We start from the raw sequence: 259,785 nt of genomic DNA on the forward strand, positions 1-259,785 counted from the left end.
CCTTATATACAGCCTAGCATCGCATCACATTGGAGTTTTTTGAGGATGTAACCAGGAAGTCAGACAAGGGAGATCCAGTGGATGTAGTGTACCTCAATTTTCAGAAGGCATTTGATAAGGTCCCACATAGGAGATTGGTGGGTAAAATCAGAGCTCATGGCATTGGGGGGAAGATATTGACATGGATAGAAAACTGGTTGGCAGATAGAAAGCAAAGGGTAGCGGTGAATGGGTGTTTCTCGGAATGGCGGGTGGTGACTAGTGGGGTGCCACAGGGCTCAGTATTGGGACCACAGCTGTTTACGATTTACATAAACGATTTAGATGAAGGCATTGAGAATAACATCAGCGAGTTTGCTGATGATACTAAGCTGGGTGGCAGTGTGATATGTGATGAGGATGTTAGGAGAATTCAGGGTGACTTGGATAGGCTGAGTGAGTGGGCAGATACTTGGCAGATTATGTTTAATCTGAATAAGTGTGAGGTTGTCCACTTTGGGAATAAGAACAGGAAGGCAGATTATTATCTGAATGGTGTAGAGTTGGGTAAGGGAGAAATACAAAGAGATCTAGGAGTACTTGTTCATCAGTCACTGAAGGTGAATGAGCAAGTGCAGCAGGCAGTGAAGAAGTCTAATGGAATGTTGGCCTTTATTACAAAGGGAATTGAGTACAAGAGCAAGGAAATTCTTTTGCATTTGTACAGGGCCCTGGTGAGACCACACCTGGAGTATTGTGTACAGTTTTGGTCTCCAGGGTTAAGGAAGGACATCCTGGCTATAGAGGAAGTGCAGCGTAGATTCACAAAGTTAATTCCTGGGATGTCCGGACTGTCTTACGCAGAGAGGTTAGAGAGACTGGGCTTGTACATGTTGGAATTAAGGAGATTGAGAGGGGATCTGATTGCAACATATGATTATTAAGGGATTGGACAAGATAAAGGCCGGAAATATGTTCCAGATGCTGGGAGAGTCCAGTACCAGAGGGCATGGTTTGAGAATAAGGGGTAGGTCATTTAGGACAGAGTTAAGGAAAAACTTCTTCTCCCAGAGAGTTGTGGAGGTCTGGAATGCACTGCCTCGGAAGGTAGTGGAGGCCAATTCTCTGGATGCTTTCAAGAAGGAGCTAGATAGGTATCTTATGGATAGGAGAATCAAGGGATATGGGGACAAGGCAGGAACCGGGTATTGATAGTAGATGATCAGCCATGATCTCAGAATGGCGGTGCAAGCTCGAAGGGCCAAATGGTCTACTTCTGCACCTATTGCCTATTGTCTATTATGGACATGCAATTAACCTATGTACCGAAGCTACATTATGTAGTTATATTTATTGTCTTTTTTATTGTTATTGTGTACTTTAACTTCTGTCATTTTTTGAGCTACATTGGATCTGGGGTAACAATTATTTCTCCTTTACACTTGTATACAGGAAATGACATTAAACAATCTGGAATTCTGAATTTATCTTAGTGCAAAAAGTGTAAAGGGTAAGGCAAGAGTTCAGAGTCTGAATGAATACATGGAACTGCAATGGTGTGGATTTGGCTGAGCGAAGAGCAGGACTGGCCCATGTTTCAGTCATGGTAGTGGTGGGGAAGTTGATTAGGGAGAATGTCACATCTTCACCAGTGAGGATATCTTGGAGGGCTCATCCAGAAATAAGAAAGGTGCAACCACTATAATGGGATTATGCTAAAGGCCTCCTAATATCCAGGGGGATATGGAGAAACACATACGCAGGCAGATCATGCAAAGACATAAAGAGAACAGTGTTATTTTAGAGGGTGTTATTAACTGCTCTACTATTGACTGACACTTCCTTAGTGTCAGGATTTTAGACTGGGCAGAATTTGTGAAGAGCATTCAGGAGTGATCTTGTACTGTGACAGGGCTAGTCAGCATGCGGGAGAGGTCCTGGTTCATTAATTAGACAGCTTTTGAAAGAAGTGCCTAAAAAGTTTTGAGGATAAAGCAATAAATGTTGTCTACATGGACTTTAATTAAACATTTGACAAGGTCTTTCATGCTAGACTGGTCCAGAAGTTTAAATGACATAAAATTCACCATGAAATAGTGAATGCTATATAGTGAAAGTTTAAGTCACATGGAATCATGGGATATAAAATGGTTTTGGCCATAGAAGTTTGAAGGTTGTGGTGGAAAGTGCTATTCTGAATGTAGTTCAATAACCCACGGTGTTTCACAAGGACTGACGCTGGGACCTCTGTTATCTCTGATATATACGCACACATGATAAGAATTAGAATTACTATCAATTACATAGATAATGAGAAAAGTGTTGTTTTTCAGCGACCAAACAGTACAGGCATGAAATTACCAAAATTACAAAAGCAAATAGTGCAAAAAAAAGGATTAATGAGAAAATGTAGATGAAAATGTAGATGGCCTGATTTTGAAGTTTTTCAGGTGACATAATAGTGAGGAAGATAGTCAAAGGATACAACAAGTTACAGATCAATTGGAAAATTGGATGGAAAAAGGCAGATAGAGTTTAAACCAGACGAGTTGAGACTTTTCATTTTGGGAAGTGAAGTGCAAGGAGAAATTATATGGTAAATGGCAGGACCCTTACAAGCATTAATATAAAGTGGGATATTGGGATGCAAGTTCATAGCTCTCTGAAAGATGCATCACAAAGTATGCATTAAGTTTAAAAGTTTGGAAGTTTCTTCCAGATTTTCATTTCCATTTCCTCCTTCCCAATAAAACATCCACTCCTTTCCTGCATCCTCTGCTTCTCCTCAATCCCATATCACAGCGAGATTTAGCGGCATTTAAATCTGTGCCAAGGGACTAATTACCTACCAAGTGTTCTGGGAACCAGAATGGCAGTTAAACTCAATGCAAGAAGCCACAAGCAGTAAAGCCTTTCACAACAGCAAGAGTGTATCCGAGGCTCTCAGTGTAAGAAACTACACGTGGATGCCAAGGATTGCCGTTTTTGTAAAGATTAGCTTTATTTGTCACGTATATATTAAAACATCAAATCATACAGTGAAATACACCATTTTGTATCGACCACCAACACAGTCTGAGGATTGTGCTGAAAGCAGCCCACAAATATCACCATGCTTCCAGCACCAACGTAGCATGCTCACAACTCACTAACACGTATGTCTTTGGAACCAGTGAGGAAATCACCGGAAAAACGCACAAGGAGAGCACACAAACTCCTTACAGAGGTTGGCAGGAATTGAAAGCTGGTCAGTGATCACTGATGCTGTGAAGCAATTGTGCTAACTGCCATTCTACCAGGCGCAACGGAACAAGCTTAAGTTGACACCACCCCATCTGTTAGACAATTGCTTTAACGCTATGTCCCAACCAAAAGTAGAAGCTCAACTTTTCACATTTTAATGAAATATTTTCTTTATTAACGAAAAAATTTGATCATTGGCAAACTCCAGCACTGCACAGACAATGTACTCCCTCTTACAATGTGGTCTAGATTAAATCCTGTTGGCTTTTTGCTAAGGAAAAGGGTGTGGCTGTGGGAGTGGGTTTGTACCCACTCCAAAGACAAGAAGGAAAAGAGACATCGTTGAAGGTTAACAAGACACGACAATCAGACAGAAATCTCACCGATTAAGCACATTGCCATTAAGTCCCTGGTTGCCCTGAGAATGTGCAAATGGGAAGGTTGGGGAGAGAGGGCAGATCCCTCTCCTGGAACAAATACAGTCTCTGCAGTGAAACTGCTCCCAGCATACAAGGGGTGATTGATAAGTTCGTGACCTAGGGTAACAGGAGTCATGACCTAGCACATTTATTTTTCAACATAGTCCTCTCCTACATTTACACACTCAGTCCAACGGTCATGGAGCATACAGATCCATTCTTCGTAGAAGTTGGCATCTTGGACCCCCAGAAGTGGTTGACAGCAGGGGTGATTGATAAGTTCATGGCCTAAGGTAGAAAGAGATTAGTTATACAGCTCTCGTTACAATCACGTGCAGTTCAACTCAATGATTTTGCAGAAAGTTTGAAGTTAATAACATCTCCTTCTACCTTAGGCCATGAAATTATGAATCACCCCTCGTATAGTTTTGCCAAGAATTGGGGCGGCACAGTAGCATCGTGCTTAGCACAACACTATACAGTTCCAGCATCATGGGTTCAATTCCCGCCATTGTCTGTAAGAAGTTCGTATGTTCTCCCTGTGACCTTGTGGGTTTCCTCCGGGTGCTCCGGTTTCCTCCCACAGTCCAAAGATGTATCAGTTGGTAGGTTAATTGGTCATTGTAAATTGCTCGGATTAAATTGGGACTGCTGGGTGTCGTGGCTTGAAGGGCTGGAAGGACAGGGTCTATCCTGCACTGTATCTCAGTAAATAAATAATGACAATTCCAGTGGTGGGTAAGGAACAATGGTGATTGCTACAGTGGATTGCTACATGACAGTAATACTCTTGTTGCTAAAACAGACTATTTCAATGTTGCTCACACCAACCAGACCCTCGTACTTACCACATAGATCCCTGGTCTGACAAGATTTCAGTTTGAAAGTAAATGAGAATGCTCAAATTCCTCTATGGCCACAATCATGCCTATTAGGGTAGTTGTAGTGATATCTCTTCTCTTGTGCAACATTCATTTCCTTTGCCTCACAATTAATAACTTTGTCAGGACTCTCTCTGGAATTTTGTCCGCAGACCTGTCAGAGTCTCCACATCTTATTTCTCCACTCACTCATACCGTGAAACCTACCTTTTTGACTGAGCTACCTGCATAAAAGGCTGGAGGAACTCAGCAAGACAGGCAGCATTTACGGAAGGGAATAAACTGTCAACCTTTCAGGCTGAGAATCTTTATTAAGACTAGAAAGGAAGGGGATAGAAGTCAGAATAAGAAGATGGGGGGAAGGAAAGGAGTACAAACCGGCAGGTGATAGTTGAGAACAGGTGAGGAGAAAGCTGTGTTTGGGGCTGGGGGGGGGGGTGGAATGATATTAGAAGCTGCGAGGTGGTAAGTGGAAGAGGTAATGGGCTGAAGTAAAAGGAATTTATTAGGAGAGGACAGTAGACCCTAGAAGAAAGGTCCCTTTGACCAAGCTGTTGGCTACCTATACCTAATTTCCTTTATTTTACCAATATAAATTTTTCCCCTCAGGAATTGCTACCACAGTTAAGATGTTGTTACGTTAACTTTGTTAAATATTAATGAAGCATACCATAAAAATTCTTGTTCATCAAAGAATTGTCTCAGAAAGAGTATCTGTTTCTGAGTAAGTGCCAATTTCTTGGATTAGAAATTGATATTTACCGAAACTGAATTACTTCAACTGGTCTGAATTACATGAACATTACATTTCTGATTCCTTTTTTTTGATATTGTACATACAAGTTCTTCAGTGAATGAATAAAAACCTTACCAAAGTTACAAAACAATAATCAGAGCATAAAATCATGAGGTAGCATCACTCCAATAAGAAATTGAACAGTATCAGCTGGGTAATAATCAGCAAGAGGTGATGTTGTATTATCTTCAGAGCCGACTTAATAAATAATAAATTGTTCAGCCTAATTAGACAATCTGTTCTGAATATTTTGGAGGTATAGTTAATTTTGTTCACAATTTTAACAAAGGTTTCCAATTCTAATAAAACTCTCCTGAGATAAAAATAGGAAGTAGTGGATATAATTAGCAGGTCAGGCAGCTTCTGTAGATAGACTGAGTTAATAAGAAAAGGTAAAGGAAGGAGAAAACATGCAACAAGATCTATGATAGGAGGAAGGGCTGGAGAGGTGACAGTAGGATTTGCTGAAAACATAAGGAGATACCAGAGACTGCAGATACAGTAATGTGGAGCAATTAACGATGCAGGGTCTCAAAGAGAAAGTCTGACAATTCCGTCCCACCTCCCCACCCCCACCCCACCTATAGATGCTACTAGTTCCCTCAGCAGATTGTTTGTAACTAAAAGCATAGACTGGTATTCAGGAGATGTCTAAGGGAGAACCACAATATTCATTCAAAATTATCATAAGATAAAATCTGCATTCCTAGAAATGTTTCATTGCTTGAAAATATTGCACTCACTCTTCAGTCTGGAAGGATGTGACATGCCCAGTCAGAAGGTAAGGTGTTGTTCAAGGTTTATTACAACAGTATGGGAGCCCAATGTCAGAGTGGAAGTATAATGGAGAATTAGAGAAAATAGGAATCTGAGTTATTCTTTGGAAAACGGTTGTCCAGTTTGCATTTAATTTCCCAGGTATAGCAAAGGCCATATTGTGGGCACTAATTTGGAAGAAATAAAAGTGAATCATGGCTTGCATTACATGGGAGGTTGGGGAGGTGAGTTAAAATGGTATGAATAACAGCTCTTTTGTTGCACATTAAGATGCCATGGGAAGCAGAATGAATGTTGGCAAGTTTTTGGAAGGGTATCCAGATTATACTGGGAGAACAAATGGTTAATTAAAGTGGAGTGAGAAGTTGTATGTGTCTGATAGTGGCATACCGTTACTGGAACCTGTTGCATTTAGAGAGTGGCAAAGTGGAAGCTGAGGACAGGAGTTACCTGATCCTGTTTCTGAATCAATGAGAATAGCAGGTTTTGGAACGGACGTGGTTGAAGGCTCTGTCAAGAACTGTAAAGGGGCAGGGAAGACACATTCAAAGCATAGAATAAACATTGTAATACGCTATAAGGTTTCACTGCTAATGTAATGGACTCTCTGTAGCAGCAATGTTTGGGTTATGACTGGAGATAACAGGGCTTGGAATGTGGAGGGGCCTATCCAAAGAGAGACACATTGTTGTTTCTTATGAGTCTGGAAGAGAGGTTTTCATGGGACTTTTGGTTGGCGAGGGAAGAAGGAAGACACGTGTGGAGAGAGCTGGTAGACCACTGGACAAGTGGACTGGGAGCGAGGGTCCAAAGGTCAATGACACTCAGGGGAGGTCGATTGTTGAAGAATGGCTGTATTTGTGACCTCCAATGTGTACTTTTGACTTTTCTCTTAAAATGGGCCCTTTATCTTTTTTATTGTCTTTACTAATCCTATATTCAGATTAAGATTTATAGAGTTCAATCAATTAATTGCATATGGTGTACTGTCTGATATTTTGCAGTGCGGATTCATAACCGGGCAACACATCACACAGCATCCTTACAAACGAGATTTCTCAGTTTGGCAAGGCCAGAAGTTGTCTTCCCCTCGATGAACACATGCTGGCCGAGCCTGAGGGTCACAACATGTATGAAAGATATTGAGAAAATAGGGGGATGGAACAGGAAGCAAAGTGAAAAAAATGTAGATGTTAGTGTTGGGAGTCGGTGGGCCTGTATAGAGTTCTAAATACTAGCCTCTCACCAAAAAAGAAATAGAGAAAGTGAGAATGAGAAAAATTGAAGATCTACTCTGTGAAGTTGAGAGCAGGTAGATATTGGCAGGAATGTTGCTGAGACATCCAGTTCAGGAAGAACAACAGGTGGGACCTAAACATCCTCCAACATCCCAAAAATGTGAACCGGATATGGCGGGGGAGGGAAGTGGGGAGGTCCCTATGGGACTGAACTAAGTATGTTCTATGTCTCTCACAGAGTGACAGGTACAGTTTAAATACATACAGGTTCTACTGCAATTCCTTCTAGTTCAATGGAGAGTGGCTAATGGAGAAGTTGTTGAAGGTGAGAGCACTTAGCTGTTAGAAGGATAGGACAGTGTTGGTGGAAGGAGACTAATTGCACCCTTAACCCAAGAAGAGATGAAGGATGCTCAGGCCACCCACATGTGGCCACAAGATACAGAGACATTGGATACCTGCCATGAAAATCATCCAGTGGAGACAAGAAACTGGAAACTCATAGGTGATCAGAAGATTTGTGGGTATAGTTAGGAAGGTACAGGGCAAGGAGAGGAAGAATGAAGTCAAGAAGGAATTGATTCTGCAGGGAAACAACAGGCTAAGACAATGTAAATAGCAGGATAGTACTCTATTGCAACCTTGAGTCAGTGAAGCAGACTTCATTGTGTCTTGTTGCTCTTAGATGTATCAGTCTGCTTCTGAGATGACAACGATAATTATTTTCCTTCATTCTCTTTGTTTTTGTCTGTTCACACCAGGGCTCAATTCTGTTCTTGGGAACACAGCACAATGACAGTGCAACATTCCAAGGCACATCACAGCAGTGCAGTCCAACACAATTTAACCTGCAACTAATATTTGCTCCAAAAGCCGAAAAATGCTGGAAATTCTTGGCATATTTGATAACATCAATGGTAATCACTTCCAGAAGTAGAATTCATTGCAAATGATTGAATGTTTGGTTAAAAAGTTTGTAGGTTTTAAGAACTGTCTTTAAAAGAAGAGGAAACCAGAAAGGTGCAAAGAATTGGAGAGAAACTCACAGAATTTAGGAATAGCACAGATGAAGACATAAACAAGAGACTGCAGACACTGGAATCTGGAGCAAAAGGAAAACTACTGGTGGAACTGAACAGGGCAGGCAACATATGTGGAGGGAAATGGGCAGTTATCATTTCAGGCCAAGATGCTTCATCTGCAGATGAAGGCACTGTTGACAATGATAGAACAATTACAATTAGGAATAGGGTAACAGCCTGAATCAGAGACTATCTCACATGCAAATAGAGAATAATCACAAGAGGAAATAGACAGGAAGAAATCATGAATGAGGTGGATTCCCTGTAAACTCTTTCGAATTTCTTGTTTGTCCAGATGGACCTAGTGCCACTGGAATACGATGCACACAGATCTCCTGTTTTCCTCCTGATGCCAGAGGAATTGTTACTTTCAGCAGATTCAAGCGGTTTCAGCAATTCTCTACATGCTCAGCAACCTCTCCACAATCCAGATAATCTTGAGACTGCTCAGTCATTTTATGACTGTAACCTTAATTCCACATTCTCAGCTAAGTCCAGCAATCTTTCACCTCCTTGCTTATCAAGAACATGTACGTCTCTGCCTTGAAGTTATTATGCTTCCATTTTCCTTTGGGAAAGAGATTTCCAAAGACTTGTGACTTTGTGAAAAAGCACATGTTTATTGTATACATTCAGGAGATGTGGACTTCACAGGCAGAGCCAGCATTTAGTTGCCCATCCTTGAGAAGGTGGTGATGAGTTGTTTTCTTCAACTACTGAGGTGCAGATATACCCATAATTGTGTTCAGAAGAGAGTTTCAAGATTCCAAGTCTGGTTCATTGGTTCATTAGTGAGACCGATGATGGGGGAATAGCTTAGCCTTAGTTGTTGTATGGACCGGGCCCTCATGCAATAGCATTGCCTGTTACAGCCACCTGGAAAAGGAGGTGTTGAAGGTGGTGTGGAAAAGAACAAAGAAGCAGAGGGTGCACTGGAACCTGTGCTGGGTTGGAGGCTGATCCCTGCTGGGCAACTGTCCCAACAGTGCTGCATCTCCCTATCTCTCTGGAAGATAAGTTGGATTGCTGTTGTCTGCAGCTGACCCAGTGTGGGAGGAGGAACTGCTGTGTATTTGTTCTAGCAGAAACGTTGCCCCAGGACAACATCCCATCATGCACCATCAATGTTCAGGCTATGGCACTTAGGGACTTGTGCTAATTGTGACTGTATGTGTTATTGTAACTGTATGTGCTGGCCAAGTGGTTAAGGCGTCAGTCTAGTGATCTGAAGGTCACTAGTTCGAGCCTTAGCTGAGGCAGTGTGTTGTGTCCTTGAGCAAGGCACTTAACCACACATTGCTCTGCGACACCACCAGTGCCAAGCCGTATGGGTCCTAATGCCCTTCCCTTGGACAACATCATGATTTGCAGCTTGGGCAACTGCAGGTCTTCCATGAAAAAAACCTTGCCCAGGCCTCAGTCATCATCGAAAATCGATGGACAGCTGAGGAGGAGGAAAGAGAAGAAGGATGTCCTGGGTACTCTGTGTGACCGTATGTACTATGTTTTGTACCTTAGCCCCAAAGGAACGCTGTTTCATTCAGCAGAATACATGTGTATGATTGAATGACAATTAAACTTGAACTTGACAGTGAAGGCATGGTGACATATTATTTCCAAGTGAGGGTGGTGTGTTGCTTGGAAGGCAGCTTTGAAGTGATGTTTTTGCTATTTTTGTCCTTCTAGCTGGTAGAGGTGTGAATTTGGACGATGTTGTCTCTGTTGCCAAATCTCAGTCTTAAATAGACAGATCCTTCAAGGATCACTGACTGAAGCAATGGTTACTATCTTATCTGTAAAGATATATAATGCCCTGCTTAAGAACATGTTTACTGTATTCCTACTGCTAAGCTGTTAGGTATTTTGTTTCTGCAGCTTTTATGCAAAACAGTGTATTCTGTTAATTAAGCCTCATGGTCTAGTATTTTGGCTTCAGCTGAGGTAAAGATCCGTTTGCTCAGCTTGTGTCAGCCAATCGGGTTTGTCTTGATGACATTTTGTCCAATGGGATGCCATGGGACATTCGTGAGAGCTGGATGACATCGGATTTCTAAGGGACAATGGGATGGTTTTGGGCTTGTTGTTGCCGGGGGTTTGGAAGAAAAAGGAGCTGTGGAAAAGAGCACAAGGGGAGATGTTGGCAGAACACTGCCTGAAGGAGAGACCCTGTTGTAAGAAGTGCTTTGTGCAGACGAATGGTTCCAAGCAGGAAGTGCCAGTACAATAATGATTGTCGAGGGAAGTTCGAACTGTTGGCTGGTGTCTTTCACCCAAAACGTGGGTTCAGCACGTGAGTAATTAAAGCGAAGCACCAACTATCCAGAAGTGAGCTCCAACGGTTATGTGCACATTTAGACTCATTTAACTTTAATGGGCCCTTTTATTTTTTTATTATTAACTATTTCTTAAAGTTGAAATATCTCTAAATATACTTCCACTTTAATGTTATCCATGCAAGGTCCATTATTTCCTGGCCAACATTAACCTTCTATAGTCAGTATTTATACAGCCTTCACCATAACTTCCGTTCCCTCATTGGAACATTCCACCTTTCCTGTTTGGTTGAACCTGAATCACAACGACACGAGATGTGTGTTGCTTGTTGAAAGTGGCCTTCTCACTGTTACCCGTGCAATGCTGAGTCATGTGGCTGTTAGCCAGAGTTAGCTAATGAGGCTGGTTTATTATGAGCCACAATGAGAGGGTTCCACATATAATCCACATATACCCTCAATACCAGACAAAAAGTCTTCAACATCAATGCATTTACAATTCACCAGGGAGCAGGGCTCTTTCAGTGATGGAGACTCCTAATGAAATGGTAAACAGAGATCTCACCTGTCCTTTGGGATGGTTGCAAAATATCCTTTGACACCATTGGAGAAGCTGTGGAGGGATGTTCTTCCTCAGTAGTTTTGTTGGCATTTTGCCCCCATTAGACATTGCAAATCAGATAACTAATAATGCTGGAAATGTGAAATGAAAACAGAAAATGCAGAAATCCTCAGCGGGTCAGGCAATATCTGTTGAGATTATTGAATTACCCAGCAGACCAAGGCAGCGTCTATGGGGAGAAGGTAATTCAGTTAATGCTAAAGGTGGATGACCTTTCATTAGCTGAGGCCAAATCTGAAAAAAAGCAGGGAACGATCTATGGAACAGTGGAAGACAGAAAGAACAGAGTGGGAGTGGAATGGACAATTAAAGAGACAGGTGACTGAAGTTCAGTCTGAACATATGCCTTCTGAAATCATCACACATTACACTCAGTGGCCACTTTATTAGATACATCTGTAGACTTGCTCCTTAATAGAAATATCATCCAATCATGTGGCTGCAATTAAATGCATCAAAGCATGCAGCACGGTCAAAAGGTTCAGCTGTTGTTCAGACCAACCATCAGAATGGGGGAGAAATGTGTTCTAAGTAAATTTGACCAAGAAATGGTGCCAAATGGGATAGTTTGAGTATCTCAGAAACTACTGATCTCCTGGGATTTTCACATACAACAATCTCTAGAGTTTACAGAGATAGGTGCAAAAACCACAACAGAAAAAAAAATCAGCAGTTGTGTGGGTGAAATGCCTTGTTATTGAGCGATGTCAGAGGAGAATGGCCAGACTGGTTCAAGTTGACAGGAAGCAAAGAGTAACTCAAATAATCACATGTTACAGCAGTGGTGTGTAGAAGAGCATCTCTGAATACATAATGTATCAAACCTTGAAGTGGATGGGCTACAACAGCATAAGACAACACCAGTTTCCACTCCTGTACCTAATAAAGTGGCCACTGAGGGAATATTTGTCTTCTTCAATGCTTGAAGACCATATTGCCAGCGCTGTGTGCAGTGCCATTGATTGAGAAAAATGGCAATTGAAGTGCTGCTTTCCTGGGAGGACTTTTTGGGTCGCAGGCAGGGAAAAGACGAGTGGATAGATCTTGAATTCTAAGGAAGGAAAAGTGCCTCGGATAGAGCAGTGGTTGGTGAAGGTGGAAGAACAACCTATTAACTCACAGTCCCTTCTGAATGCTAAAAGAGGAAGGAAAAGATAAAGCTGATGGAGAAATCTTACTAAAAATGGTGGAATTTGGAGGCAGAGGATGATCGTTGAATGCTGAAGCTGGTGGGGTGTGAGGTGAGGCTAATTGGTGCCTCAGCTGTGCTCTGGCTGGGGGAAGAGGCAAGAGCAGAAGTGTTGGAAATAGAGATGGGGTTCAGACCCCAGCAGTGTTAATGGGAGAAGAAATTAAGGCAGAAGGAAAACATCTCAGAGCCACTGGTGTAGTAAATCTCATGATCAGAACAGATGCAATGGTACATCAGAGTTTCTGATCCCAGAAACTGTGAAAATGGAATCCTTCCTGCAGGTGCTGCAAAGGATGAGATGTAATGGAGATAGTTGTAGAACTCGGTGAGTTGGTAAGGTACATTAATCCTAACCTATACCCTGACTAAGGGAGGTGTAGAAAACACAACAGAGCATTTGTGGGCAGTTCTTTGTGGTGGGTGGAAGAACCAACAATTAAACTATCTGTCAATTGTTGAACCTTGTGGGGTAATTACATACTTTGGTCAGGTGGTATTGTTGCTCTAGAATTAGCATCAAAAAGGTTTGATTGGTTATATGTACTGTTTGACTTGCTTTTGTAATATGCTGTAAGGTTTCACTGCTGATGTAATGGCTTGTCTATAGCAGCAATGTTTGGGTTATGACTGGAGATAACAGGGGATATTAGCCAATGAGCAGGATGTTGTTCTTTCTTGTGTGTCTCGGAGCCAGGAATTCACAGGCTTTTGTCAGGGAGAGATGAGCAGAGAAGATGCGAATGGAGAGTGTTGGTAGACCTCCAGATGGAGTGGACTTGGAGTGAGGGTCCGAAAGGCAGTGACGATTGGAGGAGGACAATGGTGGACAAACAGCTTATCAGTGAGCTCCAGTGTTTGCCCATTAGACTGTTTCATGAGAATGGGCCCTTGTTTTTTTTGTTATTTTACTAACCATATAGTCAAATTAATAATTATAAAGCTCAATCGTTTAATCACATATTGTGTACTGTTTGTTATTTCATGGTACTGATTTGTAACAGTGTCACATCATGCAGCATCCACCCAAATGAGGTTTCTTAAGTTTGGCTGGGCTAGAGGCTCTCATTCCATATAATAAGCCGTTAGCCAAACCAAGAGTTATAATAGTGGGGGCTCATCAGGGATATTTTAACATGACAGCTCTCACAACATCAATAGCCCACCCATTCAAACTTTCAACCAATTTCTGTCGCTTTACATCATCAGAACACTGCCACTCATCTCACAACTGAAAGGTTCCCCCAGTTCCTGTGGGTTGGAAGAGGAGGTTGGTAGAGAAGATGTTGAAGCTGGAAGGTGTCTTTTCCACTGACGAGTTTGATGTGGATTGTTCCAAGAGCACGTGTCACACCATCTGGGTGATGGAGGATACCCTGTGTAGAGAGAGCCCATGGAGACTGGCCCCTGCAGAAGTGAAGGACATTTGGCAGCGTCTGTGTAAGTTGAAGGATGCTGGGGTCATCACTGAGTCCCAAAGCACCTATGCGTCCCCAATAGTAGTGGTCCAAAAGAAGAATGGGAAGGTACAGATGTGTGTGGACTACAGGACTCTGAACAGGCACTGATTGTATACTGTCCCAATGATTGAAGATGCACTGGCCTGCCTGAGTGGAGCTGGACTTGAGGAGTGGATATTACCAGATCCCCATGAGTGAGGCTGACAAAGAGAAAACAGCATTCATATGCCCCCTGGGATTTTTCCAGTTTGAAAGGATGCCCCAGGGCATCTCCGGAGCTCATGCAACCTTCCAGCAGGTCATGGAGAAGATGTTGAAGGATATGAACTTGATTGAGGGAGTGGTGTATCTGGAAGACCTCATATTATTTGGATCCACCTTGGAAAAACATGAAGCAAGGCTGCTGAAGGTGCTGGGCTGCCTGAAAGCTGAAGGGTTAAAACTTTCCCTGGACAAGTGGCAGTTCTGCCAAATGTGTTAGCTATGATGGGCACATAGTCTCATGGGATGGGGTAGCTACAGATCCGGCTAAGATCAAGGTGGTTACCACCTGGCCAAGACCCCAGACTGTGAGCACCCTGCGCTCATTCCTCAGATTCTGTGGTTACTATCAGAGGTTCGTGAAGGGCTACACGAAAGTGAGTCACCCATCGATTCAGCTTCTGTATGGTTACCCTCCCTTGCAGAAGAAAGGGAGGGTTGAGAGTATCTTAGCCTGTCAGAGCCCTTCGGACAGAGGTGGGATACAAAATGTGAGGAGGCCTTTCAGTCGCTGAAGGAGCTGCTAACCCTGGTGCTGGTGTTTGCCTTTGCAGACCCCCAATTACCGTATGTACTGCACACGGATACCAGCCAAGAGGGCTTAGAGGGCGTCCTGTATCCGGATCAGGGCTCCGGGTTGAGGCCCGTTGTGTTTGTCAGCCGGAGTCTGTCGCCCCCTGAGAAAAACTATCCCACACACAAGTTGGAGTTTCTGGCATTGAGATGGGCAGTGGTGGATAAGCTAAGTGACTGCCTGTACAAGGCCAAGTTTGAGGTGAGGACAGACAGCAATGCCTTAACTTATATCCTGACTTTGGCAAAACTGGATGCCACAGGCCATCGGTGGTTGGCAATGTTGTCTGCCTATGAGTTCAGCCTGAAGTACTGGCCAGGAATCAGGAACATTGATGCCGATGCTTTGTCCCGATGGGCACATGAGGGACTGGATAGGGATGAGGAGTGAGAGAGTGTTCCTGCCCTGGGGTAAAGGTCATATGTCAGTTTGCCATCACCGTGAAGGCAGAAAGGAGGGTCACGATCGAGCAGTGGATCAATTGGGAGCTTCTGATGACGCCATTCCCCAAGTTTACTGTAACCCGACTGTTCTGAAGACAAACAGCTGCCAGAATTGAGTTCTGGGGAAGTGGCAGCTGCTCAATGAGACGATCTGGGCATTGGTACCATTTGGGCGGCAATTGAAAAGGGAGACATGGCTCAGACAGAGAAGACCAAACATGCTTCAGTGCCTCCATTACTACGAGAATGGCCTCGGAGTTGAAGAAACAAATCTTATACTGGGTCACGTCACCCCAAGACCAACCTCAGCATTGCCAGCTGGTTCTGCCTGAGAAGTATCGGAGGATTGCGTTGAAGTCACTTCATGATGATTCTGGACACTTGGGGGTTGAAGACCTATGAGTTTCTCAGAGACCAGTTTTACTGGCCCCAGATGAAATCAGAGGTCGAAGAATACTGCAAGTCGTGCATTCAATGCATACGGCGGAAGACACTACCTACGTGGGCAGCTCCTTTGTCCCACTTGCAGAGTGTGGTGCCTCTGGACCTGGTGTGTATGGATTTCCTGTCCAGCAACACGGTGAATGTCTTAGCCATCACGGACCACTACACCAGATATCCTCAGACTTTTCCTACCAAGGACCAGAGGGTGCCTATGGTGGCAACAGTGTTATGGGAAAAGTATTTAATATATTATGGCCTTCCCAGGTGAAATACATAGTAATCAGTGACGGGTTTCCGAGAACAGGTTCATCTATGAGTTACTGGGCATGCTTAGAGTCGAGAAGTCGAGGACCACATCTCATCATCTGCAGGGTGATCCCCAGCCAGTGAGGTTTAATTGGAACTTGCTAGACATGCACAGCACCCTGGAGATCAGCAAGAAGAGCAAATGGAGTCAACATATTGGGCGTCCAGTTCACAGTTACAACTGTACCCAAAATGAAGCTACTGGGTACTCGCCATACTATCTGGTGATTGAGCGTGAGGCAAGGTTGCCCACTGACCTTTGTTTTGGGACTGACGAGGGTGACTTACCCCCAAAGACTTATCTGAGGTACATGCCTGATATGAGAAGAGAGCTGAAAAGAGCTTATGAATTAGCTGGGGTCACGGCTGACAAGCAGAATCAAGGAAATAAGAGGAGGTACGATCAAAAGGTGAGGTTCTCGCAACTCCTGCTGGGAGACCGAGACCTCATAAGGAATTTGGGGCGACCTGGAAAGTATAAGTTGGCTAACTGCTGGGCAGTTAAGCACTATGTGGTGGAGAGTCAAATGCCAAACCGACCAGTTTTCCCAGTGAAACCAGAAGATGGGAATGGGCCTGTTAAGATTCTCCATCGGAACCATCTACTGCCCCTGGGATAAGAGGTGCAGGTAGACCCAGAGCCCGACTTTGAGCCTACACCTAGTAAGACGACTCAGCAGAAATGCGGGGTGACTGCAGGGCCCTCAGCAGGCAAGATTCGGCTGGCCTGCACCCCTGAGAGGGATACTGATTGGAGGATGAGGATCTGGATGTGTGGTATATCCTACCTTTCGCTAACTCCCCATTGATTGAGGAAGAGACTCCCAGCCTTTCTCCCATTGAGTCAGGTGAAGTGGGGGTGGGTGGGCTATTTGTGGGAAGCCTGGGTTGCAGCAGGATTCTGCAGGGGAGAAATTGGGGTTTGGCCACGGGACAGAGGGCTCCGAGTTGCAGGTGGGCCTGAATGATAGGCCGGGGGAGGCCTCGCCAGGAAGACCGGGAGTATCCCCAGTAGTGTCTGAACCTGAAGAGTTAGATGAAGGGGTGTGGAGGTCTCAAGAGAATTCGGAGACCATCGGATAGGCTGACCTACATAGCACCAGGGGAACAGAGTGTGACCCCTACTGTTTTGGGGAGTGTCATTGCCTTTTACACCTGGATTGGTCTTTGTGCTTTGCAGGAAGGGTTAGTGAATTATCTCAACCTCATGAGGACATGACTAAATTTGGTGGGGGAAGAGTGTAACGCATGTAAGGTTTCTCTGCTAATGTCATGGCTTCTCTGTAATGTTCCACTGCTAAGGTAATGGCTTCTCTGTAGCAGCAATGTTTGGGTTATGACTGGAGATAACGGGGGATATTAGCCAATGAGCAGGATGTTGTTCTTTCTTGTGTGTCTGGGAGCCAGGAATTCATGGATCTTTTGCCGGGGTGAGCTGAGGAAAGAAAATGCAAATGGAGAGAGTTGGTCCAGCGAACCTGGACTTAGAGTGAGGGTCCGAAGGTCAGCGACAATCAGAGGAGGTCGATGGTGGACGAATGGCTTATCAGTGAGTTCCAACGTTTGCACATTAGACTGTTTCATGAGAATGGGCCCTTTCTCTTTTTTTTTTGTTTTCTTGACTAACCATATAGTCAAATTAAGAATTATAAAGCTCAGTCACATAATGTGTACTGTTTGTTATTTCGCGGTTCTGATTTGTAACAGGGACACATCGTGCAGCATCCACCCAAATGAGATTTCTTAAGTTTGGCTGGGCTGAAGGCTCTCATCCCCTATATTAAGCTGCTAGCCAAACTGTGAGTTACACTCCACTGATTGTTCACTGTAAAAACCTTTGGAAAGAAATGCTTTACAATTGCTTTTTTCACCAGCAACACATGACAGCTTGAACTTTGTGCTTAAATCTAAGGCTGTTGTTTGACACATCTACCTGAGTTAGAGTCATGAATGCAATTGAAATGCTGAAATTTTACACTAATTTTTTTTTAGAAGCCTTAATGTCACAAAAATTAAGTGCATAAAGGCCTAGTTATCCATTCATTCCATACTCACAAGTTCACGGTCAGGAACGTTGGGAGTCAAGACCACAGGAGGTTTGTGGCCAGAGCCAAGTTCTGGAGGATGAAGCAGGCAGGTAGCTGGAGCCAGAGGTAGGATTAGAGTGAGGTAATACACAGGGTAGAAAGGAAGGTAGGTTTATGAACACCTTGAAATAAACAAGCAAACAAATTTAAACTAAAACCCCATAGAAGTTATACCCATGATGAGTTTGGCTACTGTATGTCTTTGCACCCTTAGTGTCTGTACCATGGGCTTGATGGAATCTGCTCTTTTGTTGTCCACAAAGTTGGTGCTCCTAACACTTGCATAAAACAGGGTCTTAGTGTAAATGTATTTAAGTTTTCTTGGAAGGAATTTAACTACTATTGAAGATAATGGGAGTCTGAGGAGCCTTGAAACAAAGACAACCACAATACATATCTAGTTGGTCAAATAAAGCTATAATTTTATTTATGTACACACAGAAATAGACAGCAATACTCCACACTGATGCTGTATCCAAAATAAAGCAATACATACGATAAAATGAGGCCGAACTTGTAGTAGGCCATTTCCTAACAGCAAAACATTTGGTTGGCTTAAGCAGAATTAACCCACTTGACAATCATCATTACAGGATCTACTGACAATGTTTCAGATCAGACTAATATCTGAATTGAGAACATATGTTTCTAATAATATTGCTAAAATTTGTTCAACTGTCTCTACTTAGCAATTAAAATTAAGTTTTAAAATCTAAGAAGACAAAAGAAAGCTTCTGATTTATGTAATCTGAGAATAAATTTGAAATCCATGCTTCGGACAGGATTTTATTCCTCATTAGCAATTTTAATCAGGTGCTTCTTTTGAATTTCAAACAGACTCCATCCCTCCTTTTTGGACAGATCTGCGGCACCATGCTTCTTGTAGAAGTCTATTGATTTCTGATTCCAATCCGCTACAACGAAGTGCATACTGCTACAGTGGTCCTGAACAGCAGTCTGAAATCAAAGTACTATAATTGTTAGCTTTCTTACTGAAGCAGAATCATGTAACCAGTTAATCAAGGGCTTCACTGAAATCAGTTTAGAAGCATTTCATAGAATCAGAGCACAAAATCATTCTGCTTGTCGATCCTTTGTCAACTCATGGAAGGAGCTGTTCAATTTGATTGCAACCCCTACCACCTCCTCATCTCCTTCCCATTATCTTATCATTTCATTTGAAAGTAATGAACATCTCCCCCCCCCCCACCCTGCCACACTTTCAGGAACTGTATTCCAAATCACAGTGATTTTCAATCAAGAAGTGTGCGCTTCACAACCTGAGCAAACGATTTACAGTGCCTTGTAAGAGTATTCAGTCCCCAACCCTTTGTTCACATAAGTGAGTATCACAACTTGGGATTTTGATCAATTTAACTGGGAATTTTTATTTGTGAATCACATGCTCCATTTTTCGCAGTAGAGCCCACAAACAGAGAAAATTGTAAAACATGATAAAAGTAAAACCTCAAAAACAGAAATGTCAGCAGTTCAAAAGTATTTATTCCCCTTTGCTCAATACTTAGTTGAACCACCTCTTCAAGCTATTACAGTCAGTAACCTTTTTGGATAGGTCTCTAATAGCTTTGCACAACATGATGGAGAAAAATTTACTCATTCCTCTGTACAAAATTGCTCAAACTGTTGCAGGTAGCAATCTTGAGGTCTTGCCAGAGATGGTCAATCAAGTTAAGGTCAGGACTCTGACTGGGCTGCTCAAGGACGTCAGTTTTCTTCATTTGAAGCTACTCCACAGTTGCTCTGGTAGTGTGCTTTGGATTGTTGTCCTGCCAAAAGAACTTCCTTCCCAGTTTAAACTTTCCGGCAGAGACTAGCAAGCTTTTAATCCAGGAACTCTGTGTATTTAGCACCATTCATCTTCCCATCAATCATGACCAGATTTCCAGTCCTTGCTGCTGAAAAGCGTCCCCAGAGCACATGTTACCTCCAGCACACAGTACAGATGGTGTTACTGGCTGATGTAGTATTAGATTTATGCCACACATACTGCTTAGTGTTGAGGCTAAAAAGTTCCACTTAAGCCTCATCCAACCACTAGACCTTCTTTGACATCCTTACAGTATCTTCAAAGTGATACTTTGCAAAAGTCTTTACAGGCAAGGATTTATTTTTAAGCTAGGGCTTCTTTCTTGCCACTCTTCCATAAAGACCTCTTTTTGTGCAAGGCCTTAAAGATTGTGGAACCATGAACATCACTTTCAGCCACTGATTTTAGCAGCTCACTCAGAGTGACTGTTGGCATGACAATAGTCACTTACAAGAGCCATTCCTCTCCAGCAACTAAGTTAAGAAGGGCTAGAAGGGCAGCCTGACCTTGGCAGTGTGGCTGTAATTTAACATTTTTTCCAGTCTTTCACGATGGACTGCACTGAGTTCCAAGGTAAGTTCAGAGCCTTTAAGATAGCCTTGTACCCATCCCCAACTTGTCTTGAATGCTCTTCTGCCTTCAGTTTGGTTTGGACTGTTGAAAATCTATCACACTGTTGGATCTTACAGAGAGAGGGGTATTTATTCTTATGAATTCTTTGAAAAAAGGTGATCCTCCAATTTACTACATCAACAAATTTGGTTAGTTAGTAAGGTAATACACACTATTGCACCTGAGGAAAGTTAGTGTAGTAATTACAAAAGGTGGTGAATACTTTTTTAGCCACCTGATTTTGGTTTTTAATTTTTCATCAATTGTTGAAAGGTTTTTGAATTTTTATTTTGATTTGACATGATGCTCAATGTTTTGTGGATTAGCTCAAAAATCCATGTTTTAAATTTCGAAAATGAGATAGCAAAATGCGAAAATAGTTGGAGAGGCTGAATACCTTTCCAAGGCCATGTAAATGCCCATTCCAAGTGACCCACAAGAAGATTGTGTTGAGCTGTCTCAAACTGCTGCAGTCCTAGAGATGGGGATATACCTACAATGCTGTTATGGGTGGGACTCCAGGATTTTGACCCAACAATGGTGAAGGAACAGTGATATATTTCAAAATCAGGATGGTGTGTGACTCGGGAGGGAAACTAACAGTTGGTGGTGTTCTTATACTTTTGCTGCCCTTCTGCTTCCATCTGTAGGTTTGGAAGGTCTAAGTAGTCTTGGCAAATTACTGCAGTATATTCTGTGGATGGTACAAACTGGTGTTATTGTGCATTGGTGAGAGAGTGAGTGAACGATTTTGGATGGGATACCCTGTATAATGTTGAACTTAATGTGTATCGTTGAAGATAAAGGAAGTGAAGAATATTCAATCACACTCCTGACCTGAGCCTCATAGATGGTAGACAGTGTTTAACGTATTGGGAGGTGAGTCTTCAGGATTCCAAGCCTCTGACCTGCTCATGCAGCCACATTGTGTGTACCACTCCAGTTCATATAACTATATAACAATTACAGCACAGAAACAGGCCATCTTGACCCTTCTAGTCCGTGCCGAAGCTTACACTCACCTAGTTCCACTGGCCCACACTCGGCCCATAACCTTCCATTCCTTTCCTGTCCAATTTTACTTTAAATGACAATACTGAACCTGCCTCTACCACTTCTACTGGAAGCTCATTCCACACAGCTACCCTCTCTGAGTAAAGAAATTCCCCCTTGTGTTACCTTTAACCTTTTAAATCATGCCCTCTTGTTTGAATCTCCTCTACTCTCAATGGAAAAAGCCTATCCACATCAACTCTATCTATCCCTCTCATAATTTTAAATACCTCTATCAAGTCCCCCCTCAACCTTCTATGCTCCAAAGAATAAAGACCTAACGTTCAACCTTTCCGAGTAACTTAGGTGCTGAAACCCAGGTAACATTCCAGTTCAGATTCTGGTCAATGGTAATCCCCCAGGATATTGAAACTGGGGCCTTCAATGATGATAACATCATAACTGGGTTTTCTCTTATTGGTTATTGTCATTGCCTGGCACTCATGTGACACAAAGAAGTATCAGATAAGTATCAGCGTGCACTCACAGAAGTTAGGAGGGTAAAACAAGGATAGGGAAAGGACCTGGCAGGCAAGTTGAAGCAAAAATCACAGAAGATTCTATGGGTATATTGAGAGTAAAATGGACAGAATAGGTCCCCTTTAGAGATCAACATGACTGTCTCTAAGTAGAACCAAAGGAAAAGGATAACATTTTTAATGAATGTTTCTCTTTAAATTTTTTATGAAGTAAATAATGGAAGCTAAGGAAAATGAAAACAATTGAGTGATGTTGACTTGGACCACATAAAATTAGCAGGGAGGAATTATTGGAGGTCTTAACGTGCATTAAGGTGGATAAATCCCAAGGGTCTGACCTTGTGCAGTCTCAGGCTTTGTGGGAGGGTAGAGAAGAAATTGCAGAGATTTTTCTTTTATACTGGCCCTAGGTCAGGCTCCAGAGGACTGGGGAGTGAATAATGCGGTACCACTGTTTAAAAACAAGCCAGGGCACCACAGACTGTGGGCAAATCGCTAGAGGGAATTCTGAGGGACAGGTTCTACCAATATTTAGGGAAACAGGGTCTGAATTGGGGCAATCGATGCTTTGTGTGTCACTAGTCATGCCTGCCAAATCTCTTGGAGTTCTTCAAGGAGGCAATCAAGAAGGTAGTGTTGGGTCAGGCAGTGAATGTTGTCTACATGGATTTCAGCAAGGCCTTTGACAAGGTTGCTCAGAGCAGGCTATTCAGGAAGGTTCAGAATATCTTTGACAATATGTCACACATGAGGCTGCTAAGGAAGATACGAGTCTGTGAGTTCTACAAGAAATAAACTAGCATAGATAGAAGATAAGCTATCTGGCAGGCAGGAGGCAAAATAAAGGTTGTTTGGCTGCTGGTGTCTAGTGGTGTTTCCATAGGAGTCTGTGTGAGGTCCACTCCTTTTCATATTATATGTTAATGATCCAGTTGATGGAATTAATGGTTTTGTGGCCAAATTTGTGGGTAATACATAGATGGGTGGAAGGGCAGGTAGTGTTGAGAAAGCAGGGAGTCTGAAGAAGGACTTGGACAGATAAGGAGAATGAGCAAAGTGGCAGATGGAATATAGTGCAGAGAACTGCATGTTATTAGAGGAATAAAGGTGCAGACTATTTTTTAAACAGAGCAAATTCAGAAATCTGAGGTGCAAAGGGACTTCAAAGTCCTAATGCAGGATTAACTTGCAGATTGAGTCAGTATTAAGGAAGTCAAATATAATGTTAGCATTTGTTTTAAGAGAACTAGGACATAAAAGCTAAGATGTTTTGCTGCAGTTTAGTCAGACCACATTTGCAGTATTATGAGTGGTTTTGGACACCATATCTAAGAAAGGATGCAATGGTACTGGAGAGGATCCAGAGGAGGTTTTCTAGAATGATGCTGGGAATGAAAGGGTTAAGATTATGAGTGTTTGATGGTTCTAAGTCTGGAGTTTAGAAGAATGAAGGTGGGATCGTTTTGAAACCTATCCAATATTAAAAAGTTAGATAGAATGGATGTGGAGTCCATGTTTCCAATAGTGGGAGAGTACAAACTCAGAATAGGACACCCATTTAGAGAAATAAGGAGGAATTTCTTCGGCTAGAGAGTAGCTAAACTGTGGAATTCACTTCCACATTCAGCTGTGGAAGCTAAGTCATTGGGTATATTTAAATGGTGGCTGATAGTTTCTTTATTAGTAAGTGCATCAAGGGACAGGGAAGGGAAATGGGCTTGAAAGGGAAAATAAATCAGCCATGATGGAATAGTGAAGCAAATCTGATGGGCTCAATGGCCTGACTCTGCTCCTACAGTATGTCTTATGGTTTTAAGTTTAGATTGCACAGGACTCATGAGGGAGGTAGTGGATTGGATCCATAATTGACTCAGGAGGTAGGAAGCAGAGGGTCATGGTCAAGGTCCATTTCTCAGACTGGAGACCTGTGTCCAGTGTCCACAGGGGTCTGTGCTGGGAACTTTGTTGTATGTAATTTATATAAACAATCTGGAAAGTAAATGTGCAAGGCATGTTTAGTAAGCCTGTAGATTATATTACAATAGGTGGTGTTTGCCTACGTATGATATGTGGCTGAGAGAAATGGCAAACACTTTACATTTGGAAAGCCTGAGACTATGTAATGAGGACAGAGGGGACATCTTTGAAAGGATATGGGGCCCTGTATTGGACTATCTTACAGGGTGAGGACTGAAGTTTTTTGGTGCAGTGCACCTCTGTTGTGTATGTTTACTTTTTGCCTTTTTTTTCCTCTTTTGCTGCTCAATATATTTAGTTATTAAATAAATATTATATATTTAATAGATTTTACAATGGTTGTGGTTTTTGTGGATGTGCTGTTTTTTTTCATTAGTTTGTTTTTGTTAGTTTATTCCAAGTCTGTTCACATAAAACAATAAAATATATTTTTTTAAAAAGGTGGTGTTATGGTGTTGCAGCAATTGTAGGTTCTAAAAAATTAGATTAATTTTTATCACCCATTATGTGAATGGATGTGTGGCAAATAGCTTTCAATCCCGATAAATGTGAGGTATTGCATTCTAGGAGATCGAACCAGGGCAGGACTTCCACAACACACATCTAGGCAGGGCCCTGGAGAGTGTTGTGGAACAGAGTGCAAGTGCAGTTTACTGAAAACAGCATGACAGGTTGATAGTATGATGAAAGCAATGTCAGGAACACTGGCCCTCATTCAGGACTCATCACTTAACCTTCCTATCATAAATCACATGGTTTGGGGTTTCCAGCGACGTCATCGTCGAAAATGGCAGCTTAAGTCACTAGCTCCTCCAGAAAAACACGTTTTAAGCCCCATTAACCCATCAAATATAATATTTTTCGAAAAATATTTGAACTGAAAAGAGGGGCAAGACTGGGGAAAAGGAATGGAAATTAAAAAAGCGACACTGCGGAGCCTGCATCCCAGAGGAGTGCAGCAAGCGGCTCTCCTACCCGACCGCATGCTAGCAAGGCGGATGCTGGGCCTCGTTCAGACGAAGCGGCGAATATCTTTGAAATCCTGAAAGAAATAATGGAGGTCCAGAAAGATATCAAGCAGCAGCTTCGTGATATTAAGTCAGAGCTCGCCAGCATCAATCAAAAAATAGCGGTGGCAGAGACTCGAATTGAGAAGGTGGAAGATCGCATTCAAAATGTGGAACGGATACTGAGCAAGACAATAAAAATAATACATCACCAAGAAGGTAAACTGCTTGACCTGGAGGGAAGATCACGGCAGAAAAATATCAGAATTTACAACGTTCCCGAAGGAGCAGAGGGCTCGTCTATGATGGAGTTTGTCAGAAAGTTACTGCAGGATGCGCTGGATCTTCCCCATGAAGCTGGAAATCGAAAGAGCCCACTGCGTGTTAGTCCCGAAACCTACCCAGGATAGAAAGCCACGCTCAATAATAATTAAATTCCTTCGGTACAGCACCAAGGCAGAGATTCTATGAAGGGCCTGGGGTAAGAAGAGAGTGTTTTTAGAGGATAAATTAATATATTTTGACCAAGATTACCCCCCCCCCCCGCGGTCCTCCAGAAATGCAAAGAATACTCTGAAGTGAAGCGAGTACTAAAGCAAAATAAGATTAGATTTCAAACTCCGTACCCTGCTAAACTTCGAGTGTTTTATGATAACGGGACGCATTTGTACCAGACAGTGGAAGAGGCGACTACAGACATGAAGGCCAGAGGGTTGCCCATCAGCATGACCAAAACGAGGCAAAGCCTGGCTGAGCCTGCTCCGCTTGAGAAATAGTGCAAGAATCGAGAAAGCAGGAGATGGGAGGAGGCTGAGAGAAATATGTCAGGAAGAGACTGGGAGTTTCCCAAAGATAGTCCTCACCCCCTTCAGAAGAGCCATAAGGTTTGGCTAACTTTAAAAATGTTGAGAAGCTAGACAGAAGCAAAAGTACACGGTGATATACCTATCTCGAGAAATACTTACTATAATGTGGATTTTATATTACTTAGTTGTAATTCTTTATTCGCTCACTTACTCCTTTTTCCCCACCAAAATGAGAATATATGTGTGCATATATGTGTATGTATGTAATATATGTATGTATGTATGTGTGTATATAAAAATAAAATATTTGTGTGTGTATGTGTAAATATATATATAGGAGTACACAGAGAAATCTTTTCTGTGTAATGGATTTGTTCACTGACTTTTAAGAATACTGCAATGGGGGCCCTCAACTCACAAGTAGGAGGGGTTATCCCCCACAGCTAGACATTTCCTCTAGCTCAACGCAGAGTCATCTACCAGAGATCTCAGCCTTGGAATCACACGTTCATTGCCATTTTTGTTATTATTTGCATTCCTTGGTTCTTATTTGTTCAGGGAGTAGATAGATTAAGTTTTGTTCTAATTTCAATGATACATTGACAGATAAATACAGATGGCTAAGGACAAGGTAAGATTAATTTCTTTTAATGTCAATGGGCTATTAAATCCAATCAAACATAAGAGAATTTTATCCAAAATGAAAAAAAAACAAGCACATGTAGTATATTTACAGGAAACTCATTTAAGTGATAATGAGCGTAAAAAACTAAAGAGAATGGGCTTCACTAATCTGTTTTTCTCCTCATATAAATCAGGACATAGGAGAGGAATTGCTATTCTTATCTCAAGTAAGCTAAATTTTGAAGAAGTATTCGAAATGGGAGATAAAGAGGGCAGATATATTCTGGTATGGGGGAATATAGATGGCAATTCAGTTACTCTATTGAATCTATACGCACCCCTGGGAAGTGATATTGGTTTCTTTCAGAAAATCACTGATATTATGGTAACGGGAACAGAAGGTCTCCTGATATGTGGGGGAGACTTAAATTTACAATTACAACCAAACTTAGACTCTTCCAATAGAAAAACCTATGAAACAAAATCTTTACATAAGAAAGTTAATACACTTTTTGAGGATGTTGGTTTAATTGATATATGGAGGGACCTTTTCCCTGACAGAAGGGATAACATTTCATAACATTTGGAAAAGACAAAGACAAAATAAACACCTGTGGAATTGGGACAATAGATGTAAGTGACCATGCACCTATATATTTATCTGTTGATTTTGACCTACAACCAAAGAATACTACTTGGAAACTAAATTCAAGTCTACTCAATGATCCGTACTCTAAGGAACAAATTAAAAAAGAAATTGGTCTCCACTTAGAATTTAATGATAATGGAGAGGTTTCACCTCCCATTTTATGGGATACTCTGAAGGCAGTCTTAAAAGGGAAAATTACAGCGATATCTTCATATAAGAAAAAAATAAGAAATAAAACATTGGAGGAATTACAAAATAGGCTGAAGGGACTAGAGAAAAAACACAAACTGAACTTGGCACAGGATACACTGGGGAAATTAAAAGAATTAGGAATGAAATAAATAAATTGGCTAGGCAAGAAATCAGGAAAAACAATGTTTCTGAAACAGAGACATTATGAAAGTGGATCGAAATCTATGAAAATACTGGCGTGGAAACTGAAGAAAAAAGATACCAGAAAATATGATTCATAGAATTAGGGACCCAAGATCGAAAATGATAAAAAATAAGCTAAGTGAAATTCAAGAAGCTTTTGAAGTGTTTTACAAAACTCTATATTCCAAAGTTCCAGGGGGAAGCATAACCCAAATTGACACCTTCTTGAGTTCTCCAGAGTTACCCACATTAAGTGAAGAACAAAATAGAACGATGACTGCTGACATAACTGAAGTTGAATTAAAAGCTGCAATTAGTAGGCTTAACTTAAGCAAGTCACCAGGATCAGATGGGTGTATGGCAGAGTGGTACAAAGAATTTAAAAATGAGTTTTACTCATTTTTACTCCCCACACTGAACTGGGCTCTAAAAAAGGCACAAATGCCACCCAGTTGTAAGGAAGCAATAATCTCAGCTATACTGAAAGAAGGCAAGGATGAAATGGAATGTGGGTCATTTAGACCAATATCCATTCTTAATGTAGATTATAGGTTATTTACCTCCATCATGGCCAAACGATTAGAGGAGTTTCTACCCATATTGATACATAATGATCAGACAGGTTTTATACGATAATGCCAGACACAAGACAATATATGAAGGACACTACACATTATGGATCACATACAAAAAAATAAAATCGAAGCAATAGTGATAAGCGTGGACGCTGAAAAAGCATTTGATTTCGTTAATTGGAATTTTCTTTACAGAGTTTTACATAGATTTGGTTTCCAAGACACAATTATTAAAACTATACTGACACTGTTTGACAATCCTACTGCTAGGATTAAAAATCAATGGATATTTATCAAATAGTCTTACCCTAGAAAGGGGCACGAGACAGGGTTGTGAATGGTCACCACTACTCTTCCTGTTATATCTGGAACTATTAGCTCAATACATCAGACAAAATGATATCAGGGGAATTACTATTAAAGGGACAGAGCATAAATTGGCTTGTTATGCGGATGATATTTTGATCTAACTAGGGCAACCAACATACTCTTTGCATAAATTGATGCAATCCTTTGAACAATATGGTCAATTATCAGGATACAAGATCAACATAGATAAAACCCGATTACTTTCATATTACTATAGCCCACCAAAAGAAATTGAAAGTCGATACTCCTGGGCATGGCACACAGAGTCTTTCAAATATTTGGGCATCATTATGCCAAAAGATTTGGCAAAATTATCAGAATGTAACTATCAGCCTTTATATAAAAAAAATTGAGGAAGATGTGGCAAGATGGAACCTGAATCCCTTTTTCGGTCTCAGTTCAAGGATTGAGTCTATTAAAATGAATATACTGCCCAGACTGTTATATCTTTTTCAGACCCTACCAATAGAGATTAATCAAAATCAATTCAATGAATGGAACAAGATGCTATCAAGGTATATTTGGCAAGGTAAAAGGCCTAAAGTTCGCCTCAAAACTTTGCAATTAGCGAAGGAAAAGAGGGGATGGGGCCTTCCTTCTCTTAGAGATTATTATTTTGCAGCATAGTTGAGAGCTGTGATATGTTGGTGCAACCCATCATATGACGCTCAATGGAAAAACATTGAGGAGCAGTTACTTCCCATCCCCATACAAGCAGAAATGGAGGGAGTTTGGATGGAAAAACTTGATAAGATATTTTATTACACCCTCTCAGAAATCCCATTATGATAGTAACCTCCCTGTTTGCTGGAGAAATTGTGGAAATCAAAATGCAAATCATTATCATATTTTTTGGGACTGCCCTGTTATCAAAAACTATTGGAGGGGGATACACAATGCCCTACAAGACATCTTTAAATGTGAAATACCCTTAGAGAGTAAGACCATATATTTTGGATATATACCTCAAGAATGGTTGAAAAGAGATAAATATTTAATGAATATAGAGGTTGGTGGCTGGTAAAAAGATTCTTACTAGGAAATGGTTATCACAGGAGAGCCCAACTTTAAATACATGGATGAAAATTACAATGGACATTTACAAAATGGAGAAGATAACAGCATTTGTTAATCATAACTACATAATGCCTCATAGGCCTGATTTTATTCTCACAAATCAATGAATCTGTTGTAAAAAAAAATCACTCCCTACTTGTTCATAGTTCTTTCCTTTTGCTTGTTTTTTCTTTCCACTCTTTTCTATAAGTGTATACCTCAGATCAAGTCAAGTCAAGTCAAGTCAACTTTTATTGTCATTTCGACCATAACTACTGGTACAGGTCATAATAAAAATGAAACAACGTTTTTCAGGACCATGGTTTACATGACACAGTACAAAAAACTAGACTGAACTACGTAACAAAACACAGAGAAAGCTATACTAGACTACAGACCTACACTGGACTGCATAAAGTGCACAAAACCAGTGCCAGCATTACAATAAATAATAAACAGGACAATTGGGCAAGGTGTCAGTCCAGGCTTTGGGTATTGAGGAGTCTGATAGTTTGGGGGAAGAAACTGTTATATAGTCTGGTCATGAGAGCCCGAATGCTTCGGAGCCTTTTCCCAGACGGCAGGATAAATACTTTTTGGAGATTTGTGATATGTATGATTATATGATATATATGTACAATGTCTGAAATACATCTTACAGAAATGTTTGTTTGATGATGAACTTCAATAAAAAAATAAATTACAAAAAAAAGGAATCCGTGGTTTAGGGGAGGGGATGGTGAGCAAGATAATAACAACTGTGAGGAGAATGAAGAGAGGCAAAATATACAAAAATAATTCAAAACAAAGTGGAAGAAGTTCTGAGTCTCAATGTGCAGAGAGTTTTAAAGATGCCTTGAATATAGAAGTTATGTGATATTGGTTGTGAAGTTGAGAAGATATTGGTGAGGCCACACTTGGGAGTATTGTGTACAGCTTTGGTTGCACAGCTATAGGAATTATTAAATAGAAAGAGTGTAGAAAAGATTTACCAGAATGTTGCCTAGAATTTTCGGTCTGAGCTTTACAAGGAGAGGTCAAGTAGACTAGGACCTTATTGGCTGGAATGTAGGAGATTAAAGGGTGACCCAATGGAGGTATACAAGATCAAGAGGGACATAGACAGGGTGAAAGAACATTCTTTCTCCAAGGAAGAAGGAACTGAAAACAAGAGACCACAGGTCAAATATCATTGGTGAACGATTTAAACGGGCAACAAGGGTAACTTCTTCAAAGAATGTTGTATATTTGGACTGAGTTGCAGAAACAGTGTTTGAGGCAAGCACATGGATAACATTTACAGGGAGTGCTCCCCAAGAAAGCAGCATCCATAAAGGATCCTCACTACCCAGGTCATGCTCTCTTCCTGTTACTGCCATCGTGCAGGAGGTACAGAAATTTTAGGTCCCACTCTAGCAGATTCAGGAACAGTTAATAATTACCCTACAACCATCAGGCTCCTCAACCAGCATGGATAACTTCACTCATCACAACCCTGATTCTACAGCCATATATACACATACACCCTGTGGCCACCTCATTAGGTAAATTTATACACCTTTTTGTTAATGTAAATATCTAATCAGCCTATCATGTGGCAGCAAATTTATGCACAAAAGCATGCAGAGATGACCAAGAGGATCAGTTATTGTTCAGACCCAACACTAGAATGGAGAAGAAATGTGATTACGGTGACTTTGACCGTGGAATGATTGTTGGTGCTAGATAGTCGTCTGGGTGTCTCAGAAACTAACCACCTGGGATTTTCAAGCAGATCAGTCTCTAGAGTTTACAGGGAATGGTGCGAAAAGCAGTTCTGTGACGAAAACTTATTAATAAGAAAGCTTTAGAGAAGAATGGCCAGATTGGTTTAAGGTGACAGTAACTCAAATAACCACGAGTTACAACCATGGCGTACGGAAGGCCATTATCTGAATGCACAACATGCCAAACTTTGAACTGGATGGATCACAGCCACAGAAGGCCACACCAGGTTCCACTCCTGTACTTATTAAGTAACCATTAGCTGTATATTATATATTATGCATAATGTGTCTTCTTTTGGACATTAGACTTTTCTGGTCAAGACGGCACCTGTGTACAATGTTCCCTTGGTTGACATCTTCTGGATAGACTATGAGACTGTTTATTTCACTTCTTTTATGTATGTTTTTCAACTTAAATGTATTCCTGGAACTGTTAGAGCCCATGATTTAGTTTGGAGATTGAGTGAGTGATCCATCACTTCACTGTCTCCAAGAAGATTCCAGGGGGCAAGCGCAAGCCTTGAGGCAAAGAAACTACAAGACAGGGCATGAACCATCGATTTACTCCATTTTGCTAATCAAAGCTTCCCTTATTCACCGATTAAAGCAACAGGGAAGATTGAAACATTGAGGAAATGCAGAAAGCAGATGAGGGTTCAGAACTGACTACGGGCTGATGGGATGCCAGAGAAGGAGCCTGTGTAGTCCGTCGCTGCATAGGCCTCTGCGTTTGAGTGGTACCTTTCGCTTTCAATGATGTTGGAGGATGTTACTAAGGTTCTACATTTATGGATTTGGACTACGGACTGTGGACCTTTCCAGTCCTATGGTTTTTATATTCTGCATTGTCGCCTTTTCTTTCTCATTGTGTTTTGGTGCGGGGGGAGGTTTGGTGGTCAATGCTCATGTTACATTTGTTAGTGTTTTGTGCAGGGAGGGGGATTTGGGGATCAATATTCTTGTTACAGTTTGAGGGGTTGATGAGCATCTTGCCATTTTCTTTTGTGTAGGGGGAGGGTTTGCTGTTTCTCTTTGAACTGGCTTTCATGAGTCTCTTTGTAGCTATCTGGAGAAGAAGATTCTCAGAGTTGCATACTGCATACATACGTACTTTGATAATAAATGAACCTTTGGACCTTTGAACCTTTTTTTGGTTGTTTGTCAGTCACTATTTATGTATAGTTTTTCACAACTTATATTGTATTTCTTTAGTTTCCTGCAAATGCCTGCAAGAAAATGAATCTCAAAGTTGTATATGATGTCATATAGATATTTGGACAATAAGTTTAACAGACTTTGACTTTGATTTAAAAGCCATCTAGATAAGTATGTGAAGGAGATATTTTGAGGGCTGTGGGATGGGTTAGTTGGGCTGAACAGTTTGTTTCTATGCAGTATGACTGAATGTTACTTTCCACTCTTTAGCCAGGCCTGGATATTGTCCTGGTCCTGCTGCTTTGGCTGTGGACTACCTCATTATCTGAGAAGTCACGAATAGAGTTGAACATTGTGCAATCAGAGAATGATAATAAAAAAGACCATCTTCCAGTTTCCAACCTTTACCCTCCTGGCAACAGTTTCTCCCAAACCCCTGATCATTTTGAGAGCTTATTTAAATATCTTCTTCGCTATTCTTCTGTTCAGAAGGTACACCATCTCAACTGCACGTCTGCTCATGCATCCAATGTCCTTCTTTCTCAGCAAAACTCACAATCCTAAAACACACCAATCCAGTTCATGCAAAAACTTCTAATGGTATTCCCTTGTCTAATCTTTATGCCTCAATTCAGAACCCTTGCCTCCTCTTTCTGATAAAGGGTCTTGGCCTGATATGTTGACAGTTTATTCATTTCCATCGAAGCTGCCTGACCTGCTGAGTTCCTCCAGCGTTTGTGTGTGTTGCTCTGGATTTCCAGCATCAGCCAAATCTCTTCTGCTCAGGTCTTTTCCCGCTCTGTTTTGCATTATTTCTGAATATTTTGCCTCTCTTAATTCTCCTATTCTTGCTAATACAGTTGGCCCTCCTTATCTGTGGGGGATTGGTTCTGGGACCCTCCACGGATACCAAAAAATGCGGATGCTCAAGCCCCTTATTTAACCTGCCTCAATGCGGTGGACTTTAAGACCCAGCGGAACACTGGACCTTATTTAACATGCATCAGTGTGGTGAACTTTAAGACCTGACGCAGCTCTGAATCCGCTGGGTTTCTGTTCACGAAAATAATCACAATCATGATTGAAAATAAAGTGGAAGTAATAAAACAATCGGAAAGAGGTGAAACGCCATCGGTCATTGAAAAAGCGTTAGACTACAGTCGGTCAACAATCCGAACAATTTTAATGGATTATTTGAAAGGCCCTGCCCCGATGAAAGCTATAATTATTACTAAACAATGCAGTGGTTTAGTTATTGAAATACATATGTTTCTTGAGTGGTTTATATGCATAGAACGGTAAATATATACTATATACTAAGACAAACGTTTTACTAACTGAAGCTACATAATACCGGATGTACCTGTTCCGACTTCAAATCCAACTTAAAGACGGATTCAGGAACGGAACTCATTCACAACCTGGGAACTGCCTGTACTTTTAAATCATCTCTAGATTACCTATAATACCTAATACAATGTAAATGCTATGTAAATAGTTGTTATACTGTATTGTTTAGGGAAAAATGACAAGAGAAAAAATAGTCCGTACATGCTCAAACAACGAGTGCTGGAGAGAGAACTTCTGGGTTTTCCTGATCCGCGGATGGTTGAATCCACGCATGCAGAACCCGCGGATAAGGAGGGCCGACTGTATCTTCCTCACCCATGCCCTCCCCTAAACCAAGTGATCCATAATTTGAAGATTAAATGATTAGTTCTGAAAATCTGAGACAGATGCACCTCTGCCAAAGGAGCTTTAAACTCACTTACACCCAATGAGCCTCTGATTCCACACATCATTCTCCACAGTTTCCACCATCTTCAACAGGATTGTATCACCAAACATACCTTTACTTCCCCCCATGCTTCACTCTCCATAGGGATCACTCCCTGTGATTCCCTTGTCCACTCCTCCCACCCACCCCCCCCCCCCCCACCAGGCACATGCACCTGCAAAAGACTGAAATCCATCACCTCCATTCAAGCCCCAAACAGTCCTTCTAGGTGAGACCACCTGTGAATCTGTTGGGATCATTTACTATATCCTCCTCTGCACTGGTGAAATCCATGTAAATTGAGAGACCACTTTGTCAAGCACCTCCGCTCCATCCATCAAGAGCGGAGTTTCCCAGTGCGCAACCATTTTAATTCCTATCCTCATTCCCTTTCCGACATGTCAGTCCATAGGCTCTGCTTTCGCCACGATGAGGCCACTTTAATGGTGGAGGAACAGCACCTCATATTCCATCTGGGTACCCGCTAACCTGATGGCATGAATATTGATTTCTCCTTCTGGTAAACGTTCCCCTTCCATCTTCTTCTATTCCCCACTCTAGCCTCTCATCTCTTCTCCTCACCTGTCTATCAGCTCTCCCAGTGTCCTTCCTTCCTCCCTTTCTGTCACAGTCCACTCTCCTCTCCTATTAGATGCCTTCCTCTTCCATCCCTTTACCTTCCTCAGCCACCTGTCTTCATCTATCATCTTCTAGTTAGTCCTCCTTCCCCTACCACCGTCTATTAATTCGAGCATCTTCCTCCTTCCTTTCCAGTCCTGAAGAAGTGTTTCAGCCCAAAGCGTCAACTGTTTATTAATTTTTATAGATGCTGCCTGAACAGCTAAATTCCTACTGCATTCTGTGTGTGTTGCCTTGGATTTCCAGTATCTGCTGAATCACTTGTATCTAAGTTAAATGTGTCTAGTTGGTCCACATTAAGTCTTCAAATCTAACTGGTTATCTTAGCTAATGATAAGGATTATTGCTTAGAGAGTATTACATGTTTTGAAAAAGAAGCTGAAAGGAGAGAAAGAAATTGTAAGATAATAGATTGTGATGAAGCATAATGAGAGGAGGTTTGTATTATATGTGGACCAACCAGGTCAAGTGTCCTATGAACATCCCTGACCTGAAACTTTTAACGCTGTTTCTCTTCCCACAGATGCAGCCTCACCTGCTGAGTATTTACAACTTGTTTTTTTTTTAATTTAGGCTTCTAGCATCTGCAGTTTATCTTTTCATTTTGACATATTTCTGTGCTGTAAATGATATGAAATACAAGCTGTGAGTAAGAGTAAGTGCCTATGTAAGAGTAAGTTTCTTCACTCTTACATTGAAGAAAGAGTGCACATTATCCTAGTATTTTTCCCAATTAATTTTTTTTACCTGACTGATCTTCTTCATTATTTCCGAGCCAATTCCAATCCCTGCAAGAGAATCCTCAATATTAGAAGCTGTTCAGTATCCAAACAACATTCACCAAGCATAATAAGGTCTTGTGTAAACCTTACTTTTTGAATTTAAAGTCAACTTTCAGATGCCAAAGTTTAACAGAAAGGCACTCTTTCAAACTTCCAAATTCCAAGATTCAGAAATCTCAATATTAAAAAGAAAAACTGAAGTTGTTCTTTTCAATTGAACATACACAGGTTGATCCTCAAAGGATTAATGTATTAATAGAGCCAGCATTACTTAGGACAAGCTGCAACCACCACATGTACTGTCAATACAAACAGGACAACCGTAGTGAGCAGTTAATCTGGACTGCTAGTACAGTCCAGATCTTCCAGCTCCTTGGACTGAGCAGCCAGCAGTACCACTATCTGGCATCATATCTGAAAGAGAAGACATCTATAAGTGTCACAGTTCTTCAGATTACATGCTGGTGTTCTAAAGCAGCACCTAATCCCAGCATTGTGTCTCAAGTAAGAGTAGCCAAACAGGCCACCCTGAACTAGAACTAGAGAAAAGACAAGAACTTTCACTTTATTTTAAAATAAAATACTACTCATATTAATGGATGATTTAGTTGCAAACAATGTAAATGATAAGTACTGATGAAATATTTCAGCTGCAATCATGTGTTACCCCAGGAAATCTTTCAATAAAGTGATATAAATTCAATTACCTCTGAACTTTTCCATGACATAGAAATCTTCCAGATATAGTATTTTTCCAATCCAAGCATCATATGTGTAGTAGTACATAACATACCCTACTATACTGTGTCCTAAAAGGGGACACAAGATTCACAAGTTTCAGGCTTTGAATAATCCATTCCCAAAGCACAGACAATGCATCACACAGTGTTTGCAAACAAGTTAGTCAAGTGAGCACAGAACTTCAGAAATATAAAAGTTCATAGTCTCACCACTTCTTAAGTTTAGAAACATAGTCACTGATGTAGACAAAATATAAACATACAATTCTCATAAGCAGCAAATAATAAACATCAGTTTATTTTACCAGTATTGATCAAGTACTGAAAGTCAACTAAGACACCAGAAATACTGCAGATTGCCCATTCAACAGAGTTTCAGTGCAGCAATCCACTGAAATGCCATTCCATGAGGCGCCGAAATGCCAAATAGACCGGCAGCTTGGGGAAAAAGATTCTTCCACAGAGTCGGGGGTTTAATCTGTTTGTTTATTCCAATGAAGCTGTATTCTTGCTAATGACACTGTACACTGATTTAGTAAACTTTACCACTGCAAGACTTAGCATTGTTTACAAGTCCTCTTCAATATTTCACATGTACACAAATGCCAACTTTCATCACTTTAGTAAAACTTTAGCAACTAAACAAAGCAAAGCACAATCTGAAACAGTAACCATGGTTAATTGTCAATGATAACTTCATTTACATAGCACTTTAAGCACATTTTTAAAAACCCCAAGCAGCTTCACAGACATGCAGTATAAAAAGCAAAGAGTCATTGCCTAAAATGTTGAGGAAAGGCATGGATAGAGTTGAAATATGAAGGCATTTAGAATCTCTTGAGCACTTTCACAAGCTCATTCAACCAATCATCTTTTTGTTCCAACATTATAGGCTAGTGATAGGAATTTTTTCCATTATATATTGGGCGGACAGAGCTCACTTTCTTCAATGGCCTTTACAAATTTTGTGCTCTCACCATTAACTCCACCGAAACTGAACCAAAACATTTACTGTTTTGACATCATATATAATGCTGGAATGAACTTTGGACCAAAAATCCCTGTGTCATTAACCTCTTCCTCGGTATTAACTTGGCACACCCCCTGACACGTTCATCACCACTTTCCCTAACTTGCCTATAGCGAATCATTTTGAAATGCCTTACTCACTCTAACATCTATAGACTTACTTTCTATGCCTTATTTCATGCAAGGTCTGGGCTTTCAGTCAATTATAACCACCCAGCTCTGTACCCTTCCCCAGTCCTACCATCTTCCAGCATGTCTGTTCTTCTCTACTTCAGGATGCATAATCATTGCTCAGTTTATCCCCACCCAACCCTACATCTAGAGCCTATGCCTTCATCTTCTAATACCTCAAAATCTAAAACTTCCTCACAAATCTCTATGTCTTGTGTTCCCCATGTTTTTATCATTCCTTATGCCAAGGAGGCTATTCAGCCATCGAATCTATGCCTGTGGCAGCTCTCAGAGAGTTCCAGTTAATACAACTACCCCACTTTAATTTTCTCTCCCCATATGCTCATCAACTCCATACCCCTTCTGTGATTTGCTCTCCTCCCCCCACCCATCTTCAAAAGGGATTTCTAGCAGTCAAAGAACCTACCAACCAACACTCGGGAAAAACCAAAACCGTCACAAACAGAGCATGCAAACTCCACACCGAGAGCAGCAGACGTCAGGATTGAAACCGAGCCTCTGGATGCACCCATTTCCTTAAATTCCTGCACCCTTTGGTCAACTCCTTTGATTATTTTATTGTCATATATTGTTTGGTATTGTCTTTGAAGCATCTTGAGTGTTTTATTATATTAAAATAGTGGTATAAGAATTGCTGATGTTGAGCCACAGATTAAATTAGTCCAGTATTCAACTGCACTTGAACCAGTGTTTACTGTTTTGGTTTTAACATAGCAGATCAGAAGGATGACCTCAAGTCAAACCCCAATCAGTTCCAAATTTTCAGAGCCTGTCACGCTTTGGCTTAAATTTCCAAAAAGCCAGCACAATGGTAATTATTACTAACTTTTTAAAAACTGGAGTCCGAGACGGTCAATCATCCAGTACTTCTGATCTACAATGCTGTCACTGCCTTTCTTCTTCTCTCTTTCAATAAATATTTCAAGTAGCACATCCCTTTAGGCCTTACCTCTTATCAAGATCATCTAATGTTAATGGATCTTTCAGTTACCAGCCCGCCCACCCATGTACACGTCTAGGACCATGTACATGGCGAAGCTACAGACTGTAACCTGAAGATTGGGGATAAATTGAGAGAATACATTCAACATTATTGAAAACACGTACCAGATATTCAAAAAAGGTAAAAATGTCACATTCAAGTAATTTCATTTCAAACATATAGTCATACAGGACAGAAATAGGCCTTTTGGCCCACTGAGTCTGTGTTGACCATGAAGAAATCATCTACATTAATCCCACTGTACCCATCCACATCTCCCTCCCCTTCCTCCCTCCCCCCAGCAAATTTTGCCACTCACTGGTACAACAGTTAAAATAAGTTAAAATCAGCAATTAACTTACCAACCTACATGTTTTGGGGATGAGGAGGAAATCCAAGTATCAGGGGGAAACCCATGCAGTCATAGGGAGAACATGCAAACTCCACACAGAGAGCACCAGAATTAGAATTGCAACTGGGTCGCTGGATCAGTGAAACAATGGTTCTACCAGTTGTGCCTCCATAACACTTTCAATTACTTACATGGCAAGCTCTCAGACCTCGAAATGGATCTTCTGCTGCTACCACAATCTAGAGTTGGAAGCCAGCGCTCTGGATATATAGTATTAAATCTGAGTCCCTTCATACAATAAGAGACTAGCAGATCCAGCTCATACTAGATCTTCAAGGCTGCTTTGGAACCAGGATCCAAAAGTGAAAGAAGACAAATATCAGAAGCCCCAACATGTTCACAATGTAACATTAACACTGGTTACTATAACAAGCAGTATACAGTATACCATTCATCTTGTCTGGTTAACTAATGCTACAAAATATCAGCAGCCGCTCTACTAGCAAATCTATCCATTTATCTAGTCCATTCTGGCCTTTCGAGCACACCACCAGCAACTCACCAATTTAGCCCTAGCCTAATGATGGGAAACTTTATAATGACCAATTAACCTACTAACCAGTACATCTTTGGACTGTGGGAGGAAACCAATGACCCTGGAGAAAACGCACGCACTCCATGGGGAGGATGTACAAATTCCTTACAGATGACATCAGAACTAAACACCGAACTCCATTGAAATGGTACCCATTTCAATTCAGATGAAAAGTTTTTCTCTCCACAGGCACTGTCTGAGCTCTGAATATCTCCAGCATTTGCTAATTTTATTTCAGATTTCTATCACTGGCATTTGTTTGGTACTTTGTAAACAATTTCCATTATAATGCTGAATGTTTTTTTAACAAAGGAAGCCTACATAAATTCCTAAGCAAATCACTTGAACACCTTTGTTATAATAAAAACTTTTGAAGGGTGTTTTACTGTGTTCAGGAAAAACAAACTTAACAAAATGAATCTCTATATACAGTTTTATTAAAGTGTATTTAAACATCACAATGCGTTGACTCAGAGAGATTAACAAATATATAGCATGTCAAAATCAGAAAACTGCAAAATACTTGCAGCTGAAAAGTAAATTTTACCTTCACAAGTTGCATATTCTGCTGGCACTTCTGCAACAAGGCAGTGATAATATGGATGTTCCCCAAAGCCATCGTCAAGTAGGTCTGCAGCATGAATTGTTGGCAATATTTACTAAGATACAATGATTTCATGGAGGAAAAATGACAAAATAGTTTATGCAAGGTTACAGACAGTACCTTTTTCAGTTAATTTCACACGATGTTCCATCTCTTCATATCTTGCAAGTTCCTGGATAGCAACCACAAAAGAAACATTGAACATTTAACTCCAAATATTACAGTTATTCTAAACATTGAAATTATATTCAGTATATCAATTTTAGGGAATAACCTGCAAGCGATTGAGAAAAAAAAGCACAGCAAATTTCCCTCTCTGTCCTCTGTTTAAAGCAGTTTCAATTCCTTTCAGGATTGCCTGTTGGTTTTGCAGATGGGTTTCATATGCCAGATGGTTTTGCACAGTTCCTCCAGGAGTTTGTTTTTTTGCCAGTATGAACGAGCCATTCCCCCTCCACTTCCAACAACGCACTTTCCATGAAATGTGTCATGTTTTTGGCTTTGATTTTTAAACACCTTTTCCAGTGTTTTTTGGAGTTATTTTTCCAACATTAATGGCAAATTGAAAAGCAGGATGTTGTTTCCAAGACGGTTGAATGAATATTATGCCAACATCTTCTGGCAGCTTTTCTATGCAAACTTTTTTTCTTTGCAAGCAGAAACAATTGGATAGCAGTGAGCCAAAGTGCACAATTGACACTATGTGATGTCTTGCCCATGCGTTTGTACTGATAGCGAAAACATTTCAGAAATGTAACATGATACAAGTTACTGCTTCATGATTGATAATTGATAAACAGATAAAAGTGAACACTATTAATAGGGGGTGGGGTGGAGATACATCTCTTCCAAAGGAGGTGTAAGGTGCTTCTCCCCTTCACAAATCACCCTTGGGCAAAGTGGAGCACTTGTATAGCCCCCCGACCAGGGTCACCTGAAGCCATGGGAGCAGGTGGTGGATGGTCATATGAGCAGCTGGTGCAGATCACAAATCCTGGTTATGCAACCACTGACCCCAGGCAGACAACTTCTGAAGAGTACTGATAATGGCTGGAGTCGCCATCTTGTAAAGACACTGCCCAGAAGAAGGCAATAGCAAGTCACTTCAGTAGAGAAATTTGCCAAGAATAATCATGGACATGGTTAAGATCATGATTGTCCACGTTATATGACAAGGCACATGATGATTAATAATTGCTGAACAGTGATATTCAATAAAACGCCCAAAATAAATACCACTAAGATTCATTTCTCATTTTCAGACTCCCACTTTTCAGTTATGTTTTGAATTTCTTCTGTCACGATGTTGCTCTTTTAGCATGGAGAGCCCCAGATTTTGTAATCGGTGGCCTATGTAGCAGTTTATGGTAAATCACGTTCCTGCTAGCAACAGGATGTTTTCACAGTCTGAAAATAGTGCACTGGAGCAGAGGGTTTCAGCTAGCAAAAGCACATTAATTCAGTGCAAAAGCAAGAGCGGAAAAAGATGCATGGGTGGATGGAAGTATCTCATGAAATGTACAATATAAAATTTCTTTGGGCTAAGAAAGTTGTTTGGTAATAATTATGCCTAAAAGTGACAATATTTGATATCTTTGGATGAGACGTTACCTCAAAGCCCATCAGGAAACATCCTAATGTGTTTAACTCTACTTAAAGCTGAAGTCCAATCTATTCCATAAAAAGAAAACATATTCTAATCATCACAGTTATTCCTTCTGCAATATCCAGGCTGTCATCTAGCCCAAGCACCAGGACTAAAGGATACAGGCAGAATTCTGAGCTCAGTATTTCTGTGCTAGTTCTTCCAAGAGCTGTCTGATTCACAGCCCTTGATGTGACTTTTTAAAGGTTATATCAAATCCACCCCCACCCTCAACAACAAGTGCATTATTGTTGTATTGTGGTTTCCTCATCTTGCACAAACTACATTTACCAAAGAGCACATCTCACTGCCAGAGATGCCCGGGGGTACACTGAAATGAGCACCAAAACCCCAAAACAACATTCAAAGTGGAGTAAAGGCAGGCATTCAGTCATTAATGGCACTGCTCAAACTGCCCACTGCACTTGCCTATGAAACAGGCTACAACTGACTTAGCAGCACTTTTAACAGGTGCCAGGAGAGTTAAAGCAGATGATAGATGCAAGTTCAATGAAAAGTCTCGCCCCGAAAAGTCAACTGTTTACTCTTCTCCATAGATGCTGCCTGGCCTGCTGAGTTCCCCTAGCATTTTGTGTGTGTTGCTTTGGATTTCGTGTTTGTGATAGGGCTGCATTGAAGTGCTTCACTGGTTTGTGTCTCCAAAGAGACGTACAGCACAGAAACAGGCTCTTTAAACTGTAGAGTCCTCACGGTCTACTAGCCACCCACTTTTATTAATCCCACTATGCTCATCAACTCTACTCAGATTCTATATTCTAGGCCTGCACACTAGGGGCAATTAAGAGCAAACAATTAACCCACCAACCTGCAGGCCTTTGACATGTGGGAGAATACCAGGAAACAAAGGGGAAAATATGTAAATTCCACACTCACAGCAAACTCCACAACCAATCTCTAGGTGAGGTTAAGAGTTCGGCACGGACTAGGAGGGCCGAGATGGCCTGTTTCTGTGCTGTGATTGTTATATGGTTATATGGTTATAACAGCACCAGAGATCAGGGCTGAACCTTGGTCACTGAAGCCGTGGCAGCAACTCAGCCAGCATCTTCACTGTGACTCCAAGAAAACATCATGGAGGAAATATTTTTCTCAGGACCCTTATCTTCACGATGCACCTCTTCTAGAGAAGAATAATTTAATCTATATAGTTTTTAGTTAATGACAAAATAAAATGATGCTGAGAAGTTCAAGCAGCAGCATAGACTAGTTCAGGTGTGGTGGCAGCCGTACAAGGGGAATGGAATTAGCAAGGTTCAAGTAACCATACCCAAGATTAAATTTACATCATCCATATCCTTCTCAAAAGCTAGTTCAAAAATTAAGTCTTGCGAAAAATAGCATGGATAGAGTTAGGACACTGCTGAAGTAAAGGGCAAGTGGAGATACTGTAACTTACTATGATTTCAGAGGCCTCCATTTGGCCCATCAGTCCATGCCTACCTACTCTGAGCAGAGCAATCCCATAGCACAACTTCTTTCTCCGTTCCAAAACCTTTTCTCTCACCAAGGCCATGAACTCCACTTTGATTCTTTTGCTAGAGTGCAGTAATACAGTGGATTCCAGTTAATTGGGGCAGCCGCTTATGTAGAACAATAACAAAAACTAATTGAGAAAATAGCCAGGATTCCATTTGCTTATTTGAGACACTGTGCCACTTAACTGAGGCTGGAGATGGTCAGTCACGTGCATTTGTGAGGTCATTAGACACGATGCTGTGCTTGTAGCGAACAGTTGCATGTGCTTCTGCTATGTTATCCATTTCAGCTGACTGGTCTGATTTTTAATGTATTTTTTTTAAATTTTGATGCACCATCAATAACTCTCGGAGACAGGAAGTGAATGATAGGCTTTTATTAGCAGCAAAAAGGGAGCCCGACATCTCGGAGACTGAGGGAGGAGCAGTGCCCCAATCGCCTTTATACAGGGGTCTGTGGGAGGAGCCACAGGAGCAGTCAGCAGAGGGGCGTGTCCAGACAGGTATATATAGTTTACCACAAATTTTGACTTATAAAAAAGTTTTTGAGACCATTGCTATGAAAAGATTTGACATTAGCCAACAAAATTTTCTTACTGTACCAAGTTAAAAGCCATCTGCCTAACACCACTCATTGTCAGCTGGGAGTGCCAAAATCTACAATTGTATGCCCAGGTACACTTACAAGATAAACTGGGAGAAGATAAAAGCATGAAGGTAAGAACGCAGATGTTGAAGAGGCCCTCAATCAAATGGTTTAACCATTGTGACTGGCTGAAGTGTGGAGCAATGTTGAAAAACAAGTCAGAAGAGATGCCTAGCTGAGTCATGAAGCTTTTAAAGCAACGGGTGGTTATCTTGGTTGGAAATGTAGGCAGATTAAATTCAAGAAAATACATGGCAAGAAAGATAGTGCTGATGCTGTAAGTGCAGAAACGTGGAATTCTACAAAACTCCCCGATGTGCTTCAAAAATCTTGTGCAGATGATAACTACAATGCTGACGAAATAGGCCTTTTTTAAAAAAAAATTGTGCCACTCTGGACTGTTCCCTTTGCTACAAACACACACTATCAGGTTCAAAAAAAAAGCAATGGATCGTTTTAACTGTTGTGTTGTTCAAATACATCAGGAACTGATTTAAAAAAGAAATTGTTGGTTATTGGGAAAAGCATTAAACCTCAATGCTTTCAAGGATTAGGAATGGATAGTTTACCAATTGAATACTATGCTAATAAAAATGTGCAGATGACTTAGGGTTAGTATATGGAGCTACAGCAAAAATCAAACAAAATTCTTCTGCTTGTTGACAATTGTGCAGCACACCCTGAGACATCCAATGTTTGAGACATCCAGCTGGAACTTCTTCCTGCCAATATCCTTGTTGAAGCCAAAGGATAAGGGAATCATAAAAAGTTTAAAGACATTGTATTGCAGAAAGTTGGTGAACCACGTTCTTGAAACAATTAAAGAAAAGTCAGCTGACATAATTTTCAACAGCCAAGGAAGTGAGTGCAAGGGTTAATCTTTTGCAGTTTGTCAGTGATAGATAATTCGGAACTGCTTTACTCACTGTGGTTTCAAGTATTCAGGCTTGGAGGTGCCAGAAACAGGAAGGGAGTAAAATTTAAACAATTTCACTAATTCAGTAAGTACTACACAAAATGTGAAGTATTGACAATAACTTTGAATGTTACAATGAACATGATGATTTGGAGGTTGCAACTGTAGAAAGCAAGGCAGGGAACATGAAGACAAGAAAACTGATAAAAATGACACAACTACACTTGAGCTCGTGACTACACAGGGAATTTATTGTTGGATTATGAAACTAATTCATGCAGAAAAGCAATGAAGTCAGTCTATTACCTGCACTGATTTTATTAATTTACACAAACAAAACAAAATACCAGCCAGTGTATACAAACTAATACACGGTTTTGCAGTAATATTGATAGTTTTCTAATTCATTCTGTATTTCAGTTAAATGTACAACGTGTTACTCAGTTAAACAGTAGTTTGCCTTTTTTTAAAAAAATCCCTTTTTAACTATTTCCATGGAACTTTGGATAATTGGGGCAGATGCTTAATTGGTCTTGATGTGTCCCAATAAGCCAGAATCCACTGTATTTGAAATGCGGGAGGAAAATGGAACATCGGTTGTGGGGAAAATGTTCAGACAAACAAGTCCTGACCGGAAGCCAGGATCAAGAATTATTGGAGCCTTGAGACAACACGTAACTTCTCGGCCATCGGTTAAACTGGCCCCAATCTAGACACGACCCTACGCCTCTGAAATGGCAACATCAAACCACAGAGGGGAGTTACCAAAACAACTTCACAAGTTTCGCAGCAACATGACGAATTAAGCCAGTGCCTGTCAGATGCCGAAAGGTGACAGGCCAACGACTTTTCAAAACAAACACAACACGCATCGCTCTGAACCAACTGACCCCATTCCCCGCGGCGCTGCTCGACTGGGTTAGAGAGAGGAAACCGAAATGGGGGTCCGGGGGGGAAAGCCGAGGGTGGCAAGATCGGGGGAGGAGGGGGAGCCGAGGGTGGCGATTTCGGGGTGGTGGGGCAGCAGACGGTGACAAAATGGGGGGGGGGGTGTGAAGCCGAAAGTGGCAAAATCGGGGAGTTGAAGCCGAGAGGGCTAGATCGGGGCGGTGGGGGGGGGGCGGGTGAAGCTGAGGGTGGCAGGATCGGGAGACGGGGGGGGGTGAAGCCGAGGGTGGCAGGATCGGGAGACGGGGGGGGTGAAGCCGAGGGTGGCAGGATCGGGAGACGGGGGGGGGTGAAGCCGAGGGTGGCAGGATCGGGAGACGGGGGGGGGGGGTGAAGCCGAGGGTGGCAGGATCGGGAGACGGGGGGGGTGAAGCCGAGGGTGGCAGGATCGGGAGACGGGGGGGGGGGTGAAGCCGAGGGTGGCAGGATCGGGAGACGGGGGGTGAAGCCGAGGGTGGCAGGATCGGGAGACGGGGGGTGAAGCCGAGGGTGGCAGGATCGGGAGACGGGGGGGGGGGGTGAAGCCGAGGGTGGCAGGATCGGGAGACGGGGGGGGGGTGAAGCCGAGGGTGGCAGGATCGGGAGACGGGGGGTGAAGCCGAGGGTGGCAGGATCGGGAGACGGGGGGGGGGTGAAGCCGAGGGTGGCAGGATCGGGAGACGGGGGGGGTGAAGCCGAGGGTGGCAGGATCGGGAGACGGGGGGGGGGTGAAGCCGAGGGTGGCAGGATCGGGAGACGGGGGGTGAAGCCGAGGGTGGCAGGATCGGGAGACGGGGGGGGGGGTGAAGCCGAGGGTGGCAGGATCGGGAGACGGGGGGTGAAGCCGAGGGTGGCAGGATCGGGGCAGTGGGGGTGAAGCCGAGGGTGGCAGGATCGGGGCAGTGGGGGTGAAGCCGAGGGTGGCAGGATCGGGAGACGGGGGGTGAAGCCGAGGGTGGCAGGATCGGGGCAGTGGGGGTGAAGCCGAGGGTGGGGGGAATCGGGGAGAGGATGCCAAGAGGACGAGCGGGGAACGGAAGAACGCAAGGAGGATCGGGGGAGAGGCCGAGGGGTCCGAGTCGCACCTTGATCAGGCGGAGGATGTCGGTGCAGTCGCGGGCAGTCGCCGTCCGCACGATGAAGCTCGCCATTTCCGCCGTTTGCTCTTCGACCGCCTCCTGAGTCCTTGGTACCGCAGGAGCAGGAGGAAGCTTTTCTTCATCCGAACCACCGCCTCTAAACAGCCAGCTTCGGCCGACAGCCGCAATCTCTCGTCTGCTGCGAACCAAGCCCAGAACGACACTCCTACCTCTTCCTCTGACTCGCCCCGCCTCCGCCACGCCGCTGCCTGTCACCCCAACCTAACCCATCCGTGACCCTCTCCTCCTCCTCCATCACCAAAATCCAATGTTAATCCTAAATCATTCTCCCCACGTTCTCGTTAATCAGAATGATTAACCAGGGTGAGATTTATACAGTGCATGGTAGGGCGCTAACCTGCACAGTAGAACAAAGGGACGTGGGTATAATTCCTTGAAAGTGGCATCATGGGTGGATAGGGTTGTAAAGAGACCTTTTGGCACATTGGTCTTCATAAATCAGGGTACAGAGTATTGGAGTTGGGATGCCATGAATAAGTTGCAAAAGATGTTATTGAAGCTGAATGTTGATTATTGTGTACAGTTCTGGTCACCAACCTACAAGAAAGCTTGAAAGAGTGGGGAGAAAATGTACAAGGATGTTGCAGGGCCTTGAGGACCTGAGTTACAGGGCAAGGTTGAATAAGTTAGTGTTAAAGTAGAATCTGAATAACCCTCCGGAGACCAGCTTACATCAGTTTATTGCACATCCTCCTGCAGGAGTTGTCAGAAGTACTGCCACCACCAGTGGGCCCACTCTCTCTGATTACAACCATATATTTACTTTTGCAAGATGTCATTTGAAATGGTACACCCATCAAGTCTGTTGGTGAGAACCTTAGTTACAGAAAAGAGAGTCTGCAAGATTAAGGCTTAATTACAGATGGATGTGCTGTCCATGTCATGGTCTGGTCCGTGAAGTCCGCGTTCCAGCTTACGGTCCGGTCTGTGGACTCCAGACTCCATGTCTTCCGGCATTCCCTTGTCTCATTTGGGCTTAATCGTAGGCACCTGATTCTCGTCTTTGGGCCTGGGTTCGAGGCTGGTTGCTGGTTCGTCTTGTCAGTATCCTGTCCTTGTCTCTGTGGGATTCGTCTTGTCAGTGTCCTGTCCTAGCCTCTGTGTGGGTTTGTCCTGTCGGTATCCTGTCCTTGCCTCTGGGGTAAGTCAGGCTGTCCTTGCCATTACCCTATAGTGGAATCTATCCCTCCCGGTCTTTGCCTAAATTGGGTAAATCAGGCTGTCATTGCTGTTACCCTGAGGCTGAACTGTTCCCTTCCTTCCCTCTGAAGCCCTGCCTGCAACCTGTACCTGGAGCCTTGTCTTGCCTCACCCTGCCTCTGCCTGGAGCCTTGCCCTGTTTGGAACTGTCTGTCCGTGTCTAAGCCTTCGCTAGGTAGGTCCGGCCGCTTTGCCACTTCTTAGCATTGGGAACTGTCTCATCGTGTTCAGCGTTCTGTGTTATGAGTCTCAGCCCTATGTTCTGTATCCAAGGAGGGGTCCCGCTTCTGTGTTTTGTCTAATGAGTCCTGGCCCTACATCCTGTACCCAGGAGGGGTCCATGTTCCTGCCTCTACCTTGACTCTGTGTTCTGCGTTCCTGTTCTCCCTCGTCCAGGGCTCTGTGTTCTCATCTTGTCGTTGTGCCTCACCCAGCCCAGGAGTACCTTGCCCAGCCCAGTGCTGGGATTCCCTTGTCCTGTCCAGGAGTCTCACGTCCAGTCCTGTGCCTCTCCTCATCCTGTAGCCATGTCTTGTTCGAGCCTATTTCTAGAGTCCGAGCCCAAGTCAAGACCCAGGTTCTGGGTCCTTGTCCCGTCTCTGGCTCGGAGTCCAAGCCCAGGCTCCTAGTTCCCAGTTCCATGTCCTGGTTCCGCTGTCCTTGTCAAGTCCTAGGCCAGGCCCAGAGTCCTTGTCTCGTCCGGGGCCTTTGTCATGTCCAGTGTCCTTTCTTCCTCGCATCCCTTGCTTCCTTCTCATGCCTAGTCCTGTTCCTGGTAGTTCAGTGTCTGTGTCTTGCTTTTGGGTCCACTCCCAACACCCGCATTATGACAGTCCAGTCCTTATCAGTTATTCCCTTTGCTATGCTCTGACTTAATTACAGATGGATGTTCATTCCTGTCCTCATTGGTGAGTCCCCCTTCACCTACTCAAACGAGGGTACAATATACAATGTTATCAAACTCTCAATGTCTCTCTGCAAACCAACTAGGATAAGCCAGTTTTAGCTAACTGCTGAAGACAGAGTTTACCGTAGTTCAAAAATTCCTATTCAGTCCCAATTATTCTTTTAGCCAGAGGTTACATAGGTTCAAAATGCTTTTTTTTAATATCCTCAGTTCCTCATTAGGACTTAATTCACTGAAGTGCAAAATATGGAGCTTTGCAAAATTATGGGGAATGTAGATAGGGTGAATGCTTGTGGGATTTTTCCCCTCAGGTTGGGTGAGACTAGAACTATAAATTACAGGTTAAGGATGAAATATGAAATATTTAAGGGGAATCTGAAGGAACATCTTCACTCAGAGGGTGGTGAGAATGTGGAACAAGCTGCCAGCGGAAGTGGTAGAAGCAAGTTCAATTGTAACATTTACGAGAAGTTTGGATAGGTACCTGGATGTGAGAGGTGTGGAGGTAAACAGGACTAAGCAGAAGACCAGGCTGGTTTGGATAGGTACCTGGATGTGAGAGGTGTGGAGGTAAACAGGACTAGGCAGAAGACCAGGCTGGTTTGGATAGGTACCTGGATGTGAGAGGTGTGGAGGTAAACAGGACTAAGCAGAAGACCAGGCTGGTTTGGATAGGTACCTGGATGTGAGAGGTGTGGAGGTAAACAGGACTAAGCAGAAGACCAGGCTGGTTTGGATAGGTACCTGGATGTGAGAGGTGTGGAGGTAAACAGGACTAAGCAGAAGACCAGGCTGGTTTGGATAGGTACCTGGATGTGAGAGGTGTGGAGGTAAACAGGACTAGGCAGAAGACCAGGCTGGTTTGGATAGGTACCTGGATGTGAGAGGTGTGGAGGTGTATGGCCCAGGTGCAGGTAAACGGGACGAGGCAGAAGACCAGGCTGGTTTGGATAGGTACCTGGATGTGAGAGGTGTGGAGGTGTATGGCCCAGGTGCAGGTAAACAGGACGAGGCAGAAGACCAGGCTGGTTTGGACCAGTTTCTGAGCTGTAATGCTCTGTGACTCTGCTTCACCATCTGCTTCCTTTTCACTTTTAGACTCCCTTTCTTCATCTTTCAGCTCTTCTCCATTTTACCCCTTCCTTCATTCTCCTTATCTAGTGTTTTCCCTTCTCTTTTCTGTTTTCCTTTCCTCTATTCCATCCTTTCTTGGTATGAGATATTTCTGGGAATACTTCAAGCAGCAGCTTCAGAATAATTGTGTTTAACAATGATTGTAGACATTTGGAGAACAATTAGCAATTAGTGCTTATCCTGTTGCTTTTATTAAAATGTGGCAACACTGGGGCTATCTTCACTTTCTCCTTTTCATCCATACTGGATGCATTTGTGTCCCCACATGAAACTGGATAAGTCACTATGATTGCAAGGAATAACTGGAGTCCTATCCATCTAATTCCAATGGTATAATCTCACCTGGTGTTGGAACACATACAAAATGCTGGAGGAACTCAACAGGTCAGGGAGCACTGATGAAAATGAATAAACAGTCGATGTTTCAGGCCTTCTTCAGAACCTAGTGGAGGGAGGGGACATCCATCAATTGACATTCAAAGTATGCAAAGATGACATGTGATTCAAAGTGCCCAAGGCAATCTGAAGAGCATGGCTAACGGGGTTTGGTGGTCAAAGTAGATCAAACAAGCAAATGATAAAATTTAAATAATACGAATAGTACAAAATGGAGAATAAACATTGAACACATCCTGAATAACAAATAACATTGCAAGCTCTCTGGAAAAGATGTCCTGGCGATGTTATGATAGAGCCTTTCAAACCAAGTGACAAAGTAGACAACAACAAGCAGGCAGAACTAGCATACGGAGCCTACCACCAAAGCAAATCAGCAGAAACTCATGTCATTGAGCAATACTCTAAGCAACATGCTTCCTTTGAAGCAGAGTTCTGTTCTTAATGGAGGGAACTGTTATCAGAATGTCACATCTAGCTACCAGGTGACTTAGTTTGCTAAATTTTACACTTGTGTCTTCCTTACCTCATTTGTAGATGGAGTAATTGCCATATTTAGTCAAAAATGCCATTACTGTTGCTTATGCAACCAGCAGGGTGGTACAAGGAGAACTAGATGGACCTTGGTCTTTCCTCATCTAGTAATTCCTATGCACCATCCTCATGGGCATAGTCTTCATCAAAAAGTGTGGATAATGTATGGCAGACTTTAATCAAACCAGTCCTGTCATCTACCATGGAGTTACCGATGTTTTCCCAAACTGCATCTCTCCACAATACGGGTTCTCATTAATCCTTCGGTTAATGGTAGGGATCCACGGCAGGAAATGTTTGGTAACCCCTGCTCTGTAGCCTTCATTGTACACTTGCATGACCTGCAGAACTGTTAGAAACATAGAAAACCTACAGCACAATACAGGCCCTTAGGCTCACAAAGCTGTGCCAAACATGTCCTTAACTTAGAAATTACCTAGGGTTACCCATAGGTCTCTATTTTTCTGAGCATGTACCTGTCGAGTCTCTTAAAAGCCCCTATTGTATCTGCCTCCACCACCGTCACTGGCAGCCCATTCCACACATTCTGCATAAAAAAACTTACCCCTGATATCTCCTCTCTACCTACTTCCAAGTACCTTAAAACTGTGCCCTCTTGTGCTAGCCATTTCAGCCCTGGGAAAAAGCCTCTGACAATCCACAATCAATGCCTCTCATTAACCTGTAGGCTGACTAGGGGGATCACTTCTCATCCTCCGTCACTCCAAGGAGAAAAGGCCAAGTTCACTCAACCTATTCTCATAAGACATTCTCCCCAATCCAGGCAACATCCTTGTAAATCTCCTCTGGACCCTTTCTATGGTTTCCACGTCCTTCCTGTAGTGAGGTGACCAGCACAGTACTCCAAGTGGGGTCTGACCAGGGTCCTACATAACTGCAACATTGCCTCTCAGCTCTTAAAGTCAATCCCTCAGTTGATGAAGGCCAATACACCGTATGCCTTCTTAACCACAAAGTCAACCTATGCAGCAGCTTTGAGTGTCCTATGGATTCAAACCCCAAGATCCCTCTGATCTTCCACACTGCCAAGAGTCTTACCATTAGTACCATATTCTGCCATCATATTTGACCTACCAAAAGGAACCAACTCAAACTTATCTGGGTTGAACTCCATCTGACACTTCTCAGCCCAGTTTTGCATCCTATCATTGTCTTGCTGTAAACTCTGACAGCCCTCCACACTATCCACAACACCCCTAACCTTTGTGTCATCAGCAAATTTACTAACCCGTCTCTCCACTTCCTCATCCAGGTCACGTAAAAATCGTGAAGAGTAGGGGTACCAGAAAAATCACTGAGGCACACCACTGGTCACCGACCTCCATGCAGAATATGACCCATCTACAACCACTCTTTGCCTTCTGTGGGCAAGCCAGTTCAGGATCCACAAAGCAATGTCCCCTTGGATCCCATGCCTCCTTACTTTCTCAATAAGCCTTGCATGGGGTACCTTATCAAATGATGTGCTGCGATCCATATACACTACATTTATCAATGTGTTTAGTCACAACCTCTAAAAATTCAGTCAGGCTCAGAAGGCATGACCTGCCTTTGACAAAGCCATGCTGACTTTTCCTAATCATATTATGCCTCTCCAACTGTTCATAAATCCTGCTTCTCAGTATCTTCTCCATCAATTTACCAACCACTGAGGTAAGACTCACTGGTCTATAATTTCCTTGGCTATCTCTACTCCCTTTCTTGAATAAGGGAACAACATCCGCAGCCCTCCAATCCTCCGGAACCTCTCCCTTTCTCATTGATGATGCAAAGATAATTGCCAGAGGCTCAGCAATCTCCACCCCCACCCCTCCCACCCCCCCCCCCCCACAGTAGCCTGGGGTACATCTCATCTAGACCCAGTGACTTATCCAACTTGATGCTTTCCAAAAGCTCCAGCACATTCTCTTTCTTAATATCTATATGCTCAAGCTTTTCAATCCACTGTAAGTCATCCCTACAATTGCCAAGATCTTTTTCTGTAGTGAATACTGAAGCAAAGTATTCATTAAGTACCTGTGCTATCTCCGCCGATTCCATACACACTTTTCCACTGACACACTTGATTGGCCCTATTCTCTCACGTCTTATCATCTTGCTCTTAATGTACTTGGAAAATGCCTTGGGGTTTTTCTTAATCCTGCTTGCCAAGGCCTTCTCATGGCCCCTTCTGGCTCTCCTAATTTCATTCTTAAACTCCTTCCTGCTAGACTTGTAACCTTCTAGATCTCTATCATTACCTAGTTTTTTGAACTTTTTGTAAGCTCTTCTTTTCTTCTTGACTAGATTTACAACAGCCTTTGTACACCACGGTTCCTGTACCCTACCATCCTTTCTCTGTCTCATTGGAATGTATCTAAACAGAACTCCACACAAATATCCCCTGAACATTTGCCACATTTCTTCTGTATATTTCCCTGAGAACATTTGTTCTCAGTTTATGCTTCCAAGTTCCTGCCTGAAGCCTTACATTTCCCCTTTCTCCAATTAAACACTTTCTTTTCCCTCTCTAATGCCATGGTAAAGGAGATAGAATTGTGTTCACTATCTCCAAAATGCTCTCCCACTGAGAGACCTGACACCTGACCAGGTTCATTTTCCAATATCAGATCAAGTACAGCCTCTCCTCTTGTAGGCTTATCTACAAAGTTTGTCAAGAAACCTTCCTGAACACACCTAACAAACTCCACCGCATCTAAACTCCTTGCTCCAGGGACGATGCCAATCAATATTTGGGAAATTAAAATCTCTCACCACAGCAACCCTGTTATTATTACACTTTTGCAGAATCTGTCTCCTTGATGTCCCTGTTACTATTGGGTGGTCTATAAAAAACACCCAGTAAAGTTATTGACCCTTTCCTGTTCCTTACCTCCACCCACAGAGACTCCGTAGACAATCCCTCCATGGTGTCCACCTTTTCTGAAGCTGTGACACTATCTCTGATCAACAGTGCCATGCCCCCACCTCTTTTGCTTCCCTCCCTGTCCTTTCTGAAACATCTAAAGCCTGGCACTTGAAGTAACCATTCTTGCCCCTGAGCCATCCAAGTCTCTGTAATGGCCACAACATCATAGCTCCATAACATCCACACTCTAAGCTCATCTGCTTTGTTCATAATACTCCTTGCATTAAACTAGACACATCTCAAACCATTGGTCTGAGGGCATCCCTTCTCTATCATCTTCCTATCCTCCCTCTCCCTATAAGCTTTCTCTATTTGTGAGCCAACCGCCTCTTCCTCCGTTGCTTCAGTTTGGTTCCCACCCCACCAGCAATTCAAGTTTAAATTCTCCCCAAAAGCCTTTGCAAACCTCTCTGTCAGGGTGTTGGTCCCCAGGGATTCAAGTGCAACCCATCCTTTTTGTACAGGTCACGCCTGCCCCAAAAGAGGTCCCAAAGATCCAGAAATCTGAATCCCTGCCCTCGCTCTGATCCCTCAGCCACACATTTATCCTCCACCTCATTCTATTCCTATACTCACTGTAACCTGGCACAGGAAGTAATCCCGAGATTACTACCTTTGAGGTGCTGCTTCTCAACTTCCTTCCTAACTCCCTGTAGTCTGTTTTCAAGACCTCCTCCCTTTTCCTAACTATGTCGTTGGTACCAATATGTACCACGACCTCTGGTTGTTCTCCTCCCCTCTTCAGGATATCGTGAACACGATGTGAAACAACCCGGACCCTGACACCTGGGAGGCAAACGACCATCTGAGTTTCTTTTCTGCGTCCACAGAATTGCCTGTCTGACCCCCTGACTATAGAGTCCCCTATCACTGCTGCCATCCTCTTCCTTATAACTGTTTTTATCAGGATCAAAATAAGAAGTTATTTTACCTTAAATTGAGATGGTGTGTATCAAAGTCAATGTTTTGAACAAAGTCATTAATAATTCTTTTTTATTTATTCATTTACGGGATGTGGGCATCACCAGCTAAGCCAGCATTTATTGCCCATCTCTAGTTGCACTTGAGGGGGTGGTGTCTTCTTGAACCACTGCAGTCCCTGAAGTGCTGTTAGGGAGGGACTTCCATGATTTTGACCCAGCGACCAATGAGGAATGGCGCTATGTTTCTGAGACAGGATAGTGAGTGACTTGGAGGGGAATTTCCAAGTGATGGTGTTCCCAGGTATCTGCTGTTCTTGTCCTTCTAAATGGTAGTGGTCACGGGTCTGGAAGGTGCTGCTTCAGGAACTTTGGTGTGTTGTTGCAGTGCATCGTGTAGGTAGATGCAACTGCTGATCGGTGGTGGGAGACTGGATGTTTGTAGAAGGGGTACCAATCAAGTTGGCTATCTTGCACTGGATAATGTCAAGCTTCTTGAGTGTTGATAGAGCTGCACTCATCCAGGCAAGTGGTGAGTCTTCCATTTCACTCCTGACCTGAAGCTTGTAGATGGTGGATAGGCTTTGGGGAGTCAGGAGGTGAGCTACACGCCACAAGATTCCTAGCCTTTGACCTGCTCTGGTAGCCATGGTGTTTATATGGCTAGAGCAGTTCAGTTTCCTGTCAATGGTAACCCCCCAGGATGTTAGTAGTAGGGGATTCAGTGATGGTGATGCCACTGAACTACAAGGCAAAGTCATGCTTTAGTTTTGTCTCTTTCTGTAGAAAACACAATGTACGTCATATGAGCACTGGTGTTTGTAATGGTTGATCCCACATTGTAGTTTTTCCTTTCGAGCCTTATCTCAAAGGTGAAAGAATGGCTTTATTAGAACATAGAAAAGAGTACTGCACTGTGTCAGTCCTTTGGCCCGTGACGTTGTGCCAGACTTTTTAACTTACTCCAAGATAATCTAATGCTTCCCCCCTGCACCGCCTTCCAGTTTTCTTTCATCCATGTTCCTATCTAAGAGTCTCTTTAATGTCTCTAATATATTTCACTATTTTCACTTTCACACCACAAGTCTGTGTGCTTGGCTCCCTGCTCTACTCGCTTTACACTTCTGACTGTGTGACTCAGCACAGCTCCAATGCCATACTCATTGGCTGAATCAAAGGTGGTGAGGAATCAGCAGATAGGACGGAAATTGAAAATCTATTTGACCTCATTATTGATTTCAGGAGGAGGAAAACAAAGGTCCATGAGCCAGTCCTTATCAGAGGATCAGAGGTGGAGAGGGTCAGCACATTTAAATTCCTTGGTGTTGTTATTTTGGAAGACCTGTCCTGGGCCCAGCGCGTAAGTGCAATTATGAGGAAAGCATTGCAGCGTCTCTACTTAGAAATTTGCAAAGATTCGGCGTCACATCTAAAACTTTGAGAAACTTTTATAGGCATTGATCATGGGGGATAATCAAAGGCTTTTTCCCAGAGCTGAAATGGCTAACACAAGAGGGCACAGTTTTAAGGTGCTTGGAAGTAGGTACAGAGGAGATGTCAGGGGTATGTTCAGGGAGTGATGAGTGCATGGAATGGGCTGCTGATGACAGTGGTGGAGGCACGATAGGGTTTTTTAAGAGACTCCTGGACAGGTACACGGAGCTTAGAAAAATAGAGAACAATGGGTAACCCTAGGTAACTTCTAAGGTAAGGACATGTTTGGCACAGCATTGTGGGCCAAAGGGCCTGTATTGTGCTGTGGGTTTTCTATGTTTCTATATGGGGTGGAGAGTATATTGACTGGCTGCATCACAACCTGGTATGGAAACACCAATGCCTTGAACAGAAAATCCTTCAAAAAGTAATGGATATGGGTAAAGCTCTTCCAGTCATTGAGCACATCTACGTGAAACGTTGTCATGGAAAAGCAGCATCCATCATCATGGACCCTCTTTTCTTGTCTCTGCCATCAGGAAGAAAGTACAGGAACCTCAGGACTCACACCACCAGGTTCTTGAACCAAAGGGATAACCTCACTCAACTTCACTTGCCCCATCATTGAAGTGTTCCTATAACAGATGGAACAGTCACTTTCAAGGGCTCCTCATCTCATGTTCTCAATATTTATTGTTTATTTATTAATTTTTGTATTTGCAGTTTATTGTCTTTTGCACACTGGTTGAATGCCCACATTGGTGTGGCCTTTCATTGATTCTATTATGTGGTTATTCTATCATGGATTTATTAAGTATGCCCATATGAATCTTCAGATTGTATATGGTGACATATATATACTTTATTAATAAATTTACTCTGAACTTTGAATATTGGATCTGCCTTTACCACCATCCTTAGCAACACATTCCACACACTCACCACTGATGTTTCACTGTGTAAAACATCGACCTTCGACATCCCACCAATACTTTCTTCCAATCACCTTAATTATTTCCTCTGGTATTAGCCATGAAAGAAAAGGTCCAGCTTGATTGAAACCTTCAAATTCTTGCCAGTTTATCCTTGCAAGTTCTTGCTCTTATCAAATGCCATTTTAATTAGGTAATTGCGTGATCAAAAAGAATTTGGAGAATAGACTTTTTTGTTGTTCGTATCTTCTTTTCAGACAATTACTCTCCTCATATTTCGCAACTTAAGGATTAGTTCATACACTAGTTTGAGTTTGGATAAGGACTCTGTGTTCAATGTAATTTAGAGATGTCAACTCTTCATAATGGACAGCAAATTGCACAGAATGCTCACTTTACCTAGTGCCAGTTGCATTTTAAAAATCAGTTCAAAAATAAATGTGGCATACAGTAGGTTTAAGGTGAGTGGAGAAAGATAGAAAAAGACCAGAGGAGCAACATTTTCACACAGAGGGTGGTGAGTATACGGAATGAGCTGCCAGGAGATGTGGTTGAGGTAGATAAAATAATATCACATAGGTACCTGCACAGGCACATAGGTTGAATGCAAGAAATTAGGGCTAGCTGGGTGGACAACATGGTTGGCATGAACTGGCTAGACATATATCCATGCTGGATTGTTCTGGGTCTCTGTGTGCTCTTTATTAAGAAAATGGATATTGGGCAACATTTCCCATGCAAATTAGAGATGTTAAAGACTTATAAAACAGTTCACTTGGTCAAACTTATATACAGTGTCTCTTACACGTTCACAACACTGTGCACCAGTGCTAATGTAATTCTGAAGGTGAAGCAGAATCAGGTTCATTATCACTGACGTTTTCATGCAGTGTGTGTTCTGTGAAAGCAATACAGTGCAATTCTCAAAGTTACAAAATAAATAAACGGTTCTGAAGAGTAATAATGTGCAATGACTTCATTGACCATTCAGAAATCTGTTAGTGGAAGGGAAGAAGCTATTCTAAAACTTTCAGTGTGGGTCCTGTACTTCCTCCTCAAATGTGGAAGCATGAGAAGGGTATGACCTGTATAGTCAGGGTCTTTATTGATTGACATCACCTCATTGAGGCACGGCTTGATGGGGAGGAGGGTTCTGTCCCTGATGGAGCAGCCTGAGTCTACAACCCTCTACAGTCTCTTGCGACAGCCTCCTGTACATTGGAGGCTCCGTACCGGGTGGTGATGCAACCAGTCAGATTGCTCTCCACTGTACACTTACAGAAGGTTACAGGAGTCTTTTTACCAAATCTCCTTGTGCTCCTAATGGAGTAGAATAAAGGACAGGTGGGGACTACACGGTTCTGGAATATTAAGTGTTTAGCAGAGAAAGGTGAGGCGGAACAAGTGATAAGGAGGACGCATGTACAGAGGGATGGTCTGACAGAACATGGAGTTAAATGTGCAGAAAGAATAAGTAAATTTAGGAAGGACAACAAAATTCTAGGGGCGTATAGCCCAATGGGAGTTCGGGGAGCTGGGTTAAGCACAATAGGCAAACAGAGAGAGGAGAAATGGGCTACAAATTCTATATCTGAATGCACGAAGTGTCAGAAATAAGGTAGATGAGCTTGAAGCTCAGGTACGAATGGGTAACTATGATGTTGTTGGGATAACAGAGACATGGCTGCAGGGAGATCAGACCTGGGAAATGAATGTACAAGGGTATACGTGCTATCGCAGGGACAGAAATGTGGGCAGAGGGGGTGGGGTGGCCCTGTTGGTGAGGAATGAGATTCAGTCCTTTGCAAGGGGGGACATAGGATCAGGAGAAGTGGAGTCTGTGTGGATAGAATTGAGGAACAGTAAGGGCAAAAGGACCCTAATGGGTGTTGTCTATAGGCCACCAAACAGTATCATGGATATTGGGTTCAAGTTGAATAGGGAGTTATCATTGGCATGTGGCAAAGGTAATGTCGCAGTAGTTATGGGGGATTTCAACATGCAGGTGAACTGGGAGAATCAGGTTGGTGCTGGGCCCCAGGATAGGGAGTTTGTAGAGTGCCTAAGGGATGCATTCTTGGAACAGCTTGTACGAGAGCCGACCAGGGACAAGGCTATTCTGGATTTAGTGTTATGTAATGAACAGGATTTGATAAGCGACCTTGAAGTAAAGGAGCCATTAGGAGGTAGTGATCAAAATATGATAAGTTTTTATCTGCAATTTGAGAAGGATAAGGGCAGCTCGGAGGTGTCAGTGTTGCAGTTGAACAGGGGAAACTATGGAGCCATGAGGGAGGAGCTGGCCAAAGTTAACTGGATGGATATCCTAGCAGAAAAGACAGTGGAACAGCAATGGCAGGTGTTCTTGGGAATAATGCACAAGGTGCAAAATCAGTTCGTCCCCCGGAGAAGGAAGGATTCAAAGGGGGGAAAGGGACCACAGTGGTTGACAAAGGAAGTCAGAGATTGCATAGCATTAAAAAAAAGTAAGTATGACAGAGCTGAGGTGAGTGGGAGGACAGATGATTGGGAAATTTTTAAGGAACAACAGAACTTAACTAAAAAGGCAATACGGGGAGAAAAAATGAGGTACGAATGCAAGCTGGCCAGGAATATAAAGGAGGATAGCAAAAGCTTTTTTAGGTATGTGAAGAGAAAGAAGATAGTTAAGAACAATGTTGGGCCCTTGAAGAATGAATTGGGTGAAATTGTTATGGGAAACAGAGAAATGGCAGATGAATTAAATAAGTACTTTAGATCTGTCTTCACTAAGGAAGACACAAGCAATCTCCCATATGTATGGATGGGCCAAGGACATAGGGTAACAGAGGAAATGAAACAGATTGACATTAGGAAGGAAACAGTGATGAGTAGACTGATGGGACTGAAGGCTAACAAATCCCCAGGTCCAGATGGTCTGCATCCTAGGGTACTAAAGGAGGTGGCCCTGAAAATTGCGAATGCATTGGTAATCATTTTCCAATGTTCCTTAGATTCAGGATCAGTTCCTGAGGATTGGAGAATGGCTAATGTTATCCCAATTTTTAAGAAAGGAGGGAGGGAGAAAACAGAGAACTATCGACCTGTCAGTCTGACATCAGTAGTAGGGAAGATGCTAGAGTCCATTATTAAAGATGAAGTAGTAGCATATCTAGATACCAGTGATAGGATTGGGCTGAGCCAGCATGGATTTACCAAGGGTAAATCACGCTTGACTAATCTATTGGAGTTTTTCGAGGATGTAACCAAGAAGTTAGACAAGGGAGATCCATTGGATGTAGTGTACCTCGATTTTCAGAAGGCATTTGATAAGGTCCTACATAGGAGATTGGTGGGTAAAATCAAAGCTCATGGCATTGGGGGGAAGACATTGACATGGATAGAAAACTGGTTGGCAGATAGAAAGCAAAGGGTAGCGGTGAATGGGTGTTTCTCGGAATGGCGGGTGGTGACTAGTGGGGTGCCACAGGGCTCAGTATTGGGACCACAGCTGTTTACGATTTACATAAACGATTTAGATGAAGGCATTGAGAATAACATCAGCAAGTTTGCTGATGATACTAAGCTGGGTGGCAGTGTGATATGTGATGAGGATGTTAGGAGAATTCAGGGTGACTTGGATAGGCTGGGTGAGAGGGCAGATACTTGGCAGACGACGTTTAATGTGAATAAGTGTGAGGTTATCCACTTTGGGAGTAAGAACAGGAAGGCAGATTATTATCTGAACAGTGTAGAGTTAGGTAAGGGAGAAATACAAAGAGATCTAGGAGTACTTGTTCATCAGTCACTGAAGGTGAAGGAGCAAGTGCAGCAGGCAGTGAAGAAGGCTAATGGAATGTTGGCCTTTATTACAAAGGGAATTGAGTACAAGAGCAAGGAAATTCTTTTGCATTTGTACAGGGCCCTGGTGAGACAACACCTGGAGTATTGTGTACAGTTTTGGTCTCCAGGGTTAAGGAAGGACATCCTGGCTATAGAGGAAGTGCAGCGTAGATTCACAAGGTTAATTCCTGGGATGTCAGAACTGTCTTACGCAGTGAGGTTAGAGAGACTGGGCTTGTACACGCTGGAATTAAGGAGATTGAGAGGGGATCTGATTGCAACATATAAGATTATTAAGGGATTGGACAAGATAGAGGCAGGAAATATGTTCCAGATGCTGGGAGAGTCCAGTACCAGAGGGCATGGTTTGAGAATAAGGGGTAAGTCGTTTAGGACAGAGTTAAGGAAAAACTTCTTCTCCCAGAGAGTTGTGGGGGTCTGGAATGCACTGCCTCAGAAGGCAGTGGAGGCCAATTCTCTGGATTCTTTCAAGAAGGAGCTAGATAGGTATCTTATGGATAGGGGAATCAAGGGATATGGGGACAAGGCAGGAACTGGGTATTGATAGTAGATGATCAGCCATGATCTCAGAATGGCGGTGCAAGCTCGAAGGGCCGAATGGTCCACTTCTGCACCTATTGTCTATTGTCTATAGTAGAGTTGTTGATGTGCCTCCTTTGTGCTGGGCCCAGGATAGATCTTCTGGGATGTTGATGACTCTTTATTTCCATGTATTGGCATGTTGGAACTGCAGAAGGTAAGCTGGTTCTAACCAGTACACTTGGCAGTTCTTCTCATTTTAATGGAGACAATATGTACTTGAACATTCATCTTGTGAAAGAAAAAAAGCTGAGTATTAAGCAAATAGCAACTTCCCCAAACAATTTAGCAAGCACTGATTTTATTTTATACTGTAAAACAATTAGGGAAAATTGAATGGAATATTAAGCACTTTTAAAACTCAGGAAACATTTAAAAATAAGCTGTTGCTAAACTTGAACAGTAATCAAAGGGGCTGAAAGTCTGTTGTTGCTGGACATCTGAAACAACAAAAGAAAATGCTGGGAATACTCAAATCAAGTAGCAACTGTGAAGGTCAAATGACCTGTTTCTTTCGTAATACCGCATCACCATCCTGAAATGTTGACTTTGTTCTTTTTTTGTGCACTGACACTGTGTATCCTGATAAGAATTAGCAGCACTTTTTATTTTTATGTCAATAACTTTAATAGTCCATTTCTCTTCCTCGTAATGCCTGTTCCACTGTTTTATTGGTTTATTATTGTAATATGCATCGAGACACAGTGAAAAGCTTGTCTTGCACACTGTTCATGCAGATCAATTCACTGCACGGTGCATTGAGGGAGAACAAGGTGAAACAATAACAGAGTGCAAAATGAGGTTAGCAGCTACAGAGAAAATGAAGTGCAGGTAAATAATAAGATACAAGATCCAAACAACACACACAAAATGCTGGTGGAACACAGCAGGCCAGGCAGCATCTATAGGGAGAAGCGCTGTCGATGTTTTGGACTGAGACCCTTCGTCAGGACTAACCGAAAGGAAAGATACTAAGAGATTTGAAAATAGTGGGGGGAGGGGGAAATGCGAAATGATAGGAGAAGACCGAAGTGGGTGGGGTGAAGCTGAGAGCCAGACAGGTGACTGGCGAAAGTGATACAGTGCTGGAGAAGGGAAAGGATCATGGGATGGGAGGCCTAGGGAGAAAGAAAGGGGGAGGGGAGCACCAGAGGATGATGGAGAACAGGCAGAGAGAGAAAGAAAAAAAAGGGGGGGGAAACCTAAATATATCAGGGATGGGGTAAGAAGGGGAGGAGGGGCATTATCGGAAGTTAGAGAAGTCAATGTTCATGCCTTCAGGTTGGAGGCTACCCAGCCAATATATAAGGTGTTGTTCCTCCAACCTGAGTGTGGCTTCATCTTGACAGTAGAGGAGGCCATGGATAGACATATCAGAATGGGAATGGGACGTGGAATTAAAATGCGTAGCCACTGGGAGATCCCGCTTTCTCTGGAGGACCGAGCGTAGGTGTTCAGCGAAACGGTCTCCCAGTCTGCGTCAGGTCTCACTAATACATAAAAGGCCACACCAGGAGCACCAGACGCAGTATACCACACCAGCCGACTCACAGGTGAAGTGTCGCCTCACCTGGAAGGACTGTCTGGGACCCTGAATGGTGGTGAGGGAGGAAGTGTAAGGGCAGGTGTAGCACTGTTCTGCTTGCAAGGATAAATGCCAGGAGGGAGATCAGTGGCAAGGGATGGGGGGGGGGGGGGGGAATGAATGGACAAGGGAGTCACGTAGGGAGCGATCCCTGGGGAAAGCAGAAAGGGGGGGAGGGAAAGATGTGCTTCGTAGTGGGATCCCTTTGGAGGTGGTGGAAGTTACAGAGAATAATATGTTGGATCTGGAGGCTGGTGGGGTGGTAAGTGAGGACAAGGGGGACCTTATCCCGAGTAGGGTGGTGGGCAGATGGGGTGAGGGCAGATGTGCAGGAAATGGGAGAGATGCATTTGAGAGCAGAGTTGATGGTGAAAGAAGGGAATCACCTTTGTTTAAAAAAGGAAGACATCTCCTTTGTCCTGGAATGAAAAGCCTCATCCTGAGAGCAGATGCGGCGGAGACAGAGGAATTGTGAGAAGGGGATAGCATTTTTGCAAGAGACAGGGTGGGAAGAGGAATAGTCCAGGTAGCTGTGAGAGTCTGTAGGCTTATAGTAGATATCAGTAGATAAGCCATCTCCAGAGATGGAGACAGAAAGATCAAGAAAGGGGAGGGAGGTGTCGGAAATGGACCAGGTAAATTTGAGGGCAGGATGAAAGTTGGAGGCAAAGTTAATGAAGTTAACGAGCTGAGCATGCGTGCAGGAGGCAGCGCAAATGCAGTCGTCGATGTAGCGAAGGAAAAGAAGGGGACAGATACCCATATAGACTTGGAACATGGATTGTTCCACAAAGCCAACAAAAAGGCAGGCTTAACTGGGACCCATGCGAGTGCCCATGGCTACACCTTTGGTTTGGAGGAAGTGGGAGGAGCCAAAGTAAAAATTATTGAGAGTAAGAACTAATTCCGCTAGATGGAGGAGAGTGGTAGTAGAGGGGAATTGGTTAGGTCTGGAATCCAAAAAGAAGCAGAGAGCTTTGAGACCTTCCTGGTGGGGAATGGAGATATATAGGTCCATGGTGAAAATAAGGCGGTGGGGGCCAGGGAACTTAAAATCATTGAAAAAATTCAAAGCGTGAGAAGTGTCACGAATATAGGTGGGAAGGGATTGAACAAGTGGGGAATAAAACAGTGTCAAGGTATGCAGAAATGAGTTCAGTGGGGCAGGAGCAAGCTGAGACAACGGGTCTACCTGGACAGACAGGTTTGTGGATCTTGGATAGGAGGCAAAAACGGGAAGTGCGGGGTGTGGGAACTATGAGGTTGGTGGCAGTGGATGGGAGATCCCCAGAGCTGATAAGGTTGGTGATGGTATAGGAGACAATGGCCAGGTGCTCCTTAGTGGGGACATGATCAAGGGATAAATAAGAGGAGGTATCAGAGATAAAAAACACAAAATGCTGGCAGAACTCAGCAGGCCAGACAGCAACGACGGGAGGAGGTAGTGACGATGTTTCGGGCCGAAACCCTTCATCAGGAAGTATCAGAGAGTTGTCGCTGTGCCTCGGCCAGGTAGAGGTCAGTATGCCAGACAACAACAGCTCCCCCCTTATCAGCGGGATTCAAGGTCTTAGTGAGGTAGATTGTGAGGTCAAGAGTCCATCGCATCACACTTGGGAACATTCAATGAGGCAGAAGCTATGCTTCTTGTGCTACTTTCGGGCTTTTCTATCTTCTGCCTAACGGGAGAGGGGAGAAGAGAAAATGTCTGAGGTGGGTGGGGCTTTGATTACGCTGACTGCTTTACTGACGCAATGGGAGGTGTAGACGGAGTCCATGGTGGGGGGGGGGAGGTTGGTTCCTGTGATGAGTGGGGCCATGGTCTGTTGTTGCAAGAAGCATAGCAACACTTGTGGGTTGCACCCAGCATGTCCCTGGAATGTGCTGGTTATTGATGTAAATCGACATCTCTCACTGTATGTTCCAATGTTTCGATGTCCATTTGACAAATAAGGGTCATCTTTATTTTTATCTTCAGAAAAGAGATAGGATAGTTTCTCCGTTGCATTAATAATTGGTAAGAAATAGTGGGGATGTGTGAAATTTCTTTAGCCTCCTGAGGAAGTAGCGGCATTGGTGAGATTTCTTGGCCATGGCGTCTAAAATGTGACACCTGTGGTTTGTTTTCCAAGCTAAATATAACACATAAAGATTTACCTCAAGAATTAATCATTGTGCTTGCTCCTGATTAACAGTTATATTTCAGCATTCTACCCACTGGCCCATCACTATTGTGTAGACCAATAATGCAAATTTTAAAAATATGCCATAATTCCATGAACTCGTGGGTTAGCTTGACTTAAAATCATTACAAATTGCTCTCCTTGTAGCCTCCTCTAAACCTCATTACTTTTAAATTTTAACTGAATTCTTACCCCTATTTCCATAGTCAAATATGTTGGATCTGATTACTTCAGGATTGGAGCCTTCTGAACAATATGATTGAGGTACTTACCAATTATTGAAACAAATAAAATGGTAGTTCAAGTTCTCCTCCTCTTTGGAAAAAATGATGCCAATGTCGAGAAACATTATTATATATCATTATAACTTCATTTTACTAAATTTGTTAGATTTTGAATTTTACTTAAAAATACAAGACTGAAATAATTATTTCAGATAAAACTTTCCAAATCCATTCGTTTGAAATGTAGTTAAAATATTTCCAATCTTTTGCTTGAGACTATCTATGATGTAACTTCTGATGTTTTTGACCTACAATTGATTACACCATCCTCCTTGATAATTTTCCTGTCCAATTTCATCATCTTTGTTTGGTTTGACACTAACATGCACCTGATACAGTTAAAAAATATCCCACATAGACTTGCCTTGTCACCATTCTGCTACCTGTGTTCCAACAGCTTAGTAAATACTATTCACCCAAAACACACCCCCTGACTGACACCAATTCACAGTTTATCAACACTAGAATATTAAAACAATCATAATGTTTTTAAAAAACCCTTTCCTGATCTCTGTAATATTTTCCAGTCTTTTTTCTTGGATGCCCTTCTCCAATTTGGGTCTTTTGAGAACCTGAATTTAGTCTTTCTGCCTTGGCCCTTCTCAGGGGTTCATTTCCCCAAGCTTGTTCCAAGATTTATCATTTACAAATCCATCTGGCATCTGACCTGGCTTAATTTCACTTTGTTTTGTAATGCTCTTGCAACAAAATCCATATATTGCTTAAGCACACTTAGTTGCCTCACTCTCAGAAATACAACTCACTTTTTAAGATAAGATTTTAAAGAGAAAATTTTAAAAGAGAAGTGAGAAAATGAAAAGTCCAAATATAGATATGAAATTCAGCCAATAAACCTCTAATGCAACTAGCACTATTAAGTCTATACAGAAGGCGACATATACGGTCCAAACGGGCTGGCGATCTCCCTTTGCCTGTCTGTCAGCTCACTGGAGTGATTGACAGCTGTGTACGTCTTGCTACGCGATGACGTCGTCCGGAAATCGTCATCGCCCGGCTCGGGGACGTACGCGAGGAGGGAGCGTTGCTATTGTGGAAAGCTGGAGGACTGATACGAGGAGGATCATGTATCTGAGGGCGAGGTGGGTGGAGGTTCCATGGGCTGCAGACTGAGCTGTTCTCCGCTGTGGGATTCTGAGCCTGGGTGTGTCTATGTTCGAGCTGGTCGTTTCCAGATAATGGGGAGTGTGTGAAATGGGGCCTTGAGGTGAGATGAGTTGATGGATGGTCAACTCTCAGCTCGCCAAGCGGCTGTTGTTCGATCATTAACCGGCCAGATAGCCCCGTCATGGTGTGGTGGCATCTCCTCCATCTATGTATGTTTGACCTACAAAAGTCTGTAAGCCTAGAAATTGAATATTGAAAACCTGCAATTATTGGAACATTCTGGGGAAACTCAGCAGGTTGGGCACATTTGTGGGTGTGGAATAATCCTTCATTAGGACTAGAAAGGAAGGGGGCAGAAGTACATGCTGATGTGGGGAAGGTGGGTGAGGGAAGCTGATCGGGATAAGTGGAAAAGATAAAGGGCCAAAGAAGGAATCAGGTAGGAAAGAGCAATGCTCCATAGGGGACAGGGAAGGATGAGGGAAGTGATGGGCAAATGAATACAGAAGGGGTGAGTGGGTGACCAGATTGAAAAACGCGGGGGAGGGGTGGGGAATCTGGAAGCTGGAGGAACAGAGGTTTACGCCATCAGGTGGGAAGTAATCCAGACGAATATAAGGTGTTGCTTCTCCAGCCTGAGTTTTGCATCTTCATGACAGTAGAGGAGGCCATGGATAGTTTGCACCGCTCGTTTCTACCTCCTATCCAAACCCTGTACTGCTTGTTTCTACCTGTTACTAAAGATCCACAAACCTCTCTGTCCCTACAGGTTTCTCCCTGCTCCTATCCCACTGAATTTGTGTATGTACACCTCGACTCCATTTTGTTCCCTTAGTTCAATCATTTCCTACCTACATCTGTGGCACTTAGCATCAATAACTGGTCTGGATCAACTTACTTTCATTATGGGAGTACAATCACTTCCATATCCCATCAGGAAACCATAAAACTGTGCTTCTTTCTTGGTAACAGAGCTAACCAGTCCCGTTTAACACTGCACTCGACCGTCTGGCTGAACTGGTCCTTGCCCTCAACAATTTCTCTTTGGTTTCTCCACGGTAAGGGTGTAACCACGTGAGCCCTAACTATGCCTGCCTTTTTGTCGGCCATGTGACTACTTTGGTGCTCTTTCCTACACCCAATGCTGAACTAGTCCTTTTTATCAACTTCACCTTCAACTTCTAATCTTCCCTCAGAGTCACTTGGTCCATCTCCTGACATCTCTCTCCCCTTTCTTGATTTCTGTGTCTCCATCTCTGGAATCAGAGATGGTATCTTTTATCAGATATATACTGGTGTCTTTCACAATTATCTTGACTATAGCTCTTCCCACTCTGACATGCTATTCTTTTCTCTCAGTTCCTCTATCTCTGCTGCATCTGTTCTCAAGATATGGCTTTTCATTCCAGAACATCTGAGACACCAACTCTAATGTTCTCATCCGTGTCTCCATTTCATGCACATCAGCCTCACCCCATCCTCCTGCCATTATAACAGGCTTAGGGAACAGTCCTTCCTGGTATGGTGACACTTCACCCGTGAGCCTGTCGTGGTCATCTGTTTCCAGTGCCCCCTCCTCTACATTGACGAGACCCTATTCAGATTAGGACACTGGTTTGTTGAGCACCTTCGCTCTGTCCACTGCAAAAGGCAGGATCTTCCTGTGGCTACTCATTTCAATTCAACTTCCCACTCCCTCGCTGACGTTTTTGTCGATGATGCCTCTACTGCCACGATGAGGCAGGTTGGAGGAGCAAAGCGTCATATTCCATCTGGATAGCCTCCTACCTCATGACATAAATATCGATTTTTCTAACTTCTCTCCCTCTTTCTCTATTTTTCCACTCCTCATTCTAGTTACCCTTTCACCCATTCTGTTCTCACCTGCCCTTCACCCTCTCTCTGGTCCCCCCCTTTCTTTCTTCCATAGTGCACCATCCTCTCCTATCAGATTCCTTCTTCAGTCCTTTATCACTTCCACATATCCCTTTCCAGCTTCTTGCTTCATCCCACTTCTCCACCCTATCTACCTTCCCCCTCACTTATCACCTGCCAGTTTGTACTCCTTTCCCTCCCTCGATTCTTATTATGACCTTTGCCTCCTTCCTTTCCAGACCTGATGAAATGCCTCCACTTGAAAAGTCAACTGCTTGTTCCCCTCTAGGGTAAAGATGAGAAAGGGGAGCCTATAGAGGATGAGAGTTATAAAATCAATGTGATGCTTAACTTACTCTACTTCTGCAAATAGACAGCATAGGTGAATGATACTTATTGGGAGGAGCAGAGCTTTGGGTAACCTCACGAATAGAATAAGAGTGAGGGAGGAGGTAAAAATAGGCCATCTTTTAGAAGATCCAGCTAGGTGTCATACTTGGTACGAAGACGCAGAAACTTTGGTTCATTTTCATTCAAGTTCTGAGCTTCTGTTGAAATTGAAGAGTGGATTTAATTTTCTCAGGCTAGCTCAAACCATTCATCACATCTTGAACAAGACCAGTGATGCTGGGAAAACTCAGCAGTTTGGGCAGCATCTATAGATGGAAATGGATACTGGATGTTTCAGGTCAGGACCCTTCATCGAGAGTGGAATTTGCTGCACTTCTCCCTCTGACCATTTGGGCTTCCAGCAAAAAAAATTTGTTAGTTTAATAATGCGGATGTAGAAGAATCAATGGGGTGTTGTTGGACATGAGAAAGCAACTCAGTTGTGGTGCTACAAAGAAGTAAGGAGATGTGATGGGTCTGAAAGGATTGCTTTGCTGGACTCAACAGTATAAATGGCTCTCCTCTGTGATGTAAAGATGGCAGGGCAGAGTTCTTATGATCAATAGAACCCTTGGTATATGTCCTTCCAACCAAGCTATTTTTATATGTTTTGGGCAAAAAAAACCAGATTGAATTAAGGATACTAGTGGTTAAATAGTGGCTTGTGTGCTTAGACCAGCTGCAGCCAGAAACAATTAGAACTACGATGTAGTAGCAGCCAGTTTGCAAACTGCAGGCTCACACAGATGGCAATGTGATTGGTTTTCCTAGCAAAGTCGACTAATTTAAAAAGAAACGAGTTGTGAGGGATAATTCTCTATTCTAAGAAACTTCAAGGGATCTTTCTAGTCTATGTGAGAAGCCGGCAGACAGACTCTTAATGCTTCAGGTAGCATACAGCAGTGCAGCACCCTTTCCCTTTGATGCCGGGGCCCAGATTTTTGTGCTCAAATCTTGAGAGTGCACACCATTGAGAGAGGAACAATATCGGCAGGCGGAGCTACTCTGTTCCAGGTATGAGATTTACACCTGACCCTCGGGTGCTGTCTGTGTGGAGTCTGCACATTTTCCCTATGGCCATGTGGGTTTCCTCTGTGGGCTCTGATTTACTCTCAAGTCCCAGAGATGTGAGGTTTGTTAGTTTAATTGGCCACTGTAAGTTGCCCTGAGTGGTAAAATTTGGTGGGCAGGTTAATGAGAGTGTAGGAAGAATAGTGTTATTGTACCAGCATAGACTTGATATGCCAAAATGGCCTTCAATGTTAAATTGAAGTATGAAGATCATGAACTGAATAATCTTAATGTCAAATTGAGTATAGGAAGTTAAGCAGAAAGAAAGTTTGAATTTGGTGGAGTGGTGGGGCGTAGAAAAATAAAAGGGAAATTAAAATTAAAGCATTAAAATAAAATTCAGTTGTTTCTTCTTACCGTGGGAATGAGGGGTAGGCCAAGACTCATGCAGTAAACATTTGGATTTCTCTACCCAGAGGTGTTTTCAATTGCTCTGGCAGCTCGATTCAATTATTCACCACCACCTTGTGGAAAAAACATATCCCTCAGATATCCTTTAAATTTCTCCCTTCTCACCTTGGACTTTACTATTAAAAGGACTGACTATCTATGCCCCTCATAGTTTTGTAAATCTGTCACCCCTGAGATTCCTACATTTCTGTAAGTATTAGTATAACCCAGGGGTCAGCAACCTTTACCACTGAAAGAGCCACTTGGACCCGTTTCCCACAGAAAAGAAAACACTGGGAGCCGCAAAACCCGTTTGACATTTAAAATGAAATAACACTGCATACAACGTTTTGTTTTGCCTTTATGCTATGTATAAACAAACTATAATGTGTTGCATTTATGAAATTGATGAACTCCTGCAGAGAAAACGAAATTACATTTCTGCATGCAACAAAAACATTTTGAACTCCGAAAAAAAGACGTTGGGTTGAAGGTTACTTTTAAGTAAAATACTCAACGTCTATTTGAGTCCTTCTTGTATTTATGAAAAATGCCAAACTTAAATTTGCCGCCAGCAGCAAACCAAAAATAACGTCAGCCAGCTGTCAACCTGAAAAATAAAAGGACTATTTCACTGAACAATGAAAACATATGAATATACGTAAAATAATAGGCAATTAAAATATTTATCATACTTGTTCAGGTTGACTCACACCTGACAATGCAGTCGTATTCAGTAGAGATGAATCGATGCTTAGGGGAGTGACCGGGAAGGATAATGTGTTTTTTTCCTCTCTGAACTCACAAAAGCGTTTCCCAAACGATGTTTGCATTGCGATGATTGCAGAATGTAAATACTCCGAATTTATCATGTCGTGACCTTGTTTGAACTCTCTCAAATTGGGGAAGTGAGACAATGTGCCTTTCTGTAAATCTCTGGCAAGCACTGTCAACTTGCGCTCGGATGCCAAAACATCCTCCAACATGTGCAGGGCTGTACGTCCTTACCCCTGAAGAGCTGTGTTCAGCGTGTTCAGGTGCGCTGTCATGTCTACCATGAAGTGTAGCTTTTCCAGCCACTCTGGCTGTTCCAGCTCAGGAAAGTTGAGCCCTTTGCTGCCCAGGAAAGTTTTCACTTCTTCCAGACACGCGACAAAGCGTTTCAGCACCTTCCCTCTGGACAGCCAGCGATAAAAACACGTTGTAGCGGTGTGCTACACGCAGTCAGTAAACTGCAGTCAAAGATAGCTTTATTCGAACTAAACAGCCTTGCTTTTAAGCCTCCCTCAACCCACCCCCCATGGGCGCGGATGCTGCAAAAGACACGTACTCACAAACCCCCGTAGGCTATCTCCCTTAGCCTGAACGCTGGCTAATTGTGAGCCGGTTCGGATGTGTCAGGAAATGGGTCGCCACAACGTCTTATTTAGATTGTACAAGATCACCATAATCTTCAAATTTAGATTTACATTTCAAAAACTAACAAACTAACATAAAATACATTTTAATTAAATACTGACCATGTAGCGGTGTGCTACATGCAGCGTTAAAATTACGACACGGAGTCGGTAACTGCAGTCAAAGGAAAAAACTTTATTCGAAAACTTCAGCCTCACTTTTAAGCCTCCCTCAACCTGCCCCCCATGGCGCAGAGGCTCCAAAGCTCTGTGCTCGCAAACTCGCAAACAGATGTGCCAGGAAAAGGGTCGCCACAACCAATTATTTCCCAAAGCAACAGGGAGCCGCAGCACAGACTTAAAAGAGCCACATGTGGCTCCGGAGCCGCGGGTTGCCGACCCCCGGTATAACCTATCCAATGTCTCCTAGCACTGCAGTCTTCAATTCTCTGTAAGTTCAAACTTTAATAAAGTTTGAAGTAATTTTATTATCAAAGTACGTATACAAAGTACAGGGTATACAATCCTGAAATTCGTTTTCTTGTGGGCATTTACAATAAATACAGGAAATACAATAGAATTAATGAAAGACAACCCTCAATAGGCTGGACAAACAATGTAAACTGCATATACAAAAAGAGGGAAATAATAATAAATTTTGAGAATATGAGATAAAATCTTTGCAGTGAGTCCATAGGTTGTGGGAACAGTTCAGTGATGGGGCAAGTGAAGTTATCCCCTCTGGTTCTGGAAGAACTCAGCAGGTCAGGTAGCATCAATGAAAAAGAATAACTCAACATTTCAGGCCTAGACTCTTCATCAGGACTGGGAAGAAAGAGGGAAATGCCAGAATACAAAGGTGAGGGGGGAGGAGAAGGAGGACAAGTTAGAGGTGATAGGTGGGTGGAAAAAGGTAAAGACCTGGAGAAGGAGGGATACTGGTGGAGGTGAGGAGAAGAGTTAAGAGGCCAGAGTGGGGAAAAGAAAATAGAGAAAAAAAATTACCACAAGAAGAAATTGATGTTCATGCCATCCGGTTGAGGCTATCCAGACTGAATGTCAGGTGTTGCTCCCTACCCTGAGAGTGGGCTTACTGTGCAGAAGAGAAGGACCGACATGTCGGAAAGGAAAGGAATTAAAATGGTTGGCCATGGGAAATAATGCTTTTTGCTGATAGTGTGGAAGTGCTTGATGAAGCAGTCCCCCAATTTATGTTGGATCTCACCATTGTAGAGGAGGGAGCACCAGATGCAGTAGACGACCCCAGCAGGTTTGCAGGTGAAGTGTTTCCTTGCCTTATGGGACTGTTTGAAGCCCTGAATGGAGCTGAAGGTGGGGGAGAATGGGCAGGTATAGCATTTCTGCTTCCAGGGACATGTGCCAGGAGGGAGATTAGTGGGGATGGTCAAATGGATAAGGGAATCATGGAGAGAGCGATCCCTGTGGAAAATGGAAGTAAAGATGTGTTTGATAGTAGGATCCTGTTGAAGATAGTGGATGTTAAGGAGGCTGATGTGTTGGATATGGAAACTCATGGGGTAGTAGGTGAGGACAAGAGGAATTCTATTAAAGCTCCAACCTCCAGGAAATGGAGGAGATGTGACTGAGGGCAGCATCAGTGGTGGAAAACTGGAAACCCCATTCTTTGAAGGAGGAGGACACCTCTTATGTCCTGGAAGGGAAAGCCTCATCCTTAGAACAGATGCAGCGGCGACAAAGTTTCTGAGAAAAGGTGAAGGCATATTTACAGGAGACAAGGTAGGAAGAGGTATAGTCAAGATAGCTGTAGGAATTGGTAGGTTTATAAAAGATGTCAGTAGTCAGTTTGTCTCCAGACTGAGATTAGAAAGGGGAGAAAGGTGTCCAAGTGAATTTAAGGGCGGGGTGGAAGTTGGAGGCAAAGTTGATGATATTGACGAGCTCAGCAAGGGTGCATGAAGCAGCACCAATGCAGCACAGAGTGAGTTGGGGAGCATTACCAGAGAAGGCATGGAACATGCACTGTTTCACCTAGCTGATGAAAAGGGAAGTACAGCTGGGGCCCATACAGATGCCCACGGCCACATCTTGAGTTTGGAGAAAATGTGAGGTGCCAAAGGAGACATTGTTGAGGGTGAGGACCAGTTCTGAGTGTGGTGGTGGAGGGAAACTGGTTGGGTCTTTTATTGAGAAAGCAGAGATCTTTAAGGCCTTCTTGATGGGGGAATAGAAGTGTATAGGAAGTCAACATCCATGCTGAGATCCCCCAGCATTTTGTGTGTGTTGCTTTGGATTTCCAGCATCTGCAGAATTTCTTGTGTTTATAGCTTCCTGAATCTGGTAGTGTGGGTGTTAGTGAAACTCTTCTTCACTTTTTCTATTGTTTCAGTATGGCAACCAGAACAATACACAATTTTCTAGGTGTTGTCTAACCAACATTTTGTATAGCTGCAATATGATGTCCCATCTCTTATTGCTGTAATCTATGAAGTTAAGCAATGCAAATGCTTGCAAATGCAAAAGACTGCAGATGCTGGAATATAAAACAGCAAACTGCTGGAGGAACTGTTGGAGTTCTTCCACAGATAGTGCTCCATCTGCTAAGTTCTTCCAGCAGATTGCTTCTAATACCAGACATCTTTTTCAGTACCCGAGCCAGAAACTAGACATGTTTGGTGTAAATGCTCTCTAACGTATAGGTAGGTGGTGGAATCTGGGGGAGTTGGTGAGAAAGTAAACAAATAAAATGAGGTTTGTATAAATGGGTGGTCAACACGGATTCTGGGCTGAAAAGCAAGGATGCATAGCCATTTTCTTTGTGTAACACAATGCACAACTATTTTTGTAATGCCTTTACTCTGTTGTAGCAGTAGATGCGAGATTATATTAAGATAAATATGAAAATAGTAACCAAACCCATCTTGTGGAAAAGAAAACACTCACATTTATTTATCCATCTCTCTGTCTACTTACCCATCTATTTATCGATTTGTTTATTTAGAGATACAGCGTGGAACAGGCTCAGTGAGTTCACTGCCCAGCTACCCACATATTCAACCCTAGCCTAATCACAGGACAAGTTACAATGACCAGTTGACCTCCTGACTGGTATGCCTTTGGACTGTGAGAGGAAACCTCACAGGGAGGACGGCGCTGGAGTTGAACTCTGAACTCCAACTGTAATAGTGTCACACTAACCACTTTGCTACTGTGGCACCCTGATAGTTGTCAGAACAAAGATCAGAGTTAGTGTTCAGAGATTTTGACTTTCTTCCAAACTCCTCAAAGCCTGCGGTGACCTACAAGGCACAAGCCAGAGTGTAATGGAGTAATCTTGTCTGGATGGGTTATTATCTCATAGCCCCCCCAAGAAGTCGTCTTGTTGATCTAGTCAATAATTAGTCAATGTTTTCAGTATTATTTACTTACTCATTATTTTATTTTCTTTTTGTATTTGCACAGTTTATGTTCTTTTGCACATTGGTTGTCCATCTTTTGTAGTTTTTATTGATTCTATTGTATTTCTTTGGTCTACAGTGAACGCCTGCAGGAAAATGAACCTCAGGGTTGTATATGGTGACATTTATGTATTTTGATAATAAATTTACTTTCAACTTTGAACTTTATTTCTTCGCTAATGACATTCTTAATAAAGTGACTGCTCTGGTGGTTTATCTCATTGCAGTGCAAGGATACTTGATGTAATTAATTCCCTATGATATTTCTTGTATTCCAATTAAAGTGACTTCTTCAGAAGGACTTGATTGGGGTTTTTTCAGGATTGTGAAAGTTGCAACAGAAGTAAGGGCATTTTAATAATATTGATTTTTGAAGACAAGGAGGGGAATTGCACATATAATTTTGGATTGTTCAGTCCACTGTAAGGAGCCTCAAAGAAATAGAAGAAGACTGAAGGAGGGAGCAATGAGTAACTACAAATAGTGCATTTAAGAAGCACATTGAGAAGGGAGATTTTGAAACCTAAGTAAAATACCTCTTTTTTTTAAAGGGTTTGGCTGCTTCGAAATATTTCTTCTGTTCTCAACAAGCCACATAATCCTTTATATGCACGTTTACATACGGAGGGATGTTGTCCAGAGCTGAATGAAGGTATTGAAATAGTTGATTTGTGCCTACCGTAAATATAGTCTTGTGATGACAAAATGGAAGAAGTCTATATTGCTGGTTACTGCCAAAGAACTGATCAACCTGATCTTATTTGGATTGTTCTGGATCTATAGACAATCCTGGTAATGAAAGACTGAAAGGTAAAATTGAAAGTAGGGTTGGCATATTTTGAAATTCTGAATGCAGAAACATTATTTTAAAATAATCCATCCTGAGCCATTAGAGCTTTATCTTGCATCATGAGTGATCACGCAAGATTTAGTTATAGCTATATAGCATCGTTATTTAGAACCTCCTTTATGTCCTTGCCTCTGTAGGCTATTATAGAAAGTGTTCCATTTAGTTACGTAGCTTTTCCCTTTTCCCATTGACCTCATTGCTTTAAGAAATTGTACAATTTTGCATTGAAAGTATTGAAACAATTTCTGAAACTCTTGCAGGTCTTGACTTTGTCACTTTCTGCCCTTAAGGTGTTGAGAAAAACTGCTATTGGTGACTCCTTGCACATAAGAATATTTTTCCACAAATGACTTCATTCAAGATCCATTTGAGTTACGAGAACATCTGAGTTGTATTTATCTCCATATGAAATTGCTGCCCAATAGAATATAAAATTATGAAGGCCATCGTGCCTGTTCAAGCATTCAGTAAAATCAGCATTGCCATGAATGTATTCTTTGACTAATATCTGTGGCCCTCTGGGAAAGAAAATTCCAACTACTTACTACCCTCTGAGTGGAGAAGTTTCTCCATGACTCAGTCTTAATATGACCATTCTTTTTATTGAAATTAAACTCTCAATCTGAGAAAAAAAACATTAGCTCACCACCCAGCCTTTCAGGCCTGCATGCGGTCTTAAACAGATGGATGTTTATTCTCTTAAATCCCAGGGAACTTGGACACATTCTTGATTTTTCATTTGTATTACAGAAGCACCTTGGAATCCTTTCAGGCAATACATGTTTGCTCCTTTTTAGAGAGTTATAAACTTGGTAAGGAGACCAAAACTGTACTTAGCACTGTAGGTGTAGTCTCAGAAAAGTATTTTGTGTTTGTAGTACTTCCTTAGTTTTCTGCCAAATTTTCTTGCAAAGAAGACTAATATTTCTACAGCCCGCTTGCTTTTTGTGGTTAATTTGGATGTTCCCAAATCTCTCTGAATACCAACATCTAATATCATCCATTAACATATTTTTAATAAAAAATATGAATACCACATCAATTGTGTTGCTGCCTTCACAGATCTGGGATGATGAAAATCTTGCTCTGTGACTAAATTCTTGCTTGTATTTTATCTCCATAGGAGAAACCAAACTGTTAATGAATGATGGTGAGTATTATAGCTTACGGATAAATAAAATATATTGTTTTAAATTACCAATGGCATTAGTTTAGTATAAGGCTGGTTCTGAACACTATAACTAAATCCATTTGATCTATGAGCTGTTTAGAAGTAAGAAACAGAAAAATACTCTTCGGACTTTGAGAGAGAAACTGTAAATGTTTTGGATTGATTACATATGATAACTCACTGTCCATTAATAAGAATACTCTGTTCTTAAAAATTCCGGAGCTCCCCAAAGGCTGTTATGTATTGCAGCAGGATGCCAAAGAATAATTCTGTCAGGGTCATTATTACAAACCTCAGCTGCATTGGAGGAATGTTCATGGGATTGAAAATATACTACCTGTGTATCAGGCCAGTTTCCAAAGTCAAGGTAGAACTTATTATTGTAGGAACAGGTGCAGCAGCATTACATGCACACACAGCATCATAAAAACTTCCACAGAAAGCGTAAAGATAATACACAATTTTACAAGAAAAAATACAATTAGATTAAAAACAGCCCACTGTGATGCAAAGTGATCATAGTGTTACTACTACTGAGGTAGTGATTAGGGTTGTGCAGTTTGGTTCAAGAACTGAATGGTTGAAGGGAATTAGCTCATCTTGAACCTGGTGATGTGGGACTTTGGGTTTCTGTACCTCTTGCCCAGTGACAGCTGGGAGAAGATGGCAGAGCCCAGATGGTGGGGATCTTTGGAGGATGTTAAATTGTAAACTGAAGGCAACTGTTCATATTTTGAGGAAATTGTGGCTGAAAACCTGGAGAGTCCCAGCATTATGGCTGGGTTGGGAAGAAAGAGGTGGAGAACTGCATCTTTTGAATGAGATAGAAACATAGAAAATAGGTGCAGGCTCGAAGGGCCGAATGGCCTACTCTCGACTGTTGGCTGATCATCCAACTCAAAACCCTGTAACTGCTTTCTCTCCATACCCCCTGATCCCTTCAGCCACAAGGGCCATATCTAACCTCCTCTTAAATATAGCCAATGAACCGGCCTCGCCTCAACTGTTTCCTGTGGCAGAGAATTCCACAGATTCACCACTCTCTGTGTGAAGAAGTTTTTCCTCATCTCGGTCCTAAAAGGCTTCCCCTTTATCCTTAAACTGTGACCCCTCGTTCTGGACTTCCCCAACATCGGAAACAATCTTCCTGCATCTAGCCTATCCAATCCCTTTAGAATTTTATACGATTCAATAAGATCCCCCCTCAATCTTCTAAATTCCAGTGAGTATAAGCCTAGTTGATACAGTCTTTCTTCATATGAAAGTCCTGCCATCCCAGGAATCAGTCTGGTGAACTTTCTTTGTACTTCCTCTATGGCAAGAATGTCTTTCCTCAGATTAGGGGTCCAAAACTGCGCACAATACTCTAGGTGCGGTCTCACCAAGGCCTTATACAACTGCAGTAGAACCTCCCTGCTCCTGTACTCAAATCCTTTTGCTATGAATGCCAACATACCATTTGCCTTTTTCACCGCCTACTGTACCTGCATGACTGGTGTACAATGACACCCAGGTCTCGTTGCACCTCCCCTTTTCCTAATCAGCAACAGTTCAGATAATAATCTGTTTTCCTGTTCTTGCAACCAAAGTGAATAACCTCACATTTATCCACGTTAAATTGCATCTGCCGTGAATTTGCCCACTCACCTAACCTATCCAAGTCACTCTGCATCCTCTTAGCATCCTCCTCACAGCTAACACCGCCACCCAGCTTCGTGTCATCCGCAAACTTGGAGATGCTGCATTTAATTCTCTCGTCTAAATCATTAATATATATTGTAAACAACTGGGGTCCCAGCACTGAGCCTTGCGGTACCCCACTAGTCACTGCCTGCCATTCTGAAAAGGTCCCGTTTACTCCCACTCATTGCTTCCTGTCTGCCAACCAATTCTCTATCCACATCAATACCACACCCCCAATACCGTGTGCTTTAAGTTTGCACACTAATCTGTGTGGGACCTTGTCAAAAGCCTTTTGAAAATCTAAATATACCACACTCATTGGCTCTCCCCTAACCACTTTACTAGTTACATCTTCAAAAAATTCTATAAGATTCATCAGACATGATTTTCCTTTCACAAATCCATGCTGACTTTGTCTGATGATTTCACCTCTTTCCAAATGTGCTGTTATCACATCTTTGATAACCGACTCTAGCATTTTCCCCACCGCCAATGTCAGATTAACCGGTCTATAATTCCCTGGTTTCTCTCTCCCTCCCTTTTTAAAAAGTGGGGTTACATTAGCCACCCTCCAATCCTCAGGAACTAATCCAGAATCTAAGGAGTTTTGAAAAATTATCACTAATGCATCCACTATTTCTTGGGCTACTTCCTTAAGCACTCTGGGATGCAGACCATCTGGCCCTGGGGATCTATCTGCCTGTAATCCCTTCAATTTACCTAACATCACTTCCCTACTAACATGTATTTCCCTCAGTTCCTCCATCTCACTAGACCCTCTGTCCCTTACTATTTCCGGAAGATTATTTATGTCCTCCTTAGTGAAGACAGAACCAAAGTAGTTATTCAATTGGTCTGCCACGTCTTTGTTCCCTGTGATCAATTCACCCGTTTCTGTCTGTAAGGGACCTACATTTGTCTTGACCAATCTTTTTCTTTTCACATATCTATAAATGCTTTTACAGTCAGTTTTTATGTTCCCTGCCAGTTTTCTCTCATAATCTTTTTTCCCTTTCCAAATTAAGCCCTTTGTTCCCCTCTGCTGGTCTCTGAATTTCTCCCAGTCCTCAGGTGTGCCACTTTTTTTGCCAATTTATATGTTTCTTCTTTGGACTTGATACTATCCCTAATTTCCCTTGTTAGCCACGGGTGCACTACCTTCCCTGGTTTATTCTTTTGCCAAACTGGGATGAACAATTGTTGTAGTTCATCCATGCAATCTTTAAATGCTTGCCATTGCATATCCACTGTCAACCCTTGAAGTATCATTTGCTAGTCTATCTTAGCTAATTCACATCTCATACCTTCAAAGTTACCCTTCTTTAAGTTCAGAACCTTTGTTTCTGAATTAACTATGTCACTCTCCATCTTAATGAAGAATTCCACCATATTATGGTCACTCTTACTCAAGGGGCCTCGTATGACAAGATTTCTAACTAACCCTTCCTCATTGCTCAATACCCCATCTAGAATGGCCTGCTCTCTAGTTGGTTCCTCGACATGTTTGTTCAGAAAACCATCCCGCGTACATTCCAATAAATCCTCTTCTTCAGCACCCTTACCAATTTGGTTCACCCAATCTATATGTAGATTGAAGTCACCCATTATAACTACTGTTCCTTTATTGCACGCATTTCTAATTTCCTGTTTAATGCCTTCCCCAACCTCAATACTACTGTTAGGTGGCCTGTACACAACTCCCACCAGCATTTTCTGCCCCTTAGTGTTATGCAGCTCTACCCATATCGATTCCACATCCTCCAGGCTAATGTCCTTCCTTTCTATTGCATTAATCTCCTCTCTAACCAGCAATGCTACCCCACCTCCTTTTCTTTCCTGTCTATCCCTCCTGAATATTGAATATCTCTGAATGTTGAGCTCCCATCCCTGGTCACCCTGGAGCCATGTCTCTGTGATCCCAACTATATCATATTCATTCATAACTATCTGCACATTCAATTCATCCACCTTGTTACGAATGCTCCTCGCATTGACACACAAAGCCTTCAGGCTTGTTTTTACAACACTCTTAGCCCTTATACAATTATGTTGAAAAGTGGCTCTTTTTGCTTTTTGCCCTAGATTTGCCTGCCTGCCGCTTTTATTTTTCACCTTACTACTTCTTGCTTCTACCCTCATTTTACACCCCTCTGTCTCACTGCGCTTGTTCCCATCCCCCTGCCACATTAGTTTAAAGCCTCCTGAACAGCAGTAGCAAATGCTCCCCCAGGACATTGGTTCCAGTTCAGCCCAGGTGCAGACCGTCCTGTTTGTACCGGTCCCACCTCCCCCAGAACTGGTTCCAATGCCCCAGAAATTTGAATCCCTCCCCCTTGCACTATTTTTCAAGCCACGTATTCATCTGAAATATCCTCCTATTTCTACTCTGACTAGCACGTGGCACTGGTAGTAATCCAGAGATTATTACCTTTGTGGTCCTACTTTTTAGTTTATCTCCTAACTCCCTAAATTCACCTTGTAGGACCTCACCCCGTTTTTTACCTATATCGCTGGTACCAATGTGCACCACGTCCACTTGCTGTTCACCCTCCCATTCCAGAATGTCCTTCAGCTGCTCAGAGACATCCTTGACCCTTGCACCAGGGAGGCAACATACCATCCTGGAGTCTTGTTTGTGGCTGCAGAAATGCCTATCTACAATCAAATCCCCTATCACTATAGCTCTCCCACTCCTTTTCCTCCCCTCCTGTTCTGCAGAGCCACCCATGGTGCAGTGAACTCGGCGGCTGCTGCTGCCTTCCCCTGATCAGACATCTCCCCCAACAGTATCCAAAACAGTATATCTGTTTAGGAGGGAGATGACCTCGGGGGACTCCTGCACTACCTGCCTACTGCTACACTGACTAGTGGCCACCCCTTCCCTTTCTGCCTGTGTAGCCTTTACCTGCGGTGTGACCAACTCACTAAATGTGCTATTCCCGACTTTCTCAACATCACGGATGCTCCAGTATGAATCCAATTGCAGCTCCAGACGCACAATGCGGTCTGCCAGAAGCTGCAGCTGGACCAGGGGTGGGCAAACTTTTTGACTAGAGGGCCACAAAGGGTTCTAAAATTTGACAGGGGGGCCGGACCAGGAGCAGATGGACGGAGTGTTTTGGTAATGCACTTCATAAGAGAAAATAAAATATCATGGGATATGTAGAAAACATGTGCTTTAATTTCAATTGAAAATGAACAAATGCATTACAACAAAATATCTGTCTTTGAAGTCCCATGGTATTTAGCTATTTATTGAAATGACTTTTAAAACACTGAAAATTAAATGAATAAAATACAGCTTTTTTTAATAGTAACAGTTATTATTTTAAAGCACTGAAAATTCTGTTATCCTTCAAGATATTATCATCATCACTCTCCTCCTGACTGACTTTATTTCAAAAACGGTAGGAGATGCAGGTCTAATTGTCCTGCTCCTTCTTATTCAATTGTCCCCGTGCCAAAACTCAACAACGACCAGCACAATGACAGAACAGTGAGAGCGCGCCAGTATGCGGAGCGCATTTTTTTATTTTGAGAACGTACGTGCACCTGCGCACTACTCATGTCCATCACTTAACAGAAATGACATGTAACATGTAAGGCTTATTGAAAAAAATATTTTCAAATGCATTTTTTACATAACTCAACGAAGAAACTTATTTTTAATTTCAGTGGGAACAGTGTTGTTGGTCTCCCTTTTTAGCCAGCGCATCAAAGTCTGGATTTAGTTTTGTTGTGGTGATTCTCAGGATAGATCTGAGGTGGCTGGCTTTGTTGATGTTCATGACGCTGAACGCCTGTTCACACAAATAGGTCGAGCCGAACAAAGAGTAAAGCGCAAATGTGGAGTTATACGCTGCACCTCAACAAAGGTCAATGTGTAGCGGTGTGCTACATGCAGCGCTAAAATTATGACAAGGAGTCGGTAACTGCAGTCGAAGAAAAAAACTTTATTCGAAATCCCCAGCCTCACTTTTAAGCCTACCTCAACCAGCCCCCCTGCGCAGAGGCTCCAAAGCGCTGTGCTCACAAATCCCCGCAGGCTATCTCCCTTAGCCGGAACGCTGGCTAATTGTGAGCCGGTTCGGATGTGCCAGGAAATGGGTCGCCACAAATGTATATAGAGTGCGTCATCTATTGGGAAAACGCCAGAATTGCGGGGAAAAACGTTAACAAGGTTTATTAATATAATTTCATCAAGTTCTGCGGGCCAGATTAAAAAGCTTAACAGGCCGCATATGGCCCGCGGGCCGTAGTTTGCCCATGCCTGAGCTGGACACACTACCTGCACACATAGTCGTCAGGGACACTGGAAGTATCCCTGATTTCCCACATGCTGCAGGATGAACAAACCATGGGGCTGATCTCAGCTGCCATAACCTACCCAATACTTGCCTCAACTTTTGAAACTTTCTCCTTTGAAAGGAACTTACCTGGCCTTACCTCACTTGGAGTGAAGCTCGTCCTGAGCCTCTGCTCGCCGAAGCCTCTGGAGACAAAGCCTTTCTACACTGTCCCCCTCTACTCCGTCGCCCGCTCCGTCTAACTGTTCTCTTTAAATACTCCCGCTGCCTCACGGTCTGGCTTACGCGCGCTTGCGCAGTCGTGTCCCCGTTAAACTGCCGAAGAAAAAAGATGCAGTATAAGTGATTGTGATATGAGATATTCTGAGTCAGTGGTTTGGTGGGGAAAGATATCAGATCTGCATCTCATGAGGAATTTGTTAAATAATATGGATCAGGCTGGTGAGTCATGGATTAGAGCTGTAGGTTGGTCCTATACCTTGTTGTTGAGCTCTGGATTACTACCAAGGTTTGGGGAGGAGCTCAAGCTGGCGACAGAAAAGGGAGAGGCCAGGATTGGACCAATGATTGGCCAGGCAACATTGTAAAAGGTAAAGGTGGTTGCCTGGCTGTCAAGGAGGCCATCAAAGTATTTGGTCTGGGCATAAGGCTCGGTTTGGAGGATTAGGACTTGTATCTTGGAGGTTTGGTCAGCTGTTGGGATCAGAAGGTGGTCTGAAAGAAGGGTTATCAGTAACTCTTTGGGGTGTTTGAGGGAGCAGTCATTCGTCATGGAGTTGGAAAAAAGGGTCCAGAATTATTAAAGGTGAGTACCTTGCCTTGTAGCAGGTTTAATCCAGATATACTGATTGTCCCTAGGACATTGTGGTCCAAGCTTGTCTTCAATGCTCCAAAAAGAGCATTGAACATTGATGTAAAATTGGCCAGTTGAATTTCCAGAACAAGACCATAAGATTTAGGAGCAGAATCAGGCCATTTGGCCCATCAAGTTTGCTGTGCCATTCCACTATGGCTGATCCTGGATACTACTCAACCCCATTCACTTGCCTTCTCCCCATATTCTTTGGTGCCCTGACCGATCAGGAAATGATTAACTTCGGTTTTAAATATACCCATGGACTTGGTCTCCACTGCAGAGCATTCCACAGATTCATCACTCTCTGGCTAAAAAAAATTCTTCCATACCTTTGTTCTAAAAGGTCGCTCTTCAATTTTGAGGCTGTGCTCTCTAGTTCTAGATACCTCCAGCATAGAAAATGTCCCCTCCACAATCCACTCTGTCTAGTCCCTTCAGCAATCGGTAGGTTTCAATGAGATCCCAATGCAATCTTCTAAATTCCGGTGAGTAAAGGCCCAAAGCTGCCAGACACTCCTCATATGTTAACCCTTTCATTCCTGGAGTCATCCTCATGAGCCTTCTCTGGACCCTCTCCAATGACAACACATCCTTTCTAAGATATGGGGCCCAAAACTGTTAACAATACTCGAAGTACAGCCTGACTAGTGTCTTATGAAGTCTTATTGCTTTTGTATTCTTTTCCCCTTGAAATAAATGCCAACATTGCATTTAGTTTCTTTACCACAAGTTAACCTTCTGGTAGTCTTGCACGAGGACTCCTAAGTCCCTTTGCACCCTCTGATGTTTGAACCGTCTACCCATTTAGATATTGTTCTTTTTACCAAAACGTATTATTATACATTTCCTGACACTGTATTCCATCTGCCATTTTTTTGCCTATTCTTCTAATTTAAGTCCTTCTGCGATCATATTGCTTCCTCAGCAGTACCAACCCTTCCATCTATCTTTGCATTATTCTCAAACTTTTCCACAAAGCCTTCAATTTCATTATCTAAATCATTGGCAAACAATGTAAAAAGTAGTGATGCTAATACTGATACCTGAGGAACACCACTAGACACTGGCAGCCAACCAGAAAAGGCCACTTTTATTCCTACTCGCTGCCTCCTGCCTGTCAACCATTCCTCTGTCCATGCCAGTATCTTTTCTGTAATGGCATTGGACTTTATCTTGTTAAACGGCCTCGTATGGCACCTTATCAAATGCCTTCTGAAAATCCAAATAAATGAAATCCACTACCTCTCCTTTGTCCACCCTGCTTGTTACTTCCTTGAAGAACTCCTAACAGAATTGTCAGGCAAGATTTCCCTTTTATAGAAACAATGCTGACTTAGTTTGTCATTGGTCTCCAAATACCTTGAAACCTCATCCTTAGTGATAGACTCCAACACTTTCCTGTGGTTAGGCTAATTGGCCTATAAGTTACTTTGTTTTGCCTTCCTCCCTTCTTAAAGAGTGGAGTGACCTTTGCAATCTTCCAGTCCTCCAGGACCGTGCCAGAGTCAAGTGATTCTTGAAAGATCATGACCAATACATCCATTATCTCTTCAGCAACCTCTTAGGACTCTGGGATGTAGTCCATCTGGTCCAGGTGACTTATCCACCTTGAGACTTTTGAGTTTGTCTGACACCTTTTTCTTTGTAATAGCAATAACATGCACTCCTGCTCCCTGACATTTGGAACTCTTGCTTAAGGCTGGTATCTTCCACAGTGATGACAGATGCAAAGTACCCATTAAGTTCATGTGTCATTTCCCTGTCCCCATTACTATCTCACCAGCATCATTTTCCAGGGGTTCAGTATCAACTCTCACCTCCCTTTTACTCTTTGTATAACTGAAAAAACTTTTGGCATCATGCTTTATATTATTGACTAGTTTGCCCTAATATTTCAACTTTTCCCTTCTTATAGCTTTTTTAGTTGCCTTTTGTTTGATTTTAAAAGCTTCCCAATCATCCAACTTCCCACTCACTTTTGCTACCTTATATGCCCTTTTCTTGGCTTTTATGCAGACTTAACTTCCATTCTCAGCCATGGTTACCTACCCCTGCCATTTGAGACAACTTCTTCTATGGGACATAAAGTAGCATGCAAAAATTTGGGCACCCTGGTCAAAATTTCTGTTACTGTGAATAGTTAAGCGAGTAAAAGATGACCTGATTTCCAAAAGGCATAAAGTTATTGACGACTCATTTCTTTAATATTTTAAGCAAGATTACTTTTTTATTTTCATCTTTTACAGTTTCAAAATAACCAAAAAAGAAAAAGGCCCAAAGCAAAAGTTTGGGCACCCGCATGCTTAGTACTTAGTAACACTCCCTTTAGCAAGTATCACAGCTTGTAAACGCTTTCTGTAACCAGCTAAGAGTCTTTCAATTCTTGTTTGGGTGATTTTCGCCCATTCTTCCTTGAAAAAAGCTTCTAGTTCTGTGAGATTCTTGGGCCGTCTTGCATGCACTGCTCTTTGGAGGTCTATCCACAGATTTTTGATGTTTAGGTTGGGGGACTGTGAGGTCCATGGCAAAACCTTCAGCTTGCGCCTCTTGAGGTAGTCCATTGTGGATTTTGAGGTGATCATTATCCTGTTGTAGAAGCCATCTTCTTTTCACCTTCAGCTTTTTTACAGACGGTGTGATATTTGCTTCCAGAATTTGCAAGTGTTTAATTGAATTCATTCTTCCCTCTACCAGTGAAATGTTTCTTGTGCCACTGGCTGCAACACAAGCCCAAAGCATGATCGATCCACCCCCATTCTTAACAGTTGGAGAGGTATTCTTTTCATTAAATTCTGCACCCTTTTTTCTCCAAACATACCTTTGCTCATTGTGGCCAAAAAGTTCTATTTTAACTTCATCAGTCCATAGGACTTGTTTCCAAAATGTATCAGGCTTGTTTAAATGTTCATTTGCAAACTTCTGATGCTGAATTTTGTGAGGACGCAGGAAAGGTTTCCTTCTGATGACTCTTCCATGAAGGTCATATTTGTGCAGGTGTCGCTGCACAGTAGAACAGTGCACCACCACTCCAGAGTCTGCTAGATCTTCCTGAAGGTCTTTTGCAGTCGAACAGGGGTTTTGATTTGCCTTTCTAGCAATCCTACGAGCAGTTCTCTCGGAAAGTTTTCTTGGTCTTCCAGATATCAACTTGACCTCCACCATTCCTGTTAGCTGCCATTTCTTAATTACATTACGAACTGAGGAAATGGCTACCTGAAAATGATTTGCAATCTTATAGCCTTCTCCTGCTTTGTGGCAATCTTTTATTTTAATTTTCAGAGTGCTAGGCAGCTGCTTAGAGGAGCTCATGGCTGCTGATTGTTGGGACATTTGAGGAGTCAGGGTATTTATAAATCTTTGAAATTTACATTATCTGGGCTTTCCTAACGATGACTGTGAACAGGCTGTAGCCCTAACAAGCTAATTAAGGTCTGAGACCTTGGTAAAAGTTATCTGAGAGCTCAAATCTCTTGTGGTGCCCAAACTTTTGCATGGTGCTCCTTTCCTTTTTTTCACTCCTAAAGTTTAACAAAACAAAAATAATACACTAATCTTGCTTAAAATGTTGAAAAAAAGTTTCATCTTTAACTTTATGACTTCTGGAGATCAGTTCATCATTGACTCACTTAACTATTCATAGTAACAGAAAGTTTGACCGAGGGTGCCCAAACTTTTGCATGCCACTGTATCTATCCTTAGCCTTGTGAACTATTTCCAGAAACTTCAGCCCTCTCTGTTCTGCCGTCATCTCCTCCAATCCACCCCGGCAAGCTCCTTTCTCATGCCTCTGTAATTCCCTTTATTCCATTGTGATGCCCATATATATGTCTTGTCATTCTCCCTCTCAAATTGTAGTATGAATTCAACCATTTTATGATCACTGCCTCCTAAAGCTTCCTTTGCGTTAGATCTGATAATAAGATCTGAGTTGTTACTCAACACCCAACCTGTGACAGCTTTTCCCAGGCTCAAGCATAAGCTGCTCTAAAGCACCATCTTGTGGGTATTCAACAAATTCCCTCTCTTGCAATCCGACACCAACCTGATTTTCCCAATCCCCTTGCATACTAAAGTCCTCCATCATAATTGTATCATTACTAAAAAAAAAGTCAAAAATGCCTGGTGTTATGTTTCATTTTGTGTATGTCTATGTGTATTCAGTTATATAATAGTGAAAAGTGTGATTGAATTTCTCAATTGACCTTGAGTTTTGTTGAATTCTCTGATCACATACATTTTCAAGATTTGACATAATTTTTGATATTCTGGATTTGTGTCATGAGTTTGGCTATTGTACCTATTTTTTTCTGTTATCTATTTAGCATTAGCAAAATGTATCTTTCAAGAGTAATTTCACAATAGAGCTGAAAATATATCTTGTCATTAATTATCTTCTCTTGTTTCAGTACGTAAGGAACTGCATAATATTGTTGGTGCATCCAAAAACTGGAGGTACTTCTCAGTTATATGGGAGAGGGTGGGTTGGTGCTTGTCAAATGAATATCAGATTATCATGTATGATGTAGACATCACTGAAACATGATTGAAAGAAGATTATAGATGGGATCTTAATGTCCAAGGATACACATTGTATCAAAAGGACAGGCAGGTAGGCAGAGTTGTTCTGTTGGTTAAAAAAAATCAAATCATTAGAAAGAGGTGACATAGGGTTGGAAGATGTTGAATCACTGTGGGTAGAGCTAAGGATCTCCAAGAGTAAAAAGACCTTGATGGGAGTTGTATACAGACTCCCAAACAGTAGAAATAATGTGGACTACAAATAACAACAGGAGATAGAAAATGTTGCAGTAGTCATAGATGATTTCAGTGTGCAGGAGATTGGGAAAATCAGGTGGGTGCTGGATCCCAAGAGGGGAAATTTCTAGTATGTCAACAAGATAGCTTTTTAGAGCAGCTCGTGGTTGAGCCCACTAGGGGATTCAGCTATTCTGGATTGGGAGTTGTGCAATGAACCGGAATTGAACCCAGGTCGGTGACAATGTAATAGCATTACACTAACCACTAAAGCTACCTTGCCACCTCATAATTAGCTTGCAAATTTTTCATGATGCTCTCCAGGGGAAAATCAGTTCAGAACTGAACTTGCCAATGAAGGACATCTTCAAAGTAATCTGTGATGTGTTGCACTTTTTCTGAAGACCCAACCAAATACATGACCCGTCTGTCCCTCCTCACTTATCCAGTGGAACTTCTGAGACCTGATCCAAAAAACTAGATCATTTCTAGTGAACTGGCAGTTTTATTTAATGAGCTTGTTATGTTTGATCAAGTCATACTTCAGCTGAAAACTAAGTGCAAGCCAGTATTAACTTTTTGCCTGTGGATGAGCAAGCAATTATTCCTGGTAGCACCTCATTCGAATTGTCAGGTATCTCTATTGGGGAAGCAGATGTTAATGTGCTTTGGGTTCAAGTGGTTGCAACTTTTTTCAACTCCTCACTTCTACTCAGGAGGATTTTTACCAATTTTATTTTTTGTGAAATGAATACCACTGCCAGCATTGACTGTTCATCAGTAATTATTCAAGTAACTACCTTCTTGAAAGGTTGCATCCTCCTGGTGAATCTTCTTTCAGAGATTCATTCTATTGCTGCTGGATTCGTCCTTTGTTTATCAACTGGATGTACACAGACACTTTCTAAGTGCTGACATCAGGAAGGAGGTACAAGAGACTCAATTCCCATACCACTTGGATCAGGAGCAAATACCCTTCAACCATCAGGCTCCTGGACCAGCATGGACCTCACCCACCAAAATTTAGTGAGAAGTTAGTGGATTGGGAAACTTTTAAAAATCAACAGAAGGCAAGCAAAGAAGTCATTAAGAAGGTAAAGATTGAATACGAAAGTAAGCTAGCCAATAATATTAAAGAGGATACTCATAAAGTTTCTTCAGATACATAAAGTGTAAAAGAGAGGCAGGAATGGATATCGGACCGCTGGAAAACAATGATGGAGAGGTAGTAATAGGGAGCAAAGAAATGGCAGATGAACTGATAAAATATTTTGCATCAGTCTTCACTGTGGAAGACACTAGCATTATGGTGGAAGTTCCAGAGTGTCAGTGGTCAGAAGGGTGTGAAATTGCCATTACTGGGGCGAAGGTTCTTAGGAAACTGAAAGGTCTGAAGGTAGATAAGTGACTTGGACCAGTTGGTGTGTACCCCAGGTTTCTGAAAGAGGTGGCTGAAGAGATTGTGGAGGCATTAGTACTTACCTTTGAAGAACCACTAGATTCTGGAATGGTTACAGAAGAGTGGAAAATTGTAAATATCACTCCACCCTTCAAGAAGGGAGAGAGGCAGAAGAAAGCAAACTATAGGCCAGTTAGTCTGACCTCAGTGGTTAGGAAGGTGTTGGAGTCAGTTGTTAAGGATATGGTTTTGGGGCACTTGAAAGCGCGTGATAAAATAGGCTGCTGAGTGCATGGCTTATCAAGGGAAAATCTCGCCTGACAAATCCATTGGAATTTTTTGAAGAAATAACATTCAGGTTCGACAAAGGATAATCGGTTGATATTGTGTATGTGGATTTTCAGAAGGGCTCTGACAAAATGCCATACGTGAGGATGCTTAACAAGTTACAAGCCCGTGGTATTATAGGGAAGATATTAACATAGATAAAGCAATAGCTAATTGGCAGGAGGCAAAGAGTGGGAATAAAGGGTTGGCTGCTGTTAACTAGTGGTGTTCCATAGCAGTCTGTATTGGGACCGATTTCTTTTTTACATTGTGTGTCAATGACTGACGGATCTGATAGCTTTGTTGTAGAGTTTGCAGACAATACAAAGATAGGTGGAGGGGCTTTTGAGCAAGTAGAGAGGCTGTGGAAAGGCACAATAGGAGAATGGGCAGAAGTGGCAGATGGAATACAGTGTCAGGAAGTGTAAGGTCATGCACTTTGGCAGAAGAAATAAAAGGGTAGACTAATTTTCTGGATGGCGAGAAAATTCAAAAATCTGTTGTGCAAAGGGACTTGTGAGTCCTCGTGCAGGATTCCCTAATGTTTAATTTGCAGGTTGAGTCTGTGGTGAGGAAGACAAAAGCGATGATAGTATTCATTTTAAGAGGACTAGGATATGAAAGCAAGGATGTTACATTGGGGGCTTTATGAAGTACTGGTTAGGCTTCACTTAGAGCATTGTGAGCAGTTTTGGGCCCCTTATCTTTGAAAGGCTTGTCATATGAAGACTGTTCGATGGCTCTGAGCCTGTATTCACTAGAATTCAGAAGAATGAGGGGTGATCTCATTGGAACCTATCAAATGGTAAAAGGCTTTGATAAGAGTGCATGTGGAGAGGATGTTTCCTGTGGTGGGAGAGTCTCGGACCAGAGGATACAGCCTCAAAATAGAGAGTCATCCTTTTATAACAGATGAGGAGATGAGGAATTTCTTTAGCCAGAGAGTGGTGAATCTGTGGAATTTGTTGCCACAGACAGCTGCAAAGACCAAGTCTTTATGGCGAAGGTTGATAGATTCTTGATTGGTCAGGAAATGGAGAGATATGGAGAGAGAGTGGAGTGAGATTGGAGTTTAGAGGAAAATTGCATCAGCCACGATGATGTGGCAGAGCAGACTTGATGGGCCAAGTGGCATATTTCTGCTCCTTTATCTTATTGTTCTTGTGTTATTCTTCATTTTTTTTAAAATTAGGGGTTAAGAAGTGATCAGGATTGTAATTCAGTTTGCAGTTTGGAAAATTTGGTGGGTAATACTTAAAAGGGCAGAAATGAAAGGTTTGAATAGTTCCTTTTCTTTATCCCTGAAATTTGCCCCAGAATTCTAAATTTCCAGTTCCATCTTGCTTGTTGCTTGTGCTGCTATCCCCCTCTTAGCCACCCATGTTCATTTAAACCCCACTGCCTGCCTTGTCTCTTTTTTCCACCCTTCTGGGACTTCATCCTCACCTCCCTGCCATATCTCAATAGCTATGCTTCTTCCACCTTCCCTTAACTCATTTTAATTATTTTTCTTTGCATTTACTGGTGGAAAACTGTCTAGTTCTGGTTGTCACAATAGAGGAAGGAGTGGGAACTTTTGGAGAGGGTGGAAAAAAGGTATGCCAGGATATTGTAAGAGTTGGATAAGCTTGGACTCTTCTCTGGAACACTGCTGGCTAAGGAGCAATCTGATAGAAGTGTATAAAATATGAGAGGTGTAGATAAGGCAGATGGTCTTCTTCCCAGGCTGGAAATGTCAAATTAGAGGCAATATTAAAGTAGGAAGTGGAAAGTTTAAGGAGATGTGCATGGCAAGTCTGACTTTTATTTTTACACAGAGGATAGTAGGTGCCTGGAATGAGTGCAATGTTTAAGGGGTATTTAGACATGCAACTGAACATGCAGGGAGTCAAAGGATATGGGCTGTGTTCAGGCGGATGGGATTCGTTAGATTAGCATCATTGTCGGCTACCCTTAATGCACTGAAGGATTGTTTCATGTGCTTATCTATGTTCAATGATGTCTGGATTCTTGCACTGTTCTTGTAGCTACATTACCCTGTTCACAGTTTACAGTTCTATTTTTCTCTTCCAGTGAACATCTCAAGTCAGCAAAGGAAAGAGCTTCATTAAATTCTTTACTAGTTGAAAGCCAGGACAGCTTACCATATCGCTGCATGAAGGACAGTTATCTGGAGGCTTACCTACCGTTGGGAAGCCGTCCTCTCTTAAGAGAACAGTACTTAAATGTACATAACTTAGTAAGGTACAACAATCCACTAATAATACTTTTACTTTATATTTGCCTTTCAGTACTGAGATCAAACTTGGCAAATTACATATTTAATTTTTCCTCAATAGATTTGGCAGGATCCTTGAGGACCTTGATTCATTTGGAGGTAAAGCTCAGACTTTTGATTATTTTTTGAGATCAGGCTTTGCTTTGCTTAACCAAGTGGTGAACTGAAAAGATTTGAGTGAAATGTCTAAGTGTGGTGAAGTTGATGGGGCAGGACAGGTAGATCAAGTTTACCAGAGATGTGCATTCAAGAAGAGGCATTACATATGTTGAACTTGTCTGGATGCAAAATGGCAAGGTCCTTGCATAACATAAATCTAAAACATGCTTCAGTCATAAAACTGCTGGATAAAGTAATTGACAGCTAAGAACCTACCTGCTGCCATTCAAAAATGGTTAAAAATATCCAAAGATCTTCAGAAATAAATAAATGTGTTTTAATTAAAAGAAGTCACTTGGACACTTGAAAACTCAAAACCAACCCCTCAGAGCAATGTAAATTAAGTCGGACTTCCTGACCCAAAAAGATGAAAGGATTGTTGGATTGCTGCTAGACTCCATGAGGAACCTGATACAGAGTGCAGTTGGAAAATCATTATCAGAGCTTGGATGAACAATATGCAGTATCTCATTGGCCATGAATTTGCTTGGAAATACAGAGCATGAAACTGATGGCATTTTCAAGCAAGTACTGAGATGTATAATGAAAATAACATAGTTCAAAGTAAATTTATTATCAAAGTGCACATATATCTGCAAATACTAGCTGGGGATTCATTTTCTTTCAGGCATTCATGGTAGAATAGAGAAATACAATAGAATCAATGTAAAACTACATATGGAGACTGACAAATAACCAATGTGCAAAAGAAGTCAAACTGTGCAGAGTAAAATAAAAGTAAATGAATACTACTGAAAACGTGTTGTAGAGTCCTTAAAAATGAACCCATAGATTATTGAATTAGTTCAGAGTTGTTGTTGAGGTGAAAGAAGTTATCACGTTGGTTCGGGAGTCCGATGGTTGTAGTGTACTAATGATTCCTGAACCTGCTGATGTGGGACTTGGGGCTCCATGTTGGCAGCAGCTAGAAGAGAGCATGGCCTGCATGGTTGGGGTCCTTGATCACGGACCTGCCTTTCTGTGGCAGTACACTTTCTATATGTGCTCAGTGGACTGGGCTGTGTTCACCACTTTTTTGTTGGCTTTTCTTTTACTAGGCATTGGTATTTTTATAGCAGATCATGGTACAACCAGTCAGGATACTCTACACTGCGCATCTATAGACGTTTGTTACAGCTTTAGAATGTATGCTCAATCTGCACAAACTTCCTAAGAGAATTGGCTAACAACATTGGTGTCATCAGCAAATGTAAATATGGCATTGGAGCTGTACTCAGCCACTCAGTCATAAATAAAAAGTGATAGAGAGGGGACACTGTGCTGAACTGTACATGAATTTCTGTCTTCATATGCCACAGTGCTATGATAAGCTTGCTTTCCTGTCCATTGTAATCATTTTTAAAATTCTTAAGCGTAGAAATGGACTGAACAATGTGTTAGGGGATGCTAGTTTGGAATAAGCACCACAATTTGGTCATTATAAACATGTAAAGGTGCCAGTTCTGGGATGAACCAATGACTGAGTAATGACAGTCTGGGATTGTCTTGGAAGGAGAGAAACAATGAAGGAATTTTTGTGATCCAAGGGGAAAATTGAGTAGAAAAGAGCAAAAAATGTTTTAAAGGTTAGCCATGATATCTTGGTCCTGTTAATTGGTAATTGGTTTATTATTGGCACATGTGGAGCAGACTCGGTGGGCCAAATGGCCTAATTCTGCTCCTCTATCTTATAATCTTTGGTAATGAGATGCAGTAAAAAGCTTTTTGTTTGCACGCTGTCCAGACAGATCATTCCATAAGTAGTAGTACAGAAGGGAAAAATACTGATAGTTGAATTTTTGAGAGGGGGAGGAGTTATGATTAAATGTGTTATTTGTTGGAGAGCTATCAGATTGTATCCTGTTATAGAATACACAATGGTGCTAGAAAGTTTGTGAACCCTGTAGAATTTTCTTTATTTCTGCATAAATATGACCTAAAATGTTATCAGATCTTCACGTCAGTCCTAAAACTACTTGTTCATTTATTTATTGAGAAAATTATAGAATATTGCATGTATTTGTTGGAAAAAGTATGTGAACCTTTGCTTTTAGTAGTGTGACCCCATTGTACCAGCAATCCCTTCAACCAAACATTTCCAGTACTGTAACTGTTGATCAGTTCTTCACATCAGCTTGGAGGAATTTTAGGGCCTTTCTCATTACAAAACTACTTTAACTCTGGGATGCTGGTGGGCTTCCTTGCATGATCTGCTTGCTTCTGGACTAACACAACTTTTCTATAGGATTAAAGTTAGGGCTTTGACTTGGCAATTTCAAAACATTAATTTTCTTCTTTTTAAACCATTCTGTTGCTGATTTACTCTTGTCTTTCAGATCATTGTCTTGTTGCATTATCCAACTTCTATTAAGCTTCAGGTGATGGACTGCTACCCTGACATTTGCCTGTAAAATGTCTTGATACAATTTTTAATTCTTTGTTCGCTCAACGACTATAACTGTCCAGGACCTGAGACAGCAAAGCAGCCCCAAACCATGCTGCTCCTTCCACCATGCTTCACAGTTAGGATGAGGTTTTTGTGTTGATGTGCAGTGTCCTTTTTCCTCCAAACATCACAATGTGCATTCCTGCCAAAAAGTTCAACTTTTGTCTCATCTGTACACAGAACATTGTCCCAGAAGTGTTGTGGAATATCCAGGTGGTCTTTTGCAAACTTGAGACATGCAGAATTTTTTTTGAGAGCAGCGATTTCCAACGTGTTGTCCTTCAGTGAACACCAGTCTTGTTAAGTGTTTTTCTTCAGAGGTTTTAGCAAGTTTTAGAAATTTTTGCAGGTCTTTTGCTGTTCCTCTTGGTTTCTTTTTCACCTCCTTTATCACTGCACATTGTGTTCTTGGTGTGATCTTTGCAGGATGCCCACTCCTAGGATCAGTAGCAACAGTACTGAATTTCCTCTAGTTGTAGATAGTTTCTCTTGCTGTGGGCTGGTGAACACTTGGGATTTTAGAAATGCTTTTGTAGCCTTGTCCAGCTTCACACATCTCTACAATTCCTCTAAAGTTCTCTGGAAGTTGTTCTGATCAAGTCATGGTGCATGTAAACAGATCTTTCTTGAGAGGAGCAGGCTCTGTCAGTAGCTTGACTTTGTGTGTCTTTTTTTTATAAGGCAGGGCACCTCTACAACCCACACCTCTATCTCATTGTTTGGGACACCTGCCTCCAAATAGCTTTTGCAGAAGGCATTAGTCCAGAAGTTCACATACTTTTCCCAACAAAAACATGTAATATTGGATCATTTTTCACAATAAATAAATGAACAAGTATGTTTTAATTGGGTTCTCTTTATCTAGTTTTAGGACACGTGAAGGTCTGATCATATTTTAGGTCATATTTATGCAAAAATAGAGAAAATTCTACAGGGTTCACTCACTTTCTAACACCAGTACATTAATGCACAGGTGCAATGAACAACGTGCAGCAGCATCACAGAGACATAACCTCATATAAACAGCATTCACAAAGCACATCTTAAACACAATTTTTATAAGAAAATGGACAATTAGAACAAAAATATATGAATTTTAGTGCAAAGGGTTCAAAGTGCTCCTAGTGTTATTACACTGAGGTAGTGATTTAGGGTTATGCTAGTTGGTTGAAGAACTGAATAGTGAAGTGAAGTAGCTGTTCTTGAACCTGGTGGTGTGGGACTTCACGCTTCTGCACTTCCTACCTGGAGGCTGTGAGAAGATAGCGCAGATCAGATGGTGGAGAACAGCTTTGAACTTTGAAGATAAATCTTGCATTTTTGAGGCAGTGCCTCCTGTTGATACAACCAGAGGTACACCTCTGACATATTGGAATGAGTTTACTACTCTCTGCAGCTTCTTGCAGCTTCAGTAAAATATGATATATTCTTGCAGGTTGTAGTTTGGAAGATGGGAAACCTGGGAGAATGGATTCAGTGTGGATATGGGATGAGAAACATATTGGAGATGGGGGAGAGCTGGGTCTTTGAAGGAAGTGTGGAAGATAAAAGAAAGCTGCAGAAGATCAATTGCAAATGATAAAAAAACAAGTTGTTACAAGCTATCATATCAGTTTAGCTTGATATAACTAATTATTGAAAAGTCATCAGTTTGGTGTAAATAACTTATTCTTCCTTGTTTTGCAGTTTTAATTAGTTATACTCATGTCAAAACCGATACTCCACGAAGCCCTTTTTCAATTGTGACGGCACTTGTTGATGAAATAGGTATATTTACATTTTTCTCAATGTACAAGTATGATCATTGTCTAAAGTCATCTGGGGTACACAATAATCTTTTTATTCCAGTACACTTTCTGCAGTATGTATTGTGAATGGCATTCATTTCTCAACTTTATAAATCAATAATTAAAATGCAATGTGAAAAGTAATCATTGTAGGGTTATAGTATCCTGCCTTGTTTTACATTTTTTGCAAGGGTTTGATTAATGGTTTTAGTCCAACTAAAGAATTATGCTGGGATTCTGACCTTGTATTATAAATCTCCAACAGGAGTTAAAAATTTTAAGGTTCCACCTCAGTACATCTCCAAGTACCTGGCAGCAAATGAAGTACCTTGAAGTGTTGTACTTCTGTGATGTGAGAAAAGATGTGGGCGATTTTTCATGGACAGCAATTTAGTGATAGTGATCAAATATTCTACCCCTTAGTGTTGTTGGTTGAAGAATAAACAGCGGCTAAGGATGATTGTTCTTCAGTTTGTTGCATTCATTTGAGAGCAGAACCGTCTCAGTTTAATGTACCATTTCAAAAATAGCACCTCCAGCAGATAAGATATAAATTATATTGTAATGAAGTCTTTGGAGTGGAACCAGAGGTGATGCTTAAATCTAAAGCCAACTGCTAGTCTATCTTGTCAGAAAAGGAAGTTCTATAACTCAAGAATCCAGTTTATATTGGTGGTGTAAGCTAGAACCTTACTTAGTTTCATCTAGAACAGAAGTTCCAATGCTTTTTTATGGCAGTGGCCAGTACTGTTAAACAAGGGGTCCATGGACCCCAGTTTGGGAAGCCCTGATCTAGAAGGAAAGTAACTACCCTCATGTAAAGGGGAGATGGTTTCATTATATACATTTGAATGTGTGTTCTGGCTTGAGGTGGAAAGTTGCAATACTTCATAAATGGGATGCTATGGTATGCAAAAGCTGAGATTTCATAAAATCTAACCACAAGAGAACAGTATGCTTCTATTCCTGTAGAGCCTTGACTTCTGCCAGGCAATGCTGAGCTTGATTTATTTAAGGTGTTTTTCTTAAACCATATTTGGGTAAATTGAAGTGAATGTGCATTAAGGGTATTGTGACAGTGGTTACAGTTCATCCATTGCACAAAATAAAATTATAAGAGTTTAGAGGTTATTCATCCTTGTCATAGAACAATTCTTCAGGAGTTCCACAGGCAGGATCCCAGGCCCAAATTTTCCATCTTCATCAAAAAGTCTTCCTTTCATTATAAAGTCACAAGTGGTGATCTGTGATTGGACAATGTTCAATTCTAGTAACTAACTGCAACTGAGCAGAAGTCTTTTTGCTGATGCCTCAACTAACATTTGCACTGTGAAAATGTCAGGTTACAATAATTTTCAACACAAGTCCGAATCCCTGCAAATCCTTGACTAGTCATTGTCATTACCTCCTACCCTGAACATTGACCAGAATTTTAAGCAGATCGGTCACGCAAGTACTGTGGCTGCAAGTACAGGTCACAGGTGGGATAGCCTGAATCCCAAAAACCCTTTCACTGTCAACAAGGCACAGGCTGGAGGAGGATAAAACATTCTCCACTTGTCTATGCGAGTGGAGTTGTAGTGTTATTCAAAATAAAAATCCAGCTTGATCTGCACTCATCCCAGCACTGAACTTTCTGTTGTCCATGACTGTAGTGTTCTCCATCCGTAAATGCCTTTTAGGTACTTGTCTAGGCCACTCTTCAATAGCATTTCTACCACCAAGAACACCAGCAATAGATGCATGGAAATCAACAGATTTCCCCAACATCGCACATCATCCTCACTTGGAAATACATTACTGCTGCTTCATGGTTGCTGAAGTTGAATCCTGAAATTCCATTTACAACAATGCTTTGAGGGTACATTTTATCAGAAAGAGTATTGCTATTGATCAAGAAGATGTTTCTCAAGGAAAATTTAATGTATTTTCACTGTGACACCATCACTCATGTTCTGACTGAGGGTAAATTTTCAGTGAAGTGTTGCTATAATTACAAATCTCTATGCAATATATGATATAAACCTCAAAGCAATTCAAATAAAGTGTGCAAAACATGGCTCCTTATTCAGTCTCAGCAATTACTCACAGTTTGCATCACTTCTCTAAGGAATTAATTGTTTCAAAATTAAGGTAATAAACTGTGTTAAAATATTAATGTGCTGGTCACGTGGGGGACTCTGATAGTTGTCAAAGATCTTGTGTGGTCTTTTAAAAACTGTGCTGCTCCAAAGAGTGCTACATGAGGTCATTCATATCCTCAGCCATTCGGCTCTATAATGAGTCTATAGCTGGGATGTGATGGACCCTCCTGTTAGACTGTTTGATGATAACTTATTTTTTATTCTTTCTACTTTTCTTCTACTATTTATATCTGTGCACTGTATGCTACTGGGACACTGTAATTTCTTTTGGGATCAATAAAGTCTATCTAAAAATACTTTTCTCTCATTCTCTCTTCAGATCTGGTCAAAAAGGTTATCCTGCCAGATTGTGACTTGAAATTCAGTGGTCACGTCACTTGGGTGGGAAGAAGTTCTATGGAAGTCCAGATGCATGTATCTCAGGTTAGATTACCACTTGCAAGTAGGTCAAGTTTTCTTAGTTAACAAAATAATTTTGTAGAGTTAATTAATATTTAGTAACTTAGTATTACACAGAATTTCCAGTGTTGTGGTCTATGATCTTCATGAATTGGCAGACATTACGGTGCCAGAAGTGGCAAACTCTTCCTCCATCTCTGTTGGGATCAAGGTACATTAGAACCCAACAACTGGATGAGGACTGGACCCAGCAACTGTGACTCTTCCGCTTTCAGTGTAGGATCAGCTGGTTGACTTGACACCAGGTTCTTTCTGATCACGTTAATGAATTGCATTTTTTACATGAGCTGACAAGTGGATGCATTTACTGGTGAATCTCTTGTGAAACTGACTGGTGACTAGTTTATTAGTAATGCAAAGATTTAGTGTTATTTTGATGTAATGCAAATTTTCCATAACGTAAATATTCAAACCAATAATACAGTTAAAGTAACGTTACCTGTAGTTGAAATAACTTTGGGTTAAGGCTGCTGTTTTAACAATCACGATACAGTGAATTCTGGTTAATTGGTCCATTGGTTATCAGGGCAGCTGCTTATGTGGGACAACTCTTAGAGAACAAAAACTAATCAAGAAAATAGCCAGGATTTCCTTCGTTTATTTGGGACACTATGCCTTTTAATTGGGACAGGATACTTCCTGAATGGTTTCTAACTAGTGTCAGTCACATGAACTTGTGTGGCCTTTAGATGCTATGCCGTGCTTGGAGTGAATAGTTTTAAAATAGCATCAGTTGTGTGTGTTTGTAACCATTACATAAACAGTTTTATAGTACCGTAGTAGTATTGGTAGTGCTCTAATTTGTTCAGTGTTTCATTTAAATTCATAATTTATTGCTCAGTTAAATGGTAGATTGTCTTTTTTATACTTTTAAAATTATTTCCATTAAGCTTTGACCAATTGGGGCAGCTGCTTAATTGGGCGAAAATGTACAGGTCCGGATGTGTCCCAATTAACTGGAATCCACTGTATTGTGGGCAACAACTACGTCAATTGAGTTTTGAAAGGTAAAATAACTTACTCTGACTGGATATTAGGAAAAGTTTACCTCATTTAATGCTTGGATACAAGGATGAATCATCCTGTGGAGCATCTGTTTTTAAGTTAAAGGTACCTCGAACATATCCTGGTCATTCTATCCATTTTAAGTTGCACCGTGTTTATGGTCATGTTCCATTTTCCGTTGTGTTCAACCATATAAAACTTCACCACAGGGCTTTAAAGTGGACCCAAATTTTAATATTTTCATACGGTCTATCAACTGATGGGTAATGAGAGAAACTTCTCAACAAAACTGTACTTTTAGTACACTACAACCAGAAGGTTCTCATTCACTGGCTTCCCTAATGGAATGATAGTGGCTGATGTTTTCACAATATTTAAATAGTATCTGGATATAATACTTGAATTGCTAAGGCACACAAGGCTAAGGACCAAATGCTGGTAAATGTGATTAGTATAGATAGGTACTTGATAGTCAGCATTGAATGGTGGGCTGAAAGGCCTATTCTGTTCTGTGTGATTTACACAAGTTCAAACAGGACTGTAAGCACCTATGCATTTTCTGTGTATTAAATAGATAATAAATGGTATGATTTTAAATGTGTACATAATTTAATGATTTCTTTTTCTTTGAAGTATCAAAATGGCGCCTTCAGTCCAGTCCTCGAGGCTACTTTTGTGATGGTGGCACGTGATGCTTCAAATAAAAGGTAATCAATGTTGGATGTGGATTCTCACTAAGTTTTTTAATTTGATCAGTGGTAAATTGGTTTATTATTGTCTCTTAGTAGTACTGAGGTACAGTGAAAAACTTTTGAAACCCCACTGGTTTCCCTGGCCTAGGGAAGTCTAGAGAATATACACCCTGGTCCTACCAAACTCATGAGATTGAGATGGCTCTCTCACCCCAAACCCTGGTTTGTGTGGATGCTGTGTAATTTGCTACCCTGTTACAACTCAGCGCCAAGAAATAACGGACAGCGCACTGCATATGATTAAAAGAGTTACATTTATGAATCTTAACTAAATGGTTAGTAAAGAAAAGAAAGAAAAAACAAGGGCCTATTATAATTAAACAGTCAAGTGTGCACAAGTTGGAGCTCAATTCTTCCAGAAGTCATATTCACTGATCCTGTCAACTGTGACGCCTTGCTCCTTCGAATCACAGTCCCCCACCTGGTTGAATCCTGTGACCAGTTCTCTCCAGCGTTTTCCCTCTTCATCTCCCGCTGAACAAAGGACCCAGCTCACGTTCCAAAGCACTCGTTATCTCTATCTACCCAGAACCTAAGCACTGCTTCTACAGAAAAACTATTACGTTAGCAGTGAAACCTTTCCCAGGGCATTACACTTTGTCAATTTTAATCTTGCTCAACATCTCAATTGGCGTGGTGTAATGGAGCCGACCACGGGTTCGTGTTCTGTCATTAGGAATTGATGCAGTCACCACCAGCTGCACCATAGCTGCATTCCACACCGAATCCCCCAGGAAATTGCAGAAGTGCCGGATCATTCAGTTGGCTCAAAAATACATTTGTAAAAGTGAAGTTACAGGGTGTAATCGATTCCAGTTGAGAAGAAGTATATTTCGAAGAAGAAGAGTGTCCAGTAGATTTATAAGCTGTCCACAGGATGTTGCCATTGCTCACTGGCGCCATCTTGCTCTTAATCTGTCTAGTGGAGAATTCTTCTGCCTATCCTTTCTGAGCAACATCAGAAACTTCATGCTTTGAAGACACATTCAAGTGAGAGTGTTTCACTGTTATCCCATTGAGCCCTGGATATCATGTCATTCATTGATATCATCTACAATTTGCCAAATCTTCAAGTTTGTTCAATGGCAGTTGTTATTATGTTCAAATAGACATGTCATTCGTTCATACGTAATTATAAAATGTAACAGTCCTATCATTTCCAGTTGTGTGGAAAACAATCCATCATCCACCAGCTTCCTGATGATTTTTTAAAATTATTTTTTATCCATTCTAATAACTGATGTTCAGTTTTGTTAATAAACCTCTAACACACTGTTAAGCACTTTCTTAATCTATATAGACAACACCCTGTCATTAGCCACCTTGGTACTCCACAAAATTCAAGCATGGGTTATAGATCACAGAAAGAGGCCGATTGGCTCACTGAGTCCTTGCTACCAATCAAGCAACCATTTGTTCTAACCCTACACTCATCCCATTTCATTCTTTCATATTCCCAACAACTCAGATTCTCTCAGACTCCAAGAACAATTTAGGATGGCAAATAATCTTACCTACTACATGTCTTTGAAACGTGGAAGGAAACCCTTGCAGTAACAGGAAGAGCATGTAAACTCCAGATAGAACGCATGTTGTGGGATATGCAAGACAGCAACTCTACTCCCTGCGCCACTGTGCCCCTTGATATATGTGTTAATTCTTGTGTTTTAATTTTTTTCCTTGATTATCGTATCTAAAACCTTATCACCAATACTAAACCCAGCAAAAAGAAAATCTTGAACTGTTGGATAAATTCTGCATCAGTGGGGGGAGATGGACAGTTGATGTTTCAGGTTGAAACCCTTTATGAGGACTGAAGCATGAACGATAGTCAGCATATAGAAGAGCAAGGAAGAGATGGCAATCCAGGTGAGGAGGATTGATTGGCAGATAGAGGCAGAGTGAGTGGAAATAGCACCAGAGTCTGGCACATGATAAGTGGAGGCAACAGATTGTAGAACCTGCTAGCAGAGTAAAGTGAAGCATGGAACCACATTAAGGAGATGGAGTGGCCAGATGTGGGCATTAGAGGGAACCCAGCAGGAGAAGTGTCTGGCTGATGCATAGATGGAATGGGTGGAGGAGGAGAAAGAAACAGGGTGAGCTGTGGCAAGAAGAGTTTGAGTGTGTAAAGGAGGAACTAGGTAGTTCAAGCTGAGATGATTGACATCCAACATCCACAACTATTTAGCTATGTGAGGTATGACTCCAGCTGGTGAAGGATTTACCTTTCGATCCATATTAACTCCTTGTTGCTTTTCTCAGTGAACAAATACTATCAGGTCCCATTGATGTTGCTGCGTCCAGACTTGTCACATTTAATCAAGGTCTAATTCAATTCCTGATGTTTCCTGACACTGGCAAGATACCAAAGTTTTAACTATACTGGAGCAGCTTGAACTAGAGGTATATCTAATGCTGGAGCTTGGCATGTCATTCATTGATGACCATTTGTTATCAAGCACTCCTGGAATGTTTTAATATGCAGTTAGACAAAATAAGGAGACATAGCAGAATGAGTGGTACATGGCTGAATGTCAAATAATCCATTTTTGCACTTTAGGAGAACTGGCTAGAAGGAACAGTTGTGATTTTTTTTTTCCTTTTTGTTTCTTCACATAGGGGAGCTTTAATTAATCCATTGAAGCCCGAGTGTCCAGAAGAGGAGAAACTCTTTCAACAAGGAGACTGTAAGTTATGATGAGGCACTCCACCCTATCTCAGTGAAAAAAGATGTTTTGCACTTAAAGCAGTACACACAAAATTCTGGAGAAACTCAGCAGGCCAGGCAGCATCTATGGAAAAGAGTACAGTCAACATTTTGAGCTGAGACCCTCCAGTAGGACTGGAGAAAAAAAGCTGAGGAGTAGATTTAAAAGGTGGGGAGAGAGAAAACACAAGCTGATGGAAGAAACTTGAAGGGAGGGGGGTTTATGTAGTTCAGTGTAGTTTTTGTATTGTTCATGTAGCACCATGGTCCTGAAAAATGTTGTCTAGTTTTTACTGTGTACTGTACCAGCAGTTATGGTCGAAACGACAATAAAAAGTGATGACTTGAAGAGCTGAGAAGTTGATTGGGAAGAGACACAGGGCTGGAGAAGGGGGAGTCTGATAGAGGAGAGAAGGCCATAGAAGAAAGAAAATGGAGGAGGAGCAGCAGAGGGAGCCGATGGGCAAGCAAGGAGACAAGGTGATGGGAAAATGGAGAAGGGGGGGGGGGGTTGGTTGGGGGACATTACCGGAAGTTTGAGAAATCGATGTTCATGCCAACAGGTTGGAGGCTACCCAGACTGAAAATAAGGTGTTGTTCTTCCAACCTAAGTGTGGCCACATCACGGCAATGGAGGAGGCCATGGATAGACATACCGGTTTGGGAAGTGGAATTAAAATTGGTGGCCACTGGGTGATCCCACTCTTTCTGGCAGACAGAGTGTAGGTGCTCAGCGAAGCGGTCTCCCAGTCTATGTCGGGTCTCACCAGTGTACAGGAGGCCACACCAGGAGCACCGGACACAGTAAATGACCCCAACAGACTCACGGGTGAAGTGTTGCCTCTCCTGGAAGGACTGTTTGGTGCCCTGAATGGTAGTGAAGCAGGAGGTACAGGTGCAGGCGTAGCACTTGTTCTGCTTGCAAGGATAAGTGCTAGGAGGGAGATGAGTGGGGAAGGAACAAATGGGCAAGGGAGTCATGTAGGGAGCAATCCCTGCAGAAAGCAGAAAATGGGGAGGGGGAAGAGGGGAAGGGAAAGATGTGCTTGTTGGCGGGATCCCATTGAGATGGCAAAAGTTGGGGAGAATGCACTTAAAACGGCATCTTTCAACACACTGGAGTTAGCAAAATATTCAGTGATGTGCATTGTATTGAAGTATATTTCAGTGGTTTTGTATTTAAATTACAACACCCAATTGCCCTTCAGCAAGGTTTCAAAACATAACTTTGATGGCAGTTATTATTTTTGCTTGATGTTTAATTGTTGGAGCTTGATAATGCTCCCTACTTTGATTAAAGCTGTGAGCTTTTGAATTCTTTAGATGAGCAGTTTGTCCTGGTTTAACAAGAAACTTTGCTGCAGGGACTAAGTGGGTCAGGCAGCATCTGTGGTTGGAAATGGACAGTCAGCATTTGGGTTGAGACCCTTTGTCTGTCCATTTCCCTCCACTGATTTTGCTTGGCTTGCTGAGTTCCTCTAGCATCTTGCTTGTTATATATTCCACCATCTGCAGTCTCTTTTGTCTCCTGATTTAATACTTAATATGTTGAAATTACTTCTTTTATATGCACACTTGAAAAAAAATATCAATGCTGCTGGCAATGCCAGCATTTGTTGTCCATCCCTTCTTGCCCCCGACTGAGAAGGCAGCCCAGAGTAACATACATATCTGCAGACTTGGGTAGGGATGGTGTAGCAGTGTGCTACACGCAGCGCTAAAATTACGACACGGAGTCGGTAACTGCAGTCGAAGGAAAAAACTTTATTCGAAAACTTCAGCCTCACTTTTAAGCTTCTGTCAACCGGCCCCCCATGGCGCAGAGGCTCCAAAGCTCTGTGCTCGCAAACCCCCGTAGGCTATCTAATTGTGAGTCGGTTCGGATACGCTAGGAAATGGGTCGCCACATAACCCCCCCCCCCCCCCCCAGAACCGGCGATACACCCCCCAATGTCCACAGTCTGGGCCAGAACCTGCTTGGGAGGTCGGCCTCTGCGCCGAGGCGCCGGAAACTCGGCCGGTTGCGCCAGGTCCACATGGGCCGGTTTGAGGCAGTCCACCGTGAAAACTTCCTCTTTCCCCCCAACGTCCAGCATGAACGTGGACCCGTTGTTCCGGAGCACCATAAACGGCCCCTCGTATGGCCGCTGCAGCGGTGGCCGATGCCCGCCCCTTCGTACAAACACAAACTTACAGTTCTGTAGGTCTTTGGGTACGCAGGTCGGGTGCCGCCCGTGCTGTGAAGTGGGTATGGGGGCCAGGTTACCGAGCTTCTCGCGTAGTCTGCCCAGGACTGCTGCGGGTTCTTCCTCTTGCCCCCTTGGGGCTGGTAGGAACTCCCCGGGGACGACCAGGGGCGCGCCGTATACCAACTCGGCCGACGAGGCGTGCAGGTCGTCCTTGGGCGCTGTGCGGATGCCGAGTAGGACCCAGGGAAGCTCGTCCGCCCAGTTGGCTCCTCGCAGGCGGGCCATGAGGGCCGACTTCAGGTGACGGTGGAAACGCTCCACTAGCCCGTTCGACTGTGGGTGGTAGGCAGTTGTGTGGTGCAGCTGAGTCCCCAAAAGGCTGGCCATAGCTGACCACAGGCTGGAGGTGAACTGGGCGCCTCTGTCGGAGGTAATGTGGGCCGGGACACCAAAGTGAGATATCCAGGTGGCGATCAGGGCTCGGGCGCAAGATTCGGAGGTGGTGTCGGTGAGCGGGACCGCCTCTGGCCATCTTGTGAACCGGTCCACGATAGTCAGGAGGTAACGCGCTCCGCACGACACTGGCAGGGGGCCCACGATATCCACATGAATGTGGTCAAAACGCCGGTGGGCGGGATGGAACTGCTGCGGTGGGGCTTTGGTGTGCCGCTGCACCTTGGCCGTCTGGCAGTGCATGCATGTTCTGGCCCATTCACTGACCTGTTTGCGGAGTCCGTGCCAAACGAACCTGCTGGAAACCATCTGGACAGTTGTCCGGATGGAGGGATGCGCCAAGTTATGAATGGAGTCGAAAACGCGGCGCCGCCATGCTGTCGGGACGACTGGACGGGGCTGGCCGGTGGCGACATCACAGAGTAGGGTCCTCTCACCTGGGCCCACGGGGAGGTCCTGGAGCTGCAGACCGGAGACTGCGGTTCTATAACTCGGAATCTCCTCATCCGCCTGCTGTGCCTCTGCCAGTGCCTCAAAGTCTACCCCTTGGGAAAGGGCATGAACGGTAGGGCGAGAGAGCGCATCCGCCACGACATTGTCCTTACCCGAGACGTGCCGGACATCTGTCGTGTATTCAGAGATGTAGGACAGGTGGCGTTGCTGGCGGGACGACCAGGGGTCGGATGCTTTCGTAAACGCAAAGGTAAGCGGTTTGTGGTCCGTGAACGTGGTGAAGGGCCGACCTTCTAGGAAGTACCTGAAATGCCGGATTGCCAGGTAGAGCGCCAACAGTTCCCGGTCAAAAGCACTGTACTTAAGCTCGGGTGGTCGCAGGTGTTTGCTGAAAAACGCCAGGGGTTGCCAGCGACCTGCGATGAGCTGCTCCAGCACCCCACCGACTGCCGTGTTTGATGCGTCCACTGTGAGGGCAGTAGGGGTGTCCATTCTGGGATGTACTAGCATTGCGGCGTCCGCCAAAGCTTCCTTCGTTTGAACGAAAGCGGCGGCGGACTCCTCGTCCCAGGTAATGTCCTTGCTCGGACCCGACATCAGGGCGAACAAGGGGCGCATGATCCGGGCAGCTGAAGGGAGGAAGCGGCGGTAGAAATTGACCATACCTACGAATTCCTGAAGGCCTTTGATCGTGGTGGGTCGGGGGAAGTGGCGGACCGCATCTACCTTAGCGGGCAGAGGGGTTGCCCCGTCTTTAGTAATCCTGTGGCCCAGGAAGTCAATGGTATCGAGTCCGAACTGGCATTTGGCGGGGTTGATTGTAAGACCGTACTCACTCAGTCGGGCGCAGAGTTGACGGAGGTGGGACAGATGCTCCTGACGACTGCCGCTGGCTATGAGGATGTCATCCAAATAGATGAACGCGAAGTCCAGGTCCCGTCCCACCGCGTCCATTAACCGCTGGAACGTCTGTGCGGCATTCTTCAGGCCGAACGACATGCGGAGGAACTCGAAAAGGCCGAAAGGGGTGATGAGAGCCGTTTTGGGGACGTCGTCAGGATGCATCGGGATTTGATGGTATCCCCGGACGAGATCTACCTTGGAGAAGATCCGTGCGCCGTGCAGGTTTGCTGCAAAGTCCTGAATGTGCGGCACAGGGTAGCGGTCCGGTGTGGTAGCCTCATTCAGCCTGCGGTAGTCGCCGCACGGTCTCCAGCCCCCCGTCACTTTGGGCACCATGTGCAGGGGGGAGGCCCATGGGCTGTCGGACCGCCGGATGATCCCCAATTCCTCCATCCTCTGGAACTCCTCCTTCGCCAGTCGGAGCTTGTCCGGGGGAAGCCGCTGAGCACGGGCATGGAGGGGTGGTCCCTGGGTCGGGATGTGGTGCTGTACGCCGTGCCTGGGCATGGCCGCTGTGAGCTGCGGTGCCAGAACCGATGGGAACTCCGCCAGGACCCTGGTGAAGTTGTCGTCGGACAGCGTGATGGAGCCGAGGTGAGGGGCTGGCAACTGGGCTGCACCCAGGGAGAACGTCTGAAAGGTCTCGGCGTGTACCAGTCTCTTCCTGGGCAGGTCGACCAGTAGGCTGTGAGCCCGCAAAAAATCCGCACCCAGAAGCGGTTGGGCTACGGCGGCCAGTGTGAAGTCCCACGTGAACTGGCTGGAGCTGAACTGTAGCTGCACCTGACGGGTGCCATAGGTCCTTACGGTGCTGCCATTCACGGCCCTCAGGGGGGGACCCGGTGCCCTGCTGCGGGTGTCGTAACTTGTCGGAGGTAAAACGCTGATCTCAGCCCCAGTATCGACCAAAAACCGGCGTCCCGACCTTCTATCCCACACATACAGGAGGCTATCCCGATGGCCAGCCGCCGTAGCCATCAGCGGCGGCTGGCCCTGGCGTTTCCTGGGAACTTGCAGGGCGGGCGACAACGGCGGGCTTCTGCGCCCCACAGCTGGTGGTAGAAGCACCAGTGTTCATTGGGCCGGGCGTTGGCGGGCTCTGCGGCCGGGCCTGGACTGGTTTGCTGCCGGGAGCGTGGCTGGGTGATCTGTGCGATGGACGCCCCGCTCACCTTTTTGGCGTTCCACAGCAAGTCCGCCCGGGCTGCCACCTTCCGGGGGTCACTGAAATCCGCGTCGGACAGCAGCAGGCGTATGTCCTCGGGCAGCTGCTCCAGGAATGCCTGCTCAAACATGAGGCAGGGTGTGTGTTCGTCGGCGAGAGACAACATCTCATTCATTAAAGCCGATGGAGGTCTGTCGCCCAAGCCATCCAGGTGCAGTAAACGGGCAGCCTGCTCGCGCCGAGAGAGTCCGAAAGTCCTGAGGAGCAGGGCTTTGAATTCCATGTACTTGCCGTCTGCCGGGGGCGACTGTACGAACTCCGCGACCTGGGCCGCTGTGTCCTGGTCGAGGGAGCTCACCACGTAGTAGTAGCAGGTGTCTTCTGAGGTGATCTGGCGAACGTGGAATTGGGCTTCGGCTTGCTGGAACCATAGGTCCGGGCGCTGTGCCCAGAAACCTGGCAGTTTCAACGAAACCGCATGAACAGAGGCGGCGTCGGTCATTTCTGGTCCAAAAATCGTTTGGACCGTCGGGGTCACCAATTGTAGCGGTGTGCTACACGCAGCGCTAAAATTACGACACGGAGTCGGTAACTGCAGTCGAAGGAAAAAACTTTATTCGAAAACTTCAGCCTCACTTTTAAGCCTCTGTCAGCCGGCCCCCCATGGCGCAGAGGCTCCAAAGCTCTGTGCTCGCAAACCCCCGTAGGCTATCTAATTGTGAGTCGGTTCGGATACGCTAGGAAATGGGTCGCCACAATGGCATATTTCCTTCCCTGAAGAGTGTTACTGAATAGGTGGTGTTTTAAGAACACCCAGAAGTTCTAAGGTTATTGTCACTGAGACCAGCTCTTTCCATTTCAGACGGAGGTGGCACAGTAGCATGGCAGTTAGTGTAACACTACTACAGTGTCATCGGGCTCGATTCAATGTAAGAAGTTTGTATGTTCTCCCTGTGACCACGTGGGTTTCTTCCAAGTGTCCCCGTTTCCTACAGCATTCCGAAGATGTGCGGGCTAACAGGTTAATTGGTCACTTTGGATGCAATTGGAGGGTCGGAAGGGCCTGTAACTGTGCTGTATCTTTAATGAAAAAAATTAAGAAGTTTAATTAGTTGAATTTCTGGTTGTGTGGTGAAATTTGAACTCGTCTCTGGATCAGTGGTGTAGAATTCTAGCTGCTAATCAGCTGGTGTTAGTACTGCAAAAGACACTTGTTGAGATAAATGAAGCAGTCTGTGCATGAACACAACAAGACCTAGACTGCATTTCTGCATAGACTGGTGAATGGCAAGTAATATTCATCTCTTGTTTTGCACTCACTGCTGGAGGGGCTGGAATAACTTCTACGTTACAGTCATACACTTGGAGTATTGTGTACAGTTTTGGGCATCCTGTTATTGGAAAGAGTGCAGAAAATATTTACAAGGATGTTGCTTGGACTTGGAGGCCCGAGTTACAAGGAGAGGTTATACATAAGTACATAAGTACAATGAAACTCAGGGATAGTCAAGGGATATGGGGAGAAGGCAGGAACGGGGTACTGATTGTGGATGATCAGCCATGATCACATTGAATGGCGGTGCTGGCTCGAAGGGCCGAAGGGCCTATTCCTGCACCTATTGTCTATTGTCTTTATTTAATTGCCTGAGAGGAAGCTAAACAGAGTGTCTTTGTACCTATGTATAATGACAATAAAGATCATTCAATTACTAGTCATACCTCTCACAATCTCAGCAAAACCTTTGATATGGGTAGACAGCATATCAAAGTACAACAAAAGCATCAGTTTAAACAGATTTCATGTGATCTACAGATGAAATTTCTTAACATAAGCATGCCAAGTACAAAGAAATACAGAACCCCAGTGCTCAATTCCACAAATTAAACCATCAACCTGCCAACCTTGTAAACAATACAAGTAAAATGAAAAGAAATCTAGTTCCATCTGCAGCATGCATTAAATCCCAGGATGTACAACGCTATCTTAAAGAGCTCTATCTAACTCTTTCTTGAAAGCATCCAGAGAATTGGCCTCCACTGCCTTCTGAGGCAGAGCATTCCGTAGATCCACAATTCTCTGGGTGAAAAAGTTTTTCCTCAACCCTGTTCTAAATGGGCCTATGCCTTATTCTTAAACTGTGGCCTCTGGTTCTGGACTCCCCCAACATTGGGAATATGTTTCCTGCCTCTAGCATGTCCAATCCCTTAATAATCTTATATGTTTCAATCAGATCCCCTCTCATCCTTCTAAATTCCAGTGTATACAAGCCCAATCGACATATGACAGTCCTGCCATCCCGGGAATCAACCTCGTAAACCTACACTGCACTCCCTCAATAGCAAGGATGTCCTTCCTCAAATTTGGAGACAAAAACTGAACACAATACTCCAGGTGTGGTCTCACCAGGGCCCTGTACAACTGCAGAAGGACCTTTCTACTCCTGTACTCAACTCCCTTTGTTATGAAGGCCAACATGCCATTAGCTTTCTTCACTGCCTGCTGTACCTGCATGCCTACTTTCAGTGACTGATGAACAAGGACACCTAGATCTCGTTGTACTTCCCCTTTTCCTAACTTGACACCATTCAGATAGTAATCTGCCTTCCTGTTCTTGCCATCAAAGTGGATAACCTCACATTTATCCACATTAAACTGCATCTGCCATGCATCTACCCACTCACCCAACCTGTCCAAGTCACCCTCCATTCTCTTAACATCCTCCTCATATTTCACACTGCCACCCAGCTTTGTGTCATCTGCAAATTTGCTGATTTTACTTTTAATCCCTGCATCTAAATTATTAATGTATAATAAATAGTTGCAGTCCCAGCACTGAGCCTAAAGCGGCAGATAAAAACAAAACAGTAATAAAAAAAAAAAGTATTAAATAGATAAGTAGCAGAAAATAAGTTGCAGCAGAACCAGAATGTCAGAGTAATGCACAAAGTGCCGTTAGTGCAAGTATTTGAGTCCTTGTGTGTGCTCACAGTTTCAATCATTGTTCTGTGGGAGTGGTGTGATGGAGGCCACAGCTCTGGGGTAGAAGCTGTTCCTTGGTCTATTTGTTTTGGCTTTTAGTGTCCTGAACCTTTGGCTGGATGACAGCGCGTCAAACAGAGGATGCCAGAAATGGTGTTATTGTGGCCAGTGACAGAGTTTATCTGAGATAACACCAGAATATTAATCAACTGGGGAAACTGGGCCAAGAGGTGACAGATGGAAGTCAGACAAACAGAAAGTGATGTACAGTATTTTGGGAAGTTGAACAAGAGTAGGACATGTACAGTGAATGGCAGAGCCTTGGAAAATGCTGTTAAACATGGAGAACTAGGAGTGAAAGTACATAGTACAGTGAAAATATCAACTCCAATAGATTGGGTGAGTGATGACATGCTTGTCATTTGTGGCCAGGGTTCAAGAGTTAGTATAAGATGTACAGTACTGTGCAAAAGTCTTAGGTACATGTTAAAAAATCTGTTAAGTGAAGATGCTTTCAAAAATAATAAAAAGTTTCTAAATAAAATAAAATCTATAAAGAGCAGTAGACAGTAAAAATAAGATCAGATTAATATCTGGTGTGGCTATCCTTTGCCTTTAAAACTGCATCAGTTCTTCTGCAGACTTTGGCTGTCTCACTTGCTTTTGCCTCCAGTTAGTTCCAGACAGCTTCAATGATGTTGAGATCAAGCCATACCTTCAGAAATCATATTAAAAAATGTAGTGTACCTGAGACTTTTGCACAGTACTATAGTATAATTATTAGTAAAAAGTATAAGTGTTTGGAAGTCGTAAGTGTACAAAATGCTGGATTATTACTAGTTGCTATACCATAGTAAGGATGTGATTAAGCTAGATAGAGTGCAGCAAAGATTCACAAATGTGTTGCCTGGACTGGAGGAGAGACAGGATGGTTTTCCCAGGAGTATAGGTAACTGAGGAGTTTATAATATTATGAGAGGCTCAACATAGATAGTCATATTATTTTTCCAAGGATGGGGAGTCCAAAACTAGGTGGCATGGGTTTAATGTGAGGGGAAATATTTAAAGGAGATCTGAGGAACAGGTTTTTTCACACAGGGTTTATGAAACATACTGTCAGAGCAACTTGTAGTGATGAGTAATATTACATTTAAAAGATACAGATAGGAAAGAAGGTATATGGGCCAAACACAAAGAAATAGATTAGGTTAGATAGGCATTTTGATCTTTTTAATATCTTCTTTCATATTGACTTCTGTTCCTATCATTTGGAAGCTTTCTCCCACATCTGAGAGGATGTCCTGATATTTTATAGAAATGGTTGTTTTGATGGTCAAACCTTTTGAAGTTGGAAGTAAACTTGTAACAAACCTTTTCTTTTTTAAAATCCTAGTGAACAAAGCAAAAAGGACAACACTAAAGGAAATCTCTTTATTGAAAACAGCACCAAATGAAGATGAGCAGAAAATTATACATGAAATGTTCCTGGAGACTCTGGATGTCAGGTAAGTGGAGATTATAGTTAGATACATTACAATGTTCCCTTCACCTTCCCATTGTCTGGTAACCTCATATTTTACTTGCCTAATTTTTGACCCGTGGGTTTTCTTTCAGAAGATGCACAAGTGCTGTGTAATATGATGCATTATCTGAAGTCAAATGGGGGTAGGGCAATCACGGGGAATAATAGTGTGCAAATAATCTTGGTGAACAGTGAGACCTTAGGGTTCAACTCTGTAGTTTCCTGTAAGTGGCAACACAAGTGCATAGGATGGTGAAGAAGGCACATGGTATGCTTGCATTCATAAGTCAGGATCATATAATATATAAATTGGAGGATTATGTTGCAGTTTATCAAAACACTGGTGAGAGAGCTGTAAACTTAGTGAACACCATGAGCAGTAGCCCCTGTAGTAGCCAGGACACCTTTAAGGAGTGATCCCTCAAAAAGGCAGTGTCCATCATTAAGGACCACCATCACCCAGGTCATGCCTTGTCCTCAATGCTATCATTAGGAAGGAAGTACAGAAATGTGAAGGCACACTCAGTGATTCAGGAACAGTTTCTTACCCCACTGCCATCTGAATGGACATTGAACCCATGAACACTACCTCAGTACTTTTTATTTCCATTTTTGCAGTACGTACTTAATTTAACTACTTAATATATATATTTACTGTAATTCATGCTTTTTTTCTCTAATATGATGTATTGCATTGTACTGCAGTTGCAAAGTCAACAAATTTCTTGACATATGCCGGTGATGTTAAACCTGATACTGAGTCTAATGTATTTGGAGTATTGTGTACAGTTCTGCTGTCACTGTAGGAGGGGGTGGGGTGTGCTGCTAGAGAGAATGCAGAGAAGATTTATCATGATGTTGCATGGGTTAGAAAGGAGAGATGGGATGAGCTGGGTTTGTTTTCCCTAGAAGGAAGGGTGACCTTATAGAACTGTGTAAAATTATAAGAAGCATCAATAGAGTGGACATCTGTTTCCCGTGGTGGGGGTATCAAAAACAACAGATCATAGGTTTAAGGAGTTTTAAAGAGAATTTGAGGGATAAGGTTATTTCTTTTTGTGTTTTTGATATCTGGAGTTTGCAGCTTGAGGAGATGTTTGGGTCAGATGCACTCACTTTAGGAGACGCTGAAACAGGCAAAGGATACAGAACAAGTACAAGCAAATGGAACGAGTGGTCAACATTCAGAATAAATTTATTATCAATGTACATGTATGTCACCATATACAATTCTGAGATTCTCTTTTTTTTTTGTGGGATACTCAACAAATCTATAGAATAGTAACTATAACAGAATCAATGAACGACCACCAAACTGGAGCTTTCAACCAGAGTGCAGTGCAGAAGATGACCAGCTGCAAAAAGAAGAAACAATATAAATAGATGAGAAATAATATTGAGAACATGAGATGAAGGATTATTGACATATCAATGATAGGGCGAGTGAAGTTATCCCCTTTGTTCAAGAGCCTGATGTTTGAAGGGTAGTAACTGTTTCTGAAACTGGTGGTGTGAGTCCTGAAGCTCCTGTATCATCTTCCTGATGGTAGCAACGAGTAGAGAGCATAACCCAGGTGGTGGGACCCTGATGATGGATGATGCTTTCCTGTGATAGCACTCCATGTAGAAGTGCTCAGTGATGGGGAGAGCTTTACTTGTGGTGGACTGGGCCATATCCACTAATTTTTGTAGGATTTTCCGCTCAAGGGCATTGATGTTTCCATACCAGGCTGTGATGTAGCTAGTCAATATAGTCTCTGCTACACATCTATAGAAGTTTGTCAAAGTTTTAATATTATTATCGAATCTTTGCAAATTCCTATGGAAGTAGAGGTGCTGCTGTGCTTTCTTTGTACTTATGTGCTGGGTCTAGGACAGGCCCACTAAATGATAACACTGAGGAATTTAAAGTTGCTGAGTCTCTCCACCTCTGATCCTTTCATGAGGACTGGCTCATGGATCTCCAGTTTCCTCTGCATTAAGTCAATAATCAGCTCCTTGGTCTTGCTGACATTGAGTAAGAGGTTGTTGTTGTGACATGACCTAGCCAGATTTTCAATCTCTCTCCTATTTGGTGATTTGTCACCTCCTTTAATTTGGCCTACGACAGTGGTGTTGTCAGCAAACTTGAAGATGGTGTTGGAGCTGTGTTGGAACAGTCCTAGGTATAAAATGTTTAGAACAGGGAGCTAAGCATATAGCCTTGTGGTGCACCTGTGCTGCTGGAGATTGTGGAGATGTTTTTTGCCTATCTGAACTGACTGTGATCTGCAAGTGAGGAAATCAAGGATCCAATTGCACAAGGAGGTATTGAGGCTGAGGTCTTGAAGCTTATTGATTAGTTGAGGGATGATAGTATTGAATACCGAGCTGTAGTCAATAAAGAGCATCTTGCTGTATGCATCTTTGAACATGGACGGAAAGCTTGATGTGGACTCAGTGGGCTGGATGGCTTGTTTCAAAGTTAAAAGTAAGTTTATTATCAGACTATGTATATGTTATCATTTACAGTGGATTCCAGTTGTTTGAAACACATTAGGACCAGTATATTGTGGCCCAGTTAAGCGACTGCCCCAATTATCTGAAGTTTCATGGAAAAATAGTGAAAAGGGTATAAAAAAGACAAACTACTATTAACTGAATAACAAATCATCTATTTAAATGGAGTATAGAGCAAATTAGAACAATATCAATACTTATACAGTACAATAAAACTACAGGCAGTCCCCGAGTTACAAATGTTCGACTTACAAACAACTCGTACTTACGAACTGAGGAAAGAGAATGCTGTCCGCCATTTTAAGTCGTTGCTGTTGACACTGTATTGTGTGTGTAACTTTGAAATCGGCTTAAATTTTTCTTAACAAGATTCACCCTGAGTCCCTCCCCGCTTTTCCAGTCAGCACCGCACCCACTTGTCCCATTTAACCTGTCTCAGTGCAGTGGACTTTAGGATCTGGTGGAGCTCGGGACCCGCCGCCCGCAATGTTACTGTTCCGTTGACAGAAAACGATCATGATTGAAAATAAAGTGGAAATAATAAAGTGATTGGAAAGAGGTGAAACACCATCGGTCATTGGAAAAGCGTTAGGCTACAGTTGGTCAATGATCGGACCAATTTTAAAGGATAAAGTGAGAATAATGGAGCATGTGAAGGCCCTGCCCTGATGAAAGCTACAATTGTTACTAAGCAATGCAGTGGTTAAATTATTGAAATACATACATTTCTTAAGTGTCTTATATGCATAAAAAGGTAAAATATATACTATATACTAAGACAAACGTTTGACTAACAGACACTAAATAATACTGGATGTACCTGTTCCAACTTATGTACAAGTTTGACTTAAAGGCAGACTCAGGAACGGAACTTGTTCATAACCCAGGGACTGCCTGTATACAAGTTTCTAATAATTTTCAACAGAGAAATTCATCTGCTGCATTCTTTTGATTATAAATGGTCAAAATCAGCACAGACACCTGGTGTAGATAATGGACTGCCTTCATAACAATGTTTTCAACAATTGCATCCTCTAAAAATATTCATTTTAGTTGTAACATTCAGGATGATTGTCGATACCTTCAAATTCTTTGGAGTTCCTAACATGTTGAATTAGTGAAGTTGTTTCATTTTTAGTCCCAGATGTTTTTTGCATCTCCAAGCCTGAATGCTTGAAACCACAGTGAGCAAAACATTTCTGAGCAATACGTCCAAAACAGTTTGGAATCCACTGTACATCCACACTAGACTGGATAATTTTGAAAATGCCGGTTTTGCATAAAAATGATAGGCGTCCACACTATGTGTTTTTAAAAATATCTCTGTCCACATTGAAACGGAGATTTTGGCGAATATCCTCTTACTGTGCATGCGCAGGACACATCCACCGAAAACAAACAACATGTTTGGTGTCGAATCTTGCTGCGAAAGATGGTGCTTGTTTGTTCAGTTACAGACTAGAAAAACAGACAGCTGTTGGCTCTCGTGCAGGAGGACTTAAAAGTAAAAAAAAACAAATACTGGAACATATGGAGGCAACCGACAGGGAGTTCACGGACAGTACGACCCGGCTGATGACGAACTCAGTTGCATTAATAAAGCCCCTTGTTAAAGGTATAAAACATGTCTGCATCAGTGTTATCCTGTATTTCCATATAATGTTACATTACGCTGTTACACATCTATTGTCAGAGAAGTACTTGCATAAATAGGGAAACCACCTTCATAAGAGTAAGGACAGAAAACAGGGCAAAATACTGAGTACTGTATACTTATTTATTCAGTAAGTTATGGGTCAAAGTATTTGGTGAGTGCATTTCTAACTCTTCTGGCTTCAGTCTCGTTGCCGTCTGTTCTGAAATTGTTAGGTTGCGTTCAAGGAAACAACGAAGTGGCGTGCTGGCATCACAATCTCTTCCAGCAAGTCATGACAGCGTTTTCAGATTTCTCCGGTTACCCCATCCACACTGATCTGCCAAAGAGGCGTTTTCAAAGTTACACACCCTGGAGAGCGTTTCTGAAAATCTCTGCTTTCAGGGGATGAATACACCATCTTAGTGTGGAGAAGGGTAAAAATGAAGAGAAAAAGCTTCAGTTACAGATATATACGGTGTAGTGTGGACGTAGCCTTAGTATTGATTTTCTTACAGGCATTTACAGAAAAAAATATGCAATAGAATTTTATGAAAAACTATACATAAACTGACAAAGACTGACAAGCAACAAATGTGCAAAAGAAGACAAACTGTACAAATGAAAATAAAACTGAGAACATGAGTTGTAAAGAGCCCTTGAAAGTGAGTCTGTACATCTTAGAATCAGTTCAGAGATCCTCTCCAGCTCCTTTCCCCTAATGAAGACAGGCTTATGAATCTCCTGTGGACGATAATCAGCTCTTTGATTTTGCTGATGTTGAGACAGCAATCATCTTCCTCCTATATGGTGATTTGTCACCACCTTTGATTTGGCCAACAACTTTGATTCTTTGAACCTTTGATTCAGCTGTAAATGATCTTCCTTTGGTATTCCATTAGCAACAATACACATTTAAAATTTAAGTCATATTTCCATGTGATACAAGGCATTATGTACATAGTGGTTCCAAATCCTCAAATTTTAAAATTTATAATCTAGTTGATCATGGTCATGGCATTATGAAAAGACTATGATTACCCACATCATACGACATGGCACATAATGAACAAATGAACCTAGTTAAATTTCTCATGTTTCACACGTGTCACAGTGCTTTTAAAATTATTTTTTAGAATTGGGTTCCAGCACTGTTCAAGGACAGCTTTCTCTTTCCTGACAGCTGAGTGGGAGAGAAGTATTGCCCCAAATCCCTTCCACATTATTTTATTGACAACAAGTGGCTTTTAATGAAAACCAGAAAGGACATACTTTAGCTCAGATACATCTTTTACTGTAATGAAAATCCATCTAACCTTTTAGTTAAACACTCCTATTCCTATCAGTTCTGATGTGGGGTTTTGATCTGAAGCAATTAAACATCTTTGTCTGCACAGATGCTGCCTGACCCACTGAGTGCCTCCAGAAGTATTTGCTCCAGATTCCAGTAACTGTACTCGCTCCTGTACCTTTCCTAAGACAGTTAAATCTTCATTGAAATTAAACTAGCCAGCCCAGCATGGTCTGCTGAATTTGAAATGCTAATGAATTCACCACAATAGACTGAAGAGGTCAAGTGACGCAAAATCAGAATCAGATTTAAAATCACTGACATTTGTCATAAAATTTGTTTTGTGACAGGAATACAGTGCAAAAGTAAAACTTAATATAAATTTAAAATAAGTAATGTGAAATAGGATAGTGAGGTAGTGTTTGTGGACCAGTCAGAAATCTGATGGCAGAGGGGAAGAAGGTGTTCTTAAATCAATGAGTGTGGAGTCTTCAAGTCCCTCCTCCCAGATGGTAGTAATAATGCATGTCCCAGATGGTGAGAGTCCTTAATAATGGATGCCACAAAATTTATAGGATCTAGTGCAGGGTTTCTCAACAGAGGTACCCTGAGAGGTCTCACTAGGGGTTCCGTGAGAGATCGTGATTAAAAAAATAAACATTGTTTTTTGAACTTTGTGCAACGTACAATGCTGCTAGTGCTCACAGTGGTGGGCAGTGACCGAGCAGCCCCATTGGCAATCTCATTAGGGGCCACTCAATCTAGTACAGTAGACCTGTGTTTATTTGGTTGGGTCCATTCTCAGTTTTTGACTGAGATAGGGGAGGCTGTTGATAATTGGTGAGCTCTGTATTGCACAGAGGGGAGGACGATAGGCTGCTGGTGAGCGTGAAATGTGTTTTCTGATATTTGAATGGACTTGCCCAACTTGGGGTGTGATGGCAGCCTCTCCCTCCCGAATTATCTCTCCCAATTTCCCTTTACTGACTTATGGGAGTGAACAGACTCTACTGGTGTATTAGAAAATTGGAAGGAGAGTTTCATTCTAAAGGAATTTATATGTGCTGCAACTTAGCTGCTGGCCTGCTGCTTTGCTGTTAACACTCAAAGCTCCTACACAGGTTGACTCTGTGGTTAAGGTGGCTTATGGTGCATTGACCTTTATCAGTTGTGGGATTGAGTTTAAGAGCTGAGGTGTAATGTTACAGCTATATAGAACACTGGTCAGACCCCACTTGGAGTATTGTGCTCAGTTCTGGTTACCTCACTACAGGAAGGATGTGGAAACTATAGAAAGGGTGCAGAGGAGATTTACAAGGATGTTGCCTGGACTGGGGAGCATGCCTTATGAGAATAGGTTGAGTGAACTCGACCTTTTCACCTTGGAGCAACGGAGGATGAGAGGTGACTTAATAGAGGTGTACAAGATAATGAGAGGCATTGATCGTGTGGATAGTCAGAGGCTTTTTCCCAGGACTGAAATGGCTAGCATTAGTGGGCAGTTTTAAGGTGCTTGGAAGTAGGTACAGAGGAGATGTCAGGGGTAAGTTTTTTTATGCAGAGAGTGGTAAGTGCGTGGAATGGGCTGCCAGCGATAGTAGTGGAGGCGGAAACGATAGGGTCTTTTAAGAGATTCCTGGATAGATACATGAAGCTTAGAAAAATAGAGGACTATTGGTAAAGCCTAGGTAGTTCTAAGATAGGGACATGTTCAGCACAGCTTTGAGGACCGAAGGGCCTGTATTGTGCTGTATGTTTTCTATGTTTCTAACATAAAGAAGTAGAAGCAGCAGTAGGCTATCTGGCCCGTCGAGCCTAGTCCACCATTCACTAAGATCATGGCTGATCTGGCCATAAACTCATCTCCACCTATCTGCCTTTTCCTCATAACCCTTAATTCCCCTTCTATGTAAAAGTCTATCCAACCTTTTCTTAAATATGTTTACTGAGGCAGCCTCCACTGTTTCATTGGGCAGAGAATTCCTCAGATCCACCACTCTCTAGGAAAAGCAGTTCCTTCTCATCTCAGTCCTAAATCTACTCCCCCGAATCTTGAGGCTATGTCCCCTAGTTCTAGTCTCACCTACCTGTGGAAACAACTTGTCTCTATCTTATCTATCTCTTTCATAATTTTATATATTTCTATAAGATCTCCTCATTCTTCTGAATTCCAGCGAGTACAGCCCCAGGCAACTCAATCTCTTTTCATAGTCTAACCCCCACATCTCTGGAATCAACCTGGTGAACCTCCTCTGCGCTGCCTCCAAAGCCAGTATATCCTTCCTCAAGTAAGGAGACCAGAGCTGTATGCAGTTCTCCAGGTGTGGCCTCACTGGTACCCTGTATTGTTACAGCATAGCCTCCCTGCTCTTAAATTTAATCCCTCTAATTCTGAAAGCCAACATCCCATTTGCCTTCTTGATAGCCTGTTGCACCTGCAAACCAACCTTTTGTGATTCATGCACAAGCGCTCCCAAGTACCTCTGCAAAGCAGCAATTTTTTTTTTACCATTTATGATATAAACTGTTCTTTCATTTTTCCTTCCAAACTGTTGCTGTAAATGTTGCAAAAGGTGAATTGTATTTTGAAGTTTTTGTATTTCTTGCGTTTTTGTTGTTTAGTTATTTATTATGCCGTTCTTTTTTATATTTTATCAATACCTGTGTTTTACAGATATGTCTGACGGTACAGTCGTCTGAGTCATTTCAGTGCACTAGTGCAATAACAGACACAAAAATTCTGACTTTAAAATGAAAGCTCTTTATCAGTGTGTTTTACAGGAACTGGGGATCCCAGTTGTCCTGTTCCATTGTGCCCAGTCTGTAGCAAACAACGTACAAATGCAGCAATGGCTCCAGCAAAATTGAAAAGACACTTAACTATGTGTTGTGATGGAAAATAACTGGTTCTTTGAGTCTCAACAGTAGAGGCCTGGACACACAGTTTTAATAATAAGGAATTTATTTACAAGGGGAAGTCGGGTCAGCACAAGCAACTACAATATTCTAACAAAAAACGCTTGGGGTTAACACGTGTGGGGAAGGTTGGGTCGGCTGTACAATACACAGAAAGCAGTGTGGGGACAGGGTACAGTTACACATACAAAGAACAAGGGAAAAGCACTACGACAGCTATCTCCCTTGACCTTGGATAGCCGTGGCTCCCTTACCAGGACCAACGATAAACCTTCCCAAACATAAATCAATGCACTTACCTTCAGCAAGGTGGTCTGTAAGAGAGAGCGAGCCAGGCACATGTCTCACCTTTTATAGCATGGGGCTGGGCGAGATAATCCAATTAAGGTGACCAATAATTTAGGTGTGCATTGATTAGTTGGGAGGGACCAAATGTTGATTGGCGTGTGGCGTGTCCTCCGACCAGCCGGGTGGCAGTGCGTCTGTCACGTGGCCGGTATCTCTGGATACACTATGTCACTAGCATATGGCATGTAAAAGTGTTGATTATTTTAAACAGCTATTGGAATCTAAACAAACAGAGTAAAGCTTTTGTTAATAAAGTCATGGTCAGTAAAAGGGTTCTGTCCTAGTAACAGAACATATTACCCAGAAATCAATATACAATCATTATTTAAATTAAATCTACCGAGCCTACCTTTAGAAAAATTAAATCCCATTTTGGCTTAAGCCAGTTATTTAACGGAAACATATTATGGTTGCCTTATGAGTTTTTTTTTAAACTTTTTTTTTATTGAGTTTTCAAATAATTACAGAAATAAAAGAAAATATATGAGAGAAAAAAATATATATATAGCCTACACCCCTCCCCTTAACCCCTCCCCCCTAACATCCCTATATAAAAAAGAAAGAAAGAAAGGGAAAAAAAAGAAAGATATCGGAAGATCCCCACATGCTCCATGGAGTTCGTAATAACTTTAGTATATATATTTATTTATTTCCCCAAATAACCAATTATTTCATCTTCGGAGCACCTATATATTTAATCCTGTCTTTTGTAAATAAGGGCGCCAAATTTTCAAACATGTTTCATATTTATCTCTTAAATTGTAAGTAATTTTTTCAAGTGGAATACAGCCATAAATTTCCTTCTTCCAACGATCTATACTTAAGTATGTATCCGATTTCCAAGTAACTGCAATAGCCTTTTTGGCTACTGCCAATGCAATTTTTATAAATTCTTTCTGATATTTATTCAATTTGGGTTTCGGTTTTATCCCTTCAATATCGCCTAGTAAAAATAATATTGGATTATGTGGAAGATGTGTTCCAATAATTTGTTCCAATAAAACTCTTAAATTTGTCCAAAAAGGTTGAATTTTAGAACACGACCAAGTAGAATGTGAAAAAGTACTGATGTCTTGTTTACATCGGAAACACTGATCAGATAAATTTGGGTTTAATTAATTTATTTTTTGTGGTGTAATATATAATTGATGTAAAAAATTATATTGCACTAATCTTAACCAGACATTTATTGGATTTGTCATACTATCAAGACATAGTCTTGACCAATTTGTTTCTTCAATTTTAATATTCAAGTCACTTTCCCAATTTTGTCTTGACTTATGGACTCCTTGTTTAATTGCCTGTTTTTGAATCAAGTTATACATATAAGAAATAAATTTTTTAATCTTTCCTTTTTGAATTAAAGTTTCTATTTCATTAGATTTCAGCAATAACATTGTTTGACCTAATTTTTCTCTTAAATAAGCCCTGAATTGGAAGTAACAAAAAAGAGTATTGTTTGATACTTTATATTTATTCTTTAATTGATCAAATGACATTAATATACTTCCTTCAAAACAATCTCCTATATATCTAATCCCTTTTTGAAACCAATTATATAAAAGTTGATTATCCATTGTAAAAGGAATAAGTCTATTTTGAATTAAAAATCTCTTTGCTAATAAAGATTTCTTTGTCTCATCATCAACATTTATTTTATTCCATAAGTCAATCAAATGTTTTAATATAGGAGATTCTTTCTTTTCCCATATCCATTTAGATTCCCATTTATATATAAAATCTTCTGGTGTATTTTCTCCTATTTTATCTAGTTCTATTCTAATCCATGCCTTTCTCAAAAAAAGATGCAATAAATCTAAGTTGGTTTGCTTTATAATAATTCTTAAAATTTGGAAATTGTAACCCTCCTAGATCAAATTTCCATGTCAATTTTTCCAACGATATTCTTGACATCTTACCTTTCCAAAGAAACTTCCTCACATATTTGTTTAACTCTTGAAAAAACTTCTGAGGTAGTTGTATTGGTAATGATGAAATAAGTATTGTAGTCCAGGGAATATATTCATTTTTATGGTATTTACTCTACCTACTAATGTTGTTGGTAATACCATCCATTTATCAAGATCTTCTTGAATTTTTTTCAGTAATGGTAAGTAATTTAATTTATACAAGTTCTTTATATCATTATCAACTCTTATACCTAAATATTTTATACCATTTGTCGGCCATCTAAATTGAGTTATTAATCGACATTGACTATAATCTCCTTTAGTAAGAGGTAAAATTTCACTTTTATCCCAATTTATTTTATAACCCGATATTTTCCCATATTCTTCTAATCTATAGGATAATTTACGCAACGAGTGCAATGGGTTTGTTAAATAAAGCAGAACATCATCAGCAAATAAGTTAATCTTATATTCTTCCTGATTAACTCTAAAACCCTTAATATCTGGGTCCATTCTAACTAATTCAGCTAATGGTTCTATTGCCAACACGAATAAAGCAGGTGATAATGGACAACCTGCTTAGTTGACCTTGTTAGCTGAAATGGTGTTGAAATTTGACCATTTGTCACTACTTTAGCTTTGGGATTAATATTTAAGGTTTTAATCCATTTTATAAAAGATACTCCTAATCCATATTTTTCCAATACTTTAAATAAAAAATCCCATTCCAATCTATCAAATGCTTTTTCTGCATCCAAAGCAACTGCCAAACTCATTTCCTCCCTCTTTTGTGCCAAATGAATTATACTAAATAACCGAGTTACATTATCTGCCGATTGTCTGTTTTTAATAAATCCTGTTTGATCCATATGTACTAATTTTGGTAAGTATTTGGATAATCTGTTAGATAAGACTTTTGCTATTATTTTATAATCAGTGTTTAATAAAGAAATAGGTCTATATGATGCTGGCTTTAAAAGATCTCTATCTTTTGTTGGCAGTACTATTAAAATAGCTGTCGAAAAAGATTCTGGAAGTTTATGTGTTCTTTCCGCTTGATGTATTAACTCCATAAAAGGAGGAATTAATAAATCTTTAAACTTTTTATAAAATTCAGGCGGAAAACCATCTTCTGGAGATTTATTACTTTGAAGTGATCCTAGGGCTTCTTCGACCTCTTTCAATGTAAAAGGCATATCTAATCCCTTCTGTTCTTCCGTATTTAATTTTGGAAGAGTTATTTGTGATAAAAATCTTTCTATCTTGACATTATCATTTTGTGATTCTGATTTATACAACTCAGAATAAAAATTCTTAAAAGTTTCATTAATTTCTAAAGGTTTATAAGTAATTTTATTTACTCTTGTTCGAATTGCATTTATTGTTTTAGAAGTCTGGTCTGTTTTTAACTGCCATGCAAGGACCTTATGTGATCTTTCACCTAATTCATAATATCTCTGTTTAGTTCTCATAATTGCTTTTTCTGTTCGATATGTCTGGAGTGTATTATATTGTAACTTCTTATTAATAAGTTGTCTTTGTTTTTCTTCTGTCATATTTCTTTGAGATTCTTTTTCTAATTTTGTAATCTCTTTTTCCAATTGATCTATTTCTATCATATATTCCTTCTTAATTTTAGAAGTATAAAATTATCTGACCTCTCAAATATGCCTTCGTTGCTTCCCACAATATAAATTTATCATCAATTGAATGTGAATTTGTATCTGAAAAGAACTGAATCTGCTTTTTCATAAAATCACAAAAATCTTGACATTTTAGTAATATTGAATTAAATCTCCATCTATAAATTGATTCCTCTTTATCTGTCTTATCATTGTCATTATCAAAGGAGAATGATCTGACAATATTCTCACTTTATATTCCACATTTTTCACTCTATCTTGAATATTCATTGATAATAGGAAAAAATCTATCCTTGAATATGTTTTATGTCTATTTGAATAAAATGAATAATCTCTTTCTTTTGGATTAATTCTTCTCCATATATCAAGCAAATTTAAGTTTTTCATCAATGATAGTTAATTTTACTACTTTCGATTTTGTGACAGCCTTTGTTGATCTATCTAAAACTGGATCTAGACAAAAGTTAAAATCTCCACCTATTAATATTTTGTCATGTGCCTTAGCCAAATTCAAAAAGACCTCTTGTATAAATTTTACATCATTTTCATTTGGTGCATAAATATTCATAAGAGTCCATAGTTCCGAAAAAATTTGACACTGTATAATTACATATCTCCCTGCCGAATCAATTAATACGTTTTGTATTTTAATTGGTAAATTTTTATTAACCAAAATTACAACTCCTCTGGCCTTTGAATTAAATGAAGCTGCAATAACATTTCCAACCCAGTCTCTTTTTAATTTCTGATGTTCTTTGTCTGTTAAATGTGTTTCTTGTAAAAAAGCTATATCTATTTTCATTTTTTTTAATGTATGTTAGAATTCTTTTTCTTTTTACCGGTCCATTAAGCCCATTAACATTAAAACTTTAAAAATTCAGTAAATTGGTCATTATTTTTAATTATGTTACTCCAAGCTATAATAATACCTAATCTTTCAACTTTCATGGTATCTTGGGAAATCTTTTTAAAATTCTCCATGTTACTATGTGTGTCCCCACCAATCATCCAGGCAGAAAGGTAGAAGAAAAATAGAGTATAAAGAAAAAACAAAATACCCCCCTACTAATGTTGTGAAAAAAAAGGAACACAACATTACCCCCCTCTGTTGTACGGGTCATGGCAATCGCCATGATTACACACGTGTATCCCGCAGTAACTGATCCAAAGCTCCCCAGCACCTCCGCAGCATAGAAAAGTATATATATATAAAAGAAGAAAAAAAATACTATTCTCAATTATTATTTCTGAAATTTTGCTTTTCTCCCCTGTATCATTCTTAAATGTCCATCACTTCCATTCACTGTCTTTATCTTCATCTTTAATCCATCACGCTTGGAAGTCTCTATGTATAATTAGCGAATAGGTGGAAGTTTTTGTGCGAACTCCTCCGCTTCTTGATAATCGTTTAAAAATCTTCTTTTTCCCTCCTCCAAAAAAATTATCAGCGTTGCTCGGTGACGCGTTATAAATTTATAACCCTTTTCCCATAAGACATTTTTCGCTGGGTTAAATTCCTTCTTTCTCTTCAAAAGGTTATAACTTATATCAGGATAAAAAAGAACTGCCTTCCCTGCTATCATCAATGGCCCATTTCTCTTTTTGGCACGTTGGGCAGCCGCCTTCAGGATCTTTTCTTTATCTTGGTATCTTAAGCATCTTATCAAAATTGATCGTGGATTTTGATCAGCTTAAGATCTTGGCCTTAAGGCTCTATGAGCCCTTTCAATCTCAATTAGAGTATCTTCTTCCATTTCCAATTTTTCAGGGATCCATTTTTGAAAAAAAATTATTGGATCTTCTCCTTCTATATCTTCCTTAAGTCCAACAATTTTAATATTGTTTCGTCTACTAAAATTTTCAAGCTTATCAATTTTTTCCATAAATTGTTTTCTTTCTGATGTCCAGGCAGTAGTATCATCTTCCATTTTATTCATTCTTTCAACTATGTCTTCCGTTGTAGTTTCCAAATCTATAATTCTCTTTTCCATTTTTTCCTGTCTTTTTGTCATTTTATCAAACATCATCTCCATATTTGTCATTTTTCTTTTGATTACTTTTAATGCGTTTAATTTTTCTAATTTACGCATTTTTGCCTCAACGTCTTTTCCATATTTCCAGAAAGACTTTTGCCTCTATCTTCGTCTCTCTCTCAGATTCACTTTCACTTTCGGTTTCAGTCGTAACTGGGATTTGTAGTTCTGGTTGCTCCCGTTTGTGCATGCTCCTTCCTTCACGCTTGCGCAGTTCTCGTTGATCTTTTCCTTTAGAAATGGTCAATGTTACCGCAGTTTCCTGTTCTGTATCGCCGGCGGTATCATGTACCTGAGCCCGCGGTTCTTTGGCAGAAGCGGGCCTTGATTCTGTTCCAACTTGCGTTGCCTTCACAGTAGTAGTTTTCTTCATCTTCTGTTTGTGAGGCATAACTTGAAACAATCCGGAGTAGTTTACAAGTAACTTTTAGAAAGTTTTGACTAACTTTTCTTCATTTAGACATTAATTTATTGATTTTTTACGGGAGAGCTGGGTTCCAGCGTCTCGATCCTACGTCATCATGTGACGTCCCCCCCCCCGCCTTATGAGTTTTAAAAATTTATAAAAGGGAAAAAGATTGATTTCAAGAAAAGTAAGCTAAGCTTAACTGCCTGTGTTTTCCCAAAAAAAAGTTGGCTAAAAATTCATTCTCTACTAAAAAGAACATCGACAATTATTTGTGTATTATTAATCTACAACTTACTATTCACGCTAACATACCATGAGCTGCAGATAGATTTTTATGCAGGGGTTCCTTGAAACCTGAAAATTATTTCGAGGGCTCCTCCAGGGCAAAAAGATTGAGAAAATCTAATCTAGTGCTTTCCCGATGTATATGACGAAGAAACTCTTCTTGTGCTTCGAGCTGGGTAGAGGTATCAATTTTAACTAACTTTTCAATGACAGACTCTGCCACCTTCATCAGGGGTGATGCTTGGGCATTTTGTGTGTGCGTGCGGTCCATCCCTCCTGATTGGTTAGTCCTCATCCAATCACGTTGCCCGTCCCACCTTGTTTACAGTCGAATTCCAGTTCTTACTTACAGCAAGACTTTCCTCTTTGTTAAAATTCTAGCTTTTTTTCAATGGCTTCTTTCACCAGGCAGTCCCAAAACCTATTGGCGTGGCACAGTAGTATTGTGCCATCAAAGTCAGTCCTATGGCCATTGCAAATGCAATGTTCTGCTACCACTAATTTCTCCAGGCAACCCAAACAGAGGCACCTCCTGTGCTCCTTGATGTGGGTTTCCATTGTGCCTCCCCTCTGGCCAATATATGCTGCTCCACATTCACAGGAAATCCTGTAAGTGCCAGCCTTTTTGAGTCCCAAGTAATCTTTGATCTGCATAAGCTGCAATTTGAACTTCCTTATGGGTTTGTGGATGATATTAATTCAGTATTTCTTCAGGATCCTGGCGATCCTTCTGGAAACCATGGAAATATAGGGAAGACAGACAGTAGCAACAGGTTTCTTCTCATTGCTAGGTTTCCCGGTTTTTCTGTAGGCCCTTTTAAGGGCCCAATTGACTTCCTTCACCATGTAGGCAATCTGTAGGAACATTGTGCTTAATCATCTTACTTCTTCTTGGAAACTTTTGGATCTGAAATAGTTTTCACACACTTAATCAAAATAGAAATAACCGCTGTACATTGGGAGGTGTGATGGTGGCTGTTATTAAGGTTTATAGACAATAGGTGCAGAAGTAGACCATTCGGCCCCTCGAGTCTGCACCGCCATTCTGAGATCATGGCTGATCATTCACTATCAATACCCAGTCCCTGCCTTGTCCCCATATCCCTTGATTCCCCTATCCATCAGATATCCATCTAGCTCCTTCTTGAAAGCATCCAGAGAATTGGCCTCCACCGTCTTCCGAGGCAGTGCATTCCACACCTCCACAACTCTTTGGGAGAAGAAGCTCTTCCTCAACTCTGTTTTAAATAACTGACCTCTTATTCTCAATCCATGCCCTCTGGTACTGGACTCTCCCAACATCTGGAACATATTTCCTGCCTCAATCCTATCAAATCCTTTAATTATCTTAAACGTTTCAATCAGATCCCCTCTCAATCTCCTCAATTCCAGCGTGTACAAGCCCAATCTCTCCAATCTCTCTGCGTAAGACAGCCCTGCCATCCCAGGAATCAACCTAGTGAATCTACGCTGCACTTCCTCAATTGCCAGAATGTCCTTCCTTAAACCTGGAGACCAAAACTGTACACAATATTCCAGGTGTGGTCTCACCAGGGCCCTGTACAAATGCAAAAGGACATCCTTGCTCTTGTACTCAATTCCCCTTGTAACAAAGGCCAACATTCCATTTGCCCTCTTCGCTGCCTGTTGCACTTGCTCATTCACCTTCATTGACCGGTGAACTAGGACTCCTAGGTCTCTTTGCATTTCTCCCTTACCCAACTCTACACCGTTCAGACAATACTCTGCCCTCTTGTTCCTGCTTCCAAAGTGGATAACTTCACATTTATTCACATTGAATGACATCTGCCAAGTATCTGCCCACTCACCCAGCCTATCCAAGTCTCCCTGTATTCTCCTAACATCTTCTTCGCATGTCACACTGCCACCCAGTTTAGTATCGTCAGCAAACTTGCTGATATAGTTTTCAATGCCCTCATCTAAATCGTTGACATAAATCGTAAAGAGCTGTGGTCCCAATACAGAGTCCTTTGGTACCCCACTAGTCTCCTCCAGCCAGTCCGAGAAACACCCATTCACTGCTACCCTTTGCTTTCTATCTGCCAACCAGTTTTCTATCCATGTTGAAACCCTGCCCCCAATGCCATGAGCTCTGATTTTACTCACCAATCTCCTATGTGGCACCTTATCGAATGCCTTCTGAAAATCTAGGTACACAACATCCACTGGCTTACCCTCATCTAACATCCTTGTTACACCCTCAAAAAACTCACAACAGATTAGTCAAGCATGATTTGCCCTTGGTAAATCCATGCTGGCTCGGCCTAATCCTATTTCTGCCATCAAGATGTGCCACTATTTCGTCCTTAATAATGGACTCAAGCATCTTCCCCACAACTGACGTTAGAACAGATAGTTCTCTGTTTTCTCCTTCCCTCCCTTCTTGAAAAGTGGGATAACATTAGCCACTCTCCAATCTTCAGGAACTGATCCTGAATCTAAGGAACATTGGAAAATGATTACCAATGCATCCGCAATTTCCTGAGCCACCTCTTTTAGAACCCTCGGATGCAGACCATCTGGACCCGGGGATTTATTAGCCTTCAGTCCTACCAGTCTACTCATCACAGTTTCTTTCCTAATGTCAATCTGTCTCAATTCCTCTGATATCTTATGACCCTGGCCCATCCATACATCTGGGAGATTGCTTGTGTCCTCCCTGGTGAAGACAGATCTAAAGTACGCATTAAATTCTGTTGCCATTTCCCTGTTTCCCATAACAATTTCTCCCAATTCATTCTTCAAGGGGCCAACATTGTTTTTAACTATCTTCTTTCTCTTCACATAGCTAAAAAAGCTTTTGCTATCCCCTTTTGTATTCCTGGCTAGACTGAGCTCATACCTGATTTTTTCTCTCCTTATTGCTTTTTTAGTTAAGATCTGCTGTTCCTTAAAACTTTCCCAATCATCTGTATTCCCACTCATCTTAGCCCTGTCATACTTCTTTTTCTTTAATGCTATACAATCTCTGACTTCCTTTGTCAACCACTGTGGCCCCTTCCCCCACTTTGAATCCTTCCTTCTCATTGGAATGAACTGCTTTTGCATATTTTGTATTATGCCCAAGAATATCTGCCACTGCTGATCCACTGTCTTTCCTGCCAGGGCATCCGCCCATTTAACTTTGGCCAGCTCTTCCCTCATGGCTCCGTAGTCTCCTTTATTTAATTGCAACACTGACACCTCTGATCTGCCCTTATCCCTCTCAAAGTGTTTCTGATTGATACCATGCCCAAGTCATATTAGAATGTCCAAGAGCAGGAGGCAATCATTCTTCTCCATCTCCATCGACTGGATGTTAGGATGTATGCTGTTCGGATGGTCATGGAACTGTTGGAGTGCCTGTAAAGAAGGTGGGACAATGGAAACCTGATTAGGTGAGGACTAAACAATCAGGAGGGATGGATATATAACCAATCAGTGGTTATATATACCACTGGACTAGACATCCCTAGGCATCATGCTTGATGAAGATGGCAGAGTTTGTTATCGAAATGTCAGTTAAAATCAATAGTGGTACCCGGTTGGAAGCCCAAGAAGAGCTTATGCATCACAAAATTTAGAATAAGCAAAATTTGGTTGTTTCTCTTCACTTTAGGACAGTAAGTTTCCACAGTCGGGTTTTACCAAAGAATTCAGTGTGGATGGAGGATTCAAAGCTCAAGAGTCTGGAAATATGCCACCCACAGGTATGTGAAAATTGAACATATGGTGCTGTTGTTTTATACATGTTGAAACTCATTTCTTGTGCTAAATCAAGTGCTGCCTAAAGGCATAGCGAGAAATAAATGATCTTTTATAATAGAAGCTATCCAAATATCCTCATCTTCTTGTATGTCTGCCCATTCTAAACTGTTCACTTTAGTTTAATGGAGAGTAGCAAACCTTCATTTCACCTAGATAATTACTGTCTTGTATGTATGTGGGCAGTGAACAAGAGGGCCATCATCATTAAATCCAGTCTTCGTCAACCATAAGGAGATATACACCACCTAACAATCTTAGCCAATAAGCATCAACAGTCAAAGATGACTTTTCATTGTCAGTGTACTTGCTACTAATTTGCTGTACCTTCTGTGTCTCAGTATCTATGGAAGATACTTGAAGGTGAGCTAATGATAGAGGAGATGCTTCTCATTATCTTAATACAGCTTGGTTGTGCAGGAGCTACTGTATACGCCACTTTCTCTCCAGTACAGAGAATTATTTTTGTGAACTGCAATGTTCAGAATCAGACTTATTACCATTGACATATATGGTATGAACTTTGTTGTTTTGCAGCAGCAGTACAGTGCTGAGAGTACTTGTTTCACATTAAATGGTGGAGGCTCTAGGTTGAGAGAATGCAAGGGGCAGGTGGGTCTGGGGCATGGTGGAGAGGACTGGGAGGAGTCTGGGGCAAGCCAAGGAGGCTGTTAAAGCAGAGTGGGTGAAGGTAACTGGAGTCTGGCTAAAGGTTGGAATGCCATGAAATATAAACATTCTACAGTATAATTAGTTCATCATCTTGATTGACATTCTCTGACCTCAAGTCAGGTTAAGTTCATTGTCACGTGTGCAAATACAATGAGGTACAGTTACAATGAAAAACCTGCAGCAACATCACAGGCTCGTAGGTTCAGACAACACACAGAACATAAATTATACAGAATGGTGAAGAAAAGACTACACTAATATCTTGCATAGAAATCTCTCAATCTGAGATATCTGCATGGAGGTGTTCCATCATGCTCCATTCCTGAGGTTGACTTAGGATTGTGCAAATCGGTCCAAAGCCTGAAGGTTGTAGAAATGTAGCTGTTCCTGGACCTGGTGGTGTGGGGCTTGAGGCTTCTGTACCTCCTACTTAATGGTAGTAGTGATTATTCAGTTGATGTCAAGGTGATTGGTGCAGTGGGTTCTGAGGTGAATCAGCATTGGGTAGTAGTTAATCTGTGACCTGGTGCAATGAATGCCATTAAATCCTTTGATAGTGCAGAATACCACTTGGTGTCTGGTGTGAGGGAATACACATGACACTTGACTCTGCAAAACTGTATCACCCACTAGGTGTTGTTTTCCAGAGAATGCAATATCCCTGTTGTCCCATGATAATTTCCAATCTAATTTTGAATGTATAGCTTTTATTTCTTTGCCCCTCCTGGATATTATTGGAATTTTCAGAACTCTTTTTGTAAACCTATTTTTCCCAATAGTACGTTGAATGTCCCCATTCTGGTTGTTTTTGGTATTGTGATGTACAGAAAGACCTCTGGCTGAAAATCCATAGTTGCATAAAAGTGGATAGGGTGGACAAGGTGGTGAAAAACATTTAGTATGTTTAGTAGGCCGCAACATTGAATGTAAAAGTTGGGACTTCATGTAGTTGGCATCGATTAGTTGAGTCGAGTTGAGGGCCTCCGTCGGTCAGAGTTGATCATGGATATTGCGTTCTAGCTGTCTAGATAATGCAAGCCTGGGCAGTACGATATGGAGAGCAAGCTCCCCCTCTCCAAAGGAACAGCAGAGACCGATACAGTTTGTAACCAGCAGTATCCGCAGGAGTTGCCAGTCAGCATTGAATGTATTGTAGGACTGCCTCAAGGACTCCAGCTCTGGATTTTTCCCTCGGAGTTTACTCCCGAAGCCTTTTCCATGAGTGGATATAGCTGCAAGGCAGCAGAGTTTTGAGACCAGAGTTTTTCTTCTCCTAGATGAGCTGCCAACCATGACTGATGAGTCCCATTTGCCCAAAGTGACTAGTTTTAAGACACCAGTAACCTGCCCTTGCCCCTTCTGTCAGTAGAAATGGTTCCATCGGGCTTAGTAGCTGAGCCACATGTGAAGCCAGGAGCTGGACTTGGTTGTCAGAGGCTATTTGAGGCGATTGCCATTGGGAGCATTTAATAGGTTGTGGGAGCTTGTCCCCATTACTACCTCCAGCTTAACAACCTTAAGAAAAATTGACTAGACCAGTTAGTCTATTGTGTGCATTTCATCACACTACTGGATGGATGTGGTAGCAATAGAGAGAATAGGGAAGAGGTTCACCAGGATATTGACTGGAATGAAGGCCTGTAGTTACAAAGAGTGATTGGATAGTTTGAAATGTAGGAGGCTGAGGGGAGCTTAGAGGTTTACAAAAGTATAAGAGGCAGAGACAGAATCTTTTACCCCAGGCAGAGGAGTCTAAAACTAGAGGCACAAGTTTAAGGTGAGAAGAGAAATTCAAAGGAGATCTGTGAGGTGAGTTTTTCAAACAGAATGGTGAGTTTCTGGAATGAGCTGTCAGAGGAAGTGGAGGCAGAGGCAGATACTATTACTGTGTTTGAAAGACATTCAGAAAAGTGTTAGGAAATGTATAGAGCTACTTGGGAAGCAGGCAGGTTAAATTAAAGTAGATAAGCACCACAGTTGGCGAAGGTGAGTTCGGCCAAAAGGACCATTTTCTGTGCTGTATGATCTTATAATTCTATATAGTTTATAATTTATATAATAAACTAAAACAATATAGTTTACCTGAGCTTCCTATTTTGATTATCCCAGGATTCTGTGTTGAATTCTCTTTTGCAAAAACACTCCAACCTTGGTTTAAAAAAGCTTCAATCATGGCAATTTTTCTAAAAGAAGTATTTGATGTTCGTTTTGCTGCTGCTTGTCACTTGTCTGATTGTGTGAGGTTGACCACCAGGGATAAGAGATGGTCTTCATCTCTGTAACTAATTTACACACAGCATTATAGTAAATAATTTTAGATGTTAAGTAACTTATCAAGTGGATAGCCTTGAAGTCCTGTTGACTTTAACAATAACTTTGTTGCTAGGAATATCTCAAACAAGAAGCCATAGGTTTAAGGAAAGAATAAAGGGGATACGAGGGATGAGGTTCTTTTTATACATCTGTTGCTAGAGGTAATGGAGGAATAGAATATAGCCACTAAACTTGAGGCAATTAGATCCGCACTTAAATTGGCAAGGCCTGAAGGGAAATGGTCATAAGGCAGGCAAATGGGATTAGTATAGAGGAGAAGGGGAGTAGGATGGGGAAGTTGTCCTCCAGCATATATTATACAAAGATCTTGTTCTCAGGGTTCAGCTTGAGCAGCTGGGTTCATGCAATTCTGGAAAGCCTAAACCTGCAGCTGTTAACTCTTTTAAAAACTGGACCACAGAACTTGAATAGAACAGTTGTCTACTCACTGGTCTGTTCAGTGCTCCTGCCTTCTGTTTCTCACCTGTACTGTAGCAGTCCCTAGTGTTGATTAGGTACTGAAGACTAACAGGTGAAGCCTTAGTCAGTAGGGCTGGGACTAAAGTTGTGGTGCGGAGCAGTGATTTTTGATGTCACAGTGCCTGAAGTCCGAATCAGCTGGGAAGTGGCAAGTGAAAGGAGTGCACTGGAAGGTTGGTGGTGTCAGGTTGGCTAAATTGCTTAAGCAAGACTAACCAAGATGGTGATATGAGGACTTGTATAAAACTCACCAAGGAAGTGACCTTCCCTCCTTCCTCACCTGTACTTTTCTCACTACTATTATGTGGAACTGTCTTGATACATTTAAAATAAACTCAAAAAGTGCTTGAGGGGTCTTCTAGATCTGTGTGGGATTCTGTAAAAGACAAGTGACATTTGTAATTTTCGTATAGATGTAATCCAGTGAGTCTTGGTCCAAGAAAGATTTATAATTGAGAATTGATGATTCAATAACAGCTCAAGGCTGGAACATAGAGACAAGAAGGGTTGGAGGATATACCCTTCCACAGATAGGAAAATGTAAATGATGTTTCTTTCCAAGCATAATGCTAGTGTTAACTCTAGGCTTTTTCAGAAAGGAATATTCACTACTGTGCTTCTAGGAAAGTAGAATTAAAGGGCCCTTTGGTCCAACCTGACCATGCCATGAGTTTTTTGACCATCAGACTAAACACTGTGTTTGGCATAAGCCAAATACCACACGTAATCCAAAACCACCATGAAACTACCATGAAGCATGGTGGTGGCTGCATCATGCTTTGGGGAAGTTGCAGGGCAGCAGGCCCTGGAAGGCTTGTGAAGGTAGAGGGTAAAATTAATGTAGCAAATCCTGGAGGAAAGCGTGATGCAGTGTTGAAGACAACTGCAACTTGGGAGAAGATTAGCTTTCCAGCAAGACATAAGGCCAGTGCTACAAAAGAATGGCGTAAAAACAACAAAGTTAATGTCCTGGAGTGGCCAAGTCAAAGTCCAGACCTCAATTGAGAATTTGTGTCTGGACTTGTAAAGTGCTGTTCATTTACAATCCCCACAAACTAGTTTCTAGGTCTTATTCTATCAGTCTTTGTGTATTTTTTCTCTGCTGCAGTAAAGGCTCATGGGTGTTGGCATGCACTGTTTGGGATGCCAACACCTCCAGAAGAAAGTTGTCCAGAGTTGTTAGAACCACCTCCTGCAGTCCCAGAGTCAAGCCTTACAACCACCATGGAGGAGACACCAGAACATGACACTGTTTCATATACATAAGTCTCTCCTGCTAAACAGAGTGACCTTCCCATTGATCAGAAAAAACATTATCCCACAAGAAGAAAAAACCCTCCAAAGCAATTAAATCTTGAGGGCTGAATGGGACCATTTACAATGCTGTGGATGTCTATATACTGTCGGCCCTCCTCATCAGTGTGAGATTGGTCCCGGGACCCCCCACAGATACCAAAAACCGCGGATGCTCAAGTTGTGGACTTTAGGACCCGGTGGAGCTGTGGACCTTGTTTAACCTGTCTCCGTGTGGTGGACTTTAGGACCAGACGGAACTCGGGACCCGCCGCCTGAGTGTGAGTGAGTGTGTATGTGTGTGTGTGTAGATATATAAATAAAAGCAATAAGGTTATATGTAATATTACGTGAATGGCAAATGTCATTATACACATCGTATGTGCACACCTCTCTAAGCTAAATGTACACGAGTTATCCCTGATGCCGTGGTTTTTCTTTCAATTAGTTTTATGTTTTGAAGTTACAAACATAACACCTTGTTCCCCATTTAAGTAATGTCTTTCTCCACCACCACTAATGGGCCTCATTGGCATTATATTTACTCACGTCATGATCCTCCACTCAGTTGACATTGTCTGTTGCTGCCTTTCTCAAGCTTTCTAATGTTTAAACCTCACATCCTGAGCCACAGATTAAAGCTTCAAATGCTACTGGTTAGGTTGAAAAGCCATGAGATTGGTTGATATTGTAACTGAAGCCTGAACTTCCAAATCTACATTAAAACTGAAGGAGCCCTCAAAGCTTTGTAGCAGCAGCTTATACAAAATTCGAATGCAGAATAATCTGAAGCCATTGCTATGCCATATGACATGATTCCAGGAAAATTATTTTTTGTTTTTACCAGGAACGCAATATTTTCAACAAAATCTTTGGTGGATTTCTAATGAGGAAAGCCTTTGAATTGGCATGGGCAAATGCTTGCGTTTATGGGTAAGAAACTTAATTATTTCATATAGTGTATGTACATAATGGTACCATTATGACTTCTCCAGTTAGACATCATAGTCTTAATTGTATTCCCCATCCCATCAGTTATGTTGCCATTGTGTTGTATTTAATCTTTCATTTGATCTCCTTCCTCCAGGTAATTAAATGGGCTGTTTTAACACAACACAGATACAGTATGCTTATTTTGATTCCACTTCTGTAACCAAGATCCTGTATTGTTAGGTTTTTTAATATTCTGGACAGCATTCTTCCCCCTGTATGTACTTAATTGCTTCAAAAGGTTTTTAAATTGTAATTCTCTACCCTGGCTGGTTGTGGAGGCCAGAGCACTGGTGGTAATTAAAGAGGAAGTAAGTACATGCTTTTAATAATGAGGGAATTGAGGGCTCTAGGGAACTACCACAAAAGAGATGAGGCTTTGGGCAGATCTGCTGTGATCATACTTAATGTTGGAGCAATCTCAAGGGCTAAGTGCCCTTCTGCTCCTATTTAATATTCGGTAGTCAATGAAGATCTGTTGCTGCTGTCAGGGGAACCTATTCGGTAGTCAATGAAGATCTGTTGCTGCTGTCAGGGGAACCTCTTGGTGTCTGATGTTTCTGCTACTCATGTTCCTGTACTCTGCTTGTGTATTTTTCCAGTTTATTTAGAGAAAAGGAGAAAATCTACAGACACTGGAAATCCGAGCAACGTACACAGAAAGCTGGAAGAACTCAGCAGGCTAGGCAACATCTAAGAAGAGTACAGTCGACATTTTGGGTCAAAACCCTTCGGCAGGTTTTGGCTCAAAATGTCAACTGTACTCTTTTCCTGGATGCTGCCTGGCCTGCTGAGTTCCTCCAGCATTTTGTTTGTTTATTTAGAGAATTGTTTCTTCTTGCTCATTCTATATAGTTTTGAAGGTACCAGAAGGTAAAAATGGGAGGATTGCTGTTATGTTACGAAGCATGCTTTATATATCCTTGTTGCTGAAGTTCTTGTTGTTTTTATCTGGAATTTTCCCAAATCATTGTCTTCAGGAGTTCCAGACCTTATCCAGTTGCTGTAGATGATATTCTGTTTCAAAAACCAGTTGAGATTGGCTCCCTGCTGTACCTTTCATCACAGGTAATGTATGTTTAACAAAATTGAAACTTTGTGTGCTTTGCTGATTCATGATAGCTTGGCTGAATTAAGTTAGTCCAATTAGAGATCAGGCACTGAGCTCAATTGTCCCTCACTAAATATTCTGTCACCACCCACCTCCTCTTCCCCTACTCCAATAGAATTTATAGATTTAGTTTAAATCTTTCACATTCAAAACAAAGGAGTGTTGTTCCTTTTATTGTAAACAGTATTTAACCCTATTTTACAATAATTTAGCATTGAAGATTACTTGATTGTCATTTGTGGCACACAATTTAAAGTTTGATTACTATTTCTTACATTGTAAGTATATACACAAATTGGAAATGTTTTATGACTTCAAAAGAGTAACACAAACAATTTTAGTTAATTTTGCCATCGGTTAATTAGGGCAGCTGCTTATATGGGACAATCAATTACTTAGGGTTATCCATAGCCCTCTATTTTTCTAAGCTCCTTGTCTCTATCCAGAAGCCTCTTAAAAGACCCTATTGTATCTGCCTCCACCGGCAGCCCATTCCATGCACTCACCACTCTGAGTAAAACAAACTTACCCCTGACATCTCCTCTGTACCTAATTCCAAGTACCTTAAAACTGTGCCCTCTCGTGTTAGCCATTTCAGCCCTGGAGAAAAGCCTCTGACTATCCACACGATCAATGCCTCTCATCATCTTATACTCCTCTATCAGGTCACCTCTCATCCTCCGTCGCTCCAAGGAGAAAAGGCCAAGTTCACGCAACCTATTCTCATAAGGCATGCTCCCCCATCCAGGCAACATCCTTGTAAATCTCCTCTGCACCCTTTCTGTAGTTTCCACATCCTTCTGTAGTGAGGTGACCAGAACTGATCACAGTGCTCCAAGTGAGGTCTGACCAGGGTCCTATATAGCCGTAACATTACCTCTTGGCTCTTGAACTCAGTCCCACAGTTGATGAAGGCCAATACACTGTATGCTGCCTTAACCACAGAGTCAACCTGCACAGCAGCTTTGAGTGTCCTATGGACTCAAACCCCAAGATCCCTCTGATCTTCCACACTGTCAAGAGTCTTACCATTAATACTATATTCTGCCATCATATTCGACCTACCAAAATGAACCACTTCACATTTATCTGGGTTGAACTCCATCTTCCACTTCTCAGTCCAGTTTTGCATCCTATTATTGTCCCACTGTAACCTCTGACAGCCCTCCACACTGTCCACAACACCCCCAATCTTTGTGTCATGAAATTTTTTTAGTCTTACTGACATCAAGTAGATGCAAGGTTGTTACTGCGACACAACTCAACTAGATTTATTTCACTCCTATATGCCTTTTCGTCACCATCTGAAATTCTGCCAACAATAGTTGGTGTCGTCAGCAAGTTTATAGATGGCATTTTAACTGTGCCTAGCCACAGTCAATTACTATAATTTTTGCATAAGCAGTTCAAATCATTTCAGTCTCTGCAAGGGGAGCTGGCAAAATTGTTTAACGTAACAGCTTTCCTTTGTTCACTATTCAGGTTTGTTACACCAAAGGCAACTATATTCAGGTCAGAGTCCACAGCACAGTGGTTGATCCAGTTTCTCGGGAGCACCATACCACCAATACCTTCCATTTCACCTTTGGCTCTGAGAATGAAGTGATGCAGGTTTTCCCAAAGACCTATGGAGGTAATACATTTGTGAGGAGTGCTTAGATCTGGCCAAGAAGCAGTTTCACAGCTATTCACTTAAGTTAAATTGCTGTTAATTTTGTGGTTAAGTTGATAACAAAGGCTGTTAAGTGAGAATTACATTCATTAAATGTTGGTTATCTATCTGAATTTTTTCAGTCAGCACCTAAAGAAACAGATTACTAAGATTGATATACATTATAAATTGTAGAATCTGCATGAAGGTGAATAATTAACTTAAACTATATTATTATGCTATCTGCAGCAGAGTATGTTGTTAGCTTTCCTTCCTTCAAAGAGTTGGATTAGTATAATTAGTTGGATGAGTAATGACTTGTAACAATCATATTAAAATATGATGCTAAGTGACTGGAACCATTTTAATTGCACAGTGATCATTGATGAAACTGGTAACTCATTTATTCTCCATTCATAACTTTGCATTTAGGGACTTCAGAGAGCATTTCATCAATGATATTTTATAGATAAAATATTTATTTTAAATTTTATTACAAGTAAATTTTATTTCAAAGTACATATATGTCACCATGAGATTAATTTTTCTATGGATATACTCAGAATATCTATGGAATAGTAACTATAACAGGATCAATGAAATCAATGAATCAATCAGAGTGCAGAAGGCAACAAATATGCAAATACAGATGGAAAGATACTGGAAAGATGGAAAGATAAAGGAAATTAGTAGCATTAGAAGTGTCTCGATATACAAATATTAGCAGAGAAATAAGAAAGAATTAAAAAAGAAGTTACCTTAAATAGTGTAACAGGAGGGGATCATCACTTCCCCGGCTATAGGTTTGACTCATGGCCAAGGGCGCTCTTTGGGGCAGCGCAGTTGTCTCAGTCTATTACTAAAAGTGCTCCTCTGTTCAGCCAAGGTGGCATGCAGACGCTGAGAAACATTGTCCAGAATTGCCAGGATTTTCCATGGGGTCTTTTGTTTTACCGCTGTGTCCAGTTTGACTCCTATAACAGAGCCAGCCTTTCTAATCAGTTCATTGAGCCTGTTGACATCACCCATGTTGATGCCATTGCCCCAGCACACCACTGCATAGAAGATAGTACTGGTGACGAGACTGGTAGAACATGTGAAGAAGAGGCCTGCATACTCCAAAGGACGTCAGTCTCCTCTGGAAGTAGAGGTGAATCTGGCCCTTCTTGTACACATCTTCTGTGTTGGTACTCCACTCAAGTCTGTCATCTAGGTGCACCCCCAGGTACTTGTTGGTCTTCACCATCAATAGTAACGGAGCAGTGCGGGCTTAGTCTTCCTAAAGTCCATCACCATGTTGTTTGTCTTACTGATGTTGAACTGCAGATGATTCAGCTTGCACCACTTGACAAAGTCCTTCACCAGAGCCCTGTATTCATCCTCACGTCCTCTTTATACATACAACTATTGCTGAGTCATCAGAGAATTTCTGCAGATGACATGACTCAATGATGTATCTAAAGTCCAAGGTATACAGGATAAACAAGAAGGGAGCCAATACAATCCCCAATGCTGCTTATAGCCATGTCTGACACACAGCTCTAAAGCTGCACATACTGTGGTCTGCCAGTCAGGTAGTCCATTAACCAGGATACAATGGAAGTGCCAACCTGCACTGAACAGAGCTTTTCCCCCAGCAGTGAGGACTGTATGGAATTGAACACACTTGAGAAATCAAAAATCATGACCCTCACCATGCTGCCCTGCTTATCCAAATGGGAGTAGGCTCTGTTCAGCAGGTAGATGACAGGATGGTCGGCTCCAGTGTGCCCCTGATAAACTACAGGGGATCGAGGGCTGATCTGACCAGGGGTCGGAGGCGAGGCAGGACCAGCCTCTCTAGGGTCTTCATGATGTGTGAGGCCAGGGAGGGACACTAGACTATAGTCATTCAAGACTTTCATTTGGCCCTTTGTGGGTACTGGGGCCACACATGATGTTTTCCACACAGTCAGGACCCTTTCCAGGCTGAGACTCAGATTGAAAATGCACTGGAGAACTTCACACAGCTGCTCAACAAACTCCTTCAGGACCCTGGGGTTCACACCATCTGGTCACGTCTGAGTTAATAAAAATAAATAATGAGAACATGAGATCAACGGTTCATTTTGTCAAAGTATGCATGTACACTACAGCTCTGAAATTTATCTTCTCCGATAGCCATGAAATACAGAAAGACCCTGTGTGTTGTTGAAAGGAAAGACGTCAACTCCACCCACCCCCCGGCACAGAAAAGAAAAGAAACAAACCTCGTAGACCCCAAAATCCCCCCTCCCCTACAGAAAAAAAGCAACAAGAACAATCCCCAAACCCCTCACCCACAGAAAGGAACAATGACCGTAGCACCAAACTCTCACCCCCCCACAAACAAATTAACAGATCGCCACCCGCCAATCTGCCACAAGAAAGAAAACACCAAAAAACTGAAGGAAACCAATATGAAGTACAGTCCAATAATCACATAAATCTCAAAATATTGGGAACATCTTTTCATCTGCACAGATTAAGTCCTTCCGTGAAGAGTTACCACTGACCCGGCTACTGACTGTTGGAAGCCATCACTGACCGTCTCCGCATTCAACTCAATGCTTCAGTCTTCCTCGCTGCTTTGAGATGGAGCCATTCATCTGTGCCTCGTCTCCGGTCTTTTCCATGAGTCAGCTCATGTTCTCAGTCCTTTCTGCCCCCCTCCCCCACCCACCTCTGCCCTCCACGAGGCAGCTCTCCTGACCCCAGCAAAGCGCTGGATCCTTTGATGGAGTTCCAAACTACGTCACAGGCTCACAACAGTTTCCATAACAAACAAGACAAAAAGAACAAGCAGAAGGCATAGAAGAAGTGAAGTAATTGGAGAGATTTGCTATCTGGATGATGTTGCCTGACGAATTGTTATTCGCTGAATTAAAGAGAAACAATGAAATTAAAGCGTTCTTAAAATGAGATAATTGGTTGCAGGAACATTTCAATGATGTGGCAAGTGAGTGCAGTTATCCCCTTTTATTCAAGAGACTGTTAGTTAAGGGGAAGTAACTGTTCTTGAACCTGGAAATGTGAGTCCTGAGGCTCCTGTACCTTCTACCTGATGGCAACAGAGAGAAGAGACCCTGACCTGGGTGGTGGGTATCTCTGATGATGGATGCTGCTTTCCTATGACAGCATTTCATGTGGGAGGTCTATACCCATGGTGGGCCAAATCCGCTACCTTTTGTAGGATTTTCTGTACCAGGCTGTGATGTAGCCAGTCAGTATACTCTTCACAACACTATATAGGTTTGTCAAAGTTTTAGATGTCATGCCAAATCTCTGCAGATTCTTAAGGAAGTAGAGGTGCTGCTGTACTTTCTTGCAATTGCACTTATGTGCTGGGTCCAGGACTGGTCCTCTGAAATAGTAACACTCAAAAAATTTAAATGACTAATCCTCTTCACCTCTGATTCTCTAATGAGGACTGGCTCATAGACCTCTGGTTTCCCTCTCCTGAAGTCTTTCATCAGTTCCTTGGTCTTGTTGACATTGAGTGAAAGGTTGTTGTTATGACGTCACTCAGCCATATTTTTAATTTCCCACTTGTATGCTGATTCATCACCACTTTTGATTTAGCCCACAGTAGAGGAGTCAGCATTCTTAAATATGGCATTGGAGCTATGCTTAATCTCAGTCATAGGCATTAAGCGAGTAGAGCAGGGGGCTAAGTACACTCAGCCTTGTGGTGCAGCTGTTTGACGCAACCTTTGTGTTCTGAGCTGAACACTCGAACATTTTTATGTTGTTTGCTGAGTAACATCTACCATAGTGCTCCTGCCATTATCCAGCAGAGTACGATGTTTCTGTAACTCAGATGGCTTTAGGAGCATAAAATGGGGAGATTATGCAGTATACAAACCAGGAATTTCACCATGATGGAAGAGGTTCTGTGGAAATCTTAAGCAAACAAAATGCCAGAGACACTTGGCATGTCAGGAAGTGTCACTGGAAGGAAAAGAACAGTTGATGTTTCAGTCTGAGACCCTTTACTAGGACTTGAAAGAAAGGCATGGGGGAAGAGTACAAACTAGCAGGTGATAGGTGAGACCAGGGGAAAGTTAGAGGGTGGGGGTGGGGAATGAAAGGGAGTAATGTGAAAAGCCAGATGTTAGGTGGAAGAGGTAAAGGAGGAGAAATCTGATGTGCAAAGACAGTAGACAGTGGAATAAAGGAGATGGGCAACTACAGACAGGTCTTGAGGGTGGGGGACGGAAAGAAGTGGACTGAGAGAGCCACCAGAATGTGGGAAAACAAAGTTAGGAGGGAACAGAGTAGAGTGGTTCCTGGAGATTAGAGAAATCAATGTTCATGCCATCAGGTTGGAGACGACCAAAGCCGAGTATGTGTGGATCCTCCTACCTGTGTTTGGTCTCATCATTGCAGCAGATGTTGGTGTGGAAATGGGAAGTAGAAGTGAAATGGGTAACCCCAGGGAAATCCTAGCTGTTGTAATGGGTGGAGCAAGATGCTGGACAAAGTGGCTTCCCCCAATCTGCGTAAGGTCTCACCAATGTACAGGAGGCCACGAATGACCCCGAGAGACTTGCAGGTAGCACATAGCATGGTTGTAGGGTAAATGTCAGGAGGGATACCTGTGGGAGGAGTCATGTGAACAAGGGAGTAACAGAGTGAATGGGGATGGGTGCAGTAGAGGGAAAGATGTAACTGTGGTAGGATCACATAGGAGTTAGCAGAAGTTGTGGAGGTGCTGAATGCAAAGGCTCATAGTGTGGTAGGTGAGGGGCAAGAGGAACCCTATTCCTGTTATGTCTAGGGGTGACCACTCCTTTTTGATTTCCCACATTCTTTAGTCCTCTCACCTTCTTTCCCTCCTGCACCCTCATGACTTGCCAGTCACCTCCAGTTCCCCACCACCACTTTATTCCACAGCCTACTGTTCTCTCTTATTGGGTTCATTCTTCAGCCCTTTACCTCTTCCACTTATGGCCCCTCCCCCACCCACCTTTCCCCTTATTTGGACTTGTGATTCACTCACCAGTCTGTGTACATCCCCCTTTCCATTCTAGCTTCTACCCCCTTCTTTTCTCTCCTCGCTGAAAGGCCTTGGCCCGAAATGGTGACTGTTCATTCCCCTCTATAGACGTTGCCTGACATGCTGAGTTCCTCCAGCATTTTGTGTGTTGCTTAGGAATTTCACCATGTTAATAAAGGTGAACAGAACAAAAATCTTCCTTGGAAATCAGAACAATCTTGAGCTTGTGTGCATGGATGTCAGAAGAGTGTTCGACACAATTACACTCAGTATTTGGCTCTATGACCAGACAGGAAAAATGCAAAGACTGTATTCTGAAGAAGTATTTATCTTTAATGACATTCAGCTCTCAATGTAAAGATTCCTGTAACTGTAACTTTCTGTTTAGTTGCATTTTTTGTTTAATGTACCTCATAATCTCATTCTGGGTTTACTTGCAGAATCAATGCTATATTTGGATGGAAAACGTCACTTTAAAGCACGATTGAACAACTGCAATTGATCAATTTACTATCATTTGACAAAGGTCATTCTGAAAAGCCTTATCTAAATATGTTTGTGCTTTTGTTGAATAATAATGTACTTTGAACTTTTCTAAAATATTTAATCTGAATTTCTTGCTAGCTTTAACAATCAACCTTTAATATCTGATGTTTTTGCACATTTCCTCATAGGTGCATCTGATAGGTTGTGTCACAATGCATAAGCAAGCAGCCTTATAACTTTCCCTTGCTAACGTATCATAGAACATTACAGTACAGGCCCTTCAGCCCTCCATGTTGTGCTGACCCATATAATCCTTTAAAAAAGTACTAAACCCACACTACCCCATAACCCTCCATTTTTCTTTCATCCGTGTACCTGCCCAAGAGGCTCTTAAATACCCCTAATGTTTCAACCTCCACCACCATCCCTGGTAAGTCATTCCAGGCACTCACGACCCTCTGTGTAAAAAAAAAACTTCCCTCCCTTAATTTTGTACATATGCCCTCTGGTGTTTGCTGTTGGTGCCCTGGGAAACAGGTACTAACTATCCACCCTATATGCCTCTCATAATCTTGTAGACCTCTATCAAGTCCCCTCTCATTCTTCTACGCTCATGTAATGCACACATGAACCCAGGAGTGGGTATGAATATTTAAGATATTTATTTATTATTCAGCAATAGTATGATCTAGACCTACTAATAACTATTAAACTCAAGAATTACTCTTTGATGTAAGAAAACCTGTTGCATAACTCTAATTGCCATTAAGATGTATGAAAAGTTAACTATCCATTTATATGTGTAACAAACACTTTAGTTTAAGTTTAGCTAAACTGACTTAAAACATAGGAAATGTATATCCAAATATACTTGCATTTTTTGTACTGGTGTGGGGGGGGAAGCTTTTTTGCACATGTGCATGGGCTGAGGTTGGTATATTAGTATATTTTTAATAGTGATAAGATGTAGGGTTAACTGTTTATTGCTTGTAACTACCTTTCACTAGTTTAATTTTGTATGTTGCAAAATTTAGTTAGATTGAGTATTTCAGTCTGAACAGCTTAAGTACCCTAAGATTGCTCTGTAGTAAAGTTAATTATTGTCCCTCGGTTGGATCCTTCATGTGGTTAAGGTGTTGGTCTAGTGATCTGAAGGTCACTAGTTTGAGCCTCAGCTAAGGCAGCGTGTTCTTGAGCAAGGCACTTAACCACACATTGCTCTGTGATGACACCGGTGCCAAGCTGTATTGGCCCTTGCTCTTCCCTTAGACAACATCGGTGGCATGGAGAGGGGAGACTTGCAGCATCGGCAACTGCAGTTCTGCCATACAACCCTGCCCAGGACTTAGCAAGGCACAAATCCATCCCTAACCATGGACTTTTTATTCTCCTCCCATCCGGTAGGCACTTACAGGAACCTCTGCTCCTGCAACAGCAGGCACAGGAAGAGCTTCTTCCCTGAGGCTGTGACCCTGCTGAATCTCCCATCACAGCACTAAGCAGTATTGCTCCCATATTATACTGTCTCAATACTTTTATATTTGTGTGCTGTAGACCTTACTTTTTATTAACAGTTATTTTGTAAATAACACTATTCTTTACATTTCTGGTTAGATGCTAACTGCATTTCATTTGGTGTTTAATCTAATCAATGGGATATTTTAACGTGAGGGTGATTTGGCCTTAGGCCATGGAGCCAGCCCTCCTTGTTGTGTTTGGTATACTCTGCAAATTCAGAATGTTTACATAAACCTCAGTTGTCTGCTAAGAGAACATGCACAATTTCTAAACTTAAATGTTTACCTTTTAACTTGGGGAAGTTTCTATGGTAGAATCGACAGAAATGAATAAATGTTTTTATTTATAGATGTCTGTTTCTTCCAGTTTACTGTAAACAGCTGCAGTGTGCAAAGCAATGGGGAATATTACATTTTTTGTTACTGCGAACCATTATAATAAATACAGACAAGCAGATTACTGACTCGTTTATTGTTTCAGGTCAGTTGATTAAAAACAGATTTGAGATTAGATTTAACGTTCTCTTTCAAAATACTTCAGCTTTCCAGCTGGATCTGGAATTATCTGAAAGAAAAAGGACACGACAGCAGGTTAATCTCAGTGGTTACTTTTGGGGGTAGTGTAATTCAAAGTAGTACCAGTGTATTGATGAAAATGAGTTATTAATACAGTCTAATTAACTCTAGTAAGTACTTTGACAAAATCTAAAGTTGGAGACTGGTCCAAAAAGATTAGAGTCCATGTGATCCAGGGAAAGCTGAAAATTCGATCCAAAATGGGCATGGCCGTAACAGATAACAGCAGTGGGTTAGTTTGTGACTGGAAGCCTATGACCAGTGGTGTACCTTGGAGGAAGGATCCCAGCCCTAATCATGATGGCACTTTGGATTCTTCTCCCCCCACCCAAGAAAAATCATAATTCACCATTGCAGAATTCATAAATAACTACCCAAAATTTAGAAATGTGGAATAAGTTTCATCCTCTCTGAATCTGACGATGGGAAAGTAGAAAACTAACAACACATTACTTGACACATACAGATGACCTGGCTTTATGGTACCAAAAAAATTGCAATACAGCCTGATTACAACCTTTACATAATTAATGATTTCAACATTATGGTAGGAGGTATGATTTGTAAATTTGCTGGTACAAAAATTGGCAGTGTGACAGGAAGTGGGTGGAGAAATAATTGATGGAATTTAATTCTGAGAAATAAGATATATTTTATGAAGACTAGTAAGGCCAGGACATGATGAATGGCAAGGTTTCATGGAGTATCTTGGAAAAGGGAGATTTTTTTCCTGTAGAAATCCAGGGATGCCTGAAGGTGGCACAGCAGACAGCATTCCTGATTTACATTCTGTGCCCTGACTAATGAATCCAAGTGCGGCAAGGCAATACCAACTTTATAATACAATGATTAGGCTACAGTTGGTGCAGTGTGTGTAATTCTGGTTACTGGAAAGAATGTGACTGCACGAGGGTGCAGACTGGAAAGGAGTGGGAGAGGGAAAAAAATGGATGAAGTTGTCTATTTTCCTTGGGAGGGAGGAGCAGAATTTGATTGAAGAATATGAAAGTAAGCATACAGGGTAACAAACTTTTCTCCATGGCAGAAATGTACTAAATAAGAGGACAAGAGAAGATCAGGAGGAATTTTTTCACCAAGATGATGGCACAGTTAGTGCAATCACTTAAACTGGCAGCGATGGGGGTTCAATTCCCACTGCTGTCTATACAGAGTTTGTACATTCTCCCTGCAACTGTTTGAATTTCCTCAAGGTAGTAAATTGCCACCAGAAGTGTGCTGACAGACTACCCTAGCACAATCCTCACTGATTTGATTTGGTGCAAAACAATGCAGTTCACTGTATTTCCATGTACATATAAGAAATAAACATTATACAATAGTGAGAATCTGGAATGCGTTGTCTGAGGGATGGAAGGTCAAATCTCTTAACAGGTTAGTTAGAGGAGTGCTTAAACTGTGAGGCCATAAGATGATAGGGCTCATGCTGGAAAATGGTATTAGTAAAGATGGGTACACAATGTTTGGTATGGCCAAAGGTCCTGTTCTTGTAGCACATGACAAAAGTGTCAAACAACAGAAATTTAATTTCTAGATATAATAAAATTGGGATAATTAACATACTAAATGACTGGACAGTTTGTTTTTTTAAAAAAATTTCTTCAGCCTATTTACACTTTTTCCTAGAGGTGCTAGAGTCAGTGATAAACCAAGGGCTTTTCTTCTGTTCTTTCAATCAGGAAAGTTATGAAATAAGTAGTTAGTTCCCATATTCCTGTTGATACAAGAGAAGCAATGGCCACAGCTTAAAAGGGGAAATTAAAACTTTAGATTGCAGGAGATATAACAAAGCATTAAAAAAAAATGGGAGGATATGTAATAGTGTGATGGGACCTCGCGTATACATTAAATCCAGATTCTGAAAGGTAGCAGGTTACAAGATGCTCAACTTTATTAGTTGAGATATATGGAACAAAGATGAGATAATGCCATATGATTTAATACTGCTTGTTCTGTTTAATTTCTAGACCCAGTATAGGAAAAGATATGATTACACTGGAGAAGTGTAATGGCATTTCTTAAAAAGCTGTTGACAAGATAGGAAAATTGTAGCTGCACGGAACAACAAAACATGGTGAATAAAATTGAGGGGTTTGTCTGAACTAATTAACAAATTTCACATTGAAGTGGAATAAATATCCCTGACACAAATTTAATTTAATTGGTAAAATTATTGGAAGAGGAATTAATATTTACATTTTATATCGTAAATGTCTGAATTAGAAAATAAAATCGTATCTATAAAGTTGTCTTTGTTGTGAGTGTTGTCCTATCATTTTGGAACAGAGACCTCAACTGTACCAAATGACATGTGCATACCTTGTGTCTTGTGATTTACCTCAGGATGTGCTGGAGCTTTTGGAAAGCAGCAAGTTGGGTAAGTCTCCAAGACTGAACGAGATTACCCCAGGGTACTGTGAGAGGCGAGGGTGGAGATTGCTGAACCTCTGGCAATAATCTTTTGCATCATCAATGGAGATGGGAGAGGTTCTAGAGGATTGGAGGGTTGCAGATGATGTTCCCTTATTCAAGAAAGGGAGTGGAGAGTGCCCAGGAAATTAAACCAGTGAGTCTTACTTCAGTGGCTGGTAAATTGGTGGAAAAGATCCTGAGAGGCAGGATTTATTAACATTTGGAGAGGCATAATATGATTAGGAATAGTCAGCATGGGTTTGTCAAAGGCAGGTCATGCCTTATGAGCCCATTTGAATTTTTTGAGTATGTGACTAAACACATTGATGAAGGTAGAGCAGTAGATGTACTGTATATAGATTTCAGCAAGGCATTTGACATGTTACCCCATGAAAGGCTTATTGAGAAAGTAAGGAGGCATGGGATCCAAGGGGACATTGCTTTGTGGATTCAGAACTGGCTTGCCCACAGAAGGCAAAGAGTGGTTGTAGATGGGTCATATTCTGCATGGAGGTCAGTCACCAGTGGGGTGCCTCAGGGATCTGTTCTGGGACCCTTACTCTTTGTGATTTTTATAAATGACCTGGATGAGGAAGTGGAGGGATGGGTTAGTACATTTGCTGATGATACAAAGGTTGGGGGTGTTGTGGATAGTGTGGAGGGCTGTCAGGTTACAAGACATTGATAGGATGCAAAACTGGGCTGAGAAGTGGCAGATGGAGTTCAACCCAGATAATTGTGAGGTGGTTCATTTTGGTAGGTCAAAATATGATGGCAGAATATAGAATTAATGGTAAGACTCTTGGCAGTGTGAAAGATCAGAGGGATCTTGGGGTCTGAGTCCATAGGACACTCAAAGCTGCTGTGCAGGTTGACTCTGGTTAAGAAGGCATACGGTGTATTGGCCTTCATCAACCGTGGGATTTAGTTCAAGAGGTAATGTTGCAGCTATATAGGACCCTGGTCAGACCCCACTTGGAGTAGTGTTCAATTCTTGTCACCTCACTATAGGAAGAATGTGGAAACTATAGAAAGGGTGCAGAGGAGATTTACAAGGATGTTGGCTGGATTGGGGAGCATGCCTTATGAGAATAGGTTGAGTGAACTCGGCCTTTACTCCTTAGAGCGGCAGAGAATGAGAGGTGACCTGATAGAGGGGTATAAGATGATGGGAGGCATTGATCGTGTGGATAGTCAGAGGCTTTTTCCCAGAGCTGAAATGTCTAACAGAGAGGGCACAGTTTTAAGGTGCTTGGAAGTAGGTACAGAGGAGATGTCAGGGGTAAGTTGTTTGACACAGAGTGGTGAGTGCGTGGAAAGGACTTCCAGCAACAGTGGTGGAGGCAGATACAAAAGGGTCTTTAAAGAGACCCTTGGACGGGTACATGGAGCTTAGAAAAACAGAGGACTATGGGCAATCCTAGGTAATTTCTAAAGTATATGTTCAACGCAGCATTGTGGGCAGAAGTGCCTGTGTGGGGTGTAGGTTTTCTATGTTTCAACTGTACAGTTTTGTAGTGTTCATTTAGCAAAGCTTGAAATTTTAAAAGCAACACAAAATGTAACCTAACACATTTGGGGGGAAATTCTTTTATTCTATTAGTTATTAAAGTAAACTTTGAAGTGACTATCATTGAATGCACCAAGCAGAGGATCAGGGATTAAAACAAGTTGGGGTATTATGTAGGGAATGCATTAAAGGTCCAAATTTTGGGGGGAGTATAGAGGTATTTCCCAGAATGCAGTGACACAACTAGCTGAACTACCAGAAGTCTGATATCAAGAATATTTTGATACATTTTCCATGGCATTCTAAGCATTCCATTAATTTAATGCCTTAATTTGTCCAATACAAATCATTCCTAATTTGAACATTAATTCCAGTGATCAAATTGCAGTGCTGATGGACCAGGATCTACCTGCTTTAATGTACAATGTATTTTAAGTTAGCAGCATTGCTTAGTTTAGTGTGGAGAGAATTACTGAAAGTGCAAGAACAACTGAGGTGACAATAGAAGGATTAAGAGGATTAGCTACATGAGCAGCACGATGTATTTCAGTGTGAGTAGCAATTTACATCGAATCATAATCGTGCAATTCTTCTTGTGGCTTCCACTTTTCCATGATCTAGTTTGATCTAAGTAAAATATAAGCAGTCTCATTATAGATTGAGGATTTAAAGATTCAAAGGTGGCTGTATTTATACTGTAGATATAAAACCAATAAAAGAATGTTAATATTAACCTGTAACAATGCTTACACTAAACGTTAACATAATATTTATTTTTAAAACCAAGGTTAGGAAACATTGGATCAAGTGACAATCTTACCGTATCACTTCCAGGTTTCCAACCAGCTGGACAAACTAAAAAATCAATCATAAAAGCATTAATTCAGGTAGCTGCACAGCCAGTTCTTTGCTTATTTACATTACATTATTTTTACCATTTAATTGAAATGACGTTTAAATAGGTTTCATGCATTCAGCTCAACATCGTTATTGCATACCTTCACCGTGTGTATCGGTATACTGAAATGCTTGAACTAATCGAAGTGTTTCATCCACTGACCGACCCACTGGAAGATCATTCATTGTTATTTGCCTCAGTAGTCCTTTGTCATCAATAATAAAAAGGCCTCTGGAAGAGGAACAAGGTATTGGGGGTTAACTTTGTTCTCCATGCTAATTTCCATAATAAAATCAATTTGAGAAAAAGCAATGGCAAACTGCTTATAACTATGTAGTTATTGACAATACCATGCCAGCCTGTGAGTTGGAGGTAGAGCAAGACAAGATTTACCTATCTGCCTTCCTCTTCTATTAAGTCAGTTTACTCATTAAAACATGTAAGTAAACAACATAGAAAACAGGAACTGTGGCTGCTTCTGCTAACCAAGACAAACAATTACTCAAAACATTGTTGTGGAGAATATGTAAGCTTTAGGAGAATGCATTCTCAAAAAATCAAAACAATTGAGGTTTGATCAGAAATAAATACAAAGATTTCAAATACGGGTTAAAAGTCTCTAGTATCAATCAGGAATTTTGATACTACAATTCTCTAAGGCCATACAAGTCACTATTTTAATGCCCTTTCTGAAGAAACCAACCCCTGTATGCTATTAGGTTTGCTTCTTGTGGTTTATAGTTAAGGTATTCTAACAGCAGCTATATTTGGATCCTGCTCAGTGTCCACTTTACAGTAAAAATTAATTTAATCCATTTTTCAGAATGAATCCTGGAAATAAAAAAGGCAAAGAACACTGGCTCCAAATAGTAACACTATATTCTGTCATGGAACTCAGCTGGACTTAACTCTTCTGCCAACAAAAGATTCATGAAACGAGTCCTGACGAAGGGTCTCGGCCTGAAACGTCGACAGTGTTTCTCCCTATAGATGCTGCCTGGCCTGCTGTGTTCCACCAGCATTTTGTATGTGTTGCATGAAACAAAATGTACCTTTTGAACATTTCTCTTCCCCTCTCCAAGACAAACACATGATATTATGAGTGAGCAAACAGAAGTGCAAAACTATAGCTAAATCCAATTTTCCGTGATCACTTTTGTTGATACAGATTAGAAGGACAAGTGAGATCATGGATTGAAATGTGCAAGCCATGGTCTACTATCCAGATCTGAACTTGAGTTTAAAGGATGCAGAGAGCCAAGTATCCTATTCCTCTTCACCACTTCTGCAAAGTGATTAATAGGCCTCTGTAAAGCTCTGCTTCTGAGACATTGATAGCCAGACATTTAAAAAATAATAAAATATAGGCATGGAAATCTGAACATGTTGAGAAGCAAACAGATGATTTGATATTATATTTGAGTATTCAATCCAAAGATTAATATAGATGACCACTGCATTTTGTATTCCTAGAACATGGTCGGCTTTGGAATTTTCTATAATGTGAAGCCTTGTCATCTGTGCATTTATCAAGAAATGAAAGTTAAAGTAAGTTTAGTCATTATTTCTGCCCCCCCCATCCCCATATAAATTCCATGAAAATAGATTTCATTACATATCTCAAATTTTTGGGTTGTGATTTATGAATTTTGCAAGGGCAAATTGCTGCTGCCCAAATGATTGCAAATCAAGTCACTTGTAGACAATCCATCTCAAATCCTCATACATGTCCATTGGAAAGATAGAAAATTCAAGGGACAAAATATTTTCCTCTACAAATGTTTGGGTTTGAAAATACAACTATATTTTTTCTCCAACTGTGAGGTTCTAATTGAGAATCCATCCTTGTAAAGTAGGTGTGGAAGAAAATCTAATCTGCAGTAAAATGAGGGAAAACAAATAGTTTTGTGACTTGTGGAATATATTTGACATAAGTGACCCCCCCCCCCCCGAAAAACAGCATATTCAAAAATTTATATTTAGAGTTACACAAGGAAAAAGTTAATAGAACTTGAAGAAATTGCAATATCAATTTATAATATATTTGTAGTCCAAAGTAAAACATCCCTTTCTCAAAACTGGAAGTTTGAAGTAGTAAGAAATGTAAATATAATTTTGTACAAACACAAGAAAATCTGCAGATGCTGGAAATTCAAAGCAACATACACAAAATGCTAGAGTAGTGGTTGCCAACCTGTTGATTGCGATCGACTGGTTGATCTTTGAGACTTTCCCAGTGGATCCCAAAAAAAAAATAGAAAAATAAATACACAAATATTGTTGAGAGATTGTTTCTGGGTTGTGGGGTTTTAGTTCTGTTCTTTCTGCCTAGTGGCGTGCATATAGCTCCCCCGCACTATACAGTGTACTTCAGTGGTCCCCAACCACCGGGTTGCGAGGAAACTATGAGTCAGCTGCACCTGTCCTCATTCCCACTGTTGAACTTGAACGCACACGAGGTCATCAGTTGCCTGAACACAGTGACACCCTTGCGCGGCCGGCGGGAAGTGCCGTTACTACCAGCCTGGAGCGCGGACAGATGGGTGCTGCCTCTGAAACTGTTTAGCACACTGAATGTTCGTGGGGAACCCGGTGCTAAAATATTTGCAGACGACCCAATTCGGGCTCAAGGTTTTGTAAGCAGCAGAGCAGCTACTTCTCTGTGATCTACTGAAACAAACTTTTGTCGGCCGATAGATCCTACAAGGGAGGGGGGGGCGGGCGTGGGTCTGTCGCTCTCTTCGCTCGGTTGGTCGCTCTCTCCAGACTCCCCAGTAAGGGGACCTCCAGCCCTGATCTTGTCCTCTCACCCCACCCACGAGCAGCCGCACCTGGCCAGGGCACCCGGTGCTGGGCAGGAAGGAGGCTGGAGTTCGGGCTTGGAAGCTGTCTAATGAGGCAATGAAGCCCTCAAAACTGCTTTGGTACCCTGAGTCCATGCACCCTGCACTTAAAGACAAACCGCTGAGTTTTTTCAGTGGAAAAAACGTGAGCAGCGCGGGACAGCAGCTAAGTGCCGAGAGCTGCGAAAACTAAATTGTGGAATAGACTGGACGTAAGGACCCTGCTGCTTCGAGTATCGCTGTATTCCGGTCGTGTTTAACAGCAACCCCACCCCGGTCTGCAAGAATATTGTCAATATTACACCGGTCCATGGTGCAAAAAAAGGGTGGGTACCCCTGGTGTTTATACATTATTTCTATTACCAGGGTGCGGGGTTTTACTTCCAGTCCTTTCTGCCCTGGTGCGCATGTGTATAACTAATTGATCTGGGGTCGATCTCGCCTTTCACTAAGGCAGAGGTAGGGGATCTTGAGCTTAAAAAGGTTGGTGACCACTATGCTAGAGGAACTCAGCACATCAGGCAACATCTACAGAAAACAATATAAACAGCTTTTCGGGCTGAGACCCTCCTTCAGGTACTGGAAATGGGCTAACATTCTCCCAATATACAAGAAGGTTAACCACATTAACTAGTTCAAAAATAGAAAACAATGAGTTATGGCAAGAGGATCATTTTCTCACCTGATAGATGTTAAAAGTGGCGCTCCGCAAGGATCGGTTTTGAGGGCTGCTGCTGTTTTTATTTACATTAATGATTTGGATAAGCACATAACAAATAAATGAGAAAGGATTGCTATGACAAAATTGGGGGGGGGGGGGGGGAGGCTGATAACATTCAGGCAGCAGAATCAATACAGTTAGATCTAAACAATCCAGATGTGGGCAGATGTAAATGTGAAGCATTACATATAGGAAGTAGAAATATTAGATCTAAATATGCAATAAGGGGTCTTGAGATTTACAAAAATGCACTGTATGAGAAGGATTTGGGCATTTCTGGTAGACTCATCACTATCAATATCCAAACCATGCATAGAAGGATCAAGACGGCTAATAGAATGTTAGGCTATGTAATGCACTCAGTGGAGTTCAAGTTAAAACATGTTCTTCTTAAGCTGTATAATCCATTTGTAAGGCCACAATTTGAATACTGTGTACATCTGTGGTCTCCATATTGTGTGAGGGATGTGAAGGCACTGGAGAGAGTCCAGTCAAGAAGACTAGACTCATTCCACTTCTGTAGGGATGAGCTATGAAGAAAGATTGAAAGAATTAAATCTTTTAGCCTAAGCAGATGTAGAATGGAGAGGCAGGACAGAAGTATTCAAAATCATCAAGGGTATAAGTAAGATGGATTCCAGCTGCTACTTCAAAATTAATCCAACATCAAGGACACGGGGCCATGGGTGGACACTGGTTAAAAGGGAGATTTCAGATTAACATCAGGAAGCATTTCTTTACACAGCGAGTTGTGGACACATGGAACAAACTACCATTGTGAAGTTAAGAGTAGTACCTTATAGAGACTTTCAAATCCAAACTCAACAGTTTTTTCAACACATAATGTGAATAGGAATTAGGCAAACTTTGTCCGGCCGAATGACCAGTTCCTGTCAAAAACTTTCTATTCCTCAAGAATTTTGTAAAGAACAAATGCCACCAATGGCACATTCGAATACATTAGACACAACATAAGTTCTACTTAGACAGGATTAAACTGCTAATCATAACAGCCAGACGTCTACAACATGAATTATCAAACAATGCTCTTTCATTTTTACTCAACCAATAATCTTGCAAAACTCTTGACTAAATGTTACCTGTCAGTGTCATAATTTGCAGGCAAAGGACTAGATTTCACAAGAGTATTGATATCGACTTCCATCTCTTCATTCCCTTTCCTAACGTTTTGAATGCAATCAAGCTGCCTGCCTGGTGGTCAAGCACAAGATGTTTGACGAAGTAGAGTTTAACTCAGCTCAACATTATTACTACTAGTTTTCCTTCACAACTTTTAAGCACCACTGACTCTCTACCTCCCTCCCTGGTCACACTCGCCTCACAAATCTTTTACAAAATAATTATGCATGTCCTGATCAAGACCAGATTAAATTGCCTAAAACTGTCACTTAATACCACAAGAAAAAACACATTTAAGCCTGCTACACATATCCTGTAATGCACCCTACACTGAGTTAGGGTAGTGCCCTACCCTCAAGCATTTAACTAAAATTCCCCATTTTAGTCCATTATCTTAACACAACCCACCTCTTCCAGTCATCTCTACATGTTGACTTCTAATTACTGCCAAATCAATCATCTTATCAATGATGCCAGTTCAGCTTTTAGATACATTAGCTACTTCCTTGAAATTGATTTCTAAACAATTTCAAACTTCTTCACCCCTTTAATAATAATATCAATTTCTCCAAACAAGATTTTGTTCACATTACCTATAGGTATTTTTGAGTCATGCTGATTTTAAAACAAAAAAAAAATCACAAAATACTGACCCAACTTAAAATTTACAGATTTGAAAGTTTAAAAAACTTACTGCAAAACAATCAAATTAACCTACACTATGAAATGATTAAATATTTAAAGCTTTACAGATACTTTCATTTTCAAATTTCATTATGATGAACTGGTAAAAAGTATATTCCTCCATGAATGATTACCTAAGTGTATGCCCTTGGTCCTCCAAATACACACCATAATCCTTTGCAATCTGGTGTGTAAGATCGGAGAGGAGTGGGATCTTCATTGGTCCTAGTCCACCTTGTTTTCTTGGTGTATTTATCCTGTACACAGCAAAAGTATTTCTTGAGTTACATACTGAAGAAGTGTTCCTTTATTACAGGGATTCCCAATCTTTTTTATGCCATGGACCCCTACCATTAACTGAGGGGTCCACAGTCCTCGTGTTGGGAAACCCTGCCCAACCTATATTTAATCGCAATTCATTAAATAAGTATTGACAATAAAAGAGAGATTCTAGTACGGATGGAGAACTAAATTGACATTTTTACACTATTTGTAGGAGGGAACATAGAAAACCTACAGTGCGATACAGGCCCTTCGGCCCACAAAGCTGTGCTGAATGTGTCCTTACTCTAGAACTACCTAGGCTTACGCATAGCCCTCTATTTTCTTTTAAGCTCCGTGTACTTATCCAGGAGTCTCTTAAAAGACTCTATCGTTTCAACCTCCACCACCGGCAGCCCATTCCACGCACTCACCACTGCGTGAAAAACTAACCCCTGGCATCTCCTCCATACCGACCTCCAAGCACCTTAAAACTATGCCCTCTCATGCTAGCCGTTTCAGCCCTGGGGAAAAGCCTCTGACTGTCCACACGATCAATGCCTCTCATTACCTTGTATACCTCATCCTCTGTCGCTCCAAGGAGAAAAGGCCAAGTTCACTCAACCTATTCTAATAAGGCATGCTCCCCAATCCAGGCAACATCCTTGTAAATCTCCACTGCACCCTTTCTATGGCTTCCACATTCTTTCTGTAGTGAGGTGACCAGAATTGAGCACAATACTCCAAGTGGGGTCTGACCAGGGTCCTATATAGCTGCAACATTACCTCTCGGCTCTTAAACTCAATCCCACGGTTGATGAAGGCCAATGCACCGTATACCTTCTTAATCACAGAGTCAACCTGTGTAGCAGCTTTGAGTGTCCTATGGACTCAGACCCCAAGATCCCTCTGATCTTCCACACTATCAAGAGTCTTACCATTAATACTATATTCTGCCATCATATTTGACCTACCAAAATGAACCACTTCACACTTACCTGAGCTGAACTCCACCTGCCACTTTTCAGCCCAGTTTTGCATCCTATCAATGTCCCTCTGTAACCTCTGACAGCCCTCCACACTATACACAACACCCCCAACCTTTGTGTCATCAGCACAGCCCTATCCTTGCTTTTATGCAGTCCTTAACTTCCTTTGTCAGCCAAGCTTACCTACCCCTGTCATTTGAGAAATTCTTTGGAACACATCTATCCTGCAGATCTGAAGTATTCCCAGAAACTTCAGCCACCTCTGCTATCATCTCCACTGGTATCCCCCTCCAATCCACCTGGGCAAGCTCCGCTCCCGTGCCTCTGTAATTCCTTTTATTCCACTGTAATATTGATACATCTGATGTGCTCCTCCCTCTTAAATTGCAGTATGAATTCAATCATATTCTGATGACTGTTTTCTAATGGTTCCTTTACATTAAGTTACCTAATAAAATCTGGATTATTACACAATACCCAACCTAAGATAAACTTTCCCCAAATAGGCTCAAGTAAAAGCTGCTCTAAAAAAGCCATCTCATAAGCATTCAACAAATTCCTTCTCTTGCGATCCAACACCAACCTGATTTTCCAATTCCCCTTGCATATTGAAGTTCTCTATTACAATTGTGTCATTACCCTTATTACATGCCCTTTCCAGCTCCCTTTGCAATCTCAGTCCCACATCTTAGCTATTTGGATGCATAAATGATTCTCATGTCTATTATTTTACCCTTGCAGTTTCTGAACCCCACTCACAAAGATTCAACATTCTCCAACCTCACGTCAACTCTTTCTAAAGATGAAATTCTATCTCTTACTAGAGCCACACCACTGCTTATATCTTCCTGCTGTCCTTTCGATATAAAGTATATCCTTTGATATTAAGCTCCCAACTACGACCTGCTTTCAACCACAACTCAGTGATGCCCACAACATAAAGAGCACTGGAACAATCATTTCCCCTCTCACCTTACACCTAAGTTTTAAGACTCCAATGCCCTTAGGAGTCTCTGACCATATACCCAAACTGTGTCTTTCCATATCCCAATTTTATAAACCTCGTAAATTTACCCCTCAGTCTCCTACCAGCACTATGAGAACAATTCCAACCTATGAAATCTCTCGTCACTAAATTTCTCCACTACAGACTACATACTGTTCTTCTGCATCTTTCTAGCATTACCATGCCCTTTCTGTAGTGTGGTGACACAATATTCCAAATGTGGCCTGACTAATGTCTTGTACAGATGTAACTACCTCAATTCCCCTGCATATGAAGGCAAAGAAGCAAAACACATCCTTCACTACTCTATCCATCTGTGTCACCATTTTCAGGAACTGAACGTACCCAGAGGTCCCTCTGTACATCAACACTTCTAAGATCCCTGCCATTTATTATACATATCCTGCCAGACAAACCAAAATGCATTACCTCATATTTATCTGGATTAAATGAGGGTAATTACTCTTGATGAGATCTATTATTGAATGAAGTGTACAGCTTATTATCATAGCAATATAGTTAGCCAATGAATCAATTAAGACTATTGTAAAAATATGAAGTTGATATCAAACCAACTAAGGTCACCTTGCCTACTTACCATGCCAAATGTGTAAATTGAGAATCAATAGAGCATGCCACCACTTCAGTATTAATTGATCTGAACTCATTTATTCTGTCACTGAAGGCTATTATCTCAGTGGGACAAACAAATGTGCTGCAAATTAAGGAAACAAAGCAATAATAAATAATGGATCATTTATAAGTTAAAAATAATATTTAGTGAACATGCCTGAAAGTCAAGGGTTACAGTTAAGAACTTAACAGCACATAAGTGTATAGCATATTTACAGCTATCTACTAATCTTTTTAAAAATACAAATAAAACATTGAAAAGTGCTAAATGAAAAACATTATTTTTGATTAAATTGAAAACCAGCAAAATGAATTTCTATTAGCTTGGCAACACAATGAGAATAAAGAAATGTTTCAAACAAGATGCGACCCCACTGGTAACTCAGTAAAACAAAAACTATACCTCTTTCTGCCAACAGGTACAACAGCCTTGCATTACGGAATAACTCATTCTCTAGCTGTGATTGGTTCTTTAGGTAAAGGTTCACAAAAGATCTTCCCACATTCCAAAAAATATATTCATGAGAAAACTGAAAACCTCCAGAATGGAGGCTGATAATGGATAGAACAGATATGTTATATACAGGGTGTATCAATGTTACAGAAAAAAGGACATGCAGATACAAGATATTGAACAGGAGGCAAAAGGAATATTTCCTTAAATTAGAATACATGGGTATGAGGTTGTGGGGCAAATACAAGTTAATGAATGGTAGATAAATGATAAGTGATGAAGACAGGGGTAACATATACAATCATGGAGGATAAAAAACAAAATGGAACCTTTACATAAAACGCAAATGAGGAAATCTGCAGATGCTGGAAATTCAAGACACAGACACGCACACACGCATACAGCTGGTGGTAACGCAGCAGGCCAGGCAGCATCTATAGGAAGAAGTTCAGTTGACGTTTCAGGCCGAGACCCTTCGTCAGGACTAACTGAAAGAAGAGATAGCAAGAGATTTGAAAGTGGAAGGGGGAGAGTGAGATCCGAAATGATAGGAGAAGACAGGAGGGGGAGGGATGAAGCTAAGAGCTGAAAAGTTTATTGGGAAAAGGGATACACAGCTGGAGAAGGGAAAGGATCATGGGACTGGAGGCCTAGGAAGAAAGAAAGGGGGAGGGGAGCACCAGAGGGAGATGGAGAGCAGACAAGGAGTGATTGTGAGAGGGATTCCCCCATATTCCCATGATACTCCCCCTCCTCCAGCTGTGTATCCCTTTTACCAATCAACTTTTGAGCTCTTAGCTTAAATCTTCTGTGTGAATATCTGGGGAACTTGAGTTAAATACCCAAACACTAACTTGAGATTATTACTAACTGGAAAGGATAAAGTGATAATACCTTTTGATTAACAGGGTGGACACTGAATTCTAAGCTGCACTTAACCAATGCCCATATCTGTAAATGACTTGTGGTCGGACAGTACATTTCCCAAAACCAAAGCTGTCACAGTCACGTTAAATATTTGATACTTACAAGTCAAGTGGGTAAAAAAAGAAGACAAGGTATTTGCCTCGAAAATCTGCAAGTTTAAGTTCTTTGAACTCTCCATTTATTACTGCTGTGCCTTCCCAATCTGGTGCAGGTTTTGAAACTAAAAATTTTGAAGACATAATTACGCACACTTTAGTTAAATCTTGTAGTAGAAATCTCACCCACCACAATAAATTAACATATAGCATTTTGCACCCTTTGTTTCACAACCATGAATTTACAGGATCTAATATCCAACAGCATGTAGATAGTATAGAGAGAGTGCAGGAGATTTACAAGGATGTTGCCTGGATTGGAAGGGGTATCTTATGAGAATAGGTTGAGAGTACTTGGCCTTTTCTCCTTGGAGCAATGGAGGATGAGAAGTGACCTGATAGAGATGTACAAGATGAGGGGCATTGATTGTGTGGATAGCCAGAGGCTTTTTCCCAGGGGGCATAGTTTTAAGGTGCTTGGAAATAGGTACTGAGGGGGTGTCAGGGTTAAGATTTTCCACAGAGTGGTGGGTGCTTGGAATGCAATGCTGGCAGCGATGGTAAAAGTGGATACAATAGTCTTTTAAGAGCCTCTTTAGATAGGTACATGGAGCTCAGAAAAATAGAGGGCTTTGTGCTAGGGAAATTCTAGGCAATCTCTAGAGTAGGTTACATGGTTAACACAACATTGTGGATTGAAGGGCCTGTAATGTGATCTATAATACAATGTACAGGTGTCCCGTGTTTTTCGAACGTTCGCTTTACAACAACTCGCTGTTACGAAAGAACTACATTAGTACCTGTTTTCGCTAACCAAAGAGGATTTACGCTTTTATGAAAAAAAGACACCCACTTTATACGTGAGTTTACCCTAAGAAATACTACAATGACCATGAAACCTTGTGCGGACAGTTGTTTGCACATGCGTGTACGTGTCAATTTTTTTTCTCCAAATCGATTTTGGCTCGCTGTCTTCCCGATTTTGGTAAGTGAAACTACACCATACGTACAATATTTCTACTTTATATAGGGTGTATATTTATCATACCATTCCTGCTTTTACTATATGTTCATGTTATTTTAGGTTTTGTGTGTTATTTGGTTTGATTTGGTAGGTTTTTTTTGGGTCTGGGAATGCTCGAATATTTTTAATTGCTTCTTCGCTTTATGACATTTTGGTTTACAAACAGTTTCATAGGAATGCTCTACCTTTGGATTGGGGGGGGGGGGGGAACCTGTACACAGACTATCTTAACCTTCATATCTGGATGCTGTGCTAAATGTATTTAGCGGCCACTTTATTTGGTATGGGAGGCAGTATGTAGTTATTTCAGTTACTGGTACCTTTCCTTTTTTTTAATTTTTTTTTATTAGTTTTTCAAAACATTTTACAAATTAAAAACCCCAAATCCCAATGAGGAACATTAAAACAGTGCAAAATTAAGCATACAATAACAATATGCTACAAAGGAAGAGAATTAAGCAAAAAAAAAGCACCTGAATTAAAGACAAGTAAGCTTAGTGTCCTCCCCAAGCCCCACAACACAAAAAAAAACAGCAACTCCAGACCAACCACTACACAATATAGAGAGTATAAGTCAGGACAGCCAAACTCCCAGACTGTGAATACACTTAACAACAGAGGGTAATAATGCCTTCTACCAGAAAAAAAAAGGAGCTGAAAGCAAGGGACGGAAAAGAAAAAAAAACCCTAGTCAAGAGGAAGTTTATGAAAGTACTCGATAAAAGGTCCCCAGACCTTATGGAACTTTAGATCTGAATTGAGAACTGAATAATGAATTTTTTCGAGGTCCAAACAGGCCATGATGTCGTTAAGCCATTGAGCATTAAGCCATTGGGCGGGGCAACATCTCTCCATCTGAGGAGGATCAAGCGTCTAGCCAGGAGAGAGGCAAAGGATAATATTCGGCATTTGGTCGGACCCAGACATAAATCTGTCTCGCCCCAAAAACCGAACAGAGCAATTAAGGGGTTTGGTTCTAGGTGCTGATTCAGAATACACGATAACGTAGTGAAGACATCTTTCCAGAATTTCTCCAAGCTAGGACAGAACCAGTACATATGGATGAGAGAGGCCACGCCCCTCTTGCATTTATCACAGAGTGGACTAACGCTAGGGTAGAATCGAGACAGTTTAGATTTAGACAAATGGGCTCTATGAACAATCTTAAACTGTAAAAGGCAGTGGCGAGCACAAAGAGAGGTTGAGTTAACCGATTTGAGAACTGAATCCCAGCTCTCCACAGATAAGGAGATATTGAAATCCTGCTCCCAGGCCATTTTGTTTTTATCCATGGGGGCCCGTCGTAAGGCTGCTAGTTTATCTCGGATGATTGATGTTAAGCCTTTACCTAGTGGATTCATGGAAAGAAATAGGTCCGCAGCATTTTTCGCAGGCATTTCAGGAAAGTTAGGAATTAAAGGAGCAATAAAGTGTCGGATTTGGAGATATCTGAAAAAATGAGCATTGGGCAGATTAAACTTAACAGAGAACTGCTGAAAAGAAGCGAAGCGATTATCAATGAAAAGATCTTCAAAATGTCTAATGCCCTTCCTATACCAAACCTGGAATGCTGAATCGTATGTAGTAGGTAAAAAAAGGTGATTATGAGCAATAGGGCTGGAAACGGAAAACCCCTGGAAACCACAGCATTTCCTGATCTGAGCCCATATACGCAAAGTGTGTCTAACAAGGGGATTAGCTATTGATCTGGGCAGACTACTAGGGAGTGCAGAGCCAAGAAGTGCAGAGGTAGATAATTCTTTAGTGGAGCTCAGCTCCATCGCCACCCAATTAGGGCACTCGGGTTGGCCATGGAAGAAAGACCAAAAGGTAGCACAACGTATATTAGCTGCCCAATAATATAAACGAAAGTTAGATAAAGCCATGCCACCCTCTTGTTTAGATTTTTGGAGATGAATTTTATTAATTCTAGAGCACTTATTCTGCCACAGATATGACGAAATAATAGAGTCTAAGGAATCAAAAAAAGATTTAGGAATAAAAATTGGGATAGATTGAAATAGGTATAAAAATTTGGGGAGAACATACATTTTAACAACATTAATACGACCTACCAAAGACATAGATAGAGGTGACCATTGTACCAGACTCTGTTTAATAGCATATGAAAGATTGGCAAAGTTTTCACGACAGAGATCTTTAAACTTCCTTGTGACTGTAATTCCAAGATAAGTAAATTGATTATGGACTACTTTAAAAGGAAGATCATGAAATGTTAGTTCTTGTGCTTCTTTATTAATTGGGAGAAGTTCACTCTTATGTAAATTAAGGTTATAGCCAGAGATCTGGCTAAACTGGTCAAGAAATGAAAACATTAGAGGTAAGGATGTAGACAGATTTGAGAGAAAGAGTAATAAGTCATCAGCATAGAGAGAAACTTTATGCACAACACCCCCTCTCCAAATCCCAGTCAATTCAGGGCAGTTTCGAAATGCTATCGCCAGAGGCTCCATAGCCAAATCAAAGAGAAAGGGATTTAAGGGGCATCCCTGGTGGGTGCCACGTTTGAGATTAAATACTTGGGATTTCTGAAAAGTGGTTAAAACAGAAGCAGTAGGACACAGGTACAGCAATTGGATCCAAGAGATGAAACTTTGGCCAAGGTCAAATTTTTCTAAAACTGCAAAAAGGTAGTTCCACTCTATACGATCAAATGCTTTCTCCGCATCGAGGGAAATAACACATTCAGGAATCCCAGTTGGAGGTGAGTATAAGATATTAAATAAATGCCGAATGTTAAAAAAAAAAGGGAAATGGTTTTTAATAAAGCCTGTTTGGTCATCAGAGATAATGGAGGGAATGACGGTTTCTAATCTATGAGCCAAAACTTTAGCTAAGATCTTTACATCAACATTGAGCAGAGAGATCGGCCTATACGAGGAACACTCTGTTGGGTCTTTGCCCTTTTTTAAAAGAAGAATAATAGATGCCTCACTGAAAGAGGGTGGCAATTTGCCGTAATTAAACGAGTCAGATAATACTGAAAGTAACTGAGGAGAAAGAAGAGAAGAGAATGATTTATAAAATTCTACAGGGAACCCATCAGATCCAGGAGATTTCCCTGAGGACAGTGCAGAAATTGCAGTAGATATTTCTTCTAATGACATTGGGGCATTGAGTTTGGCTTTGAAATCAGATGAAAGTGAGGGGATATTCAGATTCTGTAAAAATTGATCAACAGAGATATTGTCATTCAGAGATTCAGAGGAATAAAGCCGAGAATAAAAATTTTTTAATGCGTCATTAATTTCTAAATGATCAGATGTAAAGTCTCCGTTCTCCTTCCGGATCTTTGTAATATGTTGTTTGGCTTTGGAACGCCTCAGCTGATTGGCTAGGAATATACCAGACTTATCCCCATGATTGTAAAAGCGACTCTTGCTTTCGAGAAGTTGGCGTTCGACAGGTTGAGTGGACAGAAGGTTAAATTTAGTTTGGAGTTCAACACGCTTCTTGTATAATTCAGGGTTCTTAGTTTGGGCATATATTTGATCCAATTCTTTAATCTGGTTAATGAGGTCTAATCGATCTGCATGGGATCTTCTGTTGAGATTTGCTGTGTAAGAGATTATTTGCCCCCTCAGATATGCTTTCATGGCATCCCAGACAATCTGGGATGGCACTTCAGGTGATGTATTAGTGTTAAAATAAAAGGTTATCTGATCCTTAATAAATTTTTTAAAATCATCATTCGATAGTAAAGTTGAATCAAACCACCAGTGTTTATTCCTCTGAGGGAGACCAGGCAAATTCAGAGAGAGAGTAATTGGGGCATGGTCAGAGATCAGTATACTCTGATAGTCACAAGAGTGGGCAAATGGAATAAGTTGGTTATCGAGTAAGAAATAATCAATTCTAGTGAAGGTATGGTGAACATGTGAGAAAAAAGAATAATCTCTCTCCGTAGGATGGAGGAAACGCCATATATCAGAGATACCATAATTAGAGAGAAACGATTGGATAGCTAAGGCAGATTTAGTAGGTGGTCTAGTAACAGAGGACGATCGATCCAAATTGGGATCTAACCAACAATTAAAGTCACCACCCAGTATAAGAGAGTATGAGTTTAAGTCTGGTAGTGAGGAAAAAAACTGTTCAAAAAAATTAACATCATCAAAGTTGGGGGCATACAGGTTTGCTAGTGCAACTTTAGTGTTATATAGTTTGCCACAAACAATAATAAAACGGCCAATTATATCAGATATTTTATTATGGAGTTCAAAAGGAATATTTGAGTTAATAAGAATGGAGACTCTCCTAGCTTTAGCGGTAAAGGATGAATGAAAATGCTAACCCGCCCACTTTGACAAAAGCCGGGAGTTATCAGAACAACGAATATGAGTTTCTTGAAGGAAAGCAATGTCAGCTTTGAGTTGTTTGATATGTGAGAATACCTTCCTCCTTTTAACAGGATGATTCAATCCCTTTACGTTCCAGCTCACGAATTTAAGTGCACTAGCCATTATCGATTACTAATGCATAAAAGACAGAAGGCATATAAAAAGTCAAGCAGTACAATAGCAGTCTGGGAGCAGAGATGTAAACATAGATTCGTAAAATCAACACATATACATGTCCTGAGGAATAAAGAGATATAATATATCAAGTGAGTGATGTTGGAACTAGAAAATCCACCCCACCCACACAACCCAAAACTAGATGGGTACCAAAACAAGTAGCTAGCTCTACCAAAAAAATTAACCCAAATACAACTTCCAGATCTGTGTCATTAACAGCAGTTCCGTATAAATACTATAATAAATAGTAACTAGTTTATGCACTAAAAAACATAACTACAGATTAGAACACCTTCTGCAGGAATATAAAACTTAATACAGAGAAAATCGGAAGAGGACCAAAACTAACCTGCTAGCAAAAAAATTATAGAAGAATAAAGTAAGAGAAAGGAAAAAAAAGGGATAAAAAAAAGGAGAGGAAGGGGAAAATTATAAATTCAAGACGAGTATTTATCAACCATTTACAAAGAGAGAAAAAAATTCAGAAATTAGAAAAAAGGGGTGAAGAAAAGAAAAAAGTATAATAAAATAAATAAATATAAAAAGGAAAAATAGATCGGCAATTAAACTGTGAACCAACAAACAGGAAGGCCTTCTCTGAAGACTTCAAACCTCCAAAACAAGTTAAAGTCAGTTGTAGAACTCTGTAGATAAAGTTGTACAACAATAAAAGATAGATTTCACACACACCAAATCCAGGGAGAGATTGACAACAGCCCTTAGAGTTTCGATGAATAATGTCTGAATGATTCAAGTAAAGTCTGAGTCCAGAAAAAGTAATTTTACTACGAGAAGTACTTGTCCACCATTTTAGGAGGTCTGATCGGGTTCCGAAGATGGCTGGATAGCCGGAAGACTTGCCACAAATGCTTCAGCTTCCTTGGCTGACTTAAACCATTTGTATTTCCCAGTGTTAAGCTTGATTCGTAGATCAGCAGGGGAATGAAGCGAAGGTTTAAAACCACGATCAAAAGGCACTTTCATTGCGCCTTTAAACTCAGCGCGCATCTTTAAGGTCTGGGGTGCAAAATCTTCCACAAAGCGAATGGTTGTATCCTGGAAAACAAAAGAACCTCTGCGACGTGCCTCTACGATCAGACAGTGTTTTACCTGGTATTGATGGAAGTACAAGATTACTGGTCGCGGTCAGTTACCTAGAATTCCAGCGGGAACATGGACCCGGTGTGCCCGTTCGAGCTCAGGCGGGTTCGGGAGCAAATCTTTCACAAATATCTCACAGAGAAACTCGGCGAAAAACTTCACTGTTGATCCCTGTTCGGTGGCCTCTGGCAATCCAAGGATTCTAAAATTGCAGCATCTGCTGCGATTTTCGAGATCCACCGTTTTGAAAAGGAGTTTGTTACACTTTTCCTCCAAGCTGGAACAGAGAGTCTCCAAGTATTGAACACCACTTTCTAAATCTTCAGAAGTCGAATCGATGCGAGATAAGTGTTGGGCATGTTTGCCCACCTTGTCGTTGATTTGACCTCCAACTGTTTGAAAGCGGTTTTGAATTACTTTAAAATTTCGTCTCGGATCTGACCGAGCGCAGCCAGTGTCTCGTCTGAGAGAGCCGGAGCTTCCTTTCTCCCGGATTTAGAGCTCTTGCTAGACATTGTAAGTTAGGGGTGTTCACAGGCAAGTAAGAGGTACCGACAAAGTTCCCGACTAAGGTTTAAAAAATGGAGACATTTAGTGCAAAGATAGCGACAGTAACGGAACAAAAGTTCGGAGCAGCTAAGCAATCGCCATCTTACCGGAAGTCTCCTGGTACCTTTCTGTCAGCGTGAACCAGTCTGGCCATTCTCCTCTGACCTTTCTCATTAACAGCAGAAGGCTATTCAGCCCATCAAGCCTGCTCTGCCATTCCATCATGGCTGATCCCTAATTCCACTCAACCCCATACACCTGCCTTCTCGCCGTATCATTTGATGCCCTGATCAATCAGGAAACTATCAATTTTCACTTTAAATATACCCACTGTCTTGGCCTCCACTCTGGTAGAGCATTCCACAGGTTCACTGCTCTCTGGCCCAAAGCTGCCAAATGCTCCTCATATGTTAAGCCCTTCATTCCTGGAATCCTCCCCGTGAATCTCATTTGGATTCTCTTCAATGGCAACACATCCTTTCTGAGATATGGGGCCCAAAGCTGTTGACAAGACTCCAAGTGCAGCCCGACCAGCGTCTTATAAAGCCATAGCATCCCCTTGTTTTTAATATTTTATTCCCCTTGAAATTAATGCCAACATTACCTTCACCGTCTTTACCTCAGACTCAATCTGTAAATAACCTTCTGGGAGTCTTGCATGAGGACTCCCTAAGTCCCTTGGCACCTCTGATGTTTGAATTTTCTCCCCATTTAGATAATAGTCTGCACTTTTGTTCCTTTTTACCAAAACGTATCATACATTTCCCAACACTGTATTCCATCTGCCACTTTTTTGCCCATTTGTCTAATTTGTCTAAGTCCTTCTACAATCGCATTGCTTCCTCAGCACTAGCTACACCTCTATCTATCTTTGTAGCATCTGCAAACTTTGCCACAAAGCCATCAATTCCATTATCCAAGTCATTGGCAATGTGAAAACATAGAAAAGCTACAGCACAATACAGGCCCTTTGCCCACAAAGTTGTGCCGAACATGTCCCTACCTCAGAAATTACTAGGCTTACCTATAGCCCTCTATTTTACTAAACTCCATGTACCTATCTAAAAGCCTCCTAAAAGACTCTATTGTATTTGCCTCAACCACCGTTTCCGGCAGCCCATTCCACACACTCACCACTTTGAGTAAAAAAAACTTACCCCTGACATCTCCTCTGTACCTACTCCCCAGCACCTTGAACCTGTGTCCTCTTGTGGCAACCACTTCAGCCCTGGGAAAAAGCCTCTGACCATCCTCACGAGCAATGCCTCTCAAGAGTAGCGGTCCCAGGCAATTTATCAGGCGAGACTTAGAGGAACCACGCTGACTTTAACTTATGGTATCATTGGTTTCCAGGTACCCAAAACCTCCTCCTTAACAATAGGCTCCAACACTTTCCCAACCACTGAGGTTAGGCTAACTGGCCTATAATTTCTTTCTTTTGCCCTCCTCCCTTCTTAAAGATTAGAGTGACATTTGCAATCTTCCAGTCCTCTGGGACCATGCTGAAATCAAGTGATTCTTGAAAGATCATGACCAATGCATCCGTCATCTCTTCAGCAACCTCTCTCAGGACTCTGGAATGTCGTCCATCTGGTCCAGGTGACTTTTTTTTGTGCGCCATACTCTGCTACAGCCTCGGCGGCCACCTTTTGCAAGTGGTTGTCTTGGAGGATTGACTCTGTGAGTGGTACCCCATGTCCTTCTCACAGCGGTGTGTTTTTTTTTACAAGGCCAAGTTGCGAGCTCAACACTCAACCCGGCATGGATGGAAAGTGTGTCTGGGAGCAGCCCAACTGGGTTTGAACTCTGGAGTCTGGCGCTGATGCCACTGCGCCACCAGCTGACTTATCCACCTTAAAACCTTTGAGTTTGACTAGCACTTTTCCCTTTGTAACAGCAATGGCACTCACTCCTGCTCTCTGACACGCACACACCTCTGGCACACTGCTTCCACAGTGAAGACTGATGCAAAGTACTTATTAAGTTCATCTGCCATTTCTTTGTCCCCAGTTACTGCCTCACTGCATCATTTTCCAATGGGCCAATAGCAACTCTCACCTCCCCTTTACTCTATATACCTGAAAAAACTTTAAGTATCCTGCTTTATATTATTGGCTAGTTTGCCATCATATTTCATCCTTTCTTATAGCTTTTTTAGTTGCCTTTTATTAGATTTTAAAAGCTTCCCAATCATCCAACTTCCCACTCACTTTTGCTACCTTGTTTGCCATTTTATGCAATTTTTATCTTCCCAAGTCAGCCAGTTGCCTACCCCTGCCATTTGAGAACTTCTTCCTCTGTGGGACATACCTATCCTGTGCCTTGTGAACTATTCCCAGAAACTTCAGCCACCTCTGCTCTGCTGTCATCCCTGTCAGTATCCCCCACCAATCCACCTGGGTAAGCTCCTCTCTCATGCCTCTGTAATTCCCCTTGAGTCCATTGTGATATTGATGCATCTGACTTGTGCTTCTCCCTCTCAAATTGCAGTATGAATTCAATCATATTCTGATCACTGTCTCCCAAGGGTTCTTTTACATTAAGCTCCCTAATGAGGTCTGGGTTATTATACAACATTTCCCCAAGTAGGCTCAAGCACAAGCTACTCTAAAAAGCCATCTCATAGGCATTCAACAAATTCCCTCTCTTGCGACAGCACCCAATTTTCGCTATCCCCTTGCATATTGAAGTCTCCCATTACAATTGTGTCATTACCTTTATTAAATAAAGTTTCCGGCTCCCTTTGCAACCTCAACCCCACATATTGGCTACTATCTGGAGGCCTGTATAGTTTTCCCATAATGGTTTTTTTTTACCCTTGCAGTTTATTAACTCCACCCACAAAGATTCAACATTCCCTGACCCTGTCTAAACATGTAATTCCATCTCTTACCAACAAAGCCACACCACCACCTATGCCTTACCGCTTGTCCTTTTGATTAAGAGCACAGGTGCTATGAATCATAGAACAATCAGGTATTCATATTTGCGAAGTAGTTAGATTTGTTGACATTGGGTCATGACTAACTGGGTAACCACAGTTTTATGCAATACTCCAGGCCACTGTCCCGTACAAATGCAACATAGAACATTACAGCACAGAAACTGGCCTTCTGGCTCTTCATGACATCCTAACTTCTGTAGTTGTACAATTCAGTAAATTCTATCTTCCTCACACTGAGGAACTTTTTTCAAATGCTTTCTTTAAACATCTTTATATTTTGTCTATTAAGAATCAGAACAAAATGGCTACACCTATACATTCTGCTGCTGCAAAATAAAGAGTTTGTTTTTTCTCACACCCTGAGAAAACTGCTGCTGCTGCTGCCATGGTTTATTTTATTTGTGACCTTGGTCTTCCCTCCAAAGCGACAAGAGATCTTTTACAGTAATTAGTTATTAACAATCTAAAGGAATATCAATTATGCTACAGCTTTTTAAGTTCACTGTTTACCCTCTAGTTTCAGTAAAGTTTAAAAGATTTTGCTACATAATCAAATTCTGAATTGAATAGGTACTCCAGGATTCAAATCTGTCTGAACACAAAAATCACAAGAAGAAATGTAAATTTCAAATCAGAAGGGAGAACAGTTACACTGTAAGCAATAAGCATATTCCCTCACACTGACCCAAATAAATCTATTATTTTTCTAGTTGGTGTGGATAAGCTTGTCATGAAGCTAAGAGGAAACCTACCACACTTTCTAGTCAAAGATATATAGCCACCACATTTCAATGTTTGTTTCAACACAAACTACAGAGCTGAGAAGTACATTAAATATTTGCAGCAACATATATGTAATTGTGGCAATGTTAAAAAAAAATCTCCAGTATTCCACTCCTTCCCATCATGCAGATTTTTAAAACTGTTAAGTGACCATCCAACCTCACCAACCAATTCCAGAGTAGCTTGGCTGAGTGACTGGTTGGGTTCGTCCATCTTTTCTTCTTTTCTTTCAGATTACAGCACGTGCAATTTAATTTGTTTTTCCAGAGTAGTTTAACTTTGACTGATTAGCTCACATAGAATATAGTTTTGAACATTAAGTTGTTAATCATGTTCCAATGGCTGGACCTCTACAACTTGTCAAGTCTGGGGCTGACCAGCTATTACACATGGCTCTTTGAAAGAATACAACATTCATATTCATTCACTATTTCTTGCTGACCTATTGTCAATCAAGTTGAAGAAGGGGAACATTGGGTGATATAGTGGAGATGAAAGCCATGAGATTGTGACATGTATAGATAGCTTGAAGCTCATCTTGCAATCAGATAACATGGTACAATCTATGACTAGTCATTCATATGCCCCTTCAAGCCTGCTCCACCACTCTGTAAGATCATATCTGATCTCAAATTCACGTTCCCCACTTGTTCTTCATAACCTTTAACTCCCCCTTAGTCAAAGCATCTGCCTCAGCCTTGAGTATGTGCGAATCAGACTACTTCTTTGGGTAAAGACTCTGAAAGGTTCATAACCTAAAACATCAAACAGTACAGGTTTCCCCCGCAATCCGAAGGTACAGCGTTCCTATGAGACCGTTTGTAATCCAAAATGTCGTAAAGCGAAGAAGCAATTACCATTAATTTATATGGGAAAAATTGAGCGTTCCCAGACCCAAAAAAAACCTACCAAATCAAAGCAAATAACACATAAAACCTAAAATAACATGAACATATTAGTAAAAGCAGGAACGATACGATAAATATACACCCTATATAAAGTAGAAATATTGTCGGTATAGTGTAGTTTCACTTATCAAACTCGGGAAGGCAGCGAGAAAAAAAATTGGCACGTACATGCATGCGCACACAACTGCCCGCACAAGGCTTCACGGTCATTGTAGTCTTTCTCGGGGTAAACACACATATAAAGTGGGTGTCTTTTCTTCGTAAAAGCGAAAATCCTCTTTGTTTAATGAAAACAGGTACTAATATAAGTCTTTCGTAGCAGCAAGTTGTTGTAAAGTGAACATTCAAAAAGCGGGGGCCACCTGTACAGAAACAGGAGCTTCAGCCTCCCCACATCTGTACCAACTACGATGCTGCTGACATAACCCCATATACCTGCAAGATTCATATTCTACTCTGAGAACGTTATATTCCTCTTAAACATTACTATTTCATCTGCTTCTATTACCTCCCCTGATAGCACATTTCAAGCAATTACTCCATCATTATTTTGTACCCCCTATCAAATCCCTCTCAATCTTTTACATTCTATGGAATAAAGTCCTAACCTGTTCAATCTTCCCTTGTAACTCAACTCCTCCAGTCCCAGCAACATCCTTGTTGAAACAGTAGAGAAAATTTACCTTATTTACATCTTTCCTGTAGGAAGAAGACCAAAACTGCACACAATTCTCCAAGTTAGGTCTCACCGATGCCTTATAGAATTACAACATTACAACCCGTACTCAATACTTTCATTTACGGCCAATGTGCCAAAAGCTTTCTTTACGACCCTATCAACCTGTGAGCCCACTTTCAATGAATTATAGACCTGTATTCCCAGATCCCTTTGCTTTACTGCACTCCTCAGTGCCCGACTGCTCACTGTGTATGACCTACCCTGGTTGGCCATACCGAAGGGCAACACCTCACACTTGTCTGCATTAAATTCCATCTGTCACTTTTCCAGCTGGTCCAGATCCCACTCTAAGTCATGATAGCTTTTCTCCCTGTCTACTACACCCCCAATCTTAGTGTCATCTGCAAATTTGCTGATCCAGTTAACCATATTGTCATCTATATGAATGATCTGTGGATGATAAACAGCAACAGACCCATGTCACCAATCCCTGTGGACTCCACTAGTCACAGGCCTCCAGTCAGAGGGGCAACCATCTACTACCACCCTCTGGCTTCTCCCACAAAGCCAATGTCTAATCCAATTTACTACCTCATCTTGAATCCCAAGCGACTGAACCTTCTTGACGAACCACCCATGGGGGACCTTGTCAAACGCCTCGCCAAAGCCCATACACACAATATCTACTGCATTACCTTCATCTACTTTCCTGGATGGGTAAATATTATATGAGGGGGAGAGACAGAGAAAGACACACACACGGATCCACTCCAATTTGCCTAATGGTGCAACAGGTCCACAGCAGATGCCATCTCACTGGCTCTTTATTAAACCCTGGAACATCTGGACCGCAAACACGCATGCATCAAGATGCTCTTTATTGACTACAGCTCCACATTCAATACCATCATCCCCTCAAAATTAATCAACAACATCCTCGATTTCCTCACTTGCAGACCCCAGTCAGTTTGGATTGGCAACATCTCCACAAACTCCATCACCAGAGGTTCATCCTGCTCTATTCACTATGAAGCTAAGCATGGCTCCAGTGCCATATTTAAGTTTGCTGACAACATCTTAAGGCCTAAGACAAAGGGACAGAATTAGGCCATTTGGTCCATCGAGTCTGCTCCTGCCATCTGATCACAGCTGATCCATTTCTCTCTCTACCCCATTCTTCTGCCTTCTGCTCATAACCTTTCACTTGCTGACATCAAGAATCAGAATCTATCAACCTCCACCCTATGGCCTGGCCTTCACAGCCACCTGTGGCAATGAATTCCACAGATTCGGCACTCTTCGGCTAAAGAAATTCCTCCTCATCCCTGTTCTAAATGAACATCCTCTATTCTGAGGTTGTGCCCTCTGGTCCAAGAATCCCCCAGAATAGGAAACATACTCTCTACATCCACCCTACCTAGGCTTTTCAACTTTCAATAGGTTTCACTGAGACCTCCTCCTCTTTTTTCTAAATTTCATTGAGTACAGGCTCAGAGTCATCAAATGCTCTTCATATGATAAGTCGTTTATTCCTGAAATCATTTCTGTGAACCTCCAATGTACACGCTCCAACATTAGCACATCCTTTCTTAAAAATGGGCCCAAAACTATTCACAATACTCCAGATGAGGCCTCACTAGTGTCTTATACAGTCTCAGCATTACATCCTTGTTTTTATATTCTGATCCTCTTGAAACGAATGCTAGCATTGCATTTGCCTTCCTCACCACTGACTCAACCTGCAAATTAACCTTTAGGGAATCCTGCACAAGGACTCCCAAGTCCCTTTGCACCTTGATTGTTCGAACTTTCTCTCCATTTAGAAAATAGTCTATGCTTTTGTTCCTTCTACCAAAGTGCATGACCATACACTTCCTGATACCGTATTCCATCTGCTACTTCTTTGCCCATTCTCCTAATCTGTCCAAGTCCTCCTGCAGCCTCTCAACACTACCTGCCCCCTCCATCTATCATCCACAAACTTGGCCACAAAGCCATCAATTTTGTCATACAATGTAAAAAGAATCAGTCCAATCATCAATCTTTGTGGAATACTACTAGTCACCGGCAGCCAATCAAAAAAAGCCCCTTTTATTTCCACTCTTTGCCTCCTGCAATCAGTCATGCTGGTATCTTTCCTGTAATACAATGGGCTCTAAGCAGCCTCACCTGTGACACCTCATCAAGAACCTACTGAAAATCCAAGAACACAACATCCACCGATTCTCCTTTGTCTATCCTGCTTATTTCCTCAAAGAATTCCAACAGATTTGTCAGACAAGATTTTCACTCAAGGAAAACATGCTGACTTTGGACAAGATACAAGATACTTATTCAGTCCATCCACCACTTCCTTGTTGCCCCATTACTACCTTTCCAATGTAATTTTCCAGCAGTCTTATACTCTTAATACATCTGGAAAAAAAACCTTTGATATCTCCTTTGATATTACAGGCTGGCTTATCTTCATATTTCATCTGTTTCCTCCTTATGGTTTTTTTAGTTGCCTTATGTTGCTTTTTAGAAGCTTCCCAATCCTCTTAATTCCCACTAATTTTGCTCTATTTATGCCCTCTCTTTTGCTTGTCAGCCACAGCTACATCATCCTGCCTTTAGAATGCATCTACCCTGCACCTTCCGAATTGATCCCAGAAACTCCAGCCACTGCTGTTCTGCTGCCGTCCCAGCCAGTGCTCTTTTCCAATCCATCCGGGCAAGCTCCTCTCTCATGCCTCTGTAATTCCCTTTACTTCACTGTAATACTGATACATGTAACTTTAGCTTCTCCCTCTCAAATTGCAGGGTGAATTCTTATCATATTATGATCACTGCCTCCTAAGGGTTTCTTTATCTTAAGCTCCTTAATCAAATTGGATTCATTACACAACCCTCAATCCAGAATAGCTGATCCCCTAGTTGGTTCAAACACAAGCTGCCCGTAAAAAGCCATCTCATATGCATTCTATCAATTCTCATTCTTGGGATCTAAAATCAGCACGAACCTGATTTTCCCAATCTACCTGCCTAATTGAAATCATTCATTACTATCCTAACTTTGGCTTTTTGACACACCATTTTCTATCTCCTGTTATAATTTGAAGCCCTCATACTGACTAACATTCAATGGCCTGTATATAATTCACATCATGGTCTTTTAAACCTTCTAGTTCCTTAACTCTACCCACAAGGATTCTACATCTTCCAATCCTATGTCACCTCCAAGGATTTGATTTCATTTTTTTTAAACCAATACAGCCACACCACCTTGCCTGTCCGTATGATACAATGTATATCCTTAGATGTTAAGCTCCCAACTATAATCTTCACATAGGCACAACTCAGTGATGACCATCTACCTTATTTCATGTACTGCATGCATTCAGATATAACACCTTTGAGTTTGTCACCATTAACTGCAACTCCTCCCACTGATTGCAATTTTGTCTTATCATCTGTCTGTCCCTTACTGACAGTCTCACTGCACACTGCCTCTGCTTTTATACCTACTGCCCCATCCTCAGCCCGTCCCTGCCAAAAGCATTTAAACTCTCCCCAACAGTTTCAGCAAACCTGCCTGCAAGGATATAGGTTCTCCTTGGGTTCAGGTGTAACCCATCTCTGTTGTACAGGTCATACCTTACCCAGAAGAGATCCCAATGATTCAGAAATCTGAAACCCTGCCTCCTGCACCAGTTCCACAGCCACAAATTCATCTGCTAAATCATCCTATTCTTACCTCACTGGCACGTGGCACAGGCAGCAATCCAGGTGACTACCCTGAAGGTTCTGTTTCTCAGCGCCCTTAATTGTCTCTTCAGGACCTCCTCCTTTTTCCTACCTATGTCACTGATACCAATATCTACCAAGAATATTGACTGCTCACTCTCACCCTATAGAATATCATGGACCTGATCCAAGATGTCTCCAACACTGGCACTTGGGAGGCAACATACAATCCAGATGTCTCTATCGCATCTGCAGAATCCTGTGTCTGCTCCTTTACTATGGAATCATTATCATCACAGCAGTTCTCTTCTTCCTCACCCCCTTCCCTTCTTGAGCCACAGTGCTAGACTCAGTCCCACAGACCCATTCGCTGCAGCTTCCCCCAGTAGATCATTCCCCGCCTCTCACAATATCCAAAGTGATATTCTGATGGAACAGCCACAGAGGTATTTTTGCACTGGCTGCCCATTTCCTTTCCCTCTCCTGACAATCATCTTGGTACCAGTGTCCTACACCTTATGGTAGCTACCTCCTTGTAGCTCCTATCCATCACCTCCTCTTTTTCCCCATATTAAAGGTGGAGATGAATCAGCTTATAGGAGGGAGTTTGAAATTCTGACTGAGTGGTGCCATAACAACAACAACCTCTTACTTAGGTCAGCAAGACCAAGGAGCTGATTATTAATCAGGAAGAGGAAACTAGAGGTCCTGGAACAAGTCCTCATTGGGGGAATCAGAGGTGGAGAGGGTCAGCAATTTAAAATTCTTCAGTGTTATCAGTTCAAAGGGTCACACTTTCTTCATAATTCCACCTGTGTGCATTTGCGAAGAAAGTGTGGTAGCCGCTCTACTTCCTTAGAAGTTTATGAAGATTCAGCAATACATCTAAAATTTTGACAAACTTCTATAGGTGTGGTGGAGAGTGCATCACAGCCTGGTACGGAAACACAATGCCTTTGAACACAAAATCCTACAGAAAGTAGTGTACAAGTCCCAGTCTGTCATGGATAAAAACCCTCCCGCGATTGAGGGTTTTTACATGGATCATGTTACTGGAAAGCAGCATCCATCATCAGGGACCCTCTCTTATTGTCGCTGCCATCAGGAAGGTGGTACAGGAGCCTCAGGATTCACACCAACCAGGCTCAGGAAGTTCGTGCCCACCTTTCCTGCAACTCTCAGATTGGAATTAATCCAGTTTCGCTTCCCACCTTATCACAGCTCTGAAATGACTTTTACTAAGTTAGAAGTAAACTTATTATCAATTACCCCTCTTATTCCCACACCTATGGACTCACTTTCAAGGACTCTTCCATTTCACTTTCTCAATATTTATTGCTTATCGATTCTTTTAATTTTTCTTTGTATTTGTACAATTTGTTGTCTTTTGCACCCTGGTGGTCCGCCCTTTTGGTGTGGTCTTTCATAGCTTCTGTTATGGTTATTGGACTTACTGAGCATGCACACAAGAAAATGACTATCAGTATGTGGGAACGTACACGTACTTTGATAATAAATTTACTTCTAACTTAGTAAAAGTCAGTTCAGAGCTGTGATAAAGTGAGAAGCGAAACTGGATTAATTCCGATCTGAGAGCTGCAGGAAAGGTGGGCACGAACAGCCTGTTCAAGAAAACGATCGAGAAATAAATCAAGTTGGACACGGTGCTATAGTTTGCAAGAATACCGCAGATCTGAGAGGCACACAATTTGCTGAAAAATAAACCGCAGGTTCTAGCAGAACTTTAAAGTCGACCTGGGCGGATGGGGGTGGGGTGGGAAGAGGTGTTAGAAAGAATAAAAAGGAATACAATCGGCGCTAATAAACGGTAGCGGGGGCGGGGATTGCAGTAACTGGAAAGGCAAATACACTCGGCTGTGAAAAAGAAATGTTGGAAGGAAAGAGGGCGTCTCCCGGGCCAAGTCTGCAACGTGTCCCTAAGCATTGCCGTTACCCAAATAAACCCCGTCCTCGCTAATAAAGGTAACGGGTGCTCGGCCACGACAGGGCACCCCCACCCCCATCCCACACGCCTCTGAGGAAGAGGGCAGCAGGACGGGTGACCCGCGGGCTTCCCCCACCACAGGACCGTTAACAAGCGCCAGGAGGGGCGCCGCTCTTACTCACTCTTGGCTTTACTGAGATGCAGCGAATGGTCGGCGCCGGGCACCCGGAAAGCCTCCCCTGGATATACATGGCCCCCGGCGTAGTGGTGGCAGCTCTGCTGGCTTTCCGAGGTAACGCCGTGGGTCAGCACCACGGCAAACAGCAAACAAAGAGCGGCATGAGCACGGAGAAGGTTCGCGGGCTCCATAACACAACTGGCACGCATGCGCCAAACCTTTCACCCCCACGGGAAGGCGGGACACAGGGAGGCCGTTTAACCCTCTTGGCTGCCTCCGTTCATGAGAGTGGGGGTTAAATAAAACCCTTGCTGCAAATTGTCAGCTCGTCCAAAATTCAGCTGTCTGCATTTCACCTCTCACGACTTCATAGCTACACATCAAACACGTACACTTAATGGGTTTCCTGTGTAACTATATGAAACTCAGTGGCCTCTTCATGAGGTATCTCAAAGTGGCCACTTAATATATGTTCGTGGTCTCCTGCTGCCGTAGCCTATGTGTTCAAAGCAAATTTCGATGTGTTGCGCATTCAGAGATGTTCTTCTGCACACCACTGTTGTAACGTGTGGTTATTTGAGCTACTGTTGCCTTCCTTTCAGCTTGAAACTGTCTGGCCTTTCTCATCTGAGCTTGCTTTTTAACACGGTGTTTTCGCCCACTGAAATGCCGCTACAGGATTTATTTTTGTTTTGCACCATTCTCTGTAAACTCAAGAAACTCTCAGGAGATCTCAAGGAGTTTCTGAGATATCAAATCATCCAGTCTGACACCAACAATCATTCCACGGTCAATGACATTTCGATCACATTTGTACTATTAACGGTGGTAACCAACACAAGGTACATTACCGCCATCTACTGAGCATCATTCGGCACACTAAATACCTTTCTTCCAGAAAGACTTCTTTCTCCCACCGTCCCTTTCACAGTGGTGTCATTAAAACCCTGTATACGTAGTATGAGCTAAAGTCCCCTAACTATTAGCATTTCATTGTAAGATTTTAAAAAGTCAAAAGCAAAAGAAAACAGTTAGCAATCCTTCTCTGATCATCAGCTAACAAACTTATAGCATTCAATTGTAAAAAAGTAAAAAGAAAAACGGCATTAACAACCCTTCTTTGAAGTATGAATATTATTTATTCATTCTTAATAGCTTATTTTACCTATAGATTTCTTCTGCAGCTTTTAATTTTATTTTTTCTGTCCTTTTGTTTGTGCTGTACAGTTGACCACATCCGATATGAAAGTAACCAATTTTAGTTTATCAATACTCAACAAATCCTTTGTTATAAAATCATGCTCCTTACACACCAACTTTAATCTATCTGTATTCTGGATATAAAAGGTCTCATTGCTTTCTGAAGAGCCTCTGCTCATTTCCACCCAAGCACCTTGTACATACACAGCTGTCTTACATCAGGGCACCTTGTGTTAGCAGAGCTATGTTCCCCTCTACAATTGAAACTTTTTGGCCCAATGTCTCCTCCACAATTACCATAATCATGGTAATTCTCCAGCATATCTACAACACCACTTTATACTCCTACACACAGCTGTTACATGACCAAACCTCTGGCACTGAAAACATTTCAGAGCGGGCAGCACATATAACTCTTACAACCTAATTAACCTTGTCTGCCAAGTTCTTTCCATCAAATTTAATACACACCTGTTTATTCTTACTCCACCACAAAACCCTTTTAAATGTTTAACGTCTACAACTTTTTCCCCAACTGAATTATTTTTAACTAGGCCCATGAATATATCTAAAGGCACTCCGGTGGTTATGCCCAAAGCCACTATTGTTTAATATAATTCCCTGGTATTACTTTTCTTCCTCCCACAGCTTTTAACTTTAAAGCTTTTTCACATTGCTTACCATCCTTATAAAACACTAAGAGTGTCCCATCTCTTCAAGGTCTTGCACCCACAATAGCTCCTAATGCTTCTTGAAATCCTTAGTTAATCAAATCACATTGATATCTAAAACAGGCCTATATTCAAAACTCAGCAATATCTTAAACTCTTCCTTCCTTCATGTATTTAAATCCTGCCTACTGCCTTCATCTGTGGATGCCAAGCCACTGCATTCCTCAATTTAGTGATTAGTTTTCTTTTTCCCAGAAACCTGCCATTCATTTCCCTCCATGCAACTTCTATCTGGCAATACAATATCATAAGGGGCACACTCAAGGTGAATAGCCATTGTCTTTTCCCCAGAGCTGGAAAGTCCAAAATTACAAGGTGTAGGTGCTACCTATTAAATGCTTCCAATGGGGTGTGCCTCAATTAGCCTCAAGTCCAGCTCCTTGCCTTCACATGTGGCTTAGTTACAATGCCCAGTGGAACCATTTCTACTGACAGGAGAGGGAACAAAGGTAGATTACTGGCACCTTACAATCAGTCACTTCAGGTAGATGGGGCTTGTCAGCCACAGTTGGCAGCTCATCTAGAAGAAGGAAAACTCTGACCTCAAACGTCCACTACCTTGCAGCTGAATCCACTAATAGGGAAGGCCTCAGGAATAAACCCTGAGGGAAAATCTGGAGCCAGAGTCCCAAAGGCAGTCCTACATTGAGTTCCATGCTGACTGGCAACTCCTGCGATGCTGCTGGTACCCAACGATATCAGTCTCTGCCGTTCCTTTGGGTTCATCAGATATATGAAGAGGGCGAGCTTGCTACATGGGCATCAGCTTTCTCTCCATATGTACTGGGCAGGCTTGTGTATCTAGACAGCTTGGATGCAGCATCCATGGTCATCTTTGACTGATGGATGCCTCAGAGGTATAAAGTATTTGAAAAGGGGGAACTTTTTCCATAGAGTGGGTGGTGAGTACTGTATATGGAACGGACTGCCAGAAATGGTAAATTATGGTAAAAAGGGTACAATTATGACATATAAAAGGCACTTGGACAGTAATGTGGATAAGAAAGGCTTAAAGGGATATTTAGATTCAGATCCATTTATTTATCATATGTACATACATTGAAACATACAGTAAAATGCGACATTGGCATTGACAACCAACACAACCTAATGTTGCGCTGGGGACAGCCCAAAAGCATTGCCACACATTCCAGCACCAACAATGGTAAAACAACAATAACGCCAACAGCAATAAAACAAAACAACTGTAAAACAAGCCCCTTTCCCACAATCTCACCAACTCGCACAGACAAACTGACAGACCTCCAAACCCCAGGACAGACTGCCTCTGGAGTTCTTGGCCCTGGACTCACAGACTCACACACACCAGGCCTCCAATCTCCAGTCCCTGGTCAAGACTCCAAAGCTTGGACGCACCACAGAATTGGTCTTCGATCTCTGGCTTCATCCTCTGGTATCAACCCTGGGATCCTACCAATCACGGAACTTTGAACTCCAGGCCTCAATCTCCAGTCTTAGATCAACCTTTGATCACAGGACTTGCTGACTTGGTGGGGGAATGTTGGGGAAGGGGTGGTCACTAGCCTTCAGCTTCAGGGCCTGCTGACCACAGGAATCGCTGGTCTTCATCCTCAGTGCCTGCCAATCTGACCCCAGGGATCACAGACCTTCAACTGCAGGGTGCTCCAACCACCCTGCCCCGACTTCCCCCTCATCCCTGTCCCTAAACCCCAAAACACCCCCCCCCACCATCTCCAAAAACAATTACGTCAATAAACATCACAGACTTGATCCATCTTGAGCCGGAACCAGTGCTTCTTATATGGGCTAAATGGGGGCAAGTGACACTAGTTCAGTCAGGCAATTTGGTTGGCATGGATGAGTTCTGTCCCTAGGGCTGATTCTATGTTTTATGACACAATGACTCTTTGCTTCTATGCGCTTCCGACAAAGACAATGAGCTTACACACCAGCATGAAGCAGATGTGAGATGATTCATAGAGTTATACAGCACAGAAAACAAGCCCAACTCATTCATGCCAACTGAGATCTCTGTCTAACCCATTCCCATCTGCCTGTGTTTGGCCCTTGCTTGCCCAAAGCCTTTTCTATTCATTTAACTGTCTAAAACTCATAAACATTGTCTGCATCTTACTGCTTCGTTGGGTAGTTCATTCCATGTTAGAATTGGAACTGGTTTATTATTGTCAAATGTATTGAGATACTGTATAGGTACAAGCTTGACTTGCATGCTGTAGATACAGATGAAATCATTACACAGGTTGTACAAGGTGACAGAACGTGAATGAAAGAGAACAAGCAGTGCAAGTGTGATGCACCATCAGTAACTCTCTCTGAGACGTGAGGCGAGGTATCGGCTTTTATTGACTGGAAGAAGGAACAAGCAGTGAGTGAACACCATACTACGTCCTGGAGACTGAGAGGCCGGGCTCAGGCCTCGATCGCCTTTATACAGGGGCCTGTGGGAGGAGCCACAGGAGCAGTCAGCAGGGGGCGTGTCCAGACAGGTATACGCAGTTCACCACAAAGTGAATAATAAGATGCAAGATCTTAACAAGATTGATTGTGAGATCAAGAGTCCATCTTATCATATTAGAGAACCATTTAATAGTTTTGTAATGGTGAATTAAAAGCTGTCCTTCAGCCTGGTGGTATGTGATTTCAGACATTTGTATCTTCTGCTGGCTGGAGGAGGGGAGCACCCTCGATATGAAAAGTTCCCCTTCAAGTACCTTTTAATCTTTCCCTTCTCACCTTAAATTTATGCCTATGGTTTTAGACTCCCCTACCCTTGGAAAAAGACTGTGACCATGCACCTGATCTACACCCTCATGACTTTATATATAATGTCTATAAGGCCACCCCTCTGTCTCCTACATTCCAGGAAAGAGTCCTGGTCTATTCATGATCAGAATCAGGTTTAATACCACCGGCAAATGCTGTGAAATTTATTAACTTTATGGCAGTAGTACAATGAAGTATATGATAAATAGAGAATAAAAACTGGATTACATTAAGTATACTGTATGTACATCTATTAAATAGTTAAGATAAGTCGTGCAAAAAACAGAAATAAGTAGTGAGATACTGTTTATGGGGTTGTATCAAGAGATTCCGGCCACGTGACAGACGCACTGCCACCCGGCTGGACGGAGGACACACCACATGCCAATCAACATTTGGTCCATCCCAACCAATCAATGCACACCTAAATTATTGGTCAAGACCAGAGAGCCAAGACCAGTTTGCCTTTACTTGGGTTAGCAGACAATACACATTTTGTCGCCTACCCCAGGCTACATTCACAGCCCCACTATCTGCCATGGCCTTGTCTCCCGCGATTTATACATCCAATTCCCGCCGGAGATTTCGATTGCACATTATATAGATAATATTCTTCTCCAAGGTAGCTTCTGAGACCATTGTGTCAAAGGCCCTTCACATGCTAATCGAATCCCTCAGGGGACGAGCCTGGGCCATTAATATGGAAAAGATACAGGGCCCCAGCCAAGGTGACATTTTCATCGGAGTACAATGGAACTCCGGGCACAGAAGCATACCCGATGCCGCTAAAAATAAAATTTTAAATTTTGCCGTCCCCTCGAATAAAACTGACACACAGAGATTCATGGGGTTCCTGGGCTATTGGCGGCAGCATATACCCCACTTGACCATGCTTCTCCAGCCGCTCTATAGGATCTCCAGGAAAAAATCCACATTTCTCTGGGGGCCAGCGGAACAGGCTGCCTTTGATACGGCGAAACTAGCGGTGGAACAAGCCATGCCACTTTCTTCCCACCAGGCGGGTCTGCCTTTTGAGTTACAGGTCTCAGCGAGCGAGACGGTCGCTGAGTGGAGCCTCTGGCAGAAGACCCCAGGGCGTAGAGTCCCCCTCGGTTTCTGGACTGTCCCTACCTGAAGCAGCAGTGCGCTACAGCCCCTGCGAGGGCCAGCTGCTAGCCTGCTACCTGGCGCTCCTCGCCACAGAACACCAAACAGGCACCGACCCTGTCGTCCTTCGCCCCCATCTCCCCATAATGCGATGGGTCAAGTCCCCCGATTCTACCCACAAGGAGGGCCGTGCCCAGAGGTCCTCCATTGTCAAGTGGAAGTGGTACATTGCCGACTGGGCTGAGCCCGGTCCTGAAGGGGTCAGCCGCCTCCATGAACATGTCAGGGACCCTGCCCCTGACATCCCCGAGGTACAACCCTCCCCAGCATGTTGGGGTCAACCCTTCGATTCCCTCGACCCCAGCAGGTTCACCGACGGCTCCAGCCGCTGGAAAGGGGGTAAACAATTTTGGAAAGCGGCAGCACTTCATCCCGCCACGGGTAGAATTTTAACCACCGAGGGAGGGGGGGGGGGTCCAGTCAACTTGCCGAGCTGGCGGCAGTAGTCCTCACCCTCCAAAACACCACCGGACCAGTCCACATCTATACTGACTCCTGGGCGGTAGTCCTCACCCTCCAAAACACCACCGGACCAGTCCACATCTATACTGACTCCTGGGCAGTAGTCCTCGCCCTCCAAAACACCACCAGAACAGTCCACATCTATACTGACTCCTGGGCAGTAGTCCTCACCCTCCAAAACACCACCGGACCAGTCCACATCTATACTGACTCCTGGGCAGTAGTCCTCGCCCTCCAAAACACCACCAGAACAGTCCACATCTATACTGACTCCTGGGCAGTAGCTGATGGCATTGTGGTGTGGATGGCCCGGTGGCAAGACGTGGGGTGGGAAATACACGGACGTCCCCTGGGGACGGCACCACTGGCGTTTCATTTGGGACCAGGCTACCCACAGAAAAATTTCTGTCCACCATGTGGATGCCCATACCCGGAAAGATAATGAAGAGGCAACGTTTAACGCTGCTGTCGACCAGGCTGCCCAAATATCATCTGCCACCACTTCCACCTGACACAGACCCCAGTGCACTAGCTGCGTGGGCACACCGCAAAGGTGGCCATTTAGGGGCCGATGGCACGCGGCGCTGGGCTGAACAATTCGGTGTCGCCTTGACACTCGATCAATGTCAAACCTCTGTAGATAACTGCCCCATCTGCCAGCAAGTCAAGCCACAGGACTGGCCGGTAGGGCCACCGGGCCACATTCGTCGCGGCACGGGGGCAGGTCGGGTATGTCAAATGGACTATATTGGACCGGTCCCGCGACAGAGTAAGCAGCAGTATGTCCTCACAAAGGTGGACACATACTCGGGTGTCCCGGTGGCAGTGCTCTGTGAGAGGGCCGACCAGAACGGCACCTCTCTCTATGGGGTCCCAAGGGAGGTACAATCCGAACAGGGCTCACACTTTGCTGGGACCAAAGCCCAGACCTGGGCGGCTGAAGCGGGGATCTCGTGGCTGTTCCATATACCCCACCACCCCCAGGCATCGGGCTTAATTGAAAGAATGAACGGCCTCCTCAAGGAAAAGATCCGCACTCGGACACCCTCCCGCACGCTGCAGGGGTGGCTAAGTGTCCTTCAGCAGGCGGCTGACCAGTTAAACACACGGCCCACTAGCCAAGGGGGATCCCCACTGGCCCGCCACCCGGCACAGTCCCCATCTCCCGACTGGGAACCCCCCGAACCCCCCGAGACCGAGGACTCGGGCAGAGTACGGATCCGACAGCCGCACAGCCTCCCCAGAAAGGGAGAAATTGTCGCGCACGGTCCAGGGGACACCCGCTGGGTTGCCATTCTGGATAAATCTGATTTGTCCTGTATACATACCCGGCATTTAACCAGCCGGGAATGAGTTTCCTGCTACAACTACCTGCACACCCACCCCGCCCCCCACAGTCTCCCTCTACAGGACAATGGTGCGACTCCGGTCGTCCCTCCTGGTCGCTGCGATGCTCGGCTCCGTGACAGCTGCCAACACCTTCCTCAGGGTCGCTTACGAGTTTGCCGGCAACACCAACAGATCGGACTGCTGGATCTGCTTGCGGGCCCCAGCACACAATGACGATGCGCTGCCACTCACGCCGATCCCGCTGGATGACATCGAGATGAACTGTTTACACAGACTGTTTGCTCCTGTTGGTTTGGGTATATCTGTTTGGGGGTCCCTGCTGGCAGTCCCCCACCACTCGCCTCCCACTACACAACATCTTGTCCCTTGACCCCCGATGGGGTCGGTGCTTCAGGAACTGGTATTTCCCTCCCTACAATTTGTCCTCCACCCGAGTCCCCACCCTCAGAGTTATTCCACAGCCACTGAGCAGACCTAACGAATGCTGGTGCAGACTCCGCAATGAGTACACTTCTAACTTTTCCGTTGGTCACAGCAACTGTGAGCGAAATTGGTACCCAGATGCCCCAGTGACTGCTGCGGACAGTGCCGCTAAGCTGGGAGCTCCCTGGACTCTGAACGGGACCCACTGGACCTGCGCCTACCCGTGGCTCCCCACCAGCTAGTGTGGCTGCTGCTTTCCAGCATACGTGGTGCCCCTCATCCACCCCCTGAACGACCTTGGGGAGCATCGGAGTACAGCAGCCACCGGGACAAGAGGGCCATTACAGAGGCAGAGAGGTTCTGGGTGATAGCCTTTCCCAGTTATGGTACGGCCCAGCTGTCCCGGGAGGTGATCCAGCTGACCAGTGTGCTCGAAACTCTGGCCACCGAGACGGCAGTGGCACTGCAACACACGGAGGATGGTACGGCCCGGCTGTCCCGGGAGGTGATCCGGATGACCAGTGTGCTCGGGACTCTGGCCACCGAGACGGCAGTGGCACTGCAACACACGGAGGATGGTCCGGCCCGGCTGTCCCGGGAGGTGATCCAGCTGACCAGTGTGCTCGAAACTCTGGCCACCGAGACGGCAGTGGCACTGCAACACACGGAGGATGGTCCGGCCCGGCTGTCCCGGGAGGTGATCCAGATGACCAGTGTGCTCGAGACTCTGGCCAACGAGACGGCAGTGGCACTGCAACACACGGAGGATGGTCCGGCCCGGCTGTCCCGGGAGGTGATCCGGATGACCAGTGTGCTCGAGACTCTGGCCAACGAGACGGCAGTGGCACTGCAACACACGGAGGATGGTCCGGCCCGGCTGTCCCGGGAGGTGATCCAGATGACCAGTGTGCTCGAGACTCTGGCCAACGAGACGGCAGTGGCACTGCAACACACGGAGGATGGTCCGGCCCGGCTGTCCCGGGAGGTGATCCGGATGACCAGTGTGCTCGGGACTCTGGCCACCGAGACGGCAGTGGCACTGCAACACACGGAGGATGGTACGGCCCGGCTGTCCCGGGAGGTGATCCGGATGACCAGTGTGCTCGGGACTCTGGCCACCGAGACGGCAGTGGCACTGCAACACACGGAGGATGGTACGGCCCGGCTGTCCCGGGAGGTGATCCAGGTGACCAGTGTGCTCGAGACTCTGGCCAACGAGACGGCAGTGGCACTGCAACATACGGAAGATGCCCTCACCCGAACGGCGGCAGAACTGACAGCTGTCAGGATGGTCGCCCTGCAGAACCGAGTGGACTGGACTACCTGCTCGCTGCTGATGGTGGAACGTGTGCGGTGGTTGGTGAGGAATGCTGAGTCCAGCAACATCACCCACTTGGCCGCTCACATTCGGGACTCGGTGGCTAAAATTCAAAAATCAAGGGACAGCTCCTCCAGCACAACATCTCATGGGGCAATTGGTGGCTGTTTGGGTCCCTGGGGGGTGGTGGGCAACTGTCATTCACTGGTCCATCGCACTCCTTCTTGTAGTCATAGCCATTTCTATACTATGTTGTGCATGCCAGATGATTAAAAGTGTCTCTGCATTTATTTAGCTGCTTAAAAATAGTTATTTCTGGTATACGTGATATTGTTTCACCCTCTATGTGGTGCGTCTTCCGAGGGGTGGAGTGTATCCAGAGATACCGGCCACATGACAGACGCACTGCCACCTGGCTGGTCCGAGGACACGCCACATGCCAATCAACATTTGGTCCCTCCCAACTAATCAATGCACACCTAAATTATTGGTCACCTTAATTGGATTATTGCGCCCAGCCCCATGCTATAAAAGGTGAGACTTGTGCCTGGCTCTCTCTCTCTTACAGACCACCTCATTGGAGGTAAGTGCATTGATTTATGTTTGGGAAGGTTTATCATTGGTCCTGGTAAGGGAGCCACGGCTATCCAAGGTCAAGGGGGATAGCTGTCGTAGTGCTTTTCCCTTGTTCTTTGTATGTGTAACTGTACCCTGTCCCCACACCGCTTTCTGTGTATTGTACAGCAGACCCGACCTTCCCCACACGTGTTAACCCTAAACGTTTTTTTGTTAGAATTCTGTAGTTGCTTGTGCTGACCTGACTTCCCCTTGTAAATAAATTCCTTATTATTAAAACTGTGTGTCCAGGCCTCTACTGTTGAGACTCAAAGAACCAGTTATTTTCCATCACAACAGGGGTCAATGGCCATTTAGAAATCAGATAGTAGATGGGAAGAAGCTGTTTCTGAAACACTGTGTGTATGTCTTTAGGGTTCTATACCTCCTTCTTGATGGTAAGGAGAAGAGAGCATGTCCTGGGTGGTGGGGATCCTTAATGATAGACACTACTTTTCCTTGAAGGTGTCTTGGACACTACAGAGGCTGATACCCATGACTAATTTTACAAGTTTCTGCAATTTATTTTGATCTTATGCAATAGCGCCTCCCCATACAAGATGTTCTCCACGGTATACTTGTAGAAGTTTGACTGTTTTTGCCGACAAACCAGTCTCCTCAAACTTCTAATGAAATATAGCCAGAGTGTTGCCTTCATCAATATGTTGCGTCCCAGTTAGGTCCTCAGAGATATTGACACCCAGGAACTTGAAGCTGATCATTCTCTCCACTTGTGATCCCTCTGTGAGGATTGGTTTGCGTTCCCTCATCTTACTCTTTCTAAAGTCCACAATCAGCTCTTCAATATTGTTGATATTGTGCAAGGTTGTTGCTGCAACACCACTCAACTAACTGGTATATCTCACTCCTGTATGCCCTTTCTTCACCTGAAATGGTTGTATCATCAACAAGTTTATAGATGGCATTTGAGTTATGCTTAGCCACACAGTCATGGGTGCAGAGAGAGTAGAGCGGTGGAGTAAGCACACTTCACTGTGATGGGTCAATGTTGTTTGTCAGCGAGGTGGAGATGTTGTTTCCAATCCACACAGATTGTGGTATTGTGGTTAGGAAGTCGAAGATCTAGTTGCAGAAGGAAGCACAGAGGCTTGGGTTCTGTAGCTTTTCAATCAGGGCTGTAGGGATGATGATGTTAAATGCTGAGCTGTATTCAATAAACAGCATAGCATCCTGACATAGGTACCGTATCTGCATTCTCCAGGTGGCCCAAGGCTGCATGGAGAGCCACTGAGATTGCATCTCCTGTAGACCTATTGGGACAATAGGCAAATTGCAATGGGTCCAGGTCCTTCCTGAGACAGGTTTTCATTCTAGCCATGACCAACCCCTCAAAGCAATTCATCACTGTCGAGGTGAGTGCCACTGGAGGATAGTCATTAGGGCAGCTTACACTGTTCTTCTTGGGCACTGGTATTGTTGCCCTTTTGAAGCAGGTGGGAACTTCCAAACATAGCAATGAAAGATTAAAAATGTCTGAATGCCCCCACTAGTTTGTTGGCACAGGTTTTCAGAGCCCGACCAGCTACTCCATTGGGCTCTGCCACCATGTGAGGGTTCACCCTCTTGAAAGGCAGCCTGACATCAGCCTCCAAGACAGAGATCACAGGGTTATTGGATGCTGCAGGATCCACATAGCTGTGGTTTTACTCTCCCCTTCAAAGCAAGCATGAAGGCATTGAGATCGTCTGGCCTAGAAGCATCACTGCCATTCACAATGTTGGGTTTCACTTTGTCAGAAGTAATGTTGACATGCATCCGATGTCACCTCCGATCTCTCTTGGAATTGTTTCTTGGTTCTTGAAATAGTTCTCTGCAAGTCCTAGTTTTCTTATATGGACCCTAACCCTAACCCTGGGACTGGGTCATCAGACTTAAGTGCCACAGATTGAAGCCCTCAGCAGACGACGAACCTCCTGGTTTGGTTTGGGAATGTATAGCGCAAGTTCTTGTAGGCACACAGTCATCCACACAGATGCAGTCAGTGACAACTGAGGCATTCCCATCCACACTTGAAGATGAATCCCTGAATACAGTCCAGTCCACCGATTCAAAGCAGTCCTGTAAGCGCTCCCGTGTTTCCCTTGTCCAAACCTCCTTGGTCCTCACTGCTGGTGCTGCAGTCTTCAGTCTCTGCCTATACTCAGGGAGCAGAAGCACAGCCAGGTGATCAGACTTTCTGAAGTGTGGGTGTGGAACAGCACGGTGGGCACTCTTGATGGTGGTGGAACAGTGGTCCAGTTTGTTGTTTCCTCTGGTATTACAGGTGATTTGTTGATGCTAATTATTTGGTGACTTTTTTGAACTGACCTGGTTAAAATTCCCCAAAATGACGGGGAAGGTATCCTGCCTGTTGATTACATTTCTCAGATCATCTCGAGCCTGTTTCACACTGGCCTGAGGTGGAATGTACACCACAACCAAAATCTCCCACAGCGGGTAAAACGGCCGGCACTTAATAGCAAGGTATTCCAGGTCTTGTGAGCAATATTGACACATCACCGACACAGTAGTACACCACGAGGAGTTGATCATGAAGCATACATTTTGCATCCTTTCCATCTTAATGACATCTTTCCTTGCTCTGGGTGACCAGAATTGTACACAATACTGCCATTTTGGTTTCAGCAACAACTTGCACAATTGCAACACCTACACTCAGTAACCTGGACACTGAAGGCAAGTGCGCCAAGCTCCTTCTTTGCCACCCTCTTTATCTGTGTCACAGAGCTATATATGACTTTCCAGCTACATACAAAATGCTGGAGGAACTCAGCAGTCAGTGACAGGCAGCACCTATGGCCGATGTTTTGGGCTCAGACTCGACCCAAAATGACAGCTGTACTCTTTTCCATAGATGCTGCCAGGCCTGCTGAGTTCCTTCAGCATTTTGTGTGTGTTGCTTGGATTTCCAGAATCTGCAGATTTTCTCTTGTTTGTGATATGACTTTCTAGGTTTTTGCTGTTCAACAACACTCTTGAGAGCCCTATCATACACTGCGTAAGTCCTGCGTTCACTGCACTACTAGTCTCGGAGTTATCCACAAACTTACCATATTCCACACACAATATGCTGATGGAACACAGCAGGCCAGACAGCATCTATAGGGAGAAGCGCTGTCGATGTTTCGGGCCGAGACCCTTCATCCCTTACCATATTAACAACATTCCCATCTAAATCATTAATATAAACGACATACAACAGTCAGTGGCGTATCTAAGGCATGGCAGGTATGGCAGATGCTCTGGGCACCACTTGAAGGGAGGGGGGGGCGCCACCGAGCAGTTTCTATTAAAGTCAGACAAGCCATCATCGGATAGTGAAAGAAGAATTTTCTTCAGCTGTATGATCTGTCTTTGATTATCATGGGTGAGAAGCACTAGGGTGGCCTTATTTCAGAGCATTGTGTAAGAAGACCATGAAACGTTTCTTCATGAAGAAGAAAAGTGGAGCTGAAGGAAAAAAGAGATGAATGTTGGAGGCGAGAAGCTAAAGAAGTCGAGCAAGTTCTTCACGCCATTCTTCGAAAAGCCCAGAACAAGCAGTTCGACGCGTTCCAGGGAACCCGGAACAAGTAATTCGACACTTTCCACGGAGTTGCCTGCCCCTGCTGCAAGTTTGTTAGAATCCGAAGGTGGATCAAGTACAGATGCGCCACAAGTCGAGGAGGAGGTCAAGTCAGATAAATCCGAGAATAACGAGATTAAGCGTGAGGCTGCCACAGAGAACGTGGACATGACAGGAGGGGAAGACGATGGTGGTGGTGGTGATGTTGAATTTATTGACAAGATTTTACCTGATGAGATTGAACCTGACAACACTGAACCTCGCGAACTGGATGGTGTCAAAGAGCCTCAAACTGTCATACCAGAAATGATTGAACAGCATGACATTGGACTTCTGAAGTTCAACAAGGACATTGGAAAAGCAATTCTGCCTGACGTGTTCAGAACAGAAATAATAAAGCTGGGATCGAAGTATTTCCAGAACAGTGAGGGGCCTTTCCCACCAACCGCTCAATGAACGGTTCAAGGGTTCAACGGTTCGACGCGTTCCACGGAGCCCGGAACAAGTAGTTCGAATCATTCCACGGTTCAAGGGGAAATTGGGAAATGGTCGTAATGAGGAAGTGACTCGCTCATGGCTGGTCTACTCCTCTTCTAAAAAGTCTGCATTTTGTATCTGTTGTCTCCCCGATTCCCGGTCAGACCATCAATCCTCATTGGAGCAGGAAAGTGGATTCAACCAGTGGAAAGCGCCTGAAAGGATTAGTGTTCATGAAAATGCCAAGAATCACCGGGAATGCTTCACACAGTGGAAAGAAATGGAAAGAGATTTAGCTGGAAACAGGAGTTACTGACACAATATTTCAGTCATAGATTGAGAAGGAAAAGCAGAAGTGGCGTGATATCTTGACGAGAATCCTTCACTGCATAAAATTCCTTTCGACTCAGATCCTGGCTTTGTGAGGACACAGGGAGTCACTTCAGCTAGGTGATGGCTCCAATGTGGGAAATTTCCTTGGCTTACTGAAACTACTAGCCATCTTTGACCCTGTCATAAAATAACACCTCACTCATGTGGGAAGTCTTCCTGGATCCACGTCTCATCTTTCACCGGGTGTCCAGAACGAATTCATCCACGTGATGGCATCCACTGTTCACCAGAGTTTACTGAGAAGCATTCGTAAAGCCAAGTACTATAGTCTCATGTTCGACTCAACTCCTGATCAGGCACACCGTGAGCGGATGTCAGAAGTAGTGAGGTATGCGGAAGTTGATTTTGAGAGGAAAACAGTCCGTGTTAGAGAGTCCTGCCTTGGGATTTTATCCAGATAAGCCAGAAGGATGCTGAGAGCTTGGTTGAAGACATCTTGAAACAGCTAGAGAAGGACGAAGTGGAGCTAAAAGATTGTGGGTCACGGTGCTACGGCAACGCTGCTGTGATGGCTGGTCACAGAAGTGGAGTTCATCAAAGGATAAGTGAGAGAAAACCTGGCAGTGTTTGCGAATTGCGACAATCACTCACTCAGCTTGGTGGGTGGATATGCAGCCAAGCAGGATACAATGAAGGTCACGTTTTTTGGAACCATCGAAGCTCTCTATTTGTTTTTCTCTCGTTCAACACAGTGCTGGGAAAAACTCAAAAACGCCGTGCCTGTGGTTGTGAAATCGGAGTCCGAAACCAGGTGGAGTGCAAGGACAGAAGCAGTGAAGCCCGTCAACATGTACCTTGAGGAGATACTTCAAGTTCTCCAGGACATGATAGACAATGAAAACAAGACCAGTGAAACAAGAAGTGACGCAAGTCAGCTGTACGACCTCATATTGAGTTACGATTTTCTGATATTGCTAGAATTTTGGAACAAAGTACTCATTCGCATTGACCGTATTAAAAAGAGACTACAGGATCCTAGCATGAGCTTCCACAATGCTGCCCTGGATCTGAAAGCCCTCTGAGATCAGTTTTATGATGAAAGAGAAGTGTTGGTCAGTGAGGCACTTGACGAAGGAGTCAGTCTCTGTCAAGAATGGAATATTGAAGTTGAAAGACGTCAGAAATGAATGGCTGATGAGAACTGGAGAGACGCTGGGTTAACAGCTAAGGAGGAAATAGAAAGAGTCATGAAGGGAACACTCGACAGTCTTCACAGAGAAATGGACGAAAGGTTCGCTCGTTTGCACGACACTGACGCCAAGTTTGGGTTCCTTCTCGATGTCGAGGGACAGTTACGGCACCGACAGTAACGACCTAAAGAAGTGCGAAAATTTGGGCGAATTGCACAGCTCTGATGTTGATGGACAGCAGCTAAATGAAGAAATTTTGGATTGCAGAATGTTGGTGTCAAGGCGGGTCATCATGAAAATATTAAGACTTGAAGAGCTTCTAGAATTTATAGTTCAGTATGGAGATGAGAGCACTTTCCCCAATCTTCGCATTGGTATTCAGATAATGCTAACCATTGCAGTTTCCATCGCCAGCTGTGAGAGATCATTCAGGAAGTTAAAACTCATACTTTCGTATTTGAGAGGCTCCGTGGGTCAAGGCAGACTCTGTGATCTTGCTCTGCTGAGTGTAGAAAGAGACGAAACTGAAAAAAAAAACTGACTTTGATCACATCATAGACCAAGTTGCATCAATGAATGCAAGGAAGGTGCAGTTATAATTTTCATGTAGTGCCATAATTAGTTAACTAAAAAATTAACGAGATTGACTTGTATTTTTGAGCTGCTATTTATGGTAAAGTTATTTAAAAGATGGGTGTCAGACGTTTGGACAGGGGCGCAATTTCAGTGCTTGCCGTAGGCGCTATTTTCCGTAGATACGCTCCTGACAACAGTACCAAAGCCCGGAGCGCACCACTAGTCACAGGTTCCCAGTCTGACGAACCGTCCACTGTTACTGTCTGTCTCCTCGAACCGAACCAATTTTGTATACCATTGGCATGCTCACTGTGTTCTGTTGTATGGTGTCCCTTTGAACTGTGGTGCTGCTGCCACTGCAAAAAGCTCATTTTCATAGCATTTTTACCATTGGTATAAATGTCATGAACCCTTCGGACCAGCGAGGGGCGCCACCCAGCGGCTGGTCTCGACACCTGAAAATCATTTCTCTATTAGAGTTGTTTAATGACTGCTTTTATCAATAAGCTGTCGCTGCGTTTTCCGTGACGCTCGTTATGTGAGTACGTTTCCCTTGTGCTTCTCGTTCTTAAGTGATTAGTTTCTGATTTCATCCGCACGGGTTTCCTGTTCTATTTAAGTTTATTCTGACTAGCGCTGAGTACTCAAGTCCCGAGTAAATGAGCTTTTAGCTTGATTATTTCTTGTATCATTCTCCGTCTTTAATTTCTACTGCTGAGTCCGAAGATCGGTCCGACAGGACAGCCAGTCAGGGACCCGCGGAGATTGACCGGCTTCGCACGGCATTGGCCTGCTAAGGACAGACCGTTAGGCGGTACGAGTAAGTTTCTGCTCTCGGTCCTTTCGCGCAGTCACCTGTGCGTCCTGTGTTTCAAGAACTATCGTGGAGAGTCAATAAACCCGCCGGCCCTGGAATGAGACTGATCACGGGTTTTAAATCGATGTCTGATTACAACCTGGAGTGTTCCCTTGGGACAGAAGTAAAATGGCCTATATACTTTCCCTCCTCTCGGGCAGAGCCCTTTCATAGGCAACGGCTTTGTGGGAGAAGGACTCTCCATTGGGTAGTGATAGAAATTGCATTCTAAGAATGATGAGGGTATTTTTTCATCCCGCTGGGGCTCGGAGGCATCCGGCAGACCCCTCCAGCTGCGCCTGGGAGAGCGGCCGACCTCATTTCCATGTCCTGCCGGCAGAAAGTGGGTGGAGCAACGAGCTGCTGTTTCGCCAGAGACTGAATGATCCGTTTGAAGTCGTTCTTGGGACCATATGGAGGATTTGGAGAAAGTTGAGGACACAGCCATAGCAATCGACAAGTATTTCTGAAAGAAGGGAGAAACGTGGCGAGTTCACCTGGGGAGTGGGAACCAGCACTACCCAATGTCGACCCCAGTTCATCAATCAGATGACCAAGGCAGATCCCCGCAGTCTTCTCCGGAAGGATCCATGCAAGTTTAAGCAGCGGCCAATCTGGACATCAGAAATTTAGAGAGGAGGGTTCTTCAAACAGGCCACTGCCCGGCGGTAAAGGGCAGCGTTACAGATCCTTGACCAGCGGCCAGTCGGCGTTTGGGAGTGATTAGTAAGACCAACTTAAAGGAAGGTAGGGTCAAGTACAGCAGTCATAGTTGGAGTGGACATAGTCGGAGAGTGGCTTTATATCGTCGAGGTTTCACTCAGAAAGGAAAGAAAATGTATAGTGGAGAGGATGTTTCCTACCGTGGGAGAGTCTAACACCAGAGAACACAGCCTCGGAATAGAGGAGTGGCCTTTTAGGATGGAGATAAGGAAGATTTTTTTTAGCTGCAGAGTTGTGAATCTGTGGAATTTGTTGTAGCTGTGGAAGCTAAGTCTTTATAAATATTTAGGGCAGAAGTTGATGGATTCTTGAGTGGTCAAGGCATGAAGAGATACAGGGAGAAGGCAGGAGATTGGGGCTGAGGGGAAAATTGGATCAGTCATGAAATGTTGGAGCAGACGTGATGGGCCAAATGGCTTAATTTTGCTCCTATATTTTGTGATCTCACTTGGGAGACCAGCTCCCCTCAGTGGAGCGAGGGACATGAATGAGGCAGAGGTTTTGCTTATATCGTGGTAGGGCTGGCCACTTCTGAGTCACCTGCCCTGAGTGGTCAGGAGAGGAGAACTGTACCGATCTCTAAGCTCTTCTGCTTCATCTAGTCCCAGAATGGTTTTACCATGTCTATTAACTTGGGGGAGACATCAATGTTCTGTGAGAGTCTTGGTAGACTCTGGTTCTGCCAGGGATATTTTGGACATAAGACTGGCAGAGAAAATCTAAATTCCCGAGGTGCGTCTTAATCAGCCTAACTCTGCTATGGCCCTGAATGGTAGGCTGCTGGAACCTGGACAAATTGATCTCTATTTGACTATTGGGCGGCACGAGGAGATGATTGGTTTTCATGTTCCTTCTCTAGACACTCTCCTAATCCTTGGTTATCCATGGTTACATCTTGACCCTTGGATTAACTGGTCTTCTGGCGCCATTCAGGGTTGGTCGACCCTGTGCCATGTAAAGTGCCTTCCCAGAGGTTTTGAGAGGCTTGCTGTAAACAATGTCATCTGTTGAGTTGCTTCCTGACTCCTGAAGACTGGACTTTAACTCAGTGGAGTTGTCTAGAGTGCCTTCAGAGTAATTGGATTTGTTGGAGCTGTTCAGCAAGAGGAGAGTCTCTATGCTTCTCCCTCATAGGAATGACTGCACCATCAACTTACTACCTGGAACATGTCCTCTCCTGGGAAGGCTTTGTCTTGTCTGCTCCTGGGAGGCAAGCTATGGAGAATTAGATTAAGGAAGCTTTGACATCTGGGTTTATCCAACTGTCCACTTGGCCTCCCAGAGCAGGGTTCTTTGTATCCGAGAAGGATGGTGGACTGACACTGTGATTCCAGAGGTATAAATAGAATTACAATTATGAACTGCTACCCACTTCCTCCATGGTTATAGAGTTGTTACAAGGAGCACAGCCTGTACTTAAACAAGACCAATGGAATGCCTACAACCTGAGGATTTGAGGAAGATGAAAGGAAGACTGCTTTAATGTGACCATTAGATACTAGTATCTGGTGATGCCATTCAGTTTAGTTAATACTGCAGCAGTCTTTCAGAACTTAATCAATGGTGCACTCCAGGAGATGCTTAACCCCTTTGTCTTTGTTTATTTTGATGATTTTTTTTTGTCTCTTCAGGAACATGTTCACCATGTACTGAGTGTTCTTCAATGCCTACGAGAGAACCAACTTTTTGTTAAACTTGGAGAAAATTTCTCATCTCAATTCCCAATGAGAATTTGCAGTCGGACCCCGAGAAGACCCAAACTGTATGAAATTGGCCATAACCTGCATCAGCCAAACAGATGACATTCTCCGATTTCTATTCATGCTTCATTTGCAATTTCAGTGCAATTGCAGCTCCAGTTACCAACCTCACTAAAAGATCTACTGGGTATATTTAATCTTGAACATATCTACTGTGGCATCTGTACTTGTTTTCCCTGATTCAGAGCTTACTTTTGTAGCAGAGGTTGGAGCCTCAATGAACCATCTCAGACCAAAAGCTACACCCACATGCCTTCTCTGCTGCCAAGATGAAATGATATTGCTTGCTGTCAAGTTGGTAATTGAAGAATGGAGGCATTGGCTGGAGGGAGTGAAATGCCCCTTTTTTTGTGTTTGAACCAGTCAGAAGAACCAAGCTTGGATTCAGGATGCCAAGAGATCAAACTCTCAGCCGGCATGCTGGTAATTATTTTTCAATGGATTCAATTTTATTGTTACATACAAATCTGGTTCAGAGAATCTGAAACCAGATGCTCTTTCTGTGTAGTTTGCAATGCTAGATAAGGAAGTCCTGGAGGCCATTCCCCCCAATTCAAGGCTGGTGACTCCTGGCTGGGGATAGATTCCCTGATGCGGAGGGCTCAGGAATACCATGAGGCTGGCAATGGGCTACCCGGTCTTATCTTCTGCCCTGAGGTGGTCTGCACTAAGGTGTGGAATTGAGGATGGGCTTCCCACATGGTTGGTCACCTGGGAATTTTGTGTACTCTGGACTTTATAAAGAGGTGGTTCTGGTGGCCAGGCATGACCAGAGATGTCAAAGACCATGTTTTGGTATGAAATGTGTGTGCCCAGAATACAGAACTGTGCACTGCCCCCAAAGGCTTTTATAGCCCCTACCTGATCCCACTTGTTTCTGTTTCACGTATTTCAATGAAATTTATCCCTGGTCTTCCTCAGTCTTGAGGTAATGCTGTCATTAAGGTTGTGGGCTGGTTCTCAAAGGCCTGTCACTTGCATCTCTGCCCAAACTACCCACACAAAGGCAACAGCCAAGCTGATCTTGCAAAATGTCTTCCAGATTCACTACTTCTCCTGTGATTTGTCTCGGGCCATGGTCCAAGTTCTGGATGGTCTCTGGTTTTATCAGGACAACTGCTAATTGATACTCAGGATTCCACTTGCAAACTAATGGGCAAGCAATGAATCAGGATTTGGAGAGACCGCAAGATGTCTGGTCTCAGGAATATGACTACATCTTATTTGGGCAAAATTTGCACTCTAACATTTTTCCATCCATTGGGATGTTCTTTCCCCTAATGTCAGTTTAGCTAGTCTACTGTTATTCCTGGAGTGGGTATCCCTGCTGCTCTTAAATTGGTTAAGATCTAAGGCAAGATCAACTTTAATGACCAACTTTCAACATCAGCAGCAAAAGGCAAAGGCAAGAGGTCCTTCGTTCCGTCTAGACCAACAGGTTTAGCTTTTCACCTGCTGGAACCTCAAAATTGACTTCCAAATATGTCAGCCTTTTAAAGGTTCTCCAAAAAAGCAATGGCATCACATATTGCTTACAATTACTCGGCATCTTGTGCATCCATCCTATCATTTGTCTCTCACCTCACGCCTGTATTTTTCAGTCCTTTGGCCCCCTGCTCCTAAGGCTCCTCCTCCTCTTCATTTTGTCGAACAGGTAACAGTTTTACACAACCTACTACAAAGGAAAACAGTAAAGATGTATGAAAAAATAGAGTGAGATATAAAGCAACTGGAAAGGGACCAATATCCTGATGGGCAGGTTTGCAAGAGCTGTTGGGGAGGGTTTAAACTAGGGTGGCGGGGGGTGGAAATCAGAATGTGAGTGCAGACATTAGGGTAGAAGAACAAGGGCATGATGCTATGTGTTCTGAGTTGGTGAGGAAGGACAGGCAGGGGACAAAACATAAATGTAGCCAGTTAGAGGGGTTGAAATTTGTCTGTTTCAGAGCTAGGAGTATTAGGAATAAAGGGGATGAACTTAGAGCATGGATCAGTATGTGGAACTATGATGTTACTGAAACTTAGCAGGAGGAAGGGCAGGATTGGCTGATGCAGGTACCAGGGTTTAGGTGTTTTAAAAGGAATAGGATGGGAGGTAGAAAGGGGGGGGGGGAGTAGCATTACTGGTCAGGGTTAGTATCATGGCTACAGACAGGGAGGACGCTGCAGAGGAAGTGTCCACTGAGTTGGTGTGGGTGGAATCAGAAATAGGAAGGGATCAATCACTGTACTGGGAGTAGTCTATAGGCCCCCAAATAGCCCTCGGGACACCGAGGAGCAGATAAGAGGGCAGATTTTAGAATGGTGCAGGAAATACAGGGTTGTAGTTATGGGTGATTTCAACTTCCCTCATATCGACTGGCACCTCCTGACTGCAAGGGGGATATATGGAGCTGTATTTGTCAAGTGTGTTCAAGAAGGATTCCTGACACAGTATGTGGACCGGCCGACGAGAGGAGAGGCCGTACTGGATCTAGTTCTGGGTAATGAACCAAACCTGGTCAGGTGGCAGACCTCTTGGTGGGGGAGCATTTTGGCGAGAGTGATCACAACTCCCTTAACTTCAGCATAGCTGTGGAAAAGGATAAAAACAGACAAAATGGGAAAGTGCTTAACTGGGGAAGGGCTAACTATGAAGGGATGAGGCAGGAACTAGCGAGAGTAAATTGGAAACAGATGTTCAAAGGGGAAAGCACAGAAGTAATGTGGAGGAAGTTTAGGGACCACTTGTGCTGGGTTCAGGATAGGTTTGTCCCACCAAGACAAGGAACAAATGGTAGGAAAAGGGAACCGTGGCTGACAAAACACATGAGGCAACTCGTCAAGAGGAAAAAGGAAGCGTATGTTAGATATAAGAAGCAGGAAGCAGCAGTTCCACCCCACCCACCGGCGTTTCGACCACATTCATGTGGATATCGTGGGTCCCCTGCCAGTGTCGCGAGGAGCGCGGCACCTCCTCACTATCATGGACCGGTTCACAAGATGGCCAGAGGCGGTCCCGCTCACCGACACCACCTCCGAATCTTGCGCCTGGGCACTGATTGCCACCTGGGTATCTCTCTTTGGTGTACCGGCCCACATTACCTCCGACAGAGGTGCCCAGTTCACCTCTGGCCTGTGGTCAGCTATGGCCAGCCTTTTGGGGACTCAGCTGCACCACACAACTGCCTAACACCCACAGTCGAACGGACTAGTGGAGCGTTTCCGCCGTCACCTGAAGTCGGCTCTCATGGCCCGCCTCACAGGGCCTAACTGGGTGGACAAGCTTCCCTGGGTCCTGCTCGGAATCCGCACAGTGCCAAAGGGGATCTGCACGCGTCGTCGGCCGAGTTGGTGTACGGCGCACCCCTGGTCATCCCAGGAGAGTTCATACCAGCCCCAAGGGGGCAAGAGGATGAACCCGCAGCAGTCCTGGGCAGACTTCGCGAGAAGCTCGGTAACCTGGCCCCCATACCCACTTCACAGCACGGGCGGCACCCAACCTGCGTACCCAAAGACCTACAGAACTGTAAGTTTGTGTTTGTACGAAGGGGCGGGCATCGGCCACGCTGCAGCAGCCATACGAGGGGCCGTTTACGGTGCTCCGGAACAACGGGTCCACGTTCGTGCTGGACATTGGGGGGAGAGAGGAGGTTTTCACGGTGGACCGACTCAAACCGGCCCATGTGGACCTGGCACAACCGGCCGAGTTTCCGGCACCTCGGCGCAGAGGCCGACCTCCCAAACAGGGTCTGGTCCAGACTGTGGACGTTGGGGGGTGTATCGCCGGTTTTGGTAATGTTGTGGCGTCCCACTTCCTAGCGCACTCGAACCGGCTCACAAGTAGCCAGCGCGCCGGCACAAAGGCCAGTCCCAAAAGGGCGCCAGGTCTGCCTCCCTAACAAAGGGGAAAGCTTGGGCGGGACTGAGTACGTGCCCCCTACAGCATCCGCGCCCTGGGAGGGTGGGATCAGGAAGGCTTTAAAGCGAGGCCGCGAAGTTCGCATAAAATCTTTTTTTAACTGCGGTTTACCAACTCCGTGTCGTTATTTCAGCGCTGCGTGTAGCACACCGCTACAACGTAACAAATCTCCTCAAACTCGGAAAGGAGTGGTGCCACTGGCATGTCTTCATGATTGCATCAATGTGTTTGGCCAGGATAGATCCTCCAAAATGCTGACACCCAGAAACTTAAAAGCTGCTCACCCTTTCCACAACTGACTACTCAATAAGGACTGGCGTGTGTTCTTCCAAATTCCCCGTCCTGAAGCCCACAATCACTTCTTTGGTCTTACTAAAGTTGAGTGAAAAGTTGCTGTTTCAACACTGCTCAACCGGTCAATATATCTCACTTTTGTACGCCACCTCGTCACCATCTGAAATTTCGCCAACAACAGTGGTGCCGTCTGCAAGTTTATAGAACATAGAACAATACAGCACAGTACAGGCCCTTTGGCCCACAATGTTGAGCCGACCCTTAAACCCTCCATCTTAAGTTCCTACTCCTGGCTAGTAGTCTCTTAAATTTCACTAGTGTATCTGCCTCCAACACTGACTCGGGCAGTGCATTCCACACACCAACCACTCTCTGAGTGAAAAACCTTCCTCTAATATCCCTCTTGAACTTTCCACCCCTTACCTTAAAGCCATGTCCTCTTGTACTGAACAGTGGTGCCCTGGGGAAGAGGCGCTGGCTGTCCACTCTATCTATTCCTCTTAATATCTTTTATACCTCTATCATGTCTCCTCTCATCCTCCTTCTCTCCATAGAGTAAAGCCCTATCTCCTTTAATCTCTGATCATAATCCATACTCTCTAAACCAGGCAGCATCCTGGTAATTCTCCTCTGTACCCTTTCCAATGTTTCCACATTCTTTCTATAGTGAGGCGATCAGAACTGGACACAGTACTCCAAATGTGGCCTAACCAGAGTTTTATAGAGCTGCATCATTACCCTGTGACTCTTGAACTCTATCCCTCGACTTATGAAAGCTAAAACTCCATAAGCTTTCTTAACTACCCTATCCACCTGTGAGGCAACTTCCAGGGATCTGTGGACATATACCCCCAGATCCCTCTGCTCCTCCACACTTCCAAGTATCCTGCCATTTACTTTGTACTCTGGCTTGGAGTTTGTCCGTCCAAAGTGTACCACCTCACACTTCTCTGGGTTGAACTCCATCTGCCACTTCTCAGCCCACTTCTGCATCCTATCAATGTCTCTCTGCAATCTTAGACAATCCTCTGCGCTATCCACAACACCACCAACCTTTGTGTCGTCTGCAAACTTGCCAACCCACCCTTCCACCCCCACATCCAGGTCGTTAATAAAAATGATAAAAAAGTAGAAGTCCCAGAACTGATCCTTGTGGGACACCACTAGTCACAACCCTCCAATCCAAATGTACTCCCTCCACAATGACCCTCTGCTTTCTGCACGCAAGCCAATTCTGAATCAACCTGGACAAACTTCCCTGGATCCCATGCCTTCTGACTTTCTGAATAAGACTACCGTGTGGAACCTTGTTAAATGCCTTACTAAAATCCATGTAGATCACATCCAGTACACTACCCTCATCTATATGCCTGGTCACCTTCTCAAAGAACTCTCTCAGGCTTGTTAGACATGATCTGCCCTTCACAAAGCCATGCTGTCCCTGATCAGACCATGATTCTCTAAATGCCAATAGATTCTATTTCTAAGAATCTTTTCCAACAGCTTTCCCACCACAGACGTAAGGCTCACTGGTCTATAATTACCCAGACTATCCCTACTACCTTTTTTGAACAAGGGGACAACAATCGCCTCCCTCCAATATTCTGGTACCATTCCCATGGACAACAAGGACATAAAGGTCCTAACCAGAGGCTCAGCAATCTCTTCCCTTATCTCATGGAGCAGCCTGGGGAATATTCCATCAGGCCCAGGGGACTTATCTGTCCTAATGTATTTTAACAACTCCAGCACCTCCTCTCCCTTAATATCAACATGCTCCAGAACATCAACCTCACTCATATTGTCCTCACCGTCATCATTTAATGGATGGCATTAAACTGTGCTTAGCTACACAGTCATGAATGTAGAGTAGAGCAGTGGGCTAAGCATGCATTCTTGAGGTATGCCTGCGTTGAATGTCAACGTGGAACTGATGTGGTCTCCAAACGGAGGAATCAAAGATCCAGTTGCAGTGGGAAGTGTAGAAGTCTAGATTTAGAAGCTCGGTGATCAACACCAATATCAATAATATAGGAATGATCAAAAATATAGATCAATAATGATATTGAGCTATAATTGATCAACAGAAATCTGAAGTTTGTTTTGCTGTTTAAGTTCTCCAAACCAGAATGGAGATCCAGTGAGATTTTGTCTGTTGTAGACTTCTTGTGGCATTATGCAAATTGCAGTGGCTCAGGGTTCATGGTCAGACAGAAATTAATTCTAGACATTTCCAGCTTCTTCAAACATTTCATCATAGTAGATGTGAGTGCTACAGTTAATAGTCACTGAGGCAACTCACCCTGCTCTTCTTGGGCATAGGTATGATTGCTGCCCTTTTGCTGCAAGTAGGAACCTCAGACTACAGCAGTGAAAGGTTGAAGATGTCCTTGAACTCTGCAGTCCGTTGGTTGACACAGATATCTGCCAAGCTGTCCTTTCCCTTTACTGTAAGTACAGATGTAATCATTCACCATGTCAACGGTTTCCTTATCTTCATTTGCAGTTTTGTTATCAGTTTTCAATGGTTGCATGTTAGTTTTGACCAACTTTTTTTACAAAATCATTTTTGATCTTTATTTTAATATTTTGCGAGTTTCGTTTGTAACCCTTAACTGAAGCCTTTAGCATGTTTTCTCATTATTTGTTACTCTTATCTCTTCAGGTCAGCATCTGTGCTAAGTTCTGCTTTTTTATACATCTTTTCCTTCTGTTTTGTGCTGCTCTTTATCTGATGGGAATCAATGGTTCTTTCCATGAGGATTATAAATTCATGTATTTTGTCTTGAACTATCGTTTTACTCATGAACAAATTTACTTGATTTTCCCTGGAGTAATTCTGTCTCATTTCATGAAAGACACATTCTTTTGAACTTGATAACCATTTCCTGACTTTTCTTTTGAAAAATAAGAACATTTATTTCTCCCTTCCATTCAGTAAGATTATGCTGATCATACCTTTAACTTCAAGTCCTCTTTGCTGCCACTCCCAATGATTCTGCACATTCTTAAAATTTTGTCAGGATCAGCCTTTTAAAAATACTGTGTGGCCCAGCATCAATGATGCTCAGAGATGTCAAAGATTCACAACATATCTTGAAGTTGCTCCTCATTTCAGTATCAAACAGCTGACTCCTATGCTGAGGTTTGGTCTTTAGTTCTAGACTCACCCATCAGAGGGAATATCCTCAGTACTTCAAACACAGCAGTGTGGTAAATCAAAAAATGCTTCACAGGATTGCAATTAAATAACTTAAAGCCTACATATTAAGAAGATGAACAAAAAAAAGACCAATTTTAAGGAGTATCTTAAAGGAGGAATGATAGTGGGGAGGTTGGCAAGAGAATTAAAGTTTGGGGCTTTAATAGCCAAAGCTGAGTAGTTAATTGATGCACTTCTATTTTTGATCAACTGAATTCAATGTTCCAGAGGTGATTAGAACTAGAGAAAGGCCAGCCAGTCCGTAAGAGCTAAGGCAAAGGGGTCAGAAGAAAACCATGTAGCAGCTTGGGCCTGCTTCACCATTCAGTAACGTTAGAGTTATCTGGAGTTTAGTCTTGATTCAACTTTCCTGCTCTTCCTAAACCAATATTAGATTAATATTGGGCTGGCAGCTAAATTTGATTCATTATTCATTACAAAATCTAATGTGGCAAATCCTTTTTTTTTGTTCTGAAACATGTTGCTGTATAAGTTCACTTTGTGAATAAAGTGCTGAAGCAGGAAATCCATCAGGTCAGGAACAACTACTTTCCTTCAAACATCAAGTTCCTGAACCAAACTGCACAACCTTAGGCTTATCTCAGGAAAGGAACACTACAGACCACTGCTTGTGGTTTTTTTTTGCACTGAAGTCGAGTTTTTCCCTGTCACTGACTTGGATATTTATGCTTTGTTTTCTGAAGCTACACGCCCCTAATAGTGCTGCAAGCTGGATTTTCATTGTATCAGTTCCTCACAGTAGTGTGCATGTGAGAATAAACTCAACTTAACTCCTGGTAACATGAGATAACCTACTTATGGAGAGATAAACAGAATTAGTTTATTCAAAAAGTTGATAATTTTTAACAGTTAGAGCTAGAGCTGTAATAGTTTTAAGTAGGCAGAGAAGGAGGGAAATGGTAATTGGAAGGAAAGGGGAAAAGCTATTCTCTAAGAGAATGGAAGATGAGAAATTAAATGACCAAAGAGAAGATAATGTTAAATATAGTGGTTATTGACTGATGGCTTTAAAGGTATCAAGTACCCTGTTCTTTAAATTGGGTAATCTATAAACTATAAACTACACCTTTTAAATATAAACTTGATCATCTGGGCAGTCCTGTTCCTCCTGTGTCCAATGGCTGTGCCAACACTCAAGCTTAATCCCACCACAGGAACAAAGTTGCAGAAGAACGTCAAGGCTTCAGGCCCAACTGCACCATTGCTGTCCTGTGAAGTGTGCATTGCAGCCAGGGTCAGGAGCAGACGTATCTACCCAGTCACTTTCCACCGGGGTAGTCAAAATGTGAGGAGCATTCCCTTCAGCTGTTCTCATTCCATGTAGAAATGAAACACGGAAATCTTTAGGTCACAGGGATTACTGTCTGGAAGGTCATGAATTTAATTAACAACCTTCTCAGGAAATGGTTCATGCAATGCTCTTTATGTAGTGTATTAAATATTCCAGCGACATTTGACTAATATTGTGAATATATTGTTTGTTTACATACTTTGCAAGAGTATGTGAATGGCATATGTCATTACGGCAGCATATCATTTGTGAGTGCCTCACCAAAATAAAAACTAAATAGAGTAAACCCCAGGCTCCTGTGTTTTCCTTTCGATTAGTGTCTAGAGCAGGGGTCGGCAACCTTTACCATTTGGACCCGTTTCCCACAGAAAAGAAAACACTGGGAGCCACAAAACAAGTTTAACATTTAAAATGAAATAACACTACATACAACGTTTTTTTTTGCCTTTATGCTATGTATAAACAAACTATAATGTGCTGCATTTATGAAATCGATGAACTCCTGCAGAGAAAACGAAATTACATTTCTGCATGCAACGAAAACTTTTTGAACTCCGAAAAAAAGACGTTGGGTTGAAGGTTACTTTTAGGTAAAATAGTCAATGTCTATTTGAGTCCTTCTTGTATTTATGAAAAACGCCGAACTTAAATTTTCCGCCAGCAGCAAACCAAAAATAACGTCAGCCAGCTGTCAACCTGAAAAATAAAAGGACTATTTCACTGAACAATGAAAAAATATGAATATATGTAAAATAATAAGCAATTAAAATATTTATCATACTTGGTTAATGGGATTTCTGCTCCTGGACCTCAGCGCACAGCGTCTGCACATCAGGGCTGTATGACGTCACCTTCATCTTTACACAGGATCGCAAGCTGTCATCTGTGAGGCATGCACGATGTTTGTTTTTAATAAAGTTCATGTTGGAGAACACCTGCTCACATACATATGTGGATCCAAGATCGACAGGACTCCAAGCAGAGTTTACATACCGGCAGAACAGCACTATTTGTTCAATATCACCTTTGTCTTTAGACTCGTCACAGGCAATCGAGTAGGCCACAGCTGAATTGATGTATTTCATTTACTGTCTTTGTGATGTCTTCTGCCATTTTTATGGTTCTGTCTTTGACAGTCTTTGCAGAGAGAGGCATATCCCTGATTTTATGCACAATTTCACTCTTGTTTTTAAAGTCCGTGAATAGATGTTCTGAAATCATATTGAAAGATTCTTTTCTATATTCACCATCTGTAAACTGCTTCCCGTGCCTGACTATTTCCTGAGTGGCAACAAAACTAGCGTATGTCGTTGATTTTCCAGACATCATCCACTTCTTGAAATGATTTTTGCTCAGATCAAACTTCCGCATCAGTTCCTAAACAACTTTTTTTACTTTCATCTCCATCCGGATATTTTTGAGCAAAGGCTGCATGTTTATTCCTGAAATGTCTTGCGACTTTTGACTTTTTGTTGTTTGCTAGTTTCTCATTGCATATTAAGCATACCGGTAAACCAGTCTCGTCAGCAGTGAAAGCAAATGAATCTGCCCACGTATCATTTAACGTTCTGTTTTCTTCAGTCACTTTTCTTTTTTTAGAATTCTTCATAGTTAGTCTACCTTGGATCGAAAAATTAAAGAAATCGCGCACTGGCGGGTGTCAGGCATTGGCAGTGGTGACGTATATTAATAGCGACAAAAACACGTTGTATTTAGATTGTACAAGATCACCATAATCTTCAAATTTAGAATTACATTTCAAAACTAACAAACTAACATAAAATACATTTTAATTAAATACTCATAATTTATTTTCCAAAGCCACAGGGAGCCGCAGCACAGAGATGAAAGAGTCGCATGCGGCTCCGGAGGCGCGGGTTGCCGACCCCTGGTCTAGAGGAACAAAACACAACACTTTATGCCAGTTCTTCATTGAAAACAGGAGAACTCAGGCAGTGAAGCCCCTCATCTTCTCCAAAATGGTGCATGAAAAGAGAGGGTGTAAGAAGTGTTGAAATATCATAATGTGAGTTTGTGCCTCAACCTGGGCACCTGGAGCCTGTCAGTTACTGTGGTGAACTACATATACCTGCCTGGACACGCCCCCCCCCCCCCCCCCCCGCTGACTGCTCCTCCCACAGGCCCCGGTATAAAGGCGATTGGAGGCACTGCTCCTCCCTCAGTCTCCAGGATGTTGTGTGATGGTCTCTTGCTGCTGATAGTGCTCTCTCTTCCAGCTAATTAAAGCCTATCTCTCGCCTCACGTCTCCGAGAGTTATTGATGGTGCATCAGTTACTTACACTTTGCCAGACTAGCTTCCTAAGAAGATAAATGGTAAGTATTAGCCAGTGGATACATTTTGACCCATTTATGTAGAATTCTGCTGGACTGCATCTGGAATATTATACCAGTCCAGTTGCTCTATCTAACGAAGGTTATGCTTGTAATTGAAAGAGTGCAATGAAAATTAACTATATTGCCTTGGGATATGAAAGATTTGTAGCATGATAAGTAATTAAACGGTGTACTCTTATTGCAACATACAAACATACAAAATGAGATCTCATTGAAACATACACAGATTCTTAGGACTTGATAGGGCACATGTACAATTGGATTCCCTAGATGGAATGTGTATAACCTTCAAATCAGAGGTTGATAATGATATATTGTGATTGAATGTACCCTAAAACCAGCTCTCACCTGCACTCTCTGGTGAAGCATCCTCCACAATCAGCACTATGCTGGTTGCAGAAGAGCTGCAGCGTAAAGAGTCACTGGTGTATGCTGGCACCATTTTAATAGACCATCATCCATTCTAAACTAATCAGTAAACTCCAAGCCCTGTGTCTCAATACCCCCTCGTGCAGTTGATCCTGGATTTCCTCACTTGCAGGACCCCAGTCAGTTGGGATCGGCAAAAACATCACTTCCCCAGTCTCCATCAGCACAGGAGCACCACAGGGCTGTGTGCTTAGCCCTCTGCTCTGCTTGCTTTGCACCTGACTGTGTGGCTAGGTACAGCTTCAATGCCACATACAAGTTTGCTGATGTGGGCAGTATCAAAGATAGCGAAGAATCAGCATTCAGGAGGGAGATTGAAAGTTTGGCTGAGTGGTGTAATAACAATCTCTCACTCAATGTCGATAAGACCAAGGGACTGGTTGTAGACTTCAGGAGGGGGAACCAGAGTTCCATGAGACAGTACTCATCGGAGAATTCAGAGCTGGAGAGGGTCAATAACTTTAAATTCCTGGATGTCACTATCTCAGAGGACCTGTCCTGGACCATCATATAAATGCATTTGCAAAGAAAGCACGACAGTGCCTTTACTTCCTCAGGAGTCTGAAGATTTGGCATGTCATCGAAAACCTTGGCAAACTTCTTTATACGGGTGGTTGGAAGTGTACGGACTGGCTGCGTTCCAGCCTGTTATGGGAACACCAGTACCCTGGAAAGGAAAATCCTACAAAAGGTAGTGAATTCGGCTCAGTACATCATGGGTAAAGCCCTCCTGACCATTGAGCACAACTACATGAAACATTGCCGTAGAAAAGCAGCATCGTCATCAAAGATCGTCACTACCCAGACCATGGTCCTTTCTCACTGCTGCCATCAGGTAGAAGGTGCAAGTGCCTTAGGATTTGCACCACCGTGTTCAAGAATAGTTATATCCTCAGGTTCTTGAACAAAAGGGGATAAATATACTCATTCCATTTCTGATGTTCCCACAATCCATGGTCTCACTTTAGGAACTTGTTATCCTGTGATTTCATGCTCTTGTTATTTATTGCTATTTACTTATATTTGCATTTGCACAGTTTGTTGTTCAGTGATCCTGTTTACAGTTACTGTTCTATAGATTTGCCAAGTATGCCCGCAGGAAAAAGAATCTCAGAGTTGTAAGTGGTGACATGTGTTAAGAAATTGCTTTGAACTTTGAGACCAGGTTCATCAGGATGCTGACTGGACTGGAAAGGAGGAGCCGTAAGGAGAGGCTGGATAAACTTAGGTTATGTTCTCTGGAGCTTTGGACGTTCAAGGGAGACAATGAGAATGAGAGGCAAGGATAGAGAAGATGGTTAGAATCTTTTTCTCAGGGTAGAAATACCAAATTCTGGAGGAAATGTATTTAAGGTGAGATGGAGGAAGTTTAAAGGGGATAAGCAGAAAACTATTTTACAGAGTGGTAGACAGGCTGCTGGATAGGTGCCTGGAAGCAGATGCCAGAGTGGCCTTTATCAGACTGTTTGACACATGAACGTGCAGGAAATGTCCAGACAAAAGATAATTAGTTTAATATGGCATCTTGTTCAGAGCAGCTATTACTTATTTTGTTAATTGTATTTATTTTTTAATTCAGAGGTACAACACGATAACAGATCCTCTGGTCCACCATCCTGCGCCACGCAATCGCACACACGCGATTAATTAACGCACTAACACGTGTGCCTGTGGGATGTGGGAGGAAGCCGGAGCACTCAGAACAAACCTGGGGGGAACGTAGAAACTCCTCACGGACAGCAGCGAGAACTGAACCCGAGTCGCTGCAGCTGTAATGGCGTTACGCTAACACCTATGCCACTGTGCGGCCCAAAACGAAATATGAGCTTTATTTGTCACAAATACAGCAACCAATCGAAACATAAAGTGAAATATGGCGTTCGCAACAGTGACCAACACAGTTTCGAGAATTGTACTGCTCCCGGCGCCAATATAGCATGGCCACCATTTATAGACAATAGGTGCAGAAGTTGACCATTCGGCCCTTCGAGCTCTAGTGCTTACCCGGACATCTTTGGAACGTGCAAGGAAAGCTGAGAAGCTGGAAGAAAGCCCTGTGGTCACGGGGAGAAGGTACAAACCCTTACAGACAGCGGTGGGAATCGAACCACAATGCTGCTTTAAAGAGCTTTGTCAGACAGAACTTTCCCTTAATAAATCCATGCTGACTGTTCTTGATATATAGAACTCCGCTGTTCTATCAAAGCTGTCCTCAGATTTTATTTTCTTTAAGAATTTTCGTGCCCAAATGCCTATAGTCATTGAAGACTGGAAAACCATTGTAAGAGCCTGCACTATTTTTTCTCCCTTGCAAGTCAGAATAGGATACTGTAATACAATACTCTCTGGAAATTACTTTCAGTTGTCTTTTAAAAAGATTATTATTAGTTTTATTTTTGAATAGTTTTTCTAAAATGTTTCATTTATTTTAATTTGTCTTTGTTATATATCTATTAATAAAACAGAATCATCCTTCTTCCGTAAAAATGTCCATAATTACTGTTACTAATTTATTAATCAATAATAATCGCTGCTCAAAATTACTGCGTAACGCTGGAGGTTTTCTTTTGCCAATTTGGGCGCGCAGTCTCAGAAAGGTTTGCCACGCCTGGAGTGCAGATGTCGGTGTGAATACCACACTCTGTTCATCAGAAGGGAGTTGCCATTGAGATGGTCGACAGCTTCAGGTAACTAGACATCCGTATCACCAGCAACCTATGATACTCACGCGATTATTGCGTTAGCGTAGTGTGTGTACTTTCTTGGGCATCTGAGAAGATTCAGTTTATCCACAACGATGTTCTCAGCTTCTACAGACGTACGCTAGAAAGTGCCGCGGCTGGTAAGACAAGCGCTGTGGTCTGGACTGAGAGTGGTAAACACGGGCGGGCTCAACGCTTCCTTCCAGGTCATCCTCGCAGTGCGTTACTTCAGGAAGGTTAATTGTCAACAACACCTACCGAGCGCCCATTCCCTTTTCTCTATTCTGCCTTCTGAGAGAAGATAGATGAGTTTGAAAGCCCAGACTTAAAGAACCACTTTTTTCCACACTGCCATCCAACTTCAGAACCAGTCACCTCTTCTCATGTTCCCTTCCGGATGGCGCTGTCGTGTTCTCAGAATTTTAACTACCGTTCTTGGATGTATGTCCCTTTGGTATGTCTTTCTGCAACACTCCAGTTTACACATGCTGCTAACTTGCGTTCGTGGTTGGATTTATTGAGACCATATACACTGATTACCAACAGGGAATCTTATTCCACCTTGATGTAGAAAACAATAAACTAATCTGAATTTCTTATTGAATCAATTGGCAACCGTAGTGAATATATTTAGTTTGAACAATAGTTCAAAACTTTACTAAGTTTGTTTCTAACAGTTTTCCAGCAGCCATTATTTTAAAGATGGAATCTGCTGAATCAACTCAGCATCTGTGGTGGGGGCAGGGGGGTTTGTCGATTTCCCAGTAAATCTTTCTCTCCCTTCACCCCCACCCCCACATCCCAGACTGATGCTGAATCCCTCCTGTAGATAGTTTGTTCTGCCGTCTCTCGCGTCTACGAGTTATTAAACTTGTAACAGGAAATGACAGATCCCCTCATTTCTCAGGTGGGCAATGTTGGCGTGGCACCCACTCGGGGGGTAATCAGGTGGCGGATTTCCCCGCCCCCCCCCCCCCCAGCAGCCGCAGATAGGCGAGCGGTGCCACCCGCAGCGCTAGGAAACCCCGTGACGTTACCAGGGAAAGAGCAGCTCCCGACTGACGCAGGTTAGCAGGCGGCCGCCGCGCTACAAAAGGGACCGAGGCGCCGGCCGAGAGGCAGAGCCTCCGGAATGAAGTCGCACAACGGCAGAAGGGCAGAGAGTTGTAAGCATTGGGGCGGGAGTTGCTCTGTTCACCAGAGCGCGGAGCAGGTGGGAGGACAGGGGAGTAGACTGCTGAAACGAGTCAAGTTGCACTGGGAACAGATGCAAAGGTGGACGAATGCGTGTTGGAAAGCATGTGTTTTCTTAATGGTGAAGCAGGGTGATCCGATATGAATTATTATCCAAGGAACTTGGTGGGTCGAGCAACAACGGGTGTATTTTTTGGGGGGGGTGTGGCCATTTTGGGTCTGACCGAAACGATGGCAGTTCTCTCCCCCACTCCCCATACTGCTTGACTCAGAGTTCCCAGATTCGTTGCTCCCGATGCAGCACCTGTAGACACTAGTTTGGTATTTACATACCGTCCTAACTGTTACTGTTCAGACTGAACTTTATTTTAAACTAAAACTTGTAGTTACTTTGAAGAAAATCCACACAGCCCCTAGTCGATCAGTTGTACTGACGGATTGTTCCTTGCTATCGTGCATCTGCAGCAAGGTTTGCGGTTACTTCGGGCTTGCTGTATTGTCAGTTCTCGGTATCCTGAATGAAGTGCTCATTCTCCAAGCGGGGGCAGATTAAAACCAATAGCCGATGTGTTTCAGCGCCGACCGAGATGGAAGATCTGAGCGCCGTGCTGTGTGAGTTTGATGCGGTGATGGAAGACTTCGCTTCCCCGCTCAGCAAGAGACACTTTAGGTATGAGGAGCACCTGAGGTGTATGAAAGGGCGCAGCAGTACAAGCGTCAGCGGCTCTGGTGTGAATGATTCGGACAGTGAGTATTCAATCCTTCAACGATACCAACACCAGCCCCTGTTAAACGTGCAGAGTTTATTTTATTTTAAATCACAATACGGACCGGGCCCTTCCATCCCAACGAGCCCGGTAACCCGCCCATTTAACAGGACAATTTACAATGACCAATTAACCTACCGACTGGCCCATCTTTGGGTTGTGGGAGGAAACCCACGGAGTTAAGGGGAAACGTACAAACTCTTTACTAAAGGCGCGGGAATTGAACGCCTCGCCCAGCTCGAACGGTAAATGTGGTAATGCAAAGTTATTCAGGAGTGGGTCGACCCCGACAAATCCTGTTCCCTTGCAAGAACCAAGTGTTTCTTCAATTATCTTGGGATTTGTCCTCACCGTTGCTTCTGAAGGTCATTCCATGCAATATTCCGAAGTTTAGTTACTCGCTCCTGCATTGTACAACCGAAATGAGCAGAGTATACCCTTTATCCTCTGCACCCCTCCCGGGAAAACAGTTCTCCCCATGTAAACTTTCTAGGTTGGACGCTAAGTTTACCAAAGACCGGACTTGCTGCAAAGAACAGTACAGTCCTCACACTGCCTCAACGAGCTGGTGCCTGGAAACTTTGGTGACTGATGGTTGGTCTAATCTCATAGAGCCAAGGAGCCCAGGTTCCATGCTCTATTAATATCCTTAACTTTTGCTCCGTTGGCTAAAATTATCAGCTTCCTTTCTGTCTCGTTATCAGCTGGGTACACTACACGCTGGGCGACCTTGTGTTCGAAGTAAAATATGAGCCTTTTATTGACTAAGTTCGAGCCACTACTGTGGCAGAGTGAGTCCTGCCTGCCCTCCGCACACATGCTGCATCAATGCCCCCGTGGTTCCAGCGCAGTACAGTAGTTGCTTTTCTTTTAAACTGACAGGTCCAGGTTCACTTCAGAGAAACAGTTTCGCCTTCAGTGACGAGCAGCTCAAGAGTTCTACCGTTCCCTGTTCTAGAGGTATTTTGCTTTGACTTGTTTCTGACTAACCCTAATCAGAGAGCTTGATCCTCTTTTAGCAGTTTCAGTTTTGCCTGTTGCCTGTACATGCCAGGAAAAATGTAATAGTTCAAGTTTGTTGTCATAATACTAGGGTACAGATGCCATAACATTGGCTTTCAGCAGCAGATAATAAATTAACATTGTACATAGTATATCACTGAACTTGCGATTACAGATAGTGGGAAAATACCTTGCAGCTATATTTAATGTATTTGCTGTACCCTTGCAAATGTCATTCCACTCTTTTTAATTAATCTTGTCTCTTGCTGAGTGACTGGGACGTCTCTCACACAATGGAAGTGTCCCGTGTGGGTATAAATGGTGAGATTGCTGTATTTCCCACCCCCACCCCCATGACCTTCTTACCTGCAAGTTATTTTTAACTTTGTTCCAAGTCCAAGCAGGATCAGATCGTGGGGCTTGGTGTGGAGTTTGAGCTGACTTTCACCACTGAAGGTCACTTGTTCTTGGTTCCAGCTGTCTCCAAGAGCAGCAGGTTCTCCAAATCTTCTCTCAGAAAATGCCATGTGGAGAAGAGCGATACGGGTGGGAGATGTTGAGGGAGCGGACCCTTGCACAAAGTGTAGTGCAGTAATTCTCTGACTCTCCAAAGCTGTCTGCAGTTGGTGTCTTGTCCCAGAACTGCTTTGGGGGCTACAAAAGATGCAGTACAGGTGCAGGTACCTCTGAGCCATCAACATGATACGGATTCATTCATTTACATGGATTTATGGTGGGTAGATACTTCAAACTACTTCAGATGCCAGTTAACTCCATACTCAAGTCCATTGTGGAACTTGAATGATTTCATTATGATAAGTGGATAGGTGTTGGTGGGGACTACCTGTAAAATATACCAATATTTAAAATGGTTACTCTATCAATAAATAGGTGCTCACAGTTCCACATTTTTATAAATGGGAGATGAGCAATTAAGCTAAAACTGGCTCTTTTTCATAACAGCAAAACTTGGAGATACAAAGGAACTGGAAGACTACATTGCAGATTTGAACAGAACATTAGAAAGTGAGTATACTTGGAACATTTCTCAATACTTGCTACAACATTTTCCAGCTTGTATGCTGACAATATAAAGCAGTATGTAATTTTGTTAACCCAAATCACATAATTCTTTACCACACTTCCCAATCAGACTGCCAAATGGAAAGATAGTCATCTTTGAAAACAAAGTATGCGAACAGCATTCATCAGCTAATGGAATGGTATAGAAACAGCTTGAAGGTGCTTGAATAGGCTGATCATGTTATCACTGAATATCGGTAAATAAATCTAATTGTGTTGTGTTGGATGTTTCACAGGCATGTGACGGGGAAATGATGAGCTTGGTCCTGGGCCACGTTTGAACACTTGAAAAACATCAGCAAGAAAAACATGTTCAATCTACCAACATTTCTCAATGATGTTTGCACTTTGAAATAGTTGCCAGCTCTTGCAACAGTTAATGCATCTCAAGACTCTAGATATAATTGTGCTGTTCTTAAAAATCTAGTTAGATCAGATTTCTATAAAACAAGTATAGTATGTATTTGTATAATGAGGTTTGGGTGGAGATGGTTGATTTTTGGACTTGAAATAGTGCTGTGCTGTTTCAGAGGATTTGAGGAAAATGTAATTGGGAAGGGATTAAATGAGGCCAGTTAAAACAGGAATGTTTCCATTTCAGTGATTCTCTTGGCCTTATTTCTATGATTTTAGGTCACAATGGTGCTGGCTGCCTTGTGGCCAGTCTGTCTTGGGAGAGGAGGCAAAGTACAAGGCCTCCATTTAGAAATGATCTGCACATTCTTCCCATTGGGTCTTCAATCATTTTTATTACTAATAATCATTTCATATTGAAATATTTTGTAAATTAAAACATTGGAGTAAACTTTGCTAGGGTCAAACAAGTTTAACGCATGGTACTGCAAAATGAAACTTTTTACAAGACTTCATCTGTTACCTTTTTGCTGTACTGAATATTAAATAATTACTTTTGGAATGAGTTCCAATTTATGAATGTTATCAAGTGTTGCTGCCTGACTTATTTTCAATATTTGAGATCGACAGCTAAAATTTTCCTGCCAGTTATTAGCATTCCAAACAGACAGAACTGTGCCTGCCTTGTGTAACAAATAAAGATTGAATAACAGCTTCCTTAAAACTATCTTTAAATTCCAACATACTTGATGTAACATGGGATGTTGCTGCCATGTTTCCTTAAATGCACCGGTAAACATATTTCTAACTTTTATGCCAAACTTAGAACCCCACATAACATTCAGGTCTTTCAGACTAGCATTTGGATTTATCCTCCTAGTCAACATTTAAATAAGAAATGAACACCTAGGCCCCAATGCAGATTTTCTATGGTACTACATTATTCATTTACAGGATGTGGGCTTCCTTGTCAGCTGTTGCTCTAGTAGTGACAATTTGTGCCTCAAACGTTTGCGTCCCCTTTTGATGGAGGTATTGCCACAGTCACTTTGGGTAGGCAGTTCTGGGTTTTCAGATCCAGTCACAACAAAAGAAAACAATTTTGTATTTCTAAATTGGGATCTATGATTTGGAGACAAACCTGCAGGTACTCGTCACCCTGCTTTCACTGAGAGCAGAAGGTCCTTTCCTAATGTCTTAATTGACCTGGTGCAACTGTCAGATGGACTGACATACACTTGCTACCTTCACCTTGGGCAATACAACATGGACTCAAAAACAAACACTCACAGGGCCAGACTCATGACTTTGTTTGTCATCTATCTTTCAGTCACAACTGAATTATTTTTCTTTTAACTGCCCTTGAAAATAAGTATCACAAATGAAATGCTCTAATATTGTTTGAACTGATAAACGTTGATTAGCACTCCAAACATGATATGGAGTCTGCCTTTTTTCTCTGGCTGAAAAAACCGAAATACGTCTGTCCCTTCTGTTGACCATAAAACCTCAGGTTACTATCTTGGACAACAATGTTTTATAAACAATGTGTATAAATTTCCTGATGAAGGGTTTTGGTCCGAAATGTTGACTCTTCGTTTCCACGGATGCTGCCCAACCTGCTGAGTTCCTCCGGCGTGTTGTGCATGTGCTTTGACCCCAGCATCTGCAGTGTACTTTGTGTATAAACTTTTGTTATCTCTCAACCAATATGTCCAAATTGCATAAAATGTGAAATTTTTATGGCAGTGGTGCAATGCAAAGATATAAAATTACTGTAAGTTACAAAATAAGTCATGCACAAAAAGATTAACGAGGTAGTGTTCTCAAGTGTTGGAATTTGGGGCAACGGACAATCTGCTGGAAGGGTGGCATGAGCAGCATGAGTGAGTTGAGAAAGAATTTCCAAATTATTGGTTGAAACTCTGCATCAGATCTGTTGGTCCTAATGGAGGGTTTCAAACTACAATGTTGACAGCTCTTTTCCTGCTACGGATGGTACTGAACCTGCTGAGCTCCTCTAGCAGCTTGCTTGTTGCTACCTGGACTTTCTGGAGTTTGCTGCACTTCCTAAGCGACTGCACTCAATTGGATTATGGCTGCTGGGGTGGCCTGCTTAATGAGCTATTTTTCATCATTTTCATCAGCAAAGCTTTGGATACTGGAGGGTTTGGCATAGCAAGGATTCTACTTCCTAATTTTGAAGCACTGAAACCAGTTGGAGGTGTGGGAAAACAGTTTCTACCTTGTTTGTCAGCCAGGGTATTCATTCCCTTAACAGTGGATTCCTACTAGGAAAGTGAGATAACACTAGAAGTGATTTCTTAACTCTTATTGGTCCCTTTGAGAATGTGAGATACAGTATTTGAAGGGATTGTTTTGAATTAACCCTCAGTAATCAAAGTTGAAATTGTATTTTAAAAACCTGTTGCTTAAACAAAGCTCTGAGGTAAAATAGCTAACATTTTCTAACTATGACTCTCGGTTTTAGTTTCAAAACAATGTTGAACAAGTTTCATTATTAACGACAGCATTTAAATGCAGTTTGTTGAGTTTATGTAACCAAAGTACTCAATAGGAATGTTAGCCGAGGGAGCCCACTACTGAGCCAGTTTAGACAGCATGGCAAAGGAGAGACACAGAGACTGAGGTGCTGGAATTCGGAGCAGTGCAAAATCTGCTGGAGGAACCCAAGGCTAAGCAGTATTTCAGAATTGCCAACCTTTGAGACAAAACCCTGAGAGGGGAAATGGCCAACATGTTAAGGTGCTTGGAAGTAGGTACAGAGGAGATGTCAGGGGTAAGTCTTTTACGCAGAGAGTGGTGAGTGCATGGAATGGGCTGCCAGCGACAGTGGTGGAGTTGGATATGATAGGGTCTTTTAAGAGACTCCTGGATAGGTACATAGAGCTTAGAAAAACAGAGGGCTATAGGTAACCCTAGGTACCTTCTGAAGTAAGTACATGTTCGACATAGTATTGTGGGCCGAAGGGCCTATATTGTGCTGTACATTTTCTATGTTTCTATGTCTTGGGCACTAGCCTACAAAGTACCCAGGACATTTTCAAGGAGTGGTGTCTCAGAAAGGCAGCATCTATTATTAAGTTACCCCAGCACCCAGGGTATACCCTTTTCTCACTGTTACCATCAGGTAGGGGGTACAGAAGCCTGAAGGAACACACTCAGCAATTCAGGAACAGCTTCTTCCCCTCTGCCACCTGATTCCTAAATGGACATTGAACCCGTGAACACTACCTCACTTTTTTAAAATATATATTATTTCTGCTTTTTTGCACAGTTTTTTGATCTATTCAATATACATATACTATAATTGACTGATTTATTATTATTATTATTATTATTATGTTCTTCTATATAATGTAATGCATTGAACTGCTGCTGTTCAGTTAATAAATTTCACAACACATGCCGGTGATAATAAACCTGATTCTGATAAGACAGGAGTCTGAGGTGATTAATATTAAGCAGGAAGTGGGCAGGTAGGGAATAGGAGGGTGTGGAGTTGAAAGTGTAAATGATAGATGGAGGCAGATAAATAGGTAAAACCAAGATGATAGGCAGGTGGAGCGAGATGTGGGTGGGGGGGGGGGGAAGAGGGAAGTGTGAAAGTTGAGAAACTGATGTAATGAGATAAGCAAAAACATAAAGGGTTTCTAGTGCTGGAATCTGTTAAGTAGAACAGGTGAAAATGGAAACCATTGACATAAGACTATAAGATGTGTGGGCAGATATAGGTCATTCAGCCCATCAAACCTGCTTCATTCAAATATGGCAGATCGTTTTTCAACTCTGTCTTTCTGCCTTCTCCCTGTAATCCCTTAACCAATCAAAAACATATCAATCTCTGCCATAAATAGATCCAATGACTTGGGCTCTAAAGCCCTCTGTCGCAACTAGTTCCGTAGATTCCTCACCCTCTGACTGAAGAAATCCTTAATCAACTCACTCCTAAAGGGATGTCCCTTTATTTTGAGGCCTTTCCCTTGGATCCTAGGCGTCCTGCTAATTGAAATATCCTCTCCATGTCCATTCTATCCAGACCTTTCAGTATCCAGAAATCCATGGCATACAGGTCCAGAGACATCAACTGCTCCTCATATATTAGGTATTACGGGAGAGGTTAATGGCAGAAGGGAGATGGAGACGAGAATCTGGGAGATGTGCTTAAAGACTTGGGTTTCAAGGAGAAATGAGGTGGAGTCTGGGGAAAGCAAGAATGGGGGGGAAGGAGTTCCACAACTTTTAAGTGCAGGAACCTTAAATTGTCAACGCTGATGCTGTATTTCCCTGGATTATTTTTGATGAGTCATGGTACAGTCATGAGAACAATAATTTGTTTCCAAACCATGTTAAGTTAGTTTTCTGAAGTTTGTCCAGAGGCCAATGTTTCCTTGTCCTTTTAATTGGGATTGATACATCTGAAAACCCCCTGAAGCCGTGGTAAAACTGCCATGGCAGTTCTCAACTGGCACTGTAACTGATTATGTTGCTGGAATGCCAGTGAGGGTAAGAGGGGAATGATTTGGCAGATGAGGAACTGGTGCAGGGCGCAGGGGTTCAGATTTCTGGATCATTGGGACCTCTTCTGAAGAAGTTATGACCTGTAGAAAAGAAATGGGTTACCCCTGAACCCAAGGGGGACCAATATCCCTGTGGGCAGGTTAGCTGGAGCTGTTGGGGAGAGTTTAAACTAATCTGTCAGGGGAATGGGAACTGAAGTGAAGGGGCTGTTGGTTTTCTGGCAGAGGCAGTGTGCAGTGGGACGGTCAGGAAGGACAAGTAGATGATAGGGAAAATATGCAATGGGGTGAGTTGCAGTATAAAAGGGGAACAAAATCGAAAAGGGTGATGAATATAGCACTGAGGGTGTTATATCTGAATATATGCAATATACGGGACAGGGTACATGATCCTGTAGCATAGTTAGAGATTGCCAGGTATGATGTTGTGGAGCATCACTGAGTCGTGGCTCAGAGAAGATTACAGTTGGGAGCTTAACATCCGAAGATATGCATTGTATCAAAAGGACAGGCAGATAGGCAGAGGGGGGTGGTGTGCTTCTATTGGTAAAAAAATGAAACCAAATCCTTAAAAAGAAGAGACATAGGATTGAAAGATGTAGAATCCTTGTGGATAGAGTTGAGGAACTGCAAGGGTAAGAAGACCCTGACGGGAGTTAGATATGGGCATCCAAACAGTAGCCAGGATGTGGGCTTCAAATTACAATGGGAGAAAAGGCATGTCAAAAGTCATGGGATGTTCAATATGCAGGTAGACTGGAAAATCATGTTGGTGCTGGATCCCAAGGGAGTGCCTACAAGATGGATTTTTAGAATAGCTTGTGGTAGAGCCCACTAGGGATTAGTTATTCTGGATTGGGTGTTGTGTAATGAAGTGGATCTGATTGGGAGCTTAAGGTAAATGAACCCTCAGAAGACAGTGATCATAATATGATAGAATTCACTCGGCAGTTTGGGAGGAAGAAGCTAAAGCCAGATATATCAGAATTACAGTGGAATAAAAGGGATTACAAAGGCACGAGAGAGGAACTGGCTAAATTGATTGGAAAGGGACACAAGCAGGGTTGACAGCAGAGCAGCAATGGCTGGACTATCTGGGAGCAATTTGAAAGACGCAGGATAGTTACATCCCGAAGAAGAAGTATTCTAAAGGAAGGATGATGCACTGTGGCTGACAAGGGAAGTCAAAGCAAACATAAAGCAAAAGAGAGGGCATATAATAGAGCAAAAATTAGCGTGAAGTTCGAGGATTGGGAAGCTTTTAAAAACCAACAGGAGGCAGCTAGAAAGGCGTAAGGACGGAAAAGATTAAATATGAAGGTAAACTAGCCAAGAATATCTAACAGAATACCAGAGGTTTTTTCAGCTGTATAAAGAGTTAAAGAGAGGTGAGTGTAGATATTAAACCGCTGGAAAATGACGCTGGAGAGATAGTAATGGGACAGGGAAATGACGGATGATCTGAATAAGTATTTTGCATCAGTCTTCACTGTGGAAGACACTAGCAGTATGTCGGAAGTTCAAGAGGGTCGGGGGCAGAAGTGAATGCAATTGCTATTACTAGGAAAAAAGGGCTTGGGAAGCTGAAAAGCCTGAAGGTCACCTGACCAGATGGACTACACCCCAAGGATCTGGAGAAATTGTGGAGGCATTAGTAGCAATCTTTCAAGAATTAAAAAAGTATGGCATGGTTCCAGATGACTGGAAAATTGCAAATGTCACTCGACTCTTCAAGAAGGGAGGGAGGCAAAAGAAAGGAAACTATAGGTCAGTTAGTCTGACCTCAATGGTCTGGAAAATGCTGGAGTCAATTGTTTAGGATGTGGTTTCGGGGTACTTGGAAGCACATGATAAAATAGGTGAAAGTCAGCATCGTTTCCTTCAGGGAAAATCTTGCCTAACAAATCTGTTGGAATTCTTTGAAGAAATAACAAGCAGGATAGACAAAAGAGAATCGATGGATGTTTGTACTTGGGTTTTCAGAAGGTCTTTGACAAGGAGCTGCCCATGAGGCTGCTTAATGAGATAAGGTACCAGTGTGGGTAGAGCATTGGCTGATTGGCTGGAGGCAAAGAGTGGGAGTAAAGAGAGCCTTTTCTGGTTGACTGCCCGTGACTAGTGGTGTTCCACAGGGGTCCGTGTTTTGACATTGACATTGTATGTCAATGATTTGGATGATGGAATTGATGGCGTGGAGGCCAAGTTTGTGAATGATATGAAGATAGGTGGAGGGGCAGGTAGTATTGAGGAAACAATACTTAAGACACTGTTTCTTAAAACAGATTAAGAAGGACTTAAGACAGATTTGGAGTATCGGCAAAGAAATGGTAAATGGAATATAATGTTGGGAAGTGTATGGTCATGCACTTTGGTAGAAGGAATAAAAGCCTAGACTATTTTCTAAATGGGGAGAAAATTCATAAATCCAAGGTGCAAAGGCGATTTGGGAGTCCTCGTGCACAATTCCCTAAAGGTTAGTTTGAAAGTTCAGTTGGTGGTGAGGAAGGCATATGCAGTGTTAGCATTCATTTTGAGGGGATGAGAATATAAAAACAAAGGTGTAATGCTTAGGCTTTATAAGACACTGATGAGACCTCTCTCGGAGTATTGTGAGCAGTTTTGGGATCGTATTTTAAGAAGGGATGTGCTGACATTGGAGTGAGTACAGAGGAAGTTCACAAGAATGATTCTGGATTATCGTATGAGGAGCAATTGAAGACACTAGGCCCGTACTCACTGGAATTTAGGAGATTGAGTGTTTCCTCATTCAAACCTATCAAATGTTGAAAGACCTAGACAGAGTGGATATAGAGATGATGTTTCCTGTGGTGGTGGAGTCCTGGACCACAGGGCACAGCCTCAGAATAGAGAGACGTCTATTTAGAAAGGAAATGAGGAGGAAATTCTTTAGCCAGAGGGTGGTAGATTTGTGGAATTCATTGCCACAGTGCTGTGGAGGTCAAATCATTGGGTGCATTTAAGGCAGAGGTTGATAGGTTCTTGTTTAGTTAGGGTGTAAAAGGTTACGGGGAAAAGGGGGTTGAGAGGGATAATAACAAATCAGCCATGATGAGATAGTGGAGCAGACTCGATGGGGCACATGACCTAATTCTGATCTTATGTCTTATCGTCTTATAACGTGAGATCATATGAGCTGAGACTTGGTGGAGACCAGTGGCACTGCAAATACACCAGTCACAGAGGACAAATACTTAATAGAGGAGATAGTGTCCTAACTGGTGACTTATGCAATACTTATTTATACAATATACTTAAATCAGCTTCTTAGAGACAACCTGCTAGAGTTACTAGGTAAGATGAGACCGAGACGGTGCAGACTGACAGTTGTAGTACACCAGCAGACGGATGAGATCAAACTTCTTATGTAATTAAAGACTAATAGTTTAAGAGTAATGAAGCTGTTTTCTACTGTATTCAGTTTATGTTGCCAAGATTCAGGCTAGGGCCTTTGTTGAATATTCCAGACCTGCACTGAGATTTCAAGCTCCCTGACCAGATGTTGCAGAGCTGGGATCTGTTTATGAATTGTGTGTGTGTGTGTGTGTGTGTGTGTGTGTGTGTGTGTGTGTGTGTGTGTGTGTGTGTGTGTGTGTGTGAGTGTGAGTGTGAGTGTGAGTGTGTGTGTGTGTGTGTGTGTGAGAGTGTGAGTGTGTGTGTGTGTGTGAGTGTGTGTGTGAGTGTGTGTGTGAATGAGTATGTGTGAGTGTGAGTGTGAGTATGAATGAGAATGTGTGTATGAGTGAGTGTGAGTGCGTGTATGAATATATGTGTGTGTGTGTATGAATGAGTATGTGTGAGTGTGTGTGTGTGTGAGAGTGTGTGTGTGTGAGTGTGTGTGTGTGTGTGAGTGTGTGTGTGAGAGTGTGAGTGTGTGTGTGTGTGTGTGTGAGTGTGTGTGTGAGTGTGTGTGTGAATGAGTATGTGTGAGTGTGAGTGTGAGTATGAATGAGTATGTGTGTATGAGTGAGTGTGAGTGCGTGTATGAATATATGTGTGTGTATGAATGAGTATGTGTGAGTGTGAGTGTGTGTGTGTGTGTGAGAGTGTGAGTGTGTGTGTGAGAGTGTGTGTGTGAGAGTGTGAGTGTGTGTGTGTGAGTGTGTGTGTGAGAGTGTGAGTGTGTGTGTGAGAGTGTGAGTGTGTGTGTGTGAGTGTGTGTGTGAGAGTGTGAGTGTGTGTGTGTGTGTGTGAGTGTGTGTGTGTGAGAGTGTGAGTGTGTGTGTGTGAGAGTGTGAGTGTGTGTGTGTGTGAGAGTGTGTGTGTGAGAGTGTGAGTGTGTGTGTGTGAGTGTGTGTGTGAGAGTGTGAGTGTGTGTGTGTGTGTGTGTGAGTGTGTGTGTGTGAGAGTGTGAGTGTGTGTGTGTGAGAGTGTGAGTGTGTGTGTGTGTGAGAGTGTGTGTGTGTGAGAGTGTGAGTGTGTGTGTGTGTGAGAGTGTGTGTGTGTGAGAGTGTGAGTGTGTGTGTGAGTGTGTGTGTGTGTGAGAGTGTGAGTGTGTGTGTGAGTGTGTGTGTGTGTGTGAGAGAGAGTGTGAGTGTGTAAGTGTGTGTGTGTGAAGAGTGTGAGTGTGTGTGTGAGAGTGTGAGTGTGTGTGTGTATGAATGAGTATGTGTGAGTGTGTATGAATGAGTATGTGTGTGTATGAGTGAGTGTGAGTGTGTGTATGAATATGTGTGTGTATGAATGAGTATGTGTGAGTGTGTGTGTGTGTGTGTGAGAGTGTGAGTGTGTGTATGAATGAGTATGTGTGTGTGTGTATGAGTGTGTGAGTGTGTGTATGAATGAGTATGTGTGAGTGTGTGTGTGTGTGTGAGAGTGTGAGTGTGTGTATGAATGAGTATGTGTGTGTGTGTATGTGTGTGTGTGAGTGTGTGTGTGTGTGTATGAGTGTGTGAGTGTGTGTATGAATGAGTATGTGTGAGTGTGTGTGTGTGTGTGTGAGAGTGTGAGTGTGTGTATGAATGAGTATGTGTGTGTGTGTATGAATGTGTGAGTGTGTGTATGAATGAGTATGTGTGAGTGTGTGTGTGTGTGTATGAGTGTGTGAGTGTGTGTATGAATGAGTATGTGTGAGTATGAATGAGTATGTGTTTGTGTATGAGTGATTGTGAGTGTGTGTATGAATGAGTATGTGTGTGTGTGTGTGTGCGCGCGTGTGAGTGTGTGTATGAATATGTGTGTGTGTGTGTGTGTGTGTGTACGAATGAGTATGTGTGTGTGTGTGTGTGTGTGTGTACGAATGAGTATGTGTGTGTGTGTGTGTGTGTACGAATGAGTATGTGTGTGTGTGTGTATATAAAGTGGAACCACAACTGTCTAGCAATGTAAACCAGATACCCTTGCTAGATAGGAGATAGGGTCATTGTAAGAGATAGGATCTTATTAAATAGAAAAACATTGGCTCAATTTTTTTATCTTGCTGAAAGATTTCTCCTCTACAAAGATATTCAGCTTAAACCCTTGTGGTAATGTCTGCTCTGAGATCTCCTCAGAACTGGACATATGTGTGGACGCACCGCACACAAGATGCTGGAGGAACTCATCGGGTTGTTCAGCATCAATGCAGGGAAACACTTGACCTGAAACTATCCATTTCCCTTCTTATGTGCAGAGTTTCTAATAATTCTGTGCATTGCTCAGGAATCCCAGCCCTAGCAGACTAGACGAAGAAAGCTATTTAGTCAGCTGAAGCGTAGCGGGAGCTGGAACATCAAAGACAGTGAGAGTGGCTGTCGGAGGGCTCTGCATTCTGTGATCCATTTGCTGATTCTCGAGTCAGAGAACTCGAAATAAAAAAACAATACTTCAGATGGACTGTAACATTGAAATTGTGACCCTTCTCTCCCTTCTTGCTGCAGAAGGAGTGATACTTGTCTCTTGGTTGTTAGTGAGAGAGCGAGCCTGTGGGATGTTGAAATGTTGGAGTGAACAGTGAATTTGTGATGGACTGTAGACCATGGTCTCTCTTTGGAAGCTTTGCTGTTGTTTGCATGGTGGGTGGTGGGAATGCTGAAGCTTTATGCTAGAATATTTGGGGGAGGGGAGAGTTGATGCTGCTTGTGTGTGGGAGGGGCAAGGGGTTTTGGGGTTCTTTTTTTCTGTCATTCATTCTTTGGGAGGCTTTTTCTTCTGTTTTGAGGATGTCTGCGAGGAGTAAGAGTTTCAGGTTGTATATTGTATACATTCTCTGATATTAAATGCAGCCCGATTCTTCATGCTTTCCACACTCATCCAGATTCCTTTCTACAAGTCAATTACATTATGCAAGGAAGAATCTAAACCTTTGTCCATTTGGACCCCTGCTTCTTGCCCTACTTTAACAACACATCTATAGCGCAGGAACAAACCCTTCAACCCACAATGTCTTCAGACAGTCAGGATCTATTTCTAAGGGTAGAAATGTCAAATCATTAAGGACCCCCAGCACCCAGGACATGCCCTCTTCTCATTGCTACCATCAGGAAGGAGGTACAGAAATCTGAAGGCACACACTCAGCAATTCAGGAACAGCTTCTTCCCCTCTGCCATCCAATTTTTGAACAGACATTGAACCCATGAACACTACCTCACTACATTTTATTTCCTATTTTTTGCACAACATATGCTGGTGATACTGATCAGAGTATATTACACCTCATGCATTGAAAGTGAGTTTAATAGAGATGTGTTCACACAGGGTGGTCGTGCTGACAAGGGTAGAAGTAGAAGCAGATATGATGAGGCTCTTAGATAGGCACATGAACATGTGAAGAGATGTGCACCATGTTCATGTGTAAGAGAACTTGTTTAATCTTGCAGAGTGTGTGGTGTAGACATTGAAGGGTCTGTTCCTCGGTTACAGTGTTCTATCCTCCATGTCTGAACTACTCAAGTCACAACCTTATTTGCCAGATGTATTAGGGATTTGTTGTGGTGTGTTGGTACAATGTGCAACAAAAAATAACACTCAACAAATAAAGAATAAAGAATTATATAAAAATAAAGTTAGAGGTTAAAGTACTGATATGGAATAAAATGTACACAGATAGATAAATGGCAACATGTACTTACAATGTAAGCATTATAAAATGTGGTTTGAAGTGTTTACAGTGTAGTGCAGTTTCTGCTGTAATAGATAGAGGTGGGGGGAGGGGGATGGGTGGTTAACTGGAATGGTCAATCAGATTAACTGTTTGGGAAAATAAACTTTTAAAATGCTGTGGTTTTTGCTTCAGTAGGCCTATAGCACTTACCATACACAGTGGCTTTTCAACAAGGCATTACTGTATAGATCACAGCTTAATCAGAGTGTATTACCCCTTGTCTTCCTGTGAGAATGACAGCTGTTAGCTCTGCTTCCTTAAGACTTATTCTAAAGTGATGCAATTCAGGTTTACATCCTCTCTCCTCATTAAGTTAAATTACCTTTCAGAGCTCGAGAAGGAAAGCTTGCCCAACATTATCCTTCATAACTTTTTTCTCTCTATCCAATTCTCTCCCTACAATTATCTTGTCTCATCTTATTCTCATTTATCCCTGCTAATTAGTCCTTACCCCTTGCTCAAGGGCTTGTGTCAAATCTCCAAGCTGCATTATCACATCACCAGGGTAAACATAATGATGGGAAACATTTGGAAGCAATTGTTTTTAACACAGACACTATGGTCAGGAGCCGTTATTACTGAAAGGATGATTTGAGGTATTACTGAAATATTTCCTCTAATCCTGACAGTTCTTTTGTTGGTTTATCTCTTCCAGTCCTATAACCACCCCCCCCCCATCCTGAGTTCTTTATACATTTACAATTCTTGCAACCGCACTGTGCGGCCCCCACCCACCCCACCCCGGCTCCTGAGCTGTCAGTTCGGATGCAGTGGTCCTAAATTCTGTAATCCTCTCCTTAATCTCTCATCGTTATCACTTCTCATTTAAACTACCTCCTAAAAACATTCCGACTGCTTCTGGTCACCTGTCTGAAGATATCTTCCTGGGTTTTGCAGTCAAATTTTCTTTGATAATGCTTCAGTGATTATTGGATGGTTGCACAATGTTAAAGGTGTTATAATTTGTTCTGAACAGAGGTGAGGTGAAATTCAGCTATTCCATTATGAGAAACATTGGTTATGGATTGAATTTTGCTTCCTCACATCACCTCCTGCACAGTTTTAACCAGCCTGTGCAACTGGCTGTGTTTGCCAGCTCCAGGGCTAGGCCCTTGCTTGTGCAGGTCAGAGCCAGCTTATAGCTACAAGAATTATTGTCTGAGCATTATTATCTCTTAAGAGACTGCCTGTGAGTGTAACGTTACTGACAACTCCGACCTCTGAAGCTGTCAATCACTCACCTGAAAGTCACACATTGCTGCAGGATTCTTCTTTTGTTCTGGCGTAATACTCCACTGTCCACTCGTGTGTGAATCAGCTTATCCATTTGCCCTTGAATAAAGAAGTCATTATATCCTTGACAGTTAGCAATGGGATGTTACCCCTTTCATCAAAGATGTTTTGTTTCTTTTGCTAATTTTATCTGTTTGCTGTTCTCCCTTCTTCCCTCCAGCCTTTCTGCTCATTCTCTCTTCCATCTATCCACTGGCTCTCGTGTTTTCTTGTATTGCTCCCACTGCTTTCCATTCCATCCCTCTTTCGCTATCTGCTTTTCACTCTCTCTTCTTCCTGCCTCTCCCCTTTATTCTTATTTTCACATCTTTCCTCCCTCCAGTGCCTTGACCATATGTTTCCATGAAATGCTCTGGGAAAATATTCTTCAGCCGATATTTATTTGCATTGTCAATTCCTGTATTCCGCAATAATAATTGGAAAGATGATTATTACTTTAAATGCTCATGATCTGGCTTTGGTTTTGGTTACCCATAGATTGCCAAAGCTTTTGAATTTTGTTTTAATTTTAAATAATAAATAATAAGAAAGCATCTTTGTTACCAAGGAAACTGACAATACGTGACCACCATGGAGAGTTCACATTTTGCTTTTAAAAGTCTGCACGGTGGTCAATATTAAACTTCGCTTTGAAACCTCACTTTCAAATATATGAATAAGCACTACTGTTGTTATGCTTTTGTGGGACATTGGCTCCACTGGTAACATCAGCATTTATTATCTATCCCTACTTGCCCTTGAACTGGCTTTAGGAAAGTCAGAAGAGTAAAAGCCTGTGGAAATGGGGTGAAAAACCAAAGATCTGCAGGATTATATGAACTTTATGGACATTTGACAATCAAAGAGTATTAACATGGAAATAGATCTTTCTGCCTATTTGCCCTTTACTGTGCCTATTGTCTTGTTTATTAATTATTGTACTGTCTTGCACTGTTTTGTGCACTTTATGTAATCCTGTGTAGGTCTGAAGTCTAGTGTAGTTTTGTGGTGTTTCAGGTAGCACCATGGTCCTGAAAAACATTCTCATTTTTACTGTGTCCTGTACCAGCAGTTATAGTTGAAATGACAATAAAGCGACTTGACTAGGCTAGACTATTGAGTCTATGTCAACCATCTGACACCCATTTACATTAATCCTACACTTATCCCACTTTTCCACTTTTTTCCCATCAACTCCCCCTAGAATCTAGCACCGACCCGCTGACCTACACATCAGGGCCAATTCACCGACACCTTCGGGATGATGAAGAATCTGGGGAACCCACGGGCCACAGGGAGAATGTGTCAGCTCCACGCAGACAGCACCCGAAGTCAGAGTTGGGTGACACAGTGGTCTACTAGTTGTGCAAGTGAAGCAGATTAACATTTGAGGAGTAGTCTGAGCTAGTCTGTAAAGTCTGCAGAATTGTTATTTGTTTGATTACTGTCAATTAGATTTCAGATGTAAGCTTTTGTATTAGAAAGGTTTCAGTTCTGCGTAACTAAAATGAAAAGGTGTTCAGGCAATGGTACAAACAGGGACCTAAGTGAAGCAAACAAATCATCTGTTTGATGAGAACTCCAGCTTCACTGCAAGAATTTGGCAAAGGTTTGTGAGGGTTATTGACGGTGCTTTGCAGGAATGGTGAAACACACACAACTGTTACCCGTGATGAAAGACAGAGCTGTTTGGTAGTGTGGCTCCAAGTATCCTGTTTACATTCAGAATGAAGGAAGTGATAATGCTGTGAAATTGTACAAAGTATAAAATTTCACGTCTTAGTGCTGTTCGAAAATTCTCAACGCTTTGCCTGTACAGGGATTGAAAGATATGGAAAGTTTGTGGATCTCTTGCCAAATAGCAATAAAAATCCAGCAAATACTTCTGACTGAACCAAAAATAAAAACGGAAAATAATTCGGCTCTGGTAGTAAGCAGCCATGTCTCTTTTTTACAATCACAGCACCTCATTTCCCCGACAGACTGGAAATTCTCTGCTTTGATTGTACTGGAGAATTAAACTGACCTGAGTCACAAATGCCAGAAAAATCGATTTTGTTTATTGCAGAGGGTAGAGGGCTTCTGATGAGGAAGGGAGATTTAAAATTAACAGAGGAATAGTTAAAATGTATGTCCAGAAATGAGATTTATTAACATTGGAAGTCTGGCAGCTTCCTTGTTCTGAAGGGGATTATTCTGTGAAAGGGCCGTATTCATTGAATTGAACAAGTCTTACCATTGCCTTTCCTGAGGATTCCTGTCACATGTGTGTTTGGTCTACATTAGGAAGGACTGAACAACCACATGCATAAATATTCCTGTGTGGTATGGCTGCTGCTTCACAGCTCCTCCGACCCAGGTTCGATCCCAGACTTGGGTGCTGTTTCTGTGGCGTTCGCATGTTCTCCCTGTGCATTTTCCACCAGACGCTCCAGTTTTCTTCCATCCCAGGATGGTGGGTTGGATAGTTAATTGTAAGTTGCTGCTATTATGTCGATAAGTAGTAGAATGTGGGGAGAGTTAACTGTATGACCAGTGGAACTGTGAACTTGATGGCTGGCATCGACTTGGTGGCCTGAAAGGTCTGTTTCTGTGCTCTTTGCCTCTATCCAGGGGAGGACATGGTGTGAATTGGTTAAAGGTCACAGAATGACACAAGTGGAAACAGGGCAGGGAACAGCTTGAGAGAGAGAGAGAGAGAAGGGGGAGGGGGAGGGGGTAGAGAGGGTAGAGGGAGAGGGGAGGAGAGAGTGGGTAGGGGAGAGAGGGGAGAGAGGAGGAGAGAGAGGGAGAGACAGACAGACAGACACAGACCAGGCCACTCTCCCTAATGATTATTATGTAGATATTAGAGTGGTAGAAGCTGGGGAGAGTTGATGTGAACGTGGGGAGAAAGATTCAATGGATTCTCATATGACCAGTGTAACTGTGCACCTGATGGCTGGCATCAATTTGGATAAGCTAGGCAGGAGAACAGAGGTGTCAAAAGCTAAAGAACATGGTTATGTGCTAAGGGGATTTAGATAATATTTGAGTGGCTGGTAACTGGAATACTGTGCCTGAGGAGGTTGTAAAGGCAGAGACCCTCACAATATTCAGGAAGTATCCATGCAACCCTCTTGCTGGAGCTCATGCACCAACGGCTGGGCAGCCAACTCTGCTAACTGCCATGTGACACCTGTGGTGAGAAGGTGGCCTTCCAGAAGCAAAATATGTCTCATGTCGGTATGATTTGGGGCTTCAACCAAACAGGAACATCAGAATGTACCAATCACAGGAACTTCGATTTGAGTGAATGCTGTGTAAACACTGTCCATGTACAGTCATTGGTAGCCCAGAAATGAGAGATCGTACACCAGCATAAAATGATAAAGAAAATACATTTACCAATTTTCAACTTTCTCAAACGATTAACAGGAAAAGAGAAAGAACGATCAAAAGGTCCGTTACAATGAAACCAGTCTAAACGTGCACATAAACATTGGAGCTCGTTTCTGCAGTAGCTGGGTGTATCACTTCACTCACAGCGCTGATTTCTCATCACCAACCACAGGTAGAGCTGCCCTTCGGAGGGGATTCTCCACCTCACGAAGCACTCCTTGAAATAGGGTCTCCCCTTCGGAGGGGATCCTCCACCTCACGAAGCACTCCTTGAAATAGGGTCTCCCCTTCGGAGGGGATCCTCCAGGCATCTTCCCTGGTTCTCTTCTCCCCACACCTCCCACCAAAAGACCCACAAACCAGACTATTGTCCTTCAGAAATCTCTTCCCACACAGCTCTCTAGAACCTTCTCTCATATCCCACAATCCTCACTGGCTGACACAACATTCCTAAATTGAACAACATGGCTCCTTATCTTTAGCCGAAGCCAAAACACTCTTACTGGCAGGGCATACTGCGTTTACAGAAAAATGCTAAAATAAAATGCCTCACAGCATAACGGTAGAAATCTTAACCAGGGAATTACACACAGTCTGGTGTGGGGTTGCTACTGCAGCTCCATCATGGGCATGAGCCTCTATGATAGCCAGGCCAATCAAAAAGGCGGCATCCATCATTAAGAGTCCCCATCACCCTTTTCATGCCCTCTTCTCATTGCTACAATCGGGAAGAAGGTACAGAAGCCTGAAGACACACACTCAGTGATTCAGAAACAGCTTCTTCCCCTCTGCCATCCGATTTCTGAATGGACACTGAACCCATGAACACTACCTCATTACTTTTTTATTTCTATTTTTGCACTACTTATTTTACTATTTAATCTATATATTTTCTGTAATTCACAGTTTATTTTTTTTATTATGTATTGCATTGAACTGCTGCCGCAAAGACAACAATTTTCACAACATATGCCGGCGATGTTAAATCTGAATCTGATTTGGATGAGCATCTGAGTTGGTGAGGCGTGGAAGGCTGTAGACTAGCTGGTGAGAGATGGGATTAATGTAGACAGGAAATTAGTGGTCAACATGGACACAATGGGCTGAAGAGCATATTTCTTGTTACATGAATCTAATGCACTAGGACAAGTGTGTGTGTAGGCCTCTGTTAGTCTCGATAGACCATGGATTTGCACCTTGGGAAGTTTGCAGGGTGCAAACCTGGGCAAAGTTTTTTTTATGGAATACTGGCAGTTGCCCAAGTTGCAGTTTCCCCTCTCCATACCACTGATGCTGTCCAAGGGAAGGGCATTAGGACCCATACAGCTTGGCACCGGTGTCGTCGCAGAGCAATGTGTGGTTAAGTGCCTTGTTCAAGGACACACACGCAGCCTCAGCTAAGGCTCGAACTAGTGACCTTCAGATAACTAGATAACTAGGACAAGTAAAACAAACAAGACTGGCTGACTCTCAGAACTTGGTAGATTAATTGGCTACAGTAAGTCACTCACAGCGTGTAGGTGAGTTGCAAGATCTGAGGGATATTTCTGTGTATGTGTGGATCAGTCAGCCAAAGGACCTGTTTCGCTGCTGTAAGGCTCTATGACTACAAATTGTTCACAGTATTTTTGTCTGGAGGTGCCTGACTGGTGGCGTTCTGTGGGGATCTGTTCTGGGACCCCTGCTCTTTGTGATTTTTATAAATAACTTGCATGAGGAAGTGGAAGGGTGGGTTAGTAAACTTGCAGATGTCATGAAGGTTGACAGTGTTGTGGTTGAGCAGAAGGTTGTCAAAGGTTTCAATTGACCATTGATAGGACACTTGAGAAGTGGCAGATGGAGTTCAATTGGAAAAGTGTTCTAAATAGATTCGCTTTGGAATATTGTACTTGAAGACAGAATACAGTGCGAATCGCAGGAGTTTTAACAGTGTGGAGGACAAGGAGTGATCTTGGAGGCTCCACACCCATAGGTCCTTAACAGCTGCCGTGCAAATTGATTGGGTTGTTACGAAGGTGTACGATATACTACCTGGTCTGGAGAGAACGTCTAATGAGAATAGGTTGAACAAGTTAGGGTTTTTCTCTTTGGAGCAAAGGAGGATGAAAGGTGACTTGATAGAGGTGTTTAAGATGATAGAGCGGACAGCCAGTGCTTCTCATTTCCCAGGGTGGCAATGAGAGGACACAACTTTAAGGTGCCTAAAGGCAAGTTTAGGGGAGGTACTGTTCTGCAGAGTCCAAAAGTCCACGTCCAGGTCTGGAGGAGAATTTAGGGTCCTTACATTAAAGCACATTATGTTCATTTCTTTGCGATTTCGCCTTGCCACTTCTGTAATATCTTCCAGACCACCTCACCTCACAGCTCGCTGTTCCTTTTGGTTGCCCCTCAAACACCTTAACCAACTGACACAACCCTAACCACTTGGGTACAGTCACTTTGATCACTTTGCACTAAAGTGGACCTTTTTCTTGTTTTAATTGTGTTATTTCTTGTAAAAAAAAGTGTGTATCATTTAAGTTTAAGTTCTTTTCCTTGTGAATGTTGTTCTTCAATGCTGTGTGCTATGATGCTACTTCAAGTAAGTTTTTCTTTGCACCTGTGCATACATGTATTGTGCATATGACAATAAACTCGACTTCACCTTTGAATGCCACTATTAAACACACTTAAAAATTCCCTCCATAACCTCACCACTTTTCCACTCTGCCTCTTCCTTTGAGAGGCTCTTGTCTCACTTTTCATCTTTTGGTTGTCCACTTCACTCATACCAAGTTCCAAGTGAAGCCTTGGGACAAAGTTCTCCACCAATAGCATTCTGTGATCACAAGAATCCCTGATGCTGTTGCTGCTTACTGCCTATTACGGCAGAGGAGGAGAAAGGAGAGGGGGTCTGGGATACTGGACTTGCCATGGTGGGATCATTTCTTGGGGCACTCTGGAAAACCTGTTTATCAGGATATTCAAATGTTAATGCTTTCTTTCCTGCACAGTGTGACATAAGCAGCAATGCATTGCTGCCCTTCTCAACAATGAGTGTGAGAAGCTAATTTTCATCAGTCACTGACTCTTGTTGGTGTTGAAAAGACCCAATGCCTTTGCCTTTTATTGTGTTGTTTACATTAGTGACACATGATTGGTACTGTGGGAAAACTCAGCGCCTTGGTAGCCCTGACTGATAACCCACAGCTGCCCTGCTGAGACTCAAACAACATAATTATGTGTTTCTGTTTACTGTAGAAAGACTGCAAACTCATGACCCAATAAAGCCCATAACCATTAACAAAGTATTGTATCAGAACTAGATACAACCCACATGGCCATCACTAGCCCTTTTAAAGTTAATCACAATACATGTAGTTAAATAGCACAATAAAAACTAAGCAACACACAAAATGCTGGAGGAACTCAGCAGGCCAGGCAGCATCTATGGAAAAGAGTACAGTCCATGTTTCGGGCCAAGACGTCAACTGTACTCTTTTCCATAGATGCTGCCTGGCCTGCTGAATTTCTCCAGCATTTTGTGTGTGTTGCTTGGATTTCCAGCATCTGCAGATTTTCTCTTGTTTATAATGAAAACCAGAAATGATTTTAAAAGACTGTAAAACAGCAGAATCTCTTCTCCCAGTTGAGTCATAGAGGAATGTAGTATAGAAAGAGGCCCTTCTGCCCAAATCATCGATACTGACCAAGATGAGCTCATCCCATTTCATCCTGCAACCCTCTGAATCTTTCCTATCCATTCAAGTTATAAGACTATTGAATAGCTCCCTAGTATGTTGTAAAACTATTAAATGGATGCCTAATATAATAAGATGATGCTTAACCTTGTAATCTAACTTCTCACAGTCTTGTACCTTGGTGTCTGCCTGCACTGCACTTTCTCTGTAACTGCAACACTTTATTCTGCATTCTGTTATCACTTTTCCCCTGTTCAAGCTCAACACACTAGTTTGATGAAATAACCTGTATAGATGGCACACAAAACAAAGTTTTTCAGTATTGCAGTCAACAGGGTATAGACTGGATTCGAAATTGGCTTTGTGGGAGAGTCCAGAGAGTGGTCGTAGTTGATTACCTCTCTGACTGAAAGGTCTGTTGTTGTTTGTTTCCTATATCAACAATCATGATGATAATGTGGTAAACTAGGTCAGCAAATTTGCAGATGACACCAAGACTGGGGCCTAGTAGACAGTGAAGGCTATCAAATTTGGCAGTGGGATCTGTGCCAGCTGGAAAAATGTGCTGAATATTAGCAGACAGAATTTATTGCAGACAAATGTGAGGTGTTGCACAAACCAGGTTAGGACATACACAGTGAACAGCAGGGTACTGAGGTGCAGAATGGCTCCAAAGGCAGAATGGGTTTAAAGAGAGCTTTTGGAGTACGGGAGTTGGAATGTTATTTTGAAGTTGTATAAGATGTTGGTGAGGCATACTTTGTAGTATTGGCCACCTACCTAATGAAAAGATCAATGAAATTGAAAGAATGCATAAAAAATTAACAAGGATGTTGCTGGGACTTGAGGACCTGAAATATATAGAGAAAGGTTGAATTGGTTAGGACTTTATAGCAGAATTAGGGGAGATTTGACAGATAGGGTAAATACCAGCAGGCTTTTTCCTCTGAGTTTTAGTGAGACTCAAACTAGAGGGCAAAAGTTAAAGCTAAAAGGTGAAATATTTAAGAAGAAGCTGAGGAGGATCTTTTTTTAAATTTAGAGGGTGGCGTGAGTGTGGAATGAACTGCCAGCTGAAGTGTTGGGATGTGGGTTTGATGTAACATTTAGGAGAAATTTGAAAAAGTACATGCATGGGATGAGTGTGAAGGGATACAGTCCAGCAAGGGGTTGATTGGATTAGGCGGAATAACAGGTTGGAACAGTCTCGATGGGCCAAAGGGCCTATTTCTGTGCCGTCATGCTCTATAACTCTATGACCTTATGTGATGAAAATCAACCAATTTACCCATCTAAATGTCTCTTGAATTCACTATTTGAATTGCTGTTGTTGGGAGATGGGCAAAGTGCACATGTTGGTTTAAGTTTCCCCAGCTCAGTTCTGTGCACCACAACAACTTACTTTCTACATACCACAATTATTTCTCCCTGTGCATGGATCATAACTTGTTTACAAGTGTATCAGTGACATCCCGGATCATCAGACACCAGCCAACTTGTTAGTGAGTCAAGAGATGTTGGCCATGCATCACTTGGATAAATAGCTAATTGGAAACAGAATACACAGCAACATCGGAGTGGAAATTAATACCCTGCCCACATTACAGCACGAAACTGCACGCTCAGTGCTGTGCACTTCCACATTCCTAGGAAGGAAACACTGATGTTCCATTGTAGTAAAGAGGATTTGCTATGCCTGGGATAAATGGTCAAACTCTGCTCAGATAGCTGGATAGCATTAGCTAAAACAAAATAGAGTGAGAAAGGAACAATCTATGTAATCTCTCAACTGAGATCCATTAAAATAAATACTCTGTTTGATTACTTCATTTATGAGGCTCCCACTAGCTACTGTGTTCTTCTACATAGTTCAATAGTTCCATTTAATATCAGAGAATTCATACAATATACAACCTGAAATTTGTACTCTCTGCAGACATCCTCGAAACAAGAAACACCTAAGATTGAATGATAGAAAGAACATTAAAAACCCCAAAGTCGCTGCCCCTCCCACACACAAGCAGCATCAACCCTCCCCACACTTATTCCAGCAGAACATCAGCAATCCCACCTCCCACATGCAAAGCCACCAAAGTCCTATCTACAGTCTATCAAAAAAAATCTAACTGTTCACTCTGACATTTTGACATTCCACAGGCTCGCTCTCTCTCTCTCACTGACAAGGAAGAGACAGACATTGCTCTTTCCACAGTGACACAGGAGACAACAGTCACTGTTTTGATGCTACATTAAGTCTGAAGAGTTGCTTTTTCATTTCGTGTTTCCTAACTCGAGAATCGACAAATTGATCACCGAGTGCAGAGCTCTCCAACATCCTTTCTTGCTGTCTTCGATGTTCTGGCTCCCACTATGCTTCAGTACGCAACACCGGTGAGAATTCATGTCCACAGGGTAATGCAGGCCCCAAAGGCGCCCAACTTCAGGCTGGACATGGTGAAACATGGCTGATCGGTGAGCTCCAAGATAGGAACATGCAATTGTGCAGAAGCAACATCAAACTACAGTTACTATGTTACAAACTTTTCACTGGATGCAAAGTGCCTTGAAAAGTCAAGAGGTCATTTAAGGCACCATACAAATACAAATGCTCTCTTCCTCATAAGTCTCCCTGATTTTCTCTGATCAACAGCCAAATAAAACAACATCTAGCCTATAAGAATCACCTTTGAATTTCCAGAGGTTACACCTTCACTTCTGTGCCTCAACTTCCTAAAAAGCGAAAAAAAACTCAATGTGTCCCTATTAATTCTTTCCAAATTTTACAAGTGCACCATAGAAAGCATCCTATCTAGATGAAATACACCTTGGTTTGGCAATTGCTCTACACAAGACCACAAGAAATTTTAGAGAGCTGGGGACACAGCTCTGTCCATCTTGAGAAGCAATCTACATTTCATTCCTAGATAGGGTCCATTGACTATCTACAATTCCCACTGCCTGAAAATCATCCAAGACCCCTCCCCAGTCTGGATATTGTCTTCTCCCCCACTTCCATCAGGCAGAAGATACCAAAGTTTGAAAACATGTATCAACAAGCTCATGGACAACTTCTACCCCATTGTTATCAGACTCTTGAACTGACTTCTTGTATACTAAAGATGAACTCTCGATCTGTCAAAGAACCATGTCATGGCTCTTTCACCTTATTTGTCTACTTACATTGCACTTGCTCTGCAGCTAGAACTTCAGTTTTTGCTTTCCCCCTTAAGCTACATTCATACACTTGGCTTTGGGATGATCTGTGTGGATGGCATGCAAACAAAGTATTTTCAGTACGTCTTGATACATGTGACAATCATTGGCATCCATGCATTCAGCTGCCTCAGATACTCTGACAATCTCACTCCTCTCTTTTAAAACATGCATTAAGATCTACCTCTCCAACCACTCTTGGTCACCTTTGTGAAATCTCCCATTTCAACACTCTGCTCTGAATTGTTCTGTGGCATTTTACACTTTAATGCAAGTTCTTATGTTATTCTAAAAAGGAGTTGTTTTTAAATTTAGTTGGTAACAGGCCTTTCCAGCTTAAATGTGGACACAATGTCGAATGTGATCAATAATCTCCAGTGGTGCTAGAAAGCTTGTGAACCTTGGAGAATTTTCTCTATTTCTGCATAAATATGACCTAACATGGGATCAGATCTTTACACAGGTTCTAAAACTAAATAAAGAGGACCCAATTAAATAAATAACATTATACTTGATCATTTATTTATTGAGAAAAATGATCCAACATTACATGCATTTGTTGGAAAAAGTATGTGAACCTTTGGGATAATGCCTTCTACAAAAGCTGTTTGGACTCCAATCAATGAGATGAGAGTGGAGGTGTAGCTTGTTGGGACATTTTGCACTTTTTAAATTTTTTGCTCTAATTGTGTTCATTCTTGTATAATTTATATTTAACGTATGTTTTTCTTGCAAATGTTATGTCTCTAGTGCTATATGCCTGTGGTGCTGCTGTGCTCGTGGAGGCATGCACTTGTGCATATGACAATAAACTTGACTTTGATATCAGGGAATGGCTGACTACACTTGATTACTTTGAGATGCCATTATCAGTAACATCTTTCAAGAACAGAGAAGATTTGGCTTGTGATAAATACAGAGGGCTCTCCAGACTGTCTGACTAAGTGATAGACATGGCCAAATGCCTCCTCCAGTGGAAAGCTGCCAGCACAATCAAAGTCCCCTCCCACCCTAGTCACGCTGGAAGAGAGATCTTTTCCCTCTCCGCTGAATAGAACATACAAAAACTTGTGAGCAGGCTCAAGGACAACTTCTATTCTGTTATTAGACACTTGAACAGACTTCTCAAACACTAAAAGATGAACTCTGCATCTCCCAGTCTATTGGGCCCTCACAGTTTCAGCCTATTTGTACTGCGCTTTCTCTGTGACTATAACACAATATTCTGCATTTTGTTTTCTTCTTACTACCTCAATGACTTATACATGGAATGATTTGCCTAGATGACACACAAAGCAGCAGCTTTTCACTGTATTTCAGTAGGTGAGGATAATAATGAAATACCAGTAAAGAGCAGTTCCCTGAATTGCAGAGTGCATCTTGTACACCTGGACTTGTTCTTCACTATCTAGCAGCTCCAGGAGGAATATAGCACCAACACATACTCATGCTCTTTCTGCCTTTGGCTCCAGCAAGGGTCTGGAACACCATTCTCAAATTTGGCTTCCCAATAACATTTGTTTCTATTTGATGTCTGCTTCATGGTGTCCTGAAAACCATGATCGATTCTCACATAGTACACAGATTTGCAGAACCAAAGAGGAACTGTTCAACCTACGTGGCCGCTATTGGACAAAGATCACCCCAACATCAGGAGTCTACACTCTCCTATTCTACCTCTCACTTCTCCTTCATCAAACTCCAATCTCCCCAATATTCTCCTGGCACCCACCTTGGGCAGTTTAGAATATCCACCTAACCTTTGGGATGAGGGAGGAAACCAGAGCACCCAGAGAAAACCTATGTAGTCACAGGAAGAGCTTGCAGACTCCGCACAGACAGCACTTGAGTTCAGGATTGAGCATAGGTCACTAAAATGGTGAGGCAGAGGTACTACTGGCTGTTCAACTCATAACGTGACACCAAATTTATGAACTCTGCAAGATAATGACTAGTCAACTGGCGCCAGCTTCCTCAGTGATTCAGGAACAGCTTTTTCCCTCTGTTATTTGATTCCTAAATGGACATTGAACCCTTGGACACTATCCCACTTTTTAAATATATGTTATTTCTGTTTTTTACACAATTTAAAATTTATTCAATATATGTATACTGTAATTCATTTATTTTTATTTTTTTCTATATTATGTATTGCATTCAACTGCTGCTAAGTTAATAAATTTCATGACACACGCCAGTGATAACAAAACTGATTGTGATTATTATATTGTCAAGGTATCACTGTGCAAGTGCTCCATCTCACGAGAAGCACCTGCTTCAAGTGCAGAAGGATTCACCTTCAGAGGTTCTCCAAGATGTTACCAAGGCAGGCTAAATCCTGATTAGGAGGATAAAAAGCATGATCCCATCAAGGACTAACCTCTCCTCACATGCTGTAGGAACAGTATCAATGCAGTGCTGAATACATCATTTCCTTGCCTTGAAACAGACTCTCTGGTAGATATAATGTCAACTGGTGGATAAAAATCCATTGGCCAGACTTCCACTCTAGAAGTATGACTGAAAACAAAGCTCCTACAAAACAGTTGTAAGCAGGTCCAGATATCCCTCAGTTTGTTCTACCTATTTATGGGCAGAAAACCTAATTCCGTTTACACAATTGATGTAAAATACACAGCAGGACAGGCAGCATCCGTTGAGCAAGAAACAGGTGACGTTTCAGATCTGGGACCGTTAAGTATGGGCATTTGGAGGTAGTGGTAGGCCAGTGTTGGGGTGAATGGTGGCGAGTGAATGGGAGGGAGTCGTGGCTCAGTGCTGGAGAAGGTCAGTAAAGGAGAAAGTGAAGGTGAGCCAGTGGCGGAGAGGGAATGGGTCAGTGAGGGAGGTGGGGGTGGGTCAGTCGTGGAAGCAGGTTAAGTCAATGGTGGAGTAGGTGGTGTGCTAGTGAGGGGTGGGTCAGCGGTGTTTAGAGGAATGTGGGCAAATGCAGATGAATAGCATCAGCTCAGATAGGCTAATGGTTGGCTTGGATGGTTTGGGTTGAAGGAGTTGTTATTCTACAGTCTGACCATACAGAGCGAGTATCCGGGATTTGTGTGCTGGAATGAGAGGTACAATCAAATGAATTTCTTAACTCATTTCTAGCTAATCCTTTCAAATCTGAAGCGAGCTATGAAGATTTACATTATTTATTATTATTTACAAAGGTCTTGGAATGAGGCAAAGGAAGGAACATGCAGTTCAGCCATTGTTATGCTAACCAGGAGCAATATAAAGTGATACTAAAGTAATAATTAACAACAGAAATCCACAAAAGAACATAAAGGGATGCATTTTTTTTTACAACTGCCAAAAACCATTGATTTACGGAATCCTGTTGAGCTTCTTGCTCTATAATTATTTTTATAATAATTTTACCAGTTGCCTTTTCCATATACATAATTGGCTATTAATTCATACTGAAGAAAGGGGTGTGTGGGATCAAAGGACTGAGAAGGGTCTGAGAAGGGGGAACGTGCCGGGAAGTAGGGGCAGTAGGATCACGTTCACTCAGCAGAACATCGCCAGCACATTGCTCCTAAACTCCAGTATGATATCTTCTGCAATAATGGTACCTGAAAAAAACACCATATTTCATCAAAACCTTGTACAGAAGATGACCAAATACTTCGTGCCTTCACATAAAGTGAACCTCTGAAAATAGTATAAGCTCTGCAGAACAATATCAAATTGACTGAAGGATTCAAGTGTAATATCCGCAAAATAATGTTTCAAATTATGTGTGCCCATTATAGGAAAGGTATGAAATAATGTGTACCCTCTCAAGAAAGAGTTAAATTGCCTCTACTAAAGAGGATCATAGTAGGTGCATCTTTTATAGGAAAAGGTACTTTAATATAGAAATAGTATCAGATTGATGTGAGGCATCTCCCCACCAAAATATTAATTTATGTGTGCTCTCGATATCAAAGGCGGAAAATGATGCATTATGATCGTGCTCTATAGAAAAAGATTCAAATAAATGTGTACCCTCTGAAGAAAAATAATCAAAGTCACTTTCTTATCAAGTCTATCAACAGTATATTGTACATTCTGTTTCCTTTTTACTGTCTCAACATACTCAAAAAAACCCCAAGCCCCCCCAGCACAAGAACTAGCAGATTGTGCACATGGAGAAACAACAAGAACATCAAACCCCACAATGACAAGAAAGAATGGGCTGGAGCAGAAAGAGGCCAAAATGAACTACAATTAATTCACATTGGCCTCTCTCAGTTTTGTCTTTGCACACAGTTTCCACAGTCTCTCTGTACATGTGATAATAATAAAACAACAAATGACGCCCCCTCCTTCCAGATTTTACCATTCACATACACTGGGGCAATTTACACAATCTAGTTAATCTATATCACACGTCATCAGGATATGAGATGAAAGTGGGGGAATGTGTAAGCTGCTCCCCCCCACACAGAGCATCAAAGCCAGGATTAAACCTGGGTCTTTGCCATTGTGACGCAGTGGCACTACCAGTTCTGCCCATGTGGCCCTTTGGTGACATAGTAAAACAAGCTCCTCTCCCCTTTCTCTGGTAGATGTATCAGATTTGATACTGGTCTGAAAAGACGTAGGTTTCCTTCCTGTAGTATTATTTAGCGGAACAGATTATCTGATAATTATCTGCTTGTTGAGGGTGAGACATAGAAGCAGAGAATCAAGAGAGGTTCATGCCTGGCTGTATTTACAACACTGATTAGATGTTAAAGGTATTCTTTATGGTCGTAAAGGAGACATCCTGAGTCCATGAAAAGCATCTTAAAGCTGTTTTTTCATAGGACACAGTACAGCACAGGAACAGCTCTTCGGCCCATAATATTTCAGCTGAGTATAATGCCAAATCCTTTCTGATTACGTCACATATTCCTCCAGTCTCTGCACATTCCTGTGCCCAACCTAAAGCCCCTTGAACGCCACTATTGTATCTGCTTCCACCCCAGGCACCGAAAAACTTGCCTTGTGATTCTCCTTTAAACTTTGTTCCTCTCATCTTAAAGGCATGGCTTGGCATTTTGACCTTGGGAGAAAGATTCTGACCGTCTACCCTGTGCCTCTCATAATTATATAAACTTCCACCAGGTCTCTCCTCAGCCTCCAATGCCCAGAAAAATGGGCATTGTACCAGCTTGCATAACCTCTCTGTACAACTCTTGCCATATAATCCAGGCAGCATCCTGGTAAACCCTCTCTTAGCCCTCTCCAGTGCTGCTACATTCTTCTTGCAATGAGGCCATCAGAGCCGCAAGCATACCTCAAGCGTGGCCAGATCTATTTTACACAACTGCAACAGGACTTCCTAACTCTACCCTTAGTGGTGAAAGCAAGCCTGCCACATCACCTAGTTACTTTCAGGGAGCTATAGACTTGTTTGTTCAGTGTGAAAACAAAAAAAACAAACTGATTGTTCACCTGACTGGATTTTTTTTTGAAAGTTCAGTTTTTGTGCTCATGGAAAAGGGTTGAACAAATGCCACCTAGTGAACATTATGGTTGGCTCTTGTTACTTTACTTTCAAATTCTTCAAAATAACAATTACAACTGTCTAGAAAAAAACAGTAATCAGATCAACACAGCTTGTAAGGTCAATAAGGTAATTTTGTTCAGCCCTGCATCTCAACGTTTGGCTTCAAAGCTTTCACAGAACAGGAATTTTTAAACTACCTCTCTCATTAAACCTTATTTGTGCCTCAAAGCAATCAAAAAACTGCATTTCTTAGTAGTAACTCTCACTTTTGTTGGTCTTGACAACAAATCCCTCAAGTCCCTTAAGTTTGCTTAGAGTCAAAGTGGGACTGACTTTTCCGTGTTGTGCGGAAGCAGTGCTGTCGGTTCAAAGTGGGTTCTTAAACAGGTCCCGGTCCCGTCGGTGGACATAAAACGTCACGTCACGAGGATTGGCGTGGGAATACTCCCGTGTCCAAAATACCACTTAGTGAACATCACTAAAATCGTTTTCCATTGTTATCATTGGGCGTATGTGGTGTACGAACTGACTGCAGTTAGAATATTGCCTATATCAAGCAGCAGTGAGTCAAGGTAACTGGACTTGCTCTGTTGTCTAGAAGACGTCTTGTTACTTCGGTTCTGATCCACGATGGGTAGTCTTCAGGCTTAAAAACTCCGTGAGATGTTCAAAAGTATTGCAATCACACAAGGGTCATTAAGAGTCGCTGAGGTAATGAGAGCGTCATTAGTCTTATCTTTGCTTGAGTGGAGGTGTGAATTGTTGTGAAATCGCGGGGGTAGAGAGGTAAGTAGCTGATAGGTGGTATCATACCCCTCTCTTTTTCACCCTCACCCATCGTCCCGACAGCAAGACGTTCTCTCCCAGCAGCTCTGAGATTCTGAGGACAATGCCGATCCAGAGCCCATTCTTCCTCGTTCGTGAATCGCTGCTCCGGTGATCTGGGGGACAGAGGCAGAGGCGAAGGCCGCCCAACAGTCCGACCCAGGCCCGGCTGGGGGGAATCCCCAAATCGGCTGTTGTCCTTGCTACGGTGTGTTCCCAAGGATTGGAATGGGGTCACTCCTCCCGGCTGCTGAACATCCGGGGGGGGGGGGGTCAGCGGACGCACGAGTTTACAAAGGGACAATTTTGCCCTAGGAAGTCCTCAGCCTAATCGGCCTTTCTCACCCGCGCTCTGGACAGGACATCACGCCAGCCTCCTGCTATGTCCACTGCCTGTGCCCAACCGCCGCTGGTCCCATCTCTTAGTAGATTCCATCTGCCCCCAGTCTAATGGAAACACCACCATTTTGGTCGTTGTGGCTAAAATTTTCTGAGGTTGCCCACTTCATTGCACTCCCCAAGCTCCCATCGGCTCAGGAGCCTGCCGTACTTTTGGATCCACGGTTTTCCTGAAGATAATAGTGTCTGATCGTGGACCACTGTTGTTACGTACCCGTAACTGGGTCACTTACCAGCAAAGATAGAGAGGTCCGTTGAAATCTGATGGTACTATTTTTAACAGTATTTATTGATAAAAATACACAAAAATAATATCAATGCAAACATAGATAATATACGTCATCAATACTAAATCTAAAAGCGCGGGTATAATAAGAATCAAGAAGAAATAGCTCTATCGTTGTCTAGAGGATAATGTATTGTCCGATGGAAATATAAAAGTCACTTTAGTTCATTTAAGCTGTAGGATGCAGCTTTTTTGTTTGGAGAGAAAGATGGAGGTTTAACTTGCCCATTCCTTTTATGATGTCAATTCTTCGAGAGTCGTTGGGAGTTGGTTTCCCCGTTGGTAGCTAAAAGCCGTTCTTCCGTGGTAAAAGCCACCGGTTCCGGGGCAAATGGAAGTGAACGCACATGGCCTCCCCACTGGCTTCCACTATTACGGGATCGCTAGCGTTTCTTCTGGTGCATCTCAGGGGCTGTTCCCACAGACCCTCTTTTACCCTGACTCACAGGGTCTCAGATGTCAATCAGGTTGGAGTGATGCAATCCCTCCCTCAACCAGCCCACTTTGCCCGAGGGCTTCCACGTAGCACAGTATTGTAATACACAAGTCTGTCTCCAAGAGACAATGGCCGTTTCCCGTAGCTTTATATCGCGGGGGGGGGGGGGGGGAGGGGTCATTCAGCACGTCTCTCTCTCATTTCCTGGGTGATTCTCACAAAGGAGGGGGCTACCCTTCGGCCCCTCAGAGCCGTGGTACATTCATAACACTGTTCACTTCCTGCTTTTGGAGGCGTTCTTTTAGGAGCCACGGCCAGCCTCCCGTCTGGTTTCTACCCCCAATCCAATGGTTGGTCTAAGGGTGGGGACAACCACGCGCTGCCTTGCCCCTTCCAACCCATGTCCTGGAGCTCCCACGTTTCAGCAGAGATCGCTCATAATAACCTGCAGTCCTCCACGGGCTTGTCCCCTCCTTTAAATGCCAGAAAGGGTTCCAGCCACCGCTGTTCCCTGACCAGGAGATTGATGTAGGAGTTCCTGCTACAAGCGCACCTGGAGACAAACCAGAGCTTATCCGCTGCGCGCCCGGCAACAATAAGCGAGGCAGGTTGATGGGTTCCTCCGACAGGCAGGAGATGTCTGGGTGGCACCAGAGAATCTTTCCCTGAAAGTCTAGAGCCGCAAATTGGCACTGCGCTATGTGGGAAAAGCAGTCAACCAAGTCCCCTGTCCCAGTCACTCCACCTCCCCGCCAGGTCTATATTAGTGCGGCACCACCTCGGATCTCACCGGGTATGTGGTCAGGTCCAGTGGGAAGGGTATGGTCTTGAAGAATGTTGTTCCATCCCGGCGAAGGTAATCTTGGAGAAATCACTCATCCAGGACTTCCAGCAGACACAGGCCAGTGGCTCCTGGGGAGGGAGCCCTGTCACAACCACGGACTCGGCTGCGCAGCAGATTCGGCAATTGCGCTCCTGAATATGCACGTTTCAGCTGATTATTATGGCACTTAACTCCTTTTCGTTGTAGTGATTGTCATGACTCGAGCAAAACGCATCAATGTTTCGTTGCCTGAGGAAGTAGACTAGCTGAAGACTCGCGGCCTTCGTTTTATATGTAGTTATTCCTTTCAGCCGCGGTGTTGGCATCTAGTTTTACATTTGAGAGTTCTAGTTAACGGCTCTGTTTGCATAACGTTTATTGCTCTCCTTTCCCCTTAAAACCCTGTTCGCATTAAAGTGTGATAACTATCGACCTGCTTCAGTGTCTCTCCGCACTCGGACCACATCTGAACCAACTGACAGCTGAGTTCCTCCAGCATTTTGTGCGCGTTGCTCTGGACTTCCAGCATCTGGAGACATCCTTGTGTTTCTGACCATTTGTGTCTCTCATGGTTTTATAAACCTTTTTAAGATCACCCCCCACCGCCAGCCAGCCTGACCCGTTTTTCCCTGTAGTTCAAGCCCTCCCAGCCTGGTAACATCTTTGTGAACCTTTTCTGCACCCTTTGCAGTTTTGTGACATTTCCTACAGCTGGACAACCACAACTGCACACATTACTCCGTGTGGATTCATGAATGACATGTACTGTGGTAACATGACATCCCATCTTCCAGCTCAGTGCCCTGACTGATGAAGGCAACTGTCATATGTGCTGCCTTCACCACCTTGTCTACCCACGTTGCCACTTTCTTGCACCATTCCTTTGTTCTTCAGCTGATCCCTGACCTTCCTCCTAGTTTCTCTTTGCCCCTTTCTCTGGAACTGAACACTTATTTCATTTCTAACTATTCCCAGTTCTGAGGATACGTTTCTGACCTGAAATATTCTGTTTCCCTTTCCACAGGTTCTGCTGACCTGCTGAGTCTTTCCTGAATGTTGTCCTATGCTACCTTAATAATTTTCACATAATGTCTGCAAATTTGATGATTGAGTTTAACTTGCAATTCCTCCCACCTTATTGATCAGTTCATCAAACAACAGAAACAGAAGGGATATGATAGTTCTTTAAAATAAGCGAAGGGGCCAGGAAGGACAAATAGAGAGATATACAAAAACAGTTCTTTCTTGGACATGGACATCACTGGCAGCAATGTTCCAACCTGAAACACTGACTCTGTTTTTCCACAGATGCTGCAGGATCTGCTGAGTGTTTCTAGCATTTTTGTTTATATTTCAGATTTTTAATATTTGCAGTTTTTTGATTTTTTCCCCCCAAAAAAGTGCAGGTGCTTAAGTTCTCATAAAACAGTAAAACACTAGGAGTACCAGTATAACACTAGGAACATTCAGTTAAAATCAGAGCCAGTGATGTACTTTCTCAAACTTTTTTAAAAGTCCAAGTGAATAAGTTGAGAATGGAATGATTTAGCAGAGACCTGAGGGCAACTTTTTCCACACAGAGGGAATATGCCACCAGAGGAAGTTATTGAGGCAGGTATAATAGTATAATTAGGAATTTCTTTGATGGGTATATGGAGGGACAGCAACATGGCTTAGAGGGTATAGTCCGAACACAGGAAATTGAGGCCAGATGGGTGTACTGAAAATTTGTGCTGTTTTGTTCTATTTTATGTTCACTCAGGTTTTGTAATTCACTATCTTGGTGTCTGTTTATATATAAAAAAACACAAATTATACACCAGGACCTCCTGTTATGAGATGCCCCTAACCATGCCAGCATCTGATATTTAAGCGCTCTACTCTCTGGAATACAGAAGCTGGCATAACCCATAAGGGCCCAGAATGTTCCTGTTAATTGATAATCTTTTAGGGCACCAAGAATCGAGTATTTAAGGAGCAACTGAACGTAGGTTCAGTGCTCAATTGTAAGCCTACCAGTGATTTTGTCTGGCATTTGTTTTGTGATCAGTTTCTTGATCCTGTTTGAGACTGTGTCTCAATCCTAGCCTTGGATACTCCAGCATTTGGGTCCAAGCCATCCTCGTAAAGGATTCTCGTCACAGCACCTTCTTCTAAAAGTACATTTCTCTCCTGATTCATGAAGTTGTGATGTTCATTCCATCAACAATCTTGTCAAGTAACTGAGTCTTTGGTTATAAAGTTTTGACCTCTCTGTCTGAGCATCATGTTACATTAATTCTCTTTTAGTCTTTCCTTCTGTCCACAGTGTGTTAAATATACGAGCTGAACTCACATGAGGTGCATTCCAAGTTCCTGAGGATGCTCAGACAGATCTTTTCTATGCTCCTATTTTCAGCTTCCTAATTATATCTGAAATAAAATTTCATGTAACTTAATAGTTAGTTTTTAAACAGACATTCTAATAGCTGAAAGAAATCATTAGAGAGAAAAAAAAATCCCATTTAGTATTTCCGCTCTTTCTAGTGAACCATTTGTAACCTGTCCTCAATTGCTTTAATAGTTTTTTAAATTTTGCAAATGAAAATATTTTGCCATTACTTCTTGACTGACTGTATTTGTTTCTCTTTTTAGGCTGTTAGTTGATCCATCTGTAGTCTTGGCTTTCTCCAGCCGTAGAAAAGTTGTTTAATTGGTCAGGAGTTATTTTCTTGTTTACATCCCACCCAGACTGTTTACCTCTTCACTTCCTCCGAGGGGAAAATATCCTTGCAGCATATTACCAGGACCAGAGACAGGATCGTATCAATTACACAGCAGAGGAGTCAGTGTTTCAGCTTGGCTTTGCTGAAAACAGAGCAAGTGGGAGGTATTGAATAGCAAACCTATTTAAAGATAAGATATCTGGCAGCATTTATCTGCAGAAAGTGATGTAAGAGTCAAAGGGTCAATTTTGTCCCAGTCAGATCATCTGTAAGCGATGCGATGGTGATTGCTGGGAACTGTTGCTGTCCAAAGGCACCAGCCTCATTGAAATACTCTGCAGTATTTGAAAGGTCTAAAAAGAGTGGATGCGGAGAGAATGGTTCCAGTAGTGGGAGAGTCTAAGACCAGAGGGCACAGACCCTCAGAAGAGAAGTCACACATACAAAATGCTGAAGAAACTCACCAGGTCCGGCATCAAACAGTCAACACGTTGCGCAGAGACCCTTCATCAGGACTGGAAAGGAAGGGGGAAGAAGCTAAAATGTGGGGGGGGGGGGGGATGAAATGAAAAGCCAGAGGGTGGTAGGTGGAAAAGGTAAAAGGCTGAAGAAAGAATCTGATACAGTAGACCACGAGAGAAAGGAAAGGAGGGGGGCACCGAGAAGAGGTAAAGGGGAACCACAGTGGGGGAGATGGAAGAGGGAAGGGGAGGGGGGAAATTAACACAAGTTAGATAAATCAACATCCATGCCATCATGTTGGAGGCTACCCGGACAGACTGAAGTGTTGCTCTTTCTGAGAGCAGCCTCATCGTGGCACAGACCGATATATCAGAATGGGGATTGGAATTCAAATGGTTGGCCACCAGGAAATCCTACTTTCTGTGGATGGAATGAAGGTACTCAAACAAGCATCCCCCAATCTACATCGGGTTTCACCAATGTGGGGGAAGCTGCTCTAGGAGCACCAGTTACAGTAGATGACTCCAACAGATTGGCAGGTGAAGTATTGCCTCATCTGGAAGGACTGTTTAAGGCTCTGAATGGAGGTGAATAGGCAGGTGTAACACTTCTGCTTACAGGGATAAGTGCCAGGAGGGAGACTAGTGGGGAGGGATGAATGGACAAGGGAATTATGGAGAGAGTGATCCCTACAGAAAGCAGAGGGGGTAGAGATAAATATGTCTGGTGGTAGGATCCTCTTGAAGGTGGTGGGAGTTGTGGAAAATGATGTGTTGGATGTGGTGGATAAGGACAAGAGGAACTCCATCACTGTTAAGGTGGCAGGAAGATGAGCTGAGGGCAGATGTCTGGGAAGTGGAGGAGATGTGGATGAGATCAGCATCAATGATGGAGGAAGGGGAACCCTATTCTTTGAAGAACCAGGCAGCTCTGATGTTTTGGGAAGGAAAGCATCCTGGGAACAGATGCAGTGGGAGACAAAAGGAACTGAGAGAACGGAATGGCATTTTCACAAGTGACAGTGAGGGAAGAGGTATAGCAGTAAATCCTGCAGAGGCTGAATATCCAAATCAACACACAAAATGCTGGAGGTCGGGCAGCATCTACTGTGACTCTTTATCAGTTCTGGAAAGAAAGGGGGCAGAAGCCAGAATAAGAAGGGAAGGAGGAGGGGTACAAGATGGCAGGTACCCATCACTTTGCTATGGTCACCTGACCATCATCTCCCTCTGGTAATTTCCTCTTCTCCCTCTTCCCATTCCTCACTCTGATTACCTTCTCAGCTCTTCTCCTCTCTCACCTGCCCAACATCTCCCTGTAGTTTCCTTCTCCCTCCCTTTCTTCCATGGTCCACAGTCTTCTATTATATTCCTCCTTCAGCCCTCTACATCTTCCCTCTATCCCGTCAGCTTCTTCTTTCATCCTCCCTTCCCCACCCAACCACTTACCCCCTCACCTGGTCTCATCTATCACCTGCTATCTGGTACTCCTTCCCCTCCCCCACCATCTTATTGCAGATTCTGCCCCCTTCCTTTCCAGTCCTGATGAAGTGTCTCAGCCCAAAATGTCAACTGTTTATTCCCCACCAAGATGCTGCCCGATTTGCCAAGTTCCTCCAGCATTTTGTGTATGTTGCTCAGGATTTCCAGCATCAGCAGAATTTCTTTACGAGAGTATTACTGTGACTATTTATGCTTGGGGGGCCAGTATGATGAATCATTCCCTGGTATTTTCAAAAATATCCTTGACAAATAGAGACAGTGTGTGTCTGTGAAGCTGACGGTTAATTGGGTAATACACATTCCAGATGGTTAAGAATAATCTATTTCACTTGGAGGATATAACAAGTGCCACTGAGCCCAGTCACTGTACATTTGAATATAACAATAATGCTAAACAGTCAGCAAGTAGAATGGGACACCACGAGGCCACGGGTGCATCCCAAGAGAAACATCAATTCATTCCACCTTTGGTCTTTATACAGAGACCTGCAAATTTTTCCTTTGTAGTTATATATCAAATACCACTCTGCAAGTTGAAATTGAAACACCTCATTGCTCAGTGTATAAGAAAGGTCTCCATATTTTTCCCTTTAGATTTTTAAATCACATTTTTTAAACCTCCCTCCTCTGGTTTCAGAACCATTTTAAAACAAAACTATTTTTTTGTTGCTTATTTTATTAAAATCCCTTATTTGGGATTTTACAAGTTAAAGGATGGCAGTGGGTTGGAGATGCTCATCTATCTAGTAAATGGGGAACAGATGAGGTAAAATCGTCAGCTGTGAAGATGGTTGGTGATGGGCGTGCAAAGCTAGTAAATGAGGGGAATGATCATTGCATTCATCTGCTATAATGAAGTACCACAAGAGACTGGTTACTGTGAGAATGAACACCTGCCTGAGTGTGGACCTAGAATGTCTGTATTTCGCCAACTGCCACAATGAGTCTGCAGTGGCTCTCCACTCTGCTTTAGAGCATGTAGGCAACAGCACAACATAGGTGAGGCTGCTGTTTATTGTTATCACCACCATCCCCTCAGTACTAATCACCAAACATCTAAATCTGAGCCTCTGTACCTCCCTCTGCAACTGGATCTTCTACTTCCACATCAGGACACCACAGTCAATATAGATTGATGATAACATCCCCTTGCTGACAATCAACATGTGCATCTCAAGGATATGTGCTTAGCCCACTGCTCTACTATCTTTACACCACACTCATGAATGATTGACAGCACAGCTCAAGTACCATCTATAAATTTGTAGATGACACCACTGATGTTGGTAAAATCTCTCATGGTGACAGGAGTGAGATAGTTGAGCTGGTTGAGCGGTATTGTAAGAGCAACCTCACACTCATCATCAGCAGGAATTGATTGTGGACTTCAGGAAGGGGAAGTTGGGAGAACAGAGCAGTCCGCATTGAAGGGCCAGTCATGGAAAAGGTGAGAATGTTATGTTCCTGGGCATCTCAGAGGATCTGTCCAGGGCTCAGCACATTCATGCAGTCACTGGGAGGCTCGACTTCCTTAAGAGTTTAAGAAGATTTGGTATGTTGACAAAAACTGTTGCAATGTTTTATAGATGTATGGTGGAGATAATTTTTAGTGGTTGTATCACAGCCTAGTACGGAGGCTCCAAGGCACAGCATTGTAAGAGGCTGCTGAGGGTTGTAGACTCAGTCAGTTCCATCACAGGCATAACCCTCTCCACTTTGCATAATTTATTTGTTTTGTGATTTACAGTAATGTTGTCTTTTCACTGTACTGCTGCAAAATAACAATGTTCACATCATATTAGACAGCAATAATAAACCTGGTTATGACTGATTCTGTATGTGGCCTTCATTCCCAGTCAATGTGTTTCTTTCTCAAAGGATATAAGACACAGGAGCAGGAGTGGACCATTGGTCCCCTAGCAGCTGCTCCAACTTACAATAAAATCACAGGTGAATCCTCCACTCATTTTGATTGAACTTGTCATTGGAACAGCCTCAGGAAGCAGATATCAAAAAGACACTGCAACTACAGAGTGGAAACTGAATCTAGGTCCTAAATGGCTTAATTCTGCACACTCTTTAACACTGGAGTTCACCCACTACACCGCTGCCTATGCAGCACATCAGTATTCACACTGACGTTGCCCAGCGCTGTCTTGGTTTTAATATTCACACATTTCTTTTTAAATTCTCCCCTGGTCTTAAAAATCCTTTATTGAACAAACAATTCTATTGAAAAGTGCAAGTTGCAGTTGTACTTTCTGCTGACGTGTTCAGCAGGTTCAGTGACAGGGAACGTTGCTGTGACATTGAGATTTGGGCACCTTGAAATGTGAATTTGACAAGTTCAGCAACTCTTTCTGAAACCCCTCCAGAAAATAAGCACTGGCAACAGCCAATCATTAACATTACCAAAGCTCCTGTTCTTCAAAGCGTCTCACTTGCTTTGAGGTTAGGATGTTGTTTGCAAGCCGCAATGGAAACTGGCCCTCTTATGTTTGTTATTAGCAGCATCCGAGATCATTAGCTTCGGTGGTAATAATTATTTTTTGCCTTTATCAACCCCTGACTCACACAGAAGTAAGAACAGTTTCTATGGGAAGAAAAGAATTCTTGTTATTTTGGGTCCTGATGCAGGATCTTATGAAGTCAATTAATTTAAAGAGGAGTCATTTATAAAGGTAGCATAGCAGTTAACAAAATATTTTGTAGTACCAACAATTGAAAGATTGGAGTTCAATTCCCGCTGCTGTCTATAAGGAGTTTGTTCTCTCTGCAATCAGGTGAGTTTCTTCCCACATTTCAAAGATGTATGGCTTAGTTAGGGCTGGAAAATACCGGGCATGCTATGTTAGTACCAGTACATCACTGGACAGTGTTGGTTGTAGATGCAGATGATACATTTTACTGTATATTTTTTGGACATGTGATAAGTACATCTCATCTTTAGCTGACGATGCAGAATGAGCATGAGACTTAAACATTCAGCCTTCTGACCATCTGAATGATGGCTGACTGCAAGAAATTACAGTATTATGGACACAGTTAATTTTTCAGCATGGAAACCAACACATGTAACGTGTCGTATGACCGTAATTGTTCTTAGCAAATTTTTCTACATAAGTGGTTTACCATTGCCTTCTGGGCAGTGTCTTTCCAAGACAGTGACCCGAGCTACTATCAATACTCTTTAGAGATTGTCTGCCTGGCATCAATGGTCACATAACCAGGACTTGTGATCTGCACCGGCTGCTCATATGACCATCCACCACCTCCCATGGCTTCAGGTGACCCTGATCAGGGGGGCTAAGCTGGTGCTACAATTTGCCCAAGGGTGACCTGTAGGCTAGCAGAGGCTTATATCTCCTTTGCTAGAGATATATTTCCACCCCACCATCTTGGTAGAGGCAAACGTAACAAACCAATTAAAATGTTGAAGGGGAAGATTGGATTGATTGATTTTCTTGCATGGCATTCAATCTACTAAGCAATTATAATGGCAGAAGAAGCATATTGTTTGAGAATAATATAAAGCTATGAAAATGGAGAACACTAAAGGA

General features: G+C 42.5%; 4 protein-coding genes across 5 annotated transcripts; 2 read left to right on the forward strand and 2 right to left on the reverse strand.

Annotated features, from left to right (window-relative positions):
* Positions 1 to 18,470: 18,470 nt before the first annotated feature.
* LOC132393052 (diamine acetyltransferase 1-like) lies at positions 18,471 to 47,056 on the reverse strand. Its single transcript, XM_059967796.1, has 6 exons — positions 46,813 to 47,056; positions 40,218 to 40,269; positions 40,041 to 40,124; positions 36,311 to 36,412; positions 35,569 to 35,609; positions 18,471 to 19,031 (listed from the first exon to the last, which is right to left on the reverse strand). The coding sequence occupies exons 1-6, from the start codon at positions 46,876 to 46,878 to the stop codon at positions 18,861 to 18,863; spliced, it is 516 nt and encodes a 171-aa protein (XP_059823779.1). The 5' UTR covers positions 46,879 to 47,056; the 3' UTR covers positions 18,471 to 18,860.
* A 19,699-nt stretch (positions 47,057 to 66,755) lies between these two features.
* On the forward strand, positions 66,756 to 148,904 carry LOC132393054 (acyl-coenzyme A thioesterase 9, mitochondrial-like). The gene is made up of 16 exons (XM_059967798.1): positions 66,756 to 66,847; positions 75,984 to 76,084; positions 77,406 to 77,432; positions 88,706 to 88,751; positions 92,854 to 93,024; positions 93,120 to 93,157; positions 97,350 to 97,430; positions 99,914 to 100,017; positions 101,692 to 101,765; positions 104,433 to 104,500; positions 114,057 to 114,168; positions 132,772 to 132,862; positions 138,523 to 138,608; positions 139,646 to 139,733; positions 141,259 to 141,409; positions 146,885 to 148,904. The coding sequence occupies exons 1-16, from the start codon at positions 66,831 to 66,833 to the stop codon at positions 146,944 to 146,946; spliced, it is 1,317 nt and encodes a 438-aa protein (XP_059823781.1). The 5' UTR covers positions 66,756 to 66,830; the 3' UTR covers positions 146,947 to 148,904.
* On the reverse strand, positions 148,899 to 182,203 carry prdx4 (peroxiredoxin 4). The gene is made up of 7 exons (XM_059967799.1): positions 181,994 to 182,203; positions 163,622 to 163,739; positions 162,104 to 162,220; positions 159,384 to 159,506; positions 153,962 to 154,092; positions 153,784 to 153,818; positions 148,899 to 149,012 (listed from the first exon to the last, which is right to left on the reverse strand). The coding sequence occupies exons 1-7, from the start codon at positions 182,196 to 182,198 to the stop codon at positions 148,962 to 148,964; spliced, it is 780 nt and encodes a 259-aa protein (XP_059823782.1). The 5' UTR covers positions 182,199 to 182,203; the 3' UTR covers positions 148,899 to 148,961.
* Positions 182,204 to 215,623: 33,420 nt separating this feature from the next.
* On the forward strand, positions 215,624 to 220,791 carry rgcc (regulator of cell cycle). Of its 2 annotated transcripts, none has more exons than XM_059966141.1 (5): positions 215,624 to 215,703; positions 217,489 to 217,659; positions 218,562 to 218,639; positions 219,645 to 219,707; positions 220,001 to 220,791. In XM_059966141.1, exons 2-5 carry the CDS (start codon positions 217,500 to 217,502, stop codon positions 220,006 to 220,008), a joined length of 309 nt encoding a protein of 102 aa, XP_059822124.1. In that variant the 5' UTR covers positions 215,624 to 215,703; positions 217,489 to 217,499; the 3' UTR covers positions 220,009 to 220,791. The 2 variants fall into 2 exon arrangements, with proteins under 2 accessions (XP_059822124.1, XP_059822123.1); XM_059966140.1 differs by lacking the exon at positions 215,624 to 215,703 and adding an exon at positions 216,558 to 216,884.
* Positions 220,792 to 259,785: the final 38,994 nt, after the last annotated feature.

The sequence above is a fragment of the Hypanus sabinus genome, chromosome 4 (genome assembly GCF_030144855.1).
Source record: "Hypanus sabinus isolate sHypSab1 chromosome 4, sHypSab1.hap1, whole genome shotgun sequence".
Classification (NCBI taxonomy): Eukaryota; Metazoa; Chordata; class Chondrichthyes; order Myliobatiformes; family Dasyatidae; genus Hypanus; species Hypanus sabinus.

Bases quoted from the DNA above. Each gene is read 5' to 3' on its own strand.
- LOC132393052 (XM_059967796.1), bottom strand. From the start codon at position 46,878: ATGGCGAGCTTCATCGTGCGGACGGCGACTGCCCGCGACTGCACCGAC. The intron at 36,413-40,040 runs GTAAAATTTACT...GTCCCCTTTTAG, and splicing joins AGAATATGCAACTTGTGAAG to GACACAGTATAGTAGGGTAT. The intron at 35,610-36,310 runs GTAATTGAATTT...ATTCTCTTGCAG, and splicing joins TGTCATGGAAAAGTTCAGAG to GGATTGGAATTGGCTCGGAA.
- LOC132393054 (XM_059967798.1), top strand. The intron at 76,085-77,405 runs GTATTGAAATAG...TTATCTCCATAG, and splicing joins TTGTCCAGAGCTGAATGAAG to GAGAAACCAAACTGTTAATG. The intron at 101,766-104,432 runs GTAATCAATGTT...TTCTTCACATAG, and splicing joins CGTGATGCTTCAAATAAAAG to GGGAGCTTTAATTAATCCAT.
- prdx4 (XM_059967799.1), bottom strand. From the start codon at position 182,198: ATGCGTGCCAGTTGTGTTATGGAGCCCGCGAACCTTCTCCGTGCTCAT. The intron at 163,740-181,993 runs GTGAGTAAGAGC...CAAAATTTTTAG, and splicing joins GCATCTCAGTAAAGCCAAGA to TTTCAAAACCTGCACCAGAT. The intron at 154,093-159,383 runs GTAATCATTCAT...TTCCTCTTCCAG, and splicing joins GACCAAGGGCATACACTTAG to AGGCCTTTTTATTATTGATG.
- rgcc (XM_059966140.1), top strand. From the start codon at position 216,851: ATGAAGTCGCACAACGGCAGAAGGGCAGAGAGTT. The intron at 216,885-217,488 runs GTAAGCATTGGG...GATGTGTTTCAG, and splicing joins CGGCAGAAGGGCAGAGAGTT to CGCCGACCGAGATGGAAGAT. The intron at 218,640-219,644 runs GTATTTTGCTTT...TTTTCATAACAG, and splicing joins TACCGTTCCCTGTTCTAGAG to CAAAACTTGGAGATACAAAG.